This window comes from Artibeus jamaicensis, unplaced genomic scaffold (assembly GCF_021234435.1).
Source record: "Artibeus jamaicensis isolate MK-2021 breed Jamaican fruit bat unplaced genomic scaffold, CSHL_Jam_final scaffold_847, whole genome shotgun sequence".
Taxonomy (NCBI): domain Eukaryota; kingdom Metazoa; phylum Chordata; class Mammalia; order Chiroptera; family Phyllostomidae; genus Artibeus; species Artibeus jamaicensis.
The window spans coordinates 21,643,613-21,921,995 of record NW_026522057.1 but is presented as its reverse complement, the minus strand read 5'-3'; the positions used below and the strand labels follow the sequence as shown (position 1 = coordinate 21,921,995).

At 56.6% G+C, this 278,383-nt stretch overlaps 4 protein-coding genes and 1 pseudogene across 18 annotated transcripts in view; 4 read left to right on the top strand and 1 right to left on the bottom strand.

The window, feature by feature from the left end:
• The window catches only part of PADI4 (peptidyl arginine deiminase 4), a 21,856-nt gene extending 5,825 nt beyond the window's left edge, over positions 1–16,031 (top strand). Inside the window, exons 4-17 of one of the 4 annotated variants that reach the window (XM_037154783.2) lie at positions 1,090–1,157; positions 2,332–2,452; positions 4,100–4,225; positions 5,785–5,963; positions 6,065–6,168; positions 7,290–7,401; positions 8,880–8,987; positions 10,605–10,759; positions 11,788–11,929; positions 12,179–12,281; positions 13,092–13,162; positions 13,569–13,709; positions 15,099–15,170; positions 15,559–16,031. In XM_037154783.2, coding sequence (XP_037010678.2) covers positions 1,090–1,157; positions 2,332–2,452; positions 4,100–4,225; positions 5,785–5,963; positions 6,065–6,168; positions 7,290–7,401; positions 8,880–8,987; positions 10,605–10,759; positions 11,788–11,929; positions 12,179–12,281; positions 13,092–13,162; positions 13,569–13,709; positions 15,099–15,170; positions 15,559–15,792 — 1,736 coding nt within the window. In that variant the 3' untranslated portion in view covers positions 15,793–16,031. Of the gene's footprint in view, positions 1–1,089; positions 1,158–2,331; positions 2,453–4,099; positions 4,226–5,784; positions 5,964–6,064; positions 6,169–7,289; positions 7,402–8,879; positions 8,988–10,604; positions 10,760–11,787; positions 11,930–12,178; positions 12,282–13,091; positions 13,163–13,568; positions 13,710–15,098; positions 15,171–15,558 lie in introns of those variants that run through there. The other 3 variants (XM_037154784.2, XM_037154786.2, XM_037154787.2) reach the window with 3 other exon arrangements.
• Positions 16,032–19,986: 3,955 nt separating this feature from the next.
• PADI6 (peptidyl arginine deiminase 6) lies at positions 19,987–39,789 on the top strand. Its single transcript, XM_037154789.2, has 16 exons — positions 19,987–20,096; positions 20,810–20,981; positions 22,723–22,795; positions 25,091–25,158; positions 25,882–25,993; positions 26,732–26,857; positions 30,198–30,376; positions 30,628–30,731; positions 32,775–32,886; positions 34,111–34,218; positions 34,418–34,572; positions 35,346–35,502; positions 35,609–35,732; positions 36,771–36,841; positions 38,053–38,214; positions 39,354–39,789. The coding sequence occupies exons 1-16, from the start codon at positions 20,005–20,007 to the stop codon at positions 39,585–39,587; spliced, it is 2,049 nt and encodes a 682-aa protein (XP_037010684.2). The 5' UTR covers positions 19,987–20,004; the 3' UTR covers positions 39,588–39,789.
• A 2,111-nt stretch (positions 39,790–41,900) lies between these two features.
• Positions 41,901–64,792, bottom strand: RCC2 (regulator of chromosome condensation 2). Of its 3 annotated transcripts, none has more exons than XM_037154780.2 (13): positions 64,682–64,792; positions 63,238–63,523; positions 58,375–58,468; positions 55,242–55,385; positions 52,435–52,566; positions 51,980–52,068; positions 50,649–50,763; positions 48,558–48,724; positions 47,300–47,480; positions 46,952–47,057; positions 46,053–46,125; positions 44,121–44,198; positions 41,901–43,437 (listed from the first exon to the last, which is right to left on the bottom strand). In XM_037154780.2, the coding sequence occupies exons 2-13, from the start codon at positions 63,514–63,516 to the stop codon at positions 43,333–43,335; spliced, it is 1,563 nt and encodes a 520-aa protein (XP_037010675.1). In that variant the 5' UTR covers positions 63,517–63,523; positions 64,682–64,792; the 3' UTR covers positions 41,901–43,332. The 3 variants fall into 3 exon arrangements, with proteins under 3 accessions (XP_037010675.1, XP_037010676.1, XP_037010677.1); XM_037154781.2 differs by lacking the exon at positions 64,682–64,792 and adding an exon at positions 64,563–64,641; XM_037154782.2 differs by lacking the exon at positions 64,682–64,792 and adding an exon at positions 64,090–64,297.
• A 46,762-nt stretch (positions 64,793–111,554) lies between these two features.
• ARHGEF10L (Rho guanine nucleotide exchange factor 10 like) lies at positions 111,555–249,091 on the top strand. 10 transcript variants are annotated; one of them, XM_053660202.1, is made up of 31 exons: positions 111,555–112,070; positions 122,571–122,689; positions 140,668–140,873; positions 147,135–147,214; positions 152,503–152,691; positions 153,376–153,409; positions 167,144–167,235; positions 168,836–168,919; positions 172,347–172,516; positions 178,214–178,330; positions 181,242–181,350; positions 183,761–183,867; positions 186,048–186,125; positions 186,995–187,174; positions 188,134–188,250; positions 189,688–189,780; positions 190,404–190,577; positions 194,305–194,450; positions 196,078–196,092; positions 196,320–196,501; positions 199,232–199,347; positions 199,896–200,023; positions 201,560–201,660; positions 208,430–208,551; positions 214,321–214,407; positions 215,692–215,924; positions 216,669–216,823; positions 222,870–223,018; positions 239,604–239,778; positions 246,868–246,990; positions 248,095–249,091. In XM_053660202.1, exons 4-31 carry the CDS (start codon positions 147,178–147,180, stop codon positions 248,613–248,615), a joined length of 3,834 nt encoding a protein of 1,277 aa, XP_053516177.1. In that variant the 5' UTR covers positions 111,555–112,070; positions 122,571–122,689; positions 140,668–140,873; positions 147,135–147,177; the 3' UTR covers positions 248,616–249,091. The 10 variants fall into 10 exon arrangements, with proteins under 10 accessions (XP_053516177.1, XP_053516175.1, XP_053516178.1 ...); XM_053660200.1 differs by lacking the exon at positions 140,668–140,873; XM_053660201.1 differs by lacking the exons at positions 111,555–112,070; positions 140,668–140,873 and adding an exon at positions 120,179–120,922.
• Positions 142,593–147,178, top strand: LOC119051317 (high mobility group protein B2-like; annotated as a pseudogene).
• Positions 249,092–278,383: the final 29,292 nt, after the last annotated feature.

Here is a 278,383-nt window from a genome sequence, read left to right as displayed (position 1 = left end):
CCAGTGTCACAGGTTGTGCCCTCTCAGTGATCAGCCTAGACTCCTATCGATTTAACAGTCTTCTTTGAATAGGTGTATTTTTTAACTTGACCCCATCCTGAACAAGAATATAGTGACAGTATGATTATTATTTAAATGGGCATTACCTATATGAACTGCCTGTGAAAGCTTTGGCTTTCATTTCATTAATGAATTTCATTTATTAATACACATTTATGTCATCCATGCACATTTTAACAATAACGAGGATCATAATAAAGCAGTAACTCTATGCCAGCCTTACAACAATCCAACAAAATTGGTACTATCATTCCATTTTACAGATGGGAAAGCCAAGGCACCAGAGGTAAGCAGACTTGCCCAAGGTCCCTCAGCCGGTTAGTGAAGGAGCAGGGAAGTCCCGGCCACACTGCCCTGGCCCCTCACTAACCCGTGGCTGTGGATATGGTTAAAAGGGCAGCTGGGCTGGCCTCACACTGTGAGCCCCAAGGGCCCTAAATCATGGCTCTCTGTCACTGGGACGACCACCCAGTCACGGTTCTGAGGAGGGAGGCAGAATTTGGAAGCAAACATGCTTCCTCGACCATGCCACGCGGACAGAGGGGGCATGTTGGGGGGCATGACTTGTATCCAGGGCACGCATGACATACATCATAAAGTGACAGGTGGGGCTGAAACAACCCCGGCGTCCCCCACCCCAAGGTTGCTGGGGGCTGGAGTTGAGGCGTCCCTGCAGGGGCTTCCCACCAAACATCTCGGTGGGCTGTGACTGGTGACTCTTCCTGAGACCCCAGAAGGTAGCTGGACAAGCAGGGTCCGGCTGGCACCACAGCTGTGGTGTGGCCCCCTCCGAGGGCGGTACGTGTGGTCAGAAGCCCCAGTTCTGCTGTCTGAATTGCAGTCAGACTTCTTTTTGGGGAGGAGGGGAGGACATAAGGGTGTCTCTGAACCTGTGGATCCTCTGAAGGGGAGAAAAGGGAGCCCGGTTGCAGACAGTGTCCTGGGGAAAGGATTGTCCTTTTGGACCAGGCCAAGTGCCCCAACCCTGTACCCTTACCAATACTCTCCTCTTACTTGGTGGGATTTCAGAAATCTCCTTGAGCGCGGACATCACTCGCACTGGCAAAGTGAAGCCAACCAAAGCCAAGAAAAACCAGGTATGCTCAACCTTGACCGACACCCAGAATGTCCCCTGTAAAGCTGCTGCATTATCCTCTGACACCCCCTGGTGGTGATAAGGTGAATGGCGGTCTGTTTTACACACCCCGGGTTAACAGGAAGACACAATTTAGGAAGAACGAGAAAAAGAAGGAAGTTAAAATCACCATTACCATTTTCGTTCACATATTTCCCATCTCTTTAAAAAACTAGATTTTCACTGGTTGTGAGTTCAGAGAACGTGTTGCTCTGCAAACTGGAAATTACAATCCCCCAGCTGACGCACAACAGAGAGAAAATTTGCAAGCGGGTCTCCTCTCTGGCACAAAAGTCCCCTACCCCAGGCTTTAACGACTAGAGGGAAAGATTCCCACGGTGCTGCCCTGTGGTGTGAATCACCGACAGAGGAAGAAAGGGCAGCGGGTAGGGGAGAGAAGAGCCAGGTGAGGGCAAGGGATGCCCATTGCAGAAAGAGAGGAGGTCGTGTCTGTGAGTGAGCAGCAGGCTGAACCGCAGTCCAAGGATAAACCCCAGGGCAACCCTGAGGCCTCAGAGCCGCCTGCACAATCCTGTGCTGAGTGCCCCTTAGGGAGCTGTGCCTTGTCACGGGATGAAGATGCCTTTGTTAGGTCTGTCCAGAGTGGGGGAGGAATTCCAACTCTGGGAGTGGAATTTGTCTTCCCTGAGTCCCACCCCAAATGCAGTCACTCCCTAGGGGGGGCAACACTCCCCTGCCAAGGGGGGGCATCATCGCTGTTGGGAGGGGCTGCTTCATCGGCTGGAACTGTCAGACGGAGAGTATCTGGCTGCTAAGAATAGTGCTCGTACTTTGGTGAGTAATTAAAAGTTCCCGTAAGAGTAACTACTTAGATTAGAATCTTGGTGCAAGTATTTAGCGCAGTTTGGTTTGCCAATCCAACACTTTTTAAAAGCTGTTGAGAGTCTATTTTACTGTTGTGGGCTCCTTGTGTTACATGGATATATTGGAGTTTTGGAGGCTTGCTCATGACTTGAAGGGAAGGCAAAAATCCACTCCTGGGGACTAAAGAATTTCAAAATGTACAAACTGTTTGAGGCCACTGGGATGCTGGAGACAGATGGCTATGCTTCCCCGGGGGTCAGAGGGACATGCGCAGGTTCTCACGTGCACCCCATCTCTGCTGGCATCCACAGAGGACCTGGACCTGGGGCCCCCGCGGACAAGGCGCCATCCTGCTGGTGAACTGTGACAAAGACAATCCAAAGTCTCCCTCCTCCAGGGACTGCATGGATGACCAGGTGCATGACAGAGAAGGTAAAGACCCCGAGAGCTACGGGAAGAGAGCTTCATCTTTTTATAAGGCCCTTTGTCCTGAGCCTTGTAACTACCCTCAGAAATCGGGGCTGTTGGAGGCGTGATCTTGTTAGTGGGTCCATCGCATAGGAGAAGGAATGGACAAGGGTCCTGAGAAGGCAAGTGGCTCTGCCCAAGGACACAAGCAGCCAGATAAGGATTAGGACCAACCCCAAGTAGCCACAGCACCTGCCCCAGGCCTCAGTTCCCACGCCCCAGGCTGCTGCCCAACCTGCACTTCTGCTCTTGGGTCAATCCTGTGGCCCGAAACAATTCAAAACGAGAGTCTGACCGCTCCCCCAAGGCCCTGCTGTAGGCCGGGCACTGCTTTGACCACTTCAGAATTAGTACTGCATTTTTGGACCATAAGACACACCTAGGTTTTAGAGGAAAAAAATTTGAAGCCAAAAAATGTGGCAAAATATTTAATAACATAAATAACATAATATTTCACCAATGTAAATGTAAACAGAATTCAACAGCAGCATTAACAACCATTATTCCTCCCAAATTGGGGGTTGTGTGTCTTATAGTCCAAAAATACATTGATTCATTTGACCCTTTGACATGAGGCTAAGAAGTGTGTACTGCCTCCCTCCCCTTTACAGAAGGGGAAACTGAGGCACGGGCAAGTTAGGCAATTTACTCAAGGTCACGCCGCTAGTAAGTCGAAGGTTCCAGATTTGAACCTAGGCATCCTGGCACCGGGCCCAGTTTGGGGGCACGCAGATGGTGGCCTGGGCAGGACCTCTGTAGCATGCCTCTGAAGTGTGGCCAGGGTGGGAGGCACATTGCCACCTGCCTTGGAGAAGGGCGCTAACGGGTGAGGTCACCTAGCTCGGGGGGCGGCAGTGGCCCTCCTGGAAAGCACAGAGACAGATGCATGCAGCCAGCCTGGTCCGATGTCAGGGGGCAGCCTCAGCTCGGTGCCCGGCACACAGTGACAGTGGCCCAGCTGGCAGGCTCTGTGGACACTCACTCCCAAGACGCCGGCACTGTGATAAGCACTTGGTATGGATGACCTCACTCTCCCCTCTGCGTGGGCCCTGCCCTTAGCCCTGTTTGCTGATGATGAAAACAGAGGCACCAGGAGCTGAAATAACTCCCCTAAGCCTGCCCAGATCCAGGGTTCGAACCCCACCGACCCCAGCACTCTTAGCCACGTGACTATCGTCCAGCCCATGACCATTGTCCAACCTGAGGCTACTGTCCAGCTGCCCACACCTTGGTCAGCCTTTATTCTAGTTGGTTCACAAACTTCACTTCCCGCTCGGGCCCAGGGGAGAAGCCTTTCCACTTATTTATTGCACAAATAGCATCACGCACTGGCCACGGGCTAGTCATTCTAGGTGTTTCTAGGTTTTCTAGTCTCTGGGGGCCAGAGAACGGTGAATGAGATAAACAAGGCCCCGTGCTTACATCCTAAGTGCATTCTAGTGGGAGAAAACCACACACCTGATTGCCTTTAACTCCAAAATGGGAAACGTCATTTAAACACTGGAACAAGCACAAAGAAAATAAAACCGGGAGACACGGTGAAGGGTGGTCTGGTGCTGGGGAGCTCGGGGTCGCAGGGGCCTGCGTTCAGGCCACACCTTCTCGTCCCAGACCTTCAGGACATGTCCCTGGTGACCCTGAGCACGAACACCCCCAGGGACTTCTTCGTCAAGCATCAGCTGGTGCTCCACGTGGCCAAGTCTGAGATGGACAAAGTCCGAGTGTTTCAAGCCAGTCGTGAGTTGTCCTCGGCCGTGATTTCGATGTTCCCTCTCTGCCCCCACTGTAGGCACAGCCCTGCACACCCAATTTGGGGAATAATCCCTGAACACCTACTATGTGCCAGGTTCTAGGAATTGAGGATAGAGCAGTGAGCAAGACTGACAGGGTCTCTGTGCCCCGCTTCTAGAAAGGACAAAGGCAGAATGGGGACAGATTCTGAGGATGGTGCCTGGAACTGGTGAACTCTGAGAAGGAGTGACTTCCCTCCCAAGAGCCGTTGTCATCTGTACCCATTTGTGTGTGTGTGTCTGTCTGTTGTCTGTCTGTCTGTCTCTCTCTCTCTCTCTCTCTCTCACACACACACACACATGCAGAGCTCTTATTTAAGGAGATGTTTGAATCCGAGCCGACCGCATGTGTTGGGTCAGCCTTGTTCTCCCACATCCTGCTGATCAAAGCTGTCAGTGAGCCTTCACCAGCACCTGCTGCTAAGTGAGCACCAGGCTCAGTTCTAGGTGTGAGGCCGAGTGCGAAGACCACAACGAAGCCCCTGGCCTGGTGTCCCCTGTGTCTCAGAGGGTTGGGAGAGATGACATGTAAAATCATTAAGTAAAATGCTTAGTGTATCAGATGGCGTTGAATATTACATGGAAGAATGGGACAGGGAAGGGGACGTGGGTGACGGGTGGAGTCAGGGGGTGGGCAAGAGGATGGTCAGGGCCGGTGTCCCCCATAAGATGTCATTTGAGCAGAAGGAGGTGTGTGGGGACAGCCATGGAGGCAGCCTGGGGAAGGACATTCCAGGCAGAGGACACTGCAAGTACAAAGGTCCTGAGGCAGGATAGTGCCCATGGGCTGGAGGGATGCAGCGGCCCGGTGTGTCTGGGGCGCAGTGTGCATGGTTTGTGGGGTAGGTGGGGGTGCGGAGGAGAGGGCAGAGGGGCAGGGTCAGATCGGGAAGGCAAGGAATGACTCAGACCTCTTGGCTAAGGGGGGTGGGGAGGAGCTATCTGAGAGTTTTGTGCTGAGACACCACTTGATCTGACTTATGTTCTAAACATTGGTTTGGTGGCCAAGGATCGCCTTTCCCAGGAAGCCTTCCCTGGTCCTCTGGGCTTCCCTCTGTCACAATGCTTATTACCACCTGGGGTTGCGACTGTCTTTGCACCTTCCTGCTCACCCAGGAGACTGTGCGCTGCCGGGGGACCAGGACAGCGACTGTCTTCTCGGTCTTCCCAGGTGTCAGCTGAGAGCAGGTGCTCAGGAATGAATGAATGAATGAGTGAATGAATGAATGAATGAAAGAACAACGTACATTAGACTTCCTATCAAGTTGGAAGTGCCTCAGGCACTCCGCTCACTCCATCCCTGGACCCCCAGGCTGGGGTTGGGGGTGGTATGTCCCAGGTGAGGCTTCAGTCCCTTTCTCCTAGGGGGAGGCTGCAGCCAGGTTCAGCTGTGAGGGGCCCTCAGGGGTGACCCTCAGGGGCCCTGAGAAGGCATCACAGACCCAGGAAGAGACAGGGTCTTCAGAGGTCAGGATGCAGACAGGAGCCTCCCGCGCTTTCTCCTAGGGGGCAAACAGCCCTCCGGGTACAGGGCGATCCTGGGGCCCCAGCGGCCCTCTCACGCCCTGCAGCTCCCGGGCGGCCAGCACAGCACAGACTTCTACGTGGAGGGCCTCGCGTTCCCCGACGCCAACTTCCCAGGCCTCGTTTCTCTCACCGTCTCCCTGCTGGACACGTCCAACCTGGTAGGCCGAGATGGTGGCAGGCGCTGGCCCAGTGGGGGAGGGGTGGTAGGAGTTGGGCCCTGGCTTCTGTGACAGCCCCTGCCCTGCCCCTCTCCCTGTAGGATCTCCCCAATGCCCTGCTGTTCCAAGATAGTGTGGCCTTCCGTGTGGCCCCCTGGATCATGACGCCCAACACTCAGCCTCCAGAGGAGGTGTACGTGTGCAGGTGAGGGGCCCTGGGGTGTGGGGGCAGGGCCCAGACACACCAGGAGGAGGCCGGCCCCGGAGCCCGGAGCCCGGGGCTCTGGCTGCAGGCCCACCGTGCACTTGCTGTGCAAATGGGGAAAACGGCAACCCCTGTGCTGCTCTGGGAGGGCTCATGGCTTGTCGGGAACCACTCACAGGCAGGGCTCATCCCTGTGGCTGTTTCTGTCCTGTTCTGTCCTGAGGGCTGCTTTTGTCCCCTGGGGGCCTGGAGAGTTGGCTAGACCTGCATGATGGAACCCTCGGAGCGTGGCTCTTGGACCTTCTGCACCAGGAGCTCCCAGGACTCATTTAAAATGCACATTTGCCCTGGCTGGTGTGACCCAGTGGGTGGGGCATTGTTCTGCAAAGTGAAGGGTCACCGGTTGGATTCCCGGTCAGGGCACATGTCTGGGTCGCAGGCTGGTCCCCAGTGGGGTGCATGTGAGGGGCAACCAGTCAATGTTTCCCTCACACATCAGTGCTTCTCTCCCTCTCTTTCTCCCTCCTTTCCCCTCTCTCTAACAATAAATAAATAAACTCTATAAAATTAAATAAAAATACAATGCACATTTCTGGCCAGCCTCTGTACTGCTGGGTCACGTACCTGGAGATGGGCCATGTGTATGGAGCAGGCTGCTCTGGGAGCCTTGGCATCCAGCCTGCGGTCTGAGAGCCCGTATTAAGTATGCTGGGCTCTCGGGGGTCCCTCCCTTCTGCTCTCCCGGTTGAGTCAGCGGAAGAAGAGGCGAGAGTGTAACCTGGTAGTCAGGGCACAGCTGGAGGCCTGGATTCAAGTCCCAGTGAGGTCCCTAGGGGGCGTGACTTTGAACGCCAGCCTCCCCACTCTGTAAGTTGTCACGAGGGTTTAATGAGATAATGTTTGTGAAGAGCGAAGAGATAGGTCAAGCCAGGCACCTCCCCCCTTGGGCAGCAAGCCTCTCCTGAGCACCTACTGTGCGCCTCCCCACCTCTGGCCAGGCCTGAGCTCTTGCTCCTCCCCTAGGGACCCTGCAGGGGTCTAGTTGGCCTACTCAGATCTGGGCCAAGGCCACTGGCTGCTGCATTCAGAACACTAAGGAACTTCCTCTCTGTCCTTTCTAGGGTATTTGACAATGAGGACTTTGTGAAGTCATTGGCTGCTCTGGCCGAGAAAGCCAAGTGCAAGCTGACTGTGTGCCCCATGGAGGAGAGCATGGAGGACCAGTGGATGCAGGTTCGTGGCCACGTGGGGTGAACAGACCCCCTCGCAAAACCCAGGCTCCGGGGGGCCCAGCTAGTGCCTCGTGACCACCCTTCCTCAGATAGGCAGGGAGCTAGGAGCCTGTCACGGTCCTTGCGTAAGGGGACTCAGGCAAGAGATTCAACTGACGTTTACTGCGGGCTGCAGCATGCCCACCATGGTCACCAGGGTGAAAGCCACCTTCTCATTTAAAACCTCTCTGATGACCTCTGGACAGGAGTCAAAGCTCAGGGACTGGAGCTCAACTGCTCTGTCCAGTGGCCCTTCCTCCAAGCCGGCCTTCTGGGCTCAGCCACCAGACAGGCCTCAGCCCTGCTCCAGCACCTCTGTGGCTCCCATCTCCTCCTCCTCAGCCTGTGTCCAGGGCCTTCTCACTCTGGCTGCCCCGCCCTCTGCACCTCCCCCCCCCCCAGCCCCAGTCTCCCACCACCGCCAGCCGGCCACCACACAGGTGACTCAGCATCAATGATCCTGTTTCCACGACAGGTGCCCCATCAAGTCACGAGTTCCCTGAGGGCAGACCCAGAGTCTCACTCATGTCTGTACCCCAGCGCCTGGCACTGGGCCGAGCCACTGGGAGGTGGTGGGCTGACCCCAACTTCCTCGCTACGCCCTTGCCTTGCCTCAGCACTCCGCCCCTCCCAGCCTCTCGCCCAGCCCCCCCCCCACAACACTGCCCACGCTGTCCCTCCTCTCCGACCACCTTCCCACTCTCATCCCCATGTCCAAAGCATGCCTGTTCACTCGCAGCTGGAAAGTCTCCCCTTGGTAAATGTCCCCAGTACCTCCAGCAGGGATTCTTCCCTCTTTCTTCTAAGTGTCCTCTGTCCCCAAATAATGCACCCCCTTCCTTTCTCGCCATTCCTTCTACTCTCAATCAGGCTGAACCACATGAAATGAAAGATATGCCACTATTCTTGACCTACCAGGATGGCAATTTTATATGGTTCAGTCTAATAGTGATTTATGGCCATCATCACATCTGTCTGCTAGAATACAGCAGGGTCCTTCCCCTAACCTGTCCCCCCTCATGGGAGGGCCACTCCTCCCTGTGCTCCAGGCCCTGGCTCAGCAATGCTCCCTTCCCTGGCCTGCCCCAGCCTCCTGGCCACCGAGGCCCCCTTCCCTCCCATCTCCTCCTAACATGGGGTGGTAAGTCCCCAGCTCCCCGGATCTCTCACCTCAAGGTCAGTGCCAAGGCTTGCTCACCACAGGTCCCCAGGACCTGGCCTGGGGCACTCACCAGGCCTGGGGGTGAAGGACACTCCAGGGTTACACAACATGTTTGCTGATAAGCTCTGCTTCCTCAGACCCCCCCCTTCTGGGGTCCCACATAAATTTGCCCTTGGCCACAAGGGGGAGAAAGTGTGGGTGTTTTTGTGTCCCCCATCCTCGCACGGGGGGACCCAGGCAGCACGGCCACGGGCCTCACTTCCACTCGCTCTGCCCAGGACGAGATAGAGATTGGCTACATCCAAGCCCCGCACAAGACGCTGCCCGTGGTCTTCGACTCTCCGAGGAACAGGGGCCTGAAGGAGTTCCCCATCAAATGCCTGCTGGTAGGTGCGGGTGGGTGCTGGCGGCTGAGACCCCCTTGGCCCGGGGCCTCCTTCTTCGTGGCCTGTCTCCCTGCGCGCCCCCTGCAGCCGAGCGTCCCAGCTTGCACAGGTGCAGTTCCTGCCCAGGCAGCCATGGTGCAGGTGGACCTGGCATTTTGCTATAACTGTGGTGAGAGCTGGCTCTTCCTTCCCCAAAGCCCTTTCCAGCCGCAATCTCACCTCAGGGTAGTCCTGCTGAGGACGTAGCTGGGCCTTGGGCATATTCGTTCCTGGGCTCTGCCCCCCTGCACAGGGGGGTTGCAAGGGAGTAGTGATGAGTAGGGCCCAAGACCAAGAGTACACTGGATCCTGAAGGCCAAGTGCAGGGAGAACGCATGGGTATGACCGGCTGGCTCGATGCTGATGGTGGGCAAGGAAGACAAGGCCTGGGCCTTGCCCATGAGTTTGGCTGTGTGATCGTGAAGAGCAGTTTCAATGACACAGTGAAGGTGGAAGTCAGGTTGTTGGCACAGGTGTTTGAGAGAAAGGAAGGACAGGACTTGGAAATGGCGGGTTTTAAATCAGTAGAATCCCAGACCTCCTTGAGATGATTTATCTTCCCAGAAAAAGGCACCCAAGCTCACAGTTTGGAACCTGCTTTCATGGCGTCTGTGGCCCCCATGAAGCCCCAGGTACAGACCGCCAATGATCTTCGATACTAGAGCTAGTGCTGTAGACCGAACGATGGCCCCTCAAACTCTTCCCTGCAGCCTGATGCTGAAGGGGCTTTGGGGTACGATCAAGTTAGGGGACTAGAGATGGGGAGATTATCTTGGATTATCTGGGCGGACCCTATGTATTCATAACGCTCCTGGTAAGAGAGAGAAAGGAGGGTGTGTGAAGACCATCGGGGATGGGAACAGGTTGGAGATGGAGGAAGAGGCCACCAGCGGGCTACAAGGAGCTGAACAAGGCCAGGAAATGGATTCCCCCCTCAGAGTCTCCAGAAGGAACCAGCCTGGCCACACCTCAGTTTAGCTCTGGGAAATGGATTTCAGACTTCCGACCTCTGGAAGTGTGAGGGAATAAATGTGGTGCTGTAAGGCACTGCGTTTGATATGGCAGCAGTAGAAAACCAATACGGGGGGTGAGACATGTGTTGCCCCCCTGCCTTCTCAGGCAGATCCGTGAGGAGATGTCACAGCTGTTCGTGGAAGCTCATTCCGGCCCCGGGTGGGGGTGTGGGCCGAGAGAGTTCGCTGTGCAGGCAGCTCAAACCCTGGTCCTTCCTCACAGTGGCTGCGGGCCTGCGGAAGCCACAGCCAGCATTGGGCTTAGTATCTTCTCTGCAAAGTGAAGGTGGAAGTGGTATTTTGTTGGTTCGTTATCATGCTCGTGGCAGTAACTAGGTTTACAAAGCAGCTGGCAGGCAGGAGGGACCCCGCAAATGCCTCTTCCGGCCCACCTGACTCAGGGGCCCCTTCAACACCCCGCGGTCATGGTACCTGCTATGGACCAGCAGCTGATGGCGAATGAGTTCCTTCCTGTGACCAAGTCAGTCTCTAAACTCTGACCCCACCCACTCTTCGCCCAGGGACTAAGTTTTCTAACCCTCGGCATGTTCTTCTCCCATCTCAGGGTCCGGATTTTGGCTACGTGACTCGAGGCCCCCAAACAGGGGGCGTTAGTGACCTCGACTCCTTTGGGAACCTGGAAGTGAGCCCCCCAGTCACAGTGGGAAAGAAGAGATACCCACTGGGCCGGATTCTCATTGGGGACAGCAGTTACCCCAGGTGAGCCGGGGAGGGGCTGTGGGGGTGGCCAGGACCCGCAGGTGACATGGAAAAGCAGAGGCCAGAGCTAAAGCCTTTCCTACTTGCCCCCAACCCAAGAGGGCTCAACAAATGGTGGGACACAGGAGAGGGATCCAAGTACAGGGCAAGAAACAAGGGCTTCAAGTCCCAACAGACCCAAGTTCAATGTCTAGTGCTGCCACTTACACTCTTCCAGTCAGTGACTATTTGCTGAGCACCTGCTATGTGCCAGGCGCTCTGCTAGGTGGTGGGAAGTAATGCAGCCATGACCATGACAGACAAGTCCCTGCCATAATGGTAGTGAGGAGCAATGCGGCAGGGACAGGAGAATAAACAAATAAGATCATTTCAAACAGTGAAGAGGACAAAATGGGAGAGGCAGAGGAGGAGGTGGAATTGTGTTGGGGTGACCAGGGAGGGCCTTTTGGGGGACGAGGCTATTGAGCTGAGTGCTGATGACAAGAAGGACGTGGGTGTGAAAGGTCTGGGGTAGAGGGTTCCTGGCAGACGAAAGAGCGTGTGCAAAGGCCCCGAGGCAGGGATGCTCTTCGTGTATTCGGGAAGGTCAGAGTGGCTAAAACAGATTGAGTAAGAGGATGAGCAAAGGGCTAGATCACAAAGGACTTTGGAGGCCAGAGCCAGGAGAAACTGAAATTGAAAAGATGAAGGAATGTCCCCAAGGCCACGTGGCTAGCAGATCACCAGCTCAGGAGGGGTCAGCTCCAAACCCCATGTTTATTCCCACCCTCATCTAGGCTGCGTCAACAGGCAGTGCTTTCTGAGGCTAAACTCTGGTCCTGTTTACCTTGCTGACTCCGTGCCTCAGTTTCCCCAATAAAACTGGGGTGAAAATTCCTAAATGCCTCAAATGTTAGAGGACATAACAGAGGCAGCCCGGGCCCCCGAGTCCCTTTCCTGACCCCTTTGCCAAGCCTCCAGTCCCACAGACCACCATGCCGAGCCCTCCCCGACCCCTCCATAACACCCCTTTACTCCTGTGTGGGCAGTGCCAAGAGCCAGGAGATGCATCAGGCCTTGCAGGACTTCCTCGCTGCCCAGCAGGTGCAGGCCCCTGTGAAACTCTACTCTGACTGGCTGTATGTGGGCCACGTGGACGAGTTCCTGAGTTTCGTTCCGGTGCACAAGAAGGTGCAGTCTGGGGGGGCTGCCTGGAGGAAGCCACACACCTCCTTCCTGGGTTCCCAAGCACAGCTCTGCACTCGGCCTGGGAGGCCTGACCTCACATGCCCGGCTCTATTTCACCTCCTCCCAGGAGGGGGCATGGAGGAGGTGGCCTGCTCAGGTCTGAGTCCACACTCCCTGCACCCTCCACAGAGCCCTCCTCCTTGGGAGCCCCATGGCCGAGCTGACCTCTGATCCCAGTGTTTCTGCCTCCAGGGCTTCCGGCTGCTCCTGGCCAGCCCCAGGTCCTGCTACAAACTGTTCCAGGAGCTGCTGAAGGAGGGTCACAGTGAGGCTGTGTTGTTCGAGGGCATCGCGAGTAAGTTGGCCCTGCCTCGTTCTTCCATTTGGGCACCTCCCTCTGCCTTCATGTGGTTGCCTATTGCCAGATGGAATCACTCAGGCGTCAGGTGTCTTCTGATCACCTACTGTGTGCCAGGCACTGTGCTGAGTGCTGGGGCTGCTGTGTGAACAGGGGAAGTGAGTCAAGGAAACAAGTGTAACACAGGGGCTTTGGGGGATGTCTGGGAGGAGCTCAAGGTAGGCTTCCTGGAGGAGGCAATATCCAAGCAAGAGCATGAGAGATGAGCAGGAGTTGGCCAGACAATTAGGGTGGTGGGATGAGAGGAAGAGTGATATTCCAGGTAGAGAGAACAGTGAATGCAAAGGCTCAGAGGCAGGAGGAAGCAAGATGTGTTCACGGACCTGAAAAAAAGTTCAGTCTGGCTGGAGCACGGAATGAAATGTTATTTTGTTCAGTCGAGTCCATGGATACAGACCGGGGTCCGAGGCTGGCAAGTCTCCATGGCTAAGAGTCTTTGCCCAATATCTGTAGTATGCTGCATGGCACCAGGCAATGCCCTGGCCTCTGTTTGCCCCTCAGTGAACAGGATCCCTTTGGAAACAAGAGAGTTTAAAGGAATAGAGCAGCACTTATAATGAGAACCTACCCTGATAAAATATTTTGTTACTGGCATCTGCCTCCTAGATCCTCACAACAAAGCTGTGTGTTAGGAGGCAGTGCTGTCCCATTTTACAGATGGGAAAACCAAGTCCCCATTGCTGGCTAGGAAGAGGGAAGCGGACCTCTGAATTAATCTGCATTTTTTCCTCTTTTTCTCCAAAACAGAAAAAAAACGGCAGACACTAAAGGACGTTCTGTCAAACAAGAAGTTGAGAGAACATAACTCCTACGTGGAGGTACCAGCGCTGGGTGCCCCGGAGGGCTGGTACCCCCACGAGGCAGGGCCTTGCTCGGGCTGTGTCCTGGCTCTGTGGAACAGCCCTGGAGTGGGAGTAAATGTGTGCGAGTGAGGAAGAGTGTGGAGGGCCCAGGTTGCCACCTCGGGAACACACACGAGGTGACATGTGGAAAAGAGAGACTGTCAGGAGAGACAGGTGACCACTCAAAGAAGGACAGAGGCAGGAGAGAGGCCAAGTGCTGGAGTGACAGAGTGGCTGGAAACACAGGGACAGACCCAGGGAGGAAGGGAAGAATGGGTGTCATCACTCCTTCCTGACCCTGTCCCCGGTCCTCCCCCTGGCAGTCCCCACCCTGCCTAGGTTGGCCCAGACCATGCTCACGGCACCCCCGCCCCTCCCCCAGAGCTGCATCGACTGGAACCGGGAGGTGCTGAAGCGGGAGCTGGGCCTGACGGAGCGGGACATCGTGGACGTCCCCCAGCTCTTCAAGCTCCGTGCGGACGTCACAGGGACCTTCAAGGCTGAAGCCTTTTTCCCAAACATGGTAAGGAAGTGGCCTTGGGAGGTGGCCCACCTTTGCCAGTGGCCTTGAGCGCGTGAGGTCAGCTGGGCTCTGGGTGCGAGGCCTCCGTCGTCACCTCATCTGCTGGGGATTTTCACGGCCCAACAGGCTTACTTAGCCCCTGTGGGCATCTCAAGGGCAGAGACGATCGTCACCCCCACTTGACAGATGAGGCACAGAGAGGGGAGGTCTCTGGCGCCAGAGCACGTAGCTGGCAAGAGCGGGGTCCAGAGCCAGGGGTCCAGCCGCAGAGCCCACCCTCTGACCGCTAGCGGCACTGCCCTTGCGGGGCTCCCCTGACAGAAGGGGGTTGGGAGTGGGGTCAGGGAGACAGGCACCAAACAAAACCCTCTCGGGTGGAGCCAGGCACCACGGAGCTTCACTGGGTGGTCAGAGAAGGCCTCCCTGCGGAGGCGAGATCGGCACTGCCGCGGCTGGCACCCACCTGTCTGAAGGGTGGGCCCGAGGGCGATCCCACCTTGTCGAGAACTTTTAACTGTGACCCTCAGCACCATCCTAGGTCACTGACTGTGTTGCGACCCTTTCTCTGCCCTGTCACTCTGTCCCTTCAAAGAGTACCAGCAACTTCGCCTGGTTCTACTGGGGCCCCTCAGCTTCCCCCTCCTGCCGGAGCTGGGGTTACAGTTCGGGGGGAGCACAGTGGTCTTCACTCTGGGTTCGCCAGGGCTCGGGGGTTCCAAGGCAGGGCCTCTGATCCAGTGGTTCAGATTTTTCCTGTTTTATGCACTGAAGTTCTGCAAATGATTTTGTTTGGAGTGAAGGATTCCTTGGCCAAAGCAAGGCAGGAGGGGGCACCCTCCTCTCACCCCTCTGAACAAAATTCCTTGGCCCCGAGACTTTGTTTCTCCTCCCGTGCAACCCTGCCAGGTCTCCCAGCTCTGGGCAGAAAGCCGATGCTGATGGCGGGGGGCCGAGGCACCCCTAATGCAGCCGTCCGCTGTGCCAAGGGCTGACTCTGGCCCTTCACTGTGTGAGGCCCTGGGCGGAAGGCTGGGCACCAACCACGGCTCTCCCAGGAGCCCACAGTGGGTGGGGGGAGGGCAGGGGGGTTGGGGGAGACCCAGGCAGAGAATTGAAGAGTGCGGGCACTCCATGTGGGCTGTGTCTGAGCCGGGACAGAGGTGACAGAGTAAGAAGCCCCTTCAGTGACTCATGAGCCCTGAGACTGAATCTGCACCTGCCACGTGCCGACACGGGGTCCTTGTCTAATTGCCATAGCAATGGAAACGTGTAGGGCTCATTTTGCTGATGAGGCTCCAAGGGGTGAAGAGATGTGCCTGAGGCCACACAGCTGCTGAGTGGTCCCCATGGGGGTCTGGAGCCGAAACCCTGGTCTTTCCATCTCACTAGCCCACCTCCCAATGTAACAGAGGAGACGGTCATTTGCATAAGTTACCACAGATGGAATGTGCTACAAAAGAGGTCGTCACATTCACCCACTCAACAGATATGTATTAAGTGCCTACTACGTGCCAGGCACTGTGCTTGGAGCTATGGGGACTCGCAGGAGTTTGGGATTTACAGGCACCTTCGCACAGGGGGTGGTGGTTGACCTGAGCGCCGCTGAGTAACAGCGTTGGCCAGAAGGCAGTGGGTGGGGAAGGAGCCGGCCCCCAGAGTCTGACAGACTTGGGTGTAAAGTCCTAGACTAGCGGGTGGTCTGAGGCAGCCCACTTCCCCCTGGGCGGGCCTCAGTTTCCTCATCTGGAAAGTGGGGCTGCTGTTTCCGAAGGTCAGAAGAAGGACAGGGGCTGGGATAGTGACGTGGGTGGCACACTGCCGCCCCTGACCTGGGATCTCACCTTCGCAGGTGAACATGCTGGTGCTGGGCAAGCACCTGGGCATCCCCAAGCCCTTCGGGCCCATCATCCACGGCCGCTGCTGCCTGGAGGAGAAGGTGCGGGCCCTGCTGGAGCCGCTGGGCCTCCACTGCACCTTCATCGACGATTTCCACGCCTACCACCTCCGGCACGGGGAGGTCCACTGCGGAACCAACGTGCGCAGGCAGCCCTTCTCCTCCAAGTGGTGGCACATGGTGCCCTGAGCCTGTCCCCGACCCCCAGCTTCTTCTCCCGTGGGAAGCTCCTGGCCAGAGGCTCTGGCCCCCTGCAGTGTGGCATAGCAAGAGTTCTTGGGGACATTTTGGCTCCCCAGAGGTGACTACCTTCCAGGCAGAGGCTTGCTTGCTTCCCCTGTGTCCGCTCTGAAGATCCCAAGATGGTCCCGGCATTGCAAACTCAGTTCTGCTGTGAGAAGCTGCAATAAAGTTTTGTAATTCATGTACAGGAGGCCAAGCTATCTTTCTTTCCTCCATTCATTCACGCATTGTCGAATTGGATATTACAGACCCGAAGGTGCTATCAGGGTTTTTCAAAGGCCAAGGTGCCTGCCTGTGCCCAAGAATTGGATCCCCGATCATGTTGTCCTTCGAGAAAAAGGCAGCAGATAGGTGACGCAAGAGCCCAAAGGGGACGTCCGGGTTTGACTGTTGTGTCGGTACACCCGGAGGTTGGCAGATCTTCCTTGTCCCTCCAGTGATCATTTCCGGGCCACCAGCTGGAAAGCCCCATAAAGCAGGCTCCTGGCTCTCTGGCTCTGAGTCATGGACCACTCACCTGCTGAGGTGTGGTGCATAGTAGGAGCCATGGGTTTCTGTGGAACGAAATCATTGGTCCCCTCTGTCCTTTTCGCTCGTTTTCTTTCATGGCCCTGACACAGGGACTTAGATTCCTCAATAGACAATAAACCGTAATGACTTGAGGGCTTTGAAACTGAGGTCTTGGCTCTGTAGAGCCTGCGATACTGAGAAACACCCAGATGAGGTACGGTTTTCCCGTGGGTCGTGGAGAACGCTGAGGTGGAAAAGATGGACATGCAAAGCCCCTGCCCACACACTAAGGAGAAAGGGATCCGTGAACCTGGTGAAAATGTGCCTCTTCCCCCTCCCCCAGATTGTTGGGGCAAAATGTGTCCTGTATTCCTTGTGAACCAGGAAAGGCAGCTCGTACAGAGGAAGCCGGGTGAGGTCATCCCCAAACCTTAACCACAGGGCTGCCCGGGGCAGCGACAGCCTCTCGAGGCTACAAAGGATCCGGAGACGAGCTGGTGGCTGAAGTAGCCCTTGTATCAAGGCAGATGCAGGTGAGCATCCCCAGCCACCCAGGTGGCGTGGGGGGCATCTGTCACGGAGGCAGGGAAGCCCCTGCGGGCACAGCAGCAGGTGTGCATGCTACCAGCCCCACGGAGCATCCTGGGGCAGGAGCCCCAAGCAGAAACCGTGCTGCTCCCTCCCCTCCCTGACCCTCGGTTCCCCTCCCTCCCCCAGGGGTCACAAACTGGGTGGCTAAAGTCACCAGAAATTCATTCTCACACAGTTCTGGAGGCCGGAAGGCCCAAATCAGTTTCGCTTGGCCGAAATCGAGGTGTCAGCAGGGCCGTCGCCTCTGGAGGCTCCAGGGGAGAATCTGGTCCCTGGCTCTTCCCTTCTCTGGTGGCTGCCAGCTGGCCTTGGCCGGTGGCTGCGTCACTCTACTCTCTGCCCGTGTGGTTGCCGCACCTGCTCCTGTGAGCGGGTCAAAGCTCCCCCTGTGTCTCTCTCCTGAGGACACGTGTGATGCGTTTAGGGCCCACCCAGATAATTCAGAATAGTCCCCTCCTCAAAGATCCAGTCACACCTGTGAATCGAGTCCCATCTGCAAAGGTTCTTCCTACAGATGAGGTAGCACGGGTTCTAGGGATTAGGGGCCGGTAGATTTGGGGGTTATTCCCCAACCTCCTCCAGGCCCGGAACCACTGTCTGCCAGCTGGGGCAGGCAGAAGGGAAAGAAAGAAGCTGAGTGTCTCCTTTCCCCAGCTCTCGGCTGTGCCCCTCCATTAAACCCTAATGGGAAAGACCGAACTTTGTAAAACTGAGTTTGGAGATTGGTTTTTTTTTTTGCATTGGTCTGGACTTTTGAACTTCTGAGCGGAGACTGGCGACTGTTTTGTGCTTGACTCTGAGAGGGAGACTGGCCTGCTGGGGGATCCACACCGGGGAGGGGTGTGGGGCATGCTGGGAGGTGGTGAGCTGGGAAGAGGGCCACGGAAGTGCCGGGTACTCTCATGGGAAGCTCGGCGGCTGCGACAGGCCCTGGAGTTGTCCTGAATTAATATGCACAGTCTGGACTTTGTCCCCCACATCGTATGTAGCTATGCCACAGGAGGGGGTGTAGCCTTGGGAAGTGGCAGAGGACAATTCCTGAAGGACTTGCTGTGAGCTGCCAGAAGCCGACTCGGAGCATCTGGGGGCGGGGGATGGGGTTAGTGGCTCCTTGGGGGTGTAGGGGGACACCATGGCATCTATCACAGTGACCTAATGTGAAAGCAGAACTCGACTACTGAGGAGGGAGTGGAGAACCTCCAACACCGCACAAGCACCCAAAGGAGCTGTGGGCCTGCCTCTGTAATATTGCTTTGTGTTTACAAACCTCTTGTTTTGGTTGGAGAGCCTCGTGGATGCCGACCGGGTTACCTTTTGGGGGGATGGAGGTGGGGGTGGGGATCGTTTAGTCATTGGCTACACAAGAATTTATTGAGCATCTACTACATCCAAGACTTTTGTGGGAGCTAGGGATTCAGTAGTGAACAGAGCCCCCTCTAGACTTCTCCAAGTCGCTTTCATGTCCAGGGAAAAACCAAGGGTGCCCTACCCCCCTTTGCAGTGCTCTGAAAGAGCCCTGGCACCAAGCAGGGCTCTTTGAGGGCTACAGGGACAGAGCTTCCCTGCAGCCCCACTCTGGCCGCCTGTGTGAGCAAGTGAGCGGGCAGGTGTGGGTAAGCCCTTTGTGGGGCAAGCATCCACGTGTGGGACTCCTCCTGCTCAATTTTGCCACTTTCAACTCAACCAGAGGGGTTTCAGGGTCTCTTTGCCAGCCCCTTGCTCTAAGACCCCTCAAAACAAAGCCACCCCGATAGTTATGCTGTGTTCTTCAACCCTCCAAGGAGGCATATTTTTACTTTTGTCCCAAATTGAAGAAGCCTGGCTAACTGAGCAGTCTTCAGGACCCAACTTACACCCACCATGCTGTTACTCACAGGGTTGTGCGTCAGGGCAAAAAACTGAAAACAGGTGCTAATACATATGTATGATGGTGTGGCCCTGTGTGAAATACTATACAGCCATGAAAAGGGTAAGGCTTCTTTTCACATACTGATACAAAGGCCTCCTGTCTGAGTTATGCTATGAAGTGAACAAAGCAAGGTAGGGCATACTATGTAGCATACACTACCCTTTATGTAAAAACGAGGGGTGGGTATACACACTTTTCCTTGGTCACACACAACATTTATTTGGAAAGACAGGAAAAACAGAGGCCACCAGCTGCCTCCAAGTAAGGGAACTGAGTGGGTGAGTGACAGGAGGAGGGGGACTTTGTTTCAAGCCGCTTTTGAACTCGGAACCATGTGAATATGGCACCTATTCAAGCATAACCTTAACCCTCACTTAAACATGAAATGAACGCCGTTTTCAGGGCAGCTGGTGAGTCCCCGGGGCTGGAGCAGGAGCTCCCACGGCTTTGCTAAGTGAGCTCAGTGAGCTCAGTGGAGATGAGGAGCAGCTGGTGAACTCGGCTCAGCACGGGCTCCCCCGTCCATTCTACCAACACCTGCTGAGCCCCGCAGTGAGCTGGTGACTCAGTGTGGACCAGGAGCTCCCCCTAACCTGTAGCTGGCTTCCCAGGCCACACCTCACACTTGCCAGGCCTGAGATTTGCAACTTAAACAAGACTCCCTGGTCATTCTCAACCGCCATAGCCTTGAGAACCACTTTGTAGGGCTCCCCTCGTCAATTCCCAGGAAACGCACCCCTAGAGCCGAGGCCCCAGAGCCTGGCGTGGCTACCACACGCTGCCACCCTGGAGGCCGCCCCACACACCTCTGCAGACCTGCTGCTGACAGCCTCCGGCACTGTGAGCAGGTTGACCAGTCCCAGAGCCCCCCTTGTCCCCAGCTGAAGGCCAGAGGCCTAAGCAGCCAGCCCCTCACGGGCCTCGGGCCTGCAGGCAACAAGCTGCCTAATAAATTGTGATGAAGGGACTCTGGGCCCCACCTGCTCCTCTGCAGCTGCCATGGAGAAAACCAGTCACACCTGGGCAGCTGCTGCAGGCAGGCTTCTTAACAAGGGGGCGGGCTGGAGAGACCCTGAGTGCATAAGAGGGGAGGACAGTGGGGAGCCCTGGGGCGGGTTGAGGTGGTGGTCGGTTGGGAGGGCTGTGCCATGTCTCTCCAGAGTGTCATCCGCCTGTCCCTGGACAGCCCTGCCCATGCGGTTTGTGTGCTGGGCATGGAGTTCTGCTTGGATCTCTGCGGGTGAGGAGCTGGGGGCACTACCCGGGCTCCCCTCCCGGAGCCGCCCCTGGGGTTTGTGGGAGTTGCGGGTTTTCTCCTTCCTTGGCATCTTATCTCGTTGTCCTGTCTTAGTTCAACTAGGAGCCAAGTGTGGGTCCCTTAGGGCTCTTCTGTGTTGATGCTACAGGACTCTGACCGGATCCTATCTCTGCCCCTTGTGGTCTGGGGGCCTTGGGAGCCCATGCTCTGTGCTCTCTGTCCCCTGACCTCCGGCATGGGGGCGAGGCTGGCTCTCAAGAGAGACGCCTGTGAACTGGGAGAGGTGACACTCCCAAGGGGCCAGTGTCTTTCTTGGGGTCATAGCAGAGACCTCCCCTGGCTAAGGCCATGACTCTTGTGCTCCAAGGACCCCTTGTGGCTCCCTTCTCCCTGGGAGTTGGGGTTTACAAGTAAGATGCAGCTTTGGGGGTCTCTAGAGCATCGAGTGGGAGGAAGGTGGGGCCTGGGCTGGAGCTTGTCTGAGACATGACAATAAGGGGTCCTTGGAATAGGGGAGGGTAAGAGTAAGGCTGGAGTTGTGAAAGGACCCCCCAAAACTGCTCTGGCCATGAATGGGGGGCCTCTGCACCCTAAGGAGAGGAGGTGGGAGTTTACCCCACCATGTCAGCTGCACTCCAGGCTGAGAAGGTAAGACACTTGTGCCCTGAAGTCTGTCCCCGTTTTGGGCAAAGCAGGTGTGCCCCGAAGGAATGCGAGTCCTTCACTGTTAGCGGCTCTCCGGGGGTCTTGGTGGACGTCCGAGGCACAAATGACAAGGAGGTGACCACCCCCCAGCTGCCTCTGTCTGATCTCACGGGTGTGCTGGTGAAGATGACGACCCCCACCCTCGCCCTCGAGCAGGACAAGGTGGGCCGGGTTCGGGGGAGGGGTTGGAGTAAAGCTGGAGTAACACAACCCCGGGGTCTCCCTGCTCACAGCTGGCATTCCCTGAGCTTCTGAAAAATTCAGTGCCCAGGGTTTTGCATGGCTGATCTTTCTCGCCTGCAATGCACTTGTGAGGGGGGCACTCGGTGACCCCGTTTTGCAGATAAAGCAGTGGGGGCACTGAGATTGAGGGCCCTGCCCGTGTCCGTAACCAGCAGAACTGGGATTCCAGCTTGGTGTGTGCTTCTGACCATGACTCTGGGCTAGCTTCCAAACCGGGGCTTGGGCAGGCTGCCGGCACAGCTTCCAGCAGCAGAACTCAAACAAGCTTTCCGGTGAAGGCTAGTCTCCTGGAGGTGGAGATCCTAATGAAGCTTACGAGCTCATGTGTACTAAACGCATGCCATGTACCTAAGTATCTTGTATACAGAGGTCGGCTTTGCCCCGTTTTACATTTGTCAAGTTAATTGGTGTAACTGGAGTGGGGGAAGACCCAGGATTTGAGCCCACGGCTGTGCCCTTGCTCCTGGGCGAGCTGTCTCCCTACTGGAGCACCTGTGGCAGGTGGTGATCGACTTCCCCTGGCGGTAGAACAGGTCGACAGGCTCGTGGTGGGCTGGGCATCGGTGGTGGTTCCGTGGTGGCGGCAGATCAATTAGAAGCATCAGGGTTGCTAACACTCAACACTTGGGCCACAGCCCTGCCAGTTAAGTCACCCCCTGGTTGGGGGGGCGGTCTTGACATCAGCATTTCCCAGGCTCCAGGTGACTTCACTGGGAGGCTGAGCGTGAGACTCACAGGTGAGGCCCATTCAGGATCAGGGCGTTTATCAGAAGCTGCCGGTGTGGTCTGCTGGGAGGCGGCAGGGGGTTCACCTGGGGTAGCAGGTAGGTGGTACACATCCAGGCTACGCCACGTGCCCCGGGCAGATGCTGCCCCAGAGGCAGGCAACAGGCTAAGCCGGGAACGGCACGTCGCCCAGCTGAGCCCAGACGGTCTGAGAAGCAGTCTGCCCAGGGCTCAGCCTCCAGCCCTGCCAGGAGTGGCCTGCGGAGTGAGATGCTTGACCTTGGAGGAGAAGAGCTTCCCTTTAGGAACAGGTGGTGGTCCTACGCATGTAACTGTGGCCCTGGCTAGTGTTTGGTTCTCTGGTTCCTGGTGAGGGCCTTCAAGGCCAATGGCTGAAGGGCAAGTCTTTGTCTGGAAGCAGAGGCTGGCTTGGGGCAGAAGAAAGACCGAGTTCCAATTCCAGTCCCTGCCCCAGGTATCCCCACTTCCTACTGAGTGTGTGGCTTAATTTATGGGAGGCCCCACTTCCCCCCTGCCCTCCTCATGGGGTAACAGGTGAATCTCAGGAGGGCAGGTATAATTTAAATAAAGCTTGACCTCCAGGGCCAGGAAGCCTGATCTCCAATCCCGTACTACCCCTGCCTGTCTGAAGGACACAGGCAAGTCCCTGGATCCCTCTGCCCTTGGGGGTAGAGCCCAGCTGGATGGGTGGTTATGAGACTTGAGTGTGGAAGTCTTTGGAGTGGTGGTGGCATGTTAAACGGGTTGTTCTTTACCTAGTCTGAGTCACAGCACAGGGCCCTGTACTGGCTCCCAGTGAGACATCAGGGGCTGTACTGTGAGACCAAGGTCAAGGGGCTGGACTTGAGTACGTGGCACAGGCCCTGCTTTTGCCCTTCACTGCTCCCATGGGTTCTGGGTGCTCTCTCCACAGGTCGTGGTCTCATACTATCGACCCGATGACCAGGTGCCCGTGGCCATGGCTGAACTCTACCTTGTTGGCATTGGTGAGTGCTGTTCCCGCCCATGGAGAAAAGGCGGGGTTGGCAGAGGCTGGAGGAAGGGACTCTCCCTGTAATGAGCCACTTCCTTGGGTCCTAGGGGATTCACTCGACACACCACGCACACTCCTGCCTCAAAGCTTGGCCGCCTCTCTCCCACCACCACCCTCGTTCTCTGAGAACGGAGGCCATCGAGCGTGTGTTCCCATTATCTGCCCACCTGCCCATGTCTGGTGCCAGTGGGAGGGGTTTGGTTCAAAGTTAACTTCATCACTCTGGGTGGGTCCTTTTTCCTCACGCGCATGTCAGAACATCCCTTCAGCAATTCTTACGACGGGAGGACATCACTGCGCCTCCCCCTTCTCTTCCGAATCGGTCCAGAGCAAGCAATGATGCCTCTAATGCCTATCAAATAAGCCATACCATTTGTTCTCTTCAACCTAATTCTGTATTATCTTCGAACTCACTCCCACCTTTCTGTTCCTGTGCAGCCATCTGTGAGTCTCGATTTCTCCTCCCTTCCTCCTGAGCCTGCTTGGATCAGAACCCCCACCACCAGCACTGCCCTGTCGGGGACCCTAGCAACGCCTACTTCACTTTGTCCAGGGGCCAACTCTCTTCTTCTGCCTTCAACGGTGTTGCACGCACCTGGTGTTTTTCTTAATGTGTTTCACTTGAAATACTCCAGGAACCCCGCATGCAGCTTCGCCCCTGCGTAGCTGGCTGTCCCTTCTCAGATCCCTTTGCCGGATCTGGAGAAGTGGCTCAGGTGGCCCACCCTGTGGCTCTACAGACAGATGGCTCCCAAAACTCTCTAGCCAGCTGTCTCCCATTAACTTGGCTTGGCTAGCTGCCGACCCGATGCAACTGGAATGTCTACCCAACGTGTCAAGCTTTAACATACCCCAAATTGGGCTGAGACGCTCTACCCCAAACACCTGTTTTTAATTACCTTCCTCATTACCATAGATAGTAGTCCACCCTTCTAGCCAACCAGGTGTTACCCTTATTCTTCTTTGGCCCGTGTTGATCTGTGACCCTTGGTGGTGGTGCAACCTTAAGTTTAGCTGGAATACAGCTACTTTCCACTTGTGAGGCCCTTGGTCTGGTCTGAGCCATTGTTCTCTTGCCTGGGTCACTGCGCAGGTCCCCTGCTCCATCCTTACCCTTCTATGTGTTCAGTCTTAATTTGGCCCCCAGAGCGGCACACCTGGAAAAGCATATTGGGTAACGTCTCCTTGGATGGAAGCCTCTCACTGCTTCTGTTTTCTCGGATTAAAGCCAGGGTCACAGTTAGCCACAGGGCCTACCTGAGCCAGCTGACGTGGCCTCTAATCTGTGCCCCACTTCTCTTCCCCCTACTCATTCTGCTCTTGACACACTGGTGTCTTTGACCCTTGAACTTTCCACCTCAACCTTTCCACTGCAATTCCTATTTGATTTGCTCTTAACTCCAGATATTAACATGGATCAATTTCTGGCCTCCTCCCGGTCTCGGTTCACATTTCAACTTGGAAGACCTCTCTGCTTAAAACCGAGACAACCCGCTCCATCCCTTCCTTGTTTCCACAGCACTTTTACCATCAGACGTGTGTGTGTGAGGTATTCTCTTCATCTCCTGCCATGTGTGTGCAAGCACATGCACACACACCTTTACACTTGAAGGCAGGGCCCATCTTGCACTCGGCAGTACCTCTAGGGCCTAGAACCGTGCCTGGTTTGTAGCAGGCAAAAGGTCATGCGCATCTGTGCCAGGTGCTGAGTATTCAGCAGCAACCAAGGCCTGTTCCCTTGGCCTTGACATTCCAGTTGAGAAATAGCATGTTGGGTGACAAAAGCCATGAATGAGAAAGCCACCCAGCCGGTCATTTTGCGGTGGGGAGGAGCAGGAAGTGAAATGTGTGGACAATAGACCGCCTCTGTGGTGGTCCCCGGGCACAGCCTGGGTCCATAACCTCTAACGGGGCTTGCGATTGCTAGATGTTGAGCCCTCCTTGTGTCTTAGCATGCCGGGAGCTTTCCAGAAGGCTGGGGAGAGTAAGCCCTTCCGGGTAAGCATCAGCATCAGGCACAAAAGGCACCATGGCCACAGGGGACTTGTTCTGTGAGTCCCCAAGAGTCTGGGGAGACGTGTAAATACTTGGGCCCCTCCAGGCTTGCTCAGGAGCAGCAGTCTGCCTCTGGCGCCCTTTTCCAGCTGAGCCGACAGCAGCTTTGGGTGGCCCTGGGGGATTAGCTAGCGGCAGCTCCGAGGCTCCATCCAGCAGGCCCAGGGGCTGAGATCTCTTCATCCCGTTGCAGCGGTCTCCCTGGACGTGGACCTCTACCGCAATGGAAAAATGGGGATGGCAAGTGACAAGTGGGCTAAGGTGAGGCTGCCAGGGGAGGGGTGCCGACCTGGGGACCCTGGGCCAGACCAGGCCACCAACCTCTCTGCTTGACCTTCATCGTGTCAAATCGCTGCAACACAAATCGGAGCTGATGGGGTCAATTTCTAGTTGAAAAAAACCAAGCAAACGAAAACTAGCCTTGAATGGTGTGGCTCAGCGGTTTGGGCACCGTTGTCCTGCAAACTAGAAGTTCTCCGGTTCGATTCCTGGTCAGGCACATCCCTGGGTTGTGGGCCAAATCCTCAGTTGGGGGCCTGGGAGAGGCAGCTGATCGATGTTTCTCTTGAGTGTCCTTGTCTTCTCCATCTTTCTCCCTCTTTCCAAAAACCTTAAAGAGCTAGACTGTCTGGAGATGCTAGGTTCACACCCTAGTCTGCTGGTATAGTCAACCAGAGCAGGGAGCTGGGTTAGCGGCCTCTTTGGATAGAACATGTCTCCTCTATTTGGCTTCAGTCCCTGCTTCCTCTGACACCAGGTAGAAAGCTGGTGGCCCATCCCCAGGTGTTTTTCCCCTTCTTCTTGGCCCATTTTCCTGCTGTCACCTTCCGGTTCCTGTAAGGTACCTGAGCTGGCAGGTTCTGACCTGCAGGCTCCTATCACCTTGAAGAGGAGGTTCAGCTCTGCCCCGATGGGGGGCAGCATCTGGGAAGCAGAGCCTCTCCCCGACATCTTCTGGAACCACCATTCTTGTCATCTTTGCAGAAGAACTGGGTCTGGGGCCCCAGCGGTTGGGGCGCCATCCTGCTTGTGAACTGCAATCCTGTTGACATGGGCCAGGTCACAGACAAGACCAAGAAGGTGTTCTCTGCAGAGGGTGAGAAAGAAGTGGCCACTGCCTGGGACCATTGCCACCTGTCCTCCTTGGGCCCTGCCTTACCTGTGGCTTCAGCGCCCTACCCCTCAGCCAACAGCTTCCGGGCTGATGTCTCGGGGCTGGGCCAATCGAGTCTCATTGAGTTGAAGCTTGTAAGTAGGAAGAAAGAGGCCCCGTGGGGAAGAGCATGAGATCTGAAGTCAGGTAACAAACTTACTTCTTGGCTGTGAACTTGAGCATGTCCGCTTAGCCTCCTTGCTCCTGTTTTGCCCTCTGTAAAATGGGCCTGATACAGTTGGCCTCACAGGGCAGGTGAGAAGAATAAATGGAGACAAATATGTGGGAGCCCCGCTAAAAACCCTCTGTTGTCTGGGATGGGACCCTGACTGTCTTGGATCTGGTCCTGACATGTGGTCAGGACCTCAGTTCTAGGTCTCAGCAGCAGGACAGATGTCTCTGTTCACACCAAGACTGGAGGGAAACTCTCTGCACTGCCCACGCCAGGCCCTGTTCTAGGTGTTTGTGGGTTACCATGGGCAGGGGCGGTCAGTGCCACCCTCACTCAAAATGGGCCTGAGGATTGCGAGTTGCCTGTGGCCCACTGTGTAGAGAGCAAAGTGTGATGTGGACCAGGGCAGCCTGGGCAGAACAGGAGGCAGGAGGGTCCAGCACTAAGGCCCCCACCCTTGGAGCGCCAGCCTCCAGAGACCCTGAACCTTAGCCTTTTCTCTTGCCTAGAAATAAAGAACCTGTCCCCGATGGTACTGACCCTTCAAGGGCCCAGCGACATTTTGAGGAAGCACCAGCTGGTTCTCCACACCTCCAAGGAAGAGGCGAGGAGGGTGAGGGTCTATCGGCCCCAAGGTGAGTGTTCCAACGCCAGCTCTGTTTTGTCTTCTTGGCCAAGGTGCGGCCACACCCACACCTGGCAGGGTCCCCTCCAAGCCACTGGGGACCTGGAGATGCTGCTGGTCAGGCTCTGTTGGGTCTGGAGTCACATCCCTAAGTGTCTGTCTGCCACTGTCTCCCCAAACTGTCTGCACACATGGGTGAGTCCCTGTGCATCCAGGACACCTTCCCCGGGGAGGCAGTGAGGGTGCCTATCCTGAAGGACTTCTGTACCTGGAAGAGGAGACATGCGCAGTAGCTAAAACAATAGCTCCTGCCTTATACAGATTAGGTAATGCCTCCTCCCGATTACTCCTGCCGGAAGAGTAATCCACCTTCGTTCCGGAACCAGGACACCACTATGTTAAGTTTCTGGAGTTCAGAGGCCAAGAAGCCGGTAGCAGTGATGCCGGGGTGTCCACCTCAGGCCCCACGCCACCTTCAGTCCCTATCAACCTGGCAGGCAGGTGCCATGTCCCTGTTCCATGAAGGTGTGAGGGCTGTTGGGTTAGAAAGTGGGCTTGTCCAGCTCCAGCGAATAGCCTTGAGCAAACAAGTCTTCTGACTTTGCCGAACAGGTTTAGCACCCAGGGCCTCTGCAGTCCTGACGCCGAGACTCAACTCTTTCCTTCCGGAGGCACATGTCAATTTGTCACCTTGTTCTAAAAGCCATGTTCAGCTTTAGCTGGGCATTTGGTGAAGCCTGTGGTTTATGCTGGACCAGCTCTGTGTCCCGCATGGGAGCACACGCCTCTGGCTTTCTCGGCTGTCTCCCATTGCATCTCCTCTGCGGACCAGAGGTCACAGCTGGACTTGGCAGTGACCTGGGAACTAGACAGAAAACATAGCCCAGGTTGTAGGTGGCCCTTCTACTTATGGGCTAGGAGGGAGCCTTAGAAACCTGTGGGTCATGGCCTGGTTCAGGCCGTGAGGGCTGCTGTGGCCCCTGAGGTCCACCAAGAAGTACAAACAACCAGGCTAAGCTGGGCAGTCCCTGTGGCCTGCTCGGGAAGCCAGTGAGCCCCGTGGCTAAAGGTGCTCCGCATCATCACGTATGTATCAAGCCACCCACCCTTGTTTGGCTTTGTTTTGTTTTGTTCTCACCTGAGGACATGCTTATTGATTTTGAAGTGGGCGGGGCGGGGGGAGGAAAATATCAATGTGAGACAGAGACATCGATCAATTGCCTCTCGTACGCATCCCAACTAGGGACCGAACCTTCAACCCAGTCATGTGGCCTCATCAGGAATCAAACCCGCAACCGTTGTTTATGGGACGATGCTCCAACTAAATGAGCCACACTGGCCAGGGCTTTTATTTTTTCAACTTAAAAAATGTTTAAGGCTGAGATACACAGCCCAATGTTTTAACGAGCCCTCCAAGGGATTCAGAATCTCCAGTGTGAGAACCACTAGTCTAAGATACAGTAAAGGAAGCTGAGAAGAAGCTTCCGGAGCAATAGGCACCCAGAGCATAAGGTTCCAGACACGGTGGGAGAAGAAAGCCTTCGCAAAGGCGGCGGCGGTCACCCATGGCGGATGCTGTCGGCAGACGAATCAGACTGGTAGTCACGTCTTGTTTTCCAAGCAAGTCATTAGTGAGTTTGATGAGAACAGTGGGGACGAAAGCCAGGCTGAGGTGGGCAGGCGTGGGGAATACGGACCGCAGCAGGAACTGTCCAGAGGGAACTGTAAGGATAAAAACTGAGGGGGAAGGTAAGGCGGGGGGGACCGTATCTGAAGGTGGTGGAACAGCACATCTGTGTGCAGAGGGGACCCACCTGGGGAGGTGGGGAAAGACCTTGGAGAAAACTGCAGGAAGAGCGCACATGCTCAGGTGAGGACACTGGAAGTGGGAGTTCATAAGCATGAACGAAACGAGTGTCCGAGGGAAGGTCCCCCGGAGGGCTGAGGGGCTTGTAGCAGGCGATCTTGGGACCCTCTTGCCCCCGCCACTCCCTGGTGAGTCAGCTTTGAGTGGAGCACCTATGGGGAGCCCAGGGCCCTGGCACAGTTGAAGGTGCTGGGTCTGCAGAAGCTCTAGGGGGCCAAGTGGCGGTCAGCTGTGATTCAGTCTGTGGAGCTGGGAACCCAAAGGGCACCAAGCCGCAACCTCAGCAGTGAGTCAAAAGGGCTGTGTTTCTGGGCTGGGGGCCTACAGGGGTCCTGGAAGAAGCCTCATCTTGTCCAGTCTGACCCCCTTGAGGCCTGGCCCAGGGCCAGCGGAGAATCTCGCAGGGGCATCCCCAGCTGGCCCAGCCTCTACACAGCCAGCAGCAGCAGAAGCAAAGGGGACTGAGGCCAAGCCTGTGGCCAGCACCCCTGAACCTTTAAGAAGGTTTTTCTGCATAACTGCTAGTAGCTGAAGTCCCTCTGAAGGGACAATCCACCCCCCCCTTCCCCAGGCCATTGTGGAACTGCAGACCAGAGTCAAGAGGCCAGTGAACCAGAGCCTGTGCCCTGGGGACAGCTGTGACCTCAGCAGCCACCTACTGGCATGTTGAAACTGGAGACCAAGGCAGTGGGCACCTGCTATGCATGATGTATGGCGAGGCCTCGGTGGCCAAGGTCAACCTACAGTGAGGTTTCCCCAAACTGGAATCCATCCAGAGGCTTTAAGCTGGAGCAGCTGTCATCGGGGCTACGGCTACGGCTGCCACACTGAAGGTGGTGGGTGAGAAGGGTAGGGACTCGGGAAGGAAGGCCAGGTAGGGAGAAGTGGTCCAGGTTGGTGGCCCTGGGACACGGTGATCTCCAGAGATGGAGAACGGATGAATTTGGGGCCAGATTAACCAGAGGCAACTACATGTGGTCAACGTCCCTCTGTTTGCTTCTGTGGGTGGTTTTATATTTCACCATCTAAAGCTGCAACAACGTGGGCTTGACCCATGTGGTAGGAAGCTTCTCACCTTCTTCAGAAACCCTGAGCGGAGCCTGTCCCACCCAGGAGACAGCTGTCGTTGATGCTTCCCGGTGCTTAGTGTCAGACCTCGGGTGAGGCCACCGAGTCCCCTTTTGATCATTGTTTCTTACCTTCAAGGCTTTTCATGACCTTCTGCCCAAAGGTGGTCAGTGCGTAGCCCATCATGGGTCTTCACCCTAGACTGCGTGCTTTGAGGGCAGCCCTTTGGAGCTGAGTCCCGAGTCCTGATGTGCGACAGGCCTTTGTCCTAAACACTAGAGACATAGGGACAGGAAAGCCAGCTGGGCTCCTGCTGTCCCGGAACTCTCAGCCAGGCTTCCGATGAGAGGAAGGAGCCAGTAGCCTGGTCCTTCGGCTGTGGTGACCGCTGGCCTGTCCATCCTCTCCTTCCTAGAGGACAGCTCCAGCACCTTCGAGCTGGTACTGGGGCCAGACCAGCACTCGCACACCTTCCCCCCGCTGGAGAGCAACTTGCAGGAGACCTTCTACGTGGAGGCCACAGAGTTCCCATCTGCCAGCTTCTCTGGCCTGATCTCCTTCTCTCTCTCCCTGTTGGAAGAGTCTCAAGACCCAGTAAGTCCCTGAGAAGACACGCCCCTCTTGGAGCAGGAAATGCATGGTGGGGGGGGGCATCCCTTTTGGCCAGGTGGCAGGGAGAGGGGAGCACACAGCTTGGTGGGTGGAGCTGGGGTTTCAATGCCACCTTTGGAGGAGAGAGTGGCAGAGGACAGGTGGCCTGGACCAAGCAGCTGGAGTCCCGGGGGGACAGGGAAGAGGGCAGATGTGGAACCAGGTCACCAGCCGGACCGTGTTTTCTGTCGCAGTCCATTCCGGAGACCCTGGTATACAAGGACACGGTGGTGTTCCGGGTGGCTCCTTGCATCTTTATCCCAAGCACCCAGATGCCTCTAGAGGTCTACATGTGCAGGTGAGAACCCTGCAGGCTGCCTGCGCTAGGCTGCTCCCATACCCAGTGCCCCCCTCCACCTGTCTGCAGACGCTTCAGTAACGAGGACTAGACTTCTTATCAGGAAAGTGAAACCCTTCCGCCTGAGCTGCCTGGTCCCCAAGATGGTCATCAGTACGAGTCTGAATGCTTACCAAGTGAGGGATAGAGCAAGGAATGCAAGGTCCTGCCCCCAGTCCTACCAGGAGACTGACAAGTAAACAATGTGTCCTCAGTATCAAATGCCATAGAGCAAAAGGTAGACGAAATGGCGAGGACAAGAGTGTGTCCTGGGGACAGCAAGGAGGCCTGTAGAGCTAGAACAAAGCAGGTGATGGGAGGGGAAGAGGAGATGAGGATGGGGCCAAGGCCAGCAGGGCCTCGGGGACCCCCGTGTGTCAGGGCACAGCCTCGGGGCTGCAACAGACCCCACTGCAGTGGCTTCAAGTTACCCAGCGCTAAGCACCTGTTTGAGCCGACAGCTTGGAGAAAAGCCCATGGTGACTGGTCTGTCTCCAGCAACTTGAATTCTAGGGAAGCGTAAATGCAGCACCAGGTCTGACCAGGGTTGGAGGCTTGCCAGGCAAACAAACCCAGGTTAGTGCTGGGCAGGGGTGAGACGATGAGAGACTCAAAGCCAGGTAAGAAGAAAGGCGAAGAGGCAGGGCAGTGAGAATGAGGGCAGTCCAGGGCCGGTGGTCCCTGTGTGGTCAGGCTGCTAGCCCAGCCACTAGACGGGGCGAGCAGGGAGGATGGAATTGATGGAGCTGGACGTTAGGTCGAGACCTTGGAGGGGGTGTGATTGGTGGGAGGAGGCTGGGGCGAGGTAGATAATAAGGGCTGTCAAGTCAAAGACCGAAGAGGCTTCGATGACCCAGATGTAGCAACACATGGCAAGGAGGAACCCCTCCCCCAGGCGCATGGGGTACCAAACAGAAAGAGCCCTTCCACAGGAGGGCAGCTAGGGTTGGAGGGTCCTCGGGAATGGCAGGTTTTAGAACGAGACCATCAAGGGAAGGGCTCCAGGACTTTTGCTGATAACACGCATGCAAACACCACCTCTTGCTACTTTGTCTTTTGTATCTGAAGACAAGTTGTTCACTCACAGGAGGCACCTGGGGGAACCTGGGTCTTCTGGGAGCCTCCCACAGCAGGAGTCTGCAGGCACGGCTTGACCTGGCTTAGCCACAGAAGGCCAAGACACCCAGAACCCACCCCCAAGACTGTTCTAGACCTCGTCAGGGTGGTTAGCTCCCTGTGGGCCTGCAGACCCGAGAAAGTGTTTTTGGAACAGGAGTGATGACTGGCCACACATGTTTTATATCAGGAATAGGATTAGAATACCCATTTCGACATTTCTCAGCGTGGCCTTGCCCGTACGCAAGTCACGAGGGTCTGTTTGTAAGACGGTGGTCATCTTACATAGCCTCCCACACTGCTGTTTATCTCCAAGGAACAGATGCTCAGCGTGGACCTGCAGGACGGTGCCCAGAGTGCTGTGCACCATGGCCCTGAGATCCCGGGCTTCAAGCCCCAACTCCTGCTACCCATACAAATGACAGCCATGGTGGTCAGCTCACAGGGGGACTCCTGAGGTCCTGACATCTCTGGGGAAAATGCAACCCCCTCGGGGAGAGAAGAGCCCGCCCTCTGGGGAGACTGAGGCAGAAGAGCCTGGGGTGGCCCCCAAACTGCCTGGGGCAGGGCCAGAAGGAGCTTGTAGAGAATGACTGTGGGATAAGGACAGAGGAGGGACCTAGGCCCCCAGAGTGGGGACCGATATGGATAGTTCCTGACCAGACACTGCCGTGAGCTAAGCCAAATGGTGCTGGGCAAGACACGCTGAGCTGTCGGCTTATGCCCCATGAGGTGGGGGGACAGCCACTCTGCTTATCTTGTGGGTGAGGACATGATCTTGACCAGAAAGAGGTGCCCCCTTCCCCTGGGACAACAGCAAGGTCATGACCCAGGGGGAGGGGGGCAGCCTTGAAGGCCTTCCCAGAGGTGGTTCATCTCCCTCCACAGAGAGCTGCAGGTCCAGGGTTTCGTGGACACAGTGGCGGAGCTCAGTGAGAAGAGTAGCTGCCAGGTGGCGTTTGTGTACGAGGACCCCAACCGCCTGGGCAGGTGGCTCCAGGTAACAGCCCACCTGGGGAACCCTGCCAGTAGGGTTCCCGATGGCAGCCCATACGATGAGCATCTCAGGCTTCCGTTTGACCTTCCCAGTGAGGTGTAAGCCCCCGAGGCATCTTTATCTTTAGAACCTCACTGGAGGCTCCGATGAAATGACTTGTCCGAGTCACAGCCACGAAGGAATACAGAGCTTAGAGTTCAGCTTCTCCTAACTCAGGGTGCATGTGCGGTCAAGACCACAGAACACATGCCCTTGACCCCCAAGCACCTGAAGGGTCTGAGCCTGGCAGAGCAGGAACTCCTCCTGGTGCACTGTTCTCCAGGAGGAGCTGAGTGATCATTGCGTGCCGGCACTGTTTTGACTATCAGAAGAGCGGACCCCACTGCCCCTGATCTAGCAAAGATGGAGCTCTAAGTGCTGTGCAGACGAGATGTGGCAGAGCAACTGGTCCCACCAGGGCTCTGGGGAGACCAGGACAACCTTCAGACTCAGGAAACAGAACTGGCCTTGTGAAGGTTGGGCTTGCAGGGCAGACTGGGAGCAGGAGGCCCCCGGGCTGGAGGAGCGGCTGACTGAAGACCGTAATGGGGGCCGCCCTTGGGAGACTGCAGAAATGGGCTGGGCAGCTGGGTCAGAGCAAAGAGGTCAGGTGCAGGTCATGTACCAGGGCCCTCCAAGCCAAGGTGAGGAGCAGAAACACATCCAGAGCAAGACAGGATGATGTCGGACAGCGCGAATCAGGGCTGTGAGCGTTCTGACTCGGGGCTGAAAGGACCCCTTCAGCTGAGAGAGAGAGATCAGGTCTCAGGACAAGAATAGGTGAGAAGGCAGTCGGAGGGCATGGTAGTAACTTAGGGAAGAGACCACAGCGGTTCTCCCACGTGGCTTCTAGGTGAGACCGATCCTAATGTGTGTTAGAAAGGAAGCCTGGGAGGTGTGTTCATGGGGGTAAAAGATGAGAGGAGGAAGAATGGACGTGGCTCACAGTTAAACTTGAATGGGAGAATGAGTTGAGAAAAGCCCCCCAAAAGGTGGCGTTCCTGAGCTGAGTTCCGAGAGCTGAGCAGGTGTTGGAAGGAAGACATGTTCCCATTGCTACCCAACCCCCGCCCTGCTCTGGAGGTGGCCCGAGTACAGGGAACACTGTGCCTGGCCAGCCAGATGGACGCGGGCAGGAAAGCAGCTGTGGGAAGCACACATCACAGCTCGTCTTCCTGTCCCCTCCAGGACGAGATGGCCTTCTGCTACACCCAGGCTCCCCACAAGACTGTGTCCCTGGTTCTCGACACCCCTCGGCTCCTGAGGCTCGAAGATTTCCCCATGAAATACTCACTGGTGTGGGGCTCGGTTTGGCTGATCTGAACTCGGTCTGACCGCTCGGGCCTGGTGCCTGTCTGGAAGTGATGGGGGCGCCAAGGGGGAGGGCCCAGGTGGCCTTGGGGGGCGTGGGAGCCTGAGAGTCTGAATTAGGGGTGAGACTGGGGCTTAAATCCCATCCCTCCTAACACCCCCGCCCCGCTGGGTCTGCTTCCAGAGCCCAAGGGTTGGCTACATGATCCGGTACGCCAAGGACCACAGGGTGGCCAGCATGGACTCCATTGGGAACCTGATGGTGTCCCCGCCAGTCAAGTTCGAAGGGAAAGAGTATCCTCTAGGCAGGATCCTCATTGGCAGCAGCTTTTACCCCAGGTGAGGCAAGTGGTCAGGTGAGGCAAGCGGTCAGGTGGCGGGTGGCCAGGTGTCTTAGAACTAAAGGAACCCTGGTAGGTCACCCAGTTGCACCTGCCTCCCCTGCGACCCAGTAGGCCACCTGCCTGGGCCATTCCTTAGACTCTCGGGTAAAGGATATTTGAGTCTGCGATTCACATGGGAAACTAAAGGGAGAGACAGATATTCTGAGTGGTGATTCCCAGGTTTAAACGGAAGCGAGCCGAACTCAGTGGGTCTGTTGACCCCACAGGATGTCACTTCCACAAGATGTGGACTTCTAGGTGGCCTCCCTCAAAGCTACACCACTTCTTGGTGGCCATTAATTTACAGCCAGGAAATACTGAGGACCGAGGTCCAGTCTTTTTTCTAGAATCTCTTGGCTCAGTGCTAAATTGGACCCTAACAAAGGGTTTTTAAAAGATTTTTATTAATTTTCAGAGAGGGGGGAAGGGAGGGAAATATCAATAACTAGTTGCCCCTTGCATGCACCCTGACCGGGGACTTAACTTGAAACCCAGGCATGTGCCCCGATTGGGAATGGAACCAGTGATCTATCTTTGGGGTAACGCTCCGACCAGCAAAGCCGTACCGGCCAGGGGGTGCGTAAGGGATTCTTACCACCCCACCCCTGTGGGCTGTCACTGGAGCCTGATAGGTGGTTAGAGTAGCTGGTTACCTGAAGGTAGCCTGGCACTCAGCGGCAAACCAGGACTACGCTGGTTCAAGGGCTGTTCCTTCCCTCTTCCCTTTAGCAGGGAGGGCCGGGACATGAGTAAAGAACTGCGTGGCTTCCTAGACGCCCAGCAAGTCCAGGCCCCGGTGGAGATCTTCTCAGACTGGCTGATGACCGGCCACGTGGACGAGTTCATGTGCTTCCTCCCCTCACCGGTCCAGAGCAAGGACGAAAAGGTCTGTGTTGGGGGCTGCAGAGGGTGTCTCCCGCCTTTTAGAGACCCTTAGAGGTTTCCAGAAGGTGGGGGAAGCTAGCGTCTGACCCTAGCTCCCTGTCTCCCAGGGCTTCTGGCTGCTCCTGGCCAGCCCCAGCTCCTGCTACAGACTCTTCCAGGAGAAGCAGAAGCAGGGCTATGGACACATGCCTCTGTTTGAAGAAGTCCGGGAGGATAAGCTCCTTTCTAACGGTAAGGGAACCACTCAGCTACAGAGCGGAGGCCTGTCCCCTCCTCCCCATGTATCCGTTCCAGAATCATTTTACTGTCTTTCCTGGAAGAAAGGGTCCTAGGGAGACATCAAAGCATAGCATGTACCCTGTTAGAACATCTTCTTCCAGTTCTGGGCTATTCTGGGGGTGCTGGGACAGCACAGGCAGATCAGAAGTTCTGGGGTGGCTCAGGCTGCCAGAACGTGTGAAGGGGACTCAGCCAGCAGGCGATAGCTCAGCGGGGTGGGGAAGGGGGAGGGCCAGAAGCTAGCATTAGTTTCCAGAACTACATAGGGAATGCTGGATTAAGCACCCCAGGGATTGGGGCTTCAGGGGTCTCCGGTCACCCTTAGGGAGAACAGAGACTGGAGGAGGTCGTGTAGCTGGTGCCACGTGTGGTTCTTCTAGCATGTGGGAGCCCTGGCACGGGGTGGCAGGTGGCGGGAAGTCCTGCAGGCCCTTGCCGTTCAGCGTGTGGTCTGAGGGCCACCTGGGAGCCTGTTACAGAGGCAGTTTCTGCCGCACCCCAGACCTCCCCCAACCAACTTCTGGGATGGGGTCCGGGTCTCCTGATCCCGGGAGCACTATGGAGGGGGCATTTACTGAGCATGAACCATGTGTCATATGCGACACTTGGTGTTACCTCAGCTGAACTGTTCGAGAGACAAGGCAACTGAGAAGCAAAGTTCAGTAACTTGGTCAAAGTCACAGGTAGCAGGTAGCCCGGTTGTACAGGTCAGAGGTGGGTGGGGCTGACGCCACCTGCGGGACCTGCTCTAAGCTGCTTCCCAAGCAGGGACTCTCCGTCCTGCCAAGGACAGAGTGGCTAGGAAAAGTCCTGCCTGGCCTCTCAAGGCCCCTGTTCAGTCCCTAGAGACTAGCCAGGTCACCCACCCTAGTCACTGGCCCAAGAATACACACAGTCAACTGTGTCTGGGGCTTGAGTCTGGCCAGCCTTGGATACTGCTGCCTGCTCCTTGGCCTTACACGCCTGCCTGCTTTCTCCTTCTTCCTCCAGGGAGGCATTACAGCACCATCAATCAACTTCTGGCTGATGAAAACCTGAGAAAGCAGAATAACTATGTGGAGGTAGGGGCTGAGAATGTGGGGGACCTTCTCCAGAAAGTGGGGGGAGGCAATGACAATCTAGATGAGTTCCTAACTGAGCAACTACTGTAGCCCCAGCAGCATGCAAGATGCGTTCGTTACTGTGGTCCTCGGAATAACCCCGTGAGGCCACACCCACCCGTGTGTGATAGGCAGGCTCGGAGTCAAGTCACTGGTCTAAGCTGATGACTTGGAGTCCTGGGTTTGAACCTGTGGGACTACCATGTTCATGCTTCACTCACTGCGTCACTCACGGGGTTGGGCCAGAAAACAGGGCCAGAGCTCAGCAGCCTCTGGGCGGGGGACCCCACCCCTGACTTGTCCAAGAAGCCAAGTACCTGAGACAGGAACAGACCAGGGCCTTCTCCATGCTCGGGCCCATCGGCTCGGTGTCCAGAATCCAGCAATGTCTGCAAATGTGGGTCGCGGGCTGTGGGAAGCACAGGAGCTCCCTGAAGAGCTTACCTGACGAGCTTACCTGACTTCTGGAAGGGAGGCCAAGGCCTGGAGGAGGGTGGAGTTGCCTGGGGTCACACAGTTGGCACAAAACTGCTTTGTCCTCTGGCTCTCTCTGGCTCCCAGCCAAGGCACATCCAGTGCCACAGAGCACTGGTGCTCTGACCTTTGCTAAAGCAGGGAAGGCCTCCTGGCACAGCAGGGTAGGTACTGGCCAGGTCTGGTGTCAAAACAACCCTGGACAGTGCCCTGGGCGGAGGGGTCGTGCCCTATGTCAGACCAGAGAGATGCTCGGGCGCTGAGCATCACCCGACCTGAGCAGGAAAGTGCCCAAGTGGGAACCACTCCTCCTGTCCCTTCTTCAGGAGGGAAGCAGAATTTCCTGTCCCCCTATCCCCTGTCCCCCTATCCCCTGTCCTTGCCCAGGTCCCCTGTCCTTGCCCAGGTCCCTCACCCCAGCCAGGATTGAGGGCTAAAGGGGGACCCAAGCTCCATAGAATGAGGGCCAGTGGCTGCTGCAGTGCCAACTGGCTGTGAAAGCCCGGCCTCTGGAGGCCAGGCCTTGACACTGAGCCCCCACTTCCTCTCAGAAAAAGGAAACTCTGCTTTATCAGAGGGCTGGTGCGCCATGTGAGGCTCCGCCACACGGGGGGGGCGATGGGAGGGTGGGAGCTGCTGCAGGCCCCCGCCCTCCACGCCCGTGAACTCACGGCTGCCCTGGCCCACCTGCCCCACAGAAGTGCATTAACCTGAACCGACAAATCCTGAGGTGGGAGCTGGGTCTGCAGAACAGCGACATCATTGACATCCCCCAGCTCTTCTGTCTGGAGCCGCTGAGGAATGTCCCCTCGAGCCAGCAGACTGAGAAACTCTACGCCAGGCCCTTCTTCCCCAACCTGGTGAGAGGCTCGCTGGCGGGCTGTCCCCTTGGTGGAGCTGGGGGTGGGGAACCATTCGGCCGACGGGACATACAGCGCCAGACTAGGGGGTGGGCGGTGCAGAGCAGGCAATGGCCTCGGAGAGGAAGCGGAGGGAGGACCCCTCTCCCCGTGGAGCAGTGTGCAGGACCCAGGCTGAGGGGCTTGCCAAGCAGTGCCCATGGCTGGGCCCTGGGGAAGTCACCGTGCAGCCCAGCTCAGAGACTGGGACACAGTGCCACCACCAGTGTCCGGGTAGCTGAGCCACCTGCTGGCTGAGATGGTGGGCAAGGTCCCCACGACAGGACTTCCCACAGAGCCTGGGACCAGGGCAGCATCCGAAACAGGGAAGTGCTCACACTCATAAGGGTAGTTACTATGTAGACTGCGGGGCAGAAGTTGGGGCGTGCAGTACACAGGAGACCCTGCTGAGCCGAGCCTACCCGACTCTGGCCTATGTCTGACCTTTCTCCCGCACTGGGACCCACCACGCAGCCACTTAGCACGCATTCTGACACTTGAGCTCAGCAGTTCCCCCAAACACCAGCAGACCTCTTCCCTGAGGCCCAGGGACACAGGCCTTGCATTCACCAACCACACGTGGGTACCTGCTAACTTTACCAGACCTGTGTAGGCCCTGGGAGCAGGTGTGTGGGGGAGGGGCATGATGGGAGTTGCTTTAAGGAAGTGATGCTGGAGTCGACAGTCAGATGACAAAGCTAGGGGCGGGGGAACATTCCAGCAGAGGTAGGCAAGGTTGTGAAGAACAGGACTTAAGGCCAGAACGAGAAATGCAGGAGAGGAAGGAACCAGGGAAGCCGGCAGAGCCAGGCCTTGGCCAGGCAGGATTTGTTTTACTATTGAATCCTGCGGGGGTGAGGCCATTGGAGGCTTAAGCAGGAGTGAGTTGGATTTGCCAGGACTGACTAGTGATGTCTGCACGAACACAGACCTGGGGAAGTGCTGGTATGTGCGGGGCCTTTCTGGTCCAGTCCAGCCAGAGGCAGTTGGGTTTTCCTTTGCATTGCACGAACCCAATGGGACTTCTAACCTAGACGGACAGGGGCTTTCTTCCACGGCTCCAGCCTGGCCAGGCCTTGCCCACCCTGTCTCTCCAACAGCTGCAGTTGATAGTGATGGGCAAGAACCTGGGCATCCCCAAGCCTTTTGGGCCCCAGATCATGGGCACCTGCTGCCTGGAGGAGAAGATATGCCAGTTGCTGGAGCCCCTGGGCTTCCAATGCACCTTCATTAGCGACTTTGACTGCTACATGACTGAAATCGGAGACTTCTGCTCCTGCGCCAACGTCCGCCGGGTGCCCTTTGCCTACAAATGGTGGAGGATGGTGCCTTAGACCCAGGCCCAGCACAAATGGCTCATGGTCACTTGCCCTTGCCCTGCTCAGGCTGGAGAGTTGAGACACCATGCCCCTTCCATATCCTGTTCCTGTCCCTCGGAATCCAGTGGGGTGGCAAAGGCTGCCAGACTGAACCCCTTGGAGAGAAACGTAAACGGCCTTCAGCTGATAAGTGGTTATTAAAGCTGTAGCTGTTCTGAGTGCATTTTGGCAGCGGCCGCCTTGTTCGGGGGCGGATGGAAAGCTGAGCAGGGATACCTGTGGGATTCCACAGGTACCTGTGGGATAGCAGTGGCCAAGCTGTCCTACTTGTGGGGGCAGGCCACTGGGCTTACAAGTTGCTGTTGGCCTCACCCTTCATGCTGGCTCGAGTGAGAAGTGGTGGGAATCAGACTGCTTGCATTCCCCTAGAAAAACACCTGAGACTGGCCAGGTACGGCAGCGTGAGCCAAGTGGGACAGATCAGGCAGGGGGAAGAGACAAGGCAAGGGGCCTGCTGCAGCCGAGGAAGGCCTGGCCAAGAGGGGTGGTACCCTTCGGGCCTGGGGAGCAGCTGGCTGTGTCAGGCGCTGGTCTTCTTGGGGGCTGCTGGTGTGTAGCCTCTGGGAGATAGGGTACATCAGGGGCAGGCCTGGGTCAACTCCCATTACGCCTGCCTAAGTGTCTAGGAGAGGAAATGCTTACTCTACGGCCATCTATTCCCGCCCACCTGCCCTTGTGTTTAATGGCACAAAAATGCCGCTACAGCAAATGAATGATTCTGGCTGTTCCCACCCTGCCTCTCCCAGGGCTGTGACACTCCCGGGGGGTCCAGGTGTTTGGAGTGGGGCAACGCCCACTGGGAGAGCAGGTCTGCTGGTGTCAACAGCCAGTGTCCAGGCCCCACCAAGGAGTGAGCGGTGTTGAAATGTCAGGGGCTGCAGGGGCCTGGTGGCTGGTGCGGTGCGGCCAAATAAGCCTGGAGGAGCAGCTGGGGCAGAACAGAAAGGCCAGGGCCTCCAACACACGGCTTGCCTCTCGGTACCCCTGGTGGGCAGCTTACCTCGCTGCAAGTAAGGGGCCAGTGCGGGCTGAAGGGGCACATCTGTGACCATGCTCTAGTGACATAAGGCTCCCCTCTAAAAAGCGGGTAGGGGAGGGTAGCAACTGACACTAGATGTTTTTGGACAAACACCTCCCGTTCTGGTGCCTTCCATGCCCCATCTTGTGGTCTCAAAGCCCCAGTGTGGTGGACACAAAGTCCACTTGGGCAAGACAGGTGCTGGCCGTCTCCTCACAAGGGACCTCCCAACCCTAATATGGTTTCAGCTGAGAAGCTAAACCCGTCGCCCTGGGCTGCTGCTGCGACAGCCCCTTGGCAGAGCTCTGGCCCGGGCAGGACGGGGCTGCACGTGTGGGGAGCCGAGGAAAACCGGAGTCGATCGTGTCCTTACCTCCGTGCCACTGAAAAGGAAGCGCAAAAGCCAAAACAGAGTAAACAATGATGTTGTTTATTTAAAATGTTTACTCCAAGAAATATATATAAAAAAAATAAGACAATTACAGCACTAAACCAGGCACCTTCGACCAAATCACAACCTCCTCTTAGATTCCCCTTCACTCTAAGCCTCTTCTTCCCAGTTCCTCCCGAACTGGAAGACACGGCCAATGCCTCTCTCAGCTCTGGTCACTCTGTCCCTTTCTCTTGGAGTGCAGGATGCCCCCCCCCCCAACTCCTTGTTCTGTAGGAGTTCCCCCCAGTAGGAAGTTCATTTTAAAACTCTTAAGCCAAAAGGAGTGATTGTGGGAGAGAAAGGGCAGCTTCACTTGGAAGCTGCATCCCTTTCCTGCTCCAGTCCCTGGCAAGGGGTTCTAGCATCGGCTGGCGGGGGCTGCAGACTCTCAGTCCACTGGAAGACCGAAGCCCTGCTTGGCCAAGGGCGGCTCCTGCACCTGGCACTCGCTCAGCGACTGCACCGCCGGGGCGGCTGTGCGGGGGCAGGGACATAGGCACCTGCCCCCACGTCAGGAAAGAGACTTGTCCGGGGAAACGGGTCCACGTGCGGAAGCTTGAGTTGGAGACGGTGGCTTAGGGGTGATTTGGACAAACCAGGTCAGTTTAGCAGAAGCTCTGAAATGGCAGAAGCTTCTCCCCTGGACTATCGACTGAACACAGGACAGCGGAGATGAGCGTGAAGTCAGACTAAGTCTCAGATGTGGGCCGTCCCCTCACGACTGGCCAGAACAGAGACCGCTCCTACAAGCCCTGCCCAGGCAGAAGCCACTGCAAGGAGGAACGGGACGAGTAGGAAGAAAAAAAGCAACAACTAGTTCATTTTTGGCATTTTAACATCAAGACAATGACAAGTGGTAACAATAGCAAAGCAAAAATAATAAAGACCAATATTTAACTTTCCCATCCACCCAAGTCTCACACTGAAGTTCTACCCCCTTCTCCCCAGAAGCACCGCTGAACTAAAACATCTATTTAAAGCACCCAAACCAGTCCAGACCATCTCGGAACCAAGAGCCCCAGCCACAGCTGTCGCCTCTCGGGTCCAAGTGAGAGGAGGGTTCTGGGAAAGGCACCTCGTAACGCACACAGGGCAGCGGGACGCCGGGGACGGGCTCGGGCAGAGGGCACTTGGTGGGGAGCTGGGTGGCAGTCCCAGCATCTGCGCTGACACGCGGGGAAGAAGGACTTCATCATCCCAACTATTTGGTACCACGGCTAAGCACAGGTGACTACAGAGCTGGGATGGCAGAACTGGAACCCGAGCCTCGGAAACACACAGGGCCGTTCCAAGCTGGACCCAGCGGTGGGGGGTGGGGGGTAGTAAAAACAGAAGCACAAGGCGATAAAGGCTGGTACAGGAGGGCTGGTCCTTCTTCACAAGGACTGCAGAATGCACTTTTTACTGCTGGCTAGTCAATCTCTAATGGCGAATGCTGGCGAGGCGGCCCCGGCTCCTCAGAGGAACCTTAAAGCTGGTTCTTGAACCAGGTACGATGACCCACAACTGCACCCCCCACCCCCTACTGGTTCCATGATCACCTGATTTTCACTTGGACTTCATTTACAGATAAAATAGATATAAATGGCTAAACACATACCCACAGCCCCCACCAGGGGGGAAATGGCAAGTTCTATTAATGGTGCAGCCACAAGGTGGTGGGCGGGGCTTGCAAGCAGCCACGGGAAAAGAGAACCAAGGCTGGAGGCTGGTCTACAGGAAAAGGCAGGAAGGGAGTGACCCAGGTGCTCCCGAAGCACGTGGGCATGATTTTGGACAGAGCTGGACCACCAGGGACCCTCTTTGCCAATAATGCTGCCAGTTCCCATAAGGGACGTTGTTTTCTAAGTAAACGGGGACTGCTGTCCCAGGGTGCACCCACTCGGACCACAATGCTGATTACAATCGAAAAGGGGAGTTTTGAGAAGTATATTTGGGAAGCAGGGGCAGAGAAACTTAAAAAACAGAACAAAACCCTAGATTGCTCAAAGTTTCTGCCTCTTGTAGGAATGGTAAGTCAACTATGAGCAAATACTTTAATTAAACATCAAGAGAGGAAAAACACTTTGGAAAGCATACAGAAAAGGTAGTTGACGTTGAATCACTTAAAAAACGGAACCTCAGGGAGTCTAACAAAAATGCACCTTCAGTCCACTTCCGCTCGTTTCAATCCCTCGTCTGACTTCCCGTCCCAGTGCACGTGGAAATGACAGCTGCCTCGAGGTGTGGAGTGGGAGGCTCCGGGGCAATCAGAGGGTGCGGGGGTTGTACTCTGGCAGCTTCTTGATCTTCTCCTTCTCGGTCTCACTCTCATCTCTTGCTATCACCAAGGAGTGTGAGTAGCCCATGGCAACCTGGAGGGACAGATCAGTGTTGGGTGTGACACCGGCACACAGGCATGTCACACTGCGTCTGGAGCAGACGGGACACTAGCCAGCTGGGCGGGCAAACTGGGTCAGTATGGGAAACATGGAGGACGCCTGAAAATGCATGAAAAACCCTTTACGAAGGTGACGTCTCACGTGCCTGTCACCAACACCCGGCCACCAGCGCCTCCCAGCTGTCTTGAGGAGGAGATGGCGGGAGCCCACCCAGCAGGGCTTCCACACCACCTGCCAGCAGGGACCAGTGGGGACACACGGGTCCCACTCTGTTCCGTCTGCCTCCCTGGACCACAGCCCTGCCTCGTGGGAAGGCACACACATGGCCTGCGTCTCGGCAGGCAGAGCTGGTGGCCTGGTAGACCTAGCGGCAGAGAAGGGGCCTCAGCCCACCACCTGCCCCCAGCCTAAGGGTGGGCAGTCTCGGGGACAGCTACGAGGCCGATGTGAGAGAGGGAGTCAGCCTGGAGCAAAACCACCTGGGGCCAAACCGGGGCCAGCGTCGTCCAGGGTGAGAAAGAAGGACGACAGAGGCCTGGCCAGCACGCCTCTGTGCGTCCTGTGGACGGCGGCTACGCATCAGAAAAAGACCGGAACCAGGACGGCGAGGTGCAGAGGGCATGGCCTCCCCCAGCAGCACAGAGGGCCCGGCTCACCTGCTCTGTGAAAACGCCGTCCAGGGTCTTCACCTCCTGAGCTGCAGTGGAAGACTTGGGCTTGTGGTCCCCGTAGCCCTGGCAAAGCAAGCGGAGGGGGCGCTCACAGACCTGCGGGTCCCTGTGGCACGGGCCGGAAGGGCATGGCGGCCACCCGCTGACCGGAGCCAGAGCCCGGTGCCTCTGTTTTTGAGCCCTACTGTCCTCAGACACGAGGGGCCAGGCCACGTGACCAATGTTCACCCACAAAATGTGCTGCCAACATGTGACTATTTCTCAACTTGGGGAGGACAGAGGCTCACCTGTAACCCCTGGGGATCTCTGTGATAACAGGTACCTTTGGAGACGTCTCACTAACGAGAAAACACCATCATGAGCCCAGAAAGAAATGGCCACTACCGCCCTTTAGGGCTACAAGGTCACAAAGAAGGCTGGCCGTCTACCCGCCCACCACCTGTTATCAGTGATGACACCATCATCGCCTGACCAGGGACGAGATTGGTCAAGGACTGCTGGGGGGAGGGCCCGGGGCAGGTCGCAGGCGAGGAGGTGGGTGGTTTCAAAGCCGGCAGACCCCCCAGCTCAGCTCTAACAGAGGGACACACAGGGCAGGTGAGGAGACCTCCCTCCCCAGCACCTGGTGCCACCGGGCCCCGCCCCATGCCTCGCCCACAGTGAGTGGCTCCTCCAAGTGCTGTGCTGTCTTCTCACCCCGAGAGGCTGCCCTGAAAGGCCCTCTCTTTCCCCTTCAGCTTTCAAGTTGACAGTCTGTATTTCTGAGAGGCCCCTTCCCTAGGATCAATCCATCAAAACTGGGCCAGGTTCTCAGGCCCCGTGGGGCCCCTCCAAAGCCACCAGGCGGAAGGTGGGTACCCAGCACCCAGGAAAAGAGACGTTCACCCCAGCAGTCCTAGAGACGGCTCAAGCGATCCAGCCCTTCTTCCCTCGCCTCCACGATGCCACCAGCCCCCGTCCGTGACAGGAGGGAGGAGAGATGGACTGCATTCCCAGCAGGAAGCACACGAGCCCAGCAGAGGACCAAACCACAGGCAGGACAGGCGGACCCCAGGGCGAGCCCCAGCCCCGCCTTCCTTCCAGGTGAGGAGAAGTTTGGGCTGCCCAAGCAGCAGCACCTGAGAAGCAGAGGCACGTGGCTGGGGAAGGCCAAGTACGTGGGAGAAACTGAGCACCAGGTCTGACCACTCACCTAACTGTGAAAAAGCCAGGAACACACTTAAAACTTAGGAAAAACGAGGGAAGGTGTCTCCAGTGACCTAAGAGGCTGGCCAGGTGGCCACTGCTCCATGAACCGGCGAGGGCTGTTTACGGAGCTAAAAAGGCTCCGAGGACCCAGAGGAAAGCAGCAGACTCGATGTGCACCCACCACACGGTTTGAAAGGTCCCGCTGCTCCCCTCGCTCAGGCTCCCTCCCACCCTGGAGGGGCCAGGGGGCCCGGCCTTTCCCATCACCCTCGCACCACACCCACGGTTTACAAGATGCAGGGGGCCCGGGACTCAATCCTGCCCGATTCCCATGTCACAACGTGGCCACAAAGCCCCTTCAGTTGTCTGGCCCTTGAACAATGAGGGGAGAGGGGGTAGGGTTAGGGACCAGTCTACCCCAAAGCTGACAATCTGCGTGTCACTAGCCCACCCTCTGCACGTGCGGATTCCCACCCGTGGGGCTATAACCCGACACAGGTCTGTTGACCCGCAGCGGACCAAACAAATCCTGCGTGTAAGTGGACCCGCACCGTCCGAGGGTCAACTGTGTTTGACGACGGCGCAGCGCGGAAGTGCTCAGAGACTGGGGACTACGACCGGCCTTCGCACAATAAGGGAACGGCCGGTTTCCCCAGTCGGTGTATTTCTAGGACTCGGTCTCGGCGAGCCCAGACTGGGCCGCCTCTTGCAGCGTGGGGGCCAGCTCACCAGCTCCCCGAAGGTCGGTGACGGGCCCCAGCTGATCGTGCTCTCATCCGCGGCCACGATGATGCTGCTCTTCCTGCAAACAGCGGAGGTGGGTGGTCAGCAGACGGCCGGCAGCCCAGGCCCTGGACCTGATCCAGCTGCCAGCTCAAGAACGTGGTGTGACGTGTGAGTTTTAAAGTCAAGTGCGTCCACTAAAACTCCAAGGTGCTCTCACTTCCTGGTAATGCAGGGCAGGGGGGCTACCAGGTTTCTCTGAACCTCCTGGGCCCAAACTGCAGGGCCTCGCAGGGGACCCTGACCCGCCTGCCTCACCTCTGCGCGGGGTTCTAGGACTCTCAGGGGTGGGGGCGGGGGTGTCACAGTTGAGTGAACACACTGGAAAAAGGGGACCAAATAGGGACAACGTGGAGCTCCTTCCAAAGGGGGTGGCACCTCACAATTATTTGGGCAGGACCAGAGGCTGCAGCAGATGAAAGCCACCCCCACTGGTGTTCCCCCCGCAACCCAGCTGGGAACTCCTGAGCAAGAACTGCCGGGCACCTCACCAGGGTCTCAAGCTGACGTGACAGCCACAGACTCTGATTTCTTACCAGCCACAGTTTCAGTGTCAGAGCCACTGAAACCCCACCACGTGTCCCTAAATGTAACTTTGAACCTGTCGCATGAGCAGAGCACACCAAGCGCCTTTCCAAGTGACTTTCCCTGGAGGAAGGGAAGCAAGTCATCTGCTCCAGGACCGCTGCCCCCCTAACAAGCACAGCTCCGCCTCCTGGACTCGGGGTTCAGTCTACCTGATGCTCCGATGGACAGCAGAACCCTCCCAAGGGCAACCCCCCCCGTAAGTCCAACACCCCCAGGAGGGGTGGATGCCCTGCCTCGCAGGAGCCACGGCCACGTACCCACAAGCCAGGCTCCGGATTCTCCAGCCACAGAGGTCCTGCACGGCCTTCGGGTACATGGTGGACTCACGGGACGTGTTGGTGGCCCCCCAGAAGAACAGACCACCTGGAGAAAGATAATCCACGGACCCCTGTGAGCTGAGTTCTCCCCTTCGGCAACACCAATGACACAGGGAACAGGGCTGGGACTGTCAGGCGAGACACCTTGCACCAGTGACAAAGCAGTGTTGTGCACGAAAGGACACCGGGAAGCAGCCATCATTGGCCCCGGGAGCGGACAGCGGCTGTGGCTCCCACAGGGCACCAGGGCACGCCTCTGCCGCGGAGGCAGACCACGACCTCACTCACCCACTTCGCTGACGGCGAAGGAGCAGGTGTAGCCGGCGTAGATCTGGGACGCGCCACGCCCAGGGAAGTCGAACAGCTTCACCAGGCGAGGGACCATCTCGTCCTTCTGCTCGGCGTGGCCCAGCCGGCCATAGCCGCCGAAGCCCCAAGAGAAGACACGTTTCTGGGAATCAAGGACCAGCTGCGGGAGAGATGACACAGGGTGGGGGACAGGCCTGCCGGCAGGAGGGCTGGCAGGAGTCCTCATTTCTGTTCCGGAGAACCTGGTGCGGTGGCTAAGGGCAAAGGGCCCCAAACACGAAGAGACTGTCCCGTCACCTGCCTCCACGGGTGGGGAGGCAGCAGGAGCAGCAGCAGCGGCACGAGGACCGGGCCATTGCCTGTGCCAGGGACACTCTGTTTTGTTCCTTAACTCACATGTCTTTCCCTTCCCTCACCAGAAAGGGGCTACATCCCCGGAGCAGATGGACACACCATTTCCCAATGACACTGACTGAACTGCACAAAGGACCAGGCAGGCTTCCCGCCACGCTTGTCTTTAGACTCCCCAGCCCCGTATGTGCAGGTGACCCCCTGGTCCCTGGTGCAGTGAGCACATGGACGTTCCAACAATACAAAGTGTTCTTTACTTCCTAGTACCTCTGGTGTTTAACGTCTGAATCACGTGAAACACAAACTGCTAGGACAACCCGATGAGGCTGTTTCCAGACTTGGAACAACCGAAACCTCCTGGTCCAAGCCCCCGCGCATCAGACCGGGAGGGAGACACCCGGGACGGGGCAGTGCCCGAGGTCACCCAGCTGCACAGCAGCCCCCAGGACACCAGCTTGGCCCCTGGACTCCCAGCCTTGCGCTCTTTCAACAGAGAAAAGGGCTGTGCGCGACTCACGGGCATTCTCAGCGAAGCAGCTGCAAGGAGGCCGCTGAGATTGTATTTGTACACAAAGTGCATTGCCATTTACCTCAAGTGACTTCATGGAACCCATTTTCATCATTAAAATATGATTTATGAAAACCAGTCAGCATCTCCCTATGGGACACTGTCCATCCACCCAGAGGGACACCCATGATGTTCTGCTGGACAGAAGCAAAGCAGAGAACGACGTGTGACCCCCCAAACATCCATGTGCTCAGCCATGCCTGTGGGAGTCAGGAAGAAAGCTACAAAGGCAGCTGGGACACAGGAGTGTTCGCCACTGCCCCACGGAGGGGACTCGCAGGACGCAGGAAGACAACATCAGGAACACTCAGGACTTACCGTGTGGTTAGCGCCACAGGCCACGTCTCGCACAACCACGTTGGGCACTGGCAGAATCTGCCCGTCCTTTGTCTTCTCGATGAAGATGGCCACTCGCCGGGGCACCAGCTCGCAGTCATACTCTATCCGCTGCGCTCGGGCAATGAACTTCCCGTCCGAGTTGTGTCCTGTGGTGGCCAGAGCCAGCGGTCAGCAGCAGCCATGGCCCAGGGCCCTGTTAGCCACAGCAGCCAGCCAAGCACCTGCCCCAGGCTGGCCAGCTGGCACCTTTGTCAATCAAGCCGCGTCCTCCAATCTGAGGCACAGCCCTGTCTGTGGCCATGAAGCCCATTTTGTGGGTCAAAACCAGTTATTCGGTTATTTTCAAAATGAATCAAGAAACACCCAAGGTCTGCAATAAGGGCGTAACCTTGTGTTTGTTTCTGTGTTCAGATCGGGCTGTGTTGGTGAGCGCACTTCTCACCGTGGGCTACAGGATACCAAGTTGGAAGGTGCTGGTCCCAAGGAATGGTCTGTGTTCCACTTGGGGGCCTCAAGAAGCCCCCGAACAGGGCCAAGACGGTCCAAAGAGTCCACCACACAAAACCCCAGACCTGCCTTTTTTTGCATTACCAGTAACCCACATGTATCATTATGGTTGGTGGAACAGTTAACTGGTACATTCTCATCTTTGTCTTGCCTGACCCAGTAAGTGTACTGTGATAGGGGGTAGGGGAGGGGGGAGCTGGTGATACGCTTCTCCTAGGTCACGTTCTAGTCCCAGAAGGGATAGCTCTGGATTTGGACAATGAGGTTGAAAAGAGGTTTACAAGCTGGCCAGTAAAGAATAACTGACGCTGTAGCTATAAAGCAAGCCAGTCTCTCAATATCTCTAAACGAGTATCAGCTAAGCAGAGGAGAGCTGTATGAAGCACTTAAATGGTGACTGGTACACAGCAATTACGTGTTGGCTGTTCTCACCAACTTCGCTGGGTTCTCCCTGAAGGATAACCGATGGGTTGTGACAAGCCGCTTCTCTGCAGATCTGGGGCGGCCACGGGCGGCAGGGGAGCCACACTCGGTTCCGGAAGTAGACCAGAACGCCCTTCTGGCGTTTAGCTCAGGGCTGGGGACCGCATGCGGGCCTGTGGCTATGGAAACGCTTTCTCCAATGGTCTCTGGCAACTCCCTGGCAACCGGCACTGAATGTACGTACGTAAGGGGCTGTTCTTTCTTATTCATGTCTGACTTGAGGTATATTTAGTTTCCCAAAGTCACTGTTCCCTGAAGTCTAAGGCCAGCGAGACGCTCCTCCTTCTATTTATGCAGCCTTCCATCTGCCTGCTGTGATGACGCGCAGCCCCAGCAACCCAGATCCGGGGGCGAGGGCCCAGAGCGGCATGCAGCAGGGAGCCAGCAGAGGGCGCCCACGCCTCACCTCCCACTCAGAAGGGGCGGGTGGGGGTGGGGCGGCGGCACCAGGAAGGGGAAAAAGGCTTTGGTGTCAGGTGGGAAAAGAAAATGGAGACCCTACGAAATCAGGATGGAGAGATATCCTGAGAAGTGGTGAGAACTGCTCCCTGAGTTTCCCGTCTTCACTCAATGAGCTGTAAGTACACGTTTTTGGATGAGTACTCTTGTTTAGGGATGAAAACGAGAAGGGCTCCCAGTCGCTTTTGCACGTGGCTCCTCAGGTGTGTACCACAAATGCTGGCCCAGGCCAGGGGGTCCAGAACAGCCTGAACCTCGCGTCAGTCACTTCCTCATTTTCCACAAAAGCCCATCTTTAAATATAGAACGAAATGAGGGTGGTTTGGTGCCCCCTTTCCCCTTTGAAATCCTTGTATATATCCATGAACTCCCAAATCAGAATAAAGCACCTTTTGTCAGACTTGCCCTTTTTCTTTAAGGCAAGTCATTGTAACTAACACTCCCCAGCCCTGTGAGTTAGGACACGCTGTTCCACTAAGCGTGAGATCCACTTAAGGGACCAGGGCTATTATCTGAGATCAATTACCCACATTCCTGACACGTGTGCAGCCCCACACTGACTTCGGGTTCTAAATATACAGTTAGATCACAGAGCTTTTAAAAAAAAATACACTTCCATACCCAGCTGACCGTATTCAGGGCACCCAAAGGAATAGAGGTTTCCTTTGCAATCCATTATCATACTGAACTCAGCCCCACAGGCCATTTTGGTAATTGGCTGGCCGTTGTACATTATCTGAAAAGAAAAGACAAGAGACTTTCAGACACGGCTTTAAAAGGTTGATTAAAAAGTCTCTACCTTTCTGTTGGTGCTGAAACAATTACTGGACTACAGAGGAAATGTAATGGACTCAACCATTCTGAAGGCAAAAGCTTAGGGTATACGTAAAGAAACACCCTGGGGACCCCTACATTCCCACTAGAGTCAAGTTCAAAGACAGGTAAGTGGTGTCCCAGGTGTTTGTAACTCTGACGCTCAGAACAGCCAGCACTGGGCCTCGCACATCCTGGTGGCCCATGAAGGCTGACTTCCACTGACCGGTGTGGGCGTGAGTGTGGAAGACAAGGGAAACTCACCATCACAACCCTCAAATCTCACTCCAGTCACTAGGCTCAGCCCCAACGTTTCAAAGAAAAGCTTTTGTAAGTGTTACTGCCAACCGTTCTCCTTTACCCTTGCAAAGACATTTGACCAACGGTATGAACAAGAAACAGACTGGTTCACAATTAGAAGTTAGAAGCCAGCGAAGGCCCCGAGTAACTGAACATGGGATTGGAAAGCAAATCTCAGAGAGCACTCGGAAACCGTGCTATTTACTGCACTCTAGCTGCGTCCGGGACAGTCCGTGACAAGCGGGGGGAACGAAGTAACAGCGGGGAGGGAGATCTGCACCGGGGGCAGATCTGTGCTGGAACTGGGGACGGGGTGGAGACTCTGGAAACCCTGCCATCCTGATCAGGAGCACATGGCTGACACAACAGGAACGCTTCAAAAATCCTTCAAACCACAGACCGGCTTGGCCGCCGTCTCTTTTTAAGGCCAAGAAACCTGCATCCCTCCATCGTGAAACCACTGGTCAGACACTCGTTAGCATCCTGCTGCCTTGTATGAGTTCCTGTTTTAGGTGTAAGCCCCGCCCCTCCAACTCATTCCTATTTGTGTTCCAGGCAACCTGGCAGGCAACGACTGGCAGATAAAGACGAATGACACACACAACATTTCCTCCTTTCTTTGGGACAGAACAGGCTTCAGACGAGGCCTCTGTAACAAATTATTTCATTCAGAAGGAAACTCTGCTTTCTGGTTTTTTTTTTCCAATGCCAGACATACATCACAGCATAGAATTCCACTCAAAGCATCTAGACTCTGAACGAGGAATCAAGAGAAACCCACGCTCTCGTCCCAGAAAGTCAAGCGCAAAAGGCTGGCGGGGCACAGGAGGGCGAGGTACCTGTGCGGGGCTCGGGACGGCGTCCGTCTGGTTGCCCAGGCCCAGCTGCCCCATCTTGTTCTCTCCAAACGCAAACACGGAGCCGGTTTCTGGAAGGAAAGAATGACACCACGAAAGGGAGAATAATGCCGAGGGCTCTGAACTAGATCTGGAATCAAGGGCTCCCAAATAATAAAAGCAGCTCCTTTGCCAGAAGGATGCAAGCAAAGAAGGTATTTATTCCAAAACGCGGTGGGTGGAGGGGTTGGCTCAGAGCAAAGCCGTTTCACAGCACACAGCTCTGGCCTCTGCCGCCGGTGGGTGAGGCCCTGGACGCCTCCTGGGAGCACCCACCCAGGCTCGCTGGGGCATCTTTCTGATGGTGCCCAAGGGTCACAGGGGCAACTCTACCCTGCCCTGGACCCAAAGAGGACCATCTGACCTCTTGCCACTCACAGAAACCAGCCATCCCTTACCCGTCAAGGCCAGGGTGTGGTTCCGCCCACAGGCTGCTGACACAATCACCTCGTGGCTGAGACCCTCAATGAGTCTGGGAGCTTCCACTCTCTTGGTGTCACCATGTCCTAGCTGCCCCTTCTCATTTCGACCTGCGGAGCAAAAGCAAGATGAGTGGGGAGGACGGAGGGTGGCGGAGCGGCTTCACAAGGCACACAGAACAAGCAACACACAACAGAGACGGGTCTGGTCTCCCAGGTGCCCTCCTGACACAAAGACAAGGAGGGGGGAGGGGGCTCCAGCGTCTTCGTCAGTGGCCCGCCGGACTTCTGAGGCCCGCACAGGTGACCAGGGTGAGACGCTCCCCAGGGATGTCTCTGCCACAGCCACCTGCGGCCCAAGTCAACTCTCCGGACCCTCTTTGCTGGGGTGGCAGTGAGGACCACGCAAGCACTCCCCTTTGCTCTCTGCTCCCATGGAAAATGAGGGGGAGGCGCTCGTTTGGCCCGATGTCACACACCAGCGGAAGTGATCACAGACACTCAGGTTCACGCTTCAGGGCCCTGCCTGACAGCTGCTCCCTCATTCCCTTAGCTCCAAGATGTGGTTTAAGACAGAGCCATTTCGTACCTGCCTCCCGAGTTTGATGACCTCAGTGCTCTGGGCAGCCACTGGGGCCCGTTAGGCTTCTGCCTGTCACTTCTCTTCCTTCTACCTGCCCTGTAAACGGAGCTCACCTGACGGGGCCCACCCTTCACAGGACCCCAGCTGTGTGCGCCCCAGTGATGGACAAAGGCCAGGCCCGTGCTGAACACAAAGCCTCCCTCCAGAGCTGCCCTGGCTGTGGGGTCTGGTGGCAAGGAGACCCGAGGAGGCAACCCTGGCTGCCAAGTGCCACCCAACACACGGCCCCCGGGCAGAGCCCCTCGGCTCCATCGCAGACACGGCGAGTTATGTGGGCCAGGAGGAGCCTGGGCGCCCCTGACCGCCCCCCTTTTCCACACTGGCTACAACAGCTCCGGACAAAACCACCCAATGGGCCAACAGCAGGTCAAGGAGGAAAACCACACTTGCTACCCAATGTGGAGGTTTTACAGGGCCACAAAGTCAGAGCGATTCAGGGAACGGTGGCAGTGGCTCATGCCCCTCCTCAACAATGAACTTGACCTTTAGGTCATGGGAAACAAGAGCAGAGCTACAAAGATGAGCACCAGTCATCCTGGAGCCAGTTTGAGGAGGAAGTTACTAGCCTCAGGTTACCTTAGGAAAACCACATTTGGACATGAACTTTGACTTCAGGCCCCTGGCAGGACAGGCAGACACCAGCTTCTGACGGAGCTACCCACGCTCCCTGCGAAAGGCACTTCAAACGCAGGACGAGTGCTGGGTGGGGTTCGGGACCCGACTGGCTGGCGAGTGCAGACCCCTGGCGAGGGATGTGCAGTAGAGCACCAAGGCCCCTCGCCTTGGGGTAACCGGCAGCGGCCCGTGACACCCCACTGGCACATCGCCCCTACCTGCTGGCACCACGTCTGCTCACCGGGACACGTCTCTGTCCAGGGCCAGGGTAGGTGCACAGTCTACAGAGTCATTCCCTGCTCACAAGGTCAGCAGAGGAGACATTTTTAGAAGCACCAAGTAAGGGAAATTCAGGAGAGACACCGGGAAGGAGGTGTTTAAACTTGTGGACAGACACAGACTGCATGCTCGGTGCTGGGCCACGAGGTGGGAGGGGTGCCAAGGAGGCGGGACACACCTCTGTGCCAATGGGGGGGGACAACGGACAATGAGAACCGAGGCGATGCCGGCATGCATCAGGAGACTAGGAAGCACAGATTTGGGCCAGACAGACTTGTTAGCTTTTTTCCAACTGAATGACGAAATTAGCAGTGCAGAGAGAACAGATGTTAATATATTTGAACATCGTTACAGCAGCTCATGAAATGGCAAAAAAGAAAAAAAACAACCAAAACAGTTCAAATAGACCCAAATGCAAATGCGGGCATGCGAACTAAAAGCTGGCCACAGGACAGAAACAAGGGCGGCGACGAAGGCCGGCACACAGGGGGAAGCTGTCCGGGAGCTGCCAGAAGGGTGTGGGGAAGAATGGGGCCTCGTCAGTGGCTGGATCAGTGACCTGGAAGGGGCAATGGGCGGCAACGCGTGCGAGCCCTCCTGGGGCCCTGACGTGGGGCAGAGCGGCAAGGCCAAGGGCAGGGAAGTGCCGAGTACCCAGGTGAGGAAATCCAGCAGCGGAGAAAGCCAATCAACCTGGAAAAAGTAAGCCGTCTGGGGACACACAGTGAGAAAGGGACAAAGGAGGCCACCAGCTACGCAAACCGGTACAGTCCCCAGAGGCAGAGGAGACTGAGTGCAGAGACGCAGGAGCCGATGTCATGACGTGGCTGCTGTGAAAGTGGGTGGCATCTAACGTGGCAAGAACAGAGGTCTTATGTCACTGAGTTGCAAAACAAGGGAGGGGGAGGGAGGGGCACCGACTGTCTGCTGGGGCGACAGCAAGCTGGATGGAGACAGGAATCCAGCTGCAGGCAGGCGCCCCGGTATCGGAAAGATGCAGATGCAGTCAGAAGGGCCAGGAAAAGGCTGCTTAAAGGGGGAGCGTCCAGAGAACTAGGGGCCGTGTAAAGACTAAACAGAGGAAACAGCCAAGTGGAGGGAGCGAGGCAGCCGTAGGGTGCAGGCAAGAGCCGCCGGGACTCAGGAAGAGGAAATGGGGCCGCACACTACGAAGCTCTGCAGCGGAGAACGCAGGGGGCGTCAGCCGGCTGCCATGAGTCACCACAGCACCCAGCCAGCTCGTACTCACCCCAGCTCCACAGCTTCCCTTCCGTGGTGACCAGGAGGCTGTGGGCAGCGCATGACCCCGAGACCACCGTCCGCACCCGGACCCCCGACAGGCACCCATATCTGTGGGGTCCCCACAGATTCTGACCAAGATTGCGGTAGGCAGCTGCAAAGAGAAGAGTGAAAATCTAATACCCACAGTGACAAGCAAGTGGAGCGCACCCCCCAAAACGTCACCAGGCACCCGGGGCCCACTCTGCCATGGTACAACTGCAGGGGTCCTGGGGGTGCCACCTGAGAAGTCAGCAGCTCCAGCACCCCGCCCCTTGCTCCTGAGCTGGTGCAGATCTAGCCAGTGGCCACCGATGTTCCACCTCTGCCTGTGGCCTCAACCCATGGGGACCGCAGACGCACATGCAGCGGCCACTGAGCATGCCCCCCTGCAGCCCTGTGGGGTGCGGGCCAACCCAGGAGAGCCAGCAGTGCACCTGGTGTGTCCCTCACTTTTTTCGCCGCCCCAGCAGCCATGCTGCAGCCGGGAGGCTCTCAGTGCGACTGCGCATCCCATCCTCCACCAAGACCTGCCCTCCTTGCAGTCTATCAGGCCCTCTGCTCGCCACCAAACCGACCTCCCCCCACTGGTTTGCTCCTTTCTCAGGGATCCCTTTGTGTCGGCCAAGTCACAAACCTTGGCCTCTGCCCACGTATTCACTTCCCTGGAGAACCCTTCCCTGCCACCTTATTATACAAGCGCCCCCTCCTCTGGGAGGAACCCTCCCTGCCACATCCCCTTGAACTTGTCACTCCCCACACACCAGCGCCCTGTGAGTCCTGCCACAGACGGCACTTACCCCACTGAACTCATGTGCCTTCCCACTCTGCACGGCCACTGGGGCCTCACCAGCGCCTGGCACATGGGAAGCACTGTCAGTAACGCCAGTGGACGTGTGGGAGGGGCGAAGAAATAACTACCTCCTTCAAAATCCCCACTTCGCCCTGTTAGTGCATGGGGCGTGGCCAATGTTTTGCTCAGTATTTTCAACCTGGGGCTCCCGAGGACAGAAACTTGAACGCGTCTGGGGGCCTCCGGTGACCGTTACGAAATGCCAGCCCCTGCCAAATCAACCAGGTCAGGTGGTCTGGACACGGGACTGAGTGAAAGGCTAATTTCTCCATCAGGCTCCTGGCGCCACGGAAAAGCGTCTGTGCAATTGTTCAGTGTCAGGCCCCACCCTGCCTGCGCCCCACCAGCAGAGGGCGCCACTTGTGCCCTCATTTGGTAGCAAGAACTCCAAGTCACAATGCCACACGGTAACAGCCCTGAGCTTCACCTGAATGCATTCTTCTACTACACTAAAAGGTGCAAAGAAAAACCAGCAATGCCCTGGAGCTAGAGCAAACCAAGGGGACAGCCATCATGGGTTACCCTAAAACTTTCAGGGAACCCCAAGGCCTGTTTAGCACGAAGGCAAAACAAGGGGTGGCATGGTACTGAAACCCAAGTGTACATGCTGTGTGCCGTCTCCGTCAAGAACACGGCACCAGGGGACCGCTGCGGAGGTACAGGTGCCACAGCTGACCTAGCCTGGCTGAGGAACCCTGGCTGGCAGTGAGCCTAGTCCCAGGAAATGGCTGACAGGTGTCCCAGGCCCCTTGGCTGGGCTGGTGGTCATGAACTCCCTACAGTCACCAGGCCTGGGTGGGGGGAGGGCAGCTCAGGCATCCCTGTGGTGACCTTGAATATGAGCTCGGCTCCGTGCTGCTGATTTTACAAGATCCACGGCGCCGAGGGCTCTCCCTGTCCTCACGGACGGCAGGGAACTGGGGAAGGGTGGACTGAGGGGCCACGACATCCCTCCCCTCACGCCTGGCACCAGTGGGAAAACAAGTCCTACCTCCCCCTTCTGTCTACTAGCAAGGGTTTGAAGGACTAAAAAATATCGTAAAGTACTTTTTAAATTAAAAAAAAATTATATGAAACTTCACTCAGAGGGAAGAAAACCAGGAAAGCAGAACTGGGAAACAGAGACAACAGAACACGCTCTTCGACAAGTCCGATGAGGGCGGAATTCCCTCGTCGAGAGCATGGCGGCGGTTTTCAACCCACATGGCAACTTCCCGACCTTCTGCACCTTGTCCTGTACTTGCAGGCAGCAACCCGGGCTCTGCCACCCGCTTCCCACTGAAACGTACCCCCACCTCGCTGGGCCGAGTGTCTATAACTGGGAGTGGGTCACTTGTGTGAAGAGCATGAGAAAAAACGCCACATGTGCCCAGGACCGGCAGACTTCAGTCACCCTGCATCAGGACAGATTTCCTCGGGGGACACCAACAGTTAGGGGGACTTGGGCCCCAAGTCTAGGCACTTTCTACAGCAAGAGAAAATGGCTCGGACCCACTGCTGGTTCGGCTGGACCCCGAGTGAGCGCTGAGACTCCTGGAATGAGGATCACCATGGAATGAAGTGATCTCCATGTCTTGAGGCACCGGGGCTGTCGGGGTGCAAAGATCTGCTCACTGGGCAACACCATCAAGTACTTTGGGACACTTTCCAAATGAAATTAAGAAGCTGTAAAAGGTGGCACTGCACCACCCCTCCCCCTCCCTGCACCGGGCCAGTATGCTCCCAGAGAAAGACCCATTTTCTAAAAGCAGAGTTTGGGGACTAATGTTTCTTCTTGGGGCTTCTCTGCTCCCTCCACTCGACTGTCAAACCAGCTCCTGCACCAACTTGGCAGCTTGCAAAGAAATGTGGACTCTTCTGAAAGATCTAACAGTGTGACATGTGACAAATGTCCAGGACATTTTTACATCCCACAGGGGCAGCTTCATTTTCATAAGAACAAGTGAGGTGAGGAGGGGAGAAGGTGTCAATGTTTTACTTGAGGCTATTATTCGTGTTTTTCTGCTTAATCTTAAGGGAGTTCATTTTTTAAAAGCAGAATTGTGAGGTGAGACTCACAGAAGACCAGGGTTCAAATCTAGTGCCATCCTTAGAGTGGCTGTGTGGCCTCAGGAAAGTGACTTGGCCTCTCTGAACACTCTTGTAAATGAAGAGACTACTTACCTGGCAGATGGTCACCAAATTACAGCAAACACCTAGGAAGCACGCAAGAAATAGTAGCTTCTTACATTTTTAGAACTGCTTCTCATACCTTGTTGTTTAGGCACTTCTTTTCGACCAATCAAGTCCCAGTTGGTTGCCCCAAAAATCAAAAGCTGCCCTTTGCATTTAGACCCTTCAAGTTTCTGCAGAGACAGAGAGAGAGAGGGAAGAGGAATTAGCCTCCAGTGCTGCTTCCAGCTTCCTAAGTCTGTCCAACAACGGCAGGAAACAAAAATAATACACTGTTAACACTTCCAACACTTCCACCAGTGGACAGAAGCCCGGGGGGTGGGGCTCACCACCTGGCCAGTCCACCTCAGTGTGCCAACCCCAACGCTGCCCCAGTTACGCCCAGGCTCCTTGTCATCCTTTCATTTCTCTTTTTAAAATGTCGTTTGCAAAACTCAGACATGCACAAAGCCAAGTGACATCCCCCGCCCTGTACGTGGCGGCTGCCCTGGCGGGACATTTTGGCAACACGGTGCGTCCTTTGTAAAGTGAACACATCTTCACTTCACTATCAAGGGTTCCATCTCCTGGGGACCTCCGTGTGACCCAAACCTGGCATTGCTGGCGCCCTACAGTACAGGGCCCGCTGTGCTCGCCCACTTGGCCACGTTTCCGTGGCTGGAAGCTGGTCTGTCTACAGGACACCGCTGGCAGTCGGCGTGCGAAGGGGGGACACACAGCCAGGGATGGAGGGACTTGGCTGCACTTAAATAATTGAGAGGACAGCCTTCGCCGGAGGCCAGTCCATCCCTCCAGAACCCAGACTCAGATTACTTGAACGGGAGCCTAGTTTCCCCTGGTTATCTATCTCCCCTTCTTTGTTTAACTGGCGGGCCTGGCTGGCACTCTCTACTGCAGATGAATGGCAGCCAGTGGGTACTGTCGAGTCCCCGTGGGAGGAGTGGCCCCAAGGCTCTGCCATGTCACTGACTTGCTCTCTACTGTCCCTCAGGTCTGTCTGTGTGGAGAGGGCAGCAGACACGGGGAGGAACTAAGGCACTGTGGGATGAGCTGTCAGGCTGGAGAATGGCGGGAAGGGTCCCCAGAAGGCCGGCACCGCAGGCCCGGCAGCCCCCCCTGTGGCCCCTCAACTCCAGGCGGGCAGAAGGCTCCCAGGTGCCATGTATCGCACTCACTGTTAACCACCGAGATGCCGTCACTGCAGCAACAGTTCGCCAGGGCGGTCGGCTGCCGCAGGACCAGCAGCTCCGTCACTGCCAGAACTTGCTGCAAGCGCCCTGGGCGGGAGCAGGGTCTCCTCTGTGACCTGGAGACGCCACATCTGCATCAGTGGTCAAGGGCTTGTGGACACCTTCAAGCCAGCTAAGCACTTATACAAAAATCCAACCTTTCTGACACAGGGTGTTTCTGAGAAACCTCAGTAACCTGAGTCTATAGCTGTGACAGTGGCCTGATTCCTAGGGAGGGCGTGACGCGTTATCTTGTTCAGGTTCTGGTGTCGGGGCCTCACTCCTCACACTTTGGATGGAGGGCGATGGCCCTTTCAGTGCTATTGTCTATGTACTGTTTGCTGTAGACTGCTCCCTCTCACTTCTCCGAAATTCAACTCTTCCCTCTACTATGAAATAAAAGACTAAAGTAAGGAGAACCCCTTAAATCACAGCCCATGCCCCTCACTGTCAGAGCTGCTCCAGCCCCAGGTCGCAAAGACCCCGGGTGCCTGGCGGATCTATCCGGACACCCTGCAGCGATGGCCTTCAAGGCTGTGAGACCCTCCCAGGTGGGACCCAGCCTTTACTTGATGTGTCAAGAGATTCTTTCTGGATAAACTCGAGTGTCTGGGACATTGCCTGTGCCCAAAGGCGAAAGAAGCTGGATGATGTCTCCCCAGCAGGATGAACGAGGGTCGCCTCACCTCGCTGCCTCGGAACAAGCCCAGGTGTGTAAGCTGGGTAGAGACAAACCGCCCCCGCAGAAGACGGTGCTAAAATCTTCAATCAACACAATGGGGTTTCTGGTCCAAAGCAAGTTTTGAATCATTGCCCAAGTGTAAGGAGCACGTTTATGAACCTGAACCTTTAACCTGTATCCACTTAGAAGGCTGCTGCTCTCAGCAGAGGGGAGACCATTCACAGAAATGCCAGCAACGCCAAATTCCCTAGTGGGCTTTCAACTCAAACGGACTTTAAGCTCGGTGTATTTGTTTGGCCCTTTCAGATGGGAGATATGCCACAAAACCTCAGCCACCCAACACTGGGAAACTTACAAAGACCTGAACAGCTTGTGGCACTTGCCCGTTTCGTAGGACTGAGTCCAGGAGGCTTGCTTGCTTTACCTACAAGGTCACTAGGTTCAGAGGACACTGGGGCTCGTCAGCTCCAGGCCACCCGAGTGTGCTTGTCTGACAGAGCCACCGCAAACCCCAGGCCCTTGGAGAGGGCATTTTCTGAGACTGAGGTAAGTGTGTTTCATGGAAGTGCATAAGGTTTACTTCAGGCAGCTCTGCTCCTCAACCATCCAAGTGCCTGGGGCGCCCCTCTCACAAGTGCCACATCTGCAGCTCTGAGCCTAACCAAAGGCGACTTGGCGTCAGATAAGCTCCTGGCAACTGCACTCTCACAAACCTCCTCCACAGGAGCCCTGAACAGTGGGGGAGCTTGCGAATTTCTCAGTTAAAAGCCTCTTTCTGAGACAGGCCAGGGGCTGCTGTCAGTCTGGGGCAGCAGACAGGGTTGCCAGGTTCCCTTAAGAGGAAGAGAACTTGCTTCTCCTTTGAGGTCCAGGAAGCTGCAGCCAGGGATTCTGGGCAGAAGGGTCATATAGGACTAGGGCAGTGCTGACTCAGACTTGTGGAAGGGCAATGAAGCAGCACGGCCCTGGCCTTGACCCTGGACAAAACTCAATGGATGCTAATAAAAACTTATAACTTGGTGTATGCACTTCCATGAGGCATAAAAAAAAAAAACAACCACTTGTTGAAACTTCAGTCTCCTGAGCCTAGGATGGCGTTCTGACCAGTGCAAAGGAAATTGCTTAACAACCCCCCTTTGTTTTTTAAGGGGGTTTTGGAAGGGACGTATACATAGGGGCATATATGTGTGCATTCATCTCTCAGGAACTTAAAAGATATGAGAAGTAAATGTAAAACCACCTTAAGCTGCATTGGACGGCTGTGTCTCCCGGTCAGACTAATAACAGTGCCATTCCCATCAGGCTGGCAGCTGTGCCCCTGCCGGTGGGCAGCCTGCACACCCTTTGCACTCTGTGTGTGGCTATCTTCTGGGGTGAATCCCAGCACTGGGTAAGAGTCTCACTTCCTGACGACAAAACTCAATGCTCTCATAGGGTGACTGACTGTCCACTCCCACGAGAGAGAACACAGCAGAGGCGAAGCACACCTGCCCTTTGTGTTCAGGGCCCTCCCACCATACAGTGACTGCAGGGAGCCTCATACTGTGGATCATGCTGGTCCAGGGAAAACAGTTCCTGTGCTCAGTTTCTCAAGACACTGGCCATTTCCCTAGTGCTGGTCTAGTCCCCACCCTAGATAAGACATTTCAGTGACACGGGCTCCCCTTCCACCCTGCTCCACCCTTAGGGGTGGCGACCCTTTGACTGCGAGGGCAGTTAGCCAACATTTTCCCAGGAGCAAAGGGCAGGGGCCTGAGAATGGCATCAGAAAACACCTGGGCCCATTTGGAAATCCAGCCCCACGTGATCTCGGGCTGGGCTCTTAAAACTCTGTGCCCCAGTTTCCTCATCTATAAAGCGGATGGAGAAATGCATGATTTTTAAGCATTTAAACATTGCCAGCGTTCCTCGGGAGGAGAGCACTGATGCTGTTAACCCTTCCATACCCTTCAGAGAGAGAACTGGAGGTCTCCTGAGGTCCGATTCTAGAACCTAAGTGGAAGTTCTTACTCTCTTGGGATCACGTGAGAATCTGGTGAAAGCTCTGACCCTCTCTCTAACACTCATCCCACACTGAACTTGTAGCTTTGGAAGATCACAGAATGCAGGTTAAGAGTTTTGGCTCTGAGGCGGTTTGAGGCACATAAGTTGAGATGGTCACGATCTTAAGACCCAACTCTAATGAGCAAATTCAAGTCCACTTATAACATGGGAGATGCTTCTTGCCTGTGGTGGGGGCGGCGGTGTGTGGGGGGGTATAGGGTGCTACATAGAGCTCTCACCTAGCGCCCACACCTTCGAACCTTAAGCGGTGAACAAAGCCCAAACACCTCTCAGATGGGGGCTTCTCGACCTCCAGGGGGAGGACTCTACGGAGCATGCGCCCTCGCACCCCGCGCTGGCGCCGGCCACCCCCGGGTCCCCGGCGGCGCGAGACAGTGCAGTGCTGTAAAGGGCATGCGCAGCGGCTGCCAGGCCCCGCCCCCCCGGAGCTCCGGAGCCGAGGCGGCGGGAACCTCAAAGCCTGGGCGCAAACCGCCGCTCCCCGTAGCGCGAGGGAGACCCCTTCCCCTGCAGCACCTGGGCAGACTACTGGTGCAGAAGGCCAGGGGAGGCCGAGGGCACAGGGCGTCACACCCCGCGTACATCCCTTGCTCCGGCCCAAGACAACTTGCACAAGTCTCCCTTCCCGGAGGGGGAGGGGAAGAGGAGGCAGTAGGCTCCAGCTCGCGGCGCCGGGGGCGGGGCCATGACCCCCTAGCGCGGGCGGGCGCGGGCTCCGGACGCCCCTCCCCCGCCGGGGGCCCGGGGAGCGCGCCCCAAGCATCAACTGCCGCGCGGGCGGGCGACGTGGGGTCGGATAGGCTGCCGACGGCGACTGTCTCTGGCCCGCGCCCACCCCGCGCCCTTTTGTTGTGCGGCGGTGATGATGATTCAGCCCGCGGCCTGTGCCGGCCCGCCACCCCGGGCCAGGACGCGCGCTGTGGCGCGCCACGGGCCTCAACCCCTTGCCCTCAGGCCCCGCACTCACGACGCGCTCCTTGGTGTGCTCTGGCTCGGTGATGACCACCGCTGCGCCGCCCGCTTTGGTCGCCGCCGGCCGCGCTGCGCGTTTGCCCCCACCAGGTGCCCCGTCGAGATCTAGGCCGTCCTCGTCGCCACTGCTGCCACCACCGCTGCTGCTGCTGCACCGCTCGGGCCGCTCGCGCTTCCTACCGGCCGGGCCGCCGCGCTTCCTGGGTCCGGCACGGGCCGTGCCGTTGCCGGAGCTCGGCTCCTCCCAAGCTGCCGCCGCCTTCTTCCTGGGCATGGTCGCGCTGGAGGAGACACGGGGCAGCGGCGCACAATGGACGGGTTATAAACTGCGCGGGGGGAGGGGAGCGCAGCGGAGCCACCGGCCTCCACTTCCTCCCCTGCCCTCCCCAAAGTGGCGGCCGCGGGGTGGGCGGAGAGGGGGTGAGCCGGGAGGAAATCGCGCCCCTCCCGGGCCCGGCGCGCCTCCTCCGGGGAATCCCGCACGGTGGCCCAGGTCCCCAAATGCAATCCGGTGAGAGAAAGAAAAAAAAAAAATGGAGACCCCGGCCCATCCTCAAGTTAGATTTGCCTACATCGCATCACAATTGCAGCCTGGTCTCCAAAAAAGTAAAGGGAAAGAAAAAGAAGCCTCCGATTCCGTATGCTCTAATTAGAGAAGGCTTCAGGACACTTTAAAGATCCTTCTTTGGCAGCTCCGATGGTGAATGGGCTCCCTTTCCCCCAGTCACCCCACCTGCTGCTTTTGTCTAAGTGCCCCCTCCCCAAGCTCGCTCAGTTAAATGCTATTCTCGGCGCCATCAACCCCCACCCCGAGTCCCCAATTACGCCCCAGCCTGGGGGTTCGAACCTCAGACTCTAATTATCCGAATCCCTCTGGATGGGCTGCCCCAGACGAGCGGGGGTCGGGGGGCAAATGAAGCAGGCCCCCGACCCCCAAACACCTGCTCGCACAGACACGAAAAATAAAAACTTTAATGGTGCCCAACTCTCTTGGTTCTTCTCCGAAGGTGAGGCCGAGCCGATCACTCGGATCCCGGCCACAAAGTGCCCTGCTCCGCGGCTACTTTCCCCCAACGTCCCTGCGCTTTCGCCCTGTCTTTTTTTTTTTTATTGATTTTGAACAATGGGATCTCTGTCTGTCTCGGATTAAACCACGTGGATCCGCCTTCCCCTTTTTATTCATTCAGTCCCCCAGCCCCCCTTCCTCAGGTTGGCTTTTTTTTTTTTTTACCTTTTCTCCTTTAAAGAAAAAAAGGGAAAAAAAAAACTTTCCCAGATCCCGCAAAATGATCACTGCCGATTTTGATTTTCAGTCCCTACCTGGCTGGAGTGATGAGAATCCGGAAAGAAAAAAGGAAGAGAAACTAAAAGACGAACCCGAGGGCTTCCCCCCCTTCCCACCCCCGACACAGGCCAGATGAGGGCTCCAACCCACTCACCAGATACACTTAAAATGTAAATACAGGCTTCCAGAACAAATGCTACAACACAAAACAGAAACACTTGTGCGGCCGGGTGGCAAGCGATCGTGCGGCTGGCCCGGCGGCGCGGGTCCCGGGGCGCGTGCGCCCCCTGCCGGCCGGCGGACCCCCACGGTTGCCCGGCCCGCACCCGAGGGACGTCTCTGCCCACCCGAACCTGGCTCGAGCCGCGCCACCAGACTTCACTCCCACTTCCTGCGCGTTCCACAGGCCCCGCGCAGTGCTCCTTGGGCCTTCTACGCACAGCGTCCTGAGCGTCAGAAATTTCTTTGGGGGTTTAGGAGAATGTTAGATTGTTTTTCCCCCACCGGACATGTCTAGACAGGTCACCTGAGGACACTAGCTGGAAAATACTTTGCTCACGCCTCCGCCAACAAGGGACGTGTCCTAATTGAGTGATCGGAATGAAGCACGAATACAGTTTGAATAATTTTGTTCTGTACAGAGAGAAGACATTTTATATCTATATTTGTTTGTGGAAGGGTCCCCAGTATGTAGTAAGGAGCTGTTACACGCTAGAGTTACAAAAAGGTTTGCTAATTAATGTAATCAACTTGGAGGCCTAGGATGCCCTGAAATTTCCCTCTTTTGACAAATATTTAGTGAGCCTCTGGTACACGCAAGACATACAGTGCTAAGTGCTGGGGATACTGACCTAGAGGACAAGATTTCTGCCCTAGTGGAATGCAAGGTCTAATGGGAAAGGTAGACACTTAAGTAATTACATGTGTGATGAGTGATGGGTTCAGGGCACGCTACCCCAAAATATGGCACCTTAGCATATTGAATATTTTAAGCTGAAGGAGTTTTGAGAAAATGATCACCCACCCCTACCCCCAGCCCTTCTCTGAAATAAGCCATAAAACCCTCAGGTGACAGGTTTCCTGCTGGTGTCAGGAGGAAAGGAGCATCCTTATCTCCAGAGACCAAGGGACCAAGGGACACAGGGAAGAATCGTAATATGCAATCGTAATAACCACCACATAGACACTTCCCCCCTACTCCTTAACCTACCCTGGTCCTCCACTCTGTCCACTCTTCAGCAGAAAAACACACAGGTATGTTTCTTTGGGTCTTCATTTCTTTATGAAGCCTCTCCTGTCACATAACACTTACATTAAAATACATTTGTAGCCCTGGCTGGTGTGGCTCAGTGGATTGAGTGCCAGACTGTGAAACAAAGGGTCACTGGTTCAATTCCCAGTTCAATTCCCAGCCGGGGCACATGCCTGGGCTGTAGGGGGGAGCAAGTGAAAGGCAATGTGTGGTTACACACGGATGCTTCTCTCTCTTCCTCCCTCCCTTCCCCACTCTCTAAAAAGAAATAAATAAAATCTTTTAAAAAATAAAATACATTTGTACTCTTTTCTCCCGTGAATTTGCCTTTGTTAGTATAATTTTCAGACTCTAAGAGGGTCGAGGAAAGCTTTTTCCTCCCCTACATAAGCATTGCAAAGTGATACTTTTGTAGGACCATCAGGGCAAGGGAACTCTCTCTATTCTGGGGCCAGGGAAGGCATCCCTGTGGAAAGTTGAACTGACGTACAGGTTGGATAAAACCCCCCAGATGAACTGGGGTAGGAAGACTATTCCAGGGCAGTCGAAAGGAGGAACTGTGCCCTAAGAAAGGAAAAGTAGCCTTTGGGCCTGGGTATGAAGAGCCATATGGCTAGAACTGAAGAGGTAGGTAAGGGCTGAAGGTAAGGGCTGACTCAGAGAGCCTTGTAAGACACGTTAAGAATTGATTTTTTGCTAGGAGATCCTTGTTTTGAGCTACTGGTCTCCTCTCCTCTATTAAGATCTCAATATCACTTGGTCTTCTATCAAAGTTTTTTTTTTTTAAGATTTTATTTATTTTTGGACAGAGGTGAAGGGAGAGGGACATCGATATGTGGTTCCTCTTGCGCACCCCCTACTGGAGACCTGGCCCGCAACCCAGGCATGTGCCCAGACTGAGAATCGAACCAGTGACCCTTCGGTTCTCAGGCCAGTGCTCAATCCACTGTGCCACACCAGCCAGGGCTCCTGCTGAAGATTTTTATCTGCTTGCTTATTTCTTAAGCCATTCTGTACAAGGAAGTTTCTTCTTTTGGCAACTTTCTGAGGATGGAGAGAGTTCTAGGATTTTTGCAATTCATTCCTTAATCATTGCAGCATGAAACAAAATCGAGGAGGCAACAAATGTCTAAAGTGAAACCACAAGGTACACATCTAATATTTGAAAAAAGCCAGAAGTCTGTGCACCCGGGGAGCCAAGACCACTTATGTACAAATAAAAGAACTTTAGACATGAGATGTGAAGAAAGGTTGAGGGGTGGAGAAGCACTCTTTGAAAGCCTCTTCTTAATAGGCCTGCATTAAAAGAGATTTAGGATCCCTGGCCGGGTAGCTCAGTTGGTGAGAGCATTATCCCAATACATCAAGGCAGTGTGTTTGATCCCTGGTCAGGGCACATGCAAGAATCAACCAGCGGATGCTTGAAAGGGAACAATGGGTCGATGTCTCCCTTTTTCCCTCCCCCCTCTCTCTGAAATCAGTCATTAAAAAAACCCTTTTAATAATTAAAAAAAAAGAGACAGGAGATTAAAGCTTGATACTTTGATATAGAATACAAATGGAACCAGCCAGAAAAGAATTTTGCCCATACAAAGGTGCCATCCAGGCCCCTTCAGGAGACGGCATGCCGATACTTGCCGGGGCCGCAGTGCTTGGGTGGGTGTTTACCCTTCAAACACTCTGTGTGGCCAATTAGGAACAGTGCCGACCGTGCCTTTAGATTTCATCCAGCAAGTCTTTTTCTTTTTTTTTTTTCCCCCTCCTTCCCCATTATAAACCTTTCTGCCAGCGTAAAAACACATGCGTCAGAAACACTGATGCAAGGAGACGCTAATATCAGATTGCATCACATGGTCCTAGGTGTGGTGCTCCGAAAACTGGTTTTTCTCGAGGTGGTGCAGCGGTGGAACGGCGCTTTGGGGATAACACCGGAGAGCTGGCTCTACCCGTCAGATGACAGAAGTGAGTTTTGCAACTCCGTGCCTCAATTCCACACCACTGTTCTCCCAGGGAAAGCCGGAGTGGCTTTCGGAGCTGACATGGGTGAGCTGCAGCGGGTCATCGGTGCGGTGTGTCATGCTGTGGCTTATGTAACAAGTGTGTTACCTGGGGAGCTGCACCTACCAGGCCAACCGGAAGTAACACTTCCTCTGCATTGTATCTCTCTTTAATCCATGAGCTTCTCTGGGGACAGACCAATTTGGTGCAAAACCGGAAAAGGAGGAGGGAAAGAAGGTGGAGATTTCTCAGGCACTTTCTAGGTGGCTGGCCCTGTGTTATAAGCCCTTCACGTACAGAACTGTGAAATGTGGGTTCCAACTGCCAGCCTGCCATCACGGGGACCAGCGGCAGGCTATGTGGCTTCTTCTGGTATTCACTAAAAGTCCATGTATCAAGTTAGATTAGGCCACTTTTAAGGTCCCTCCCAGAAATGGAATGCTATTCAACTTGGCCACAGAAAGCTCCACCGCCAGTTGGAAGATTAATTTTCTGGCCCGGTGACTGTAAAAAAAAAAAAAAGACTACTGATTGTGGAAAGGATGCTACTGCCCAATGGAACATGGACCCTAATGGCCTGTGTGTGCAGTTGGGTGAGGAGAGTATGAGGCAACTTACATCTTTACCGTTGTCACCAGCCACATGTGGCTCCTGACTGCTGGAGACGGGGCCAGTGCCACTTAGATGTGCCAGGAGTGTACTTCTACTGAATTCCAAAGTCTTAGCACAATAAAACAATATGAGATATCTCATTAACCATTTATTATCTTGACCACATGTCAAAATAATATTTTGACTTATGAGTTTACTGTAGTATTAAAATAAATATCACCTGTTTCTTTGGACTCTTTTCGATGTGGCTACCACAACCTTTAAAATTCCATATTTAAAAATTTTGTGGTTCACATTTTATTTCTATCAGACAGCACTACTTTTTTTTTTTTGTATCCTCGGTGAGGACTGTTTTTTCTTTCCACTGCTCTTAGAGAGAGAGAGAGGGAAGGGGAGGAGAGAGAGAGGGAAACATCAGTCGGTTGCCTGTGTAAGTGCCCGGACCAACCCACAACCCAACCCACAACCTGGTTCTGACCAGGAATCCAACTCCGACCTTTCAGTCCACAGCGTGTGCGATGCTCCAGCCAGCTGAGCCACACTGGCCTGGGCCGGTAGAGCCAGACAGTGCTACTTTTGAAAACATAGTTGCAAAAGCAATATTTTGTTCTGGACCCAACGCTTTCTGCCTCTGTTCTCTTGTTTCCCCATCTGTTAAATGGCAAGATAGGGTTTGGGCTAAATTTCTCTTGGGGTTACTTCTGGGTTGAATGTTCCTTTGTTTTGAGAACAGTAGTAGGTGGGGAACCCTTGTCAGCATTTGGAAAGATGTTTGGGAGAAGATCTTATAACCCTAGTTCTGCCTGCAAGCCATGAATTTTTAGACTCAGAGCATCTTTAAATATTATCGTCGAACCTCAGCCGCCCCCGCCCAGTGCCTGCAGCCCCTCCTGGGCTTGTGGTTTTTCCAGGAAGCACTCAGGGTGACCTGACACACAGTAAGTGGTCAATAGACAAGGGTGGGCAAAAGTAGGTTTACAGTTGTGAGTAGGCAAAACAGAGTTTATTCTGTATTATAGTTAGTTCATTATTGTGTTATAACTGTAAACCTACTTTTGCCCACACCTGTATGTTTGTTGACCTCTGTGCTCTCCAGAGGAAGACTGGAAGCTCAGAGAGACTCTGAGACCACCTGAGGCCACACAGCTGGCTGGTAGGAAATCCAGGAAGGATACAGGACAGTTCAGGAAACTCGTGGTGTGGTCCACAGACCAGTGGACGGTAACATCATTTGGGTGATGGTTAGAAACAGAGTCTCAGGCTGGCCGGGGTCTACCAAACCTGAGGCTGCATTTTTGTGAAGACCAGCCCAGGTGATTTTCCTGTCTCTTAAAGTATAAGAAGTTCTACTTAAAGTCAAACCACTTTTCTCAAGGAAAACCTCACCATTTGTGCCCTGGGGAAGCTCTTCCCAGTCTAGTTCCCGGGTGAGGAGGTACAGGATGCAACCCTGAGACTCCCGTGCTGGCTGAGATTTAAGAGAGTTCAACAAGTATTTTCTAAGCCTCTACTCTGCCTAGTACTTGCAGCCAACACACCCCTTCTCTTCCCGAGGACTTCAGGGGCTTATACTTTTGTGGCCCCAGCCACTTGCACCTCGAGAAACAAACAACCCTGCCCTGGCCGGTTAGCTCAGTGGGTTAGAACATCATCTCCATACACCAAGGTTGCAGGTTTGATTCCTGGTCAGGGCACATACAAGAGTCAATGAAGGAATACATAAATAAGTGGGACAACAAATCGAGGTTTCTCATCTCTCTCTTTCCTCACCTCCTTCCTCTCTCTCTCTAAAATTAATAAATAAAAAATTTTAAAAAAGCAACTCCTTCACAACTTCCCCTTTCCCAGCTGCTGGTCCCTCTATCCCTACTTTCATGCTAAAGAGTCCAGGAGAAATTTGAAATGAAAACAGGCACACCTTGGGAGTTGAATCTAATTTTTCAGACCCAGGAAAACAGGACCCAAATCGATTTCATCAACGCCTGCATATCAGTTTGTAACCACCAGCCGCTCCCAATTCTGCACGGGTGTTGGCATTTGTGTCATGCTCCTGGCCTAGGGTGGAACCACAGTTTGCAGAATTGGTCTCTAATCAATAGCTCTCCAGTCGTTTGTTAAGAGTATCCCTCACCCAAGCTTGCACAGAAAAGCCACACACTGCAGAGATTCCGCTTTTCCCTGGCAGCCAGCAGTGTGGCCGTGAGACTAGAGAAAGAGACGGGCCCAGCGCTGATTGTGTGACCGGCCGAGGAGCCAGGCGACTGCTCTGGCCTGGGGAAGACACAGAGTTTGAGTGGACGAGGGAGAAACCACGGCTTCGGGCTCAGCTGCGGAAGTGGGTCACGTGTCCGGAAGGTCCAATGACAATGTGAGGAGGAGGGCGGCCTATCTGCTGCATTGGTCGGCCCGGGTGTCTGGGCACGAACCATTGCATTTCAGGCCACTGAATGACAACTCTTTGGAAAATAAACAAATCAAACTAATGTGAGCCCCCGTAGTGCCGAATACCTGGGCCGTCGGATTTCCACATTCAGTAAATGGACTGAGTCAGCCGGGTGAAGAGAAGCGCTGGTGTTTATTGAGCACTTACTGTATACCAGGTGTTGGGCCATGTGCTCTACCTAGAAAAGCCTATTGAATCTTTATCACACCCATACAATGCGGGCACTCTTGTCGGGGCCTGTATTAGCCTCCTTGGGCTGCCATGAGTAAGAACCACAGACCGGGGGCTTCCACATTTATTTTCTCACAGTTCAAAGGCCACAGGTCTGAGATGGAAATTCCAGCAAGGTTGTTTCTTCTAAGGGTCTCTCTCCTTGCCTTGTAGACGGTTGTCGTCCTGCTGTGTGGTCACATGCTTTTATCTCTGTGCCTGTCTGTGTCTTAATCTCCTCTTCACATATATAAGGACACCAGTCACATTGGATTGGGGCCCACCCTAGTGACTTCATTTTAACTTAATTATCTCCTTAAAGACCCCGTCTCCAAACACAGTCACATTCTGAGGTATGTGGGGTTTAAGAATTCAATGAGTAAATTTGGGCATGGGGTGGGGAACACGAATCATCCCATAATAGTCCCATTTCACATATAAGAAAACCGAGGTACAACGGAAGTAACAGGGCCAAGGTCTGGCAGGTGGAAGTGATGAAGACAAGATTTCAGCCCACGCGGTCCAATCCGCACCTTTCTTTCTTGTATGTCAGACCCAGCTGCAGCACCAGGCGGGGCGACCTCTGTGCACTCAGGTCCCAGGGATGGAGAGCGAGGAGGGAACGGCCACCTTGCAGAAGGGGACAGGGTCCCACTCAAGGCTGCAGCCCCAGCAGGCAGCCTGCCCACCCCCTTCCCGCCGACCTCTCCGGGGTGTGGGCTTCTTCACTCTCCCGCGTGGCCGGCAGTTCCTGCCCCGCCTGCTCCCAGGGTGGTACATTAATAAGAGGCTATAAAAAGCCTTCCCGAACTTCAAGGTGCTGTTCCTGTGTAACAGGGGACCGTGTGGCTTTAGGTCAGCACAGCACCCTTCTGTGCCTTTTCTCTAGCCCCCTACTTGGCCAGGAAGTTGTCCGCTGAGCCTGGCAGATGCCGCCTTTCACACTGGCAAAGGCCCCGGGGTGGGAACGCTTGCTGCTCCTTTGGGCAAAGTGGAGAAGGAGACAGAATGACAGCCCACCAAGCACTCTCAGGCGCCTGCGAGCCCGTGAAGCCCTGTGCTAGCAGAGCAGTTAATCTCCGGAACAAGCGCGAGGAAACTGGGAAGTTCCAAGGTGGGGACTGACTGGGACTTGGGGATTCTGCAACCCACACTCCTCGGCTGCACCACACTGCGGCCCAATTCTGAGGCCTGGGCCTCTTCTCAGGACTTGCATTGGTGCTGCTAAGGCTGAGGCTGGGGACAGCCCTCCTGGAGCTCGGGCGCCTTCACTGCAGAATGAAGGGGCTGGACATGCCCGCGGGTGTGCTTTGTAAGTGCACCGTGGATGTACTGGACATGCTCCACGGACACACCGTGGACGTGCTCTGTGCAGTCACACCCTGGACTGGCACCACAGCTGTGCACAGGGTGCTTCATAAACTGGCTTCACGAGTGTGCTCCGTGACAGGCTCCTGGACATGCCTCATGGGTTGCTCTGCCGTCACGCCCTAGACAGACACTGTGCTATGCTGGGTGGCCATGCACCTGGAGGGAGTTTCGGCTGGTGCACACGTGAGCATCCTAAAAATCCCAATTGCCACCTGTTTATGGCAGTGCATATTAGAAATACACGTACGTTTGTATAAATAGCAACCAATCCATGCTTTCTATAATGAAGGATAGTTTTCTTTCGTAAATAACCCACTTCAGTTTAAAAATTGGTGTTTATTTAAAGCAAGATGCTCAATCAGGTGTCACGTAGATCTCGAGAAAATGAGGAAGGTGATGCACAAACAAGCTTGGCCGAGGGACCAGATCAGCTGCTTTCCGAGACCTCTCCCCTCTCCGACGTTCTTTGGTCTACGGTGCACCATGTACCCGGATGATCTCTTCTCTTCTGAGCAGAGAGGTCAGGGAGTGGACAGGAGAGCAAGCCTCTCTGAGTGTTCGCAAGGAATCGTGCAGGTCTGCACCCGATCCAGGGAAACTTCTTGGCTTTGAATATGTGACCGGGTTCACGACGCGTCATCCAACACCAGCTGGAGGACTGGCGGCGGAGGAGGCCGGAAGCTGGCGGCAAACAAGGAGGAGCCTCGCGGCCGGGAGCCTGCTCTCTGCCCTTCGCGACCAGTCCAGTGTGTGAGTGTGAAATACGGTCATTTCTGTGTTCGTGAGGTTGCTCTGGAAAGTACCGTCTTCTAGCTGGAATCCAGTTGCCTCCTTCAAGGAATGGACAAGGGAGACTTGGAGAAGGTGGGCTGTCTCCGAGGAGGGGGAGGACCGAGTGCTGACTCCCCGCCCCTCTGCCAGGGAGCCACCCCAACAATGAAGCCCCTCATTACTTTTTATCTGCTGCCTAGTTTCAATCATAATTACTATGTGCACATTTTTCAAAAGAGAGCGTTGATGACCAAATCTCATTAAACTGCCCGAGTCTTGGGCTGCTTTCCCTTCCTTGCCCTGGAGGGAAGGAAGGCATCTGGCTGGCCGTAGAGGAACTCTCCCACACCCTCATTACCTACTGCTCTGTTTCCAAAACAGGGTGCAAGGGGCCTCTGGGCAACCAGTCTGACAGGGAGAGGGTTTCCAGATGACTCACAGGGCAGTGGGGAGCACAGGTAGCTCCAAGAACCCACTCAGGGCCCTTTTGAGGACACTGAACGAGTAGACTGGCCTGAGAGACAGCGTGGGAGGGAGATGGAGAGAACAAACTGCAAGGAATCTGCCTGGGTGCAAGTCCCAGCTCTGCCCCATGCTGTGTGATCCCAGACAAGATAAACAGCTTCTCTGAGCCTCACTCCCCACCTCTGTAAGTGCCAACGACAATAGAATCTACCAGAGAGCCTCACTTTGTGGCCTAAGTGAGCTAGTCTCAGAATAGTGCGTGACGTAAGCGCTGCTGGGTGGCAGCTGCTATCCTTGATCTTAGGAGGGCAGCCCATGAACCCACAGACCCGGCTGGAAGCACAGCTCCCACTGACTCACACCACGACCTTGGCCCACCTGCTGCACTCCTCTGGATCTCAGTTATCTCCCGTAGAATCAGGGCAGCATGGAGCTCACCTTGAAGGAGTCTCATGAGGAGCCATGAGCTTGAACCCAAAGTCTGGCACAGAAAGAGCCCTCGAGAAAAAACTTTCACCAGCCACAAATCTTGTCCATGTCTTGCTGGCAGTGCTCAGGACAGGCCTTAGCAGTGAATGTCTCTGACCCCATGGGTGGGGAGGGAGTGAAAGATATGTGAGTGGACAAGACCCGGGGGTAAGGAGCCAGGGTCCAAGTCTCCAGGTGACCCAGGCAAGGTCCCTCCCGCTTCTGGGGCCTCAGCAACACCAAAGGTACAAAGAGGAGCAAAATCTCATCGAGGGGTCTTCTCAGGAGGTTTCCTTGGAGGCGGCTGGGCCTGGGCTCCCTGACTCCAATTCAGTCAAAGCATATTAAAAAAATAAATAACCAATACCTGTCAGGTCCTTGCCACGGACCAGACAACTGACAACTGTGTGCGTGTACCAGTGTCTGGCTCCTTTTTACTGGACTGTGTCCCATGGGGTGGAGGCACCTCGGCTTCTTCAACAGTCACCCAGTTAAGGGATGTGCTGGTGGTTTCCAGTGCGTGGCTCGTACAGATAACGCTGCTGCGAACACTTGTACACAGGTTTCTGCGTGGACATGTTTTTGTTTCTCTTGGCTAAATGCCCAGGGGCATAATTACACTCCTCCTAAGGTAGGTGTCCATTTAGTTTCTTTTTTTTTTTTTTAAAGAAACGAGCAAACTAGGACATCCCCACCAGCAGTGCGGAGAGAGAGCAGTTTCTCCACACCCTCACCAACATTTCTGTTTCTTTTTCTGCTGTTTTAACAGGGACGCTGTGATGTCCCCCAAGGGTCTCGATGTGCCTTTCTCTGGTGCTGTTGGACATCTTTTCATCGGCTTATTGGCCGCCATCTGTACTTGCTCATCAGTAAAGTTTCTTCGAGTGTTTGGCCCATTTTCTAATTGGACTTTTTTTTTTAACTGTTGAGTTTTGAGAGTTCTTTATGTATCTTAGATAGGAGCCCTTTGTAACTATGTGGTTTGCAAGTATTTTCTCCCAATCCGTAGCTCGTCTTTTCATCCTCTTAGCAAGCTTTCTCATAGAGTAGAAATTTCTAGTATCGATCAAGTCCAATTTATCAACGTTTTTCTTGTATGGATGATGCTTTGGTTCCCTAGGACCTACCCCTAGGTTCCAAAGGCATTCTATTGCTTTCTCCCAAAAGTTTTAGAGTTTTACTTTTAAGTCTGAGATCCGTTCCGACCTGATTTTTATAGGAGGTGTGAGGTTTAGGTCAAGGTCATTGTTTTGTCCTGTGCGTATCCAATTGCTCCAGCGCCACTTGTTGAAGACTGTCAGGCTTGGACTTAATCACCACAACGCCTTGTCCCCTCTATGCTTTATGAATTTGTGATCCCTGCAGGATTTTGCTTGAAGAAAAAATTCCACTGTTAAAAATCCCACAAGAAGACACAGATAGTTTCATTCTCCCAGACGCGAATAGCTTAGTTCTAAGCCCTTGGGCCATGCGTGAGGTTCAGCAGCAGCTGTGAAGGTTTCCCAGAGAAGGGACTTTGGAACACCTGCCTCAGCACCAGCCAGGCCTCCCACCAGCCCTCCCAGGACCCGAGCCTCTTATCTCATCATCGTCATCAGGGGCCTCCTCCCCAGATGGGGCCTCTAACCACAGAAGGAACGGGTCCTCATTAGTGGGACAAATGGCATTCCTGGCCAAGGGCAAGGTCCCAGAGGGAGGGAGGCAGCCTCCTAGTGAGGAGCAGTGAGGAGCTAGCAACTAGGAAGAGGGGGTGGGAATCAAGAGGGAGAACCGGCCAGGACTTGGAAGGGCGCTTCACAACGCCACAGTTCGACTGCTGCCTTCACCCACCAGCTCTCTGATGCCGGGACAGAATGCCAGACACTGAGTGCCCCTCCCGCCCTCCCCCCTTGACAGGAGAGACGTTGCAGAGGATCAAAGACATGTGGGGGACACTCCCTGCCCCCCAAACATGTGTAGATTAATCTCAGGCCAGAAGTGGCCTAGATCCTTCTACTCTCTGCTATCCCTACCAACTGCAATGAGACCTGAAAGGCATTTGCAAAATTTTGCTTTGTTTTAGACAAAAAAGGCAGCTGAAAACAACACCTTTGTTTTAGACCTGGGTGGTTGCTGCTCACATCACTGTGATGATAATTGGGCCTCACGGTTCTCCAGTGAGCACATGGGTCATGGATCATTGTGCCCATTTTATAGGAGGGGAAACCGAGGCTCAGAAGGTCAAGTGGCTTGCCTTTCCACTCTTCTGGCTCCCTCCACTAGGCCTGAAGGTGATAAAGCAGAGTTTTTTAAAATTTTTATTTATTTATTTAATTTATTGACTTTTTAGAGATTGAGGAAGGGGGAGAGAGAGCGAGAGAAACGCCGTAAGTCACGTATCGTGTAAGGGGAAGAGCAGGTTCACCCCAGGCATAGAAGATCCCAGAGCCTGTGTCCTTTCTGGGTGCAGCCGGCCTCTCCTGCAGACTCTGAGCAAGCCCCCTGGGAGAGCCCCCTGGTGTGGTGAACTGCCTGGAGTCCTCCGCCACCCAGTGGTGGGGTCCCGGTTGCTGCCTCCTCTGTGGTCCATCAGCTTCCCTGGAGCCACTGCCTTCCTCTTCTCCCGCTCAGCCCGGGGTACCTGGGTCCTGGCACCCTGGAGGTGTGTGGGTGCTGGCGTTTGAGTAAGTGGGAGGGGCCTTTGGAGAGGCACCAGGCTGCAACCTGCTTTGCCTGGCATGGCCCTCAACCAGGCAGCCTCGGCTGTCCGGCTGCCAGCCCGGCTGTGCCAGAGGTCAAGGAGGACGCTTCAGGCGACACTCCTGCCACCCCTCTGCATTCAGGAACCCCGCTCTCCAGGCTCCTTCAGGTGGGTTGTGAAAGGCACACAACAGGTAGGGACAGAGGAGCTCATCTGCTGGCCTGAACCTCTGCCCAGAGGAGGCTGGGGAATCTTCCCGTCCTTGGGTCCTCCTTGCACCTCAGCCCAAAACACAGACCTCCCTCAACCTGGCCAAGGAGCCGCACTGCACCTCGCATTAGAGAATGGCTCCCTCCCAGACCGGAAGTGAGGGGGATGTTCAAAACGACTTCAGGAATGTGCCCAAAACCGTTTCTTTCTTTTTTAAATATTTTATTTCTTTATCTATTTATTTATTTATTCATTCGAGAGAGAGGAAGGAAGGGAGAAAGAGAGGGAGAGAACTATCAATGTGAGAGAGAAACATCCATCCTCTTATACCTCACATGCCTCTTATGTGGGCCCCGGCCAGCAACCCAGGCATCTGCCCTGACTGGGAATCAAACTCAAGACCCTTCGCTTTGCAGGACAACACCCAACCAGCTCAGCCACGCAGCCAGGACATACAAAATAATTTCTGCATCAATACATAACACACAGAGCTCAGTTTTTTTAGATTTTTAAAATTTATTTTTTAGAGAGGGGGAAGGGAGGGAGAAAGAGAGGGAGAGAAACAGCCATCAGATCAGTTGCCTCTCACACGCCCCCAACTGGGGACCTGGCCAGCAACCCAGGTGTGCGCCCCGACCAGGAATCAAAGCGGCGACCCCTCAGTCCACAGGCCAGCGCCCAATCCACCCCAGCCAGGGCAAAACTTTTCTTTTTACAGTTTATTTTATTCTCATGTGACAGAGACAGAGGAGTGGGAGAGAGAGAAACACCCGCGTGAGAGAGAAACACCAATCGGCGGCCTTCTGTGTGTGCCCGCAGGGCGTCCTTCCAGCCCGAAACCTGGGCATGTGCCCCGATCGGGACTCGAACCCGCAACCTGTTGGTTATGGGACAACTCTTCAACCAACTGGGCCATGCAGGCCAAAGCAGACGTTTTTGTATTTAGGACTATTTTATTCAGGTAGATTCCCAGAAGTGGGGTCCCCAGGACTGGGGCAGAGGGCATGAAGCACCATGTGCCCTGCTGTAAGCAGCCCATGCCAGGACCCGGCACGGCTGCTGGTGTCATTAGTGGGAGCACTTTAAACTCCGAGCCCCAAACGCCCCCCATATAACTGCACTCAGTCTTCACTGAGCGCATGAATGGTAGGGGACCTGTGGCCCTTCACGTGTGCGGCACCAACGTTCGGACACTTCTGCGAATTTCTCTTCATCGGAGCCTCGCAATGACCCTATGAAGTGAGCACTGCTGTTATCCCCACTTTACAGACGAGAAGGCGGGGGCACAGAGGGGCAGAGGCTTGGCAAGGGACAGTGCCTCTCGGGCACCCCGCCCACCGTGACCAGCCATTTCTGCTCCCCCACGGCCGCAGGTCTCTGCTCAGCAGGACTTCTGGGCTCCACCTGGATTCCAGCTGCTCTGGGCGTTTGGGGAACCGTCCCCAGGAAGCAGGTGGTGGGCGGGGCAAAGGGCTGGGCTCACTGGAGAGTTTCCTTCCTCTGGGTCGCAGGGACCACAGGCTGGGGCTGCCTGTGGTTTGATGCCTGAAAACGGTCCCTCCCTCTGGCTGCTTTGTCCAGTTTTGTGGTTCAGGGTGGGGCCGGTTACTCCCACCTAAATGGGAGCTTCACAGCTGCCAATGAAGCTGCCATTCCTTGCTAGGATGGTGTTTCTTTCTTTCTTTTTTTCCCATCAACAATTTTAAATTGCGGTCAGATATACACAACCTGGAAGTCACCACGTGATTCACCTCTAAGTGTCCTGCGCCGCTGTGGCAGTGAGCACACTCCCACCACTGTGCCACGGGCCCCACCATGGTCTCCAGAACTTTCTTCATCTTCCCGAACTGGAACTGCCCCGGCCCCTCCCCCGTCCCAGCCCCCACTCTCCTTCCCGTCTCTGTGAATTTGAGGGCCGTGAGGACCCTGACTCAGTGGATGTGACGATGTCTCTTGAAAGCCTGTTTTAGAATACGAAACAACACAGAGGCCCACTGAAGGGAAAGTAGAAAGCCACAGGGAAGGGGGGAGAAAGCTCGTGCCCTGAAGGGCCCACGGCTCGGTGGGTCCTTGCCCCCTTTGACAGCCCTGCTTTTCTGGGAGCCATCAAAGTCAACTGCGGTGTTTCAGACTCCAGCCAGCTGAAGCCGATCCAAACCATGAACTTGGGGTGGCTGGGACCCAGACTCCAAATGGACCTCACCGAAGACCCTTTTTGGATGGAAACACAATGAAAACTGCGTACAGACCTAGGGACCCACACAGTGCCCCTCCCCCCTTCCCGCCCCACACACTGGTTTGCTGGGCTTCCTCCTCACCGCCAGCCTTGTCCCTCCGTTGAGTAACTCGGCCCAAGTAACGTCTTCCTACATTTTTAAAATCCTAACCCAACCAGTGACCCCTCTGGCTGACTTTGTTTTGGTGGTGACCTTTACGTGCAGATCAAGGACAATTACTAAACCTCCCTTTCCCTGTGCACTGGGCCCGAGATCTTGGAGAAACCATCCAGTGCCTGCCCCGAGGTGTGTGGGTGCTGGACACAGCCGGTGGGGGGGCAGGGGGAGAGGAAGTTGGGGAACAAAGCCTGCCGTTTTGAGAAACCATCATAACCAGGGCTGTCGTTTCTTGGGCTTTTTCTAGAGACAGTTGGGTACTCAAGACCCATTATTTTATTCCTTCCTGCGATTTGACATTATTTCCAGCAGAGGGAAGCTCAGAGAGGCAAATTGATTCATTTTAGCTTACACAGTGGGTATGTGGTAAAAACTATTGTAATGATCATTTATTGTTATTATTATAGCAGAGAGCTTGTATAGAGCCCTTGCTAGGTGCTGGCAAAGCTTTACTTTTTGAAATATGATCCCCTCCTATCTCGGGTGGGCGGGGCTGGGGAGGGCAAGTTACAGTTTGTCGCCCATTCTCTCTGGTCTGAAGGGCACAGGCCCGGGCAATTCCAGCGATTGGACTGGGGACTGGCCTCCTCCCGCTCCCATGGCCGAACTGTAATCTTGTGGCAAAATCTGAGGGATTGGGTGCACTTGCTTGCTCACAGGGACACTGGTACCCCAGTACTCATCGTCGATTCGTTCCGGAGCTCAGGACGAGTGCCGAAACCTTGCACATTTTCTCTTGAGGGGTGGTGTCGTGACTCACACAAGTTCTAGCAAGTGCAACAAGTCCCGAGCAAGCGCCAAGTGCTGAAACATTTTTTTTTCTCATCAAAACTCGTTGAATACAAGGTCTGACGTGTTCCAAAGCCAACGAGCACCGAGGCATGACTATTATTTGCAAGTTTGGCAGCAATCTGAGCTCAGGCCTGGGGAAAAAAACAGGCCCCATCATATGTGAATTTGGTGCCTGCTGTCTCATTAAGAGAAGTTCTGCTTTTGCAAACCGCTTTTCCCACCTTCCAGGTCCTTAAGGCCAGCTGAGAGGGGAACCCTTTGTCCTCAGGTCCCAAACTTAAAGGCATTCTTTCGCTTTCCTCCCCTTCTTTGTTTGTTCAGACTCTTTTCATTGAGGTGTAATTTACATACTGGGAAACTCACTCATTTCTGGTCACAGCCTGGTCATGATGCTGAACTTACCTGTCACTCCAGAAATTGCCGTCAGCCCTTTCCCTCCCTCGTGCTCCCTGGCTGAGGGCCCCCACCAGATGCCGAGCCAAATCACTGGGCAGCTCCGTGCCCGGCCCTGGGCTGGGTGGTGGCGCCCCAGGGTCCAGGGCAGAGGGGCACCCAATCTTAGCCTCCACCAAGCTGACCGACTAGGGGCTGAGCAGGAGGGGAGAGAGGTACTTGCACCAGGTGGGGACCCAGGTAATGAGAGAGGCTGATGAGGTGCAGAAAGAGCCCAGCAGAGGAGAGGGCCTTTCCATCTATGGGGAGAAGAGGCACAAGAGCATCAGTCTAGGCTGTGGCTGCGTAAGTCTGCTCGTTAGAGCATCGTCCCAATACCCCAAGGTTGTGGGTTCAGTCCCTGGTCAGGGAGCACACAAGGACCAACCAACAAATGCATAAGTAATAGGAACCACAAACCTATGTTTCTCTCTCTCTCTCCCTTTCCTCCTTCCTCTCTCAAAACAATAAATTTTAAAAAAAGAGCACCAGTCTAGCTAATGCAGGGTGTGTGTACAAAACCCAACGGTGACAACAGGTGCAGTTAGAGGAAAAAACTGCACCGGTAACAACTGCAGGTTTAAAAATAAGAGGAGAGACCGTTGTCATTGGTGGAGAGATTGAAGTCCACTCCAAACACATCACAGCCAGCTGGGGATTTATAGACAAGGAGCAGTGTGAGGGGTAAATTTTTCTTTACAAGCGCCCTGCCAGGAGGGGGAGGCTCACGTGATTTATTGTGACATTTATTTTCCCAAGGCCCATACAGACGGAGACACACTGAAATGCATTTTTCACAGATGGGAGAGGGGTGTGGCCCCATTCGTAAATTACTTTTTGGGGAGGAAGCTGAGCTGTGGAGAGGAGAAAGGGGAAAAGTGGAAGGGCAAAATGGAATGGTAAGTGCTGAGCGCGGAGTTAAGGTGACAACCTTGGCCTTGCATTCCCTCGGATACCTGCCCTAGTGCTGCATTCATTCGAAGAGCTTCCTGTTGGGCGGATCCCTTTTGCAAATATTTGCTGACAGAATTCCACGCTGCTCCTGGCACTGGGGATAGAGCAGGGACCAATCAGGACAAAGATCCTGCTCTCCTGGGGCTTCCATTCATTCCTCGGTGTAAAACCCAGGGCTTGGAGGGGAGACAGATAAAGAAGTGAATTGTGGGGACTCTGTGGGGGAAAGGGAGAAAGAATGCCAGCCACACTGGCAGATTTACAGTAGCAAATAAGGTGAACTCAAGAAGAGTCCACTGGGAAGGAGACTTTCTGGCCAGGGAGCTAGCCAGGAGGATACCTAGAGAAAACCATGGGGCAGAGGAAGGAGCAGGTGCAAAGGCCCTGAGGCAGGCTCATGGTGGGTGGGGGAGGACCGGAACTTCCCCTTTTCCCTTTTAGTTCTTCCAGCTGGCTGAGTAATTCAAATGACATACAGCAGATGAACAGGAGAAAATCAAGTTTTAATACCCGCTCATGGGGAGTTCGCATAGGCATGAAAACTCTGAAGTCAGCCAGGTAAGAGGAAGGGCATGTGCCACTCAGAACTCAGGAAGGGGCACACACCTGTGTTGGGCCGTCCTGAAACAATGGAGATCAGCGGGAACTTCAGCCAAATATTGCCAGGTTCCTCCCTATCAAGGACACCTCACCTCGTTTGTATTAAAATGTAGTCTTCTATGATGGTAGCTCCTTTGCTGGAGCAAGTTCTTTGTCTAAATTCATTTTGGCTGTCAGGAAGAAGGTCAAAGATCCTTCCGGAAACTTCTGGACTTTATTGCTTCGGCTGGAAATAACCTGCCTTCGAGGCCAGGGCGGCAGGTGTTGGGGTCTTGCCCTGAACCCCCGCACTAGGATGCTGAGGATCCACAGGCCCGGAGGCTGGTGTGGCTGGGGCGGAGGCGGGGCAGTGGGCGGGGAGGGGGGCGGTCACAGGGCTTGGCCCGGAGCCCGCGGGCACTGAGCAGAGGAGCGATGGGATCCTCTTTTTAAAAATGGGTCGTTTCATTTGCGCTGCTGAGAAGGTGGCCAGGGAGGCAGCCGGGAGATGACTTAGGACACCAGCGTGCGTGTTTGAGGTGTATTTCGAAGGGCGGCCATCGGGACCCGTTGCTCGTGGGTCTGGGAGGAAAACAAGGTGATTCCACCATCTTAGCCTGAGGGACTGGAAGCCCTCAAATGAGAGGGGTAGACCCGCAGACCCGCAGAGAAGCAGGCTGGGGTGGAGGTGGGGTGCAGCGGAGACCCAAGGTGGGGCTGATTGGAGCTCAGTGTGGGGACGCTGACACCAGGTGCCACTGACACGAGGTGCCACTGGAGCTCCAGAACGGCGTTCAGCTAAGGACATTTGAAGACTGCACTGGCTTTGTTAATTAATTCATGCATTGGGCCGGCTGTACCCCATCTGGCAGCTAGCAGAGCTCCAAGGGGTTGAACAAAACGGAAGGTTTCTACAGGGTGGGGCAGTAGTTGGCTGTCTTCTTTTATCCGGTGGGGGTTTTATCATGCAGATCGCCTCCTTAGTATCGATTGGGAGTTTATAGACTGATTGGTTTATAATTCTCCCTCCTGGGAGAGGCTGAAACTGCAAGCATGTCAGTTACTTTGTTTTGCTTTGGTTAAGTGGCTTAGCAAAAGTGATTCCATTTTTGGCCTGTTGTTTTCCTTCCTTCCTTCCTTCCTTCCTTCCTTCCTTCCTTCCTTCCTTCCTTCCTTCCTTCCTTCCTTCCTTCCTTCCTCCCTCCTCCCTCCCTCCCTCCCTCCCTCCCTCCCTCCCTCATATCCAAGCGTTGAGCCAGGCAGTTGGCCCTGAGTCTGGAGTCTGGGGCAGGTCTGGCCTGGGGAGGTACAGGTGTGAGTCACCTGCCTGAAGGCGGGCACACTGTTCAAAGCCTTGAAACTACGTAGGCTCTTCAGAGGAGTAGAACCTCGGGTAGTAGCGTTGGAAAGCCCCTCCCCCAGCCCGATGCTCCCATTTCACGTGGAAGGAATGAGGCCCGGAGCAGGGAGATTGCTGATCAACCCAGCCAGCGGACAGCAAAGTTAGGCATAAGACCTGGCTATCAGATCGGCCGGACCGAATCGGGTTCCTGGTGCCCCACCCCCGTGCCCGATCGCCCTGGCCAGCCCGCAGCAGGAACCCTGGGAGGGAAGTTTAGCCGGGATCCTGCCTTACCTCCGGCACTCCTCTTGGCACTTTTACAACCACCGACCCTCAGCTGTCAGCTCCCACTTTCTCCCTGTCGTCTCCGGAGCTGAGCCCCATCTCTCTGGCTGCAGACCCCCAGCGTAGGGAGCCTCAGGTCTGTCGCGGTGGTCCCCTTGATGAAAGTCCGCCTTATCGTTCCTTAATGAGGGCCGTGACTCATTTTCTTTTGCAATAGAAGGCAGCTTGCGGTGACCATCTTCTTGTAGGAGTAACCTGGTGCTTTGCGGTGTCCGTAAAGTGTACCAGGGACACACAGGTGACTCAGAGATGAGATGGAAGAAGGAGGGGGGGGGGTGTCTCCACCCTCCTGTCTTAGAGATGACACAGCTGTAGCCAGTGGTAAGGAGATGACCACTGGCTTTTCTGAGGCTTGGGTGAGAGGGGAGCAACTTGTATCTTTCATCGTGGGTACGCTTTCTTCCCCTCACAACCATTCTCTTTGCTATAGAATTTTCTTCCCCACTTGGCTCCTGAAACTTGCCGTCTTTCCTGGGTCTGCCAGTTGCCCTTGCTCGTGGGCATGTGCTGAGGCAGGGTTCTCAGGCACGGAGGACACGGGGTGGGGGGCAGGTAAGTCAGCCTCGGGAGCCGTCCTGGGCCTGTGGGAGGTTCGGCAGCACCCTGGCCTCCACACACTAGACTCTAGGAGCACCCCTCTCCCAGTTAGGACAAACGAAATGCTCTGCAGACATTGCCAGATGTTCTTTGGGAGCAAAGCCGCCCACCCCCACCGCCAAGCTGAAAACCTCGGAGTTGCTGGGAAGACCGTTCTCAGCTGTGGCAGCAGGGCTGAGGGGCCCCTGCAGGGCACAGTGACCAGAACCAGATGGACGCCTTTGATCACAACACTGGAGCCCACTTTACGGCCACATGTTTCATATCTAACAGGGGCCTCAGAGACTGCGTTTTTCGCTGTAATAAACCCCTGGGGGTGGAGACGGTTTTTGAGAGGGTTACCAGGCTCTCTCCACACAGTGCAAGTGATGACAGGTAAGTGATGTCTTGGTTAATGAAGAAATATCCATCTGGGAAGGGACGGGGAAGGGGGGCGAGTTTGGGATTTGGTCCCAGCCTAGCTCTAGATGGCTGATGAGCTCTCAGGCTCCTCACCTAACCTCTCTGGGTGGTGAGGACCCAATGCACCGAGGGATGGGAAGTGCCCAGGAGGGTGTCTGGCCTGCCAGGGGCCTGTGCCGTAAATGCAAATTCTCCACTTTAACTCTGAAGGACGACATGCGGCATGATCACAGCAAAGAGTTCCTAACAGCCTCATGATGTTGAGCTCTGGAAAAACAAAACCAAATGTAAAGATCATCCACCCAGGGGTAGATGTGAGGGCAAGTTAATGTTAGTAATTCTGCAGCGTAAGCGGCACCGAGAGCCGAGCCAGGACGCGCCTATTTCTAGAAAGAAGACTCAAGGGGTTAGGAGGAAGCCTGGGGGGTTATTTAATGACTTGTTTCACGCTGATCTGGTCCAAATATTCTTGGAAAGTTTGATGTTCTCTTAAAGATGTCTGGGGAGAGAAAACACACACACACACACACACACACATACACATACACACATGCACACACACAGTAACTTTTAAAGGAGTCTTGAATCCTGGCTGGTGTAGCCCAGTGGATTGAACATGGGCTGCGAACCAAAGGGTCGCTAGTTCGATTCCCAGTCAGCACACATGCCTGGGTTGTGGGCCAGGTCCCCAGTAGGGGGTGTGTGAGGCAACCACACATTGATATTTCTTTCCTCTTTCTCCTTCCCTTCCCCTCTCTCTAAAAAATGAATAAATAATATCTTAAAAAAGGAGTCTTGACTGCTAAATTCCATGTACTTTTAGTGCCAGGATATATGCCCAGCCAGTCCCTGGCAGACCCCTAATGAATCTACATAATAATGTCAGAACAGGGTGAGGGGAGAATCGCCCAGATTTGCAGGTGGTACAAGGACCATAGAAAGAGTAGAAGTTCCTCTGAACAAGCACTAAAGAGAAAATCACACATTAGGTCTTTCTTAACTTGACTAATATTGACCGAGAGAAGTGAGCCTGACTTGCCAACCAATTAGCTGCCCAGGGCTGATCTATTTGAATCCCTTTTCTTCTTTGAGTTTTGATTGGTTGGTCCAATGTTTTGTTTATTCTGGGAAGCCCTGGGTTTGAAGATATGAATGAGCCAGAACCTTTCCTTCCCCCACTCTTACCTTCCTTCCTTCCTTCCTTCCTTCCTTCCTTCCTTCCTTCCTTCCTTCCTTCCTTCCTTCCTTCCTTCCTTCCTTCCTCCCTCCCTCCCTCCCTTCCTCCCTTTCTCCTTCCTTCCCTCTGTTCCATCCATCCAGTCCCTGACCCCAGTTGAATGTGGCCCCAGTTGCTCTCACCCATCAATCTCTGCGGGTGAACCTTCAGGTCGATTTCATCCCCAGGATGCAGTTTACATGTCAGTTTAAGATCTGCATCACCCTCAGTTTTCTACAATTTACAGAGTGTAAATGAACTTACAGACTGTGAAAGGTGAGGATGGGCAAGCCAGTTGGGACACCCACCGCATCTCAGAATCTTTCACTACTCTTTGGCCCTCTGCCTGTCCCTTCCCCCTGCTCACTCTGTTCCAGCCACCAGGCCTCCTTGCTGTGCCTCAAGCAAGCTAAACTTCTGTCCTCAGAGCTTTTGCCCCTGCTATCCTGTCTGCCTGGAATGTGCTGTCCCCAGATAACCCCGACTCTTTAGCGCCCTCCTCTTGCTCAGGTCTCTCTGCTCAGAGGTCACCTTCTCAGCGAGGCCCAGACAAAACAACGGCCGCCACCTGTCCCCTGCACGGCTGGGTCCCAGGCAAAGGAGTTACATTATTTTTAGAACTGGAAGTGGGCTTGAGATCTTTTTGACACACTGTTATTTAAGGACAAGAAAACCAGGAGCAGGAGAGGGAAGAGCTTGCAAAGGTCACGCAGTGGGTCTAGTTCGAGGCCAGGGTGCAGCGGGGAGGCCTGCGTTCCCGAAACCTGCTGCTGGGCTCAGTTCTCACTGTGTGACCCCAGGCCAAGTTCCTTCACCTGGCTGAACCTCAGGGCCCTCACCTTGAGAAAGGAGATGCTGCTGGCACCTGTTGGAAGGACGTAGATGAACTTCCGAGCGCCCCGATGCTGCGCAGCACACATTGGCGTATTACAGGGGCCCCCCAGACCGTGAAAGAAGCCATATGGAGTCGCGGAACTCAGACCAGCCGGTTCTCCGGGGCCCATGTGGTTTGCGAAGGGAGTTAGAGGTGCAGCAGGGAGTTGAAGTCTGAATTGGAGAGCAGGACCCTCAGGAATTGCTTAGACAGCGGTGCTCAGATTTTAGCCCTGCTTGGAGGGACTTGTTTGAGGCTCCGCTCATCTAACGTGTCCCCAGGTGGCCAGATGCCACCCGCTGTCCTGGCTCCAGCTCAGCACTACTTCCGTCTTGTCTCCTCCACCTTCGCTGAGTCTCCTGAGAAGCCTCTCCTGAGAAGCCTCAACTTCAGTTCCTTCCGGCTCAGCCCAGCTCCCTGCCCTTCCTCCACCCACCCACACCTGACCTGGGACTTCCTCTCCACTCCTTCCACACCTGTACACAGGTGGGTCTTTCTGGCCCCACTGATGCCTTCTCATTCTTTAAGGTGCAGACAACATTCTTTGCTTTTCTTATCATAGGCAGGGTGGCCCCTGCCAATTCAACCTAAATTATTTTAGCCCCAGGGAATTGAGTGCCTGAATCAGAATACCTATCGCTCACTACATTTCACCTCCTCCAGGAAGCCTCCCGGTGAGGGGAGTGTGAGCTTGTCAAGGCAGGGAGGATGCCTTACCCACCTCAGCATCTTTAGTTCTCTTGGTGTTATTTTTTACTGCAGCCAGCAGAGGGCACCTCAGCACCACGATTCTGCCTGGCTGGGTTCTTTCAACTTTGGATGGATTTCCTGTTCTCAGGAGGAGGCCTGGGACAAAGGTGAGGCTTCCCTTGTTCTTTGAGAACCAGGTCACCTGTGATTAAGGTGACTCAGTGTGGAGTGACTCAGGCCCACCCAGACATGTCTAACTGCATGATTCTGGGCTTTGGGACTTGATTTTTCTCTTCTACAAATCGGCTATAATAACGTCTCTTGGAGTTTGTATTTTCTTAAAAAATATTTTATTTATTTATTTTAGGGAGACAGAGAGAGAGAGAGAGAGAAACATCGATGCATGAGAGACACATCAATCGGTTGCCTCCCACACACCCCCAGCCAGGGACCTGGCCCACAACCCAGGCGTGTGCCCTGACTGGGAACTGAACAGGTGACTTTTCAGTCCACAGGCTGGTGCTCGGTCCACTCAGCCACACTAGCTGGGGCTTGGGGGTCTGTATATATTTAACAAAATGATCAAATGAAGTGCTTGGCCCAGCCAGGCTCAGGAGGGACATGTCCACTACTCACTGGCTGGGTGACCATGGACTGGAGGACTTCACTTCCCTGTGCCTCAGTTTCCTCATCTGTAAAGTGGTGATAACTTGAACTCCTCACAGGTGTGGATGCCAAAGGGGCCACATACTGAAGCTGGCAAGCCCAGGGGAGGCCTGCATGGTGGCCTGACAAACTCAGAGACCGAAGTAACCACACAGGATGGTCTGAAATGAACACTTTCTAACTAAAAGCAGGTCATGGCAGGCAGGCGTGTCCTAGGCCAGTATTTTTCCCTGACAAAGGTCAATATTTACCTTGACTGAGCCTGTTATGCTAATTGTTGACTGTCCTGTACCCACCTATGTAAAAGAAGTGTGCCTGTTTGTTTAACTTTTTATCCAGTCTCAGAGATTTCTCCCTCTTTGCTCTCTCCCGCCTTCCTCATCTGTCACCAATGAACTTCATGTAACTCCCTTTCTGATGTATAAAATAAGCTGTAAAACTGCCATTTTCTGAAGCATTTTCTCAGTCCCTTGAGATCTTGCTTTCCAGCAATTGTCGTCAGTTTCGCTCACATAAACTCATAAAAATTCTGCCAGGTTTGAATGTTTCTTGCGTTGACACAGCGCCGTTGTGAAAATTAAGTGAATTAATACATATAAAACACTGAGAACTGGCAGGCACATGGTCTGTGCTTTCTTATCACGTCCTTTTACTCACATTCCTTGATGAGATGACCGTGACCCAGCTCTGATCGTCACCTGTCCCATCCTGGCTGATAACAGGCGCAGAGGCAGGGCTGCTCCACCCTGCCTTCCTGGGCTCCCCCTGCTCCCCCAGAACTATTGCTCCTGCTGGGGGCAGGATCTGTGTCCCAACTTTGAGAAGAGTTGGTGGGGACTTTTGCCCTGAGCTGGGGTGCCAGGTGGCATTTGGAAGCTTAGCTTCCTTGAACCTGACTGCAGCTCAGGGAGGGAGTGAGAGTCTGGGATGCCCCCAGCATGGCCCGGTGCCCACGCCACAGAAACCAAGACTGCTCTCTGAGGGGCAGAAGAGGCAGCAGGCAGCACTGGGGCTGGGGGCTGGGTCAGGGGTCAGAGGCCAGAGAATGGAGCTGGGACTGCCAGTTTCTCAGTTTCTCCATCCTCATACTGGGCACAGAAAGACCTGTCTCCTCTCTCCCCTCTGGCAGGATGTTAAAGCCCCTCCGTTCAGTGGAGTGAGATGAGGGGAGAGGCCCACAGTTTGGGGCCCGATGATCCAGCTTTGAACCCTGAGTCTACTTCCTACGAGCAGTGTGACACTGGGCAAGTGACTGAACCTCTCTGAACCTCAGTTTCCTCGTAGCGATGCTGGGAGGACTGAGCGTGTTGTGTGTTGTTGCTCGTTTACTTTTGCGTGGTTATTAATGTTAGAAGCCAAGTGGGTTTCTGTGTGATTTTCGGTTCAACGATAGATTATATTCTCTGGGCCAGCGCCTTGACACTAGCGGTGGGCTTGACCTTGAGCTTCCTGCCACCTGATGTTCATGCTCCCTTCCCTGAGTGAAGAGGTGGAGCTGCTGTCCTCGCTCCTGGAACATCCATGAGGCACCAGCCCTTTGCAGATGTTACTTTGCTGATTCCTCACAGCAATGGTGAGAGGTCATCGCCCCACTTGACAGGTAAGAAAATGGGGCTCCAGGAGGTGGAGCAACTTGTTCAAGATACACACCTGCGAGACCAGGTGACCCAGAGGCTTCCACTGGGGTGGAGGAGAGGGCCTGAGCACCTGGGCCCAGTCCTGGGCCTTGAAACCTCTACTGACAGTAGTGGTCAGTGCACCCACCAGGGGGCGCCATGCACCACACAGACTCCTCTGGAAGACTTCCCCCAAGCCCTTGCCATCCCTCTGAGCTGCCACTGAGGCTGATTACTGATTTGAGTGAAGACATTCTGTAAGGGCAGCACTGTAGCTGGTAATGACTGATTATGCCCATCACCAGCCTCTTGGAAACTGGGCCCCCTTCATGCCCCCTCTGACTTTTTGTTTTAGATTTTATTTATAATTTTTTTAGAGAGGAGAAGGGAGGGAGAAAGAGAGGGAGAGAAACATCATTGTGTGTTGCCACTTGAGTGCCCCCCACTGGGGACCTGGCCTGCAACCCAGGCTTGTGCCCTGACCGGGAACCGAACTGGTGACCCTTTGGTTCGCACCCGGCGCTCAATGTACTGAGCCACGCCAGCCAGGGTTGTTTCTGCAGTGTTTAGAGTGTGCTCTGGCTGTTTGTGCTGCTGATTCCATTCCCACGATGTCTCTGAGCTGGGTGGCAGATAGACACAGTAGGAGTCTGGTAAAAATGCGGGCTGCTGGGCAAATGGCTGTAAATAAGTTGTGCCTCTGATCCCCTCTGCGGGGTAACGTCAGAATCCTGTTTAAGGGCCTGAGCTGGAGAGGGAAGAGGCCTGAGTTCAATACCAAACACAGAGAGAGTGGGCGACTCGAGCTGTAACTGGAGACGGGATGCCATAAGAGCCATGGGCCTGTGTTCAAATCCTGGCCCCAGCACTGTGCAAGGGACGGAAATGGCCGCCCTGCTGTCTTTCTCCCATTGTGGGGTGCTTTTCCGACTTTGCTGTGACCAGTGGAACGTGGTGGACGTGAGAACCTGTGACTTCCAAGTCAGGGTCTCCGAGGCCTTGCCTGCGTACACATCCCCGCTGTTGGACCTTCGCAGCCATCATGTGGTGTGAGTTTGTGCGAGAGTACTGGGGGTGAGCGGCCACGCGGAGGAAAGGGTCCTAAGCAAGGCCACCTACACCAGCCGACTGAGGAGCAAGCCAAACCCAGGCGAGATCAACTCAGTTAGGTCCCAGCCAGGAGAACAGACAACCTGTTCTCTGATGAACATCTCTTTAGATGAACATCTAAACTATATTAGATGCTTATTGCTAAAGCCACTAAGTTTGAGTTTTTTTTTTTGTTTGTTTAATTTTTATTTTATTGATCATCAATTACAGTTGTTCTATTCCCCCCTTCATTCCCCTACCATTCCCCCCCTTTAGTTTATGACTATGTGTCTCCAGTTCTTTGGATTCTATATTTCCCATACTATTCTTACCCTCCCCCCTATCTATTTTCTACCTACCGTCTATGCTACTTATTTTCTGTACCTTCTCCCCCCTTCTCCTCCCACTCCCCTGTGGGTATGTTTATTATGCAGAAATAGTTTATCAATACATCCACTTAAGTTAAATGATCATATTCAAACTGCTTACTCTCTCTGAGCCTCAGTTTCTTTATCTGTGGTATGGGCACAGTAATAGTTTATGCCCCATAGTCTCTACACATTTTTCCTGCAGGGACTTGGCCTGGTAGAGGTTTTAGTAGGCCTGTTTGAATGACAGGTAAGAATCATTTGCCATTAGCCTGGCCATTATGAGTGTAAATAGGGCGTCCACAAAACTCACTTTTGCTTTCTTGAATTTCTTTTTCTTTTTTTACTTTCTAGATAGTTTTTACTTTTATATTTTATTGATTATGCTATTAACTTGTATGTTTCTTTAGGTTCAGTTGTTGATACTTGTGAGTTTGTTGTCCTTTAACAGTTCATAGTTTTGAACTTTTTCTTAGCTAAATCCCTTTAACATTTCTTATCATAATGGCTTGGTGATGATGAACATTTTTAACTTGAACTTTTCTGGGAAGCACTTTATCTGCCCTTCCATTCTAAATGATAGCTTTGCTGGATAGAGTCATCTTGGATGTAGGTCCTTGCGTTTCATCATTTTGAATACTTCTTTCCAGCCCCTTCTTGCCTGCATCATTTCTTTTGAGAAATCAGCTGATAGTCTTATGGGAACTCCTTTGCAGGTAACTGTCTCCTTTTCTCTTGCTGCTTTTAAGATTCTCTCCTTATCTTTAACCTTAGGTAATGTAATCATGATGTGCCTTGGTGTGCTCCTCCTTGGGTACAATTTCTTTGGGGCTCTTGGAGCTTCCGGGATTTGTCTATTTCCTTCCTGCATGACTATTTCCTTCACCAGATTGGGGAAGTTTTCCTTCATTATTTGTTCAAATAAGTTTTCAATTTCTTGGTCTTCCTCTTCTCCTTCTGGCACCCCTATGATTCAGATGTTAGAACATTTAAAGTTGTCCCAAAGGTTCCTAAGCCTTTCCTCACTTTTTTGAATTCTTATTTCTTCCTTCTGTTCCAGATGAATGTTTATTTCTTCCTTCTGCTCCAAATCGTTGATTTGAGTTCCAGTTTCCTTCTGTTCACTGTTGGCTCTTGGTATATTTTCCTTTATTTCACTTGTGCCTTTTTTTTTTTTTTTTGGTGCCTGTACTCAATCCTGATTACCAGTGTTTTGAACTCTGCATCTGATAGGCTGGCTACCTCCTCGTTGCTTAGTTCTTTTTGTGGGGTTTTGATCTGTTCTTTCATCTGGGCCATATTTCTTTGTCTCGGCACACCTGTTATGTTGTTAGGGGTGGAGCCACAGGTGTTCCCCAGGGCAGGGCAGCCCATGGCACTGCACTGTGGTGCCGTATGTGGGGGGGGGACAGTGCTGCGTGCCCAGCTCTGCCCCCACTTTCAGTCTCTTCCTCCTGTTCCTCACAAGTGAACCATGTCCTCTCGGGTGCTGCCCTGATGCTGATTCCTGGGTGGGTGGGTTTGTGTACATTCTACGACTTCATGGGTCCCTCCAACAGCCTCTCCTGTGAGACTGCAACCCCCACAGTTTTACAGCCAGAGGTTTTTGAGGTTTTCTTTTCCTGTGCACAAACCCTGGGTCCACATGCAAATGTGGGACCGCCCAGTCCCCCGGCTGCCGCCTGCCAGTCTTCCTCTCCACCCCTCCTACCAGGCTGGATGAATGTTTCTCCTTTAACTCCTTGGTGGTCAGACTTCCATACAGTTCAGTTTTCTGGCAGTTCTGGTTGTTTTTTGGTTTTCGGTTGGCTGTTATTCTTCTTTTGGTTGTGTGTGGAAGTGAAGCGTATCTACCTACTCCTCCATCTTGACCAGAAGGCTATGTTTTCTAAAATTTCTTGAGTTTATTTATTTACTCACTAAATATTAATTAAACTCCTACTATGTGTGGGGCCCTGGGTTAAACACTGAGGATGCTGATGAAGCAGACATATTACCTAATTACAAATCCCCTAAATGTTTTAGCGGGAACAAACGAATTTGCTTATTAAAGCTTAAATGGTATAAAGGTAAGCCTCAGGCTAACCCATGGGCTCTGAAGGTTTCTCTAGGATACTATAATAAAGTCACATCAGTATGGCCTGCTAAGACCACATATGTAAAGGAATGCTTTATGTAAGCAAGGTCATTCACTCCTTACAATGACCCTCAGAGTTGAGTGTCATTATCTCCACTTCGCAGATGCCCATACTGAGGTCAAGGGGTCAAGTGACTTGACGGAGGTCACGTGCACGCTGAGGAAGCTGGATCCAAACTCCGGTCTGTTTGCTCTGTCCCTGCTGCCCTCCAGACCTTGCCCGTGCAGTGCTGGCTGGGCTCTCGCGGTGTCGTTTGTCTTGTCTGGGTCGTTAAGCTCTGGCAGGGAGCTCTCACCGCCACCAGGCAGAAGGGTTGGGAGAAAGCAGTAGAAGTGACCAGTGGGGCATGTGTCCGCGCCTGGGGTCCAGGCTTCCCATCAGAGCTGGCAGAGGGGACGGGAGTGCTGTGACACAGAGGCTGGCAGTCGCTGGTGTCAAGGTCTAGTCCAGAAGCTTGTCTATGACAAATGAGAATAAATGATCTCTGTCTCCAAGAGGCACTGGCAGGCACACCTGGAAAGGGCCTCTGGCCTCAACCTTGGGCGCAAAAGCTGCATGAGGATGATGGGTTGCGGCAAGAGCCCCAGCTCTGCGTCCCCGTTGGCCAGTATGTCCCTCGTGGGCTTGGCTGTTTCCACTCTCCAGGCTGTAGCATGTGGCTTAGGAGGTCGGAGCCAGTTTAGAGGCCCCCAAACTCAAGAACCAGCCTCCTTGCTTCTGGTTCCATTTGCCATTGGCAGTTGCTGTGTGGGAAGCACAAGCCCCCCTAACCTCTCAGTGTGACCAATAGTTTGAAGAAAAGACATGGAAGTGGATTTGTTTTTTTATTTTTTTCTGGCTCCTTCTCAATGAATATGCAGCCCCTCCACTGCCCTCTGACCTTGAGGGTGGGGGGTGGGGGAGAGAAGGGGCAAGAAAAGACCCCCAGAGAGCAGGAGAGGAAGTTCCGGAGGGTTTTGCACCATTTGGGAAGATGGCAGTCTGGCCCAGGTGTCCCAAGGAAAAGACCCAGGCTGACTGGCCCCTTCCACACTTCCCCATGACCTTTGCTGCTGCTGCTGCTGCTACTTCTGGAAGTGGAAGGCCTGGGCTGGTCCCTCTGAGCTGGTGACATGGGCAAGGAAATGGCCCTTTGGCATGGGACTCTGGGGACAAGGGTGCAGCCTCTCAACAGTGGCAGCCTCTCTCCCCAGGCCGGGGTTAAGGGACAGTGCTGGGGTGAGGGCGGGCCGCAGTCATGGAAACATCTCTCCTTTCAAGGCCCCTGAACTGGAACGAGGAAGCCTCCCTCCCCGCGTGGGCCGGGCCCTCTTAAAGCGAGAGCTCACCCCACTTTTACGGCTGCAGTTGAAGCAGCCGCTTCTCCACCTCCCTGCCTCTTAGCTCACCCTTCATGCTTGAATAACGATGACAAGGCAGCTTAAGCAATGACAGAGGCCTCCTGTCCTTGACGCTGACCTAGGTGCTTTACACGCACGATCTCATTCGTTCTCTGCACTCTTCCTGTCCCCACCTTACAGCTGGCTAGTGGTGGAGCCAGGACTCTGACTGGGGCACCCTCTCAGGAGGGAGTGGGGGGGGCCAGGTGCAGGCTGACTCTCTCCCTCCGTGGGAACTGCCATTCCTACTCGGGCTGGCTAAATCCTGCCTGCCCCAGGCCTGTGAGCTCACTTGGTAACTCATAGAACCAGAGGCGTTGGTCCCTATGAGCCCTCCATTCAAAATATCCATCTGCCGCAGGGTCTCAGTGTGACCTCGGCAAGCCACTTCTCTCTCAGTGGCCTCAGTTTCCCTTTCTGCAGAGAGGGGGACACCTCATTGTGAGCTCTTGCTTGTACAAAGTTACGCAGGAAGAGGTTTCTAGTGGTGAAAACATGTGAGATGACACAAATCCAAGGTCATCATCATCATTACATCCGCATCACCAAAGACCAGCACACGTTCTCCGTGGGTCCAGGCAGCAGATAATTTTGGCTTTGCGGACCCTACAGCCTCCGTCACTACTCTGTTCTGCTCTTGTCTCTCCAAAGCAGCCATGGGCAACAAGCCCATGGATGTGGCTGTGTTTCGGTAAAACTTTATTTACAAAAACAGGCAACCAGCTGGATTTGGCCTGAGGGCCATAGTGTGCCAACCCCTGGACCTTGGCTTGATTGGCGGTTTCCTGTAGCAGAAAGTGGAGCCAGAATGCAGGCCAGGCTTGGTGCGAAGTCCAGGCATCCACGTGTAAACCGCTGTCTGTGGGGTTCGGGGAGAAGGGGCTGATCTACCTTTGAGACCCCCATCGTGGATTCTCAGGGGCACGTGGTGTTTGTGGTTAAATGACTTGATCCTAATAGCCAGATACTTGTGCTCTTCCTCAGCAAAACAGATGTTTGGCTGACCTCGGGGGGCCACCAGCACTGATAAAAACCATGCACACAGGGCCCTGGCCCGCTGGTGAGAGCACTGGCCGGTGTATCAAGGCTGTGGTTCTACCCCCAGTCAGGGCACAGACGAGATCAACCAATGAATGCACCAATAAGTGGAACAATTGATGTTTCTCTCTCTCTCTCTTTCTCTCTGTCTGTCTCTCTCTTATTGATTAAAAAAAAATTCAAGCAGCCCTGTCCCAAGTGGGCCATTCTGCTTTCTGGAGCAGGTGTCCTTGCAATTGGAGCGAGGTGATCTCCCGCCCCGGGGAGCTGGGCCTCCAGCGCCCTTCCCTACCGCCTGTGATTCTCCCGAGGACCTCGCCCGAGTGGGACTGCTCCCATGGACCCAGAGGGCAGCAGGCCCTGAGGGCAGGGGCTCAAACCCAACACCTTCCGAGGCCAGTGTGCTTTCCCACCCCCCGAGGGCCCAGTCCACGGGAACTTCCGACCCTCCCTCATGCCCAGGCCCTGTGGCCATTCCCGGGCCAGCAGGCAGCCCCAGTGCTAAGCCTTTCTGTGTGCCCCCGCCTTTCGAGGCCCCTGCTTTTATTTTTCCTTCCTTCCTTTCTTTTCCACCCTACGAACTTCCTGGTCCTAGAGCCCAGCCCCATTCCTGTCAAGCCCTATTCAGTTGACGTGTTTCTTAAGTGCTTTTGGAAAAACTACTGCCCAGCAGGTCTAGCAGGTGTGTGACTCACCTGTTACGTGCTGATCAGTGTCCCGTCCGACCCCTGGACTCCTTCCTCATCTGCCTGCCACTGCGACAGCTGGGACCCTTCCCTGCCAGCGGGGCCTGCCACCGTCACCCGTACTCCTGTCCCCAAGGGCTGGAATTGGATCACGCAGAATCCAGGTCAGATTTTGGGTTTTTAATCATCTCACTGAGCTGGAGGACGATCCTTTGGAGCTCACTGGGGTTGTGGGTGGGTCTCTCCTTGGTCTACACCCTTGGGTTTGGGCCCAGGGACACCCTGTCCCCTCCCAGGTGTCGGCGGGGCTTGGCAAGGGGAACTCTGCTGGGGGGGGTCACAGGCTCAGCAGATAGGACGCTCAAGGACGCTGGTCCTTGTGGCCACCTTGTGGGGCAGGTCAAGGCAAAGGGGGGCTGCGGAGTGCAGAGGGAGCCTCACAAGGGCCGGTGTGTGGGGGAAACTTCCCCCCACTCCCTTCTCATGTCACAGAGTTTGATGACTGTGCTTGATACGGTCTCAGGGAACACCTAGTTCTATGGCATCGTTTCACATCTGGGAAAGGCGAGGCTCAGAGTGTGGGGAGTCAGTTGCGGTCACTCCGTCAATGGGTGACTGAGCAAGGTCTGGAAGCAGAGCCGGCTGCTGCTTCTGCCTTCTCTTTGCCCGCTCCTCCGTTCCTGCCCACAGACCACCCTGGTAGCCCTTTCCCCTCTCCTCCTGTTCTGGCCGCGTTGGGGAGGAGGAGTGCGGTGTGGGCAATTTCACCGGCGTGATTCCGTGGGCTCACAGATGGAAGCACTTCGAAGATCTCCCAGGCGGCCCCCTTCCCCGCGGCTCCCCGCAGGTGGCTGTTCAGCCACAGCCTGCCATCTCTGGCGAGGGCGAGCTCCCTGCTTTTCGAGGCCGTCAATTTCCTTTGTGTGGCTGATGTCTGGTGAATATCATGCTTGCTGGATGTTTACGTGTGCCAGGCACTTTGCTCACGGAGCACGTTACATCTATGAACTCTGTTAACCCTCTCTGCACCCCTGGCAGGCGTTACCATTATCGTTCTTGTTTATGGCGGAGGAAACAGGCCCAGAGAGCTTGAGTAACTTACTCAGGAGTTCACAGCTTGAAGACGCGAGCTGAGACCTGACGGGAACAGTTCTGGTTCTGGGGCCCGACGGCACCCTTACCCCCTCACTGGACGGCCGGCCTGCACCGAGGAGGCTCACCAGGGTGGGGGTTCGGCTGTGTGTGGCAAGGCTGGGTTCTAAGGGGGATGTTGAGGTGATTGTATGTCCCTCTGGCTGCCCTCCCAGGGTCCTGGGAGCACAAATGTCACCTTTGAAGCTTTCCTCCTTTTGGCCACGCCCACTCCAAGCCAGAGGCAGGCAGGAGGTGTGGGTGGGCGTGGCAGAGGGAGCAGGAGGGGCCTGGTCCTGGGGCCTTTTACTTCCTCCCATCATCCATCACCTTCTGCAGTTGCCTCTGCTCTGCTACCCCTTGCGTTGCGGGGCTAGGAAGGGTCCCTTGGTGATGAATGAGGGCAGTGCCCCTCGGAGTGTGCCTGCTCTTCTGATGGTCTCCCGCCAGCCTGGGGAGCTGGGAGGGGTGGCAGGTGTGATCCCACTGTGACGATCCTTGATCCTCGTCATTGGGGACAGGGGCTCAGAGGGGTGAGGTGTCCTCCTCGAGGTCACACAGCTAAGAGACGGCAGAGTCGGGCCCTCCCTCCTGGTCCCTAACAGAGTGTGCTCCTCAGTGGGCTGGTCCCTCTTTTTTGGTGGCTTTTCCTCCACAGATCCTGGTACATCTGGGACAGGAGTGTCTGAGGCGATGAAGCCTTCCCAGCTTTTGGTCCCCGAATCAGCAGGGTCTCCTGAGGCACAGCTGGGGGCCAGCACCTATCTTCTGCCCCCCGGTGCAGAGGTCCTCTGGGACTATGCCGGCAGTCCTCCTGGCTGGGTCTCCTCAGGCAGTGACTTTGGGGTCTTCGCCAGGGTGACGGGTCTAATCCCACTCCCATCCCTGACACCTGGACTGTGAGGAGGTTCCTGTGTCTCCTTCCGGGGCCTGGCTACGTTCTGTCTTCTCCCCCTCGTGATAATAATCGCACCACGGCGCTGTGGCTTTCTAGAACTGCCACCCGACATTCCCGTCCGTCGGGCCTCCAGGGCATCCCCATCCCCAGGTGAGGAAGCTTGGGCTGGGAGAGGTGAAGTCCCCTGTCCCCTGGGCTGGGCCACCATGGTGCTCGGGGACCATGGGCTCTGGCTGTGTTCTGACTTGGGCGAGGCTCTCAGCCTCTCAGGGCCCGAGTCCCCCTCTCTGGGTGCAGGGGCCGGCCTCACCGAGGGCTGGGAGTTACTGTCACGGCCGGGAATGCCTTCAGTCCCTGAGTGAGTGTGAAGGGAACTAATTCCCCGAGCAGCAGCTCCGTCTCCTCGGTGCCTGGGACGGCCTTGACTTTTAATCCCCACAATCGCCCTGGGAGGTAGGAACACAAGCCGGAAGCTGAGACTTAGAGAAGGGAGGTCACAGGACTAGTAGATGGGAAAGCAGGGATTTGAACTGGGTCTGTGTGTTCCCAGAAGTGAGCACCTCCCACCATGACGAAACAGGCCCCTGAGATGGGCGCCCCTGGCTCTGAGCGGTGAGTGGGTTTGGGGACACCCCTCTTTGGATTCAAGGTGGTCAGACTCAGGGGAGCAGGTTCCCGGCGGCTTAACAGGTAGGTCTGAGGCAGGTGGGGTTCAGCCACAGAGTGAGTTCCTGGCTCCCCCACTCAGGATTCTTCCCACCGTTCCCTCTGGGCAATGAGAGAGACCCCTGCCCCATCCTTCCTTGTCTCAGGGGCAGAGGCTGTCCTTGTGCCAAGGGGGCCAGGAGGTAGGGATCTCTCCTGGCCACACGGGGGCCTGCTCCACAGGTGACCCCTTTGTGGTCTCTTGGCTCAGCCAAGCCCACTCAGCAGAGGGAGGGAAGGCGGCAGCGGGGTTACGTGGTACCTCTGCCCGGCACCTCCCTCCCCATCTTACCCTACGGCCTGGTTGTCCCGCTGCCAGTGTCATAGTTAAATCTGATAACTGTTCATTTTATCTGATGGAAGGGGCTCCCATGTCATGGCTTGTTTGAGACAGGCTGGGGCGGGGCCGGAAGGCTGCCTCTGCTCCCATTTCATTCCATTCCATTCCTCACCTTGTATAATTTAAAAAAATTTTTAAGCTATTTTTTTTAGAGAAGGGGGCAGGGAGGGAGAAAGAGAGGGAGGGAAACATCAGTGCGAGAGAGAAACATTGATTGGTTGCCTCTCATATGTGCCCTGACTCACAACCCAGGTGTGTGCCCCGACCGGCGACCCTTTGCTTTGAGGGATGAAGCCCAGCCCACTGGGCCACACCAGTCAGGGCAGCACTGTGTGACCTTGAGCAAATCCTTTGCCCTCTCAGTTACCCTTCCGTGAAAGGACGGGGTTGGCTTGGATTCTTCCTAAGGACTCTTCCAGCTCTGAAAACCTCTGAATGGCTCAAATGGGGCTCCGAGGGGCCCTCTGGGCTCCCCGCCATCTCTCCCTTCTTCCCACAAAGCTGAGGAGCACAGGCACGGGGCGGGTGGTGGTGGTGGGGGAGTGTTTGCTTCCGGTATGTGGGAACCAGCAGAGACTGGATTGCTCGCCACAAAAACCACTCCAATTCTGTCTGGCCAATTTTGGAACAAACCCAGGATGCCAGTGTTTGCCCTGCTGTGGGGGAGACCCCTCCTGAGTTCCTGGTCACTTTGTCATTAGTGGAGAGAGCACGGACTTTGGGGTCAGGCTGAAGATCAAACCCTGTCTCTGTCCCTTCTAGTGGTGTGAACTTGGGCGAGTCACTCGGTCTTGGTTTCTGTAACTGAACAGGAAGCTATTAATACAAAGCTCACTGAAGTGTGATGAGGGTGATGCATTGTCCCAGGCACAGCCCCTGGCCTGGCACATAGTACGTGCTCAGAAAAAGCGAGGGCATGTCCCTTCTTTGGGCCCCAGTGCCATCCTGATACCCCATTTCTGGCAAATAGATGAGGCTGAAGGATGACAGGACTCCTTGCCCTGCTGTTTAGGAACTCAATGCCATGTCCATGCAGACGAGCAGATGGTCCCAGGTGGAAGGGATGATACTGAGCTTTATAGTTTTCCCCTCCTTCTTAAAACCACAGAACAGGCCCCACGCTGCAATGCATGCTTCCTGGGACCCTGGGTTTCTTCTCTGCATCTTGCTGGAAGCCAAGGGCTCTGCAGGGATGAGTGGGGAGGAGGAGAGCCTGCTTCACACTGATCTGACCCCAAATCTGGCTCGTTGGCTTAAGCCAATGATCAGAACTCAAGAGGTCCAAGAATTTGAGGGGCAGCATGACAGCTTTTAAATTGTCAACTAGAGAACAAGCCCCCTAAAGCTCAAGACTCCTGGTGGGGGCTCCAGAATTCTGAGTCGGCACCCAGGGCATGGGCTGAGGCTGACTCCCCGGTGTCTGGCCCTGCTCTGTTCTGGGCCCAGGCCTGGAGCCACCGGGCAGGACAATGTGGTTTGGGATGGAGCAGGTGAAATTCCCTGCTGAGTTTCTGGGGAAGGGGGAACATGCTCGATCCTGCTACTGCTTACTTTCAGCTCTCTCAACGCCGTCACCCACGCGTCTCTCCTGTTTTCCCTCCCCGATGATCAGCACACCCCTCTCTGCTTTCCCTGGAGTCCTGGCCAGGGGATTTTCCAATTAGCAGAGTGACTGCCTCCAGCTTTGTCTTGCTTCACTGAGCGGGTGGCTGGCTGGGAGTGCGAGAGGTATGTGTTTTTCTCTAGTTCTTTCCTCTTGTTTTTCGATTCTGTTTACCCACCCATCCATCCATCTACCCATGTGTCCATCCATCCATCCAATCACCCATCTGTTCATCTATCTATCATGCATCTATCTATCCATCATGTCTCCACCTACGTGTCCATCCACTCTTCCATCCGTATGTCCAGCCATCCATCTAAAGACTATTTATTGGTGTCTACACCTGGCACTGTGTTCAAGAGATACAAGCCTGTGTCATACAGACGTGGCCCTGTCCTCAGGGACATGACGGTGCCGCAGAATGACAGACAACTCCACTAGTTACAGTGCTTTGTGCTATGGCCCTGTTGTCCTTGCCTGTCGGTTTCCTTATCTATTGTGTGGGATGATAACAGTGCCTACCTCATGGCGTTGTTGCAAAGAGCTGGTGAGATAAAACAGGGGAAGGGTTGGCCCAGTGCCTGGCATGTAGTAAGTGCTCAATAAACGTTGGCTGTGATGGTAATGATCCTGATGAAGGTGGTGATGATGGTAGAGATCACCTGAATCAGTGTCTGACACTAACTAAGCGACCATATGTTTCCATGAATTGTCCCAGGCAGGCTGTCTTTCCTCGGCAGCAACGGAGGGTAGTAGGAGAATGGTGACAAAGGGCAGGCCCCAAGCCAGCTTCTCAGGGTGGGGCAGTCCAGAAGGACATTATTTCAACAAGGGGTGCTGGCCATGCCCTCTGGTGGGGGCGTATGTGTGTCTGAGGGCTTCCTGGGGAGCCTGGGACAGCATAGTCATGTCCTCGGTTTGCCCAGTTCAGAGCCGGTGGTGAAGCATCTTGGGGCAAAATAAGCCTGGAGACCTGGAGCTGTGGGCCACCCTGGCAGGGGCTGGCACGGGCTATCAGAAAGCTCCTGGAAGCTGAGGGGAGGCCGGGTGGCCAGGGGAGGCAGCGGTGGGAGGGAGCCCTGTGCTGGGGGTTCTGGGGGGAGTGGCTGCTGTTGGAGCTCCAGGAAAAGAAGCTAGAAGTGGTCAGGGGGTCCCTGGAGGTCCCCCATGGGGCTGGTGGGTGCCGGGGCACGTCAGTCTATTCACTTCCTGTGGGAATGGCACCAGGCACAAAGTAGGTGCTTATGTGAGCATTGTGGGGAGGCTGGTTGAGTGCACACCAAGACAATTGGCATCCCAGTTTGGTTTTGTTATTGTGCGGACTTACTTGGGAAAAGCAGTAGCTCTGGAACCAGAGAGAAGTGGGCTTAAATCCTGATACCCACCACGTAGCAGCTCTGTGCAACCCTGGTAGGACACTTCCCCTTTCTCAGCCTCAGTTTCCTCACCTGCCAACAAGAAACAGCAACATCGACATTGCGATTTGTTGGGTAGGTGGGAGATGATGAAGGGGTTTAGAAGCCACCCAGTAAAGTTGACCATTTTTGTCATTGTCCACGCATCTGGGTGACACCCAGGGTGGTGAGCCAGGACAGCGGGATTGGTCCTATGGGAAGACAGTGCCTGCTGAACTCCACACTGTGAAGTTTGGGAGAGACCTGGGATCTGTTGCTTACTTGCTGTGTGACCTTAGGTAGGCTACTTACCTCTCTGTGCCTTAGCTCCTCCTGTGAAAAAGAGGATCTCGAAAGCAGCCATTCTACAGGGTTCTTGCCAGAGCACACGGGCTCATGTATGAAGAGCATGGGACCCGGCGCACTGTATGTAAATGCTCACTAAAAGGGGCTGTCATCATGCACGGGGCTTCAGCGGAGGAGCGGGTGAACCTGCTGGGGAGTGTGAACGTGAGATGTGGGGAAAGACTCTGACTTTACCCGAGGGAAGGGGCCTGATGTCCTCTCCCTTCGGAAGTGGCCCGCCCTCCTCTGTCTCTGCTGACTCAGGGGCAGGTCAACAGGACTATGCTGGCGAAGGCATGCAGGCCTCAGAAGATGCTTACTCAGTTCCAGAAATAAACCGAAGAAAATCATTCTGCTTCACCTCTTGGATTTCAAGGGGCAGGACTTGAGTGGTCATAACCAGCGACCACGTGGTACGGGAGAGGGAACCCAGAGTTTGGGTTTGAACCCCGACCCCTCCACTCTCTGGCTGTGTGATCCTGTGCAAGCCACCCAACCTCTCTGGGTCTGCTTCCTTATTCGTATTCTGGGACAAAGGCCCCCTCCTTGCAGGGCTGCCTATAGGCCGAGCACACTGTGGGCCTCTGTAATCAGGAGTGATTTTGCAGGCTCCATGGAGGGCGAGGGAGTAGATGTTAATGAACAGTGGGACTGGTCCAGAAACCCAGTCTGTAAAACTCCTGCCTGCAGCTTCTGGGGCGTTGCTAATGGGAGCTTATGTGAAGGACACAGCAGGATAAGGGCCCATTGTTCGGAGCCGGGACAGTTTTATGACTCTTAGAAAGCGTCTTTCATCTGGGAAGCCGGGGAGCTTATGGAACCTTCCAGCCCTGGGCGGTGAAACTGGGGAACACTGAAGGTTTCTGGGGCTGGTGCCAGGCTGCGGCCTTAGCCAGGTCCCACCCCCCCACACAGCCTGGGCGGGCAAGTGGGAGTGGGGGCAGCTAAGACCCCCCTGTAGTGTCACTGCAGTTCCAGGGATGGCAGCTGCAGACCTCCCTTCCCCGGACCCTGGTCCTTTCCTCCTGGCCCCCTTCTGTTGGACCCCAGGCCCCAGCCCACTCCCCACCCTCAGCAATCAATGCCACGTTCTCCTCATCCTAGGGCAGCTTCCAGAACAGGCCTTGGGCCCTGTCCACTGTCAGCTGACCAGCAGCTCTCACGCCTGGGAGCCTCTCCTGGCACGCCGAGCCTGGCTATGGGCAGTAATATGATGCCAGGAAGCAAAGACCTTGCTTTTCTTGTCCTTCCTGGCTCCTTGGCCAGGCCCCAAGCAGAGAAATCCAACCTCCCTTGGCTCACAGACAGCTGCAAGCCCTCTGCCTGCTTATCCCCAGAGGCGGCTGCAGCTGCCCGGGGATGGGGCTGGCACATGGGGCCTGTGGGGTCTGTGTTCACAGCTGCTTTTGATGCTCCAGGCTCTTCTCCTTCACCCGCGCTCAGTTTTCCATTCGGGGAGATACAGGAAGGCTGGAGTAGGGTGTTTGAGGATGCCTTTACTGGGCCCAGAGTCCCCACTCCCCCTGCAGAGACAGTAGCCGCGGGCAGGGGGCACTACCTGAATATAAATTAACCCCTCCTCTCTGTCACAGGAACGAAAATCCACGCAGGTGAGTACAAGTCAAGGGTGGGGCCCTCTCTGCAGGACTCGCTGCTGTCTGTCCAAGGCTAGGACGGAATGCCTTTGTGCTTCAGTTTTTTCACCTGTAAAACGTGATAGAACTGCCTGCCTTCTAGGTCTACGATGAAGATTAAATGAGTTAATACACGTACAGTGCTTAAACAGAGCCTGGTATAGAGAGTGCTTTGGAAGAGTTTGCTATTATATTGCTGTGAATGCCTTCTATGGCTATATGGTCTCTGCTTCACTGTCATTTTCTTCCACTTTACTCTGCACTCTTGCTTTTTATTTTTTTTCCTCCTCTGGCAATTCTGATCTCCCAGAACCTCAGCTTGAACTTGGCTGTGGTTTGTTGCAACATGAAGGCTGGCCCCAGCTCTGCCTGGTCTTTCAGGCTCAGTGTCCATTGTCATTTGACCAACTCAGCCTCTCTGCTTTCCAGTTCCAAGTTCCTGGAAGAAGCGAGCTGATTGGCTCCATGTCAGTGAGATTCGTCCAATCAGCTGGGCCGGGGAGAAGTGGGCTGCCACGGCACATGAGGCCGGTCCAACACACCCTGGCAGGTTCACCCCGGTGGCACAAGGAACTTTATCAGAGCAGCAGCGGAACTGTGAACTGTGGTTTGGTGCCTTTTCTGATGTCCCACAGGGGTGTTCCCATGTTCCTAAGTGTTCAGGACAAGCTTTTAGAACTTCTTCCCTTGCTGGCACTTGGAGCTGGATTGGCTGACAAATTACTAGCCCACTTAAATTTTGAAATAGTGGCCCTGGCAGGGTAGCTTGGTTGGTTAGCGTGTTGTCCGGCCATGACAAGGTTGCGTGTGTGATCTCTGGTCAGGGCGCACACAAGAAGCAGGATGGTTGGGATGACACATCGATGTGTGTCTCTCTCTCTCTATCTGTCCCTTCCTCCCTCTCGCTCCCTCTAAAATAATAAAAAAAAGGTGAAATAGTTGCCAACATTAAAAACTGGGGATTTCATATAGAAGTCAGATTTTTGGTGTCTCTTGGGAAAAAGTAAAGAAAGCTCTGGAGGGATGCGTCTCTTAGCACAGGGTGGAGGCTACCCCCTTCTCCGGGGGCATGTGCTTTCCAAGCCTCTGGGGGTATCCCCTCTCTTGGTGGTGTCTCTGATCTTGAAACTGAGTGTCAGTTGTCACACAGACTCATCCTGCTTCTCCCACTGTCATCCCCTACCCGGTTCTTTTGGCACTGATGTGTGCCACCTGATTCTATAGCCTGGTGCTCTCCCTGGGGATGGGAACTGCATGAAGAAAAAGAAATCGATGTAGCTTTTCAAAGTTTTGGCATATGTCTATGTTTATACTTCTGTGCCAAATAGTATTGTATTTAATTCTTTAGACAACCCCTGTGAAGCCGGTATTATTACTTCCACCCATATTATACAGATGATAATACTAAGGATCAAAAAATTCAGCAATTTGTTCTAGAGTAGCACAGGCCCCTGGCTTTAGAAATAACTTCAAATTTACGGAAAAGTTGCAAGTACAGCTTTTCTCCTCTGAGGCATTTGAGAGGAAACCACTGGTGATGTTTTTTTAACTCTGGACACGTTGGTGTGTATTTCCCATAAACAAGGACACGCCCCCACACAACCACAAGACGACCATCAACACCAGGAAATTATGCAAGATATTCCTGTCCCCTGGTCTTCAGACCCTATTTAAGTTGTGCCCATTGTCCTCATAGTGCCCTTTGGAGGAGAATGATGGTGTTCGGAACCACACGTGACATTTTGTGGTTGAGTGTCTTCTGTCTCCTTCAAAAAGTTCCTCGGTCTTTCCTTGACTTCTTTGACCTTGGCACTTCCAAAGACATTCAGAGGAACGTCCCTCGGTTTGGGTGTGTTTGGCGTTCGCCCATGACTATGTGAGTTACGCATCTTCTGTAGAAGGACCACGAAGTGAAGTCGCGGGTTTCTCAGCGCATCCCGTCAGGGAGACCCGTGATGTTCACGTGTCCCACCGCTGGTCAAACCCAGTGTGGTCACTTGTGTGAGGACGTGCCTCTAAGTTTCTCTACTGTAGAGTTGCTCTCCCCACCTCATGGTTGGTGTTCTGTGGGGACATACTTCGAATATACATAATTCCTTAGCCATTCCTAACTTTCAATTTCTATATTTATTGATTCACATCAGTGTGGACTCTTGGTTTTCTATTGTATTCAATGGGATATAAATCCTTACAATTATTATTTATTTTGATGCTCAAATTGCCCTCAGTTTGGCTATTTGGAACCTCTTTGTGCTGGCTTCTGTGTCCCTTTGCTATGTCCTCATCACTTCTTGAGCAATTTATTAATTTCTGGCACAATATGTTTTAGACTTAACTTGTTTCTTCCACAGAATCAGCCATTTCTCCAAGGAGCTCTGGTTCTTTTTAGTAGAGAGTGGCATTTAGAAGCCATGATCTAGCTGCTAAATGTGCTCATCACTATTGGGATGTCCCTGCTCCCAGGTCCCCTTGGAGGACAGAACTATGAGCTCACACCAGTACTTCCAACACCGCAGGTCCATCCTACCCCTCCCTTCCCATACTTATAATTCCCTTCTTTAACACTGTGAATCCCAAGAGTTTGAACTCTTGACCACTACTATTCTTGTTTGCCTCTCATCAATAATAGTTACGACTATTTATGATCACGTAGTAGTTATTTATTTATTTGAGAGAGGGGAAGGGAGGGAGAAAGAGAGGGAGAGAAACATCGACTGGATGCCTCTCAGACCTGCCCCGACCAGGGGACTGAAACTAGGCATGCACCCTGACCAGGAATTGAACCAGTAAACCTTTTGCTTTGCAGAATGATGCCCAACCAACTAAGCTGCACCAGTCAGGATGATAATATAGTATTATGTAGCATATTTATTTAATTTTGTCAGTGAGAAGTTGAAAAAAATCTGTTAGGCTGTACTAGACGGATCCGCTAAAATCTTGTGAGGTAGAAGAGGGCAGAAAGCTTATCGTTCCCACTTTACAGGCAGCGGGACCAAGTGAAGGGGGTGAGGGCTGTTCTCAAGGCCCCACGGAGATATCAGGGTGGAATCAGGCCCAGAGCCCTGTGCTGGGTCCACGTCCAGCCCACTCAACATACGCTGTCCACCCAGCCCCTGGTTGTCTTGGGAGAACTTGGACACTACACCCCCAAGAGAATAAACTGCTCAGACTGGCCTCTTTCTGATACCAAGCCCCGTAAAATGGCAGCTCAGAGAAGTCAAGTTTCCCTCTCCACCTGAGCCCCTGGAAACATCTCCACCTGCGGCTGTGCTTTTGACCTCGTCTTGCTTCCCACAAACGCAGGCCCTGGGTTGTGAGGAATCTGAGAGGCTTGGAGGGTTGCTCAATGCATCCCAGTCCCCTTCAGACTGCCCATCCTGGGGAACAGGGCCAGGAGTGTGTGGAAAGAGGGTTTCTTCTTGGTTAGACAGACTCTATCATCCTCCTTGGTAATGAAAATGCGATCCAGCCTCTCGCAGATAAGAGCCCGTCCATGAGTGGTTTGATGTTATAGTAAATGCTGAGGACTGACAGTTTCCTGCATGCTCTCCATTGTTCTGCTGGTGTGAGGCTTGCATCTGGGCTTGGGAAGTCCACTGCCCCATCCACCCACTTCCTTTCTGACCCACCATGGGCCTGGGCTGGTGGAAGGGGAGCCAGGCTGGGAGGCAGAGGCAGGAGCCCTGGGTTTCCATCTTGACTTTGCCACCAGTTTGCTAGGCAACCTGGGCCAAGTCACTAGCCTCTCTGGCCAACGGAAGGTTCCACCCCTGCACTCATTCCCTCTTTCCCAGGTCAGTGGTGGACACAGGGAGAGCAGAGTCCCAGTCCCATTCAGATGCATCATCAATGATTATGCTTACACAGTAAATCCTGTCCTCGCCAGAACGCACAGTGAGTGGGAAATTCTGGTTAATTGAATGTTCTGGGACATGGAAATGTTCCCAGAAATTCTTTCTGTTCATTTTGTGGCTAATGAAACCCATTCATTCAACTATTAGCAAATATTTATCTCCTGCCTATGCTCTGCCAGCCTCTGTCCCAGGTGTTGGGATTCCAGCGTGAATGACACATCGGGGCCCAGCTCCCAGGGACTCACGGTCTGGGGGGAGACACGGGGCAAATGCACTACACAACACAGTGGGATGGGCACACTGGTGTGGGGAGCACAGGGCCCTGTGCGAGCCGCGGGGTCGAGCCTGGGGGCAGTGGAGAGAGATCCTTGAGACGGCATTATTTATATTGAGGGCAACAAAGAACAGTTAGCTGCTGAGTCTGGGGGATGGAGGCAGAGGGAGAAGCGTGGGCAAAGGCCCAGTGAACACCTTGCACGTTCACTTGTGCTGTGGAGGAGAGAGAGGAGGGGTGTGTGTGTCAGGAGAGGGAGATGGTGAAGAGATCAAGAATGTAGAACAGCCCTGGCTGGTGTGGCTCAGTGGATTGAGCACAGGCCTGTGAACCAAAGGGTCACCGGTTCGATTCCCAGTCAGGGCACATTCCTGGGTTGTAAATCAGGTCCCCAGTAGGGGTACTTGAGAGGCAACCATACATTGATGTTTCTCTTTCTCTCTTTCTCCTTTTCTTCCCTTTTCTCTAAAAAAAAAGAAAAGAAAAAAGAAAAAGAAAAGAATGGAGGAGAATGTGGCCTGGCCTGGGACCTGGGCTAGCCTGGAAGGTTAGCCTGGAGGGCTGCAGGCTCATTTATTCAAGTATGTGTTGCTTTCTCATAAAAGTACAATGGAGGGGGGAAATGAAGTGAAAACACCAATTCCCAGAGCAGAGGCCTCCAAGTCAGACGGGTCACGCAGGCCTGGGTGGGATGGAGGTAAGTGGAGGGCACAGCTCTGGTGAGTCACGACTCTTTGGGGACTGCGGAGTATGACCCCAGGGGACAGGGGCCCGGCCATATCGAATCTTCAGATTTGTTAAGAGAAGCCAGCAATCTGGCTTTTTATGGGCTATCTTCCCAGTGTTAGATGTTGGTAACTGATGAACAGCAAATTGTTGGCAACAACAAAGCCACTATGGGCAGGTGAATGAAGCAAAACGCTTCCTCGGGCTCCACTTGTTCTATGAGCTGGCGGGTTGCAGCCCTGGAACCAGAGAGCTCTGCTGATAAGGGTTCGAGGGTGTCCATGGAAATCTGCTATGATCCTCTAGTGGTCGGTCCCAACCCGTGCCAGGCTCTGGGGCACAGTGGGGGCCTGGGGTATGGCCCCTGCCCTCAAGGCCAGATCATAGCTGCCCTCAAACTGGACACAGTTCAAATCAGTTCCTACCCTGAGTCAACTCCACAAAACAACAAAAGCAACTAACCAAAGGTCAGAGTGCTGTGGAGCTCAGAGGTGAGAGGTGGTCGGGGAACAAAGGCCAAGTGGGGAGGTTTCCTGGGCATTCTGGGTCCCCTGGGGGTTCTGGGAGGGAGGGTGAGCCCAGCGCAATGAAAGAGGGGCAGACATTCAGCCCGGAAGGCTCAAAGGGCTGAGACCCAGCAGGAAAACAAGAGTCAGGGATGGGGGTTGGCACAGATCAGAAAGACTTCCAAAGCAGGTTTGGCACATCTAAATTCTGGTCCAAGGCTTATTGCTGTGAGCCCCGGGTCTTGCTGGACATCCGGAGATGTTCTTGCTGCTTTGCTAGAGCTCCAGAAACTTTCCTCTCTGCGGTCATGGCCACCGTTTATTCACCCCGGAATAGAAGCTCTGGCACTAGGGCAGCATGAGGACCATGCCTGTTTGTTCACCGATGTGTCCCGTGTGCCTAGGAACTTGTGTAGAACACAGTAAGTGCTCAATAAACATTTACTGGCTGATTACGATGAGCCGAGTGTTGCTGTAGGCCTGGGGCTTTGCACAACCCCATGCACGAGCCTTAGGACAGGCCTCACGTCACCCGTGTCCCCGTTTGGGCCTGTGCAATAAATAAACCAACCAGCCAATGAATAAGATGATTTTGGAGAGTGTGGCCAAGTGCACTTGATTCAGTTCACTGTAGCGAGCAACCTGTTCATCTGGGTCTCCTCCTGGCCTCTGAGAACGGAGCGGGCAGGGATCTGTCTGGTGCCTAGTTTCATTCCTAGCCCCGGAGGCTGGTGCCGACAAACAGGGAGTAGTTAAGAAAAAGGTTTCTGCTGGCTGTGCCGGCTGAACGAACTGTGTGATAGAGATTCCAGCCCACATACTACACCTGTGCCCTTTGGAGTCTACAGAACTCATTATTATCAACCCAGGAGTAATTGCTGATAAGCCTGAGTGTGAATTTCACTGCAAATTGAGGGGTAGCAAGGCAGTGTTTAATAACCACAGGGATAATCTTAATTAATGACCTGATAGCTCTAATTAATTGCATCATATCCGGAGGCCCTCTTTGGAATTCTGGGAGGGAGTAACTAACACTTGGCAGCTCCGGGGTCTGGAAGGAAGGAGGTGTGAGGATCTCCTTTCCACCACATTGCTGGGTGAGCTCGGGCAGGTTACTCACAGATCTAAGCCTCAGTTTCCTCATCAGGAAGATGGGGCTACATGGCAGGGCCGTTGCCAGTTCAGTGGGATGTTCTCACTCAGCCTAGCAAACGCTTCATGCCTGCAGCTGCTAGGGTCATATTTACTGAAGTCTTTGACAGAGGCCAAGGGCACTGCCACCAGGGCCTGGAGGGCTCTCTGCCATCTGAGACTGGGTGGGAGCTGTCACATTGCTGGGTTTTCCCCTGGAGCTGTCCCAGGAATCTCTCGCCTTCTGGGAAACACCTGGGCAAACTCCTGAACCCGAGGACAGAGAAGCAGGCAGCCAGTGAGCGTGGGACAGTTAGGTAACGGGATGGGATGGCGTGTGGGAGCTTCTGGTAGGAGAAACAGGGAAGTGGGAGGGGACACGAATTGAAGGGAGGGTCCCTGTGGGGCCTGGGGCAAGGTCCCACCCCCTGCAGGCCTCAGTTTCCCCAACTGTATTGTAAGAGGTTGGGTCAGGTTGATGGGAGCAGGGCCAACGGGAAGGCCGGAGAAGCTCTCCTGCCACCGGTGGTTGGGGGCTCCCTTCTTCCCTGTCCCGCGTCCTCCGGGGGCGCCCGCGCAGGCAGGGGCGCAGCAGCGGCGGCCGCCGGCCACCAGGGGTTAAGCGGTGACTTCAGCGGCAGCGGGCCGGGCGAGCGGGGGCGGTGCCGCGTCTCCGGGCTTCGCGGCTGGACCAGGCCGCTGCGAGGCGGGCGCACTCCCGGCGGGGCCGCGACCTCGCGGGTGGCGCGCGGCGCGCTGCGCGGCCATTGGTTCGGTGGCGGCGGGCCGGGCGGCGGCGGGGTGCGGAGTTGGGCCCGCCCGGCCCTAGGCCCCCGAGGCGGCCGGGCGGCTGAGGCGCGGAGCCGGCCGCCGGCGCCTTTGTGAGCTGCACGGACAACAAAGACGCGGCTGGGCGGCCGGAGCGGGTGAGTGCGGCCGCTGGAGGGGGCCGGGCGGGGGCCGGGCGGGGGCCGGGGGCGCCGGCGGCCCGCGGCTCTGGGAGGGGGTGTGCGGCTCCGTGTGACTCCAGGGCGCTGGTAGGGGGCCATCTCTGTGTCGGGGTCGCGGGGAGCCCAGCGGCGCAGTTGTCCAGATCGTCCGGGCCGCTCTGCGTCTGTCTGCTTCTGCGGGATCTTTGTGTGTCCCTGCTTCGCACGCACAGTGTGAGCCTGGCGTCTTCTCCCTGTGTCCCTGGGTGTGTCTGCGAGTGTGTATCTCTGTGCCTCTGCGTGTGAGAGTCCAAGCCTGGATGGTCCCTGTGCCCCTGGTGTGCGTGTGTTTCCAGGAGCTGGTGACTTCTCTTTCTGTCCGTGTGTCCCGGGAGCCTGAGTATTGTGGACAGACTGGGTCTGCGTCTGTGTGGGGGTGTCTCCTTGTGTCATTTGGTTGTGAGCGTGTATGTGTACCTCCGGAGTGCGAGTGTGTGAACCCCTGCCCCACGGGAGTCTGTGTCCCTTAGGTGTCCTGTCTCTCTGCATGACTTCTGTCCTTCCTGCATCAGTGTGTGTGTGACTCTGTGCCTCACTTCCCTGTCAACTGATGGGACCTTCATGTTTCGCTGTCACTGTGGCTCACTCCCCCCCCACCCCCCGCACTGACCTTGGGGGTCTCTGGGATTATATGAAGTCAGGGAATGCCCCTGGCGCCTCTGTGCTGGGCGAGCCTCTCCAGCCTGGACGCCCGCCCGGAGATGGAACGGGGACGGCTTCACGGAAGAGGGGCTGGTGGGAGGGAAGGGTGCCCTGCTCAGCGGGAAGCCATGGCTGCAGAACCGGGTCAGGCCTGGACACTCTTTGAGGCAGGAAGTGTGTTGGGGTGGGCCTCACTGAGAACGAAGACAGCACCTGGTGTCCAGGGGTGGCCCCTGAGACGGGAGCCCAGTCCTGAGGTAGGAGTATTCGGGGAGAGTTTCTCCACCCTCTCCCAGGGTGGGGGCCCGGGGCAGGGGTCAGGAAACTTCTTTCAGCCTGGAGAGCCCAGGAGCCTGAGGACTCCAGCTCAGGCCACAGCAAGGGGGTGCCGTCAGGTAGGTGGCACTTCTTCCTACTTTGGAGCTGAGGCCTTGGTTTGCCTCCAAGTCCTTGGTCTTCCTGAGGGACTCAATCAAGGGAAGCCCCTCCCTGCCTGCCCACACACCATCTGCTCCTCCAATGCAGGGGAAAGGAGACAGGTTGTGCTTGCTCATTAAGACACCCAGCGCTTCCCCGCAGCCCCGTGTGCATGGCCATCAGCTGCAGCATCCATCTGTCTATCCGGCCATCCATTCATCCACCCATCCGCCCAGCACTGTAGTCCAGTGTCCGGTCCTCTGACATATAGACTAGGAAAGGAGGGCCCAGTCTGGAAATCTCCAGCCTCCCTGTGACCGTGGGTGGGGGCGGTCCTGCCCCTTCCTCAGGCTCCAGAGTAACGCTCAGAACCCTCCTCATGGCTCACCCTGCTCCCTCGGGCTGGCCTTCCTGAGGTCCCTGCCCCTCCTCTCCCACCGAAGACTCGTCACCCTTGCTGTTCCCTCCAAAAGCTGATCCCACCCTTCACCTCTTCACTTCTCACCCGGGGCCTCTTCCTAGCAGGCTCACGATCAGATCCAAGTTCAGGATGCCATTCCAGCCTTCACTGCAGTGGAGGTGGCTTGTTTATATCCCCAGGGGACTGTAACCCTTTGAGAGTGGGGACCAGTTTTGAACCCTGCTCGTTACATAGTTGCTGATTAAGTGGATGTCCAGTCATCAGTGGTTTCTGAAGTCTGCTGTTTCAAGTTTTAACTTCTGGGGGTGGGGTGCTTATAGCTGGTGGGCTCCTCAGGGCCCCGGTACCAGGTTAGTGTATGAGGAAAGCCCACTGTTAATTAGATAAGTAGTGAATGAACAGATATTTATAGTATCTGCTTAAGTGCCAGGGCTGGGCTGGCTGTTCCACATACGGGGGAAGAGCAGAGTAGAAAGCGTATCATCTTCTTATGTAAGTTTAGGAAAGATGAAGTGGCTGGTGTGTATACATAATAGTAGTAACTTAGACTCGTATTGCACCATCTCTTTGTTTCTGCAGCAGCCCTGATACTTCAGCAGGGGAGATGGGTTCATACCCATTTTACAGATGAGGAAAATGAACCACAGCCTTAAGTGACCACCTGGGTCTCCCTGCCCACCTAGTCCTTGTTTTTGGCGAAGGCTTGTCTTCACTGATTTCTTATCTGTGGGTGGGCCACGGCCCTTGCCGTTGAGGGGTCTGAAGTTCAGGGAGAAGAATCGTGCATTAGCAGCAGAGATGCCCAGAGCCCTCTGTCCACCCCACTGTGCCTCCTGAGCCATAGCTCAGCCCCGTCTGGTCACGTGTTCCTGGAGAGTCCCTTGGTCTCTCTCCACCTCGCTGGAGGGCCACAGAGCCACCTTCCTCTGGGGTCCAGGTCTGATAGAGGTCCCGGGAGTGGCCATCCTCCTGCTGGGGCCAGCTTGTGCTACAGCATGAGGGCTGATCACTCAATTTTAGGAAATTTGTGAGCTGACTGTTAAACACAGCCTTTACAAAATAAAATTGTGCCCTGGCTGGTGTAGCTCAGTGGACTGAGCTCGGGCCTGTGAAGCAAAGGGTCGCTGGTTCGATTCCTAGTCAGGGCACATGCCTGGGCTGCAGGCTAGGTCTCCAGTAGGGGACACATGAGAGGCAACCACACATTGATGTTTCTCTCTCACTCTTTTTCCTTCCCTTCCCTTCTCTCTAAAAATAAATAAATAAAATATTAAAAAAATAAAATAAATAAAATTGTAAGTATGTAAGTTTATAATTAAATAAATTATGCTAGAAGCAAGGGTAATAAATACTCAAAATGTAGTCCTTCCTAGTTATTTCACTGTTACCTATGTGCTGGTGTGTCTACAGATGTATGTTATATATGAGGGGAGACCCCCCCCAGAAATGGAATTAACTTCTGAGGGGCGGGCCCTTGTCGTACAGGTTCCCCCACTAGGTGAGTGTTCTAGGAACCCGTCAGTGCACCAGCTGGTGTTGTTGTGAGAGGCTGTGTTTGGCTTCAGTGAGTTTTTTAAGACTCTTTCCACACATTTGCTCATTTCATGAGGGTGACTTATGGGCGGCCCTGCCCATAGCACACTGAGCGTTCAGCAGATTTTGATAAAAAAATGGCATCACCCCATGCTCCACCCTCCTTAGTCATCTCATCTTGCTCTGAGCAACTCTTTTAGTTTCCCAAGATGAAAAAAGTCCTCAAAGGGAAACGTTTTGCCGATGTAGAAGAGCTGAAACAAAAAATGGCAGAAGCGCTAAAAGGCATCAAAATTGACCGCTTCACAAACTGCTCTGAGCAGTGGGAAGTTCCATCAAGTGGATGCTGTTGAGGGTGGCTGAAGTTTAAACATGTAAGAATCAGTACACAATTTTTATAAGTAAACTCCAGGTTTTTGGGGTCCTTCTTCTGTGCCTCGTAACCAGCTTTCCGTCAACAACAGACAGACCGCATACACAGCGGCCGTCCGAAGAGATAACGGAACTGTGGGAGATGGGAGGGTTCGTGGTTCGGAAGGGTTCTTTCCTCTCTGGCGGGGGCTGTGGGCCTGGGCAGGAGACCCCCTCTGGCTCAGGGCACCTCTGTTCCCAGGGCGCAGCCACAGGGCCACAGTCCAGGCTGCTGGGCACCGACCCGCTCGGCACAGGGGAGCCTGTCCCTCGGCACGGCGTGTGCGGAGGGCGCTCCAGGCCCCCAGCCCTGGCCCGTGTCCTCAGAGACCGTGGCTGTAAGTCCCCTGCTGGGGACCTGAGACCCTGTGCAAGGACACAGGTCCCCAGGTGTCACTGCCACTTTAGTAAAAGCTTTCTGAAGCTTTCTGTGGCCTGTCCCTACACTCGGACATATTTCGGTTGTAATGGTGTAATGCATCGTTTTATTTCTTCCATCAGTTCAACACTGGAGAGAGCCTTTTATGCCAGACAGGGTCGATGGAGCCAAAACCAAATTCCAAAGTCGAAATAGCGAGTCCTCAGCTCTACACTCTTTCCACGTTAACCCCCCTTTTTTCTGAACACGCCACCAAGTTCCTTGACCTGTTCACTGCTCCGACAGGCAGCCGCCACACCACAGGGCCACGAGGTCCCCTGTGCTGCTCTCCTTCTGTCTTAGTGTCCTGTCCCCGCGGACCCTCAGGCCGCCCCCTCACTCTGTCCTGATGGCCACTGACGTGGTCTCCACGTCCTACCAGCCAGTGTCTCCTCGGTGTCCCTAGTCAGTCCAGCCTGCCTCCCTGTTCAGGGAGCAGCTTTGAGGTTCTGCCTCTGACCCTGTCAGGAGGAAGCGGGAGGCCGGCTTGTGGGGCAGCGTTACAGAGTCTCCAGGGTGTCCAGTGACGCCTGGGGCTTCACACTCATGCACCACTCACCCACGGACTCCCCGGGGCAGCTTCTGGGCCTGCAGGCTCCATTCACAGTACGTGCCCTGTACAGGTGCTCCATTGGAAAAATCACCTGTACCATATTCTACTGTACCTCTGCTACGTTTAGGTATGTTTGGACACACAAATACCACTGTTACGGTTGCCTGCAGTAGTAGTCAGCGCAGTAGCGGTAACGTGTTGTACAGGCTTGTAGCCTGGGAGCAGCGGCTGCACCTTACGGCCAGGTGTGCAGGGGGCCGGACCACCCAGGTCTGTGCGAGGGCCTCTGTGGTGTTTGCACAGGGATGCGGTAGCCTCATGATGTTTTTGCCAGAACGTACCCCCATCGTTAAACAACACATGACTATATGACTGTGGCTACTACACATTTCCTCCCAACTGTGTGTTTGGTGGTGTTGCCTTGGTAGCTTGAAATCGACTTTTAGTGAGAGTATTTACACCACAGAAATTGTTGGGCACTGCAAACCAGTCCCTTCCCTGCAACCCCGACCCCAGCCAGTTGTGAAACATTTATCAGTTCATCATGGGGATCCAGCAGTGAGCGACTCAGGCACAGCCCCCACCCCCAGAGCTGGTGTTCTGGCGGGGCACCACGCAGGGCTGGTCTAGGGTCCACGCAGGTACAGAGCGAGAGGGGAGGCTGCTGGGCTGGGCCTGCTGTGGGGTGAGGGGCTGTGAATCGCCCTCACATGACCTCTCCCTTTGGAATCTGGGTTATTGGTTTGCCATGCACCACAAAGAGGGGAAATGGGATGAGGATGAGATCCAGTTAATTGAGAGTCCTCTTTGCTGTTGATTGAATAACCATACTCAGGGGGCTGGGGCATCTGGGCAGCAAAGTGGCAGTGGTGTCCGAGGACTGACTGTGGGCAAGTCAGATCAATCACAGCTGGTGGAGGTGTGATGTCCGGGGCCCGGGTGGTGAGCGCTGTCTGGAGGAGGCTTAGGCCACAGTGGGCGTGACCTGTCCATAGAGGTTCAGGGACAGTGTAGGAGAGTGGAGCTGGACTGCGGAGTGGACAGCTAAGAGCCATAGTTCTTGTCCCATGTGTGAGCTCTGGGGGATGGACGTGTGTACCGGTATGTACAGGGGAGGTGTGAGCAGGAGAATGGGGTGGGGGAGAGAGGGGAAGGGTCTGGATCCAGGGAACAGCATGTGCAAAGGCTCAGAGGCATGAGCTGTTGGGGAGTTCAGCCTGGCTTGGGGGTCAGGGCAGGTGCTGAGCCTTCCTCAGGTCAAAGGGTACAGCATCCTCTGGGTACCGGCAGAGGAGTCTTGCCGCACCTCGCCTGCTGGAGGCAATGTGTTATGTGGGTCACGCTCTCTCTCCCCTGCAGGCCTTTAAGATTTTTTTGGTAATTTCTTGTTATTCTCCCAAGCTTTCTACTATTTCAGCCCTGGCATCTGTGGCAGGTGGATTCTCAAAAAAGATTTCCTTTTTAATATCAGACCGACCAGAACAGGATAGGAAAGGGGTCTGCTGCCGATATTATCAGAAAAGCCAAAGATAAAAGTAACTGGTATGGAGGTTCTCTAGTGTTCTCGGTTACTTCTGCCTTTCATTTGACAATTGGGAGCTTCTTCTTTGTTTTAATTTACTTTTAGAAAGAGGGGAAAGGAGGGAGAAAGAGAGGGAGAGAAACATTAATTGATTGCCTCTCACACTCCCAACAGGGGACCTGGCCCAAAACCCAGGCATGGGCCTCGACAGGGAGTTGAACCAGTGACCCTTTGGTTCCCAGGCCAGCACTCAGTCCACTGAGCCGCACCAGCCAGGGCTGGGAGCTTCTTTCTTCAAAGATGACTCATGTTTACTTTATGCCTGGACATGCCAGACAATTTTCATGCGTCAATCATTTCGTTCCCATACTGATCCTGGAGACAGGCACTGTGATCCCATCTTACAGATGAGGAAACTGAGTCTTAGGTTGAGCGACTTCTTCGAGGTCACTATGTTTGTATGTGGTAGGTTTCAAAGTAGGTAGTGAATCTTCTAAATTTCTATTTTCCTTCCTTTATTCCATTTTTCCCTTTGAGGAGGGGAGGGAGAGATGATTCACCACTGGTCTGTAATCTCAACCCACTTTGCCTTTCTTTGTTTGACATTGACCTGTGTGTTTTCATTGCCCTGGGGTTTAGGGTCAAGGCCTAGAATAGAACCCCGGTGCCCAAATGGGCCCCTGGGCCTGCTCTCAGGAAAGCGCTAATAATAATGCTCATATTTATGGAGAGGGCTGTGCTAATGGCTCTTACTTAGGGAGCAGGCACGCTGGCGGGCGTGGGGCCCGAGGGAGCTTGTTCAGTCCTCAGCCACCCCGACAGGTGCGTCATGTCATCATTTCCAGTTTGCTCCCGTGAGGCGGAGGCCCAGGTCAGTCACCTTGCTTGTCTAGGTCACGCACCTCTGAGGGGTGGAGGCAGCACCGGTTAACCTTGTTCTGTTTAGTCTAGAGCCCCAGCCCCCAGCCCTGCCTCCTAGGGCACTGCCACCCTTTCCAGGACCTGGCCTGGCTGCCACCCTTGCCTTTGATGTCCCCTGGCAGCAGTGGCCACGCGGGGTGGGAAGCAGGGAATGACAGTTGACCATTTGGCCAGAAGCACAGGTTGGGCCCCCTGTGGTTCAAGCCAGGCGCTGAGCCCCCTGCCCAGGCCCAGGCCCAGGGGTTCATCTGCCCACCAGCCTGTCTGTCACAAGGGTGGTCTTGGCCCAGGTCTCACCACTGCCTTCTTTGCGGGGGCACTGGCAGTTCAGGGCAGTGCGGAGTTTCGGGGGGCCCCTGCCCACATTGGTAGGCAAGGCAGCATTTGTGGCTCTGGACCCCTCCTTTTGGAGAGCCCGGCCTCCCGGCCTCTACAGAAATCCCCGTCCAGTCTAGCGGCTGCCGATGGGCATGCGCCCTGCCTCCCTGCCTCTGGCCCTGAGCACTCAGCGGGGAGCCACCCTCGTTACCGCCCCTTCCATTGTTTGAAGTGGACAGACTTGGAGAGAGCTTTAAAAATGCAGGCTTGTTATTCCATTTCTCCAGAAAAACAATGGTTTAAATGAAGTACAGGAATGACAATCTCTGAAATAGAAGAAAAATATCCCTGGACTAAGACATGACCCCAAACCTCTGCTTTCCTTTTAGAAATAAAGATTTATTGTTATAATTTAAAATTACGTATGCGCTACATGGCCTTTGAAGAAAACTTGGAAAATACGGAGAGCAGAAAATGAAGCTTGCCCTCTGTACCACCACACTTTCAATATTTTTTTTTTCACACTTTCAATATTGAGGTGCATGTCATTCATCGATTTGGTGATTGATTTGACCATGTGGCAAGTGTCTGTTTAGGGTCCACAAGGGGCCAGGCCTGTGTTGGGCTTCCCGGGGGTAGGTGGGTCCCTGCTCCTTCCTGGGCCTCTTCTGTGTGGGACCTTGGACAACTCACTTGGCCCCTCTGTGCCTCAGTTTCCTCCTCTGTCAAATGGGGATAGGACCAGCAGCTGGGGGCTGTTGTGTGGATTTGGTGAGGAAGTGCCAGGGGGCCGCTCTGGGCAGTGCCTGGCTCCTGGAAGGGCGCGGCGTCATCAGCTGCGTGATGTCGGCGAGTGGCCGACCGGCAGTGGCCCTGCCCTGTGGGTCTTATGCGATGGCAGGGGTGGGGGACAAAAACCGAACAGATCACTCAGGATTGTAAAGTAACTGCATGTCATTGATGACAGAATTGCAACCTACAGGAAAGTTTTTAAGAGTTTAATTTGAGCCAAGATTTTGAGGATGCAGGCTCCCAACGGACTGAGAACATGCTCGGGAGAATGGCTCGTAGCTCTTTCTGTGCGGTGGAGGTCAAAGGCAAGAAAGAGCCAAGGTCACAAGGAATCCACGGGTGGTAGATTGGGGGAGTGGAAGAAGGCGAGGAGGGGCAACCTCTAGGACTGGATTAAGAGGGAAGTGGAGAAACAGAGATTAAAGCACCCACTGCTTTTACGCTGGTGGGTGTGGGAGAGCGGACGTTTGACATCTGCAGCGCATGCAGGCGGTGTGCCGGCCACAAGATGACAAGGAGGAGTCTGGTGGTCTCGTGCTCTGGTGTTGTGGCTGTGCCCCCCGGGTTCTGGAAAGGCAAACCACTTTACCATCCCACGGGTATGTTATTCTAGATGCGTAAGAACCAAGGACAGTGTTCGCTTCAGGTAAAGGTTGATTTCTTGCTGAGGAAGCGCTAGGCCTGGAATCTGACTTTGTGCTTTGTACCTGCCCAGTTAGGGATCTCTGACCAGACCGTCTGGTGTGGTGACTTCCGTTCGCTGAGTGGGCCAGCCCTGCCATGCGGTCCCCAAGCTTGTCGGGTCTACTGTGTTGTCTCTTTGCATTCACAGTGTCGCACAGTAAGTCCTGCGAAGGAAACAGCCTGATGGGATGTGACGGGAATAACTGGGGGCCTCCGGGCTGAGATTCAATCTCAGGCGTGGTTAGCACGGAGATGGGGCGGGCGTACCGCCCAGAGGTCAGGTGGAGGAGGAGGAGCAGCCACGGGAGGGGTGTGAAACGGGGTGCTGGGCAGCCCACACGGGGTTCTGCTTCAGAAAAGAGCTAGTGGTCAGCAGGGCTGCAGGCCCGTGAGAGCCCGAGTCAGCTGAGACGGAGATGTGGGCCCCACGGAGGCTGTAAGGATGGTTTTGGAGGGGCACTGGGGCTCCGGTCCGAAGTGGGAGAGGGTCTCGGGGATGGGAGGTGAAGAAGCAGAAAGAAGACAGTGTGTGTGGACCACTGCTGAGACTCGGCCGTGAAGCAGGGTTGGGCACCTGGGAGAATGGTTTGTGCTGGTGGCCAAGACTGTTCCAAAGGGGCAGCTACAGGAGCTGGGTGTTGAGGCAGAGGGGAGAGGAGGAAGTGCCCAGCTCTATGGTGCGGGTGGTGGGCTTCTTAGGAGGTGGGAGAAGTTGGGGTAGATTTAGAGTACACGTGAGGGGAGGTTGGGGACTGTCCCATTGGATAGATTTCCAGGTCCCCCAAATGACGGAAACAGGTGCTTCATAGCCCTCCTTTCTAGAGAGGAGGGGCCCGGTAGGGTCAGCGGCGAGTCTGAGGTGGCGTGGCGGGGCCCCGGTCTCCAGGGTACTGGGCTGCTGCTGGTGGACGTGATGGGCGCCCGAGCCAGCAGGGAGCTTGGTGTCGGGAGAACTCGGTTCCCTGCAGCAGAAGCCACCCCCGCCGGGCTAGGTCAGACGGCCACTATTCTTCCTTGACGTGAAGTGCAAGGAAATGACCTTCACGTGCCAGGCACTGCGCCAAGCACTCCGGAGGGACCCGCTCACTGTGTCCTCACTACAGGGTGTAGGTGCTGCTGCTGTCCTCACCCTACAGAGGGGAGAGGCCACCCAGCCGGCATTCTGGCTACAGAAGGGGGGTGTGGGTCCCACCCAGCTGTTCAGCTACTTCTCCCACAACATTCCTGGTTGGCAGGGAGGAAACCGAAGCTCGCGGGGTAATTTGTTTTTGTTTATCTGTCCTTGCATTCCTCTCTTCTCAACACATATTTATCCAGCACAGATTTCTTTATGGAGCCGGTGCCAGGTGAGGAGCTGGAGATGGGTGAAAGGTGCTTCCCCTCTTTCTGCTGGGGGAGGCAGACAGTTAGCCACACAAAGCGCCTGACCCAGGCATAGAGGGGGGAAGAGACGCTCCTTGGGGGAGTGTCTGAGCAAAGCAGCCAAGAGGCAGTCTGTTCAGGGAGAGGGGAGCATTGCAAAGGCTTCGGGTGAGGAATCCTACCGGGATGGAGCCGTGGGGGATGCTGCTGAAGGGCTCTGAACTGCTCATTAGGACCTCTTTATCTCGAGGACCTCAGGAAGCCCATTAAGTGTTTGCGGATAAGGAGGAGCGAGATCAGAAGGTTTTGTTCGTGGGGGAGACAGGGTTGGAAGGGACAGGAAACCTCAGGGAGACCTTTAGAGGCTCTGATTCCTAGATCATTCTGCAAACCTTGCTGCTTCCTTAGTTCCTAAACTCTGCTCATTTCTCTTTTCTAAAAAGGTTCCTGAGACTCAGAGAGGTTAAGCAGCTTGCTTGAGGTCACACAGCATAACAGGGCATCCAGGCTGGGACAGGTCCCCCGAGTGAAGCGGCCAAAGTCTCAAGGGTGGAAGCAGGTGGTGAGTAACCCCGGGGGCGGGGCTCCCTGGAGGTTCCAGGTGACCGTCCCGCCATCCTCGGTCCTCTTGTGGTTTCGGCTGCTGCCCTCTGGCAGTCTCGAAGAACGGGCATTGCCGCTGGGAAGTGGGAGTGGGCCCTCCGTGGAGCCAGAGCCCTGTGGGTTGTGGGAGCATTTTCCTGGGCCTCGGCTGCCTCCCCAGTGAGTGATTAGAAAACTTCCTGGGGCTGGGCCAGTATTTGATCCTGGACCTGCTTCATGTGAGGCCAGTGAGGGAGGCCGTCTTCGCTGGGCACAGCGGCTGCGTTTTGCAGATGGCAGGCAGAGGCCTCATTTTCAGGGCCAGGAGAGAGGGACAGCCATTCCCAGAGACCTGTCCCTGAGGAGCCCCTTCACTTCGGGCAGCTCTCTTGCCTCTTTGCAGTCTTGGTTGTCCCCTCTGTGAAGTGTGGCGGATAGGAAATGTGATCCCAAAGGACTGAAAAACAACCGTGTTTACCGACGGCCTAGAGTGTACCGCATAGCATGCATTATCTTCTTTGAATTCTTTGTGGTGATCTTGTGAGGTATATATGGTTATTATCTTCATTTAACAGACATAGCAGCCGAGGAACAGAGAGGGTGAGTAATTTGCCTGAAGTCACACAGCTAGTAAATGGCAGAACCGGAAGCCCAATCTATCTGACTCGGGAGACTTTTCTGGAAACCCTTTGTTCCACTGAGCCTTTCCTTGGCAAATTACTTGATAGAATCTTTCAGGGCCCCAGCATTCAGCCTTCCCCACTTGGGGACATGTGATTTAGTCCCACCCCTTTAGTTTTATCACAAGCCTTGAAACTCCAACAGGCCTAAAGCCCTTTGATTGTCTTCCTGGAGCCACTTGGTGCAGACTGGGGGCGAGCACTCACTCCAGCATCCCAGACCCCTGGCCTCTGCTCTTTCCATCCCCCCAGGGCCTTGGGAAGAGTGACTGATTGCGGACCATGCACCTGGGTTCCAGTGAGGATGGTGAAGGGACAATGATGGCAGGGATGGCGAAGGGACAGTGGCTGGAGTGCAGGCCTCAGCTGCTTACAGGGAGGGGACTCGGGACCCGGAGAGGCTGTGACTGGTGGGGAGAGAAATAAAAGCTGAGGATGGGACGATGGAGTTGGAGACTCATTTAGCGCTGGAAGGGCCTTCTAGGATCATCTAATTTTGATCCCAAAGTCCTAATTTTATGTATGGAGACATCTCCATCTGGAGAGGGGTGGCGACTGGCCCCAGGTCACAAATCTTCTCTTCCTGGTTCTGCTGCCAGTCCGGGCACAGAAGGAGACTTGAGAAGCTGGATCCTCAGCCTCGCCCCTCGGCCCCTCTCCCTGCCGTCAGAACAGAAGAGCAACAGTAAAAATAAGCGGGAGGAACCATCTCACTGAGTCCTGAGCACATGGGCCCCCAGGACGCACTCCAGGCACGCTGTCTCGCTCAAGTCCCGCCATCCCCGCTTCCTGGTGCATGGCTTTGGGTACATGACCCCTCTTAGTCTCCAACTTTCTTCATCCGTGTCGTGATTTACCGTATTTTGCTGTGGATAATGTGCACCCACGTTTTTGTATGCATTATACCTGGGATTATGGTACCCATGGTACATAATCATTATACCTATGTATAATGTGCATCCTTATTTTTCCCTCAAAATTTGGGCAAAAAGTGCACATTATACACAGCAAAGTACAGACTAAGCAGATCCTGAAGTTGCAGGACTTTGCAGTACCTTGAACCTGCCCAGAGTCGTTCATCTCCAGGAGGGAGAGTGCTACCCTGATTCTCCCAGAGTCTTCGACCTCTGAACACCTTTTTCTCAGTGAGCACCTGCCAGCATGTTTCAGAACACAAGTGTCCCCCAAAGAGGTGACTTGAGAAGCACGGGTGTTGTGATTCTTCTGGTGTGCTTAAACTCATGTTAAATTTAGACACTGGACTGATTGTGAAGTTTCCTTTTTTGTTTTTTAATTGAATATTTTTATTTATTTATTTTGAGAGAGAGGGGAAGGGAGGGAGAGATGGAGAGAAACATCAATGTGTGGTTGTCTCTCGCTCACCCCTTCCTAGGGACCTGGCTTGCAACCCAGGCGTGTACTGTGACTGGGAATCAAACCAGAGACCCTTTGGTTTGCAGGCCAGCACTCGGTCCACTGAGCCACACAAGCCAGGGCTGAATGTGGAGTTCGGGGGAGGCATTCTCCACTGAGCTTTGACACTCAGACCCCCTCCCCGCCCTGTCCCTGAGGTCTACTGCTCAGACTCGGTGCCCACTCTTCCCTGGACTCTGAGTTGCCTCGTCGCTGTCTGTGGTGGAGCCAGCCTGGGTCTTCCATGATTAGAATCACTGTGACTTTCTGGGGCAGCAGGACTGGCTGAGACCTCCTGGGCTGACAGCTGCTGCCCTGCCGGAGGCTCTTCCCAGGGACCCCAACTCACCTGGGAGCGGGTTCAGAGAACATGAGGTTGGGGAGACCTTCCCCTGCAGGTAGCCTGGGCCCGCGGGGTGAGCCTGGCTGTCGTGTAGGTGACATAACATCCATCTGGCTTCGAGTGTGGCTCTGGCACTCACTCTTATATGACTTTGGGCCAGACACAGGCCCCTCTGGGCCCTGGTTTTCTCATCTGTAAGACGAGAGGCTGGGCCTCATGACTCGTTGGTTCCCTTCAAGGCCCAGGTTCCAAAGAGTGGGCACCTTTGCTGCATTTTGGCCTCTTGCCTCGGTTGCCGGGTTTCCTGGAGTCCGTCCCATCAGGAGCTTTTCTCTCTCATCAGAGGTGAGGTGTGCGGCAGGCGCCAGACACAGCAGGAGGTCTGAGTGCCCCGGGGAACCCACTCGTGTGTGCCACGGTGGCCCGGCCTGCCTGTTAAGGATGCAGATTCTGGGAGCCTCCTGCCCCCCAGAGACTCTTAAGTTTATAGGCTGGGGAGGGACCTTCGAATCTGCTTTTTAAAAAAGGCTTCCTCTCACTCAGGCAGTTCCGAGGTCAGTAGGTCAAGGGCCACGCTACAAAAAATGCTGTTAGGCTTCTCCTTTAAGCCAGAAAAAGTTCCCGGGGAAAGTGGTGACCGGGCAGAGTTGGTGACGGCTCTGTGAGACCCTGCTCTGAGACGCCTTCACCCGTGGTCATAGCCTCCAGTAGCTGCGGACTCCTCCTCCCCACAAGCTAGCGTTTCCCAGACCAGGCCAATTACTGGACTGGCCAGGAAGCTTTTGAACAAAACATGCACTTGAGTTTCACGCTCAGAGGCTCCGAACCAGCAGATCTCGGCCAGGACCTAGAAATCTCTGTGTTTAAAATTCCCTGGGTCTTTTGTTCATTTGTCTGTCACTCACTTAACAAGTGTTCACCGAGGCCTCCCATGGCCTAGGCCCAGGGAAAGGCGCCGAGGACATAATTGTTAGGCCAGACATGGACTTGGATACCACGTCACCTACGCTGCGGCCTGGTGAAGGACACAGATGCTGATTACACAGAGGTTCTCGGCCAAGTTGGGGAAACGTGTGTCTAGAAAATGGTTGGGGCTGACTAGATACCGGGGGCAAAGCTGGGACTCCCAGGTAGTTGAGCTCCAGGAAACTCCAGATTGAAGTAGAGCCCTAAGCCCAGTGGCCTCCAGTTATTACGTGTGAGATCCTATTGTTTGTTCTTTTATTTAGTCATTCTTTCATCCACCCACTCACCCACCCATTCCATGTATTCACCCACCCATCCACCCATCCACTCACCCGCCCATCCACTCACCCACCCACCCAGCATTCCATCATCTCTTGAGTCCGTACCGTGTGCTGAGGACCGCACTGGGTACCGGAGAGACAGAAATGAGAGTCATTGTCCCTGTCCTCAAGGAACCCACAGTCTAGTGCGGGGGGGGGAGGGGTCAGAGAACAAAGCAAGTGATTCCAGGCCAGGGCATTGGGGGCTCAGAGGGGCGGGCAGTGGCTCCCCTGGTGCGCAGCACAGTTTCCAAGCCACACTGAGGAGCTCCTGCCTCTTCGGGGCCCTGGACAGGGTGCAGGCAGGGAACGACACCGTCACCCAGGCTCCCTTGGCCTGGGGGGAGAACAGGGAGGGCAAACAGAGGGGCCTTCCCAGCCCTCACCTTCCTCAGCCTCCTGGGCCTTTAGCTCTTTGTTTGTGGGGACCAGAACCATTGCGCTCATAAAACATGGCCAGCCCGTGGCTCCTTCCCAGGGACGGGTCTGTCCTGCAACTCAGGAGCTCTGCTTGTACGTGTTGAGGGGAGGGGACAGCGTCATGTGGGGGTGGAGTTCATGCAGTGGTGGCCCCTGGAGTGAGATCGCCGGGTTCTGATTCTTGCTCTGCCTCTTGTCGGCTGCGTGTCCTGGGACAAGTGTCTCAGCTGCCCTGTGTTTCATTTCGGTTTCTCAGCTCGTCAGGTAGTAGCAGCCTGTCCCTCACCCGCATCTTGGACAGATGAAGGCAGTCGTCGTGTGTAAAGCTCACAGAGCCGTGCCTGGTCCTCGGTGAGCACCAGGTAAACAGCAACTCCTGGTGTTTCTCAGTCGTGGAGCCGGGAGGCCCGGTCTGAATCCCCCCTGTGCCTCCGGCTAATGAGAGGCCTTGGCCAGTTTCTCCTCTGCGAAAAGGGGATCGATGCCCCAGACAGTTGGGGGAGGCGTTCTGGTGGGTCCTTCTCCGTGTCGGGCTTCTGATTGAGGTCAGAAAACATGCGTCTGAACAGCGAGAGCGAAATCTCCATTTGATGGAGGCCACCTCCACCGCCCACAGACACGGGGGCTCTGTCTTATGTCTGTGGGACCTCGGCCCTCACCCTTCTGTGTTCTCCATGGTTTCTGGGGCCATGTGGAAATGGGACATCAGGTGGCGGGGGCTCCCGGAATCCAGAGCAAGTGCTGCGGGGTGGAGGGTGACTCTCTGCCTGCAGGGACACGGGCAAGGGACTGTCCTCTCCTGGCCAGCCTGGGTCTGGGTGGCCCGGAGAGACCAGGGTTTCTGACCCCTGTCCCAGTTTCAGTAGCCCTTCCACCTTGTGTCCCTGCCTGGTTTGAATTCTCAAGGCTGAGTGAGTCAGCCATACCTGATGCCCCGGAAGATGTGAGTCATAAGCAGGCAGAGATGAACTCCATGAGTCCAGCTCAGAATGCGAACCCGTTTGGGTTGGCTGTCTGGGGCCCTGCCAGGCCCCGAGCTCCTGCCCAGCTGATGGCCGGGATGAGCAGGGTCCCTCCAGGGGGAAACAGGGTGCCTGCCTCATGCCGGGTGAGGCATTTACTCACTGTCACTGCCCGGTGGTCTGGGGCTGCTGCATCTGTTTTTTAGCAGAGGAGGAGGCTGAGACGTAGAGAGGGTGGGAGGCCGGTTCAGGTTCACACAGCTAATGGGGCGGACCTGGGGTTGGAGTCGGGAGGGTCTCCCTGCAAAGCCCCTGCTTTCCCTCCCGGGACCCCTAGGGCTACCCTTGCTGCTGATTGAGCCGCCCCAGGATGCTCTGCGCGTAGCAGGTGCTGGGATTTGCTTTCTGGCTCCTTTGCTTTCTTGGTCTTCGATTCTTCTTTTGCAAAGTGGATATAGGCTGCTTTGGGGTCCCCAGCAGGCAGGGCCGGGCACAGGACACCCGAGTGTAGTGAGGAGGGAACATGGGGAGCTGGACCCACTCGTGATGTGCTAGGCTCTCCTGGGGCCTGAGCCGGGGTTGGGGAGTAACCACTGGCCAGCAAATAAGCCTCTGCTTGGAGACCATGCGCAAGGCACCACGGGGACACCTGGGGCCCAGTTTCTGTCCTCTGGGAGCTGACACAGGAGCAGGAATGAGAGCACAGGTTTGGGGACTTCAGGATCTGGGTTTGAGTCCGGGTCTTATTAGCTGCGTGAGCTTGGGCAGGTGCCTTTGGGTCCACCCGAGCGGCTCCCTCCATAGTGACTTTGGGAGGGGTCGTTACCCCTGCGTCACAGGGTCAGTGTGGGGTGAAGTGATGCCGTGCTCACACAGCCCCTGGTACGTAGCAGGTGCTCAGTAAGTGGACTTCCCTTCTCGGGCTCTCAGATGACAGTCTTCTAGGGCCGAACGGGACCAGCGGGTCCGAAAGATGAGTGAAGGCTGCTTCCTGGTGAGGCCGGCAGCCCAGCGGTAGCCTGGGGCAACCCCACAGGCACCTGGGGGTGGGGCACAAGGGGGTGGCAGCTCCACACCTGGTCGGGGGGTGCTAATGGGATGTGGACTCAGTTTGGCTGGGGCAGAGAGGGAGATGTTGGCTTTCACTTGGTCTTGCCCTGCCCATTCCCATCCCTCGCTACCCCCCCACCCCCACCCAAGTCCTGTAGGTAATGGCAAGCTCAATAAGGCCATGGCCGTTTTCATAGGCAGGGAACATCAGAACCTGGGAGAGGAAGCGACTTGCTCAATGTTGGTAGGAGTTGGTGGCAAAGCAAGGCTGACCCCTAGCCTGAGGCCAATCAGACCTTGACCCTGCATCTCCAGATGCCTGGGCTGAGCCCCTGGGGCTGTCAGGACGTCTGGCCACAGAGGCCTGCCTGGAGCCAGCTGTGAACAGAATATTCTAAGGCACATGACTCGCAGGCTGGTCTGTCCTCCACCAGAGAGCCCTTCCTGTTTTTCAACTTTTAGTCCCTATGAGGTCTCATGTGGCGCTCACCTCTCCTTCCTTGGGCCCTGGTTGGGGCTGGTGCCTTTTGCCCCAGAAGCCTGTCCCAGGAGAGCTGCTATCAGACAGCTCCTGGACTGCGGTGCTCACATGTGGGGAAGGTCAGAGAGAGGCTGGGCAGAGGCACTGGAGTTGTGTAGACCTGGTCCGTAGCTCGGCTGGCCCAGTCTAGCTGTGTGACCTTGGGCAAGTCACTTTACCTCTCTGTTTCTCAGTTTTCTTACGTCAATCCAACCAGCATTTATTGAAGGCCTGTTAGATGCCAGGTAGGGAGGTAGGCATTTTGGGAAGACTCAGCCACTGTTCTCTGGCGGCCTTGAGATTGAGTGGGGAGTCGGGGGGCGCTAATGGGATGTGGACTCAGTTTGGCTGGGGGAGAGAGGGAGATGTTGGGAACCTGGATCTCCACCTTGCAGTGCCGAGAACCTGTGAAACACCGTGAGAAACACCTCGCAGGGCTCCTGGCTTTAGCAGAAAGGCAGACATGATAGCATCAGTTTCGTTCCCAGCCCTTGAGAGCCGCCTCTGGGATTTCGCATGAGTTACTGTCACTTGGATGTCACTTGTGGAGGGACACAAGTCCCCTTGGGGATGGGGGGTGATGTTGACTTTCCGTAGGCATTGGTGATGCTAGTTAGTGTCCCTGGTTGTGGGCTGAGGCCGCCACATTCCCATGCATGCTCTGGCCTTTGTAGAGAGGAAATGCAGCCCCGGGCACAGAGGGGGCACCCAAGAGGCGTTTGGTGAACTAATAAGAGGGACCGTGGCAGCCTGGCCTGGGGTCCCAGTGGGAATGCAACTGACCTGGGGAAGGAGGGACAGCTGACAGGTGTCCTGTGCCGGAGGTGGGAGCCTTGTTCTGAGAAACTCCAGATGGAATGAGGGCAGGTTTAGATCATTCTTATGAGTCTCTTGCCAGAGGAGGAATTAAAACCATAGATTACAATGTGGGACAGAGACCCGGGGGAGGCGGAGCCTCTGTGCCAGGCTGGGGCGAGGCTCAGCCAGTCTGCTGGGGCAGGGAGCCATTCCCCATTGTTCACCGATGCATCCCAAACACGTGGAATGGTACTTGGCTCACGGAGGTGCTTAATCCATATGTGTTGAATGAATGAATGAGTGTATTACTTACTTGGGTTTTAGGAGAGTCATTGCACCCAGTCTGCAGATGAGTAAACTGAGGCTCAGGGAGGTCAAGCCACACATCTGTTCAGTTGTGGGGCTGGGATTTGGAGCCAGGGCTGCCTGCCTTCAAAGCTCAAGCTCTGATACACCCACCTGCTAGGACCGAGGAACTCTTGCTCTGGAGGACAGGTTGGATTTCAGCCTCGCAAGCATCCCTCCCTTCCTAGAGTGACTGGATGTGGGAACAGACAGGCTGCAGGACTCAGAAACAATGGCGGGGTCAGTGCCGAGGAATGCAGATGATACTCCAGCCATTAGCTCCTGCTCGGGGGATTGAGGGGGGTTCCCTGTTAAGGGGCCAGGTGAGGAGGGGATCGATGCTGCTTGCAGTCAAGGGGGCCCTTCTGGGTGTGGCTGGACACCTCGGTCATCCTCAGCCACAGAGGGGGAGGGTGCTGGCTTAGGGTTGGCACAGCGGGGACTGGACCTCAGGCTGTGCCTGCCCAGGTACCTTCTCCAAGGTGGTGGCTGGATGGGCCTGGGTGAGTCCCGGTTCACAGGACCACGTGCCTGTCCCAATCCCCCAGCTGGCTCCAGACCAGAATGCCCTGCGAGACTTACTGAGTTTACCTTTGGCTGCTCCTGGAGCTCAGGGCTGGGGCCTGGACAGAGGGTACTGCTTGTCGAGGCTCCATTTGGGGCAGTGCAGCTAGAACTGTCGCCGGATAGCACAGGGCCCGGTGAGTATGTTGCCAGTCCCCCATGCTCTCTTCCTGATGTGCCTCCCCATGGGGGTCCTGGCCTGCCAGCTCCCCCTGAGTGAGGTCCTTGTGGTCCCAGCTGCTCACCAGAGCGGTTCCCAGACGGCCCAGCTGACTGGTGACGGGCTGGAGCCTCACTGAAAACCCAGATCCTTGTGGGGTTTAGCCCCGCAGCCAGATGGCTCAGGTTTAAATCCCAGCTCTCCCTCTATTGCCTGTGTGACCTTGAGCAGTTTTCTTAACCTCTCTGTTTCCTCATCTGTAAAGTGGGGATGACAATAATTCTTCTCTCACAAGGCTGATGCAAAGGTAATTATAGGAGGAAAGGCTTGGGATAGCTCTGGGCACTTAGAGCCAATTAGCCAGTGTTGGCTGTGGTGATGCTGACTTTGGCACTCAGTCCTTGGTGGCACTGGGCACCCTAAGGAGCTGCCGCCTTTTTGTGTGCGCAGTGTCTGGGCTCCGGGCTCCGCCCACGGCATACTGTTTGTCAAGAGGGAGGAGTACCTGGGCCAGGTCGCTGGGGACAGCAGGGTGGTGGCAGCCTATGGGCCCCTGACCCCCACTGCAGGTCCCTTTCTACCTTCTCCCTTCTGTGCTGCTCACATGTTCTCACTGCTGCCGTGTCCCAGGCCTTGTAGAGACGAACTATTCGTGCTGTGTTTGTTGTATTAACTGATGGACAGCCCCCCCCAACCCAGGTTCAGGGCCCCTCCTAGGAGTGCCTACGGCTGCCACTTCTCCCCCACAGAAGCACTGCCTACCATTTGTTGTCGGTACCTGTTCAGTTCTCCTCCCCTTGCTGGACTGTGAGGTCCCAGGGGTAGGGACCGATGAACGAATGCGCATGGTTGAGAACTACGCTGGGCTAGGCTTGGGGGCTCGAGAGGACCTGGCCTCAGAGAGCTCTCAGTCCGGTTGTTTGTCCAGGAACTCAAAACCAGCTGCTGCTCAGAGCCAAAATGGCACTGGTGCCAGGATAGGAGGGGCATAACTCAGTCCCTGCCTCGAAAGGCTGCCCTTTGCCACCCCCCTGCCCCCACTCCTTCCCTCCCCACCTCTGTGTTCCAGATGCTGGGCCAGGTGGTGGGGAGGCACGGACAAGTGGGTCGTGGCCTCTGCCCCCAGTCTCGTGGGGAGGTCTGCAGAACCAGTAACCATGGTAGAATGACCTGTAGGCTGGTATTTATCTGCTGTGGAAACCAGTGGTCATGACTTTGGTCTTTGTGTCCCTGTGACTAATAGCAGTAACATTACCCCGTGCTGACAGGCCAGTGTCCGTCCTAGATCTCAAAGGGCTTGACCAGGTGCCCTCGGAGTAAGGGTCCTCCACCCCGGCACTGTTGATGCGCATGCTGGCCCATTCTCTGGTACGGGGCTGTCCTGTGCGCTGTAGTGGGTTTAGCAGTACCCTTGGCCTCCACCCCCTAGATGCTGCTAGCATTCTCTGCCCTTCCAGTTGTGACAACCAAAGTGTCTCCAGGCATTGCCAAATGTCCCCGGGGGGACAGAGTTTCCCTCAGTCGAGAACCGCCGCCTTAGACGGGCCAGTAAGACTATCTGCCTAAAACAAGATGGGATGGAAATTTTAAAATGTATACTGCCGCCCCCCCAAAAAAAGGCAAAAGAGGGACAAAGAGCTCACGCCCTATTCCACGGGTGCACACATGGCCTTGTTTGGCATAAAATGCGGGCGTCCATGGGGCGGTGGGAGGGTCCCCGGTGGCTGAGCTGTGTGTGCCTTGGCCCAGGCCACACAAAGGCAGAGCTCCTGGCAGAATTAACTGGGCTGTCACCAGGTTTTTGTGTCCCCCGGCTTTGTGTGGTTGTGACACAGGGCAGGTCACCGGATGACCGCATGGAGTCCACGGGACTGGCATCCATCCTGGAAGAGCTGAGTCAGGTTCAGCCGTCCACCTAAGTGTCAGCGAAACTGGGGTTTTCTTCCTCGCCTCACAGCGCCGATCCCACTTTTTGACAACGTGTGGATGTGTGTAATCGTTTCACACCTGCCTCCTGCGGGACCATGGAATCCAGGAGGGCAGACACCAAGGGTGTCTCGCTTACCAGCAAACCGCAGACCTTGTCTGGTGCCTGGCACACAGAGGTGCTCATTGTGTACTTGTGGGATGACTGAGGGGTGCTGTTGGGTGGCAGAAGGATCTAGAGAGTGACAGCTGGCTCTTCTGCTCTCCACTTGAATGCCGTCCAGCTCTAGGGCTCCCGGAGTGAGGGAGTGGGGCCTGGAGACCTCAGTTCTAACGCAGATGGAGCGTGGGTGGGAGATGTTACCTCCATTGCTCGCTTCCTGGTGTGTACCCCAATGGGGAAAGAGATGGTGCTTCATCTTCTGACCAAGACGCTAGCCACAGGACAGACCTCACATGGACCCGGCAAAGGCTCCGTCCTGGCGGGGAGTGCAGGTATCCATGCCTGCATGGCGCTCACCCCTTCGTCTCGCACTGAGCGCCTGTGCCGTGTGCCGGCTGCAAGCAGGGAGGAGAGCCCTGAATGCCGCCTGCCCAGGCCTGCGCTCTCTCCGCTGGTCCCCCAGGGTGCTCCTGATGTTGTTGAGTGACAGCCCTGGGCATGCGGGGGTCACTGTAACTTTGCTGCCGGGAGGAGGATTGTCCCTGAATTTAGCTGAATACATTGGAGCTCGAGCAAGGAAATGGAAGCATGCTGGGTTTTGCAGCTCTCCTGGGCTGATTCTCCTGCCAGCGTGCTGTACGTAAAGGGGCACATCTGCACCCAGCTCGAGCCCCCTCTGCCTGCCCACACGGATTCAGGGGATTGCAATGCCTCCCTGGCACCACACACTGAGCTTCGGTCATCGCTGTGTTTCACACCAATTAAAGGAACTCTCTGTCTCTCTTTGGGGTCCTCCCCTTTCCTGCCTCTAATCCCTTTCCCTGGAATCTTGACTTTAAAAGGGATGGGAGGCGGGTGGAGGCTTTGGGGTGCTCACACGGCTGAGTGTTAGCCTCCAGGCCAGGTGAAGATGGCGCTCATCCCAGGACACGTCGGTGGGCACCCCGGCCCTCGGAGGGGTGCTGCACGGTCAGGTGCTGCATGAGGGCTGCTGCCCTGTAACTTGCTCTTACTTGCCGAGCAGCGATGGGGAGGGCTTTAGGATACCTCAGCTCCACCTGGGACAGCACCCTTGTGGGCCAGGGCCACTGTTCAGTTAGGAGGAGGTGGTTGGCCATTCATTCAACAAACATTTATTGAGCACCTACTGTGTTGCAGGCTCTCAGTGGGGTACTTTTGTGAACTATCTCATTTCATCCTGATAACAACCCTATGTGTGTGTGGGGGGGGATTCTGACAGCTCATACAGGGAGGGAGCCAGAGGTCAGAACGGTGAAGTAACAGCTTAGCATCACAGTAAGTGGGGAGCCGGGACCCAACCTGGTCTGATTGCAGAGCTCACCTTCCTCAAAAACCATCCCCAGGGCATGGTGGTGTCAGAAAGGGGCACCCCAGGGCCCCCTGGGGGACCAGAGCCTGCTGCAGAGCAGGAGCTGCCCGGAGTGCGTGGGCCCCTCCACTTTCCACCAAAGCAGTGACCCATCCCTGGCAGCAGGGCATAGGCAGGGGTCGGCCCACAGCTCATGGTACCCAGCGTGGTTTCAGTGCCACGAGCAAAAGGAAAACGAGGGAGTTTGGGAATTCTTTCTAGCACCAGCGTGTGGGCGGCCCCTGGATTATCCAGGTCCGCACGGGTCCCATTCACAGGCTTGGTGAGCACTAGTATGTTCTTGCTAAGGCTGAGTGTAAAAGAGGACTGGTGTGTAGGGCTGGCTCCTGGGGGGGGCATGGTTCTGGGTTTGACTCCCACCCCAGCACAGCAGGATGCAGGACTCTATTTCAGGTGGAAACCATCCCTCCACTCTGTCTGCCCCGGCACCTCCAGCCCAGGCTCCTGGTCCTGTCTGCTGGGCCCACCCTCTCAGAGCTGGGAGGGAGAGGCGTGGATTTATTGGGGAGGGAGGGGCACCCCTACAGGCAAAGATGGGGACAGACCTTGATCTAATCAGAGACCTGCATCTGATGAACTTGACTTTGGATACTGTATTTTGCCATGTATATATAATGTGTTCCCTCCCAGGTTCGGGGCCCAAACGCTCAGGAAAAAAATCTTTTGTTTTAATTTTTTGATTCAATTATTTTATGTATTTATATTTAGATGCTCGTTTTTTATATTATAAAGGAATTTTAGCATTTATTTTTAAACATATTTATGGTACAAGAGATTTTACGTAACAAACAGTTACAAACACAAGAACAGATACAAGATATTTTGGGTGCTACCCATGTATAATGTGCACCCTTATTTTTCCCTCAAAAAGTTGGGCAGAAAGCGAGCATTATACACAGCAAAAGGCGGTAATCCGCCTCTCTGAGCCTCAATTTCCTCCTCTGTGACACCGGGGTGACCCCGCCCACTTGTGGGATGGGCCGCCTTCTCCGGGGCTGGCAGGTGGATGTGCGGTTCTGGCCTCCCCCACAGGTCTGGAGGGCGGAGAGCAGCTGGGATGACAGCCCCGTCCTCCTCGGGCACTGGTTTGCACGTAAGTGCTGGCTGCTGTGAGGGTTCAGCTGGGGCTGTCCTGGGCCCTGTGGCTGGGGCCTTGTGGCCCCTGGGGCTTGCCTTTCTGGAGACCCCAGGTGCCGCCTGGCCAGCTCGCTGCGCTCTGGTTGGGTGGGTTGAGTTATTTTCAGCCCTGAGTTTTGCACAGGTCGTTTCTTCCTGCTTAGAGCTCTCCTGTGGGACAGAGTAGACGGCCCCTTCCGTGAGAGAGGCAGAGGGTGCGTCTGAACGAAGAGATCAGAGCCAGATCGGACCCTTGTGGGCTTTGAAAGGAAGGCCTTTTCCATTTCCCATGGTCTGCCAGCCAGGGTCCCCAGCACCCAGCCTTGACCCTGAGCTCCTCTGCCCTGCCCCTGGGCCACTGGGTGGACGGTAGGTGCCTCACCGGTCTGTGCGGGGAAGACTGCCGCGTGCCCGTCCTGCTGGAGTGGCTGCGAGCGGCAGCCGCTGGACCTCTGGGGTCCTGCACCCTTGTCCAGCCACATGCTTCTGACTCACCAGGGCAAGAATGTGCACTTTTTGGGAGCAAGTCCTTAAAAATAGTCCAAGTCCTTCCCCCTACCCTGCCTCTCCCTCCCCTCTTCTGATCACACCCTGCCTTTGGCCTCAGATCTGGTTTTGGGGAACCGCCCCCTGCACAGATTGGCAGAGAATCTGTTTACGACGTTCTCCTAGGAGGAGCCGTCCTGGCTGCAGGCTGATTTCAGATGGAAGGAGGCACAGTTCCCAGACGTGGGTGCCCCTCGGCCTGGGCTGCCGCACCCCCTCCCCTGAGGGAGGTGGCGAGGCCGACCCAGACCAAGGGGCGCCTTCATTCATTTAGCAGGTGTGCGTGAGGTCTTGTGTTTGCCAGGCACTACTCCAGGGCTGTGGGGACACCAATGAACAGAAATGATAACACCGTGGCCTCTGTTGAGTGAGTCCACATTTCCGTAGGAGGAGGCTATTATAAGCAATTCACACGCACAGTTGCCCGGAGGTGTTAAACTCTGTGACCATGGGGAGGCCGAGTCAGGAGATGAGCGTGCTGGGGAGGTGCGTGTGCTGTGTTCAAAGAGGGTGGTGGGGCAGCTTCTCTGATACGGGGGCCGTGCAGCAGAGCCCCAGGAGGCGAGGAGGCGTCTGCGTGTATGTCCAGGCAGAGGGAGCCAGTGCAAAGGGCCGGGGCTGGAGCCTGTGCAGGGTGGTTCAGGAACTGCACGGTGGCTAATGTGACTGGGGCAGAATGAACTATGAGGGGAGAGGCAGGGTCTGAGTCAGGCGGGTAGTGGGGGCAGGTGCATCTCGGAGGGCCTCGTCCTCCAAGGCGAGGGCCCTGGCTTCCACTCTGGATGAGGTAAGAAAGCATTTGAGGGTTTGAGCAGAGGACGAACTTGGCTGCCGCCCTGCAAAATGGAAGCAGGAGAACAGTAAAGGGTCCCAGTAAGGGAGGATGGTGGTGTGGACCAGGCAGTGGCAGGGTGAGAGAAGGGAGTGGGGAGATTCGGTCAGTTCTGGACCTGTTTGGAAGGCAGAGCCGACAAGGTGTGCTGATGGGTAGCATGTGGGTGTGAGAGGAAGAGGGAGACAAGGCTGTCTGAGGTTTCTGGTCTGAGTCCCCGGCGGGCCGGGGCTGCCAGCAGGTGCTCCGGGAGGATCAGGAGGAGCAGGGGTGATGCTCAGGGGTTGGACGGATGCAAAGTTCCAGATGCTTTGTTTGACCACAGACATGCTGAGCAGGCTCTTTCCCGGGCAGGATTCTGGAGTGCAGGGGAAAGGCAGTCTGGAGGCATCATCGTGGGGATGATCTTGAACACCATGAAATGAGTGCGGTCACCTGGGGGGCACAGGTGGGATGAGGCCATGAGCCTGGAGCGGCCCAATTTGGACACCGGAAAGCGTGGTGGAGGAAAGTGGGCGGAGTGGAAGCTGAGCAGGAAGGAGAGTGGAGGGAGCGTTTGGAGAAGACAGCAGCCAAGTGGTAGGGGGTTGGGGTGGGCCTGAGGTATGTCCACTGCGTTTGGCATTGTGGGTGTCGCTAGTGGGTCCAGTGAGCTGGATGACAGATGGGTGGGGAGAGCACCCAAGCTTGGAGGCACCTTCCCTGGAAACCCCAGTTCGCTCCAGCCTCTCTGCAGTGGTCTGGGCCGTTTCTGCCGCAGAGACTGTCCATCCTGCCCCTGCAGCCACTCAGTCACGTAGCGTGGAGCCAGGCACCCCTCCGTCTCCTGGTCCCGTCTCATTCAAGCCGCAGCTTCCCCGTCTGTCTGTGCAGGGAGGGAGGGAAGCCCACCTCTTGGGTTTGGTTCCCACACAGAAATGCTCTGCCGCTGGACGGAGTGTCCTGGACAGGCGTGTCCCAGGCTGGCACTGGATTGCCTGGCAGGTGGCTTCAGATGGGGAAACTGAGGCTCAGAAAGGTGAAGGGGTAGCATGAAGTCCATGCTGCTCCCTTCTGGCCTCCAGGAGTGTGTCCTGTGGAGCCTGTCGCACGGGCCTCCCAGGACCTGGGACCCTCTGGTGATGCTCGCAGAAGATGAGGCCAGGATAGTTTGGTCCATAACAGGAGTCTTTTCACCTGGTCCTTCAGCCTGGTGCCTCCTGTCTGGGCCGGATAGCTGGGGACAAAGGGGTACATGTGCCTGGGGGTTGTGAGGAGGAGGAAGGGCCAAAGACCAGTCCAGCAGCAGCCCTTCCCACCCCCAACCCCCTTCTCTCTCTCTCTCTCTCTCTCTCTCTCTCACACACACACTTGGTTTTGCAGCCTCTGGCTGGCTCTGGTTTCCTAGGCAACCACCCTTAGGGATGCCCTCTGGAGGAATGTGGGGTGGGGTGGGGTGGGCTCTTCTGTCCAGAGGCCTCTTTCCAGGGCTGCTCCCACTTGTCCTGCCTGGGGATCATTGACGGGGGTGGGGGGGCCCCCTAGCTGAGGAAGTCAATGGAGGAAGGAGGGTGGGGCTGGGGATGCCTGCTCTGGTGGGGACAGAGCGCCTATTGTCTGAGGCTTCAGCCATTGACCAAGCCTCACCCCTGCCCATGGCCAGCAGGGTGCCCCTTTCAGAGTCTCCCCCCACCCCAGGACACCCATTGAGTGGCCTGGCGTCTGGTGGCAGCAGGCAGGAGCTGGGCCTGTTGCCCCTCTGGCATTTGGAGGCTCCTGTCACGGGCTGGGAGGACCCGGAGGAAGCTCCCCCTAGTCTCTTGGCTTCCTTTTTCTTATCTGCTACGGGAGTTAAGTTGGACAAAGATGGAACAGTGTTCGGCATGGGGCCTGGTGCACAGCAGTGCTCGGATATCAGCTGTTCTCATGTCAAAGTCGATTGTTTTATGGTCTCAAAGGTGGTGAGGGTCACGGAGGGCAGGGGTCAGCCTGGACTCAGTTGGCAGTCTGCAGAATGGGACAGCTCGAGTGTCCTCAGGGAGCGGCAGGAACTCTGGGAGGGGAACCAGTGTTCGTTTAGACCCTCCCAGCCTTGTCAGACGGGCTTTCACTGGTGTTTGCCCCTGACCAGAGAGGACAGGAGACACAGGGAGGGTGACCGACTTCCCAGGGTCTTCAGACCAGTGTCTGAAGCGGGCTCTCTCGGACCCTGTCTTGCACCCTCTTGCGCCTCTCTTTCCAGGTCTCTGCCTTCCGGTCCCGTTCCTCTTGCTGTATGTGGCTCCTCTGACGTTTTCTGGGACCAGGCACCTCATCGTCTCTCTAGAGCCCCTGGGAGCCATCTGCCTCCAGGCTTGGCAGCAGATGGCTGTTTGCTCTAGGCCTCCGATGGCAGAGCTTTGGGTGTCCTGCCACCCTGCCTACATGGCTGCGGGTCCCTCTTCCCACTGTCCTGCTGGATCCCTACCTTATCCTCCTGTCTCTGGTCTTTCTGGACGGAGCAGAGGACACCTGGGGGGCTGAAGTTCTCACCTGGACCTGTGCTTCTCTTTCCACTGGGCAGGAAGTCCCATACCTGCTGCTGCCCCCGGCCCAGGGACTGCACAGTGAGGAGGCCCCAATCAGGGCAAGGTCTCCAGGCTCTTTGGTTCTCAGCCTCTGGGCTCCATTCAGCTCAGCTCAGCTAGAGTGTGGCCTGGTGCTCCGGACACCGAGATGAACAGAAGAGGCCACGGTCTAGTGAGGGAGACGGTTATAATCTGGGTTCCGAGTGCCCCAGAGTCACCGGTGCTTTTGATAAGACTTCTGCTAGACTTTCCCTGGCCACACCTCTGAGCTACAGAGTTCAGGGCCTGGGGCACGTGTACTGTTTTTTTTTTAAAGCTCCACAACCAGGCATGGGAACCACTGCATGAGATGGGCTTGGGGAGGCCTCACAGAGGAGAAACTGGGTCTGGGTTTTGAAGGTTGAGTAGGAGTTTGCTCGCTGTTTGCGAAAGAGGATTCTATGGTGGAGGGAGCAAGTGGCCGAGCAAAAAGCCCAGAGAGGTAAAACAGGTCGGCATGGTCATGGGCCCGAGAGCTCTTCCTGGGGGCGGAACAGGGTTCCCCTTCAGCCCTTCAGGCCAGGGGAGGGAGCTGCTGAGCCCCGAAAGGTCAGGGCGAGAGGCAGCGTGTGTCACCCGGGGCCTTGCTGAGGGCCTGGACTTCATCGTGCAGGCGGTGAGGAAGGGTCAGACGGTGTGTGTTGTGGGACAGTCACATGGGGGATATGTTGGCCAGGGGCACGTCTGACAAGGGCTGAGAGCCAGAGATGCCTCTTAAGGGTACCGCGGAGCAGCCCTGGTCTCGCCATCCCAAGCCACTGGGTCCTGCCCCTGTCTCACCCTTTCGTCCTGGTGTCTGGGAGTGAGACATGGCTGCTGGCCCACAACTTATTCCTTGTTTCCGTCTGTGCATGGCCAGGTGACAGCCACCTTCCTCTGGCGAGGCTGCCGGACGTGAAGGTGCCTCCTCTGCTGCTTTCCCAGCATCCAGGACTGACTTCTGACCGCTTGGACCCCTGCCTGCCCCCTCCTCCCCAACTGGGTCCTGTCTCCACAGGCCAGCTGTCCCTGTCCCTAAACTTCCGGCGGCTTCTGCAGCCTCCCTGACTTTGGGGAGCCCTCCAGGTGAATTTCTCCAGGTCTCCTGCAGGAGGAAGGGGGATGGGGCCACTCAGCTGAGTGCGGCTGGGAGCTGGCCCAGGATGGGGTGGGCCTCCTGGCTAGCAAGGCTGGGCGGGCGGCAGGTGTGGGCTGGAGGGGCTGTTTCCTAATGGGCCTTTGGGCCGGGTGGACTTTGACCCGTGAGAGGCACTTTGGTTGGATTAGAGCTGGGAAGAAACCTGCCCTGGTGGGCGGGGCCACTGAGGGTAGAGGGAAGTGCTCACATTGGCTGCTCGGGTGGTCTGGGTCACGGAGGCCGACCAGCTGAGGCACGCCCTGCAGCCAGCACCTGGGGGCTTCTTCCCTGGCTCCTCTGCCTCTTGCCCTGGCTGAATGTGGCCATTCTGCATTAGTGGGGAAGGGCACCGTTCAGGGGGTCTGCCTGCCCGACAGTCATTTTTAATGAGACGACCCCCTGCAAGAGAATAAACTCTCCCTGACCACCCATGCATACCACTCTTACCATCATAATAATAGCAATGTGTATGGAGAGTTACCTGGTGCAGAATACCTTGTACACCCAACTCAGTCTGCATTCCATCGCCGTGGGACTCTTCATGGCAGGGACTCATGAGAAAGGTGTTCACGGTACTGATGGCGAGGGCAGACCGGGACCTGCACTCAGAACTAGCAACAAAGCGCATCATTGTAACCACTGCACCAGCACCGAGGTCATGCCCTGCCTCTCCAGTGCCTCCAGCATGAGCCTCGCCTCCTTTAGACTCAGTTTCCACGTCTGTAAAGGGAGAGCCACGCCCTCTCTTGGCTGCTTCCTGCTTCTGACCTGCTCTGATGTTTCTGTGCCAATCTTCTTTTTAAGAATGAGCAGCGTGGTTATTTATATTTTCTCTTACAATGATCATTGTAGAGTATCTGGGAATTTTAGAAAAGTAGAAAGTAAACAGGAAACGCATAACCCTGAGCATAATAACACTCTGTGTATCTCTGTCAATTTCCTTCCAGTTCCTTTCCTCTGTGCACTTTTTTTCCCCAAACTATAAGAAAAAGTTGATTTAGAAAGTTACAGAGACCAAAGAAGGGTTCTGGGAGCTTAGGGAAGAGAGAGGTAAAGGTAAAGGCCCTGGGGAGAAAAATGGGCGGGGGAGGCTCAGGTGTGGGAGAGGAAGGGAGAGCGGGCCGGGAGCCTGCCCTGGGTCTTTGGTCCTGAGGGTTTTAAAGGCTGAGAGCTTAGGGGAGGTCTTAGGGGAGGATTTAGATAGAATATTCATCAGCTATATGAAGATGAGCCAAAATGAGATTTATTCCCCTGACTTCACCACTGGTCCTTGGGTGTGGTCCTTTGTGCACTTAATCCCCACCTGAGGACATGCTTATTGCTTTTAGAGAGAGGGGAGGGGGGCAGGGAGAGAGAGAGAGAAACATCAATATGAGAGAGAAATACTGAGTGTGTATCTTGCACACAACTCCAGTGGGGACTGAATTTGCAATCTAGGCATATGCCCTGACTGGGAATCAAACCTGCAACCTTATGGTCCACGGGGCAGTGGTCCAGCCAACTGAGCCACACTGGCCAGGGCTGTGCACTTTTATTTTATTTAAAAAAAACATTTTATGTATTTATTTTAGAGAGATGGGGAAGAGAGGGAGAAAGAGGGAGTGAAACATCAATGTGTGGTTGCCTCTAGCATACCCCATACTGGGGACCTGGCCCGCAACTCAGGCATGTGCTCTGACTGGGAATCAAACCGGTGATGCTTTGGTTCGCAGGCCCGCGCTCAATCTGCTGAGCTACACCAGCCAGGGCGGCTGAGCACTTTTAAAATAGAGTCGGAGAAAACCAGCATATGCCAAAGCCAGTGAGGGAAGCAAGCATCTGGGTCAGACCCGGCTGCGTGGCGGGACTCTGAGCAAAACCTACCGCCAGGTAGATGCCGTCAGTCACTGGGGGTAAAGGAGACCCCAACGAGCTGGGGGGCAGGATGTCCTCGTGTGCCTTCTTCGTGCCAACCTGCTGGGACGAACACACGAAGAAACACCCTGACTCTTCTGTCAGTTTCCCTGAATTCTCCAAGAAATGTTCGGCAGGATGGAAGACCATGTCTGCAAAGGATATGTCGACGTTCGAAGACTTGGCAAAAAAGTGGAAAGCTCGCTGTGCCATGGAGAGGAGACATTGCGTCCCTCCCATGGGTGGTCAGATGGGAAAGGGAAGAGGTCCCAGCACTGCTAAAAATCCCTGTCTGCCTTGCTGTTCTGCTTTGAACATGGTCCAAAGATCAAAAGTGAGCATCCTGGTTTCTCCCTGAGACGCACTGCAAAAAAAAAAAATTTGGGTGAAGTATGGTCTGAACAGTCAGCCAGAGATAAGCGACCACAGGAACAGAGAGCAGCCTGGCTGAGGGAGAACTGCGGGAAGGACCTTGGCGCGCACCCTGCCCCGGGCGAGGGTGAAGCGGGGAGAAGGGCCCTGGCCGGCCGGCAGGCTCCCAGGGGACCGGGAGGGGGGCGGGGGTGGTGGTAAAGATGGAGCCTGAACCGCTGCCCTGCAACTGTGTGTGTGTGTGTGTGTGTGTGTGTGTGTGTGTGTGGGGGGGGTGCGTGCTCCGTGGTAGTTTGGCTAAGAACTTGACGTTCAGTGCAGCTCAGGATCTGCTTTGGGATAAAAAACTGCAGATTTCTGTATAGCTGGTAAGATCCTTGGTAGAGAAAATACTTCTTTAAAAGTACAGGTTGCAGCTTTTTGAGTGGCTGCTACATACAGTTAGATTTTAAGGCTTCTGACGTCGAATGTTTCTAAATATGCAATGGTTTCTTTAATTCCCTGACCCGTGTGTGGTAGCACGGTGAACTCATGGGAATTTGTATCAGTAGTCAATTTTGGGTTTCTTAGAATGTTGCATTTTTTTATTTGGCATGAACTGATTGATGTATGTTAAAAATCAGTCAGATGGGGTCAGAAACCCCCTGCGTGCTGGGTCACTTTTGGTTTTCAGCCGGCTGCTGCTTTTGCCAGAGATGGTCATGGCTGGAAGGTTCTGGATCGATTTTTCACAACACATTCCTTTGGGCTCAGGTTCTCACCTCAAAAACGTCTGGACCGTGCACAGCTCAAGGAAGACGTAAAATAAGAAAAGGAAACAGCCTCCTGTTCCCTTAGCATTTCCTCACCCTTGACCTGGCTCTTTGCAGGTAGCAGCCCCTGGGATTGTCTGGGCAGGTGCTGCCTCTGCTTTACAGAGACAAGGCCCAGGGCACCCGAGAGGCCGAGGAGAGGTCAAGTTCACTGAGAGGACGAGGCAGAGCCCAGCCTGCAGGTAGACCTGGCTGCTCCAGGCCACTGGCCCAGGTTCCCCCAGCTTGAAGCCCTGGGATCTCAGGGTCTGTCTGTGGAATCCAGACAGAGTCCCATTTGCTGTCCCGGATTTTGAGGGACATTAAGGACAGGCATCTTGGTGCTGACCGAGCCTGCCCAGGACTCGGTGGTTGACCTCAGGTATGCTGCTGGGATCCTGTGGGGCAGGTAGCAGGACCCCCATTTTACAGATGAGGACGCTGAGTCTCAGCCCCCCATTCCGGGGGACCTGAGGCTCTAGCCCGGGTCGCTGACCCCAAGGCGGAGCTGTGGTGATCACGTGCCTGAGTGTCGATGACAGCCATAGACTAGTGTGTCCCAGGGACCCTGCCAACACTTTTACACATTTTTACTCTTAACTTCCTTCACAACCCTCTGCGGTGGGTACTTTGTAATGTCCAGACACCAGTGAGTAAACTGAAGCCCGGAGATGGGGGTTAAGCAACTCATCCAAGGCGTCGGGCTACTGAGTGGCAGGACGCAGGTGGGATCAGGTAGCCTGAACTCTCTCCAAAGAGTTGCCACGAGGGTCTCTAGTGGTGACAATGCACTGCCCTGAGCCATGCCCACTCCCTTGCACACGTCTGGTGAGACTAAAAGTAGGTATGTGCACGATGGTGGCTGCAGGCCTGTGGACACGCATGGGGTCTGCAGGTCTGTGTCCTTGCCCCGAGACCTCGCTGGCCCGCATTAGTTTATAACCTTCTCCACCCCCCCCCCCCACCGAAGCTTCCAGCCCCAAAGTCCAGGGAGGTGGTGCAATCAGAGGATTGAGACTAAGGTCCGGGGTCAGTGCCTGCCCCCCTGTTGCCTTGCCTCTGTGACTTGGGGCAAAGCCTTGCTCTCCCTCGCCTTGGTTCCCTCATCTGTGAGTGGAACAATGCAGGCAAAGCTCCGGCTTTATAAGGGTTGGTGTGTCTCTTCCTTCCTGGGGAAAGCCATGGGCTTGGAGCAGAGGGTGGGAACCCCCCCGAAGTGGGTGGACAAAGGGGAGGAGAGCAGACTCTGGCCTGGAGGGAAGATCCTGAGTTTCTGCAAACTGCACTTAAGGAACAGTTTGCACAGGAGCCTGGGCGAGGCGCCTCCCTTCTTCCTCCTGGAAAATGGGTCCGCCTCTCCCCGAGCCTCCCTGAGTGGTTCTGACGGAGCCCACAGGGAGGGGAACGGCCACCTGGAGGGCTGCTGGCTGGAGAGAACCCTTGGCTGGAGAGAAAATTTGAGTCCCGAGGGTTTTCAGTGTGGGGCTCAAAGGCAGAGGTGCACGCTCGGTGGAGAGCAGCTTGCGCTCAGCCAGAACTGACCCTGGCAGGTCCGTTTCTAGGCACGTGCCCTAGGTTCACCCATCCCTTCGCCGTGTTATGGAGGGTGTTAGCTGCTGCGTTGTTTATAAAACATCAAAACAACCTTCCGTTGGTAGAGACAGTAAAAGAAACTGTGGTACATTAAAAAAAACGTGCAGCCATTAAAAAAACTCATTTCTCTGAGCTGTTCTGAAAGGATCAGTGAGACCCTTCAGCAGAAATAGTGGTTGCAGCACGGCGGGCCGGTGTGCTTGTTCTGTGCACAACAGGCCGTCGACTGGGCACACAAGCTGGGTACCGGGGGAGTTCTGCAGGCTTTGCAGGGAAATGGTCACAGCGGTCACTCCTGGGGACTAGGGTGACCGGGGTCGGGGGCGAGAGGTTTACTTTTCATTGTACACCCTTTGCCTCGTTTGGATTTTGAGAGGCACTGGAGCGTGGTGGTTACTTAAGGAGTGCAGACTCTGATGCCCATGGCCAGGTTCAAGCCTTGGCCCTGCCACTTACCAGCTGTGTGACCTTGGGCAACTTACTTAACTGCTCTGGGCCTCCTGTTCTCATTTATCATGTGCAGTCCTGTATGTTACCACTGTTTGTAAAGTGCTTAGTGTTTGAGATAAAGCAGGCGCTCTGTGAATCTTCGCTGTTATTAATTAATTGCCATGTACGTGCACTCTGTCTTTATTGAGGAAGCCAGTTCACAAGCGCAGGCTTGAGGAGCGGAAAGGAAAGCAGGTGAGCAGCCAGATTGTGGCAGGGGCTGATTAGATAGGAGGGCTGGGTGCTCTCCCTCCAGGATGTTCCCCTGCACCACGGGGCCCTCTGGAAGGACAGCCCCTAGTTCCGAATCAGGGGCCGAGTGGGGAGTGGGGAGAACTCTTTCCCTCACTGCTCTGCAGGGGATGTCTGGCAAGGTTGGTCCCAGGGCCCGAGAAGCCCACTGGACACACTGGCTTCTTGGTTGCATGAGTTCCCGCGGCGAGGCCAGCTCCCCGCCCGCTCTGAGTGGTTGAGATTCTGCCCCTGTCTTACACCGTCTGCTGCTCTGCTGCCTTTACTTTCCTTATACCTATGTGCCAGCTGGTCAACCCCACAGGGCAGGACAGGGAGCACCAGAGAGTACATGGCCTTCAGCGGGGCTCAAGGGAGCCGCTGGCTATTGGGCACCTGGGAGGAGGAAGTGCCCGGCCAGCTCTATGACAGGTCAGGAGTGATACGACTTCTGGAACCAGGGCCTGAGCCTGACCCTGGTCTCTGGGACTGCAGCTTCAGCTGCAAGTCGGAAGGGACAGGGCAGAGGGGCAGTCTAGCCGGACCCCTCAGACTCCTGAGGGTCCTTGGCACCGGGCAGAAGGAAGGTCAGCGGCGGCAGGGGCTTTCTGGAAAGACGGGGTTACTGCTCGGCAGCTGCTGGGTTTGCTGGGTTAATGATTGGTGACGGTTGGGGGCTGGGTCCTCTCTGCTGCCTTGTGCTCCTGGAGCTGCTGGGGAAGCCCTGTGGGAGCTGGAGGCTGGAATGCACAGGTCGTGAGCCGATGGCCCACCCTTCAGCGCTGCTGAAGCTTTGGCCCCGGATGTCATCTAATTAGATTTCTGGCCTTCTTTTCACAGGCGAGCAGCTGGGCTGGTGCCGGTCTGAGCTGGACTTTGTCTGATGGCTTCCTCCGACCCTCCTCCACAGGCCGCCGCAGGTACCGCACTGGGGGCTTCCTGCTTGTCCCTCCTCTGTGCAGGGCTGCAGGGGGCCAACGGAGGACCCCTGGCTTGGGAGCAAGCCGACCTGGGATTGGGGGTAGGGGTGGGGAATCCAGCTCTGCTGGCGGTTAGCTGCGTGCCCTGGGGCAAGAGATTTCACCCCTCTGCCTCGGTTTCCTAGTCTGCCACAGGGAAATGATCACTTCCTTCTCACAGAGTGGGCTCCTGGCACAGGTCGGTTCTTCACCTGTGTCCCTAAGATCCCCTGGAGAGACAGGTGGAACCCACCTGGGGACCGAAGTGTCCTGGGGGGTGAAGTTTAGGAACTGAGGGTGGGGACCCGAGGATTAAGCGGAAGGGACATCTGTGAAGGTGCTACGGTCAGGCCACCTGCTTCCAGAGTTGGCAACAAACAAACAAAAATACTTATGTTAAAAAAAGATTTGTTGTTCATCTGAAATTCAGTTCGACATCCTGTATTTGACCTGGCAACCCCAGGTGGCAGGGCCTCAGACACTGTGGGCAGAATCCAGGCCGCACCCTGGAGGGGCTGGACGCAGGCTGTTTCACCCCCTGGGCCCACTTCCCGTCCTCTTTCCCGAACTGGGGGGAGGCAGATAGCAGAGTGGTGATGAGAAGGGGCTTTTTCATCAGCCTGACCTTGCCACTGGCACCTGAATGACTGGGTGTCTCTGTCTTGTCACCCACAAACATGGGGATAATAGCGACGACGCCCTCCCTTGTGTTGTGGCAAGGCTTAAGTACAGGTAGGCGCAGGCATGTGGTAATCAATCACTCAGTGAATGGAGGCTGTCAGCGCTGTGGGGTGTGGGCAGGAGGCTACCTGAGCCGTGCGTGCTCTGCCCTGAGCTGTGCTCCCCTCCAAAGGGTGGGTGTCAGCACAGTGGACCTGCCTTCTCTACGACAGGGGTGGCTTCCCGGGGCCCGGCCTCCCGCACGCACTGGGGTTGCTCGTCTGGACAGCGGGGTGTGTCCAGGAACTTCAAGGGTATGTGTGGCCAGCTCTGCCTGTGCCAGCTGTCCAGGTGGGTGGGAGGGGCTCAGTTTAGCTCTCAATTACCCAGGGACGGGCCTCCTGATTTTTCCTTCTGATAAGGAGTGAGGTCTGATTGCCTGGGTCTTAGGAGCCTGGGAGCAGCACTAGAGACAAGGGCATCTCCTGGGTCATGACCATGACTTTGGGTCCCAGGATACCCCCTCCCTGGCCCCTGCTGTCATGGTCACCTTGCATCCTTTCTGTCACCTACCAAGGGGCCAGGCATGGAAACTGAGAACAAATCATTTTATGATTAATTCCATTCAGTTCTATTCGAGAAACGTTTGATGGCCACCTCTTGTTCCAGCTCTGTCTGGTGTTGCTGGCTGGCATCATCTGGTCGAGCCAGGCTTGGGGCCATTTTCTTACTTTTTGAGAGCTGCAGTTTCTCTGAAACACCTCTCCAGTCGTCTTTTAGCCCCTTCATTCTTGCTCACCTGCCCTGCTGGGCACCTCGGTGTTTGCTCTCTGCACCTGTTGCGGCCCCAGCCTGGAGCACCTCTCCCCGCCTGGTCCTGTCAGACCTTGGCTCATCCTTCAGGGATCTGTGCAGGGCAGCCTGGTGCCCGAGGCCCTGACTGGCCTGAGCCCCCTTCTCCGTTTCAGCCCCAGCTCAGTCTCTCTGCGGTTTGATGTTTTCCTCTTGTCGTGTCTGCCACCCGCTCCCCCCCGCACTGAGCTCCTTGACATCCAGGGTCACGTCTTGCTTCTCTGTGAACCTCCTGACCCGGGCGCTGCCAGGAACAGCCCATCGGATGCAGGCATCTGTGCGGGCCATCGATCAGGAGAGGGTGCAGAAATGACCCGAGTCCCTAGACACGGTCTGGGCCTGGCCCGTGAGGCGGGAGCGCCTGCCCACCTCACCCAGGGTCAAGGACTGGGCTACGCACGACTCCAGGCAGCAGTGAGAATCATGGTGGTGGTGAGGATGATGGGGGTGATGATGCAGTGACAGCGATGACATCACCATCAGGTCAGCTAACATTCAGCGTGCACATATGTGGCACCAGGCGCTTTGCGAGTGTTAGTTCATTCCGTCCTCCCAACTGCACCGCAGGACAGTTGCGATCGCTGTACTCACTGTTCAGAGGAGGAAACTGCAGCTCGGAGGGGGAACTAACTGGGCGCTCGCACAGCCGGTGTGTGCGCGAGCCGAGTCTGCACCAGGTGTGGTCTGGCTGGGAACCTGGTCTGGTCAGCGCCGTGACACCGGCCGCGAGTGCAGGGACGCCCTCCCCGCCACTGCCTGCCCAGGGGGTTCCAGTGGACAGGGACCCAGGGCACCGAAGCACTGCCCCCCACCCCGGTCAGGAAGGGCCTGTATCCGGTAGCCCAGTAGTGGTGGGCAGGGACTTTGTGGCCATTTGTTTCAGTGTTTTCGAAACTTTTAAAACGATAACTCACAGACGTGACCACAGGAGTGTGTGTGTGTGTTCAACATATACTTTTTGTTGCCTACCAGACGCCGGGCATGCAGCAGTGAGTAAAACAGAAACATACCTGCTCTCAAGAGACTCTTTTCTCACAGGGGAGCAGGGAGTGAAAGAAACTTGGAGCGTGTCACGTACTCGTAAGGGCCACAGAGAAAAACAAAGTGCGCAGGCGCGTAGGGAGCCCCCATGCCCCTGCGGGCGGTTTGGTCGGGGCTGCCTCGCTGGGAGCCGGTGTGGAGTAAGACCTGAAGGAGGTGAGAGCAGGAGACACCTGGGGGGGCCGTGCCAGACCCTGGGGCTGACAGGGCAGAGGTCCTGGGGCAGCAGCCCCAGAACGTGCGGCACATTCACGGCACAGCACGGAGACCAGTGTGGCTGGAGCAGAGTGAGTGAGAGCAGTACAAGGTTCTGCACACATGCACACACGCCAACACACACGTATCCACATGCACACACCACACACATTTGCACACACGAATAGGAATGCAAACATGCATTACACGGAACCGTCACTGGAAACCCACTATGCCCCTCATTTCTTTTGCTGACGTATCGTCACGGGGCCAGGTGGCCGCAGGCTCACGCGATGAGGCAGCAGGGTTTCGTGGAAGGAGTGTGGGGCGTGAGCAAAGCCAGGTCTGGGCTGAAATGCAGCTCCCCGCTTTCTAGCCGTGTGACAGAGGGTGTATCACTTGGGCTCTAGATGGCTCTGTGGCCTCTCTGTATGAAATGGGGGTGGTCGTGAGGCTCACACAGGTAGCTCCATGGGGTACATTCCAGGCTCTGCCCCGTGTTCTTTCCTCCCCTCCTGGGGAGGGCGCTCAGTGTCAGGTGCAGCGCTGCCTGGAGGAGTCTGCCTGCTGATGCTGACCCACGGGGCCCCCAGAGCTCCCAGGAGGGGTGGGTGCCCACCTCAGTGGCCTCTATCTGGTCATCACCCTGCAGGGGAAGTCGGAGGGGGGGAGGGTGAGCTCCGGGTCTCTGCTGCAGCCAAGCAGCAGAGGAAGGGGCTTCTTGAATTTGATACATTCGTACTAAAATGTTCTGCTCTGGAGGCCCCAGGTCACTGTGGGGGAGGGACTGGATTTTTTTGTTCAGAGAGACTGCTGGAATCGGATCTGTCCATCTGTCCATTTGTGGGTCTGTCCACCTATCTCTGTGCTCCATCCACCTCCCTGCCTGTTCACTCATCATCCACCTGTGAGCACACCTGGACCAGACAGGCCTGTCCTCGAGGATCGTGGGCTGGGAGGGGCAGTTGTTACAACACCAGGTGACATTATGTAACACAAATACCAGGCACTATGCCAAGCCTTCTAGCTATCTGGCAGTTCTCAGGTAGGGGCAGTTTTGTTCCCCAGGGGACACTTGCCAGTATCTGGAGACAATTTTGGTTGTCAGAGCTGGAGGGTACTACTGGCTTCTCATGGGCAGAGGCCAGGAGTGCTACTACGAAACCCGCCGTGTCCCCCCCAGCAAAGACCACGCAGCCTCCATGCCGACAGTGGCGAGGCTGAGAAACTGACCTACCTCTCGGTGTACCTGCACAGTGGCTGCATGGGGCAGGGCCTGCTTTTGTTCTCCAGCTTACAGGGGAGGAAATGGAGGGTCAGAGAGGCAGAGCGACTTGTTCAGAACACACAGCTGGAAGGGGGCCCAGACAGGACAGGCTGAGCCCCAAGCTCATGCCTCAGCCGTGTGGCCCGAGCTGCAATAGGACTGCCCAGGGCAGCACCAGGCTGAGGGGTCAGCCTCGGGGGCTTTTACAGCCAGACCACACTGCCCTTTGGCGTGGGAGCAGGTTTGCAGGAGGTAGGGGGATGATGGGCTTAGTGGACGCTTGCGGTTCTGTTCTGCTCCAGGTTCTGGGGAAGAAGACTGGGGACCTCAGCTGGGAGAAATGGCTGGAAAGGCAAGGGCTTGTTAGGCTTCAGGTTAGAGAATCTCTTCCTCCACTTGTTTATGAAAGTTGCAGGGCTCCGACCTGGGGCCAGGCCAGGACCTGTCCCCAAACAGGCATGAAACACATCCTTCCTCATTCACAGATGAAGAAAACAAGGGATCACAGAGGAGGAAGACAGGACCTCATTTAGTTAGGGCAGTGGCTGGGGGAGGAGCCTGGGAGTGTCTTTGCTTGACTTGAGCTTTGAGGGCCAGCAGGAGACAGGGCCATGACGGGGGTCTCCGAGGAGGGAGGAGCAGGTCTTGAGACCGCACCGGGCAGAACTCTATGCCAGGAGCATGCCCACCCCGCCCTGCCCCAGCCAGTCTGTACCCTGGCACCTGAGAGCTGGTACCTTCAGGCTCCAGACACTTCCAGGCAGCTGTGTTTTATGCCGCTGTGCATGCCGAATAAAGTGCGGTGTGCAGAATGAGCCTGCGCGTGCTCCTTTGCACATATGCAAAATGCACAGCTGTGTATGCACATGTGGAAACACACATGCAGGTACTTATACACACACACGAAGATGCATTTAAAAAGCCCCCTCGCTTATAAAATAGGGAACTAGGAGACAAGAGTATGAAAGACATGCATTCGAGTACAGATGGGCACATGTGCAGCACGGAGGCTTGCTCCCTCCCCTTCTCCGTCTCTGGCCCTGCTTAGAGCTTGAACCCAGCCCCAGGACCCCTCAGGGGCACAGGAGGGCCATGAGGCCTGGGTGTGGGTTGACCCGGTCTCTGGGAACTGCCCTCGTTCCCTCGCTCAGACCTGCAGAGCTGCTCAGCCATCTCTTGCTTGGCCAGACCCTGAGACCCCACAGCCCCGCTAATAACTCCTCCTACCTTCCAGGAGATCAGCTGGTTCCTGAAGGAGGCCTAGGCCCCTCCTCAGAGGCGGAGGACGACCCCGGAGAGGCCTTTCAGTTTGAAGACAGTGATGATGACGAGGACACCAGTGCTGGCCTGGGCGTCCCAAGCGTTGCTCCAGAGAAGGACACAGATGCCCCACTGATCCATTTGGACCCTGTCCCTGTCACTGGTAAGGTGCTCTGGGAGCCTCCAGTCCTCCCGTTCCCAGGCCTCTGGGCGGGGGTGGAAGCTCCCAGACTCCCGGAGATGCTTCTGGTCCCCTCTGCTGTCCCCAGAAAGCAGGAAGGGAGAAGCCATTGGGAAGAAGCTGCATTCTTTTGCCTCCCCTGGGAACTAGGATTCCTAGCATTCCTGCAGCATCTGGTGCACTTTGGCACATAGTAAATGGAAGCCCCCTCCACTCCCACCCCCCACAGCTTCTCCCAGGGAATCACGCCAGCCAGAGAAGCAGCCTCCCCGAGGATTGGAGAGTCCCGGGCCCTGGGGGCGGGAAGGCCATGATAAGGCTGGTGTTAAATGGCAGCTTCTGGGCTCTGGAGCCTGTCCTCTGGGAGAGGCTGGGGACTAGACTAGCAGGAACTTCCTGCGTGCTTGGGGACAAGGGACTCCTTGAGGAGCTGGGGGTGGGGGGCAGGCCCAGAGCAGGCAGGGCCGCTGGTTCTGGTTGGAGTTGGGATGTGGGCCACGGGGGTGGGGGCGGTGCAGGCAGGACAGGTAGGGGAGCTTGATGACAGCGAAGAGGCTGGGGGAAGGGAGGCGGGCCCAGGCCGGCTGGGCCCTGTCTCCTGCACCCCGGGGAGTCCACTGGGCCAGCCTCCGGCCTGACGGGCTCTCCTCCTGCTCTTCCCCGCAGACCCAGACCCAGCGGCCGCGCCGCCCCAGACGCAGTAAGTGAGCCTTCTTCTTTGCGTATTTTTTGGGGGCTGGAAAAAGAGGAGACGCTGGGCAGGAGGTGTGGGAAAGGGCGGAGCTGCAGCCAGAATCGTTCACGGCAGGTCTTAGGCTAAGAAGGAACACATTTTAAGATCTTCGGGCCTGAGGGAAGAGGTCAGTCCTTCAAACTCATGTTACTTCTTTCTTTCTTTCTTTGGCCCATAAGCCTGTGAGACGGCAGAAGGCACAACTAGCTCCCAAACCTGGCTCTGCCCCTTGCTACTAGCTGCCTGGCTTGAGAAGCCACATGAATTCTCCAGAGAGAAGTCTGTTCATATGCAAAACGGAGACAGCGAAGTCTTCAGCCCCCTGGGCGGGGGCTGAGAATGAACCCGCTCTCTGGTGTTCAGTGCAGGGCTTGGCCCCCATGTCTTTGCTGTGGCCGTTTGTTCTGCCAATACCGTCCCCATTCCTGTGACTGCTGACTGAAGGACCCTGTCCTTCTCCACCTGGGAGCCTGTCTGGGGCAGGGCAGCCATCTGGTTAAAAGCCTGGATTTGGGGGTGATTGCCTGCGTCTGACTCTGGCCCTAGCACTGGCTGTGGGTTCTTGTGTAAGTCACGGTCCTCTGGGCTTTGGACTTTCTCATCTGTAAAAGGGGGCCACTGCTCCCTTCCTGGCACAGTGCGCTGTTGAGTAAGAGGCTCAGCATGCAGCAGGCCCCAGGTCAAGGCCCTGACCCTTCCCTCTGAGGTCTTAGGCAAGTCAGCCTGGGCTGTGTGGTGCATTTGGGGGTTGGGGGCCTGCTGCTCACTGGCTGTCTGTGGGGACATGGGTGCTTAGGGAATCCTCCTCCAAGGGAAGTGCTAGTGGGGGATCCGGGCCCTGGGGTGTGTGGCCGGGGCAGCCATCCTGGTGTGGGGGGAAGGGTTGAGACTCCCTCTGTCCTCCAGGTGAGAGGGTGGGTGACTAATTCTCAGGCAGGTGTTGCCCAGCAGGAGGCCTTCCAGAGGCAGATGTGGCCCTGGGCCCCTGGGGCAGGAGGCGATCCTGGATTCAAATGTGTGTCCCCGAAAGTCCTTGTACATTTTCCTTTGTCGCCTGGAGTGGGCGGGCCCTGTGCAATTAAGGCCCCAAGTGGGAGCCAGCTTCTCCGCCCTGACTAGGGACCAGAAATGAGTCAGCAGTCCTTTTCTGGGACTGGGGAGTTGCAGAGATGGCTGTGATCTCCCAGGATTATAGCCCTCCAGGTGGGCTGGGAGCACAGCTCCCAGTCTGATGGGGGAGGCAGACACTTCAAAGTGAGACACAGGAGTGCCCAGGGAACTGGGACACTGGTCCGAGGGAAGTGGGTGAATGAGCGTAGATTCACTGGTGGGGACAGGGCAGGGATGGGAGGGCGTCCCCATGGAGGAGGTGACTGAGGCCGGAGGTGTGCGCCCCACCCAGGGCCTGGCCCTCTTGGTTCTTTCAGGCCACCCTTCCAGACACCCCCATTCCCAACCTCGAGGTCAAGAGCACAGCACCCCAGCACCTGCCCTACCTGCCTCCCCTCCGTGTGTCCTGGGGGCCCGATGAGTCTGCAGCCAGATTGTGTGTCTGGTGCTTGGGGCCCACTGGGGCTGTGACCCAGCGGTCCCAGAGTGGCTGCCTAGCACATTGTTTTCATCAGCCCACTGGTCAGGGCCGCTCAGGTGGACCAGCTGTTTCTGAAAGAGGCCCAGCCCCTCTGCCTGCCGCCCCCTCGTTCCACAACCAGAGCAACCCAAGTACCCTTGAACACCATCTCCAGGAGACACCAGGGCTGGAGGCCTGCAGGTTCAAGTCCCCATTCAGCCCCTCCCTAGCTGGGGGGCTTTGGGCTGCCCGTGAAGCTCTCTGAGTCCCAGTTGCCCCATGAATAAGATGGACATAATACCATCCACCTTGAAGCATCCTGAGGAATGAGTGGACAGCTTGTGGGAAGCTTGACACACACACTGTGCTTGCTTCTGCCCCCCGCCTCCTGTCCAGTTTGGATGATTCCAATGTGACGGGGCGGGGGGGAGGGGGCCGAGATGGTGTGTCCACTGCCTGGGGCTGGGCCTGGATTGCCAGGGCTGGAGTCTCACCAACAACAGAAGTGAATAAAGATCACGCTTGGGCGGGACGGGAGACCCTGCGGAGCACTGACCACAGTGGGAGTCCATAGAGGCTCCATTCCAGCCCTCTAATTTTGTTCATGGGGAGGCTGAGGGGCGGGACTTGCCCAAGGCCACGCCCTGGGATGCGGTGGCCTCCGACTCCTTGTCCAGTGCTCTCTGCCCTTCCTGCAGCTTCATTCCCTCCCTCCCTTCCAGGTCTTCGTTTCCCTATGTTCTAGCTCCTTCCCTGGACGGTGATTTTCCACTCGTGAGTCCTCTGGGAGGTGACTCTATCCAGATCAAGTTCCTCCTCCTTCTTACCCAAGAGACAGGAAAAAATCTTGATTTTCTTCTGAAACTTCCCTAAAGGTAGTCACCAAGCAAACTCTGCTTTAAAAAACAAATCTTCCAGTGGAGGCCATCTCCCCTCTCCTGAGTGCGCTTCCTCCACGGCCCCTGCCCCAGGTTTGGAAATGGCCTTGAGGCTTTGCCTGGCTGCCCACCTGGCCTCTCAAGAGGCCCTGGACAGTACAGGCAGAGAGTAATCGCCCAGGTCCAGGCAGAGCTGCCGCCTCGCAGGGACCTCCCGGCCGTCAGGGCTCTCGGAGGGAAGGAGGCAGCGCCAGTCGGAACCCCCACTTCCCAGCTGGTGGCCGGAGCTTGGTGGGTACAGTGGGAGTGGGGGGCCATGCCTGCGAGGGCCTGGGAGCTCGGGCTCCGAGCCACGGACCTGGCTTCAAGTCTTGCTCTGCTACTCACTAGCTGGGTGTCCCTGGGCAAGTGGCTTCCTGTCCCCAGCCTCACTTTCTTAACCAGTAAAATGGGCTGTGGGAGGCATGCACAAGTTAACATTTATCCAGTGCTTAGTCTGGCTGGCACATCCTGGCTGCTCCGAACGTATTTGCTGTTGTTATTCTGAGTCCTGGTTTAGGTTTGGTTTTAGAAGGAGCTGGTTGGGCCCTGCCCCCTGGGAATCAGACAGACCTGGGTTTGATCCAGCTCTCACCAACCCTGGGAGTCTGTGCAGGGAAGAGGATTATACCTGCCAGGTGGGCGGTTACAGGGACAGTTGAGGCTGGTTAGCAGTGAGGTCCGGGGGGGCTGGGGTCTGTCTCTGGCTTTCAGACCCATGGACTTCCCGGTCCCTTTGCCTGCTGGTCTGGGCCACCCAGAGGAGGAGGCTAGGCTGCTATGGGGTAAACGGAGGTGCCGGCGTTGCTGGGTGTGTTATGCTCAGGCCTGTGCGGTGAGTTTTAGGGTTGGGTCACCCTGCTGAACACTCCCAAGGAGTGAGCCTCTGCTGCTTAGTAAAGGCAGCCCTAAAGGCGCTCGGCTAACTGCTGGTCCTTTTTCTTTCCTCGATAGGACACAGCTGTGATCACATGATGATGATGATAATGATGATAAAGTAGCCTGAAATAATAGTGACAGTAATGATGCTTTTTATTGTGTACCAGGCACTGGGCTAAACACCCAGGCCCATGTACTCACTCTTCCCGTCTCTAGGAAGTGGACACTGTCATTACCCATGACGCAGGTGGGAAACTGAGGCTGAGTGGTCAGGTGGCCAAGGTTTCATGTAGATAGTGTGTGTTCATTCAGGGCGGAGACTAGACCTGGGGCCTCTCCGATGGGAGGCCAGGTGTGGGCCGCTGCACCCCCCTTCAGGGATGGCGAGCTGCAGGTCTAAGCCCAGGACCTCGGACTTCAGCTCATGGTCAAGGTGCAGATGGCTCCCTGTGAACGATCTGATTGTTTGTGTGTTTACTTAAGAACTTCTCCTGCCCAGAGGCGCTCTCTAGCTTTTGGGACGGCAGTTTCTGAGTAGTTGGGGTGTTCCGTGGACAACACCTGGGGAGCCAAGCTGAGTGGCCTCGGTACTGCCGTGTGTGTGATTCTGGGGGAGGCCCCTTCTCTAGCGGTGGGAGCAGAGTAAAAGCAGCCCATGCTGAGGTCTTGTGATGGTAGAGGGGTGAGGAGGTGTTGCCCCACCTGTGGGCCAGCCCCCTGGGACAGCTGGCAGCTACATGCTTGTCCTCAAGGCTCAGCATGGAGCCAGGCACAGGGCGAATGCCAAGGACATCCCTGTAGAATGAATGGCGGGTACTGATGGACAGAAGGATGGGTGAGTGGGTCCGACAGGAGACTTTCAGTGTCTCTAAGAAGGTAATCAAAACACGAGTGGTGTGGAAATGGAATCTCTGGGCCTGGGCTCTGACTCTGGCAGCCGACAGGGGCCACGAGAAGGGAGTGAATCAGTGGCCTGAGGCCACACAGTCGGAGTCTCTGATCCTGCTGGCACTGATGGTGTCGGCTGCCACTTAACTGAGTGCTTCCCACACATTATCTCGTCTCCTGGGCACTGTAGCCCTTGAGACAGGGACTGCTGATGGCTTCCATTTGGCAGATTAGGAACCGAGGCTTAGAGGGTTGGGGTAGTTTACCCAAGATCTCACAGGGCTGGTGAGTGGCAGGGCTGGGGCTGACCCCCGCTGACCCCCCAGCCGTCCCTGGGAGCCGGCAGGGTTGGCCTGGCCTTTGCAGCCAGTGTACTCGTGACCGGCCCTTGCCCTTGCCGGGGGAACTGTGGCTGGAGGAGCAGCCTCGAGCGCCCAGTGGCCCCTGGCTTCCTGTGTTTCCCTGGACGCAGCCCACACCTCTCACGCCCACTCAGCACACGGCTGTGCACTCCGGCCTCCCGTGGAGTTGTTTGCTTTTCCTGCCGAGTTCGTGCCACCACAGGAGGGCCCCTGCCCTTTCAGCATTTCCTGTTGGGTCAGGCCTTTGGCTCCTGGCCTGGCTCCCAGGGGCCCCCCGGAGGTACCAGTTTTGCCCCTTCCTGGGCTTATCCCGACAAGATGGTCCATGCTGCCTGCTGGACCTGGACCCTGAGGGAAGCAGGTGGGCAGCTGGATTCCCAGAAGGACAGCCCATCATCCCTGGATGCATCAGGTGCTGACGGGGTCAGGCCAGGAGGAAGCTGGGCTCGGGAAGCAGCGTTTGCACAGAGTAGAGATGGGCTGGAGGGCCTGCCTGCAGCCTGGCCGCGGCCCTGTGGCTCCTGAGGCCTGTGGGAGGGGAGCAGAGGGAGCAGTGGACAAGGCTGGAGTGGCCTTTCCCGGAGGAAATTCTCCCTGGGGCACTCGAGGTTTTCTGGATTGTTGCAGACCCAGCCTGGAGTCGTTTGGAACTGGGGGCTTGGCCTTAAACTTGCCATTTTCCCAAATCCCAAGTGCCCTTAGCCTTTTGCGTCCTGTCCTGCAGGGCCCATGTGGGACCTGAGGCCTGACAGGGATCAGCTCCCCACAGTGGGGTCCCTTGTGGAAGACCTCCTGTGGCCCCTTTGCCAGTCCCTAAATCGGAAAAGCTGTACTTTTGCTTTTTCTGCTTTTTCATCCTGGGTAAGTGGATTTCCACACCAGAGATGCAGCCTTTGGATCGCAGGCCCTTTGGGAACCCAGTATAAAGGCCCCACGGTCTCTCCCCTGGAAAAGGTACGCCCTGCTCATTTGTGACAATGAGGACCCTCTCAGGAAGCTTGTGAGGTGCACCCCGGATCCCTGGAGCAGCAGGAGGACTCTGCCTCCTACAGCTTCCGTCGCTGGCTCCCGGCACAAAGAAGCTGCCATACCAACAGCTCGCATGTGCGCAGACTTCACGGTTTATGAGGCCTGTCCACGCTCGTCTCATTTTCGTTCTCGTAACTGTGGTAGGCAGAATGACGTCACCGCCCTCCCCCGGAGATGTCCGCGTTCCAATACCCGGAACCCGTGAAACGTTACCCTGTGTGACAAGGGGACTTTGCAGATGTGCTTACCTTAGGGATCCTGAAAGGGGGAGGCTTTCCTGGATTGTCCCGGTCAACCCACTGGACTCGCAGGGTTTCCTGTGAGAGGGAGGCCGGAAGGTCAGCGTCAGGAAAACACCAAAGAGGCCTTGCTCTTGGCTTCGAAGATGGAGGAGGGGCCCACGAGCCAAGGGGTACAGGCTGCTGGCAGGAGCTGGAGAAAGACAAGGGGGCTGACTGTCCCCCGGAGGGGGCCCAGCACTGCCAGGGCCCTGCCTTCAGTCTAGTGAAACCCATTTTGGATGTCGGACCTCCACGGCCGTCAGGTGATACATTTGCGTTGTGTAAGTCACCAAGCTTGTGGTAGTTTGTCCCAGCAGCGACAGGAGTAAGAGCAATAATTTGACACAACGGCCCTGGACAGAGGGAAGTATTACGGGGTCCATAGTGCAGACCCCCAGAGGTGCAGTCACGGGTCCGGGGGCTGGGCTGGCACCCGGCTGACAGCCCAGGTCAGGGTCTCCGTTCGCTCTTCCTGCACAGACCCCCCTGTCCACCCAGGGCAGGGCTGGGGCTGCCCTTGATCATTGTTCTTCCGGCTGGTGTCCTCCCCGCCCTTGACCTCCATCCTTGATCCTCTTATCATGCACATCCTTACTGAATGTCTGTGAGGTGGCAGGCACTGTGGCGGTGACCCAGGCAAACAGTCCCTGCCCTCGGATGGGGGTTGGGGGGCTGCTGTTCAGGGCAGGGTTGAGTTCTCCACACGTGCCCTGCCGGCTGTGTGTACAGGCTCTCGAGCCAGATGATGAAGGTCCGTCTGCAATCTCTACTTCTTATGCACCATCTTATTCAGTTCTGAGAGCTTCAGCTGCCTTATCTCATTGGTCCTCTCACAGGCGGGTCCTATTTACATATGCGGAAACAGGTGCCAAGAGGGCCTGTCATCAGCCCGAGGTCACAGGGCTGAGATGAGGCAGAGCCCAATCTGCTTCCAGAACCGGTCCTCCAACTTCTCCCTCGGAGATGTGGCTGGGACCCCACCCGCCCCGTCTGTCAGCTCCCCTGTGTATCAGCTCCTCCACCCAGGACCTCATCTGCTACATTTCCTCTCTGTTGAGTGGAACAATAGACCCACCTGATGAAGCCCTCGGGAGGAGGAAATGGGCTGTCAGGACAGATGCTTACTCAGTGAGCTGCCCTTCATCACTGTCCCCAAAGGGTGTGGGCCTGTCTGGAGCAGGACTCCAGAGCATGGGGACCCCCGCTGGCCAATGCATCACTTACCGTCACCTTAGATGTGTTTCCTTCCTTCCTTTCTCTTTCTTTCTCTCTTTCTTTCTTTCTTCCTTCCCTCTTTCTTTCTTTTTTTCTTCTCTCTCTTTCTTCTTTTTTCTTAGTAGTGCTTATGCATATTTATTGTAGAAAAGTTGGAAAGTACAGAAAATGATAGACTAAGAGTAAGCTTCACTTCTACCACTGCGTGTTTCTGCCCAACTGCTTTGCTGTGCACATGTACAAGTATACAGGTATTTATAGAACTGCGGTTTTATTACACATACTGTTTCATGGCTCACTTTGTGAGCTAATTACATAGTGTGAGCATTTTCCCATGGGAACCTGTGTTCTTTGGAACCCTGCAGGGTCCTTGATAAGTTATTACTGAGGGCACAGAGCCTGTGCACGGTCTGACTGTCTCACCCGGTGCTCTGGAGCCGTCGGGGAGGGAGGCGTGTGCACTGCAGAGCAGAGGGCCAGAGGCGTGGTCTGGACCAGCCTCTGGGGCTGCAGGGCCAGGCTCCTGGGTTGAGATGGTTCCCCAGGGGCTCTGGGTGCTCACTCCCCATAGGGGGCGGGCTGTGTTATGGATGCTGCTCAAGGGGCCCCTTTCCAGACTTCACCTGGGGGCTCCTCACTGCCCCTACTTACTGTAATAAGTGATGTGTGACCATGGTGGGGTGGCATAGGCAGGCACACTGGGCCCTGGAACCCTCCTGGATGTGAGCGGTGGCCTGGCCGCAGCGTGAGGAGATGGACGCACACAGGGACCCCGTAACTGGAGGAAGGGTGGGGGACAGGATGGGGACGGGAAGTAGCACACCAGGAGGACTGATTGTGTGCCGGACCCTGTGCTTAGGATTTTATGTGCCTTCTTCATTCACTGCATAGCGGAACCCTAAGAGGAAGGAGGTATTGTTACCCCATTTCACTGCTGTAGATGTTGAGGCACAGAGAGAGCTGAGTGCTTTACCTGCATTATCTCATTTCGTCCTCCCAGTAGGGAGTGAGTTGATTATTCACTCCATTCTACATCAGCGCCCAGACGTTCACTGACTGTCCCTGTGTGCAGCACCGAGTGGCGGAGCTGGGGTTCGATCCAGGTCTCTTTGCTCCGGGGTGTTCCCGTCACACCTCCAGCCCATGAGCCCCGGTTCTCAGCCCCGGCTGCACGTTGGACCCAGTGGAAGCTTTAAAGCCGCTGGTGCCGGGGCCCCTCTGGACCCACGGGTCAGAACTGCCCGGGCAGGGGCCTGGGCAACTGAAATGGGCAGCTGCCCGGAATCATCTGAGTGGACCCTCTGGCTTCAACATGTTACAGGAACTAGAGAGAAGGTGGCTTCATCTGGGTTTAATGTTTTTGCCTTTCTTTCATGTCTCTCGGACTTGGGGTTAGCGGACCCGGTGGCAGTGGGGCATTTTGGCCCAGGCGGGGCGCCGATCGAGCCGGCCGCCCTGGGCGGGCCCTCTGTCGAGGCCCTCCGAGTGGTGCTGCAGACCGGGCTGCACTCGGGGCCTTATAAGGCAGAGGTTATTCTGGTCCTCTGCATGGGCCGAAGGTGGAACTCCCCCCCTTCCCATTAGTCATACCTTGTCCTGGAAAAGGCCCCGGAATGCCCTGGGTGTGGGGCCGAGCTAGGAATCCTCAGACCGTTCTGGGTTTGGGGGGCTTCTCCTTGACTACCCTCGCTCTCTAGGCTCTGGGATGGGACCCTGTGGGATCTGCTGCCATGGAGATTTGCTGAGAACCTGGGGCCTGTTCCTGCAGCAGTGCGGCCTCTTGTCTTTAAAATAGGCCGGGGGCGGGGAAACATCAGCCACTGAGCGTCCACCGTAGGCCAGGGCTGACGGAATGGGGCCACCAGGACAGGGCAGGTCCTCGCTGTCACAGGATGCTCACTCCCTTCTTGTCCCCGGTTTGTTCCTGCAGACACAGGAGGCGGGCACAGAAAGTGCCCAGGGTGCCACGGTGGCCTTCTGGGGCACTTAACCGAGGTCTGGTCGGTGAACCTGTCACTGGGTGCCCAGGAGATGTCCTTTTGTCTGTCTCCCACCGCCTCTTTTTCATCCACCTTCTCATTCTCAGTCCCTCTCCGTAGACTTGGCACCTTTCCTTTATATCCGGTGGGCGGTGGCCCCACCTTGTCAGTCTGCTGCCATCTTAGATGCGGCCTCTCTCCTGTACAAGCCTTAGCAAGCAGGAAGCTCTGATAAGGGTGAGCTAATCGGCCTCTTATTGCTTTTTATGGCTCTTTTATTACCTGGGGAGGCCCCAGATGGAGTGTTTGCTTATAGGGAGAATCAGACTTCCCAGCCCCTCAGCTGCTGGGAGAGGCTGCCCATAGCTCCCTGCCCCTGCCCTGTGAGTGCAGGGTGGGCTGGTGGCCTTGGCTGGATGGGGGAGAAAGGAGGAGGCATCCGGGGCTCACTTCTTACCAGGCCCTTTCCCTCCCTTGCCTGGGAGGCCTTTTCCTCCGTCCGCATCTGCCCTGGCAGCTCCAGACTGGGGGCAGCAGAGCCTGTGTCGGAGCAAGCCTTTGCGGGCAAATTTCAGCTCTGTCGCTTGCTGGCCAGGTGGCCTGGGTCTAGGGGCCTGCCTGTTTGTGAAATAGTCGTAATAAGACATGCACTTGGTTCAGAGATTTAACACAGCCTGGGTGCAAAGTTGATGCCAGCAAAATGCAGGGCGGGGGTGGGTGGTGGTCTCTGGCCACCCTAGGAAGACCTGCCCACCCACAGGCACTGGTCTCTTCTCTCCCATGGAGCTCCCAGGGTCTCTGTTTGCCTCAACCATGGAGGCAGTGTGAGTGGGTGACTTTTCTGTGCTGTGGGACCCCCACTTCTCAGCCCAGGAAGCCGGGACCGGTACCTGGGCTGGCCGCTGCATGGAGTGAGCCCAGACTAGCTTCTCCGATGGTGCAGGCGGCTAAGCTCTGTGCTGTCTTGTACGATGGCCATGAGCCACAGGTGGCTATTTCAAGTGAAGCTGGTTAAAATTAAGTGCACCATGTTCTGGTTATGCGCAACCCAGAGGCTCATGTTTGCAGCCCCACCCTGAATTTTCCTATGTCATGAAGTATTTCCAGGTCTCTGCAAAAGCTGCCTGACCTCAGCCAAAAATACCCACCCACTCCCGCTGCCCCTTGACGCCGTCTTTAGAGCTTGTCCAGGACCTTCTCCAGTTGAACTGCACTGCAGCCCGGCAGCTGAGTGTTACAAGGCATGTCCAGTATTTTTGTTGCAGGATCTCTGCCGTGGACATTTTTGCCACGAGCATTTTTGCCACATAACAAATTGGCCATAAGGTAATTTTCCCATAGAAGAGATAAAATCATGACAAACAAAGGAGGGATATGAAAATGAGTAACAGGCCCTGGCCGGGTAGCTCGGTGGTTGAGAGCATCATTCTGTTGCACCAAATTGCAGGTTCGATCAGTGGGTGGGGCACGTACAAGGATCAACCAATGAATGTGTCAGTGAATAGAACAACAAATTGATGTTTCTCTCTCTAAAATCAATAAATAATAAAGCAAGGAATAGCAGAATTAAAAAGGCTACTGAGAAACACAAAAGATCTGAGTCTACCTAAAAGGTGTGTAGCTTCATGGTGGTCCTGTGCAAGTACCTGATTGTACTTTGTCGGTCACATCTGAGCACCTGGGTTCGTCCTGTGGGAAATGCGGGTTCCACTCTGCGCCCTCCGAGGCGGCTCTTGGTGCATCCTTTCCTCTCCTCCGGACATGGCGAGTTTCAAAATAAGCGGCCAACCTGTGGGTGGGTCGTCACCTGGGAGAAGTGCAAACTGTTTGAAGGGCACTGCTGTTTTGCTGTTTTTCCCGTCAGTTTGTCAATGGAGAGATGAAGCCAACTGACAACTGGCTCAAATACATTTTTAGTTTGTTGAAGGTGGTTGATTTGTCAGTGGAGAAAGGAAACCAACAACAACAAACCAACTGTATTTTATCCCTTTTTACGGCAGTATGGCCTTACGGCTAGTTAGTTTGATGGTGAAAATGTTTGTGGCAAAATGGCCAGCACCAAAGTACCTAGAACCATCACGATTTCTTTTGGACGAAGACTTGAACTTGTGTTTCTGACTCTATGCTGAGTGCTATTTGTCCCTTAAAAAAAGTGCTAAATAGTTTAGCGAGGGGCAGTGACCTTATGTCACGACAAATTCGTGACCTCGGTCAACACTTAGATGTAAGTTCCCTACTCCTGGTTGAAAGGGCATAAACTTTGTCGGCAGAGAGCCTGGGCTTCGGGTCCCAGCTTCCTCTGATGGCACCGAGTGACGCTGGGTAAGTCGTTCAGGCTTAGCCGTGAGCCCTGGCTTCCCCATCTGTGGCACAAGACTGATAAAACCTAATACGCGCTGTTGTGCAATGAAATATGGAAATACCAGGGTGGGCAAAAGCAGGTTTACATCTGTGAGTATGCAAAACAGAGTTTATTCTCGTTATTATTAATTAATGATTGTATTACCTGTACAGCATTCCGGCTGTAAACCCGCTTTTGCCCAACCTGTACAGGCAAAGTAGAGCAAGCAGCACCTCACAGGCGTGTCGTCATGGTCACTGGTTGTCACAGTTAATGTCTCAAAGCAACTTTCAACCAAACTCTGCCCGACTCTCTGCCCCGGCTGGTACGGTCGGGTTCTGTTTGGGTGTTTCGGAGCCGCTGTCTCCAGCCCCTTCACGGTGTCCCATTTGAGCAGTTGCTGGCTCATGGAGGCAGCTGGTAGGGGTTGGGGCTCAGGTGGCTTCCTTCGAATCCCAGCAGCCCCTCCTGGTGCAGACCAGCCCCGCCCCCTCTTGGCATTTACTTCCTGTCGGTGGAAAGCTTTACCCAGGGACTGAGTCCCACGCCCCAGGGTGGCACTGCTGACTTCTAGCTGTGAAACTGGAGCTGAGCTTGGCTTCTCCAATAGGTGACTTAGATCTGCATTGTCCTGTACAGTGGCCACTAGCCACATGGAGCTGTTTAAAATAAAATTAAGTTCCTTAGTCACAGTAGTCCCACCAGCCACATCCCAAGTGTCCAGCAGCCAGCCAAAGCTCAGGGGGCAGCAGACATGGACGTTTCCACGGTCACAGTTACCTGGCTCTGTTACCTGGGACGCAGTCGTCAGAGCCCCGCTTCGGGGTCAGGTGAGCGGGCTCCACAGTCTGGCTCTGCCCCTCACAGGCATGATCTTGGGTGGGTCCCTCTGCCTGCCGCCTGCCGGCAGGGAGGGTGAAGGCCGAGGGCCCACTCACAGGAGTGTTGCTCATTCTCCTCCCTCCCTCCTTGCACTGTTCTGGGCTTCATCTCCCTGTACCCCATCCTCTACTAAGGGCTCAGGGCGTTCAAGTCAATTTTTGACCTCCGTGGCTGCTGCCTTGGACAGTTGGAGGTCTCTACCCTCTGGATGGGCAGATGTGGCCCTTGTGTTTTGAGTGTGGGCTTTAAAACTCACACACACACACACACACACACACACACTCACACACTCTTTCAACTGGACTAGTCCCAGATTTACAGGAAAGTTGTATTGACAGCGCACAGAGTTCTGCCGACCCCCCTCACCCTGCTTTCTCATTGTTAACATCTTACGTGACCAGGGAACATTTGTCAAAACTAAGAGACCGTTCACCAAACTGCAGACTTTATCTGATTTCCGCCCATGTTTCTGCTCGTGTCCTTTTTCTGCTCCAGGACCCCATCCAGGGTCCCAGGTTGCATGTAGGTGTCATGTAGCCTGCTCTGGTCTGCGACAGTTTCTCAGGTTCCTCTTGGTTTTTATGGTCTTGGTGGCATTGAACAGTGACGGGCAGGTATTTTGTAGAGTGTCCCCCCGTCTGGGCTTGTCTGGCACTTTTCTCCTGGTGGGACTGGGGTTATGGGCTCGGGGAGGACGCCTGCACAGGAGGTGTCCTTCTCATGTTGCGTCACGTCAGGGGTCCGTGGTGCCTGGGTGACATCGCTGGAGATGGTTGCATGATTGGTTGGTCTGGGTGGGGTCTGCTGTATCCCACTGTGTCCTTTGGCACGTCCGCTCCCGGGGAGCGAGTGCCTGAGTCCAGCCCGTTCTCAGGTGTGTGGGGGATTAAGCTGTGTCTTCCACTCGTGGTTTTGCAAACCTTTTCAAGTCCTCATTTCTCCCAGGAGGCGGGCCCCCCCCCCCCCAGCCCTGGTCTCCGACTCTTTGTGGGAGAACAAGGGGGAGATGGAGGCTCCCAGGGAGCCTGTGTCAGAGGGAAGACCGGTGCCCGTACCTGGGGAGCACTTGGCCTTGACTGCCGTGCTGTATGTGATCTTTCTGCAGTTAAAGCAGCAGGTTGGCCTGTGGTGCCTTCTAATGATGAGGAAGGGGCTTGTCCAAAGCCTCCACAGCTTCCTGACTGATGGCCTTGGGGGCCACGGCTCCTGTCCTCAGCCTGCCCCTGCCCATCACGAGTGCCACCGTTCTGCTGAGGGGTTGCTGGAGACTTCGATAGCAGGCTTTATCTGTCTCTCCTGCCATCAGAAGCTCTGTCCCCCTCCCTTTTGGCTCACTGGCACTGCGTCTCGGCCCACAGGGTGCTGGCCGTGGTGAGCAATGGAGAGGCTGTGGACACAGCTGTGCCTGGGGTCCGGCGCTCCAGTTGGAAGCAGAAGAGCTCCCGTCGCAGTAAGTCCCCTGCCCCGCCCCAGGCCTCGGCCCCAGGAGAGTGGTGCCAGGATAACTTCAGGGTCCCTTACTCTAGGCTGAGAGCGCTGACATGGGCCCGCACGAGCTCATGTCCTCATTGGGTGGGCTGGGTGGCAGTTCAGAGGTGGACAGGACGCTGCCCATGCTTGATGGTTGCCCCCATTTGTCCTGAGAGCCTCGGTCCAGGAGCGGACCACACATTCAGCTGTTTACCGGTTCCCCAGAGACTTCCGCAACAGTTGCTGGGTGTCCCCCTGTGACCAAGACGAGTTTCCTCTGGGAGCAGGGCCAGGCACACAGTCAGGCAGTCACGGCGGAGAGGGCAGGTGGCGGAGCGGGGAGAACCCACGAATCCTGAAGGCAGAGAGCCAGGGAGTGGGGCTCAGGGAAAGGGTGTCCAGGCAGACGGGACACATGGCACTGGGGATCAGTGAGCACCAAGGCACCACGGGGACGATGGGCCGGGCTGCCATCTCTCTGCTCCTCCTGGGCCTCAGGGGTCATCCTTTTTTGAAGGCAACTGGGAGCCAGGAGAGGCCTGCTGCAGCGGCAGCCACGTTTGCATTTCAATTCAGTCACCGTGGGGTGGGGGCGTAGCTAGGAGACGGGAGAGACAGGGTGGGGTGGGCTGCATCCCAGTGAGGAGGCTGGTCAGAGAGGGAGGCCATGGCCAGACAGAGGTGGGTGGGTCTGCAGCCATGGGGGAGGTAGAGTCCGTGGAGTGGGGAAGTGGTTGGAGGACCAGGCTCCGACAGGGCCCTGGGGCCCTGCGACAGCTGGAAGCATCCCAGTTAGAATGGCGGGGACTTCAGAGGCTATCATGTCCCATGCCTTTCTGGAGGGCCGTGGGGTGAGGACAGGCTCCCATCAGGGGTGGGGACTGGCGTTCAAAACCCTTGCTCTGCAGGGGCCCTATGCCCCTAAAGAGAGCAGAGAGTGGGCACACAGTTTTGGGGGGTGACCTTGAATTCTGTATCTAGGGGGCTGCTAACCTGGCCAGGTGCATGCCCTGCCCTGCTGACTGACCTCCCAGTGAAATGTGTGGGGAGGACTGTGCTCATTTGCTGACTTCACCTATCAGGGCTCTGCTGGCTGAGTTTGGGGGGCTCTTCTTAGTCCCACTCTCCAAATCCAGCCTCCTCCCCTTATTTCCACTACCCACCAGAGCTGGTTTGCCCTTCACTGCCTCAGGCTGGGAGGTGGCCCCTTCTAGGGTAGTGCTGGAGGCCTGGGCAACGAAAGATGCTCCCGGCCCCAGGTGCTGGGTCTGCCTCCTGCTCCCGCAGGTGCTCACAGCAGCTGCCTGTCAGCCAGATGGGCAGGCCTGTGGGTGGCAGGAAGGCAAGTGGGGTCTGTCCCTGTCGCTGGGAGGGTGCCTTGGAGAGGCTGGGGGCGGGGAGAAGGAGCTGAACCAGTGTCCTCGGAGAGCCGCGGGGCAGGCGCTCCCCAGGGCCCAGGCCGCCTGATGCTGGCCCGGGAGCTGCCAGCTGGTGCAGCCTGATGTCAGTCTGGCCGCCGCCTCCGCCTGGGCCGCCGCAGCCTTATTCGTGCTCTTTCCCTCCCCCTTCTCTGCTCCCAGTCGACCGGTTCACTTTCCCTGCCTTGGAAGAAGATGTGATTTACGACGACGTCCCGTGTGAGAACCTGGATGCGCTTCAACCCGGTAGGGTTCCTTTCACGCTTCCTCGCTTCTCTGGGGATGCGGTGGGAGGGGTGGGAACTGGGTAGGGTCGTCTTCCATTTCCTCCCTCCCCACGCAGCCCATTGCCCCTCCTTCCTGCTTTTAAAAACTGCTTGTAGTCCTCCAGGGAGACTCTGGAGATGGCTGGGGGCGGGGCTGGGTGGGGGCGGGGCCTGGTGGGGGCGGGGTTAGGGCCTCGGGCCTGGGGGCTCTCTGGCTGAGGGCCCCTACCCTCCAAGTCCTTTCTCCTCTCCAAACCTGGATTCCTCCCTCAGGACACCAGGGTAGTAGTCTGGGCTTCCCAGGCCTGCAGGGTAAGGGACAGCTGGTTAAAGCTGAGTGGTGAAGCCTGCTCCTTGCTCTGGGGTGAGGCCCTCAGTGGGCCAGGAGGGCGGGGAGACGGTGGCCTCAGCAGGAACCCTGGTGGAGGGGTGTGAGCCCTGCTGGAGCTGGGCCCTGCTTACTCATCCTGGGGGAGGAGTATTTGTCATCAGTCCATCTTTGCTTGAACACATTAGGCCAGCAATGCTTATGTTTGTCTCCTGTACTCTGTTTCGAATCTTTGATTTGGGATATATTACGTCCTCGTTCTGCAAAGAAATTGCAGAGGCAGGCTAGGGATTCGAACCCAGGCCATTCTGACTTCAAGTCCAGTGCTGTCCCCTACCCCAGGACTATGTGGGCCATATCTTATGGCAGACGAAGTGTATTTGCTCCCACTGTTCAATCAACCTCACGAGGTTGGCAGGGCTGGGCTCATGGCTCCCCAGCTGACAGTCACATCAGTGACGTCAAGCCACCAGCCCCAGATCGCACAGTCAGGGCTTTACGGCACCTGCCTGACTCTGCTTTTCCCACCACCGCTATTTTGCCTGCTTTTGGGGGCTCCCCGTGTCGGGGAAACACAGCCCCTGCTTTTGAGGAGCTTCACCATCCTGGGGCCACGTGTGGTCCAGTGGGAAAGACGGACAGACATGACAAGACCTGAGGGCCCCCAGAGCCACACTCCTGACTCCTGTCCCAGCAACAGGGACAGATGGGCCAAGGACAGGCGCCTCCCTTTGCAAGCCCAGGAGGTTGCTTGACATCCCTGCTTGTAGTTCACTTGAACCCAGGAGAGGCCGGGAAAGGGCGCACGGAACAGGGAGGGCGGGGGTCTTGCAGGAACGTCCCAACCCAGGGGACCTGGGGCCTGAGACCAGGCGTTTAACCTCTTTGGGCTGTTTTCCCACCTGAATTAAGTCAAGCAGCTAACTACTTGGTCCCTATTCTGCCCTGAGCACTGTCGTGTCCCCAGGGTGTGGGGACAGGGCATGCTCTTGCCCTCGGCAGTTCACCCTGAGGTGGCAGCAGCCTTGGCGCCCCAGCACTGAGCCTGCAGACTGAGGCCCCACGGGCAAGGCCGTGGGAGGGCTGAGCAAGACGAGGCTGTGGCCGGCCCCTGTAGGTCCGCTACACGGGGTCACTGGCGCTGTTAGCATTGCACCCGTCAGCACAGGCCTGCGTGGACTGATGTGGGCTCAGCGGCACTGGGAGAGGAGGTTGTCAGCCACCATGCAGGCCAGTGGACACTCGCAGCCCTGGGTTCAGGTCTTGGCTCTGCCACTGATTAGGGCGGAGGAGTCTGGTTTCTTCACGTAAAATCAGAATGCCATCCTGACCTCGCCGGACTTCGGGGAGGGTCACACCAGGACAAGGGGCCTTTGATCTTGAGTCTTCCAGTGAAACCAGAGGCCCCAGGAAGTGGAGGGCGGGGGCCAGGACCACCATGATGCCCCCAGTGACTGGGGCATCTGGTGACACTGTGTCCACCAGAGAGAGTCTTTGTAGATGAGCCCAGGGTAGTCCTCAGGATGGAAGGGCTTCGGCAGAAAGCTGTGCGATGAATGGATGGAACCCGGCCTACAAGTCTGCAGCCCCCTCCCCATTTGCTGCCTGACCCTGGGCAAGTCCCAGGACCTTTTGGGGTCCTGTTTTCTCCTCTGTCTCATAGGAGGGGTGGTCATTTGCACCCTGCTGACCCAAGAATTGGTGGGCCTTCCACTGCAGTAATAGGACCATCCACCCAGCCCTGTGAAGGTCACAGGCTAGTCACCAGCTGCTCCACGCCCTGGAGACATTAGTCACTATTATTCTTTTGCTTAAAAATAACCTCATGCTCTCTCCTGATCCTGGGACCTGAGTCTCTGGCTAAGCCTCAGTGCGTCTCTTTTGTTCTTTGGCTGACAGTCTTCCAGACCCTCCCCCCCCCCAGCTTTCCTGTGGGGTGCAGGTGGGGTCTTGAGGCCAGCGTGATGACACCAAGCCCACCCAGGGCCCCCATGAGTAAAGATCAGCTGCTGTCTGCTGGAGCTTTACGCGTGTGTTTTATTTATGCCACCTTTTAGCTTGTTATCATTGCCCCCATTTTTGGAGAGGTTTTGGAGCTTGGCCTCACTTCTGTGAGGTGTGCAGTTCAGTTCTGCAAGCACCAGGCTCAAGTGAATCCCCAGGGGCTGAAGGTGAGGCCTGAGGTCTCCCAGTGGTGGAGCTGGGGTAGGGCCGGGCCCCCCGTGTTGCCGTCCGGGGACAGTGTCTTCGCACCTCTGCCTGGAAGCAGCACCTCGCACCCGACTTGACAGAGATCCCAGGAGTGCCCAGGTCCTGGTGGCACCTGTCTGTCTAGGTGGCACCAGGAGAGCCCAGGAGCAGGTCTTTGTCCCCAAGCTTTTGGTTTAAGGCATTTCCTGTGGGGCTTTGGACTCTGGACCAGGTGCGCCCCCTACTGGATACTCTTGGACCCTTGCGGGAAACTCAGGTTTGGGGTCAGGGTGTCGGCTCATTTGATGCCTGACCATCTCTGTTTTGCCCCCAGCACGCTGAGGCCAGAGCTGAGGGCCCGACTTAGTCCTAGGCCTTCTCTTTATAGGAGCCCTGGCCGGGTGGCTCAGTTGGTTAGAGCATCGTCCTAATGTGCCAGGGTTGTGGGTTTGATCCTGGTCAGGGCACGTACCAGAATCAACCAATGAATGTGTAAATAAGCGGCACAACAAATTGATGTTTCTCTCTCTCTCTCCTTTACCCTTCTCTAAAAATCAATCAATAAATTTAAAATATGCCTGGGAGGCCCAGGAGGGGCGCTCAGAGCCCAGGAAATAATGCTGACAGTGGGAGGAAGTTACTGAGCCTGGTTGTGCGTCTGGCACAAGGCTTGTGCTTTTCTCCATTTTCTCGCATCCTCCTCACTTTACTGGGTGGATGTTGTGTTGCTGTCACCTCTGTTTTGTGGACGAGGGAGCAGAGGTGGAGCTCCAGGGCCAAACCACACGCCCCCCTACCCACCCTCTCAGCGGCACACCAGGGCTCAGACTGGGTCTGGTGGGCTTGGCCTCGGAGCCCCCGCTCACCAGCCCTGTCCCTTGGCCAACAGGGGCAGAGAGAAACCTGCTCTACGAGGATGTGCACCGGGACGGGGTGCCCCGGGAGACGGAGGACCTAGGCTGGAGCTCCAGCGAGTTTGAGAGCTACAGTGAGGACTCAGGGGAGGAGGCCAAGCCGGAGGCAGAGCCTGCCAAGCACAGAGTGTCCTTCCAGCCCAAGGTGAGGAGTTGGGGTGCCCTTCCAGCCAGGGCACTGCCTCGGGGAGTGGTGAGGGTGGTGAGAGCCAGTGGTGCTCAGGCATGTGTGAGAGAGGAGGTGACCCAGGCGTCCTGAAACAAGAGATAACCTGCCGACATTGCTGTTTGGCTGTGGGCAGCCCTAACCCTGGGATAGGCGTGGTCCATGCCAGGTGCCCGTCTATGGCAGATCCCGGCATTGACCGCAATGCTCACGTGCTCAGATCGGGCTTCAGAATCCGCCTCAACACAGGGCTCCAGGCAGCCTAGCCAGCTGATTATAGTTGGCACTTAGACCAAATCAGTTTGATCCTCCTGCCTTGCACTGGCCTGTGTTCTTGGACCAGTCCGAGACCTCCAGTCTCTGCCGGGGGAGGTGGGCAGGCGGGGGCTGCCGTGGCTGAGGCAGAGCTGCCCGAAACGCTTCTTCCCACGGCCTGCCAAAATGCTGTCGAGGCTTTGGTTTCTTCTGCTGATCTCAGGGAGGGAGCCACAGAGAACTCGAGGAGATGCGTTGGCTGGGTCCCCTTTCCTGTGCCAGCCTCACTCATCCCATTTATTATATAGAAGCCCCTGGAAGGCAGATCCTGTCCCTGCTGAGATCAGGGGTTTAATGGGAGCAGCCTCTTACAGGCAGGCCCTGACCAACCAGAGGTGACTGGGTCCCCCTTGGGCTTTTTTTTGAAAAGACACAGACAGGCAGGTGAGTTCCGCCTGTTGGCCAGTCCTGCCTGAAGGCGGGGCAGGGGCAAGGCAGGGGATCCCCTCTGGGAGAGGAGTGCCAGCCAAAGAGTCTTCAGACAGACTTTCCTCAGATCAAGAAGGGCTCCCCAAGTCCTCGGGAAACCGGGAAGCTGAGCAGGCCTCTCCTGAACCCTGGTCCTCTCGTGGCTGGGCCTCCATGGGCTGGGCCTCCGAAGATGGCCTTGACATTTTGCTAGCAAAAATGTTAATATCTGTGACATCTACTGTGTCGCCAGTCCACATCTTAGGGTATGGGCTGGGGTACATGGGCCCGGAAAGGCCCAACCAGGCTTGGGGAGCCTTTGTGGTCTAGGAAGGGGTACCGAAAATGAAGCAGTTTGTCAAAAATGAAGACACAAGCCTTCCTGTAAACACGAGCCCCTGTACCTGTGGCCGCCTGCCCAACTCAGGCCGGACCTGGTGGGGCTGGTCAGAGGAGGGTCTAAGAGAGTGGAGCTGGGAGTGTGGGTGCAGACGCCAGAGGGGATGGGCGGGGGTCTTGGGCTGAAGGAATGGCCCAGGTGGAAGCCCAGGAACAGGCTGTCCCTGCTCTTTCCTCAGAAAGGGGCAGCTTGCACTGCTTTAGGAGAGAAAGGGGGCTTCAGTTATAAAGCCCCCGTGTCCCCCGGGCAGCCTTTCTGTGGGAGGGCAGGATGGGTAGGTCTGAGCCCTGCCCTGAGTCAGTGGGAGCAAGCAGACATGATGCCTGGGCCAGCCCTTATTCTCCACCTCTGGTTGTCCCTCCTAAACCCCCACAGTCCCTGTTCCAGCCCCTGCCTTTTTGCTGGGCACGGGGAGGGCACCAAAGGTACCTCTCATTGCTCAGGAGGCAGAAGGATGCTGAGTTGGGGCCCTCTAGTGGTGGCCCTCAGACATGCATGGGCACTGGGGTCACAGTAGCTAGTTGAAACGGCAGATGCCAGGGTTTCCTTCTCCCAGGGACTCTGGTTCAGGTGTGGCAGGGCCATCTGCCTATTAACCAGAGCTCTGCCCGCAGGGGATGCCAGGGGCCCAGGGAGCATTCTGAGAATGCTATGCTGGCCCCCACCTGGGGCCTCTGGCTGCTGCCTTGAGCTCAGCACACCCTGAGGCTGGGGCTCTGGGCTCTTCCTCAGCAGATAAACAATTGGGCAGAGTTCTTGGCATTTCTAACTACTTTTTCTCGGGCTGTGGGAAAGGCCCTCCCGCTCCCTGAACTGCAGGCTCCCCGGGGCCCTTCCTCGGGTACCCACCTCTGTCTGGGACCGCCCCCCCCCGCCCCGCCCGCTGTCCCACACCGAACTCTGCCTGCCGTGCTCTGTCCCCCAAACTTCTTGGGACACACCTGCTGCTGCAGCTGGCACTGCAGTGGCTGCGTGTTTCGGGGCCACTGCTGCTGGGCTCTGGGTTGTGTGGCTGTGAGGCACTGGGCAGCAGAGACCTGGGGAAGTGTTTTGTTCTGTCCTTGGACACCGAGTGGGGGACTGGGATCCTGCCCAGCTGCGAGAGAACTGGTGGGTTCCTCCTTCAGGCGTCTTGAGGGGCCAGCTCTCAGGGGGTGAATTTTTGCTGATGAAAGTGACAGAGGGGTCTGTAGCGGGACCTCCTTGGAAGCTGCTGACCCAGGGTAAGCAGGAGCCCGATCCTCTTATGTTAGTAAGTACCTGCTGGCTGCCACCCCTGGCCAGTGGCAGTTATTTCTTTCTCCTGGTTATGGAGTGGGCTGCATTCCAGAAGTTCACTGTGGGGTGAACTTTTCCACTTCCCGATGGTGACTTCCTCATAAGCAAAGTCACTGCGATCCAGCTGGTCAGCGCACAGGGCAGAAAAGCCAGTTCTGACCTCAGGCTTATTTGCCACCCTGCTCTGATCTGGCCAGTTCTGCAGATGCCTTCTGCTCCTGGTTCTTCTGACCTAAGAGAGGTGGAGGGCATTGGACGGCCCACGCGGGCTTCATGATTTTACTGCCTCAATGTCATTTACAGATAAAACAGGATGCAGGACACATTTCGTACTCCCCAGCTTTGGGGAGCACTGAGCAACTCAGTGTAGTATCTCTGCCCTGTTACTTCTTTGTGTAACAATCACAAACCTGTGTGGTCCGACTTACAAAGCAGTTTCATTTATTTTTTGTCGTACCCTAGAGTGGTCGGTATTATTGGCATTAAGAGTCTCATTTTATTCATCAGAGAAATGAGCGACAGAGTCTCAGAGAGGTTAGATGATGTGGTCAGGGCCACATAGCCAGTTAGTGACAGAGCCATATCTCATATCTCATCACATATAATTTGAAAGAAAATGCCTTATTTACCCATCCATCCATCCATCCATCCATCCACCCGCCCATCCACCCATCCACCCACCCATCCATCCATCTATCCATCCATCCATCCATCCATCCATGCATCCATCCATCCATCTACCCGCCCATCCATCCATCCATCCGCCCACCCATCCATCCATCCATCCATCCATCCATCCATCCATCCATCCATCCGCCCATCCATCCATCCATCCATCCATCCATCCACCCACCCATCCATCCACCCACCCATCCATCCACCCACCCATCCACCCACCCATCCACCCGCCCATCCATCCATCCATCCATCCATCCATCCATCCATCCATCCATCCACCCACCCATCCACCCGCCCATCCATCCATCCATCCATCCATCCATCCATCCATCCATCCACCCACCCACCCATCCACCCACCCACCCATCCACCCACCCACCCATCCACCCACCCATCCATCCACCCATCTACCCGCCCACCCACCCACCCACCCACCCATCCATCCACCCACCCATCCATCCATCCACCCATCCATCCACCTATCCATCCATCCATCCATCCACCCGCCCATCCATCCATCCATCAATCCATCCATCCATCCATCCACCCATCCATCCATCCATCCATCCATCCATCCATCCATCCATCCATCCGCCCATCCATCCATCCATCCATCCATCCATCCATCCATCCATCCGCCCATCCATCCATCCATCCATCCATCCATCCATCCATCCATCCACCCATCCACCCGCCCATCCATCCATCCATCCATCCATCCATCCATCCATCCATCCACCCACCCATCCATCCACCCACCCATCCACCCACCCACCCACCCACCCACCCACCCATCCATCCACCCACCCATCCATCCACCCACCCATCCATCCATCCATCCATCCACCCGCCCATCCATCCATCCATCAATCCATCCATCCATCCATCCGCCCATCCATCCACCCACCCACCCATCCATCCACCCACCCATCCACCCACCCATCCACCCGCCCACCCATCCATCCACCCGCCCATCCATCCACCCACCCACCCATCCACCCACCCACCCATCCACCCACCCATCCATCCACCCATCTACCCGCCCACCCATCCACCCACCCACCTATCCATCCACCCACCCATCCGCCCATCCATCCATCCATCCATCCATCCATCCATCCATCCATCCATCCATCCATTCACCCATCCACCCACCCATCCACCCACCCATCCACCCATTCATCCACCCATCCATCCATCCATCCATCCATCCATCCATCCATCCACCCACCCATCCATCTACCCATCCATTCATCCCTTCAACAGATATTGAGCACCCATTTGCATAAGATAGTATGATGGTAGCTCTGGGCTTCACGTGTATTGCCCATTTCATCTTCTCAAGAGCCCTGTGAAGTAGGTGGCCTCATGGCCAGTCCACCAGTGGGGAAGCTATAACTCAGAGGGGTGAAGAGACTTTTCCAGCTACAAGCAGGGAGTGGTGATGTGAACGCAGGCTCGCCTGCCTTCCGAAGGTCGTACTCTTGATTTCTCTGCTCGTCTGCTTCTCTAGGAGACCCACCTGTCTTGGCCTTCTGTGTACTTTACCAAATACCACTGTTGCTTGTATGCTTCATGCATTTGAACACCTATCTGTTCATCTGTCCATCACCCACCTTTCTAGGTAGTGTGTAAGCTGGTCACCCATCCATCCTTACATCCAGTTGTCTACCCCTCCCTCCCACCCTCCCCTCTGTTTACCTGCCCCTTCCTCCAGTGGTGTACCACAGCCAGCTTGCCCTAGCTCGCCAGAACCCAAGAACTCACTGCCTGCATCTCTGTCCAGCTCCACATTCAGTTCTCCAGGTTGGTAGCATGAGATTGGCTGGGTGGGAGCATTCGAACCATGGAAATGCTACAAAGCAGAGCCGTTTCCTGGAGAACTGGTTGTTAAAGATTTATCAGCACAGTGCTGTCTCTTTCCACCCCCCACTCCATGCATCCTTTTGTATTTTTCATTCGTTTTATTGTCGTTCATCCGTCCAGCCCTTTGCTCTGTTACACAGCCACCTAACTAAATGTGTCCATTTGCTCGCCTGTCCATTCGTCTACCCATCCACCCATCCATGACCCTGTCCGTCTGCCCATCTGTCTCTGTTTCCACCCGCCCAGCCACCCCTCCACCCATTTGCCCATCTTTCTGTGCATCCGCCCGCTCCTCCATCCATCCCCATGTCCTCCATTCCGCTCAGCCCTCCGCCTGCCATCCATCCATGTCGCAAAGTTGCCAAGACCTCTTGTGTCACAAGCTCGGGGATGGGGAGATGACAAAGACACAGTCCTTGTCCTCCCAGCATTGCTTCCTTTCCCTGAGAGGGGGCCCAGGCTGTCCCCCTCCCACCGCTCCTCCCCAGCAGGGGGGCTCCCTGCTGCAGAGGCCCCGCCCCAGCTTCCGGACACGTTGGGGTTGGGCAGTGCTGGAGCCGTGCCAGGCAGGAGCCTGGCTGGACCGCTTCTGGGGCCCCTCCGCAATTATCCATCGGCCACCTCACCTGAGTCTCCTTTTTCCTCTGTTGTCCCTGTTTTGTCTCCTCCCTGTCCTGCCTGCCTGCTCCTCTCACCTGCTCTCCTTCTGCTTGGCCGCTTGGGGGCTCCAGCTCTCTCCAGACCTGACTAGGCTAAAGGAGAGATACGCCAGGACTAAGAGAGACATCTTGGCTTTAAGAGTTGGGGGGAGAGACATGCAGGAGCTGAAGCACAAGTACGATTGTAAGGTATTGTTTGTCTGTCCCTCCCAAGTCCCGGGGCCACAGAGGGTGGGCCTGAGACCTGGGCTGCCCCGGAGACCCAGAACTGGCCGCCTCTCCCATCTGTGCCGGAACTGGTCCATGCATTAGCGGGCTGGTTTCTTTCCATGTTCTCAACTCTCTCTCTCTCCCCATCCTTGAGTGACAACAACCACCTACGGGGGTCCCTTGGGTGGGTTTTCAAACTTAGGGCCCTCAGAATCCCCTGGGGTGCTTTGAAGCATGCAGACTCCTGAGCTCCACCCCCAGAGAGGCGGGTTCTGCAGGTCTGGACCAAGGCCCCCCAACCTGTGGACTTAATTACTGTGGAGGATGGGTTTGGTTACTGTTTGAGAAACGTGAGTGGTGGGGACATTGCACGCCCCTCCCCCTCCTAGCTGTTCGGAGAGATTCAAGGCACCCTCTTCTCAGACAGGCCTCAGATTCCTGGATGGTGATGATGCTGGCGGCAGTAGCTTGCATTAATTGAGCACCTACCATGTGCCACGGGCTTTGAAGGCCCAGAGAGGCCTGGGTTTGAATCCCCGTCCCACCACTTTCTTGCTGTGTGATCCTCGCAGGTCCCTTGGCCTCTCTGACCTCGGTTTCCTTGCCTGTGAACTGGGGGCCTTAACAGGACCAGCCCCGAGGGCAGATGTAGGGGTTTGAGGCGCACAGGTCTGTCAGGCGCTCAGTGCTGCGGGGTGCACGACCCGAGAGCTCAGTGGATGGCGGCATTGCTGTCCGTGTGCCTGACTGTTCTGTTCCCAGGGTGGCCTGGGAGGCGCCGCCTTACTGCTGTCACTTGGCATAAGTGATGGAGGACAGCAAGGGTCGTGTCACCTGTCAGCGGCCCCGCCGGGCTTCAGACCTGGGCTCAGGCGGGTCAAAGTGAATTCCCCAGCCTACAGCACTGACCCTTTCATCAGAACCCGGGGCCTCCCCAGGAGGAGAAGAGGCACGTTCTGGTTCGCAGGGCCCTTTTACAGCCGGCCATCCCCTTAGAGGTCTGGGGCCTGGGGGCCTGCGGGCCTGGGGGCCTGGGGGGCAGGGCAGGTTGAACTTTTCAGAAAGCTGAGGCCCAGAGAGGAGCAGGGAACACGTGAAGGACAAGAGGCCAAGACCAGGGTGCTTTTCCTGACCTTGGCCTCCATACTGTGAAGATGAATGGGGGTGGCAGGTTCACTCAGGGACGCCTTCGGGGTGTTTACCTGTTCTGTTTTGGCCCATGAACATGCCACAGAAGGGCTTTGGGTGTTTCCCCCAAAGACCTCTTCGGCGGTGTCTAGACAGCGCCCCCCAACGGCTCTCTGCGGGACAGGAACTGGGCCCCTGGACAGAGGTTTGCCATCTGGGGGCGGGTGACCCCCCCCAGAAGAGGATGAGCATCTTTGTGCAGTGTTGGGGTCAGCATCTGTGTCCAGATGGGGACAAGAGCTGGTGGTCAGCTCTTGTTAGTTCTCAAAGGTGTTGCTGATCCTCCCTGCCCCAAAGGCCAGGAATCTCCCCTCTGGAATTGTCGCTGTTGATGTGGGGAGGGTCTGGGGCCTTCCCTTCCCCGCTGTTGGTTGTTTCTAGGAAGTTGGCCCGGTTCCTGAAAAGCCACCGCCCTGCACCCTGCCCCGGCCTCAGCACCCACTGGGTTTTCAGCACGACTTCCTTTCCCAGACTTGCACGAAGTTCCCCGACCATTATGCTGGGGACCCAGGGGGTGTCTGCGGGAAGGTGGTAGAGCAGAGACCAGGGACCCCCCCCCCCAGACGAGTGCTCCCTGTCTTCAGCAGAGAGCTTTAGGAAGGAGAGGGTTTTCTGAAAACCACACTGTCCATTGTGATAGTCACGTGGTTATTTAAACTTGAATGAATTACGATGAACTGTATTCAGGAGTTTAGGTCCTCAGCTGCATCAGCCACTTTCCACGTGTTCGGTAGTCGAATTTAGCTAGTGGCAGCCATGCAGCCTGGAGAGCTAGCCTCTCCGTCCTTGGGGAGACTTCTCTCTGGCGGCGCTGGCTGTTCGCTGGGGAAGATGCCAGGGCTGGGCGGGGTGCCGAGGGGACCAAAGAATGAGTCAGGGGACAGCAGCTCTGTCTGCAGGCCCGGGGCTCCTCCAGCACCCAGGGTGCCCGCTCCCCCTCCTGGGCACGCCTCCTCCTGTGCCCCGAGTTCTGCTTAGCTTGCTTTCCCTGTGTCCGTGGGGCCCTCCCCGCCCAGGGGAAGCCCTGCCCTGCTCTGTGGCAACTTCAGCCTTCTCTCCTTTCCCGGACAGGGGCTCAGTAAGAAACCTGGCTGTGTGGGGGGCAAGGGACGGGCTTTCTCGCCCAGCCGATGGGGTGGCGGTGTGACCTTACGTAACCACCGACGCTTGTGCAGCTCGTTTTTGCATTCAGTGCGCCTTCCCAGGCCCTGGCTCTTTTGTCCTCACAGACGCTGATGAGTCTCAGTGAGAAACTGAGGCTCCCTGAGGTTAAGGCTCGTCCCGAGTCCTGTTCCTGGGGAGTGGAGGAGCTGGGATTTAAACCCAGGCTAGGACTCCAGGCCTCGAGCCTTACCCCATGCGGGGCACCTTCTCCTTAATTTGTTGGGAGTAAGTGCTTGTAATTTGTCCCAAAGGGAAAGCATCAAGTTGGGACCCCCCCTTGCCCATGAAGAGGGTCCCCCCAGGGAGACCCCCCGGGCACAGATGCCCCTTCTCACCTGCCTGTCCCAGGAGGCCTCAGTGTTGTACCACCCACTGTCCCTCTGGGTCTCTGCTGCCACCTCCACGGGAGGGAATGGAGCCTGGGGGCTTGATGTTCGTGACCCTGGCCTGGAGGCCTGGGCGGGGCTGGTGGCTCTTGGTGGCAGGTGTCCCAGGGCCTCCTTCAGCTTCTCTGACGAGTCCCTCTGCCTTTGCCCAGATGACCCAGTTCATGAAGGCGGCCAAGAGCGGGACAAAGGATGGGCTGGAGAAGACGAGGATCGCCGTCCTGCGAAAAGTGTCCTTTCTGCACAGGAAAGACGTCCTCGGTGAGGCACTGTGGGCCGGGCTGGCAGGAGGGTTGGCCTTTAGTCCTTGGACAGCGGGACTGGTGGGCGAGGTCACAGGTGTCGGCTCCTTCGACTGTGGCACTTGGGGACTGAGCCCCAAGTGTCCGGCCACTGTCTCAGCCTGTTTCCTACTTCTCGTGGAGGCGTGGCCTCTCCCTTCAGCATCCCTACCCTTGCCCTCTGTCGTGGCCTTGCCGCTGGCCTTCCGGCCTCCCACACTGGGTGTCTCAGCTAGCCTCACCTTTGAGTGCTGCTGTGCATTCCCGCCTCTACCCATCCGCCGTCTTTCTACCAGCCAGTGTTAACTGAGCACCTACTAAGTGCCGTGCCCTGTGCTGGGTGCAGGGGCGCTGAGATGCATGGAACAGCATTCCCTCCAGGAACACCTGGCCCAGGGGAGGAGTCAGGCGTGTAGACAGGAAATGTCAGTGCAGACGACAGGTGGCATGGTGGCACGATGGCGTGATGTGGGAAAAATGGGCGTGCAGCGTGGAAATGGAAGGCCAGGGGAGGGCTGAGAGCAGGAGAAGGGGGAGCAGGAGTGGGTATGCGCAAAGGCTGGCAGGCGGCAGGCGATGTCCAGAAATGACTTCCTTGGTGGTCCATAGTCGTCGAATATCTGTGGTGTGTCAGGCACTCCTAAGAGCTTTGCAGCCCCTCCCTTAATGCCTATGAACACCAGACAGCTGCTGAGGACTGGCCCACTCCCACTCAGAGATGAGGGAACAGGCACAGAGTGGTTCGGTGACCGGCCTGGGGACCCATGGGTGTGGAAGGGATGAAGGAGGCTCTTCCTCCGGCTGCCAGGACGGAAGGAGTGAGAGATCGGGGCTGGGCTGGGCGTTCAAACCAGGGAGAACTAGGAAGCTCTGCGCCCTCTTGAAAAGTTATGTATTTTACCCTCTTTGTGCCCCGGTTTGCCCATCCGGACAGCGGGCTGATGTGGCTCTGTCTCGGGGCTGTGGCGAGGGTGGCCGAGGCAGCGCGTGGAAAGAGCCTGGCCCGGCCCCCAGCTCCCGTGTGGCCAGCGTTATTCTCGGTGGGCCGACACTAAGTGGGGGTGTCTGGTGCCAGGACTGAATCTTGCTGTCCTGGATTCAGATCCCAGCTTTACAGCCCCCTGGCTGTGTGACCCTGAGCAGTTCATCCCACCGATGCACGCACTGGATGGGGGAGCCTTTGGGGTCCCGTGGCCCCTGATGAGGAAGGGAACAGACTCAGGGGTCATTCCCAGTGGAGTGGAGTGGCATAGAAAGGGCAGGGTGGACGGGCGGGCTGGCCGGGAGCTGTTCCCGGCCGTTCTCCCCACCCCCAGGCCGGCCAGGCCACCAGCGGGCTCTCCCCTGGCCCTCCCCACTCGACCCGTTAGCCCAGAGCCTTTCCTGAAGTGACCCTCCCACCAGAGGGGTTATTAATAGCCGTGGCAGGGCTCGAATCACCAGCCAAGAATGTTACCCAGTGGCTCATGGGGGAAGAGGAAGCCGCAGGGCCGGTGGCTGGGGTGGGTGCGGAGTGATGCCCCCGGTACCATGTGGGCCAGGCCGGAGGGCGTTCACCACCCCCACCCCCACGCTGTCGTTCGCTGTCCCTCTTCCTCCTCCTCTTCTGTCTCCTGCTCAGGTAAGGGCCTGCCTGGGTGTCCCTGTTCCCACGGCCCCTGGGATCACTACCACTTCCTCTTTCCTCCCAGCTCCCCCACAGCACCCACTTCCTGCTGCCCATGGCCGCCGCCATGGAGTTTCAGAGCCATGAGTGGCGGGGTCCCGTCGCCCTGTGCCTGCGTCCCTTGTGGGGGCTGGGCCGCCAAGGCCAGCCAGCCCGACCCCTGCACCCTGCCTGGCCTCCCCCTTTCTGTCTGCCTGAGCCTCTGGCCCTCCGCGCCCTCCATCTGAGGCCCGTCCCCACCCATGCCCGTGTCACCCTAAGGACTCCAGCTGAACTTTCCCCTTTCGCGTGTTTGCACAGTGTTTTAAAAGGTGAAAACACAAAGCCAAATAGCTCATTTTGGGGGGGCTTTTCTTTCCCCCATTGTAGGCAGCCAGAAGAAAACTATTTTTAGTGCCCAGCGACTGGCACTGAGGCGGCCTGGCCCTCGCCAGGCCAGCGTGGGCGGGTCCGGGCAGGGCAGGGACAGGGACTCTGGCGGAGCGGATCCTGAGGGCTGGGCTGCACCGCACGGTGTTTTGTGTCCCCCCCTCCCTCCCTCACGTTTATTTAGGTAAGGACTGCTGTAGAAGGATGTGGCAGTGGGTGCAGTGATGGGCTCTGACCCTGTGTGGCCCCAGGCGTTGCTCAGGACCCTGGGCTAGGGCAGTTCCCAGCTTCTGGGGTCCGAGCAGGGTGTGTTGTCCTTGCCTGGCACATGTCACCAGCCCATCTGATTTTCCAGGTGACTCGGAGGAGGAAGACATGGGGCTCCTGGAGGTTGGCGTAACGGACATCAAGCCCCCGGCCCCGGAGCTGGGCCCCATGCCAGATGGCCTGAGCCCTCAGCAGGTCTGTGGGAGGACCAGGGGGGTGGGGGTCTGCAGGGGAAGGCCCAGTTGGGGCCCCAACCTGTTACCTGGGGCCATAAGCTGTGCATCTTGAAGGGGAAGCGATGATCGAGGGCTCTTGGCAGAACCCCAGCTGGGGCCTCCTGGGGCTGCCTCTCACCCGGCTGCACGGACTTCTTGAACCCGGCCGTGGGCTCCACGCCACTGTCCTGGGTGGTGGGGCCCCCGCCTCTGGAGCTTTGCCTCCCACACCCCCCCTGCAGCCAGAGCAGCTCCGACTTAACCGCTTCCAATGAAGGTGGTGTTTGATGAAAGGGACTGCAAATAAAAAAGGGCTGAGAAGTAGCGAACTAGTCCAGCTCAGGGAGGGCAGGGTGCTGGAGGCGAGCGAGGTGCCCAGTCCCACTCTCTGTCCACCTAGCGTCAAGCTGGGGCATCAGAGTTCCCACGGACTTCTGCTCTGAGCTGGGGCTTCTCGGGCAGTGTCTCCCTTTTCCCAGTGTCACATGAGACAGGTGGCCTTGCTCTGGGATCTTGGCTGGTCACGTTTGATTCCCTCCCAATCTGGGTTTTCCCAGCCACGAAGCGGGGTCACAGACCCCCACTTTCTTCTGGTTGTGAGAACACTGAGCAAGCCATGGTCGGGTCGGGCTCAGTGAAGGGGTTTGTCATTCTTTTGGGGGGCAGGAAATCCTGATGTGTGGCCTCCTGTAGAAGTGAGGGAGCTGTGGCCACACTTCTCATCTTGGACTCCGCCTGCCCACTTCCTTCACTCCTGTTTCCTGCCCAGCCCCGAACGGCAGTGAGATGGCGATGCCCCACCCTGCCCCTGCAGCTGGCCGGTCTCTCCGCTCAGAAGCCTTGGCCTTTCCTGGGTCAGGCCAGATCGGTTACTCTGGGCCAGCGGCTTTCAACCAAGGCGATTTTGTGTCCCAGGGGACATTTGGCAATGTCTGGTGATGCCTTTGGTTGTCACAACTGAGCGATGCTACTGGAATCCAGGGGATAAGGGCGGAGGATGCTGGGAAACACCTCACAGCAGGCAGGACGGCCCACAGCCCAGTGCCCTGGCCTCAAATGCCAGTGCGCTGATGTGGAGGACTCTGCTTGGGGAACAGTGTGGGCACCAGGGGATCAATGACAGTGTGTCCAACTGTGGGACAGCTTGAAGGGCAGCGGCCTGGCCCGTCCCACAGTCATGGGGCTGTGCGGGCCACGGGCAGGCCTGGGCCGCTGCAGGCTGGGCAGTGGGAAGAGATGAGAAGGGGAGCCGGAGGCGGGAGCGAGGTGGCAGAGGGCAGCGGGGAGGGTGGCACTGGGTGCCTGAAATGACACTCTCAGGCTGGCGGTGGGGACAGAGTGAGGGTCCGTCACCATCCCAGCCCTGGACCCAGGTGCACAGGCTCCCCGTGGGCCACCTCTCACATAGGTGCTCTGCCTTGGCTTTGCTGCGTAGTAGAATCATCTGGAAAGCTTTGAAACCCAGATACCTAGGTGGTACCTCAGTCAGAATGTCCAGAGGGGTGGGGGCAGGAGATAGCATTGTTAAAGACGCCTCTGTCATTCCCGTGTGCAGCAACTCCCCCCCCACCCTGGGATCCGGATGAAAGGGGTGCAGGTCACACGTCCTTGACCTGGTGCTGCTCAGGCTACGCCTGACAGGCCACCGATTCGAGGGGAGAAGAGACAGGGAGGGTGCTGGGAAAGGGGCGGGGGTGGGGTGCGGGGGCAGCCCATAACCTGGGGGTGGGTCCGTTAAGGATTGGATCCGCAGGTGGTGGGAGCTGGGATTTCAGTTTCGTCTAAGAAAGACTTTTCTCCTAAAGTTGTTCAGAGATGGAGGAGGCCACCGTCCCCCTGGGGGAGAGGTGGCGATTCCCCCACCCCTGGAAGTGTGTGAGCCGAGGCCAGGACTCGAGCCCCAGTGCCCCCTGCCCCGTTCTGCCCTGGGGAGCAGGGGTGTCTCTGGGGTGCTCAGGGGCCCTGGGAAGAAATGCCGTCCCTCCAAGCCCCAACTGTCCTAGGGCTCTGTGGGGGACAGGTCCCTTCGGTCCCTCCGTCATTGGCTCCTCGGGGCGTTGTGACCCCTCTTCCCATCACCTGGGGCTCAGCATACCCAGCAGGTTCTGGCTCTGTGCCGTGGTTGGTGCAGGCGCTGACCTCGCTCTCTGGCCCGAGCAGGTGGTCCGGAGGCACATCCTGGGCTCCATCGTGCAGAGTGAGGGCAGCTACGTGGAGTCTTTGAAGCGGGTACTCCAGGTACGCCCCTGGGCCCCTGGGTAAAGGGCAGGGAGGGCCCCACAGGGACACTTTGCAAGGAGTGTTTGGGGAATGTGGGCAGTTTTAAGGGGACGGCCCCCTTGGTGTTTACACGGGGACTGTGTTTTCGGAAACAAAGGTGGAGTTCTGTGGAATAGGGCTGTTCCGGAGAGGCCAGGGCAGGAAAGGGGCTGTATCTTCCTTGCCACTCTCAGAGACCCCTGGGACGGGGCCATGTCTTCCTGTCATCCTGGAGTACCCTGAGGTGGGGAGTAGGGTGCACCCCCTCTCTCTGTCAGATGCCCGGGGTTGCTGGATGGTCATGTGACTTGATTAAGGCCTATCCAGCTGGTCTGTCCTTTGCATTCCTGAAAGATGAACCCGCTGGGATGCTGTGGCCAGCAGGGAAGGGAATGGCCAGGGCGGGAGCTGCAGAGGGGAGCTCCAACCTCAGACAGGTGGCGATGAAGACACCCTGTGTTTCGGACAAAGCTGGTTGGAACTTGTGGCTCCAGGTCTGGGGGCTGGAGGGGGGCCTGCTGGGACGTCACCGCCACTGCTCTGTCAGAGCCCAGCTCGGCCAGCTTGGCCCCAGGGCTGACTCCGTGGAGCTCCTCAGGGGGGCAGGCTACTCCCAACCCAGCCTTACACATAAATTACAGAGTGGGTTGCGGGTGGGCACAGAAGGGCCAGGGGGTTACGGGCAGGGAGGTCCTCCTAGGAGACAGGTGAGTGAGGATGAGGGACACATGCTCCCCCTATACGAAGGTCCACCCACGGCCCACCGAGTTCTCTTGGGCCTCGTCCAGGGAGGGTGAGGGGCCGCAGCCCGGCCGTGGGGTGCTCACCCCTGTGCTCAATCCCAACAGGATTACCGCAACCCCCTGATGGAGATGGAGCCCAAGGTGCTGAGCGTCCGCAAGTGCCAGGTGGTGTTCTTCCGCGTGAAGGAGATCCTGCACTGCCACTCCATGTTCCAGATTGCCCTGTCCTCCCGCGTGGCCGAGTGGGACTCCACCGAGAAGATCGGGGACCTCTTCGTGGCTTCGGTGGGTGTCCCCAGACTCTCTTTCCCTGGCCCACCAAGGGGAAAACCACTGCCCACCGGATCTTGAGGCCATTCGGGCCCACCTCCAGCCTCTGCCTGGTTACCCTGTCCAAGTCAGTGGGGTCAGAGGGTGGCAGGGCCTGAATCAACCCTGTGGTCCAAGCTGGGGGTGGCACCTCCAAGTGCCCAGTGTGCCCTTGGGGATGTGTGTAGACGTGGTGCTGGGGGCCTCCAGGAGACTGGCCACTATGGGTAGCCACCAGCGGCCTGAAGCTCTCCCAGGTGACCACTGTGTGTGATGCTCAAACAGACCATGCCTTGGCCCCCAGAGGCTGCCTCGGGGTGCTGGCACCTATGCAGTGCGCCGGGTCATGCTCCAGGAGGCCTGGCCTGGCCCCAGCTGTTTTGCTGTGGCCGGTAGCTCCAGGGTCCTCTCAGGCCCAGGTCCCCTTCATGGAGTGAGGGGCACATTGAACCAGCAGTTTTTCAAACTGAAATCTATGGGCCCCAGAGAGATTCATGGAGCAAAGGAGGGTGATGTTGGTGGACCCCCACTTTGGTCTGTTTTAGATGATTGGGTTCTGCGAACAGAAAACCTGAGTGCTCATCAGAGCTGACGCCCTGGTCAGTGTGTCCAGTGGGCTTGGGGTCAGGGGCCCTGTCCTTGATGCAGGAGGCCCAGGGGCATTTCCTTTCCTGGGCGTGGTGAGGAAATGCATGTAGAATAGGGGTGTCCTGCCTGCACCCCCTTCACCTGTGGGCCAGGGCCACCTTGTCACCACCTCTTCCTCCCTGTGGCCCCTCTGAGTCTGAGCGGGTGACCCATGTCCCAACCCCAGGTGCGTTGAGACCCCGAAGGGGGCGCCGCCAGCGCGGCCGTGGTACAGCGAGTGCGGGTGGCGGGTGCGGAGCCCGCCTCAAATCCACGTGACCCTCTCGCCACACCCACACCTGTTTCAGTTCTCGAAGTCCATGGTGCTAGACGTGTACAGCGACTACGTGAACAACTTCACCACTGCCATGTCCATCATCAAGAAGGCCTGTCTCACCAAGCCCGCTTTCCTCGAGTTCCTCAAGGTGGGCCTGGCGGTGGGCTGGGGCCCCTCTCGGTGGGGCGCAGGCCGTGGGCAGGCAGGAGGGCTGCTCAGGAGAGAGGGGGAGTTTTAGCCCAGTTTCGGGTACCACAGCGCTTTGGCCTGGACACCTCCTTTTACCTTTGGGGCACCCCCAGTCCTGTGGGGAGATGGTGGGTTCCTCCTGCCCCCCAACAGGAGGGTGAGGAGTTACAGTGTCAGGCAGCCTGGCGGGATCCGGGCTTTGCCCGGGGGAAGGGGAGCCTGCCTGGTCTTGAGGACAGGTGACAGGGTGGCGGGCCTGCCGTAGGAGACCTGGCAGTGCTAGGGCCCGTCCCTCTGATGGGCTTGGGTGGGGCTCCAGGTATAGCTCAGGTGTCGCCAGGCTGTCCCTTTTCCGTATTTGTAAAAGGACGAGGAGAGTTTCTCAAAGGGGTGTCTTGGGGCTCATGTGGGTGATTAGAGGTGAAAGGACCAAAGGCCTTGTGAGCTGTGGCCAGGCTCCCCCCGATTTCCTTGGGCGTATAATCAGGCAAATCATGTGGCTAGCCTACCTCGCAGGGAGCATGTGCCTAGTAGCGGGTGCAGGTGGGCCAGGAGCTGGGGCCCTGCGGAAGCCACTGCCCCGCTCCAAGAGGGCATCTGACATGGGTCCTGGGGGCGGGGATGGTGATGTTGTAACAGATGGGGATGGGGGAGGGGTATAACAGGTGCAGGGGTGGTGGGGCAAAGGTCAGGGGCAGGAGGATGGGGTCAGGTGAATCTGGTTGGACCCTGGGAGCACTGGGTGCCTGCTGGGGCATCCTAGGAGGGAACATCTTGAGGCAGCTGCATCCAGTGTGGGTGGTCCTGGACCTGCAGGATGTTGGATTTCAGGCAGTGGGAGCTGCTGCAGAGGTTTGGGCCGGGGGAGGTGGGAGCAGGGCCAGGGCCAGGGCAGACGGGAGCGGAGGCCAGTGGAGAGGCTGAGGGAGCAGCCTGGCTTGCCAGGGACGAGGGCCAGGATCTAGGTGACAGCTGTGTGGATGAAGTGGTGGAAACAGATGCAAGAAGCAGCACAGTAAGACCCCTGTGCCCACCCCTCATCCTGGCCTGGGCCCGGCTGCTTCAGTTTAAGTGGAGAGAATGGTCATCTCGGCTCCTTACAGAGTAGAGCAGACCTCTGTGATGAATTGCTGAACTTCCCAGTTATGGTTTTAGTCCAGAGACCTTAACTGGACTGCTCTGGTTTCTCCAGGGTGAGAGGGGCTGTGTGGGAACCCCCCGTGGTGGCAGGGAGCCCCAGCAGCAGGAGCAGAGACTGTCCCCTCCCCGGCTCTTCTCTCAGGCCCGAGGCTGAGCAGGTGCAGGGGCGATCTCCTGGGCCTGGGGAGATCTGCACCCCCGGCGCTGGGGCCTCGCTGCAGAGGGTCAGCGAGTGATTGCACCTCGTCTCCAACAGCGGCGGCAGGTGTGTAGCCCCGACCGCGTCACGCTCTATGGGCTGATGGTGAAGCCCATCCAGAGGTTCCCGCAGTTCATCCTCCTGCTTCAGGTACCACCGGGGTTCACTGGCCTGCAGGGTGCGAGCCTTGTGGGGAGGGGCTTCTCATCCCTTATCTGCAACCCCTGCGTCTTCTGTGGACTGTGGGCAGGGCCTCACCTGCGCCCCTGCCCCTGTCTTTCTTCACTCCTGGAGTGGAGCTGGTCAGATTGGGCAGTGTATTTTCTACCTCCCTGGGATGGGATTCCAAGTGGCTGGTGGTGGGTGAGCCCAGGATTTGGGAAGGGAATGAAGGCAGGTGGGATCCCAGGGCCTGTGGGTGCCGGGCAGGGAGGGGATGCTCAGTGAGTGAGCAGACCTGGGCCACTGCAGGCTTCTCGGGGAGCCCTGCCGCCCGCCTCACCACAGGGTCCCCAGAGCTTACAGCACCTCTGTCAGGGGTGAGCCCTGCCCCCTCAGCTGGGGAGGAGGACTGCCAGCACTCCATGGATCGGTGACGCGGGGATCGGTCCACACGGTTATTTATTTTTTTTTCCATTCATTAGCTGTTGCTTGAGGCCGTGCTCTGTGTCGTGTTCCGCAGCGGGTGTGGGGGCTGAGGCTTCGCCCCAGTCAGACAGCGCAGGGCCTGCTAGGAGGGGGTTCTCAGCCCTGGCTCTCTCTGGGCCCTGCAGGACATGCTGAAGAATACCCCCAGGGGCCACCCGGACAGGCTCTCGCTGCAGCTGGCCCTCACGGAGCTGGAGACGCTGGCTGAGAAGCTCAATGAGCAAAAGCGGCTGGCTGACCAGGTGGCGGAGATCCAGCAGCTGACCAAGAGCGTCAGCGACCGCAGCAGCCTCAACAAGGTGTGTGCCCTTACCTGTGGTGCGGCTCCTGCCTGGTGGCCACCACTAGGGGGCAGTATTTGCCGAGGGAGGGGCTTCCTTGCTTCCGTCTGAGCCCACAGACCTTACCTGGAGGATTAGTCTCAACTGGACCCCCATAGTTACTACTGTCCATGTTACTTTAGATGAAAGCTCATTTTGTTCATTCATGTACTTGCCAGTAAAGGTATCAGAAGTGATAGCCCAGAAGTGTGCTTATCTAAGTGGGCTTGGGAATCAGAGTTTGGGTTCGAATCCAGATTTTGCCCCTGGTGTTCACTGTGTGGCCTCAGGGGGATCATGCAACCTCTCTGAACCTCCCTTGCTCCCACTGAAAGGAGAAGTCAAGGGTGCCTGACCCCCAGGGGCATATGAGGGTGTCGGCGAAGCCACAGGCCCAGAGTGCTTAGTATAAGGTGGTTCTTGTCATTATCCATGTTATTTGTAAAGAAGAAAGATGATAAATCCATGCTGTGTTTTGAGGTTGCAACTAAGGAATATTCTACTCCCCAGAATCTTGAAAAATGTTCAAATGAACCCATAGAAACTTCTGTTTATGAAATACAAAGCCAGGGCCCTGGCCGTTGGCTCAGTTGGTTGGAGGGTCGTCCCATGCACCACAAGGCTGAGGTTTGATCCCGGGTCAGGGCCCATGTACCTGTACCCAGATCTGCACCCTGGGCTCTGCCTCCTTTCACTGACTAGAGGGGGGTGGTGTGTGAGGTGGCTCAGGGGGAGGAGACCCAGGCCCGGGCATGTCGGTGAGCACATGGGTCACTCAGGGAAGGGATGCTGTGTGGGGTCATTCAGAACCTTCCAGAGGGAAACCTGGGAGCCTTCTGGCTCTGTGGGCCTGAAAGCAGAACTCAGGCCAGTGACTAAGGCCAGTGAGAGGTCAGCCACACGGGTGGAATTTTCTAATAGCACAGGAAGGACTGCCAGGGAGACAGCAGCCCTTCCAGCGTGGACCGCACTTTACAGTACGTGATGCTGTCTGACGCGCGTTGCCAGTTTGGGTCGTTATCACAGCCTGCAAAGCCAGGCTGGGACAAGGCAACCCGCAGGGTCCCTTGCAATTCTAAGCTTCAGGGGTCCTACATCTTGCGACTCTCCCACCTCAGGCCACATCCAGGCCGCACGGGTGTTCTGGGGCCCACACGGTAGTTTGTAAGGAAATAGAACAGTTGCCAACTTTGCAAAAGCAGGGATGTCATGTGAAATTCAGACCCGTGGATCCTCCTGAAGGATGGGAAGAGCTGGCTTGCTGGCCTATTGGCCTGCGTGGGCACCTGAGCAGGCATGTGGGTTTGCTCTGTCTGTTCCTGGAGAAAAGCGATGGGAAAAGATGGGGTAGAAGACAGAGCCTCCTCCTGGGGGGATGTCTGAATCCAGTGTTGCTCGAGGTGGGTGTGAAGGCTTGGGGTCATTCCTCGCCCCCTCCCTGCCTCCAGACAGAATACCCTCAGCTAGTAACACACAAGACTTCTATTTTGAAACATCTCTCAAGAAAAAGACTTCAGCTTGGCCATGGCCACCCGTGCGGGTATTTAATGGTCTTTGCACTTGGGAGTGTCTTCTTCTGTCCTCTCGTATAGCTCCTTTTCTGTAAGCTGGAGGCTTTCTCCTGCCTCCGCTCACACACCTGTGCGGCTGCAGTGGAGAGAGGTGATCAGGAGAAGGAAGGTCCTTTCCACAGAGAGCACTTGCTCTGGGAAGAGCCATCCGTCCCCCATGGGGACCAGGGTGGTAAGGAGTGGGCGGCAGTCAATGGCTAGAGGTGGGGAAGAGAACTGAAGGCTGAGCCTGTTTCTCCACCTGTCCAGCAGGGGGCGCGTTCGTGTGTGTGTGTGTGTGTGTGTGTGTGTGTGTGTGTGTGTGTGTGTGTGGTGAGAAGTGGGGTGGAGGCCACGGATGGGCCTTCCCCCTGTCAGGGCCCCTCGGGCAGCTTCAGCCAGCTCCGAGACCAGGCCAGTGATTGTCCTCCTGTCGTCCCCCCACCCAGGGGACAGTGGAAGTGAAACTGGGTGTGCCCCAAGCGGAACCTTGCAGCTCTTTCAAAATGTGCCTGCTCAGGACCCTCCCCGGGGATGTTTGTGCAATATCTGGGTTTTTTTCTTCTTTTTTAAAAATCTGCCGAAGGAGCAGGGAGATGGTTTCCAGAAGCCCAGGGACTTTCCTCTCCCAAGTTTTGGGTCACGGCACACTTGGCAGTCTTCCACGACGGGACCCGGTCGTCTGAGTCCCAGTTGTGTGTTCGTGAGCAGGTGGTTAGCTCATTGGCAGAAGTAGTGGGACGGAGGAGCTCGGTGCTAGCGGGGGGAGCCCGGGGAACCCCGAGTCTTCTTGTATTAGGAGCAGTGGGGCCCTCCCCGGACTCCTGTGGGGACAGCACATGTGGCCTGGCCTCGTCCAAGCTGGGTCTCGACAAGTCGCTTCACCTCTGGAATCTCGGTTCCCTCCTCTGGGGACGGGGTGGCCTTGGGACTGCTGAGTCAGTGAGATGACGACGAGGGGAATATTTGGTGCTGAGCACAGTGCCCAACCCTCTGTGGGGATTCGTGCCGCTTGGACGTCTGTGTTGTTGTGAGACACACGGGTCTTTAGAGGCTGACATGCGTTCTTTCCAGGAGAGGCTCTGGGGGGCTCTGCCTTTATCCTAGGGAGGGTGGGGAGGAAGGGGGGAGTAATGCTGGTCCTCAAAGTGACGGGTTTTGGGAATGAATTTTGCTGACACCATGCCCCCACCCCCACCACTGAACACCCCTGCCAGTAAAAAGATGTTTTCCCAGAGGGGCCCTGGGTTGGATGGCAGTCCCCATGCTGGAAGGGGGTCCTTGGTGTCCAGCCTGAGATGGGCAAACACCTGCAGAGTTGCCTGAGGCTTGGAGGGCCTTGGCTACCTCAGAGTGTGGCCCCACTGACCAGCAGTTCTGCCCAACCCCATTGGGAGCCCTTCCAAGGGGCGAGACTGGCCGCCGAGGCAGTTCAGCAGGTCAGGGCATTTGGACAGGTCCACCTTCCAGGCCAGGCATCGGCCGGCGTGAGGCCGCACTTCCTCATGGTGAGCTCAGTTGCCCGCAGCAGCACTGGGGACAGCTGCAGTCTGCGCAGTGGCCCCCTGTGCCACATGCTGGGTCAGCTCCGGGCTGTGCTGTCACACAGGGCCTGAGCTCAGAAGGGCCCCACACTGGGTTTAAAGATCTGCTGCCGCCATCTTGAAATTCGTAATAACTTTTGACCGAGGGCCGCATTTCACCCTTCCCTGGATGTGGTGAGTTATGAGGCCAGGTCTGCTCCTGCATTAATTAGCCCGGTGACCTGAGCCGTGGAAGTGTTTGTCCCACTTGTCTGATGAAGTGGTGTCACAGCTGGTGCTCGGGGAGCCAGGGTGTGGGGAACATGTCTGTGACTTGGGAGCCCGTGCCCCTGGTAGTGCTGGTCACGCAGAATTGCCGTAGGGATGGGCTCACCTGAGGATAGGGTGCTGGCTGCTGGGCAGGGTGGGTGGGTGGTCCAGGAACCCAGCATGTGCGTGGACCTCCCAGCGCCTCCCATCTCCCCGGAGGTGGAGGGCACGGCCCTGCCTTATTCCACCTCTACCAGCCTCGGTCTCCCTGTAGCTGGAAAATTCTGGGCCTTTGGCACATGGATGTTCGGGTGACAGCCCGTGGGCTCGTTGGTGTTGACCTTGCTCTGTCCCCTCCCCCAGCTGTTGACCTCGGGCCAGAGGCAGCTGCTGCTGTGTGAGACGCTGACAGAGACCGTCTACGGTGACCGTGGGCAGCTGATCAAGTCTAAGGAGCGCAGGGTCTTCCTGCTCAATGACATGCTGGTCTGTGCCAACATCAACTTCAAGTGAGTGGGCCTGGGCTGTCACCCCTCCTCGGGGACCCGTTTCTGTCCTGTCCCCGTCCCTGGCCTGGCCTCTCTGGGCCAGGGTCTCAATGAACTCTGTCTGCGATGTACCGGCTTCCTCTCCCATCCCTCTTGGCCTGCTCTGTTCCAAGTCCCCAGAGCTAGGAGGCACCTGGAGAGGTCCCTGGCGGCCATCGCCAGCCCCGGGCAAACAGCTGTCCCCTGTACGGTGTGGTCTGTCTGGGGACTCTGGAGTCTCCTGAGTTTTGACTGCTTTGAAATTCAGGAGGTTGTTCCTCGTGTCCCGCCCGAATCGCAGCTGCTTTGGTTCAGTAGCTTCCCTCAGGCTGCGTCCCCATGCTGCCCAGCAGGGCTCTGGGCCTCTCTCCCCGAGGCCCAGAGCGTCTCCCTCCGCAGGAGCCTGCTTCTGAGCCAGGGGGTCGTAGGAATGCCCAGAGCTGTGCTGCCAGGCTGTGCCCGAAAGAGTGGGAGCCCTGGATGGGGTGGAGGTGATTCTGTAGACCGGAGCTGCATTAGGCCTCCAGGAATCCTCCGACTCACACAGAGTTCACATGGAGATAGAGACATTGACTTTTCTTGAAAATGTCAAGAGACCCTGTTCATCGCCCACATGGCCCGGGGCTGCAGAGGCCTGGAGCTGGGTCACGTGTCCCCTCTAACGGGGCTCGTGCTGTGTGTGCTGTTCTTCACCGTCCCCACCGGCGGGTACACTCGCCTGCATCCCTTGCTTGGCTGTGGGCCCCTCCCAGCTGGGCTTTTTGCCCACCTGTGCAGGAAGACCTCAGCCTTGGTCACTAACAGCACTTTTAAAAACCCAACAAAATAGCAGTATGGCCACCGTGACCCAGATCTGAGAGGCAAAGCAGTCACCTGTGGTCGAACGTCCATCCCAGCCTGACTCCTGCCCCAGCCTAGAACACGTGATGGGTCCGGGCACCCGTGAGCCTGATGTGGGCTCCACCCCTGGAGTGGGCTGTGCGTTCCCGCCCGCTGCCAGGACCGTGGCTCGGTGCAGAGCTGGGGATCGTCAGTGGTTGTGGGTCCCGGGCCCTGGAAGGGGAGCCGTGGGCAGGGCTGTTTGGGAACTCGGACACTGTTCGTCTGTCCGATATTTATTGTGCCCTTACTCTGCCCGTTCACGGGCTCGGACAAGGCCCAGCCCTGCTTGGCAGCTCCAGTGGGGCAGCCTCTGCCCCAGATCACACCCTCCCTCAGGCCCTCACGCACTGTGGTTTTGAGGTCCTGTTGGTGTCCCAGGCACCACATGTGACCCGCACCCTCTCTGGCTGCCCAGCATGACGTGGAAGCGAGATGGGGATGCTGCTGGCCCACTTTGGGGTCCGTTTGGGTGGCTGGGGGTGAGTTGCGTGACCTGTCTGAGCAACGGTGTCCTCATCCAGAATAACACATTACACAAGCTTCCTAGCAGAGCCGTTGTGGGGACAGGTGACAGAAAGCCTGTGCCCAGCCCAGGAAGAAGGTGCTCAGTGTGGTCCCTTCTGCCCACCCGACCCCTCCCAGTGCCCAGCCCCCAGCAGTCTCATTCCCGGTAGAAATGACTCAGTAACAGTGACGGCCTTTCCCTCCTTCTTGTCTTTTTCCTCAGGCCTGCCAACCACAGGTAGGGGCTGTGGGGCATGTGATTCTGGGGCTGGGGCTGGGCCCTGGGTGCCTGGTGCTTCTGCCTCACCCACAGCTCCCCACCCCGCCTGGCTTGGCTTTGGCCTGAGCTTCCGTGCTTGGGCTGTGAGGTGCCTGGCCGAGCTGGTGTGCTGGGAAGCGTGCTCTGGGCTGGCCCCGAGGCTGGGTACTGCCAGCTCACAGGCCTCGCTCTCTTTGTCCCGGCAGGGGCCAGCTGGAGATCAGCAGCCTGGTGCCCCTGGGGCCCAAGTACGTGGTGAAGTGGAACACGGCGCTGCCCCAGGTGCAGGTGGTGGAGGCAGGCCAGGAGGGCGGCTCCTGCGACAAGGACAACGTGCTCATCCAGCACGCTGGAGCCAAGAAGGCCTCTGCCTCGGGCCAGGCCCAGAGTGAGTACCTGCCGGGCTGCTGCCAGGGAGTGTCTGCCCAGGCTCAAGTGCCCGTCTGGGGCCCCCAGGCCAGTGGGCGGCTTGGTCCAGAGGCTCTTGCTGGTTGGCAGCCCCATGCTGCCCACAGGTGCACAGGCACTTCCTGCAGTCACGCGGCCAACCCACCCCAGCCCCATGTACCCTCGTGCCCCCACTTGTGCACGCACAGGCAATAGGCAATGACCTTGGGGCCAGAAAGTGTGATTTCCAGTCCCTGCCTGGCCATTGCCTGCCTCCTTGGGTGATGTGTGCAGGTGTTGCCTCCTCTCTGTGCTGCAGTTTGTCCCTCTGGACAGTGAGGGTCCCCGTGACACTCAGCCCACCCCCACATCCTCAGGGACCAGGCTCAGGGCTGCCCGGCCCGGCCTGGCTCCTCCTTCCCCTGTCCCGGCCATCCCCTCAGACTCTTTGGGACGCGAGGAGAATGACACCTCGGACGTGATGCTCGGTGGCCTATATCTTTGTCATGTGTCCCCGTGGCTTCCCCGGGTCTCAGGATGAGTTCCTGGTTTTAACTCGGGCCATGTGCCCTTCCTGGAGGTGCCACTGCCCTTCCTCGACCCACTCCGCTGCCCCTTTGATCCCGGGGCATGGCCACGCTGGCCTCTTGGTTCCTGGGTCGAGGAGCGCCCTCCTGCTCCAGGGCCTTCTCCTGCCTCCGGCCAGGCTCCTGCTGCCTTGTTTGGTCCCGTGCCCTTGCTCATCCTAGCACAGGGGGCCCTTCCCCTGGAAGCCTTTTCTAATTCCTTTGGACTGGGCCAGGTCCCATCCCCCTCCCCAACCCCACCAGTGCTCTCAAGGCCATGTTTGGCCCCTTGGCGTGACCGTTGCCCTGCCTGAGGCCGGTTCGAGGTGGTGTGAACAATGTTTGTTGAATGAACGAAGGGCGCTGAAGTGCAGGGCCAGCAGAGAGGAGTGCTGGGCCAGGAGGTGCTCGGCTGGGAGGTGCTCGGCTACACTTCCTCTCCCCACCGTCCAGCTTGGTCTCCTCTCCCCGGCTCTCTGTCTGTCATGTGACCCTGGAAGTTGTCTCATGGGGCTGTTGGCAATTGTGGAAATCGAGGGTGATTGCATCACCCTTGCCTTTGGGCGGCTGGGCCAGACAGCTGTGTCCGTGTCTGGATGCGGCGTCTTTTCCCCGGGTCTGTGAGGCAGCAAGGGCTGCCTGTCCCCAGGAGCCTCCCCGGGGAGGGCCGTGGCTGCACCTCCCGCCCAGGCTCTCCTCCACTCCCCCCTGCACTCTGCCCTTACTCTGGGACCCTCCCTCTAGGACCCTCCCTCAGTGACAGTTTGTCTGTGGCCGCATTCCTGAAATAAGAGTAATTTCAGGACCCCCTTTAAGGGGGAAGATAGAAATTCTTGTTGAACTCCAGTTGGCTGTGAATGACTTTTTTTATTATACTGTTATTCAAATATGTGCAAATATAAGACTAGGTATAATAGACGCCTTATGCTCATACCCCTTGAACAACCATAAAAACCAAAACAAAAATCACAAATGGGATAAAAACGAAGCTACAAAACAATAAAATTCAAATGAACAGCATTAATTTCTCGTGATGCTGGTGATGTTGTTTCGCTGGAACCAAACTGCTCACAGTGTGGAAGTGGCCTCCTAGGGGGCAGGTTCTCCCGAGTTCTCCGCGCCCACAGCCCAGGGCGCCGTGTGGTGGCCTGCGTTTCCCGCCAGTGTACGCGTCGGGGTCCCTGCAGAGCCGGTCCTGTTCTGTTTTCGTCATGAGCATCGCTCACTGCCCCTGTCCACTTTGCTCCTTGCTCCTTCCTGGGGACCAGCAAGTCGCCCTGCTCAGGAGGGACCGAAGTCCATGGAAGCCCTGACTCTGTGCCACGGAATGTGGCTTTAAAGTCACTATATCCAGGCAACTCAGGGTGTGCATCTGTTTTTTTTAATGAGCTCAATGCCAACCCCAAATAACTGCCCTCCTGGGGTTCCGTAAGGTCTCAGCTTGAGAAACCGTGACCTAGCGAAGACAGCCCGAACCCCCGGCGTGGTGCTCAAGCACTTCCCCATCCAGGCCTGCCGGTCCCCCTGCCCTGCCTCTTGCTGCCCACTTCCCACGGCCCCGAGACTCCATCCGTGTCCAGCTGAGCAGACGTCTGGGCTTCCTTACCCCCATCGCTGTCCCCTGGCTCTGATATCATTCTCCTCAGCACCTGCCACCGTTTGTGGTTGCAGTTGACTGCTCCTTCTCCCAGGCCATAAGCGCAGTAAGAGTGGGGACCCTGCCTGTCTTGTCCACAGCTGTCTCTCTAACACCTGGAATAGAATCTGGCACATAGTAGGTCCCCAGGATGTTTTTGAACAACTCACTGTTCACGGGCTTCCTCAAGCCACAGTGCCTTTGCACCTGCTGTTCTTCTCCTCGGCGGTGCCCACCGCTCTCCTGGCTCCGTGAAGGCTCCCATGTCTTGCAGGCGCAGTTGGTTCTCAGTCTTCTGGTCTCCTGTGGCCCTTTGTACAGACCGAGTGTGTCCTGGGTTGCAGGTGCTAGGCTTTTCCCGTGATTGGATCTGTGTCCCCCAGTAGACACGAGCCTGGTCACGTTTATCCCTGTGTCTCTGGCGCCACATCCCCAGGGCGACAGCTCTCCTGTCTGGTAGCAAGTGGTGCTCGGGTTCTCATGAGCATCTTCCTACTCCCGAGGCTGACTTGGGTCTCCCTCTGCTCAGATAAGGTGTACTTCGGCCCCCCGCGACTCTTCCAGGAGCTGCAGGACCTGCAGAAGGACCTGGCCGTGGTGGAGCAGATCACCCTCCTGGTCAGCACGCTGCACGGCACCTACCAGGTATGCAGCGCTGGCCTGCCCGTGGGGGCTCCGGGCCCCTCCCTGCAGGCAGTGCCCAGACTCAGCAGGCAAAGCTGAGAGCTATTCTCCTGGCCTGCCCCCTGGCGTGGCCTGGGCTCTGTTTTCCGCAAGCAGCAGGAGGGGTTACACCCCCTGTCGCTGCCTAGACGTCTGGGGTGTGGCCCCTGGTTCAGGCTGAAACTCTGGTTCTGGTTGAGGGGGGCGCGGCTGCCGGGCATTTTTGTTGTTTTTTTTTTTTGCACAGTCAGTCTTACAGCCCCTTCCTGGCTTTGCCTCAGGCTGCAGAGGAAGCTGGCTGGGGGGGTGTCCCTCTCAAAGCAGGGGTGCCGAGTGGGGTCTGAAGCAAGGGCAGCCCACTGCAGCCCAGAGCTCAGGGGAGTCGGCCCCTGCTGTGACTGAGTGAGCTTCCTGTCTATGGCTTCTCCCCAGTTTCTCTCCCTGGGGCACCCTGACTGCCGTAGAATCTGGGGTGGCTTTTGGAGAGCTGGTGGGCTGTGTGGTGACTTCATTGGCCTTCTTAACCCTAGAACCTGAACATGACTGTGGCTCAAGACTGGTGCCTGGCCCTGCAGAGGCTGATGCGGGTGAAGGAGGAGGAGATCCACTCGGCCAATAAATGCCGCCTCAGGCTCCTGCTTCCTGGGAAACCCGACAAGTGAGAGGCGGAGGGGCCTGCGGTGAAGTGGGGGTGCTCGGAGGGAGCCCCTGGAGCTGCCCTCTTACTCAGTGTCGCTGTGATGGGAGTGGATGTGTGCACACTGCAGGCTGTGCCCTGCACAGCATGGGGTACAGAGCAGGTGCATCCAGTTGAGTGAGTGAATGAGCGAGTGAATAAGTGAGCGAATGAGTGAGTGAACTAATGAGTGAGTGAATGAATGAATGAAGGAGCCCCCTTTCCTGCCTGGGGCAAGGCCATCCCCTGCTAGGGCACTGGGACACTGCTGTTGGCTGGTTCCATTTGTGCTGTGTCCTTTGCATTTACGTCCGACGGTGCTGTCCCCTGGGACCAGGCCCTGGGTCTCCTCCCACGGACCCTCCTGCCTCCCCCAGTGCCGCCCCATTCCCTAACCTGTTCCCTAGCGCCCCCATAGCAGCTTGTGGTGCCTCAGCTGCTGTTTGTGGAATTGATGACGGGCTGGCAGAGGTGGGGGAAGGTATCTGTCTTTCCGTAGCTCAGCGAGGCGGGTGTTATTACCCCATTTTACAGATGAGGAAGGTGAGGCTCAGAGAGTTACGTGCCAGGTCCACGGCCACACAGTAAGAGGCAGAGCTGGGTTCCCAGGGGTCTGACTGTGAAGCTCAGGATGGCACAGTGAGGGGCTGGGAGGCCAGGTTTTGACCTTCTGGGTGGGGGGCAGAGATTTAAGCAAAATGGCTACAGGGAAGGGGAGGCCGGAGTGTGACTGTCTGAGGTGGGGCCGTGAGCCCAGGAGGCAAGGCTCGGGAGTGGGGGCAGGGAGGCAGCACCTGGAACCCTAACCAGGTCTGTCACCGCCCTACTGAGTGGCCTCCCTTCCCTCCTCTGTGCCCCTTCCACCCCCTGCTCTACAGAGGGTTAGTGACACTGGTCCAGCTCGCCTCCTGGGGGCTGGGATGGCCCATGGTGGGGAGTAGGGCCCACAAAACACTGAGGGGCCCCCCGATGCTCCAAGGTGAACGGGCAGTGTGGGGACAGCAGTGACTTCTGGCTGCCCCAAGCCTGTGCACAACCCTGTTCATTCATTTCTTTATTCACTCTCGTGTCCCTTTGGCAAACATTTACCAGGCCACTGCGCTGTGCCAGGTGCTGGACACAGGCCCGAGGGAGACGTGTTCCTCCTTTTGGAGGCTCCCGGTCAGACACGCACGGGCATCTGACAAGGCCCATGGGAGGCTGGGCACGTGGAGCCCTGGCAGGGCCTCTCGAGTCACAGCCCACAGAGGGCCAGACACCTCTGGCTTTGCTGGGCACCCAGGCCGAGGCACCTGGGGCTGGGCCGGAGTGTGGCCTGGTGGGACCCTGGGGGTGCAGGGGCTCCTCCCCCAGGGGCCTGAGGCTTTGCAGGGTGGGCCGTGGGCCTCTCTGGCCACACTTGATGCTCTGTGCAGACCTCACTCCTTCTCCGGGGCACGTGGGGTGAGGGAAGAGCTGGTGCTTGTGCAGGGAGAGCCAGACCCTTGTTCCAAGCGCTCACACTCTTTCTCTCCAAAGGTCCGGCCGCCCCATCAGCTTCATGGTGGTCTTTATTACCCCCAACCCCCTGAGCAAGATCTCCTGGGTCAACAGGTTGCACTTGGCCAAGATTGGACTCCGTGAGTAAAGCCCCAAAGAGAGCACCTCGGGCGGCAGGCTCAGAGGAGGGGAGTTGTGGGGTGTGTGTCTGGGTGTGCGTGGGGGGCACCCAGGCTCATGGTGGAGGAGGCTCCTGAGTTGGGGGGGAGGTAGTGGAGAAACAGCTGGAGCAAGGGTCCTGAGTCCTGAGACACTGCTAGTGACCTTGGACAGGTCGCTTCCCCTCTCCAAGCCTCAGCCTCCCCGCCTGTCAAACAGTGGGAGTTGACATGAGGTGTATCGGTGGTCGCCAGGGACCTGGGGGGACAGGGAAATGGAGAGAGACTGCTAAGGGTGTTTTTTTTTTTTTTTGTGGGAGTGATAAAAAGGCTCTCAATTTTGGAATGATGGTTGCCTAACTCTTACTATACCAGAAACCAGTGAAGTGTCACTTTAAAAACATAGCTTCTGTGGTAGCTGAATTATAGCTCAGCAAAGCTGCTACCAAAAGATGATGCTGGTTAGAGCATTGAATCTGATTTTCAACCAAGCATCTCTTTAGGGCTTTTTTTCTTTCTCCCAGGCAACTCCTAGTGAAATAGAGGTAATGATGGAAATCTGTATTCACAGAGCGCTTCCTTGTACACGCGTTTTTCTAAGCACTTTACACATTTCCTTCATTTCCCATTCATAGTAACCCTCCGAGGTAGGGCTGTCGTGAGCCCCTTTTTACAGTTGAGGGTCCTGAGACCCCGAGAGGCACGGTGACTCGCCTGATGTCACACAGCAGGCAGGGGTGGACATGGGGCAGTTGCTCCCTGTGTGTGGCCCACTCCCAATCCCTGTCTATTCTGCTTCCTTGGGTTGGCGAGTGTCTGTCAGTCAAACCACATTCACTAATTTATAATTTTGTTTGTGCTTTTTGTGAATTGACAGAAGGTCCAGGTCCTTGCCGATCAGAGCTATCATTCCCTGTGAGGGACTGGAATTCTCATTTGCGGATTCCAGCCAATAGCGGCGATTTCTTTTTTGTTCTTGTTTCCGCTGTGATCTTTTTATAGATAAGTATGTATTTCCAATAGGTTCTGAGACATTTCTGGAAAGAAGTCGGGACCTTCTTCAATGGCTTTCATCAATTAGTAAACTGTTTATTGAGTCTCTCCAGTAGTTACAGGCTGCAGGAAAGGAGCTGTGCCAAACGCAGAAAGGTCCCTGGTCTCACGGAACACACAGTTTAGTGGGGGGCAGGGAGACTTTACATGAGGAGCAAATCTACAGGGAGGGGTGCACTGCCAGGGGTACGGTGCTGAGTGACATGACTGGCACCAAGCCCGGGGGCCGGGCATGCTGTCACGGAGGGCATCTGAGGCACTGACATCTGAAGCCATGCACAATTTGGGGAAAAATAACCCAGGCTTGAAAACAGCAAGTGCAAAGGTCCTGAGGTGGCCAGAGCCGGTGAATTGGGCAGGTGGAAGCTGGGGCAGGTTTTCCAGAAAGCCAGGGCAATGTGCATAGAGCTCACTTGGGGTGTGACGGGAGCTGTTCGTTGCAGCACCGAGAGCTGGACAGTGGCGTGGCCTGGCTTCTGTTTGAATCATTCTGGTGCTGTGCACAGAGGGCACATGGAGGTCGGGGTGGGGGAACGGGGAGGAGGCTGTGGCTTCGGAGGAGCCAGGATCAGAGGCTTCTGCTCATCCAGTCCCTTCTTGGATCTGGTGCTGATGTTGCCAGGCCTCCGCTGGATGTTTCATGGTGACCAGGAGGGTGGAGGAAGGATTTGAAGCAGAGGCCGTTCCGTGCCCTGGCAGAGGACTCTGGGAATTAATTCTAGCCTGAGGAAAGGCTAGGTCAGCTCCCCACCTGCCGGGCCGCAGGCGCCACGCTCCCCTCCCGCCTGTGCAATGGTCAAGTCTTGGGAAGACACCTAAGCCCCGGAACCCCAGGTGCTTTGCTGAGTGGAGCCTGGTGTTGGAGGGAGAGGTGCGGACTGATGTGAGCATCTGAGTTCTCAGCTGCCTGTGAAGCCCAGCCAACCTCTGTCTACGCAGCAGAAAGTTTTCACTGCAGCAAAAAGTTTTAATGGCATGCCAGTCATTTGAAATCTTATTTGAATGCCTGGGTCCCCCTGGGGCAAGAATAATTTGTTCCTTCTATTTTGCCAGTTTGTTTTTTTTTTTTATCTTCAGTGCCTGGTGGGGAGGGGAAAATAACAGGAGCTGGTTAGAATATATTTTAAAAATTTATTCACAGAGGACATTATTCCTTTAATTTGTTTTTCTATATCTTACTCTCTCCCTGACTGCAATGCTGATCATAACCCACTGAAGACTAAGAAAGGAGAGGGCTGGGATCTGGGCGGGGGCGTCGGTTCTGCCCCTTGGAAGGACAGGGGACCCGGCGAGTCCGGGGACCTGGTTTACCTCCCGTCATGGCCACCACTATGCCGGGTGGTTCTGGGGAAGGCAGGCTTCCCAGAGACCTTTCCTTGCTGTGTTTTGGGATCTTAGCACCGCGTGAAGTGGAGTCAGGCTGCCTTGGTTCAGTTCCCTGCTCTGCTGCTTACCTGTCTGTGATCTTGGGGAAATGATGCGGCTTCTAGATGCCTGGGGTTTGCCGTCAGAAAGTGGGGGTGATGCCAGTGCCCCCACCACAGCTCTCCAGTGAGCGAGCGGGGAGACGGTGCACGGGGGGTGTCTGGGACGGCCAGCAGCTGGCCCATGGGAGGAGCTCCTAGCACAGGAGTGTCTGCATCTGCACCGCCTAAGGTCATGCGTGATTTAGTGCAGAGCGGGGCCAGGAAACCCTCCCACCTCTCTGCCGATCAGTTTCCCATTTGTATGGGCTCCAGAGAAGGACTGTGGGTAGAAGGTGCTTCCTGGGCTGCTGGCTTCTCTCCTACCACGGCCTCCTGTTCCTCACCCCTTGGGCAGGCCGGGCTGTGTGGGGGCCGATCCCACGCTCCCAGGGGCGTGTTCTCACAAATGCAGCCTGGGGTCCCTCTCCTGCTGCCTCTGACCTGGCTGCTTTTCTAGCCCCCAGCCCTTGCAGCAACGCCATTGCTCCTCCTGGCTGTGGTCCGGTTACGAAGGTCTGAGCCCGGCCCAGGTGCACACTCTCCCCTTTGTGTCCTCGGACCCCCCTCAACCACCCTGAGCTTGGGACCTGGCCAAGCCCTTGGCTGGAAGCAGTGGGTCTGCCCTCTGGGCAGGAGCCAAGGAGGCCTTGGGGCAAAACTTGGGTTTTATCCCTGCTGGCTGACCAGGGCCACTTCCCTGGCCTCCTGTGTCTGACTGCGGAGGGCGGGGCGGGGGGGGTGTTTGTGGAAGACTGTGCTGAGGCTCTGCCAGCCCTGGCGTCTGTGCTGGGATGGGGGGAGGGGAGGCAGAGAAGGGCAGTGGGCTGTCCACGGGGCAGAGTGACAGAAGGCAGGACGGTGTGGCTGAACACAGGAGGCGCATGGCAGGCCACTCGGGGCTGGGGGAGCAGGACAGGACAGCGGTGCTGGGGAGGCAGCCCCGTGGGCAGCACCTAATAGTCCTGGGTGGGAGTGGGCAGTGCTCTTACCCTTCAGGACCATGGTCATAGTGGGTACTTTTCTTGGGCGCCCAGGGTAGGCCAGGTGTTCTATCTGTTCTTTCCAGTGCTCACAACAGCTCCGAGTGGTTGGAATTACTCCTGCATTTTCCAGGTGAGGCAGCAGTCTCGGAGGGGTGAAGTGCCCAGCTCGGCGCCACACTGAGCCAGGGGCTGAGCTGGGATCTGCCAGGGCCCCTGGGTCAGGGCCAGCTTCTTGCAGCCTGCAGGGCTGTTCTGCGGGCTGGGAGGTTTGGGAGCAGAAGGGGATGGGTCCCCAGCCCTGAGCTGCCCCCGCTGCCCCACGGACAGGCACCCTTGTGTTCAGTGGGTGCTGCGGAGCCGGGTGCTAAATAAGCCCCCACTTAACGTCATTTGGAAATCACAGCTTTGCCGTCGGTGCCAGTCCTTAATGTCACTTATCCCAAGTGGGCCCTCTGTGTTCAGCAACAGCAGCCTTCTAATTTGGTCCCAGCCGCTCTGGTTTTGTGACGGAGACAATGGCAGTGGCAGACGGGCAGCCCAGCTCCATTTTCTTTTAACGTTCCCTGGCACAGGCAGGGAAGGCGCCATCTGGAAGGAGAAGGTCAGATCGTTACAGCAACGTATACTAATAAATTTCTAGGACTCAATGGGCTGTGGGGGAGGGGGGAGTGGAGCTCAGCACGTGACGTTGAGACGGGGGAGCCGTGTTCATGGACAGAGCTCCAGGAGGCCCCCTGGCAAGGGGTGGGGTCTGGGAGCTCTGCGGGGCCCCCGCCTGGCAGCGGCGAGGGGCTGCGTGACCATAAGCTTTTTGAGAGCAGGGACACACTCAAGTCTTGCCCATCTTTAGTCCTGCAGAGGAGGCGGGTGCTGCCCACAGACGGTGGGCTGTCTCCGCGATCGCTTCGCGTGACGCGCACTGTGTGAAGTGCTCCTGTGTCTCAGTTCCGTGTCCCCTGCCCCCTGCCTTTGACTTCCCTCGGCCCCTGTTTGCTCAGGGCAGAATGGGGTGGAGACACGGAACCCTGGCAGCCATGAGGGTGAAAGGAGACAGCATGCGGGGCAGCTTTGTGAGCTGCGTGCGGAGTGCAGAATGTGTGGCGATGCCGTCCTGTGCCGTAGCTGTCCTTGTCCTTTCCCTGGTGGCCTCTCCTCCTCAGTGGAAGGCACCAGGTTTGATGTGACTTTGTCTGCAGGGCCCAGTGGGGCAGAGGGTCCGTTTAGGGGGTGAGCTCACCGCTCAGAGACTCCACTGCTGGCGGGACTGGGCGCACCAGGCTCTGGAGCCTTTGCGGATGCACGTGTGTTGCCCAAGTGGTAATGGCCGACATTCGCCCATGTCTTTAACTTCTCAAAGAGCATCCATACCTGCCACCTTGTTCTGGCTCCTCTCGCTGCGACTGACACTCAGGTGCCACTTTTCTCTGGTAGCAATGGCATTTTTAAAAATCCACCTTATTGAGGCGTGATCGGCATTCCGTGATTGTGCATATTGAATGCGTACAGCTCCGTGAGTGTGGAGATTCGTGTGAACCCATCACCACAGTCCAGGCCGTAACACACCCCTCCCCTTCACAGAGGCCCTCCTGTCTGTGTGTCTGCTAATTTTTCTGGTAAGAACCATGAACAGAACATCCACCCTGCCGTCCAGTTTTGAGCACATGATACGGAACTGATGGCTGTGGGCGCCGTGCTGTGAGGACGTAGTTGTGTGTAACTCACACTAGATGTTAAGTGGCCGCTCCCGCTTGAGGTGTCCCAGCATCTCTGGCTTTTGCCTGCTTGTTGTCCAGCGTCACCATGTCCAGGGTCAGTCATGCCCATGGCTGTCAGTAGCGGGCTGGGGGCCAGGGGCTCGGGACTGGGAGACTGCCTGGTTTAGTACAAAGAACTTGGGCTTTGAGTTTCAGACAGACCTCGGTGCCTGGGTGGGCTTGGCCATCTAGAATGACGTCCGCCTCATCATCCATAATGTGAAAATCATTTTTGGAATGTGCTTGGTTACTGTGAAAACAAAGCCAGGGCACATGTGTCGAACTCAGTGTGGGCCTGATATGTGGACACATAGTAGGTGCACTTTAGCTGCACCTCGCCGCTGCCATCTGGCTCCTGGGAAGGCGGTCGTCATGGGGAGCTTTGGGATGGGCTCCTTAGCGGGGAGAACTCTTTGGAAGAGATAGCGGTCTGCTCGCCCGCTCACTGGACCACTCCTTTCATTCATTCTTCTAACTCACGTTCGCCGAGCTCTGACTCCGTGCAGGCAGTGCTTAGGGTGCTAGGGAGACCGTGGGGAATGAGATCCCCCTGATCCCTCTGCCTCAAACTGACGTTCTAGAGGTGGCTGGAGACGGGTTGTAAACAAGAAAGCAGACAATGATTTTAGGTAGTGGTGAAGGCTGTGGGAGAAACCAAACAGGGTCAAGGCCTTTCCCCCTGAGAGAAGAGGGCCACTGCAGCCAGGGTGGTCAGGGAGGACTTCCTGGAGGTGGGAGCCCACCAGGGAGCCCTGACCCAAGTGGAGGAGCTGCTGCAGAGAAGGTGGTTCAGCAGATGGTCAGAGTTCTCCGAGTGTGAGACCAGGGCCTGGGCTCAGGCCTGGGCATCTGTGCCGGTGACAGGTCCCTGGGGGCTTCTCTACCCAATTGGACAGGGGCCTGGAGGTTTCAGGGTAGCTGCAAAGGAGGCAGGAGAATGGGCCTTGCCCTTCCCCGGCACTGTCCCCAGTACCGTCCCAGCACCGTCCCAGCACCGTCACCACCAGGCAGAAAGGCAGCCTGAACTTGCATCGTCACATGCTGGCTGGTTTATGACCTTCTCCCCTCTCTAGAAGGTCAGGGCAAGGCAGCCGGGCCTGGGCTGAGTTCAGCCTCTCAACGCCCCTTGACACCCCTTCCCACCTCTTATTTCATTGGATGCTCACAACAACCGGGGGCCGAAGGCATTTTTATTGTTCCTATTTCACAGGTGAAGAAATTGAGGCTCAGGGAGTTGGGGTGATTTGCACAAGGTTGCTAAGCAAAAGGCCGGTCAGGCTGGGACTCAGACCCAGGGTGTCCTCTCTTTTTGCCAGGGACCACAGGGCAGGGCCGGGTTTCGTCTCAGATGGGCAAGAGTAGGGCTGGGGGGGGTGTGGCTCTGCCGACGTGCAGTCCGGGTCCCTGGGGCCTGCTGGGTGTCCCCCAGGCTGCTCACTGCCCTCCGGGCCGCCAACTCTGACCAGCCTCACCCAGCTCCTTCCTTTTGCTGCAGGAGAGGAGAACCAGCCGGGCTGGCGCTGTCCGGACGAGGACAAGAAGAGTAAAGCCCCGTTCTGGTGCCCGACCCTGGCCTGCTGCACCCCCGCCTTCTCCTCCCGGGGCCTCAGCCTGCAGGTGAGTGGAGCAGGCGCCACTGGGCTCGCCTCCTCCTGGGGGAACCGGCATTCACAGTGGGAGAGGCCCTGGCTCCATCCAGATCCGGCTCCTTGGCTGCTTCCTGAGGGAGCTGGTCCAGCCTTTTTATCGCCTTAGGAGTCAGCTTTCTCACCAAAAACATGGGGGTAGAGGCACTCATTGGGTCAAGTGAATGGAAAATTCCATTATTTTGAGCTAACAAATAGCAATGATCTCATTGTTGATGGCGTGGCTCCAGCCCAGAAGATGGGCCAGAATATGCCCAAGTAGCTGAGCAGCACTTTGTGGGTTGGATCCTTTGCAGGCTGGAGCCAGGCAGAAGCCGGCTTGGATGTGGGCGGGGCGTGGGGGGCGCGCATTCCACAGTCCTGGCGCCTCCTGATGTCAAGCACCTCCTGTGCTCCCCTACTGCTCTGTCGTCTCTGTCTTGTTTTATATTTATGGGAACCCTATACACAGTTGTTTCTAGACAGTTCACAGGTAAGGACCACCTAAGGCTCAGAAAGATGACATGACTTTCTGAAAATGACACAGCCAATCAGGACGGGCCCAGGAATGGTAACCTTGCTCTGTCTGATTCCAACACCTGTGGTCTGGACCTCCACCGGTCACCTGTCCCTGGTGTCCTGGCTAACCTCACTCCTTTATCTGGAGCAGTGGCTGCCCCTTGTCCCCCCAGGGAGCTGAGGCCATCTAAGCTCCGGGGAAGGGAGCGCAAGCTGGGCACCTGGGCCCAGGTAGATAAACCCCAGGAGATAAGCTGATGGGGCTGTAGTTTGGGGTTCTGAGTAGCTGAAAGAACATAGACTTGAGATGTCAGTTTATTCATTAGTTCACCCATTCCGCCATTCGTCTGTCCATCTGCAAGTGGTTGTTGAGCACCTACTGTGTGCTAGGCCCTGTGTTGGGCACTGAGAATATAGTGGTGCCCCAAACATGCCACATACCCTCATGTAGCTTCAATCTAGAGACAGGAAAGACCCCGGCAAACAGCAGGAAAGAGAAGAGAGCTGTGTGTGTTGTAAAAAAGATCAGATCTAATAGATACAGAGGTGAGGCCGACATAGTGAGGGGGTCAGAGAGGGCCTCTTGGAGCAGGTGGCATTTAAACTGAGACCTGAATGACACGAACAGTGCAGCCCTGTGAGGGCCCAGGGGAAGAATGTTCCATATGGACAAAGCAACAGAGAGCAATGCCCGTACCCCCCACGGCCCACAGGTGCAGTCGGGGAGCCGGCGGGCCGTGGCTCCGTGAGCCAGGGGAGGCTGGGCGGGGAGGTCTGAGGGTGAGTGAGCTGGGCCAGGTTTGGATTTTGTTCTCAGAGCGACCAGAGCCAAGGATGGCTCCAAGCAGAGGACCGGCGTGGTCTGGTTTGTATTTTTGGAAGGGTCACCTGATCCCTCTGGCCGTTGTGTGAGTGTGAACTGAGAGGGGAGACCACACAGGGCTGGGCGTGGGGGCTGCTGAGCCCGGGCAGGTGCCGCGGGGGGCGGGGGTGAGGCGAGGGAGGCCCTTACCTCCGGTGCCAACACTCCCAATCGTCCAGATAAGTGACGCTTTGATGCAATATTTAAAAAATTCAAATCAGCAAACGGTGGCATTGGTCTGGCTGCTTTTCTTTGTAAATACAGGGCCGGGGTTAGGGTGAGGCAGGGTCAGGTCCGGTCTTTGCTTCAACTCTTGGTAATTTGTTCATCATGGGTATTTTTTGCATTAATTTTGATTTTTAAAGATGGCATTGAAATATTTTTCTGATGTCTGAGTGTTTTGACACCCCCTGAGGCTTGGCGCCTGAAGTGAGCGCCCCTGTCCTCACCCTGGCCCTGGCCCTGGCGGAGGCAGGGGGTGCGGGACATGGGGACCCAGGTGGGGAGCAAGGTGGGGCAGGGCAGCCCCGAGGTGAGAGATTGGACGGGGGGCTGAGGGCAAGGAGAGAAAGCCTGTGCCCAGGGCTTTGGCTCGTGTACCTGGAAGGTGGCATCGTTGGCGGTGCGGTGTTCTGGGTGCCATGGACTGATTTAGGGGCTCAGGGAGAGAGCCCCAGCACCGGGTCCCCAGCACCGCGCCTGACACCTACAACCAGTGTTCAGTAAACAGTGGCCATAGCAACCAGAGGGTAGTTCTTAAAGTTCTTTAGTCCTGACCATGTGATGGCAAGCCCCCCCACGAGGTGCCCGCGTGCCAGGCCCTGCTACGGGTGCTGCTTCGTGGGATTTGCTCTCTCGCCCCCCCCCCCCGCCTGCAGAGGTGGGCCTGTCAGTCCTTGAGGCTGGGAGAGGGGTTTCGGGGCAGAACTTGCCCCTTGGCCCTGGAAGGAGATTCTTTTAGACTCCTGCTGGATCCTGCTCCTTTCTGCCTCTCACTGGGGCTTAGCTGGTGTGTGCCCTGGCGTGGGTTCCCCACTAAAATTTCCAGGGGTGGCTGGGATGCCATTAATTTCTGTCAAGCTGGGGAAGCCTGCCCTTCATAGGACTTCAGTCCTTACTTATTGAAGAACGAAAGGCCTGCTGCATTTTTTGAGCTCCTTCCCAGCAGACCTTGGGGTCCGAGGAGTGGGGACCGTTCAGGGTCCACCCTGCCTGTGTCTCACCTGGCCTTAGGGCCTCTGCGGGGAAAGCTGACCAGGTGGGATGGGGAGTGGTCTCCACCTCCCTTCCATCCTGGGCCTCTTCTGCCAAGGACTATAGGACTTACTTAGGTGGTACCCTGACAGGTCACCCCTCGAGGGGCAGAGTCACACACAGGCCACACCTCTAGGGCAGAAGAAAGCCCCACCCAGGTGTGGGGCCACCTGCTGCTTTGAAGCTGGGGGAGAAGGGCCCCAGAGGCTCTCCATTCAGAGCTCTTGGGGCCGGGCTGTGCAGGCTGGAAGCACCCCCACCCCTGCCCTGTGGAACTGCCCACGAGATGCCCAGGGGAATGCGCCTGTGGAGCTCCTGAGGGACCTGCCAGGGCGTGCATGTCCCCGTTAGCTGGGCCCCAGGACACCATCACAGCGCCTGTGCCTGCCTCCCGGCCTGGATGTACGGACGGATGGACGGACGGACACGCCCTGTGATCAGCCCTGTGCTGGTGCCTTGTTCGTTACTTCAGAAAGTTGAGCGTGCTGGCCGCCACCTGCCCCTCCCTCCCTCCCACTGCCTCTCCCCAGGTCCAGGGGCCCAGGACTCCCACTTGGCTCCTTGGCCGGCCTCACGGGAGCTGGAGGCTGAGTCTGTCCCCACGGAAGACTCAGTGCCCCAACCCGCCCCCAGTGCCACCGTAATCAGCGCTTGTGACCAGCCAGCTGGCCAAGGGTGCTCGATGGATCTCCCCTCAAGGGAACAGGGACATGGGGGCCAGGGGAAGAGCATTTCTCTTTTCAGTGCGGATGGGTGACTGGTGCCCGTGCTGGGCCCCGCCCAGGCCCTCTGACTTGAGGGACCTGGTTGGGGGCAGGGGGAGGCCATTGCCAGGAGCCACCTGCCCGGGTTCAAATCCCAGCTGTCCGATGACAGGCGGAGGGCTGCTCCGGCCCTCGGAGTCACGGCTGCGCGTTCAGTGCACAAACTGAGGTGGCTGCAGAGCCTCCCCCACCGGGTTCTATGAGGTTGAACGACACTATCCGTGTCACACGCGCCTGCTGCCTGGCCCGCCCTGAGTTCAAGAAGCGGATGTCCAAGGACACTCTGGTCCCCGGGAGGGAAGAGCCACTGGTGTTTGTTTTGGGGCATTTCCAGTGGCCTTGACTCCTGAGGTGTCGGGGGTTCTCATTGGACCCCCCGCTCCATCCCAGTGGGGGCCTGCTGCTGGAAGACAAGGGGAGGGCCCATCACAGACCCATCTCCCTGGGGGCTGAGGTCCAGCCAAGAGGCCTGCTTGGGGTCAGGGGCCTGGGGAAGCTGGGGGGGGGTAGGGCCTGCTCTGGGGCGCTTTACTGTGCAAGCACCTGGGGAAGTGGGAGGGCGAGCATGGGGGTGGGGTGGGGTTGAGGGGCCTTGCGGCCGAAGCCGGGATGGCTGAGGAGTCGGCGGGCTAGCTGAGTGGCTTCTGTCCTGCCTGTCACCCTCTGTGAGTGCATGGGGTCCCTGTCTCCTGACTGTCACAGCCGCTCATCTGTAACAGTCGCTCCCCTTGGTGTCACTGTGCCAGGTGAGCGAGTCATTGCAGGTAACGTGCTAGGATGCCCCACAGAGTCCGGGGAAAGCGGTGGCTGCCGGGCTCCCGCCTGCGCCACGTGCTGCACACCCGCGTCTCTAGTCTCCGTGACCACGAGAGCCGTTTGCTGGGTCCCCCCGCCCGTGGCAGCTGAGTTGCCTCCAGAGCCTGCTCCTTTCCCCAGCCTCGGGCTGCTGCCCTCTCTGCTGTGTGGGCACATGCATTTGGGGGAGTCCACCCCCTGGCACGGACGGGACTCTGGGTCCAGTAGCCATTCCAGTTTTAACCGTCGTGTTGGACCTGGGAACTGTTGACATCAGGGCTGCTGGAGTTGCCATGGGAATGCCAGAGCCAGGGCTGCATTCACCCCCTCCCTACCTGGGAGGACAGGCGCAGCCTGGCAGAAAGGGCTGGGCGTCCAGCTGAATGTGGCCAAGAAGCAGAGTATGGGGAGCAGGGGTCTGGGGTGCCCAGAAGGCTGGCAGCCAGCTGGGGTGAGGAGGGACCCCGAGGCCTCCAGTGTGGCCTCTGGGCGGAATTCAACCAGAAGAGACACTGGGCCCTGACTTTGCCACTGACTTACTCTGTGACCTGGAGCCAGTCCTGTCCCTTGCCCTGAACTTCAAGGTCTCTGACTCCTGAGTGGGGGGCTGGAGGCTGGAAGCTGTGACCTCTTTGGGCCCCCTCACCCTTGGCCATTAGAAATTTTTTCGAATATTCCAGCAAGGCTGGGGCTGGCCTGGGCCTTTGGCACCAGCAGAGGGCAGCACCTGCTTGGCAAAGGGTCTGGTGGTGGCCTCATTCCTCAACTGGCCCCTCCGAGCAGTCAACCCTCTGCCTCCTGCCCTGGCCATCCGCCCAGGGCTTCCAGCAAAGCCCGTGAAAGGGCCAGGCCACCTCTTTCTGTTGCCGGCCTGGTCAGAGACAGATGGGCAGGGTTGAGCTCAGCAAATGCCCCAGAGCCACTTGGCATGGATGTTGGGGAAAGCAGTTCCAGAAGAGCCAGCAGCCGGTGACTCTTGGTGACACTCACTACAAACAGAGCCCCCAACCCCCGTCGGCAGGCTGCACTAGCCACCCAGCCCTCTGTCCCGGTGGCTCGTCTGCTGAGTGGCTCTGGGATCCCTCCACCCACTGTGCCTCTTGGGAGTCCTGCCCGAAGGCTGGGGAGGGAGGTGGGCACAGGCCAGGCCCTGTCATTCACCTTCCTGGTGGCCTCAGGGCCACAGATGTGTTATCTGTGGACTCCATTGTCCCCACCAGTGAAATAAAGGAGGGTGGGGTGAGTGTTAGTGCTTCTCAACCTATTTTAACTGGAAGCTGGTCAGTTTGAAAGATCCCTGGGGGTCCCAGAGTATCGTCCAGGCCCCTCCTAGCCAGAAGGTTCTGGGCAAGCAGTGGTTCAATGCGAGTGCACAGAAGCTTCCCAGAGGTCCTGCAAAACCTGTCACTTTCCCGGCCCCTGCTCAGGGGTTCTCATTTGGGGCCTGAATGGGGCCCAGGAACCTGTGGGTATAGCGACCCCCGACCCCTGTAGGTGGTGGAGCCAGACCTTGGCCTCTCGGGCACCCCGACACGGAAAGCTGCATGTGTCCTTTCTGTCTTCACAGCTTGGGGCGCTGGTCCACAGTCCTGTCAGCTGCCCCCTGCTGGGCTTCTCGGCAGTCAGCACCTCCCTTCCACAGGGCTACCTCTGGGTGAGTAACCCCTGTCCCCAGCCAGGAGTTTAGCCTCAGGACAGGAATGGGGAAAGTGGCACCTGGCAGGGAGCTGCTGGAAAGAGCCACCTGCCTGCTGGCCCCTGTTCTGCACACTCTACCCAGCAAGGTCTTTCTGGGGACACCTGCCCAGGCTCTGTGCTTGGAGTTGGCAGCCTTACTGGGGATGAATAAGTCCCTGGATAACCAGGGGACAAATAAGTGAGCATGACTCTTGCAAATGGCCGTAGGACGGGGCCTCCCCCCCGGGGTCGGAAGTCAGGGCTGGTCATCGCCGTCTCTCGCAGATCCCAGCCCACCTTGCTGCCCTCAGGCTTCCTGGCGAAGCTCCACCACCCCTCTGGCTGTCCTCTAACTCCCCTGCTTGTTCCTGTCTCCGGGCACTCTGCCTTACCCTTCAGAGTCCAGCCTGAATGTCCCCCCTGAGGGTCATTTGTTCTTCACTGTTTCTCCAATGTCTAGCATGTGGCGTAGCCCTCCAGCCATCCACCCACCCATGTATCCATCCACCACACACCCATCCATCCACCACCCATCCATGCATCCGTCCACCATCCATCCACCATCCATCCATCCACCCATCCATGCATCCGTCCACCATCCATCCATCCATCCATCCATGTATCCATGCATCCGTCCACCATCCATGCATCCATTCACTCATCCATTTGTCCATCTAGTCATCCATCCATCCATATAGCCTTCTTTCCTTTCTTACTTCATTTGTCTATCCATCCATCCATTTATCCATCTACTCATTCATCCATTTATCCACCTATCCATCTAGCCTTCCTTCTGTCCTTTTTTCCTTCCATTATCCGTCCATCCATCTACTCATCCACTCACCCACTCCTGTAACCGTTCAGCCAGTATATATTAAGTACCTGCCGTGTGCCAGACACTGAAGTAAAACAGTAAGCAGGCAGAGAAGGATGTTTTAGAAGGGCAGAGTGTATGTTCACTATTTGTTGATTGAAATTTACCCTAAAGACAAGGAAATAGAAAGTTGGTTGGTATTTAGTCCACCTTAGCTCCTTACCTGGTTCCCTATGGGCCCTGAATCTAACTTGCTGCCATGGACGCTGGGACAAGTGACCTTCAGTGACAGAAGGATGCATGTGGGCAGGAGGGGGGCTGCTCCTGTTAGTTATTGGTGGCAGGCAGGAGTCTCGGGCAGGTCGCTGGTGGAGGCGGGGGATGAGAGTAGAGCTCCGCCTCTGCTCTACGGGCTCCCCTGACAGCCTCTGTGGGTCTCCGCCTCAGGTCGGGGGCGGGCAAGAGGGCGCAGGAGGCCAGGTGGAGATCTTCTCCCTGAACCGGCCCTCGCCCCGCACGGTCAAGTCCTTCCCACTGGCGGCCCCCGTGCTCTGCATGGAGTACATTCCGGAGCCGGAGGAGGGGGAGAGTGGCGACAGAGACGGAGATGAGGGCCACACGGCCGCTGACCCCTCGGCTGTGGCGCACCCGACCATCTGCCTGGGGCTCCAGGATGGCAGGTGAGGGGCCGGCTGGGGCGGGCCTGGGCGGGCGGGGCGGGGCGGGGGCTGTTTTGGTCAGCTGGTTGCCCACCCACGTTTTCCACTCCTGGTTCTGAGAAGGCAGATGGGGACCAGGGTCACCCAGCGTGGGAGCCAGAGTGTCAGGAATCCGTGGCACTTAACCGAGACCCCTTGGGAGCTGCTTCCCGCGTGCTGGCTCCTCCCCGGGCAGTGGGGGAGGGCTGGCGTGAGCGAGCCTCTGTCTGCACTGAGCAGTCACCCCGATCTCCTGTGGCCCTCACGCCCTGGGAACCACTCCTCTGCTTCCCGCCCCGGTGGACTCGTGTGTGCACACATTTCACAGACATGGAATCACGCAGTGCGTGGCCTTTTCTGCCGGCCTCATTCCTCTCTGTGGCTGTGAGGTGGGCGCCTTCGCCCTAGGTTTTGGAGAGGACTCAGGCTCAGCAGACTGGGGCTGATCTGGTGGAAGGCAGCTTGGCTGGACTCGCACTCAGGTCGGCACCTTCATTGTGCTGCTTCTGGGGCCTCCCCCGCACCCCCCACCGAGTCCTCCACAAGACAGAGCCCAGGGAGGCACATTCCCTCACAAGGCCCCTTGAGGGAAAGTCTGAGCCTCCCAAACGTGGAGCAGAGGCCTGCTCACGCTGCAGGGGACCTGGTGAGCAGGAGGGAGCCCCCAACCCTTCTTTCTGGAGGGCGTGTGGGGGCTAAGTGAGCCGCGTGGGCCTCTCCCCACAGCATCCTGGTCTACAGCAGCGTGGACACGGGCACCCAGTGCCTGGCGACCTGCAGGAGCCCCGGCCTGCAGCCCGTGCTCTGCCTGCGGCACAGCCCCTTCCACCTGTTGGCCGGCCTGCAGGACGGGACCCTCGCCGCCTACCCTCGGACCAGCGGTGAGGATGTGGGGCTGGGGCGGCCCCGGGGGTGGGGGCGGCCCCGGGCCCTGACCGGGAACCAGATTCCGCACCAGAGTGGTTGAGGGAGGCAGGCCGAGGAGGCAGCTCAGAGCTGGGGGGTTGGAGGTCCCTGGTCCCCATCGGGGTCCCTGCAGGAATGGGGTGCTCACGACTGCACAGGCAGCTCAGCCCGTTGGCAGGATGAGAGCAGCGGATTCTGGGCTCAGACAGGCCTGGCTTCCTGTCCGGGCTCTGCCTTGGTGGCAGCTGTCACCATCAGTGAGTGGCTTCTCCTCACACCCTGTCTCTTTGTCTCTAAAACGGGAATAATAGTGGAACCTGCCGCTTGTGGGCACCGGAAGGCTGAACAGCCCGGTGAGGGCAATGCACAGGGCCCGGCAGTGAGTGCCCAGGGGAGCCCAGCGTTTTGGTCTCCGTTATGTTGTCCAGCCATCAAGGGCCCCGATGGTGATGTCTGCAAGGCAGGGTGAACCGCGTTTGAGCTGCTGTGTTCTAGAAACCCGGCAAAGGGCTTAATGTTCGCGCATTATCTTAATTGTCACCATAGCCCTTGAGAATTGCCTCCTCTTTACAGACCGACACCGAGACAAGGGAAGAGATGTGGCTTGTCCACAGCCTCCCAGGTGCTGTGGTCCCTTGTCCCTTGAGGATGATGAGGGCTGGGCGGAGGGGGCAGCTCTCCTGGTGCCCTGGTACCCCTGGGAGAGGGCTGGTGGGGCTGAAGCGCTGTGGCCGCCAGGTGCTCCCTCCCTCCCTGTCCCTCCCACGAGCCTCTAATTGCTGCGTCATCACAGCCTGTTGCAGGGTTATAAACGGGTATTCGTACTGAGCTATTTTTTCGCCACTTGGCACTGTGTTGGTATTTTTAATTAGCTTTTGATAAGGCATTTATAGTTTTTAATTAAAGGGGGAAGAGGGAGGGGAAAAAAGCTCTCACTGTCAGAGCGTGCATGTGAATGCAACCATCAGCTGAGATCTTTGGAGATTAGATGAGGGCTTCTGGGGGGGGGGCTCTGCCCCGGGGCCCCCACTGCGGAGAACACTGTGAGCCACGCCGAGGCCCACCCTGGCCCCACTGGTCCTCGGGAGGGGCTGCCTATGGTCCTTTGCCTCCTGGTTCCTGACTCATCATTTTGGGTGCACAGGTTGGGAAGAGGGGAGGTGAGTGTATGCTTGTGGGGCTGCTGTTTTATAACAACACCCGTGACGTCGGACTAGGGGTTCACCCTGCTCTAGTTCGACTTCCTCTTAACTAGTTATATCTGCAACGACCCTGTCTCCCAATAAGGTCACATGCTGAGGTCCTGGGGGTTAGAACTTTGGCATATGAATTTTTTAGGGGACACATTTCAGTCCATGGGGTTTGGGATCTAATTACTGGCTTTCAGTCTGGGGTTGGGCCTGGCAGTTTGTTAGAAGGGCCATTGAGCACCACTGAATTCCGCACCCTCGTTTTCCAGGTGGGAAGGGACTCCCCAGAGTCTCAGGGGTGAGCAGAGACCTGACCCCGGCCTAATTTGGGACTGGACCCCTCTCAGGTGCAAGGGGGCCTTAGCTTCTCTGAGCAGAGCTGGCAGCCGTCTGGCCTGGAGGGGAAGGTTGAGGTGCCTTTCCCGCCTTGCCAACATTTGTCCACCAGCTGTTTACTGAGCACCTACTATGCACCGTGGATGCGGTGGCCAGTGAAACAGACGTGACCCCGCCCTCACAGAGTTTACAGAGGGAGACAGAATTGGTCAAGTGAGCGAGCAGGGTGCTCACAGTTATGTCTCGTGCTGGGTCCCTAAGGGAGGAGCAGGGTGTCAGATGAGGGTCCGACCCTTCTGGGCATGAGGTGGGCTGGTCAGCAAAGGCCTCTGTAGGGAGCAGGACCCGGACCTGAGTCCTGAAGGAGAAGGGGATGGGCACGTGAGGGCCAGAGGGAATGGTGCTCTCAGCAGAGGGATCAGCGTGTGCAAAGTCCTGGAGGCAGGGGAAGCTGGTCTGGTGGCGGAAGCCAGCGGGGAGGCCGTCTTGCCAGACAGCAACCAGAGGGCGAAGTGGCAAGAGGCAAGGTCTGGGGGCAGACGCTGTGTCCTGTGGACCTTGGGATTGTCTCAGTCGATGGGGAGTAGAGGGTGGTGTTGGAAGTGGCTGAGCATTGTGTGTCCTCTGGCCGGTGGGCAGGAGCGGAGGTGGGGAGACCGGGTGGGAAGCTGCTGCAGCCACGGACAGCTGGGCAGGTGAGCCCGGGTCCCTCTCCTCCTGAGTTCACCCCTGTGCCTCTGGTTGGCTCTGGCCAGAGAGGCCTCTGGGAGAGGCCTTGCCGGGTGCTGCCCCGTCCTGTGGTGTTCTGCAGATGTGGCCGGGGCGGGAAGGGAGGCTCTCAGGACATGATGCATTGGGGTGGGGGTCCTCTCCATGGCCTTTTCCCTGGGCTGCACCTGGCTGGGACTGGGGTCATCGGCTGTGCCCAGGATTGAGCTGTGGGACTTCCTCCAGACTCTCCGAGGCCATGGATACCCTTCAGACACCCCTGCTCCATTCCAACCCCCTAGCTGAGCAAGGAGCTCGGTGCCTGCAGAACCCACCTCTGGTGCCCCCTGGTGGCTGGAGGGCCTGGGGATTGTGAATGATTCAGACCTGAATTCTGGGCTTGGAGCTGGTGTAAGATGAGAGGTTACCATCCTGCCTTGAATTGGCTGAGACCAAGACCGGATAAAACTGGCGTTCCTGGACCATGGTTTGGCTCACTGCAAGAGGGCAGGACCAGAAATATTAACCTGGGATTTGCCTGAGTCCCAGAGGACCTGTGGAGTCAGCAGCTGAGAAGCAACTGAGGAATCCAAGGCACCAGGTCCCTTGGAGTCCTGGACTGTCAGAGCTGGAGGGGGTCAGAGTGCAACCTCCAGCTGGCAGGTGGGGAAACTGAGGTCGAGAGTGGTGTGGCCCTGGTGGTCACTTACTCACTCAGAAAATGTGTGTTCATTGTCCCGAGGTGCCAGGCACTGAGCAGGACACCAGACCCGGAGAGGAGCCAGGTGGCCCCTGACCCCGCCCAGTCCTGTGTTCGAGCAGAGCTCCCTGGGTCCCTCCTGTCTCCCCCATCTCCGAGGAGGCACCGGAGCATGACCAGGCCTGGGGGAAGGTGTGGGAATGTCCTTGCTTAGCTGCTGGGGATGTGGGTCAGGGGCGCCCCCTGCAGGTGGAGCTGGATGATGGAGTGGCTGAGGGGACAGGCTGGGGAGTCAGGCTGCCTGGGGTTGAGATTGGGTCTGTTGCTTCATCTCTTGGAGCCTCAGTTTCCTCACCTGTAAAATGGGATGAAGACAGCGCACCGCACAGGCTGAGTGCGACGGCCAGGTGCGATCAGCCACACCAGTGTGCAGGATGGAGTCTGGTGTGTAGACTGTGCCTGTGACCCCCTGTTCACATGGCTGCTACTGTCCTTGTTTCTGACCTGGCACGGCTGCCCTTCGGGTCCCTCTGTGTCCTGCCTCGGGCTTCTGCTGGGTCTGGATCCCTGAGGGAAACTCTGGGCTTTCTCCTGTGGGGAGAGGTGCTCCAGTCTCTTGAAGGTGCCTTTGCTGAGACAGGCCTCCTTCTCCCTTCACCTGGCAGCGAGAGAGTGGTGACGGGCCCAGACGAATGGGCTGTCATGCAGGGTGTGTGTGTGTGTGTGAGAGAGAGTTGTGTCCTGGAACAGGTGCGTACGCAGCTAAAACCTGGAGGGCAAGAAGCAGAGTGGAGGGTGGACCCCCCAGCGGGCTGCAGGGGCCTGGCCCTACATAGAGCTTATGGCGGTTGTGTTTAAAATGTTAGGATTGTGGCCCGTGAGGGCTGGGAAGAACCTTAGAGGTCAGAGTCCTGTCCCCTTGGGGTGCAGATGGGAAAACTGAGTCCCAGCAAAGGGCAGCCTTTTGTTCTGGGAGCACTGTGCGCCCTTGAATCAGGGACAACTGCCTAGTGCGTGCTGTGGCAATGTAGGTGTTACCACAGTTTAACCTTCTGTCCTGGAGTCAGGACATCTTAGAGGTTCCTGGAGAAGCCCTGCAGGTGGAGCTGTGCTCAGGGCACATGTGACCCTTGGGGGTGCGGCCCCTTGCCCCTACCTGAGGCAGCCATGGCCATGAGGAAAGTGCAGGTAGAGGTTGCAGGGGTCCCGGTAGCCATCACTACTGTGCCCACAGGGCAGAGCCCCATTTACTAGTTTTTGGGGTGTGGTCCCAGTATCCCCAACAGCTTCTTGGGGAGGAGATTGCTGTCTCCACCTTAGCCATAACAAGCACTACTCATGTGTGACCACTTGGGGGCGCTCAAAGCTTTGTATTTTGTGGATCTGGCGTTCTGGGCGGGGGCCAGTGTGCCTGCTTCACAGAGGCTTGGCTATCTTGTGGTCATTCACCCCTCCTTGCCCTCAGGTGCGGCCCCAGAGCCCTTTGGAAGCTTTTGGAACCTGAGAAGGTGGCAGGGGTTGGGGAGGATGGCTCGGGCCAGAGTCCACTGAGTTTCAGTCTTCTGGGCCCGTCACTTCTGGGGCGGCTTTGGGCGAGTTCTCAGCTCTCTGGTCTCTGTCGTCACATTAGTCAAATGGAGGCAACACCTGTTTCCGCGGCCTGTTGTAACAAATGACACCAAACAGCACAAGCTGGTGAGCAGCAGGCGCCTCCCAGCTGTGGGGTGTGGCCTGGCCGTTGAAACCCTCTCTGTTTTTGCTTCCTCGGTTGTAAAACAGGGGTAAGAACAGGAGGCACAGGCTGGGAGTTAGGAAGTAATTTGTGAAAGTAGTGCCTGTTGTGTAGACGCAGAACGGCACGTGGCGGCCGTTGTCAGCCTCCTACTGCGCGCCCACCCTGTGCTTGACGTTCTGCCTGTTTCCGTTGGCCCCGCCGTATCCGGTGAGGTGGAGGCGTGGTCCTGCCCATTTTACAGATGAGGAAACTGAGGCCCAGAGAGAAGCCCCCGTCTAGTTCGTGCAGGAGTCTGGAGGCCACAGCCAGGATGCCGGCCCAGTCCGCTTCCCACCTGCTGGTGTGCGTGGGCTAGAAAGACCTAGTTGTGTGTTTGGGGGGTCCCTGTTCCCTGGCTCTCAGGTGAGCTGGGAGTCTGTGATTTTAAATAGGATGGAAGGGCGAGAGGCAAACCTGTTTTACAGGGGCAGGAGGGTAGAGAGAGAGAGGGAGGGCCTGGCGGAGTGGTCATGGCACAGAGGCTGCTCTGTCCACCACGGGCTCTTGCTGCCACGCCCCACGCAGTGGCTCTGCCTTATACCCTAGGGACCCCTCCCCACCTGCAGACAGCTGTGCCCCATTGAATGACCAGCTGTGGCTCAGAGGAGGCTCTGTGATGGGGCAGGTGATTAGCTGCACCTCAGGTGATCACCTGCGTCATCATGGGATTCCAGACCCAGCTGCTGCTGCTGTCTTCCCGGGGTGTGCCCCCACTCCCCCCTCACCACCCCCTTTCCCACCTGGCATCCCTGCAAGACAGGGCAGCCACTGGGGTTCCGTGTGACTTAGGAGAAAAGCCCATCTCCTCCATCACTGCCCGAGGGGGAGATTTCCAGCCTGTCCTCAGGGGAGCTGAGTGTCCTCAGGGCGGGTCAGGGAGAGCCTTGCTCAGTGACAGGCCAGGGCCCCTTGGTTTGTTCCAGCTTCAGGGGTGGTGGACTGGGGACTGATTTCCTCTTGGGACTTCCTCCCTCCACACCTGGGGCAGTGGCGTCTCTGTAGAGGAAGGGCGGAGATTTTGACGAAGATGACAGAGTGCTTTGTAATGGCGAGCAGACCAGTGAGAAGGCAGGCGTGTGTGGAGTGAACAGGAGGGGGAGCCAGAGGAAGAGAAGGGGGGGGACAGCCCCCAGGGGGTGGCACATCAATGAAGGCTGATGGGAACAGCCGGCACCCCTCTGGGAGGAGGGAGAGGGGCCACCGAAACCAGCCAGGGGGTCTTGGGGAGCCAGGCTGAGCCCACTGCTGCCGGCCATGGCCCCTGGGGGTTGAGGAGCACTGGGCTCTGACCTGCGTCCTCCTTCTCTCTCCAGGAGATGTTCCCTGGAACCTGGAGAGCCCTCCCGTGTGCCTGACCGTGGGGCCAGGGCCCATCCGCACTCTGCTGAGCCTGGAGGACACCGTGTGGGCCAGCTGTGGGCCTCGGGTCACTGTGCTGGATGCCACCAGCTTGCAGACTCAGGTACTGGCCTTTCCCCCGCCTACAAGGCCATCAGCTGGGCACACCCCTCCTGACCCTTCTTACCTTCCACCTGGCACTGCGGTCGGATCTCTGTGTCTCAGGGATCAGAGTTCATCAGGAGGCAGGGACGTCCCTGCTCCCTGCCCCCACATGCATCCCAGGGGCTGCTGTGACGGGGAGGGTCCCGACCACACCGGGCTGTGATGCGAATCCTCAGTTGTGTCTGTCGCTGCCAGTGCGGGTGCCTGTCCTCGCACTGGTGCCCAGGACCCAGCTGCGCTGAGGGACAGCCAGTGTGGACGCAGCCGTGCTGGGGCGTGCAGGTGGAGGCTGCTGCGTCCTGCCTTGGCCTTGGGTGGAGAGCCTGGCCCCGGGGCCCATCCTGGCTCAGCCTGGGCCCCCCGCCTGTCACTGACCAGCAGCAGGACCCAAGCTGCCTCACTGCGCCCCAGGGCCCATCCTGGGGCGCCTGGCGTGAGACTTGGGCGCAGCTTCCTGAGCGGTGACGTTGGCTGTTGCTTCTTTTGTTTGTATTATTATCAGTTTGGAATGAGCTGCCACCGGGGCCAGAGGGGGGCTTTGGGTATAGGCCGACCACCAGCACAGCAGGTGCCCCAGGGGAGCTTCCTTGTGAGGGCCATCTTTAGTCACCCACGGGCTCATCCCTCTGATCGCTATAGATCGGCCACTCAGCAGCCAGGCAGGAACGCTAGTGGAGTCGGGCCATTGTCCAGTGGACCATGGGCGATCAGGGCAGGTCCTGGACCTCAGTCCTGGCTTGGCAGATGGGGAACCGAGGCTCAGGGGGAGGCGAGTGAGCCCCGAGACCCATCAAAGCACTCCCTGCTGTGCATACCTGGCTCCGCCCCTGGTCCCGGGCCCCGCCCTCCTGCCCCCGGTGCTGGTGTGGGCCTGTCAGTGAACACGAGTCTTTTCCTCCTGGGCAGGGTCCTTTGGCTCTGGCAGAGTCAGATGATGCTGGGGGTGTGTCTGCTCAGCAGGGTCCTGGTGCTGGGGAGGGGGGAAGGCCCACGGCCCAGCACCTTGCCCTGGTCAGAGGGTCTAGGTTTGGAGCATTTATTGTTCTTTGAGGAGAAGTGGGCTCGGGGCTAAAGTGACTCCTGGGACCCCTCAGGGCTGTTTGGGCAATACCTTCCCTCCCACACTCCAACTAGGCACCGCTGGGCCAGGTGGGGGGGGCTCTGGAAGGGGTCCTGGAAGGAGCCAACAGACAGGGAGACCGCTGCCCCCGTGGTCCTGATTTCTTGGTCCTCTTTCTCCTGGGTGGAGCCAAATTGGGTCTGAGGAGCCCAGAGCAGCTGCGGCCCTCAAATCTCTTCCCAGCCCCTGGCTTGCTTTATGGGGGGCTTCCGTGCTACCCCCATTCCAACCTCATCTTTTGTCTCCAAGGTTTTCTTACCTTCTTGGCCTCCCGAGAGGAAAGTGAGCAAGAAGGCTGGCTCTCCCCAGGTCTTTGGGGTCCTGGACTCACCTGGTCTCAAGCCCCTTGGCAGGAGTAGGGACTGGGCTCGTCAGCGTCTCCTTGGCCTGCCCCGCTGCGGCCCCTCCCTGAGCGTCCCCACACTGTCCTCACCTGAGGCCCAGGTGTCCTCGCTGCTTTCTCCTGTGCAGCCTGCGTGGGCTCGACCTGGCCCCGGAGGAGAGCGGCCTGCCTTAGGCCAGTGCCGGGCAGGGCAAGGGGTCCCCGTGCCGCCATTGGGGGCCACCAGTGGGAGGCGGAGACACTCCTGCCCTTGAGGGGCCTCCGGTCTAACGAGGGAGACAGAGCTGCCCTTGCTGTATCCAGGACCAATGGGGGTGGACATGGGGGAGCTGGGAGCCAAGGGGGGGGTGGGGTGGGGCAGTGCAGGCTCTCAGGGTTCTAGGTGGGGTAGAGGGCATTCTCAGCACTGCCGCCTGGGGAATTAGACCCACCCCTCAAGAGGGAGAGGTCCCGTCCCAGCTGCGCCCACCTCGGGTCCCCTGGGCACCCCTTCCTTGGATGTGTGTGGTTTGCCAGCAGCTGCTTCAGATGGGACCGAGCTCTGCCCCTGCCAAGCTCTTAACCCCCAGACACGGCACCGAGCCTCCGGGGCCTCAGTTACCTTGTCTGTGAAATGGGATAGTCGTGTAGAGCTACCCGGAGGAACAAAGGCGAATGTTGATGCCAAAGGACTGTCTCACACGGTGCCTGATACAAAGTGGGCGCTCGTCAAACACCAGTTAGCAGTGTAATTATTTCTCATTTCAATCCTCGTCGCTGAGGCCTGTGGATTATTTGGAAAATCGAGCTGCTTCCTTGGAGTCTGAGTTGGTGGGCATGTGTCCGTATCGCCTTGTGGGCCTGCCCTCCTCTCCCGTCACCGGCAGGGCTGCTTGCTCCTGCCCACAGCTGCCCTAGGACCCGAGACTGATGGTGGGAAGCACCGGGGCCTGCACGGGGCCCAGCCCACCTCTCACCGCCTTCTGCCCCTGGCCAGCCACAGGGCAGTCAGGTCCGGGTCCCCCATCTCAGCTCTGGCCCTGCCGTCCCGGGGCCGAGTGGCCACCGGGCACCAGCTTGTGGCTGCGATGCTTTAAGATTATCTCTGGACCGGCCACTCTTACTTACAAAGGGGCTCCACACGGCCTTTCACCTGCTTCGCACACCACGGAGGGTGTCAGAAGGTGCTGGGTGTGGGGAGATGGATGCAGGAAAGGGCGGTGAGGGAGGCTTCGAAGCGGGGCCAGAGGGAGCGAGCGCCCGGTCTGCCGCCAGGGAAATTGGAAAGTTTGTGTGGGCAGCTCGCCTTCCGCACTCACGATCCCTGGGCACAGTAACGAGGTGATCGCCATGCATGTTTAATGAAGCCGCGCTCCGCCGCTGCTGGGGATAGAGAGGAAGCCTCCCGCCCCAGCGCCCCGGCTGGGAAGCAGCTCGGTCTGGCTGCTGCTAATGACCTCCCGGTCTGCACAGCCGCCCACCCCACATCTGTCTCTTCTCGGTGCCTCACGGCCAGCCAGGCACCGAGGAGGGGGCTGGAGCTGGGGCTGCTGTCTGGGCTGTGGGGGGCCACCCACGCAGGTGTGCTTGGGGCTCAGCACCTGCAGGATGGAGTCATTGTAAGAACTTTGCCTCAGAATGGCTCTCCTCCCAGGGAGGGCGTCTACCAACCCTCCCCCGGGCTCCAGAAACTGCCCTCTGGGGCTGTGAGATGCAGCTGCCCAGGGCTCCAAGCCTGGAGGGATGTATTGCTGGCTCCTGTGTCTCTGGCCCAAATCTGAAGACATAGGGGTTGATCTGAGGATTGTGTTAACTCCAAGGAGCTCTCTCTCCCAGGAAGTAATAGTAGCCTATACATACTGAGCACTCATGTGGACCTGGTGTGGGTTTTAGTACTTTGCACGAGTTGACTTACTTATCCTCAAACCACTCTCTGAGGTGAGCGTTGGTATCATTCCCACTTTACAGCTGAGGGAACAGGGGCACAGAGAGGCTAAGTGACTTGTGGAAGGTCACACAGCGGGGAGGGAGGCAGAGGTTGGGATCTAGGCACGGGCATTCCACACCTGAGTTCCCTCTTAACCTTCGGTGCCGGTCGCCCTGGTAGGCTGGAGGCTCAGTCCCCTTTGGGCTGCGTTGTCCCCTTCAGTTTCTGTGCCACCAAATGTTTAGTCTTGGGAACTGTCATTGCTTTACACACCTGCTTTTTCCACTAACACGTCCTCTGGTTCTAGGATTGCACCCCATTCGCATTTCTTTGCCACTGCCTGTCCAGCTCACGCAGCTCACGCGGCCGGGGTGCTGGCTGAGGAAGACGGGCAGGTGGCGTTCTGCCTTCCAGGCCCTCATGTCGGGTGTTGGGGGACGGACCCGGGGAAGACAGAGCTCGGTGGGATGGTCAGTGCCAGCCAGAATGAGGAGGCCCCGTGGGAGCCCAGGGGAGATGCAAGGGGTGCCAGACCCAGCTGGAGGAGGGGCAAGAGCAGTGGAGGCTTTTGGGGGACGGGACCCCCGAGGAGGCTGGGCACTGAGGGGTGAGGGAGGAGAGGAGGACCCATGGGCCAAGCCCAGGCCAGAGACAACCCAACGTGCGTGGGCCCTGGGGTGTGTGGGGGCTCCCCAGGGAGGGCCCTCTGAGGTGGGCCCGCGCTGGGCTGTCTCCATGAGGCCCACGTGGCTGCTGCTGGCTGCCCCTGACCTTGGGGAGCCCGCCTTCCGAGGTGCAGCGCCCGCGGTTCGTCTCTGGGTTTGACGCTTGCCCACCAGCTGCGTGTTCGGCTCCCTGACCCCAGAGGAAGCGGCGGCAGGCTGTTGAATAATCATCGGGCTCGCAGGGGCCTGTGTCAATACCGCATCCTCCGGGTTCATTATCGAGATCCGCGGCCACCTTCAAAGTCTAATCTAGTCATTGGAGTTCATTTTAACTGGTGCTGGAGGGGAAGACCGGCTGTGGGGTGATTGTTGCAGCTTCATTTAAAAAAAAACACAACTTACTGGAGGCCGGTCCGAGAGGAGGCCCTGGGTGTGTGGGGTGTGCTCTTCCGAGCAGGGGCGGTCTGGGTGCCGGGGGGGCTTGCTGCCTGCTCCTGGGAGGGTGGCCGTGGCGACAGGGATGGGGGTGTGCAGACAGGGCTGGGCTGTGAGAGTACTGTACGTGATTGGAGCCTTCTGATGCTGCGGGGACATCGGCTGGGCCCGTTTCACAGATGGGGACGTGGACTGCAAGGCAGACCTTTCGCTCGTAGCCTGTGGCCTTGGCTTCCCTGCCACGCCTTTGTCTCTGCTGGTCCCCAGCCTGGAACCCCGTTCCCTCCCACAGCTTTCCTTGGGTGGCTCCCTCTCCTCACGCAGGTTTCGGCTGCTTCCTCTTCTGCCCCCAGTTACAGCCTTGCCACGTTTCCTGCCATTATTGTTGAAGTATTGACCAGGGTCTGAAATTGCCTCCTTGACCGTGATCCGTCGGCACCTGCTGGGCTGTAAATAAGCGAGGCAAACAGGACCTGGCCTGTCTTGTTCATTGGTGTGTCCTGGGCGCAGGCACCGGCCCTCAGTCAGTGTTGGTGGGAGGATGGGGGGTGGGGGGTCCCCTTCCTCTCTCCCTAGGCAGGGCCCCAGTGGGCCATGCCCATTCTTTCTGGGTGGAAGGCTGGAAATCTGGACAGGCAGAGGCTCGGGGCGCCTGTGCCAGTCGGAGAAGTGTCCCGGGCGGAGTTGCGCCTTCGAGGAAGCAGGACGGGGAGGCCACCCCTGGAGAAGGCGAGGAGGAATTTGGGGAAGGGCTGGCCAGAGGGCCCCGTGCCCAGCTGGGGTGGGTCCTGTGCCAGGGCAGGCACTACCGCAGCGCAGGGGGGTTTGGGCCGGTGGGACCTACGCGGGTGGGGCGTCAGTGCGCCTGGCCCTGCCTGGTGCCTGTGTTCGGGTTCCAGGCCTGGCTCCTGCCAGCGGGGCTGTTGTGAGGGTTCTCTGGGGCAACACTCTCGCAGAAGACCCCGCTCCCCCACCCTGGGAGAAGCCCGTCCAGAGCGCCACTGCCCCTCCACACGCCTTGGTCACACCCCTGTGACCTGCTGCTGCAGCACCAGCCGGGCCCTTTCGCAGAACTGGTCACAGCTGCAGTTTGACGTTTTGGGGACAATTATCGAGTTAACTGGACTGACACTCTGTAGGGCAGGGCACGCCTGGTCAGCTCCCATTGCTTCACCGCATCCTGGTGCAGAGACCAGGCTGGCGCCTAGTAGGTGCTCAGTGAGGGGCTTCTTCTTTAGGGAAGTGGACTCTCTGCCTGCGGTGGGTCCGATGAGCATGGGAGGGAGATGTGGGCACAGCAGTGGCCCGAAGCCTTGCTTTTAACCAGTTTCCGAGCTCACGGAACACGCCTCCCGTGGGCTCCCAACATGCCACCAGCGCCACCAGCACTGATGCCTTTTGTCACTAAGCACATCGGATGAGAAACTTCTCTGGGATCCGGGGCACCGATGGCCCTGCCCACCCTTAATTTTCACGTTTAGTGCCCAAACGTAGTTTGCATGTATTAGCTGTTGTAAATCTATCACAACAGTGTGATGCAGCATGAATAATGCATCACGGGGCTCTATTAGTTTTCTGTCTCCTATCTTATTTATGACACAAAACGGGTGGGAATTTGCAAAAGTGAAATCCAGGCGCAGGGCTTCTTGGGTAATGGTATGCAAATTGACGCGAGGGCGGAAAGATCCACCAAGTCCTCGGTGGTGTGTGTGGGGTGGGGAGGGCTGGGGGCTGGGGGAGCTGCCAGGCCAGGCCCTGCTTTCAGGTCCCCTGAGCCTGCAAGTCGGGGTCACATCACTCCACAGAGTCATATCAGTTCAGCAGTTTTGCCTTAATTTTGTGTGTGTGTCTCATCGTTATTGCTGTCATCCTGTTCTTTTTCTTTTTTCAAATTATAAGTAGGCAGGGGAAACTTGAGAAATTGATTTTTCTGAAGGTCTTGGAGACTTCCCTGGAGGCTCTGACAGTAACAAGCTCTGGGAGGGTGAGTGTTTAACAGCAGCATGAAGAATTGAGGTTAGATGTTCAGAAGAACTTCTTTTCAGGAGGCTTGTGAAGGACAGAGTGTGAGGTGGATTTGGGGAGCCTGGGGGAGCCTTGGGGGACTCAGGACCATGGCTGCCGACTTTGCTCCAGAGCCCAGGATTGCGAGGAGGTTTCTCAGGGCACCTCTCATCTTGTGCGGCTGGGGGTGGCTAAGCGCAGGGCCCCAGGTCCCTTCTCTCTTCCTCTGGGAGAGCGCAGATCTTTCTCATATCCAAAATTAGGTCCCCACTCCCCAGTCCCGGAAGATTTACGAGGATGAAAGGATGTCGTGGTTGGGAAAAAGTGGTTTGAAGCTGTTGGCTCAGGAGCAAGTTCTGTGAAGCTGTCGGAGCAGTGGGGGGAAGGCAGATGAGAGGGGCACTGCAGAGGGAACGGAGGGGCGCTGGAAGTGCGTGGGGGTGGGCCACGGCAGCAGGCCGCAGCGTCCCTGGCTCTCAGGGTCTGTCCGTCCATCCTCCCACATAGCTCCTCCACCTCTGCTCACCTCCGTGTCTGCACCGTGTAAGGCAGGGTCACTGCAGAGCCCACCCCAGGACGAAGCAGGATGCCTGTGGCGCAGAGAGTGAGTGGCCGCAGCCAGTTTGTGGCGACTGCAGGCCTTGGTCAGGGCCCGGGGACACCCAGTGGGTGGTGGAGCCAGGATCGCAGGGTGTTTCTTACCCCCGAGCCCCGGCCCAAGGCCTGAGGTCCCCTGTGTCTGGTAGGTGTGTGAGCGCCTGCACCTCCCACGGGATTGTGTCGCCTGTGAGCCGGGACAGAGTCTCGTGTCCCCTGGTGTTTTGCTCTGGTGCCAGTGCAGGCGCTGAGCTGGCTTCTCTCTTGCTTTCCTTGTCCTTCTTGCGGCCCTCCCCACTGCCTCCCTCCTGCACCAGCCCTTCCCTTCTGCCCGAGCTCTGAGCTGCCCAGGGCTCCCGCTACCCCAGCTATGCACAGACACTACATCCCCTTTGCATGGACACTGTGCTCTGGTGACCAGAGGCCAAGGGCTGGGCAGGGTCTGCAGGTGCCACTCGGTCTGCTCTTGGAGCTGGGGAGCAAACAGAGCGCAGAGCAGCCATAGGTGGGCACCTGGCATCACTTTCTGAGGCCTGGCTGCTGGGGATCTTTCCAGAGCAAAGCTCCCGTCACACCTGACCTTGCTTCAGAACCGTCCAGGCTGCCTCTGCCCCAGCTCTTTCAGCCTCTGCCTCGGGGGTGGTCACTTACCAGCACTTCCGTCCCTGTCCTGGGCACTGGGCTTCAGCCGGGGTCCCTGTCCACACGGCAGGGCCTGCCACATCCCTGGTGAGTTAACCCTTCCTGAGACTCACTCATCTCAGGCTGTGCCAAGCTTTTGGCAAATAGCAGCTCACGTGGTCTTTACAACAGCCCTCTGCCGTAGTGATCTCATTACCCCCATTTTAAAGTTGAGGAAACTGAGGCAGGAAGTGGTACACCTGTGACTTGAACCCTGACAGTCTGGCTCTGGGCCTGTGGCCTCACTGTTTCTCCCAAGCAGGACACAAATGACAAGATAATCCCGGGCTGCCGTGAGTGATGTGCGAACGGTGAGCCGGGCACACCGAGCTCGGCCTGCTGTGCCCAGGACAGTCCACTCCGGCTCTGAGCCTCCGTCCCTCTCCTGGTAGAGGCCCAGGGGTCTAACTGCCTGGTGGGGGTTGCAGGACGCTGTGAGGTGAGCTGGGCTGTGTGACTGTCACCTGGGCTTGCACAGGTGGTGGAGATGCCTGTCCCTGATCTCTGCTGCTCGGGCTTCACAGGGTCCCCGTGGTGGCTGGGCCAGGTGGGCATCAGGCAGACCCCTGGCTCAGCCCAGCCACCTGCTGTACAGGGAAAGGCTGGAGCAACTGCTAGGGCCAAACCGTGCAGGTTCTTGGTGGCCCTGGTGGCAGCCGGCCCAGCCTCCCTCCTCAGGTGTCCATGGAGAGGGACCGCTATGCTGACTCGCATAATTGGAGAAAAAGGAAGAGATTAAACAGTCCTGACGAGCCCATGTCCTGAGATGCTTTCCTTTCCCACTTCCTCTGGAGTAGCCAGACGTGCCGGAAGATTTTAGTTTGTTTTGTTCGTAAAGGCAGAGCATCAGTGTGGCCGCAGGGGGACAGTCCCCCTGCCGAGGTGCTTTCTGTGACTGGGTCTGGGCTGCGGGCAGGGTGGCGAGGGGCCAACCCCAACCTCTCTGCCTGCCTCCTGGTGTGTTTGTGACAAGTAGGGCTTTGACACGGGAAAGTTGAACTTTGGGGTGGCTGACTGGCCATCTTTCTAGAAAAATGCACCAAAGTTGCCAAAGTGTGCACAATCAGTTCCAAAAGGAGTTGTTAAAAGTTTGGAATAGGCTCTCGGCCTTTAAAAAAAATTCCTTACCCGAGGACATTTCTTTGCTGCTTTCAGAGAGGAAGGGAGAGAGACAAACGTCAAGAGAAGCAGCAGTTGGTTGCCTCCTGTGCACCCCAACTGGGGATCGAACCCCCAACCTTTTGGTGTGTGGGATGACACTTCAGCCAACCGAGCCACCACAGCCGGGGCTGGCTTTTAGCCTCAAAGCTGATGAAGATGTCCATTCCCTTTATCCCTTCTAGGTTTCTGTGGTGGCCCTGAGCTAGGAGAGCCCAGGGTCCGATGAAGTCTCTTGTTAGTCAGGAATGACCTTACCCCCACTTTACAGATGGGTAAACTGAGACCAGAGATGTTCACCAGCTACTGGTGAGAGGTGGGGGAGGATGCCTCCGTCAGAAATGTGCCAGGAAGGACAGAGCTGCCCTGGGGACACCGTCCCTGGGCCGTGACCAGGTCAGATTCGGAAGGCAGAGTGTTAAGGCATCGGCTGGAATACACGGGAGGGTGTTTGCGTGTGGCTCAGAGATTGGGTGTGGTCACCCAGTAGCTCGACTGACCGTCCGTCCCCGTTTGCCCAGGACAGGGAGATGGATGTCCAGTGCTACGCCTGGGGCCTCCCTGGGCACCCTGGGGCGAGCCGGTCACCCCAAGCCAGAGCCGTGGCTTCCCCCATTTGCTAAGTATGGTGGCTCTGTGAACACTTGCTGTTCTGTCTCCCCCTTTGCTCCCTCAGCTGGGAAGCGTCCATAGGAAATACGACAAGTAAAGGAAGGACAGGGAGTTGTCGTGCTAATTGTCTTTAAAGATGAAGTGTGTCCGCCCAGCGTGGCAGCTGGAGCGCGACCCCTGGGCCTCAATCTCCAGCCCATCCCCAGGCTGACCAAGGGACCCCACCCCCTTGATTTCTGGAATCTTCGGAGTCCTACCCCTTAGAAGAGGATGGAGTGGAGGTGCTGGGGCGCGGAGTGGGGGCGGAGTTGTCGGGGTGCTGGTGAGTGCTCTGTGGCTGACCTCTGGCCCACGGCAGTGCCCCCCAGGGCTGGCTGGGTGTGGTGGCTGAGCAGGGAGTCGGGGGCGAGACCCCTTCACACCACATACCTGCCAGGGCGCTTGGTTCAGCTGGTCAGGCCCCCACCCAGCTCCGCCCCACCCAGTGGATCTCGAGTCCCCTTCCTGGGCACGCTCCTGCCCTTTTAACAAGGGTCTCAGTGAGGACGGATACTGTGGCCTGGGAACCCTTGGCACACGGTGGGTGCCCAGCAGGCAGTAGCTGCCAGCCCTCTGCCTTCGCCTTGGCAGCTCCTGGCCCCTGAAGGCCCAGTGCTCCTTCCCGGCTCCTTGATGTCATCTTTGCCTTAATGACTTTGAATGCTGAGCTGCTCACCTGGGAATTTATAGAAGCCAAGCACAGAAGCGTCACCTGGAGGCACATAAATATTGTAGGACTGGAGGTTGGGCTGGGTCAGCACCATTTGGGGCAGCCCCGCTCACCCGAAGCCCTCTGTGTGGACGGACGCTGTGAGGCTGCAGGGAGGGGCGGAGGCACAGGGCGTCCTCTCTGGCCACCGGCTGTTCTTCCCCCAACTTTTCATTTTAAAGTATTTAAAACTGTAGGAGCGCTGATAGAATAGTACAGTGAACACACATATATTCTTCACCTGGTAAACCATCTTTGTTAACATTTTGCCATCAATTCTCTGCCCCCCAAATATTATACAAATACACCCTTTTTGGGGGTGGGTAAATCACTTAAAAGTCCATTGTGGACATTGTTACCTTTCATACCCAGATACTTCAGCACGGCTGTCCTGTGTGATAACTTCAGTAGCCTTTCTCGTGCCCAGAAACATGACATCAGTGTACTATACGTGTGCACATGTCCCCAGGTGTCCCCGAAATACCTTTCAAAGCTCCCCCCAGCCCCACCCAGGACCCAGCGAGACCACACGGTGCACTTGGTTGTCATGTCTGTTCAGTCTCCCTTTGATCTGGAATAATCCCTCTGCTCGTGTGTGTGTGTGTGTGTGTGTGTGTGTGTGTGTCCGTGATACGGACGTCTTCTAAAAAGTCCTGCAGTCTGGGATTGCCCAGTTGTTTCCTTCTGATGTGATTTGAGTGTCTGGCCAGATCCTGGGCCCGAGGGCCTGATCCCTGGGTTGAAGTAGGTCCGCCCGGTCTCCCCGTCAGTCATAAAGGTACCAGATTCCTGTCATATTACTAAGTGATCTGCAGGTGATACTTGGGGAATTTGTGAATATCCTGTTCCTCAGCAAACTTTCACCAAACTGTCATCATTTAAAGAGTTCTCCCTCCCCTCACTTGACCACTTTACCCCGCCTCCCCCTTAACTGTTGCTACAAACTCATAAGCTCTTTCAAAGTCCAGTGTGCTATAATCTCAGACTCTCATTATTACCCTTAATGCCCCAATTGTCTCAAATTCGGCCGATAGGAGCCCCTTGGTATCGACTCCAGGTCCTTTGGACACTGCCCATTGTTCTTTGAATGCTTCCTTGCTTTTCCACATCGGGACAAGTTCTAGGCTCAGCAGCTACTGCCCCGGCCTGGGTCAGCCGTTTCTCCCAGGTGCTCTGGCTGGTTCAGGTCCATGGGATGGCACGTATAAATCAAGATTGGGGCTGCCCACTGTGGCTGGGGTGCCCCTCCTTCCAGACCCTCTCAGTGGACAGAGCCAAGAGGAAAATAGGAAGTCCATGCTGAAGTCGCAGAACTTGACCTCTGTCACTTCACACTTGATTCCTTTCTCCCTGTGTAAACCCTGGTCCCCAGTAACAACCTCAGGGTACCTCTGCCACCCCACATGGTTTTAGGGGAGCTGTGCCCATCTCCCCACCCTCTCCAAGCCTGCTAGGTCGCGTTTAGGATTTCTCCGCAGACCTGCTGTCCTTAGGGACCAAGGGTGTGAGGTCAGGGTGCTGACCTCCCAGGCCACTTGAGTGGCCTCTTTTCTACGTGAATGTGGCCATGTTCCGATAAAGCTTGATTCACCGGAACAGGCAGCGGGTTGGTGTCTCCCGAGGGTCACTGGTTGCAGCCCCCTGGCCCAGAATGTCAGTGGTTCCTGCTGCAGGGCAAGCAGCTAGTGGAGAGTCCTGCTGGGACCACAGGGGCCGGGGGGGGGGGGGGCGGGCAGGAAGCACCGGGCCTTTCAGCACCCAGAGGAGGGGCGCGATTGGGCTGGTGGCCGGTGGCCCTTTCTTCGGCACAAGCAGGTTAGAGGCCTCTTAGAGGGTAAGCTGCCCCCCCCCTTCTGGGCCCCCAAGACTGACCAGTGATGAGAGGAGACACCTGGAGGTGAGAAAGGGGGAGCCCTGGCCTGGGGTGGGGTGCCAGGTGGGCAGCGTTTCCACCGGCCCTGGTTGGGTGGAAAGGAGACCTGGGCGGGCGGCCGGCCTCCCCCGGCCATCTCTGAGATCCCCTCTGGGCCAGCAGACACCCCATTTGGAAAACCAAGTGAGCTGTGTGTGGCTTGTCAGCACCGCCCCCAAAGGCAGCTGGGGCTGGGCCTCTGCCGCCTGCCTCCGCCCCCAGTGCTGCGCTCAGCTTCCCCAGTCTGCCTCGGGCACTGTGGTGCCTCGTGTCACTGCTTCTGCCCGGGGTGCCCGGGTGCCCAGCGGGACTCCCAAGATCTGGCTCCTGTGAGCAGGCTCCTGGCATGGGGAGGGGCCCTGGGGAGCCCGGAGGGAACTGAGGAATGAGGGGTGGGGGCTGCTGTGCCGTCGTTCCTGTGTACCCCCCTCCTCCCACCCGCCTCACCACTGGGCTTGGCGGGTTCACACAGGCCTTGTGCAAAGCCCTTTGGGCCTGGAGACAGACTTGTTATGCCTCTGGAGAAATGAGTCTGGATTTCTACCGCTGACTTCTCTTTTAATTAGATTCTGACAGCAGCACGCAGGCCTGGCAGGCTGCAAATTCAGGTGCAGCTTTGTGTGGTCCCAGGCCTCGCGGTTGCAGTGCGGTTTGGCGTCTGGAGGCAGAAATACTCCTTTTCTGCCGGAGCCCGGCAGGAATCTCAGTGCACACTTGGGAGCACACCCGCCTTCCCCACGGTGCGTGCGCTCGACCACTCATGTACAAATGTGCGAGCCGCCTTTGGAAAAACGTGGAGGAAGCACATTGGGCGCCCCTCCACCCTCCTCCCCATCCTCTCGTCCATCTATCCACCGAGGGCGGGCACTCTGGGGAGCTGGGCTGGGCCGCAGCGTCCCCTCTGTGACCGGGCTAGTGGCCCCTCGGGAGGTGTCCTGTTTGAACCAGGTGCCCTGCCTGTGTGGGAGCCCCCGGGAGGGCTGACTGTAGTGCAGGCTGGTTGAGGCAAATAACACCCCCCCACTCCCACCGGGGTCTCCCTGAGGGACCAGCCTCTCAAGAAAAGAGAACTTGGCGGGGCAGGGGGTGGGCGGTGTGAGAAAAGGGACAGGGATTAAGAAAAACAAACTCAGAGGACACTGCGGTAAATGTCCTCTGAGCGAGATGGGACGGAGGACGTAGAAGGTGAAGGGGGACACATGGTGACGGAAGGAGGCTTGACTTGGGTGGTGAACACACAGAACAGTGTACAGATGATGTTTTACAGAACTGTACACCTGAAACCTGTGTGATTTTATTAACCAGTGTCACCCCCAATAAATTCCATGAAAAGGAAAAGAGAGAGAGAGAGAACTGGGAGCCAGTACTGCCAGGGCTGTGGGCAGCAGATTTGGGGTGAAAGGCCAGGAAAATGGAAATTCTGTCCTTCCTGAGGCACTGCATGGGCTGGGCCTGGCTTTGTGGAGGCTGTGAGGTGTTTGGCCTCCTTTTCCAAATTCCAGAGGCTCCCTGGCTGAGCCTCCAGCACCTGGGCCTTCACCGCCGTGGGGGTGGGGTGCTAAGGAAAGAGGGACAGAGACCCCCCCTCCCTGGGAGCTCCTAGCGTGAGCCCGCAGTCTGAGGGAGGAAATAGCTCCCTGCCCTCTGAGTGTGCTGAGCCTTGTTGCGATGCCCCCTCCTTGCCCCCAGGGAGCCCCCACTTTGATGGGGACATGTGCCCCTGCCCTTGGTGAACTTCCTGTCTGACAGGGAGCTACAGCTACTGCTCTCGGGGTCCCCCCAGCACAGGGTAAGTGGCAGGGCCCTGTCTCCTCAGGGCAGGACACCTTTCCTCCTCTCCCCCCCTCCTCTGGGGGTCTTTGGCTTTGCGGCTGCCTCTGCCCCCAGGCCACGGAGCGCAGCCCTCAGGGACTGGCTTGGGGAAAGCAGTTTTGTTCGCCATCTCAACGTCTTGCCGTCCCGGGCTCTGCATTCGGATCAGGAATGGGATTCAAGTTCATTGGCTTGGCTCCCCTTGGAGGACGCCCTACCGCCACCAGCTTCTTTATCTCTGTGGGAAACCTCTTGGTGACTTGAGTCAGGATGGCCTTGGGGCTGAGGCTCTGGCTGGAGTGACTCTGCAGCGTGTCACTGCCACTTCTGTTCACTACACCCACTCGAGGGCCAGAACTCCAGCCTCCTGCCACACACAGCTGATGAACTGAGCTTCTTTCAAAGGTAAACCCAATCGTGTTGCTTACCAGCTCAGCCCCCTCCAGCACTCACACACAACCGAACTCTTGGCTGTGCATTGCAGGGGGACCTGGCATGGGCTGGCCTCTGCCCACCTCTCCCACCTCTGTCTTACTGCTGTGCCCCCAACACTGACCAGCGTTCTGTTTTTTCTCAAACCCGGCAAGCTCATTCCTGCCCCAGGGCCTTTGCACCTGCTATGTTCTCAGCCTGGAATGCTCTCCCTTCCCCACCTTATTATCCCAGGGTTGATTCCTTCACATTTTCCATGTCTGATTAAATGCTGCCTCCTAGAGAAACCTTCCCTGGCCACCCAATCCTAGTGGCCCCCAACATATTTTCTGGGCAGGGGTTACCGTTGTTCGGAGTGATCTTTATCTGCATTTCAGCTGTCTCTGCCCCGGGAACACACACTTCATGAGAGCGAGCCCCCGGACACTCGTTCATTACTGTCTTCCCAGCACCCAGACCCGTGCAGGCACAGAGTAGGAGCCCAGGGACACCTGACGAATGAATGAGACCGTGCCAGGAACCAGGCCTGGGCCGAGCTCCCCCTGACCCAGGTCTGCATGACCCTCACAGCAACTTCCACTTACACACAGGGAATTGAGGCCCAGGCCCGGGAAGTTACTGAGGACATGAGATTTGATAGCAGGTCCGATATCAAATACACGTTCTGTCCAGCATCGTCCTGCAGCTTTGGGCTTCTGTGCTCTTTACAGACAAAGTGGAGATGACAGGAAAGAGGAAGGGACACTCCCCAGACACTGCCCCTGGACCGGCCCTCAGGGATCAGGGCCTTCTCTCAAAACGTCTTCCTCCGGTTTTCTGCATTTACCACTATAACATTCACATTTCCCCACGTTCTCCCACAGTCCCTGTAAACGCCTTTGAATGGATGTGGAGCAGCCATTGTGTAGATGTGTCACTGACCCGACTGTCCCCTGTGACCGTGTATTTAGGTCGTTTCCAGTTCGCGTGCAGGACTTGTTTACATCCGAGTAACAACTCAGTGTCGCAGATGAGACCCCAGGGTCCGTGCGTTCTCTGTGTGGCCACGTGTTGCTGTGCTGAGCAGGGGGACAGATGGGCCTGAGGATCAGCGTCTGTGGTTGGAGCTCACGGTCCAGGGCAGAGGTTGCTGGGCAGGGCCACTGTGCTGCAGGCGGTGCCTGGCGGGGCCTCGGAGGATGGCATGCAAGGGGAAGTTCGGTGCGAGGGTGGGTGGGGTGCCTCATGGAAGGGGGACGTCACCCCAAAGGGGTGACAGAAGGCTGTTCCCAGGAGGGCACGTAACACATAAGTCCTGCTGAGGGCAGAGGTGTGGTCACGTGCTTCGTCCTGAGCATCCTTGTGGCCCAGGCTCTGGTTGGCCTGGGTGTGGGGAGGAAAGAGTGGAGGGCAAGCTGGGCCTGGAATGCCGAGTTAAAGAACTTGGACTTTGTTCTGCTGTGGATGCAAGTGCTGACTGTTTGTCTTCTCTTTTTTAAAAAAAAAAGCTTCTTTTTTTTAAGATGAAAATTATGTATACACCTACTTAAAAAATCAAATAGCATAGACTAGTTCCTCCCCAGTCCCGCTTCCTGGGAGAAAATACTTTCCGCTTGCTTCTGTTTTTAACTCACTGGCACTTTTCCTCAGGACTCAAACATGTCTGCTCGCCAGCTCCTGATTTATCCATTTCGGACGTTCGGGGTTGTCTCCCCACTGGGAGGGAGGAGGGTCTGGCTCACAGCGCCCACCTTCCTTCCCAATGGCTACGCTGGTTGCCTTCTACTCCATGTACTGCGTAGGCAGCTCCTCCCCCACTGACTTTCGGCTCTTTCCCTCGTGCACGGAGGTGTTCCAGAGCCAGTCCTGTCGACTCCCGAGAGCCAAGGGTGCGTGAATCTCTCTGTGCTCCTCATTCAGTGCTGTCGTGCGGGTGGCTTCAGATCGGCCCCCGTTAGCAGTATTTACACCACGGGAATTGGCAGACGTGACGCACCGGGACGCCCCTGTCGGTTAAACAGATACCGACACGCACTGCTGGGCCTCTGCCATTTCCTTCTAGCCTCAGCTGGTTCCGGCGCGGCCTCCAGGTGCGTGGTGGGCCCGGCCCAGCACCAACACCCCCCACTCTGTGTTGCAGCAAAGCTTCGAGGCGCACCAGGATGAGGCCGTGAGCGTGACGCACATGGTGAAGGCGGGCAGCGGCGTCTGGATGGCCTTCTCCTCCGGCTCCTCCATCCGCCTCTTCCACACGGAGACGCTGGAGCACCTGCAGGAGATCAACATCGCCACCAGGACCACCTTCCTCCTGCCGGGTGAGGCAGCTGCGGGGGCGTTGTCCAGGCCTGTGGAGGGAGGGAGGGAGCTGGTGTTTGTGGAGCACTTGCCACAGCCAGGTGGAGGTGCGTCCTGTCCAGCCCATGTCCTTAACCCGGTGACAGCCTTGGGTCGGCCTTGAAAATGGCCTCTGGGGGGAAAGTAGTGGTTTTAGAATTCAGACCCAGGCTCGTCATTTCAAAGCCCTTCTTGTTGTCACCGCTTGTCCCGCTCACCCGGTAGCACAGTGGGCTCGGGTTCCCGGGAAGTGAGGCTCTGAGCTCAGTGAGCTTTCCCGGTCACGCAGCCACTACAAAGCCACCTGGGTGGGAACCCAGGCCTGTCTCCACCTGCCACTCCTCAGGCTGGCGAAACAACCATTTCTGCCTCATCTCCTTCAGAACAAGGTGAAGGGAAAGAGAGAAGGCCAAGAAGGGGCTCTTACTTAGAGGTTTTTCTAAGAAAGGCAACTGCCCCTTTCAGTTCATTAGCTGGGATTTGGAGGTCGGGGGAGGTCCAAGGGCTTGGATAGCTTCCCCTTGGGGCCTGTGCTCCCACCTGCACAGCTGTTTGTGAGACGTGGTAGAGAGGGTTAGGTCAGAGCTCACGTAACACCCCGCCCCTGCCTTGTATCTGTTGAGGCCTCGGTGGAATTGGCCCCAGGTATCTCCCTTCCCATCTGCTGCCTGTGCCGCTGCCCAGACCCCTGCAGGCTGTGCAGGGGGAGCCAGGGCGGACACCTGGTCAGGGCCCACTCCTGTCTCCAGCCGGCCTTAGAGCAGTCCACGGAGCCAGCAGGCATCAGCTTGCCTTGCCTTCCTGCTTGGCCCGTCTTCCACCAGACAGACAGATTGACCCCTGGCTGGTCTGGGAGGACAGAGAAGCTCTGTCTTGTGTAAGCACTGCTGGCTGGACTGGTGTCAGCAGCTGGGAGAGACGAAGGGCCCTGGGGCTGGGGACACAGTGGGCGTGGCAGGCTGTGGGCCCAGCCAGGGGACTGGCCTCCCTGGGTTGTGCGGCTGGGTCAAGGGCAGGCACGCTAGCCAGCACTTCAGGGTCCGTGGGGCCTCAGTCTTACCCCAAAGGCCTGGTCCCAAACTCCAGATAGGGTGCCTGGAAATCACCCTGGCTCCTGCTTCCTCCTGGCTGGTCATGACTGTCCTAGAATCTGGGCTTGTGGCCACAGGGTCTAGTGGTTACTAACAACAAGGTCAATAACAAGTGGTGATGCTATAGGGTTATCTACTGTTCTGCCGTGAGCCCCACGGTGAGCTGGGTCCCAGGCGCTTTGCCTATGGGACCTCACTTCACCTTAACCCCACGAGGTGGGGGTTGGTCCCGCTGTGCAGGTACAGACGCTGAGGTTTGTTCGCCAGGGTCAGGAGGCTGGTCCGTGGTCTCATAGCCAGCCTGAGGCTGGACTGGGAGTCACAAAAGGTCAGACTCACTTCAGAGTCCCACTGTGAGTCAAGGGGCAAGAGAGGACTTCAGAGGTGGCCACAGTCCTGGCTGGACCACTGCTGGGTCTGGGGCAGGTCTGTTTGCCTCCGGGAGCCACTGGGCCCTCTGTGGGACCGGAAGTGGGCCTGGCTCTGGGTAAAGCCACCAGGCGTGGGAAGACACCTTGCTCAGGTGCCGGGTGTGGTAGGTACGCCAGGAGAAGAAATACCTTCCTGACATGTTCCCTAGGGACTGGCCGGGGCCTATGGAACCTGTGTTATGGGTCTTTTCTTTCTTTCTTTTCCTTTTCGCAGCTTTAGTTTTATTGTATTTCATAGGATTTAGCCATTATACAAAGCAAATCCATTTTAACTACGATAAATGTGTCTCTACATCACAAAAATAGTCCCACATTCATGCTGATAGCTAAATTATTGCAAGTTCGTGGAACAAGGAGAAACATGGGGAATCTCATGGGCCTTTCTCGTTCGGTCTCCTCTGTGCGGGGAGGGAGAGGAAGGATCACGGCTGTCCGGTGGCCAGCGGCTGGATTTGCAGACAGATCCAGCCGCAGGTGGAGAAACGGCAGCTCCCCCCGGCCCAGCTCCGACTCGCTGTGGGTGTTTAACGTGTCTTCACGCCCACCGACTGACTGGTTCTGTGCAGCTCCCCTTTCAAAGGGAAGCGGGTTCATCAGCGTGATGACTATTTCCAAGCCAGGTAAACTGAGGCCCAGGAGGTTCAATGGCCTGCGGTCTCACCGCCGACGAGGCTGGAGCCAGCATGTGAATCGTACCTCTCTCACACTTGTACCTGGCAGTGTCCCCTTCTCTGGGCCTCAGTTTCCCCCTCTCTACAATGAGGGGCTGAGGTTTGAGTCAGGGCTTGGCCGGGCCATGTAGGGCAGACCAGGGTCTGGAAGGGGCAGCCCCACTGGGGACCTGGCTGTGCCGCCATTCAGCCCTGTGACTGGGAGCAAGTGAGGAACCTCTCTCGTCCTTGGTCCCTGCCTCTCAGGGAGGTGTGGGGCTGAGGGGAAGCGGTCCCTGGCTCAAGTAAGTCTCAGGTCCCGATGGTACGTCATCACATGGGCCCTTTTTGGCCACGCATCTCTGGAGGGGCTCCTTGAGCAGCCCCCACCCTCTGAGTCTCTGCCCGTCCCACCTCACCAGCTACGTCAGCGCAGACAGGAGCCGCCCTTCTGCTTGCTGGAGCTCTTTGGGGCTGGCCCTGGCCGTGTTCGGGGCAGAGTCTGAGGTTCAGAGTGTAGGGCTTCCCGGAGGCCCCCAGGAGTTCCTGCCCTGGGCCCCTCCAGCTTCACTCCCAGGCCTGACTGTTCCTAACCCCCAAACCCGAGGGGAGCTGGGCCTCAAATCCACCCCAGCCTGTGCCTCAGCCGCAGAGCAGCAGGGCAGGGCCCTTAAATTCTGTATTAGCAATATTTAAAAAAGGCTTTTAAGTATTTTTCTTCCCCCACACCAGCAAATGAAATAATTGCATAATTAGTAAAAATTTGTTCCTCCTTTAAGCGTGGGTTTTTTTTTTTTTTTTAAGGGAACGTTAAAAATTTATCACACTTGCTTCCCCGACCCCTGTCTCCCACTCATGTACCCGGCTGGTATTAATGCATTTTTGAATCTAAACTCCCTCCTCCTCTTAACCAGACAGGTCATTAATAAAATGTTCTCCGAGAGCCTGAGCTTTTTAAAGTTGTATATCTCCAGATAGATGGCTTGGGTGAGTTGCACACTGCCGCATTAAGTCTCTGTGATAAAATATTTATCCACCATTAGAATTTTTTTCCTCGGACTGTTTGTGAAGTGCCTCGCTCCATTCCTCTAGGCGGACGGGGGAGGGGCAAGGGCCCGGGAATGAGGCCTGAGATGAAGTCATTTCTCAATTCCAGCATCTCGTCTGGTCCTTTGCTGCCTTCCTTTCCCTTGCAGGGGTTCGCCCGTCTGGCGGTGGAGGGGTGGGGGGCCGCGAGGACGCAGGGGCAACAGGAAGTGGTCTCCTCCTGGTCTCCAGGGCCCCTCGGGGCTCTGGAAAAGTGAGTGAGGCACCGAGATGAAAAATTTGCCATCGTTCTCTCCCTTGGCCTTATTGTTTTCGCAGGTTTATGGCTCTGGTGGAGCTGGTCTGAAGACATTAGAGTGTAGGTCCTTTTAATAATTATAGCTGTTACTCTAATAGCCTCCATTTATTGATTGTATATGAAGGCTAAGAGCTGTACGCAACTGTGTGTATATATATATTATACCTCATATATGCTGTATATATTCTAATAATCATAAAACCGAGCAAGGTAGATTTGTAATATTCATCGATCAGTGAAAGTGACTTATTAATTCAAACAGTAAGTGACATCAACACCCATGTCCTTTTTCACTTTCTGCATTCATTCACTCGCTTGTTAGCTCGCAGAGACTTTTTGAGTGTCCGCCAGGGAGCCGGGGCGTTGACTTTGAGCACATGGATAAGTCCCTGCCCTCATGAAGCTTCCATTTGACGGCAAACAGTCGTTAAACAAAGGGACGGACGGTGAGGGCAGTTGTAGACCTTGGCCAGGGCCGGGAGGGAAGACCTTGGGAGTGAGAGGGAGCTCTCGGCCCGAGCTGCTTGCTGTGGTTTCCTGAGGGCCGGGGGGCCATTGTGCACTGGGAGGTGTCCTAGTAGTTGGAGCCTGCACCGTCTGCAGTGACACAGGTGTGGGGCAGAGTCCCGCCGCTGCCACTGCTTGTGAATTAGTCTATTGTCAAGTGATGAACTGGCTGTTTTTCCCAATGTGGTTTGTGTTTCTCTGGAATCAACACTATGAACATGACTTTCTCAGTTTGCGTCATGTCCCCAGACTCATGTATCCCACTGCCTGCTGGCAGCTCCCCTTGGCTGTCGGCTGTGCCTCTCACACAACACGTCTGGTAGAGAACTTGGCCTTCCACCCCAAGCCTGCGCCTCCCCCATCTCAGTCAATGGCACTGCCATGTCCCCAGCTGCTGGAGACAAAACCCTCGGAGTCTTCCTTGATTCCTCTCCTTTTCTCTCCTCCTGCTCTAGTCTGGAAGAGGTCTGTCGTTCTGCTTCAAAACAGACCTCGAACCTGCTGGCTTCTCGTTTTCTCCTTGTCACCACTGTGTCCTGGCCCCCACCACCTCGCCTCCTCTCCCCTCCTCATCACACTGCTAAAATGCTCCTCTGGAATGAGTCTCTCACTCACCTGCTTAGACCTTCTGGTAGCTTCTCATCACACCCAGAATGAACAGTCACAGTCCTGACCTGTCCACCCTCCTGGCCTCCCTCCGGTCACCTCGAGCTTGCCCACATTCCCCAGGCTGCACTGGCTTCAGTCTGCTCTGCTGACCCGCTGAGCTCATTCCTGTCGCAGGGCCTTTGCACATGCTGGCTCCTGGGCTTCTGCTCAGGTCTCAGTGTGGTTGCCTCCTCTTTGTCCTCCTGGTCTCAAATCTTCCTGGAAGTGGACTGAGGCGTGAAACCCCGGGAGTCTACCCCCTGCCCCACTCTTCCCATAACCCATGCGGATCTTCTGCCTGATGTTTATGTCCCTCGTCCATGTTTTCACCTCCCCTTTCCCCTCTCCAGTGCTGCACTGGTATGGTAGACACTACTAAAATAAAATGAAGCGAGAAAATGAGTGCCCCTGTCCCACTAGCCACATTTGAAGTGCTCAGTAGTCACGTGTGGTTAATGGCTACATAATTGGGTGGCTTGGTAGAGACTGTTAGCATCAGGCCAGAAAGTTCTAGAATGTTTGCTCCTCAAGAGTAGAACTATGTGCGTGCAGCTCCCACTGTGCCTCCAGCTCTGAGTGCAGAGTCCGGCACACAGTAGGTCCTCAGGGATGCCCCAGGGTGGTGAGCGAATGGATCAGTGCCGGTACAGCACACAGCATTAGACAAGGCTGTGTGAGCCCCAAGATAGGAAACCCTGCTTCCTGGGTGACTGCAGAGCCCCACTGTCCCCCGGAGACTGTTCACTCTGCAAGGGCGGCCCTCGCACCTGCCTACGCGCGTGGCCCTGAAGCCATCTGCGTAAGAGCGGAGAGGCAACTGTAATAAGCAGAGGCCTGAGCGAGGCCCTTCACCCTGCACTCACCAGCTGGGAGAACTCTTTGGACCTTAACATCGTCCTCTGGAAAATGGGTGTGACATCTGTCCTGCAGGCCTCTCCGACGTTGCAGGGCTGGCGTCAGAGCAGAGCTAGCACAGGGGTGCTGCCGACACTCCAAAGCAGGACTTTCCTCAAAGTGCGGTCCTGGACCGGCTGCTTTGGTGCCACCTGGGAACTTGCTGGAAGCGCAGGTTGGAGGCCTCACCCCTCGGGGTTGGCCCTGGGTGGTGAGCCCTCCTGTGGCCCCGATGCCGCCTGGGGTGGGGCCCGCTGCTCCCAGCGTCATTTCACGTGTCACGTGGTGGTGTTACTGCCGAGATATGGGGCAGGAGTTGGAATTTCCTTTGAGGGGAGAGTCAGCTCCTCTTGGTGGGGCAGAAATATTCAGGCAAGAAGTGATCAAGACAGCCCTCTGCAGAGGCAGGGGTCCGCTCCTGGCGTTTGCCTCCTGCCCACTCTCACTGACCGGAATTGTAAGCAGTGGAGCAGCAGCGACAAAGGCAGCCAGCAGCGACAAAGGCAGCCAGCACCCGCCTGTGCACACCCTGTGCCCAGCACTGGCTTAAGTGAGCGACACTCATCGACCCATTTCATCCTCAGGGCAAGGCCATGAACGTCCTCGCTGTCCGCTCTGGCACGTGAGGAACCCGTGGCACAGGGAGGTTTAGGGACTGGCCCTGGGTCACGTAGCCAGGAGGTGGTAGAGCTGGGTCTGAATGTGGCGTCTGGGCCTGGAGCGCTGCTCCAGCCGCTGCGGTGTAGCCCACACCGTTCTTCCTCCCTGTAAAGAGCAGCTCGACCCTGCCTGCCGTCGCATTTTTCTGCAGTGGAGAGACAGCACCCAGGGGACAGCCAACAAGAATAATGTGGGCCGACATCAAAAACACGCTCGTTCCTGGCACTGAGTCGTCCATTTCCCTCTCGGCCCGGGGACTGCAGGGCACACTGAGCCCTCCCTGGAGGAAGGGCCCGCCTGGGCAAAATGTCAAGCCCCCCGGCTGGAAATTCAGGGGCTGTGATAGTTTGCCAATTCCCCCCCTGCTTCTTGGATCTACCCCGGCCCCTCTCCACGCATCCTGTCTGTGCCAACACCCTCCCCGCCCTCAGACCCCCACCTTCCCAGGCCTCCCTGGTCTTACTGCCCAGGTGGCTGGTTGTGACCCTGGTGTGGGCTGCCCAGGGTCTGCCCTTTGTGCCAGAGGACACAGCCCCTATGTGTGGGAACAGACAGGGGCCAGCACTGTGCCCTATGGCATTGCCCCACGGAATCCTTGCAGCAGCCCCGAGTTCCATGGGAGGAAACCGAGGCTGGGTGAGGGGAGCGCTAACTCGGGGACCCAGGGGCCGGACCCCAGCCCTGTCAGCCTCCCAAGCCCTGGATCTGAACCACACCCTATCCAGCCTCCCGCTCGTCTCCTGGGCGGAGCCTGGACTCTACCATGTCTTCAGTTCGAGGTGGCCTGGAGCCTACTGCTGTCCCTGGGATGGTGTGCTGCTCACACTGGCCCCTCTCTCTGCAGGCCAGAAGCACCTGTGTGTCACCAGCCTCCTGATCTGCCAGGGTCTGCTCTGGGTGGGCACCGACCAGGGCGTCATTGTCCTGCTGCCTGTGCCTCGGCTGGAAGGCATCCCGAAGATCACAGGTGAGGTTCTGGGAGTCGGCTGCAGACGGCGGGGCCGGGGGGCGGGGGAGGTGGGACGGTGAATCAGGCCCAGATGTGTCAGCGGCATTTCCCACAGTCCCCCAACTTTTTTCTGAGTCTCCAGTTCCCAGCCTGGCCAATGGGCACAGCAGTGAATATTGGCTGAGACTCCTGATTGGCTGATGGCAGAGGCTCTGCCGGGCCCCTTCTGCTCCCCTCCCTGCACAGCAGCTTCAGAATGTGCAGGCTCCAGAGACAGAAACAGCCGAGGGCCCTTGGGGTGGGGGCCGGGTGCAAACGTGTGTGTGCACGGAGTGGGGGTGGCTCTGTTCTGACCGGTGGCACTGGGGCCCAGGCGGGTGAGGGCGGGGTCAGGAGGACCCCAGGGCCCTGGGCCTCTCTCTGCTTCTCAGAGAGTGAGACAAAGTGGCCGGAGAGTGGGGGTGAGTGGGGGGAGGAGCCCTGACGGCAGGCCAGCGCTGGCCAGATCTCGAGCTCTCCGCTAAAGAAGTCTCTCGATTCTGCGATTTCCTGCTTTCGTCAGATAGGTCGTGTTGTCCTTCCCAGGCCGGGTCCTGGGCTTGCGGGGATGTACCAGGCACAGCCCCTGCCTCCAAAGTGTGGCAGTCTGCTGAGGGCAGCTGCAGTCCAGGGTGGCAGGTGCTGAGGTGGGTGGCCTGGGGACTGCGGCTCAGAGGCAGGAGCGGTCAGCTCTCCAGGGGTGAATTGCAGAAGGATGTGCGGTGGAGGGGCCGGAGCTGGGCTTCCAAGGATGAGTCACAGAGTTACGTGTCTGGCAAAGGGACTTCAGGTGGAGGCAATGACTTGGGAAAGGCAGGGAGCTGCAGGCCCTTTCACCCTGAGCTTCCCCGGGGTGGTTTTGAGGCCACTCCTGCCCTCCTGCTGCGAAGGAAGAGGCCCTGGAACACGGGAGAGCCTGACCCAGACCCTTGGCTCTCCAGCAAGGTTCCAATGTAGATTGCAGTTACCCAAAACAAACAAACAAATAAACCCGCAACCAGAAGGTTCTCCCAGAGATGTGTGTGTGCGCTTCACGTAAAGCTCTGGACCTTTGGGCCCCTTCTCTCTTCCCCATTTCCGCAGGGAAGGGCATGGTCTCCCTCAACGGTCACTGTGGGCCTGTGACCTTCCTGGCTGTGGCTACCAGCATCTTGGCCCTCGACATCCTGCGGAGTGACCAGGAAGAGGCGGAGGAGGACAGGCCAGACGGGCAGGCTCCTGAGCCGGCACCCGCACCCCCCAGTCACGTGGGCCGAGAGCTGACCCGCAAGAAGGGCATTCTCCTGCAGTACCGCCTGCGCTCCACCGCCCACCTCCCGGGCCCGCTGCTCTCTGTGCGGGAGCCCGTGCCCGCCGACAGCTCGGCCCTGGAGCACAGTGAGGAGGACGGCTCCATCTACGAGATGGCCGATGACCCCGACGTCTGGGTGCGCAGCCGGCCCTGCGCCCGCGATGCCCACCGCAAGGAGATCTGCTCCGTGGCCATTATCTCGGGTGGTCAGGGCTACCGGAACTTCGGCAGCGCCTCGGGTGTTGGTGGGAGGCCGGCCCCTGGGGAGACGGACAGCACCCTCCTCATCTGGCAGGTGCCCCTGACGCTATAGCCGCCGCCCAGGGCCACAGCTGCAGCCACGCCGGGCCCTCGGGCCCTCCAAGGTCCCCCAGGGAGTGCAGATGGAATCGCCTTTCAGGGACCTGCACGGGGCCGTGAGGCCGGCCCTGGGTCTCTAGTAGCTGTCTTGGCAGAGCAGAGAAAAACCTCTTCTTTTTTAGGGGAAAAAAAAACTTAGAGTGTTCGGGGAAGGGGGCTAGGTTTGTGGAAAGGAAAGACTCCTCTGGAGGAAATGGCCTTTTAAAACACAAAACACAAAACCTCACAACTGCCTGGCAAGCCCCGCGCCTCCCGCCTGGGCCGAGCGGGGCTCAGAGGCGGCCACGCGCCCCTCCTGGAGGAGAGTGAGTGGGCTGGTGTGTGAATATATATAAATACGTATATATGGTGTATATTATCTGTGTGTAAATAAAGTCTGTACATATTGGAGCCGTGGGAGATGCTGGAATAAAGGGCAAGGATAACGCAGTTCTTGGATGGAGGGGCTTTTTCTTGGTGGGATGTGACGGGTGGGACACGGAGGGACACGGAGGGCTGCTGTCACCATTGGGGGGTCGCTCTGAGGCAGGAGTGACACCGCCCTCAGTAGGCAGGACCGAGGCCAGGCACCGGAAGGGCCTGTGACAGGAACAGGCCCCAGCACTGTGCTGTGTGAGGTGGTCGTCATTGGTCACAAATGAGTTTACTTTTTTAAATTAATGAATTAAAACTCAATTAAAGGACAGATTCAGTTTCCCAGTCTTCTGAGCTGCATTCCCAGGGCGGCTTGAAGAGCCCCACAAGGTGAGGGCCACAGTATTGAACACGGAGGTGACTTTCTATCATCCCAGAAAGTTCCCTTCTGCTCAGCAAGGGGCTCCTGGGAGTTTCTTTTCTCAATATGTTTTTTGGGGGAAAAAAAGGCTGGCTCCCAGCTCTGCAGTGATAAGAAGGCAGGCGGACTTGGCTTTGCCAACCTGGGAGAGCAGGAGGCTGAGGGCTTCCCCGTGTGGAAGGCGGGCCTGGGGCTGTTGCTGTGGGCCACAGAGCGAGGGGGGCAGGGCTGAGGTCTAGGTGGTGGGAGCAGAGCCCAGGCTGTGGTGGGGATCGGCAGGGGGGGCTGCCCAGGGCCCCGGCTTCCCTCATCCGGCTCAGTCTCCATCCTTCTATCTCTAGAGCTGCCTGCACGGAAATCAAAACAAAACAAAACAAAACACCAAAACCCAAACCCACCACCCAAAAGGGAAGTGTTTTCTCCCCCTTCCCACTCATCCACCTCTCTCTCGTCTGTCTGCGTATCTGTCCATCCACTTGTCTGTCTGTTCTCCTTCCCACACACCCCAACGGCAGCAGCACTGGGGCACAGGAAGGGAAGCAGAGATCCACAGAGATGGGGGGCAAACCTCTTAACTGGGCCCAGCTCCAAGTTCAAAGGCACTCTGGTGGGAACCCTGTGAGAAGAGCCACCATGGAGAGGACATTTCGGCTGGGTCCTAACCTGGTGGGGTCGCACCCACTGGTGCTCACTCAGTCACATGTTTTGAAAACCCCTCGAACTTCTGCTGGACTCAGGTACTGTGTTCATTGCTGGGGCTTCAGAGGTAAGTGAGGGAGTGGGGTCGCCCCTGCCCCCAGGAAGTACATGGTTAGAGGGTAGGGCAGGCACAGGTGTGGCCTTGGCGGAGGGGGAGGGACTCGGAGGGGGAGGCCTACGCAGAGGTGGGGTGAGTAGTGGTTGGCTTTATTGCCAGAAGGCAAGTTGTCCAGGGTGGGTCCCTGGCAGGGGCAGGGAGCCGTGTATGGAGGAGCCATGGCCATGGGCACTGATCAGCGATGTTCCATTCCAGTGGGGCCCATCTGCTCTGGGCCTCAGTTTCCCATTTTATATCAAAGGGACCCTCACTTCTGTCCTGCCACCTCTCATGGAAGAGGAGTGTCCTACCCAAGTAAAAGTGGGACGAAGAGCTCTGTGCTCAGGTTCACTACCAATGTGTCTGGCTGTAGCTCCTAGGGGGTGCCTTCATCCCATTCATCGACTGTCAGTCAAGACTTCCTAGAACAAGGACTAGTGAGCAGAGGCTGCTTGGGACAACGAGCAAGTCCGGGACCCGGCAGGCCCGTGTGCAGGTCCCACTCCGCCGAACACCCACTGCGTGCCTCCGTTTCCTCATCTCTAAAACGGACGGCACCTTGCACAGTTGCTATGGACGAGCTTTGGCCCCTGAACACGGGTGTGGATGTTAGCAGTTTGATGGGGAGGCAGAGCCACTGACCTGGGACATTCCCAGTCTGGGGTCATGGGGGGAGGTCCATGTGCGTCTCAGGAAGCTCCCAGTCTGATGGAGAACTCACAGCCCCTCTCGCCTAGTTGGCTGCAGAAGCCGCTAGTCTGAGGGGGAGACAAGGGTCCGTCCCTAAGGACCCGTATCTGATGGGGGAGACGTAGCCTAACTCGGTGGTGAGGAAGGTACCTTCCTGCCCGGAGAAGACCTGGTCTGGTGGGGGAGTCTCCAACCAGCTGGTGGAGACCTCCGGGCTGAAGCGGAAGATACGTCCTTGGCCTCCAGGTGCTCCCAGTCTTACAGGGAGACGGGACCCTCACCCATGACGAGACTTAATAATAAGACAACGGCAGAAACTTTTTAACAACGCGGACCTAATTACAGCACTGCTGAACTGCCTAAGTTCCTCATTTGCACTTTCCTGGGAACCGTCAAATAGCAAGAATGTGTAAATTGAGGAAAATTAATATAATTACCTGAGCTATTTCTTGTCATCTTTTCCTATTAACAGAAACCACAAATGTTTCCTGGTGAGAAGGCCGGTCGGATGGACTCCCTCCTCGAGGCAGGCAGCTGGCTCCCTCTCTGCAGGGAGCAGGTTCCTGCAGGTGTCCCAGGTGTGAGCTCTGGAAACCAGCCTGCGGGACAGATGGGCCAGTGGGCCAGGCTGTGGGGTGGAGAGGGTGTCTGGGCCTGGAGTCAGGAGATGTGGGTGCGAGGTTTGGTGCCGGTGTGAAGGTGATGCACAGGTGCATGCACCTCTGCGAACCCAAGTCTTGCCCAATACTAGTCCCAACATGCTGAGGTCTTGTTGGGTCCAGGGACTGGTTTAGTGTCTTATGCCCCTCACTACACTGAATCGTCACAACCACCCCAGAGGAGGTTCTGTTATTCTCCCTACCTTACAGATGATGAAACTGAGGCTCAGGGAGGTGAAGTCACTTGCCCGGTGTCACACAGCACAGAAGAAGACCTCAGGGCTGTGGGTCATAATCCTGCTGCCCCGTCCTTGGCCCATTTCCTGGCCCCACCCTCCCCACTCTGCCACCCAAGGACCCTGTGTGAGGACAGGTGCCCGAACGCCAATACAAACCATAGGATGTTTGCAAACCCTTATCCTTGGTCTCCTCTTCTAGAACTTGGGGATATTAACAGCATTGACCACCTAGGAGGTTTCGAGGATGAAATAAGTTAATTTATGTTAAACACTCAGAGCAGCTCCTGGCCCATAGTGAGCCCTCATTAACTTGATTATCATCTCACACAGGGTCCCTGCCTGGTGTCTGTACTCGAGACGCTCCCAGTAGAGTGTTAAGCACACAGGCACGCCGTGAAGCCCCCAGCCCCTTCTTCAGAGAGGCATAGCTCTGCTTTGGCCAGCTCGGAGAACCCAGCAGTTTGTGCAGGAACCTCTAACAGTTTTGCTGGCTTAGGACCCACGAATGGCGGCATCACTCACCGAGCATTTTGGGAAATGAAGGCAAAGTGCGATAAACACCATAGTGACAGAGGCTGCTGGTTGGGCCCAGAAAATAGATGGTGTGTTTGCAGAAAACAGACTTGCGATTGAGCAAGTGATATTCCCGAGTAGGTTTCATTCATTCACTCACTCACTCACTCACTCATTCATTCATTATTCATTCACTCATTCATTCATTATTCATTCACTCATTCAGCAAGTGTCTGCTGCTGGCTGCTGTGTGCCAGGTTCAGGGTAGGGCTCTGGGGCCAGGGCACCGAATAAGCAGACATTGTCTCTGGCTCCCTGGAGCAGAGCCTCCAGCCTCATGGGCAACCCAGAATTGGAAAGAGAAGGTTCACAAAGGCCCCACATGTAGGGAAGAGAACATCGGCTTGGGGCTCCCACAGATGGGGGTCTTCCCCTTGTCTGTCACGGTTTCCAGGGCTGGAAGGGGGTGTAAGACGCTGCAGCCCAGGGTAAAGCAGCCCACGCGTGTAAAGTGCTCAGCACTGGACCTGCTCACTCGGTGTTAGTGCTTTTTAGTGGTGATGGTGTTAATAAGAGGCCTGCCTGGCAGTCAGCACGTGGATCTAGGGGGGGGCTGGGGAGTGCCTTCTTCCGGGGCCCCACCTGGAGGGATGGGAGACCCTCTGTGAAGCCGGACTCTCTCGGCCAGCCCAGTGCTGTGGGCTCCTGGTTCCAGGGACTGGAGGGCTGTGGCCCAGGGAGGCTGGGGGGTCCCATCTCCATTCCAGAAGGTCTGAGTTCTTGTCAGCCTGAACCTAATTTTGACGGACAGACATGATCTTTTCCCCCTGTTATTTCTGCTGAATTAGGTGACCAGGCCTTTTTCTTCAGCAAATGCGGGGATGTGCATTTTCATGCTGTTTTGCATAAATCAGGAACCCATTTGCATCCATTTGCATGTTTCACTGGATGTGAGACTTAAGAGGCTCAAACTTAATGTGTGTGAAGTGAAGTCAGTGTGTTGAGTTCACTCCCACCGCAGCTGGCCTGACCTCACAGCTGGGATGCAGGGACTCAGAGGGGCCAGCCGTCTCCGTGGGATGGTAAGACCAGGGGAGGACTCTGGGGCCAGCTCTCCCCAGTGCTGCTCAGGACTGAGGGGGAAGGAGAGCTCTGGGAAACTGGCTACAAAGAAGCTAAAGAAACAGATGAAACTGCAGGGCAGGGCGTCCTCGATGGCCTATCACAGACTGTGGGACAGGTCTGGACAGGAGGAGTGGTGGCGACCCTTCCAATGGTCCTCACGTTCCAGCATCTTCTGCGTGCCAGGCCCTGGACTGGGCTCATGACACGTGATAGTCCATTTTCTCCTGAGAGCCTCACAAGGTGGGGGGTTAGCTCCTCTTCAGAGACAAGAGAACCGAGGTGCAGAGAGCTGCAGTAACCCATCCAACACCACATGACTGGTTTTGGGGGGCCCTGGACTCAAACACATGCCAGTTTGGGTCCAGACCTTTCTGCCACGATCAGGGAGAGAGAACCCCAACCTTTGCCAACCCTCGAAGTCCCTGAGCACCTCTCGCCCAGGGGAAGGCCCTCTCTTCTTTTCCTGTGTTTTGTGTGATGACCTCACGAAGAAGGAACCCATGCCTCCAGAATGGCCTGGTCTCCATGACAACAAACACACAGCCAAGTGGCAGGCCAGCCCCAGGGAGGGGTAGGGGGTGGCTTCCTTGAGGAAGGGGCCCTGGCACAAGCCTGGCAGTGAGCAGGCCTCTGAGCTTCTTCAGCTAACTCAGAGGAACGGATGTCAGGTGGCCTAGCCCTCCCCGGGTGAAGATCCCTGGTCACCTTCCCTCATTGGGAAGTTCATTTCCATTCTTTTGGCTCAGAGGTGGTCTGGAAACTACTTTGACATTGAGATACGACTCACGTGACACTGTGCCAGTTCTGGGCTTTCACCCTTTTGGGAGCTCTGAGTTGCCACGTGAGAAGTCCAGCCACCCCGATGGAGGGATGACAGGGACGGAGGCCTGGAGACAGAGAGGACCTGAGAGAGGGCCCCAGCCCTGGGCACACATGCACCCATTGCCTTGGACACAGCTTGGTCAAGTCCCCAGAGGACTACGGATCCAGACGATGTCACCTCGGGCAGAACCACCTAACTGAACCCGGTTACCCCACAGAATCATGAGAGAGGCTAAGTTTGGGGTGGTTTGCAGCCCGTAACCCCATGCTTCCTCCTCTTCCAGCAGTAAAAGTACTCTCTGCAATTCCCTTTCACCGGGCCAATCAGAACAGTGATTAGCTCAGAGATGGCCATGTGACCCAAGGTGAACCAATCAGGGCTCTTCCTTGGGCTCAGTAGATTGACGCTGGGTGAAAGAAGCTGTTTTTTTTCTGGGGTGCCTAAACTGGAAGGATGCAAACCCGGGAGCGGTCTGTGGTCACGTTCCCCATCTTGTGCCCATGCCAGCTCGGTATGGAGCTGTCTCAGTCACAGTGGCAGAGATGGAGGCTCAGGCAGAGACAGAAGAGGTGGCTGGGTGACCCCTGTGGGTCCTTGGAGTCTCTGGGCCAGCTCTGCTTCTGGACTTCCCAGTTTCATGAGTCGATATTTCCAAAGGAGTATTTCCTCCCACCTGTAAGCTGATTGAGTTGATTTCTGCCGCTTGAACGGATGGGGCCCACATCTTCCCCACTCCGCTTCTGTATCATATCAAACTTAGAAATAGCAGGGGCTGAGCTGTTCTGTCTCTGAGGCTTCGGTTCTCCACTGGCCCTATCCGTGGCCCCACAGGGCGCTTTCCCATGTTCTCCTACTGAACCTCCCCACTGCCTTCTCAAAGGCCGTGGCTCCCGGTGCTTTTGCAGGGAGGGAGCAGGCCAGAGGCTGCCTGGCAGAATGAGGGAGCACTCAAGAAAGTCAGGAGTCGATGGTTCTTTCAGAAGAGCCACTTTCTGAAAGGACACACAAGGTCAGTGAGGGGAGGGGACTGCCACTATTTCATTTTAGTAATAAGAACGGCTGCTTTACTGAGGACCCACTGTAGACTCGAGGCACGAGTCAGAGCCTTTCTGTGTATTATCTCATTTAGTCAGTGCTGGGAGGCAGGTCTGCCGCGCCTATTTTACAGCTGTGGAAAACAGAGGCGCTCAGAGATCCAATGGCCTGCCTCCCATGGCTAAGCCAGGATGGAGACCCAGCTTGTTTCCAGAGACCCTTAGAACAAGATGCATCCCCTAGTTCTTCTGGCCTCCAGAGGATGAAATGCATGGAGGGGCAGGGGCAGTGGGCCCGGGAGGCGCTGTCCGCAAGCCTCAGCACCCCTCACCTGCTCTTAATTGGTAGCGCTCAGGCCTCAGGGCAGCTGCTCTCGGACACGTGGTCAGCTTTGCTCTGCTGAAGTTCATTAGTTTATCAAATTAATTTACACGAGCCCGTGTGGCCACCTAATTAAGACGTTTCCCAGGGCTCCGTGCTAACTGCTTGATGAGGCAGGAGCGGCTGGACTCCGGCTCTGAGTGTTCTGGGCTGAGGAGGGAGGGAGGCGTCGGAGTGGGACCTGACTGTGCCAGGTGCCCGCTCTGCCACGGTCCAGAGCTGCGGGTGACTCGCGCCCACCGCTTCATCCATCTGCTTGCCACGGTGCCCACTCGGCCCTCCAGGACTCCTTGAGGTGTGCTGTAGCCTGCCACGTCTGAGTTCCTGTCAATTAATTCCACGACGCGGAGAAGACTTTCCGTGGTGTCCGTTAGTGACTCAGCCCTGCGGTGGAATGCCCCCAGTTTTGGTTAATGAATTTTATTTCTTTCTGAAAATGAGGTTTTGGAGATGGGAGGGGAGGATGGGCAAGACGGCCAGCTAGGAGGCGGTGGTGGCATCCCAGGTGAGCGAGGGGCTGTCTGCAGGGACGGCGGGTGGGGCTGACAGGAGGGCGGCTCCTTAGGTTCGACGGCTGGGGGGTGAGGGAGGGTTGGGGCGGCATCCTGGTTTCTGGTTCGGGCAACTGCACAGACAGTGAGTGGCCAGTCCTGACGATTCATTCATTCATTCATTCATTCATTCATTCACTCATTCACTCATTCACTCATTCATCCAACACACACAAGATCACACATGGACACACATCGCTCCCCTATAAACCAAGCCCTTGGGTACCAGCGACTGCAGGTAAAACAAGGACAAAACGGACCAATTCCCTGTCTTCACTGAGCCAACACTCTAGTACGATTTAGTCTTAAACTCATAAATATTTAGAATCTTAAAATCTCGAGCCTTGGAGTCACCGAAGATCAGAGACCCTTCACTGTACTTCTGTGAACTTCCCTTGAATGAGTGGGCTTCATGCACCATCTCATTCAACCCTTGCAGTGACCCTGAGCGGCAGATTCTAGAGTTACCCCCATTTGAGGAATGGCGCCATTGAGGCTTAGGGGGCAACGGGTTCACCTGGCCCCTCGGCGGCTGAAGCCAGGATGTGACCCAGGCCTGTCTGACAACTGCACTCTCCTCTGGTGCCTCCTTCTTATAAACCGCAGTGACTTCGAACAGACAGGCTCAAGCCTCCTCGGTGCCACCCCGAGTCCCTCCAAGGCATGTCTTGGATGAGGTCATGCAGCCCCTGGCTGGCTGCAGGTTCATTCTGGTTCAGATCTCTGAGCCCTCGAGGCCCCTCCCCGCCTGCCCAGCCCCTCCCTCGGCACCGCAGCTTCGCCTGCCTCCAGCAGACCGGCGGCCTCTCTTCCTGTCTCAGTCGATTCCTGCAGCTGGACATCCTGCAGCCCCCCTGCCTTTGCTTCACCCCTACTCCCATCCCGCTGGGTCTGCTTAGTTGACAGTAGAGCCGTCTCAGTCACGGTAAGGAGGGCGTGAGAATGGCAAACACAGCAACATTCATTGGCCCTGACTGCGGGCTGACTGTGTGCCATGCCCGGCCTCATCCCATCCTCCCAAGTAGTAAGTGGGAGAGCTGGGATTTGAACCCAGGACTATGGCTCCAGAGCCCACACCCTTAGCCCATGTTGCGCAGGGCTGGGAAAGCTGGGTGAGAAACGCCCCTGGGTGAGGTTGCATAAGGAGGATCTGATCTGCAAACAGCTGCCTGGTTTGCAGCGAGGGTTGCTGGGGAAGAGGGCAGGGGCGGCCTGTGATGGAGCAGCCAGCCCGTGGTCAGCAGCAAAGCCCGTGGCCAGTGCCATCTTCCTTGTGCGGGTATTAACGGGTGTCCTCCCATTGTGAGGCCCTGTCTGAAGTAGGCTCTGCCGCAATCTTATTTTTATAGAGCTGATCAGTACCTAAGAATCTCTGGACTGACTGGTTTCTTCCCCTCCGAATGCAAGCTCCAGGACGGCAAAGCGCCCCCCCCCCATTCACATAGGGCTGAAGCCCCAACACTCACGACCCTTTGTTCATCTGCAGAGATGAGGGTGGGTTTTCCCCAGAAGAGACGAAATACCAACCCCCGTGATGGAGTATGGCCCAGACGTGGGGCTGCTAACTTCCTGTCACTTAGGGTCAAATGGTTGCAGAGCAAATAAACAGAGGCAGCCAACAGTCAGCCTGGGATGGCCTGTTCTTTCTCCACCAGACTTACTGCCGTCCAGAGCCTCCCCCTGCCCCTCCATGCAAGCCCTCTCCAGCTGTGACATCCGTGCAGCTGCCCCAGGGTCCCAGCCTGCTTTGCCTTGAAATTTTACAACCTTGTCTGCGGCAGCTCAAGGCCCAGGCACTAGAGATCACATGGTCCACGGAACATTCGCAGCTGCAGGTGCTGCTTGGCGTGGGCAGCGGAGGGTGTCTGTGCTGATGGGTGGCAAAGGAAAGCGAGGGTGTCCCTAGACCCTGGCCACAAGGAGGGGGAGGGACTCACGGGCAGGCCTGGTGTGCAGTGGGGACCCTGAGCTTTTCCTCAGGAATGAAACCCATGTGATCAAGCACCTCCGAAGTGCTCTGCACAATCCCAACACCAGCAACCTGCTCTTACCACCTGCGGTTTGAGATGCGGAGACCAGAGACATGAAGGCCCTGCCTGGGCAGCACTGCAGGCTGGGAGCCGAGCAGGCTGAGCGAGCGGTGACGGAGGAGCAGAGGGGGCCGCAGTGGGTTAATAGCTGTGTCGATAGCTCTGTCTGGAGAGAGGAAGGCTGAGGGGAAGGAGGAAGTAAAGTTAAACTGCTTTTAGAGGCACGAGGTGTCTGCAGAAATTGTTCCCAGTTGTCTCAAGGTGCTTGTAAATTGTTGCCTCTGCCTCCATCAGCCAGCCTCCTAGAAGGAGAGAGTGTCTGGTCTCCCCCCTCGGGGTTCCACATCCTGAGAAACTCAGCTGCCTGCGGAAGCTCTGGCCTTTCTGGGTCTCTCAGACACTTGGCCCTGCAGGGAGGTGGTGGTGGGGGGGACTACCCCTCCTGTCTGCAGTGGAAGGTCAGGCTCTGGCAGCCACCCAGGAGGAACCGGGGAGGTGGGACAGATGGTCAGCGGGGGAAACATTGGGGTCCTCCTCTCTGAGCCTCAGTGTCCTCGTGTATGTGATGGGTGTCCCAAGTCCCTCAGGCCTGCCGAAGCCTTCAGAGGGGGCAGCGTGTCCTGTCTCAGGCCTGGAGAGAGATGTGGGACCTGGCGCTGGCTGTGTGAGTGCAGGCATCCCTGGGCCAGACCCGTGAGGGAGCCGGCAGTGGGGGGGTACCTGCCTGCCTGCCGAGTCTCCTGGTGCTGATGGGGACACTGCAGGGGTTGCTTCTGGTGCTGGGAATCAGCCCAGCTGCGGAGACTCGGGTGAGCTGCACGACCTCTCTGAGCCTCAGTTTCTCCAGTGTCCCTGCAGTATCACTGCAGCTGTTGTGATGCCTAGTTTGCGGCATAGGAGGGGAGGGAACTTCCCCAGTCTCCTATTCAGGTTCTTTCCTGGTCCTTTCAGGCCTTTTCAGGCTGGTAGCTGTGGCCCTGTCTGTGTGCCCCCAGCCTGCATGCAAGTAGGGGGCCTGTACTGCCTTTGAACAAGCAGGGGAGGCAGTGACCACAGCTCCTCACCTGCTTCTCACCTTCCCAGGAGTCAGACCAGGAGGCCTCTGCCCTCAGTCCCTCTCACATCCCTGGCTCCCTCCCCGCGAATCCTGTTGGCTGTTCGCTCTTTTCGAGCGCAGTGTGGTCCACTCTGGGGTCTGTCTTGTCCCATGTAGGCCAACTCCAGGCCTGTGCAAAGAGTGTGGGCCCTGGAGTCAGAGCTGAGGGCAGCTGTGGTCTGTACCCTGCCCATGTGGCCCAGGGGCCTTTGCCCTTCCCACCAGTATGGCGGCCCTCAGTTTCCTCCTCTGTCCAGAGCGGAGCATGGTGAAGGTCTCCTGGCGGGCAGTGTGATTCTGAGACACGGCTTATGACTGATTCGCTTATGCATCAACGAGGGATTCGGGACGTGTGGCTCACCCAGTCACCCTTTGCAGGACGCGGGGGAGTCCTAGCTCCTGCCTGCAGGGACCTTGCTACCAGGTCCAGGGAGGCGAAATGCAACACGAAATCAATAATTAAGTGGTGATTCAGATTGTGATAGACAAGGCAACAGGAATCCCTGCTCCCCGGGAGCTGGCTGTGAGGCCCGGGAGAGAGGTAACAATAGAAATGTTTGTAACAAAAGTACAGTTAACAAATAGTAATGATAATTTTTGAGTATTTATTATGGGCTGGGAACTGTAAAGTACTTTACATGGATTTTATCTTAATTTTCCCCCAAATTTGAGAAAGCAGGTGTTATCCTCCTCAGAGAGGTAAAGCTGCTTGCTCTGAGGCTTGGGCTTCGGAACTCGGAGAGGGAGCAGAGGGTTCTGCTCTGTGCGGCCCCACAGGAGGCTGTGGTCTCCTGAGCGCCCCCTATGTGCCACACCAGGCACTGTCGCCTCAGTAATAATCTTCAGTACTGAGATTAGGGTTGCAGGTGACAGAAAACCCAACTCAAACAAGTTTAATAAAGGAACTTCTGGTGTACATAACTAAAAAAGAAATGAGTCCTGCTTCAGGCAAGGATTGATCCAGCCTCTGTGCCCTGATTGGCATGGTTATATGCATTTTTCCTTTCCCCATCTCTTGACTCCACGTCCTCAGTGTGGCAACATTCATAGCTGTCCCACCCCACCTGCCTCCAGGTTGCCGCCAGCAACTTTCTCCGTAATAGCTGTGAGTCAACAAGAGTCCACCTCACCCAACAGCTCAATCCAAGTCCCAGAATTTGGCCTGTGGTCGGCCAGACTTGGGTCACGTGCCCATTCCTGAACCAATTCCTGTGGCCTGGGAAATGGGAGACACTGATGGGTCTAAGCCTGGCAAGCCCTCCATGGCCAAATCGCATGGCCATGAAATTTAGGGCAATGGGAGGAAGAGGGAAGGAAGAAGAGGACGCCAAGGAAGCAAACTACAAACAAGTATTTAGTACTCCCTTCCTGCAAGACACATGTCCTTCTCCCCATTTAATGGCTGAGGCAGATGAGGGTCAGGGCAGCCACCCAACAGGGGGTGTTCCAGAGAGCACAGCCAGCCTACCACTGTGGGTCTCTCACATCAGAAATACTGTGCACAGCCCCGACCGCTGTGGCTCAGCTGTTTGGGTTTCATCCAACAAAGCGAAAGGTTGCCAGGTTAGTTCCTGGTCCGGGCACAAGCCTGAGTTGTGGGTATAGTGTCCCGGTTGGGGAGTGTGTGAGAAGCAACTGATCGATATTTCTCACATCGATGTTTCTCTCCCTCTCTTTCTTCCTCTCTTTCCCTCTCTCTAAAAATAAGTAAATAAATCTTTAAAAAATATCCCGTGCGCACACACATGCTTAACGAGGTTCTTGTAATCTGACTTCTGACTTCCCCAAAGCACAACGCAGCATCTTGCTCTGCTAACCAAAGAATGCAGGTGGAAACTGTGAGAGTCTAATTTTTTCTCACCGAATTGGCATGATGTTTCTCGATGCTGGGGAGCGTGGAGTGAGGTTTTCATCCTTGGCTGGCAGAGAAGAAATTGGTACAAGCTTCCCGGAAGAGAGACTGTGCTTCTACACTGTGTGAAGAGCTTTGAGCCGTCAGGGGCCTCGGACTCCCTGCCATTTTACTTTCCAGAATCCCTCTTACGTGACGGGAGTTGGGGACCGTTCAATAAAGCTGTCCACGGGACCCCTGGGAACACTGTGACCTCAGTTTTTACCTGTGGGTGTCTGGCACACATCTCAGCCCCCCACGGTGTAGGGCTGAGGTGTTCTTAGCCTTGTGTGGTCATTTGTTCTTTTTTGAAAGACTCTATTTATTTTTAGAGAGGTGGGAAATGAAGGGAGAAAGAGAGGGAGAGGAACATTGATATGTGAGAGATTCACAGACCAGTTGCCTCTTGCACGCCCCCAACTGGGTATCTGGCCCGCAACCTTGGCATGTGCTCCGACGGAGAATCAAACTGGTGACATGTTGCTTTGTGGGTCGACGCTCAACCAACGAGCCACACGGTCAGGGCTGGTTGTTCATTCTTGTTCCATTTAGCTCCTGCCTGTGACCCTACAGGCTCCCGGTCCCATGTGTCTTTGCGTGTGGAGAACGTTCTGCCTCAGGGATGCAAGAACCTGGCGAACAGCAAGCGCAGGCCCTCTGCCTGGACTCTGCAGGTGGCCATTTCTCCTGTTCTCATTCTGTGTCCATGCAGGAAGCTCGGGTCTCCTTGCCTCTCTTAGATCTCCCCACCTTGATGGAGGTTAGCATATTTGCAGTGCCTTCTTGCCCTCTTCGATGTTCTTGTGCTTATCCCGGGCATTCCTTAGCTGGTCTGGGGTGGAGACCCTTGCTTTTATAGCCTCCTGCTTTCTTCAACATCTTCTACCTTACGTCAGGAGCCAAGACAGCACAGTCCCCCCAATTGGTTGTGGGGTGGGGGCTGGTGTGTGAAGGAGGACTCTGAGGGGAGCCTTGCTTTGAACCCCCCAAAAGAGCTGCTGTTATTTACTGAGACCCTATTCTAACTGATCGCCGTGTATTAGCTCGCTTATTTGACTTAACACCTGCTTTGTAGTTAAAACAGGCTCAGATGGGGAAGTCATTCACCCAAGGTCACACAGTGGGGAATGTTTAGGATGGGCTTTGAACCCAGGCAGTCCAATCCCCAAATTCCTGCTCCCAACCATTCCTCCTGTAGCAGGTGGGAACGGGGATGGGTGTTGGCAGTGAGAGGGGGCTGAGATGGAGAGAGCCCCTGGGCTGATCAAGGAGAGAAAGAAGTTCAGGACCAGGCCTCCTCCCCCATTTCCTGCTGCTACAAACTACCCTTCACCTGGGAAGGGCTGAGCCCCACTGGGGTGTGCATGGGACACTGCCCTTCTGTGGTAACTGAATCGTGGGCCCCTGACCTTGACCTCAGCCTTGCCAGTTGAATCACCGTATGAGCCACCTCTTAAGTCTCCCAATAGTGGATGGATTTTTCATGGGAACCTTGGAAGCCAGATATTTCCACGGTGGTCCTGGGATGCAGCCTTCTCCCACCCTCAGACCCAGCCCTTCTGTCTGAGTGGGGGGTGGAGGTGGGGTTCTAAGAACCTGCTGGGTACTCCCTATGTCCACTGTCCCATTGCACCTTGCATCTGCCCTGTGTTATGAGTCCCCTTTTACAGTTGAGGAAACTGAGGCCCAGATGGGTAAAATCACTTACCCCAGGGACACAGCCTGTAAAGAGGCAGCTTGGCTTATTCTTATCCTGCTCCATCAGGGGTGCAAATAGGAGATGGGGCCCCCACCTTTAATTCTAGACCCGACTGGGTCTTCTGGGGAGTGGGGCCAGGTTCGGGTTACAGTGTTGGAGATGGGAAGGGGGCTTGGTGAGCTCCGAGCTGTGGAAACTGTGTGCTGTGTTCTTTTCTTCTTTTTTAAAGATTTTATTTATTTACTTTTGGAGAGATGGGAAAGGAGGAAGACAGAGAGGGAGAGAAACATCAATTGGTTGCCTCTTGCATGCCCCCAACTGGGGACCTGGCCAGCATATGAATAGAACTGGCAACCCTTCTGTTCACAGGCCGCACTCAGTTCACTGAGCAACACCAGCCAGGGCTGCATGCTCTTTTCTGATGCATCTGGGAGAACTTCCTGTGTGAATTCTCTTAAAGGAACTGTGTGAGTGAGAAGGGAAGGGGACGTGGATAAGTCTGACTTGACATTCAGGTGATGGGCTCTAGGATCGTACAAGCACTGCCTGTTACCAGGTGTGTGGTTTGGGACAGCCCTGCATTCTCTCTGATTCTTGGGCTTTACATGTAGCAAATAGATACAATACTTTCCTGATCCTACAGGGATAACAACATACACAGTCTGCGCATAACCTTAGCCAAGTTCATCGGGCGCTTGGGTACCCTGTGCACCTGTTCTGTTTCAGACCCTGTGCTAAGCACTTGAACATCTCATTCGATCCTCACAGTTCTCTGGGGGAGGCACTGCTGCCCTCCCCACTTTATAGGGGTGGGAATGGAGGCTGAGAGAGGCGGAGGCACAGGCCCCAGGCTGCACAGCTGGGAAGAGTGGTGTTGGGGTTGACCACCAGACCTTTCTCCTGCTGCACTTATCCATCCCTGGCCTGTGCCCCCAGCCTCTGCAGCTCAGGCTTCCGGGCCAGCTTGCCTCCCGCTGTCCACATCCTCCCTGGACTGGGGCCAGAGCACCCTGTGGGAGGCGGGCGGTAGATTTTACAGGGGAGGGAGCTATGGGGGAGGCCCCCAGCTGCAGGGAGGTGGAGAAATGGGTGGATTTGGGAAGCTCTGCCAGATGAGGGTTGTGTACTTCCTACTCCTCACACCCCCGCCCCTCATGTAGCCTTCAGTCTCGTCTCCCACCCTCCCAATCCTGGCTCCCTTAGACTCTCAGAGTGGCCTTTGTGGCTCATCTATCACAGGCTTTCAACAGATCCCTCAGAAATTGTGAGACCCTTTGGTGGAACGACATCTAATGCGGACTCGAAGCACATCAAGCAGATGAAAGTGGGTCTGGTCTGGTGGCCGCTGGGGGTCAGGGCCAGGGCTCCACTTTCTTGTCCCCCCTTTCAAAATGCCCCAGAGGCCTTCCCGTGGGACCCCACAGTGACATGGAATACACTTGGAACCCCCCGATCTTGTCCATACCCTTCCTGGAGCAGACGAGGAGAAGGAGGCCCGGAGAGGCTGCTTGACTTGCTCAAGGTCACTCGGGGAGTCAGGAGCAGAGTCCAGGCCTGGACGGCCTGGCATCCCTGGCGCGTGTCCCCTGTGTCCTCTACACTGCTGGGTGCTCCGCAGAGTGTCTCAGAGCCACACTTTGTAAAATTCCCTATGCAAATGCCCGGTGCTGTTTGCTCACAGTGCGGAGACCTGTGCTTCCAATTGCTTATCGCTGAAGCAGGGATCTTCACTCCTGGCCTCCCCGACCTGCTCTCTGGGCTCAGATAACGAACATTATCTGTCTCAGAGTCCAGAGCTCCAGGAGCCGGAGACGTGATAAATGGTGTTTGCTGATCAACACTGTATTGTGCTGAATCTCCTTGAAGGGAAGACACAGAAGTAGCTTAGCAGTCCCCAAATGCCCCAAGGTCTGAATTCCCCTGGAGATGTGAGAACCAGGCAATTCGAGGCCTTGGCAGGCACCGAACTTGACTGGGAGCCTTCTCAGAGGGGGCCCATAGGAAGGTCCCCTACTCCACACAGGATAAGCTGGGTCCCAGGGTAGTAGCAGGCTAGGCCAATGCCCAGGGTCCAGTTGTCTCCATCTGGTTGTGTGAGCTTAAGTGTCCGTGCCTCTCTGGGCCTCAGTTTCCCCATCTATACCATACCCCTCGGCCTGGATAATCTCTGGTGCCCTAGGAGCTCCGGCAGCCTCTGTCAGCTCAACCCCAGGACTGCCCCGGGCCCCGCCGATGCAGGCAGAGCTTGTGGGCTGCCCTCACCGGTGTGCCCAGGGACCAGCTCCACGCTGCAGCCTTCCCTCGGCTCCCGTGGCTCCTACCTGCCCCCACCCCCGGGGGACCGACTCCAAAGGGAGCCTGTTCTTTGTCAGCAGAGCTGCCTCGCACAGCAAAGGGCCTTTCATCTTTGTGAGCAGCACTTCCCACCACATCAGCAGAAACTTCTGGCTGGGGAAGAACCGGACTCCTTGCACCAGTGGGAGCCCCCGGTGCCTCCAGCCTCTTGTCCTCAGGGATGTCATGGCCGGCGTGGCTGCTGGGGAGGTGTTGCTGCTTAGTGGCTAAGGGCACGGACTTCGGAGTAAAGGGGACCTGGCCTTGAATTCTTGCTCTGCCACTGACCTTCTGTGTGACCTCGGGCTAGTTGATTAATTGTCATGTGACTCAGTTTTTCTAACTGGATTATGAGAGTTAATAATGGTACCTAAGTAAATGTTAGAGGTGATTCAAGAAATAGGAGTAAATGCTAACAAGTATAAACCCTCCGGCACACTGCCTGGCCCCTGGTAAAGACTCTATTATGAGAAATCAATAGTCTTAACTACCCTAATTTCCAGTCATTCTTGTACCTCTGCCCTGTACCAGGAGACCTTGTGTTTGCCCTCCCCTGGGCCGGGTCTGGCCCTGTGACTGGCTCCGGCCAGGCAGGAATGTGCTGGGAGTGGTGGGTACCAGCTTCTCGTCTCAGCCTTGTGCACCTCCGTGCGTGTGTTCTTGAACTTTTGCCTTTGCCACGAGAGCATGCGTGGACTGCCTGCTGGGGCACAGGAGACATGCTGCGAGGAGTTGAATCGCCCCAGTCTGTCAGCTGACAGCCCGCCCAACACAGGAGCCCCGCTCAAACCAGGGCCACTTAACTGATCCGCAGGCCCACGACCTGAGTAGATGCTTATTGTTCTAAGCAGCTGATTTGGGGATGGCTGGTCCCGTTGCGCTGTCCTGGCACCAGATAACCAATGGAGGTACCTCAGAGATATTGGAGGTAGCCCCAGCTACTAACTTGCCGGGCGTGGCGTGGGGAATTCACATCTTTCTGAACTGTGCATTCCTATTTGCTGAATGGCAGTGATAACACCCAGGGATTTTTGCGGTGACAGCTGAGGCTCCGAGGCTGGAGCTAGACTGGGGTCTGAACTCTAGCCCCACCGCTCTCGTAGTGCCTGACCTTGAAATATCGCTGGACCTGCCTGAGCCTCACGCTCTTCACTGGTTGTGTGAACAGCACCATCTCGGAAGGACTGATGGGAAGATGAGGAGTTCTTAGTTCAAAGGCCAAGTCCAGCTTGGCACATATTAGGGACACATTTCAGTGATCTGTTGCTACGTGACAGGAAACCCCCAATTGAGAGGTTTGAAACAACAGTCATTCACGATTTCTCATGAGTCTGTGTGTTGGTGGGGTGGTTTTCCTGCTTCATCTGTTCTCATCAGGGTGGTGGGGGTGGGGGACTGTTCCTGGGAGTGGGACTTGTCAGTGCCCCCTCTGGGAGAGTCCCAGGCACACTGCAGTGGGGTGGTCACTCTTGTTGATGTCCGGGTCACCCCAGCAGCTTTGCTGGCTGGGATGCCTACGACGGCTCTATTCACCCGGCTGGCGGTGGGCTGGGAGCTCAGCTAGGGCTCTCCGCTGTGGCCTCGAGGGTTTGCTCTGTAGCCTGGCCGTCCTTACTGCTTGGGATTCTTAAGGGAGCATTCATTCCAAGAGGGGTGTTTTGGGAGGAAAAGCCCCCAAAGCAGGCATCTACAGAACTTCAGCTTGCTCGTGTCCCATTGGCCAAAGTGAACTGCATGGTCTAGCCCAGTGTCAGTGAGGGAGGGGCCTCTACACGGGCAGAAATACCAGGAGGTGCCCGCCGTCACTGGGGGCCGCCATGCCCTGGTCTGCCACGGGCTTCTCAGGTGGTGTGGCTCATTGCTGTGATTCTTATTGATGTAATGAAATGTCTGGATTGATGATCTGCGAGGTCCCTCCCTCCCAGCTCCTCTATTCTGTGATCCTGGAGGATGAATGACTTGCCCAGGGCCACACACAGAGGTGGGGGGCGGAAGCCAATAAATCATGAAACTCACATAGGCAGCACTATTGATAAAACAATCAGTAACCGAGAAATGACAGAAACATAAGACATTACACACCTGAGCAATTGTGAAGAGTTTAAAACGCGGAAGGACCATGGCAGGGGCCAGCCATTTGGGGCCGGCATTGCTGCAGACAGTGAAGGGTTGGGAAGAGAGTCAGAGAGGCCTGCGTCCGTGGGGGTGACTGTCACACAGCCCTTAGCCCCCTTCCCAGGACTGTGCAGAGGCTCTGCTGGAGGAGCTGTTTTCCAGCCAAAAGTGAAAGCGTGTCTTCAAACTGAGGCTCAGAGTGGTCAAGTCACTTGCCTGAGGCCACACAGCTGGGACACAGCAGAGCAAAGATTGGACCCAGTCCATCTGGTTCCAAAGTCTAGGGTGTATTGGGGAGCCAAGCTGCCCCCACTTGTCATGTAGCAGCAGCCCTTCTCCAGGAGGCTGGGTCAGAGAGGATAGTGCATGCTCCGAGGGGCACCAGCTTCCTGTCGCCCTCTCTGGAGGAATGGGGGCACCAGACTGGAATGAACAGGGGCCACTAGGGACTGCACCCAGGGAATCTGCAGGTCAGGAAGTCACAGCACCTTGCGTTCTTGACCCTGAAGCCCTCCTGTCAGGTAGCCTGGTAGGTGGTCAGACTCTGGGTCTAGATGAGTTGGAGTGTGGGGTGCAGCCTCATACCTTACCATCTCTGGGCCTTCGGATAAGGACCCTACCATCTCTGGTCCTAAGTTTCCCCAGAGAGCTGCAAGGATGAAATGACAGGATGCTCCCTGAGCCCTGAGCCCGGTTCCTGCTCCCAATAAACCCTCTGTAATGCTCGCTGGTACCCTGCACGCCAACTCCTTGATCCTGCCTCACAGTGGTGATGGGGACAGGATGACAGGTGACCTCTCTAGGCCTCCTTCAGATGGAATTCTCCCCCAAGGCCCAGTAAAGTGGGTGCAGACATGTCTTCTCTACCGCACTAACCCCCGCAATAGGGGATGATCAGAAGGAAACATAAGCAAAGTGTAAGCAAAATGTATCAGTTGGCCAGTGGCTCCCACTGCTGGCTTATTCTTGGGAAGGGCCCCTCATCCCCTGGAAGGGTGACCTCTATTAATATTGATGTGTTCGAAAACCGTGTATTGGGATGCAGTGTGCCTCTCCTGTCTCTTTAAAGAAACTGCTGTTAAGTTTCAAAGACCCCGGCTGAGCGTGAGGAGTGTCTGGGAGCGCAGTTCCTGGAGGAGGAATATTCCATCAAACGCCCGTGATGAATGGGGCCCCGCACGTCGGCGAGCGGCCCGGCGCGGAGACTTCACTCGCGGGGATAAAAGGAGATTCATTCCAAACAGAATGCCTGAGCAAATACCGGCCCCTGTGTGCATTTCTGCCACCCTGTCCTTTTTGGCAGCCCTGGTCCCTCCTCCTCCCCCACCAGAGCCAGTCTGGGCTCCAGGAGAGCCAGCCTCTTGCCAAGAACCAGCTCCTTGCAGGTACTAAGGAGCCTCTGTGTGACCAGGACATGTGGGGTGCTTTGCATATGCTGTCTCATTACATGCTGGCCATGTGTGGCCAGGTGGGAGTTATCATCAAATTCTGCAGAAAAATGTGAAGACCAGAGGGGTTGGTATACTTGCCTAAAGTCACACAGCTCGGTAAGCCAGGGGCCAGGAATTTGACTCTGAAACAGTTTTCTTTGCACTGCCCAGAATGCTGGCACTGAACGAACTCTTAAAGGCAAGCAGTGCCAACCACAGCATTTTATAGTAGGGCAACCGAGGTCCAGAGGTGAGATGTGATTTGCCCAAGGTCACGCAGCCACTTTGGCAGAGAGGGATTTTCTAGAAATCAATGGAGATAGTAAGTTCAGCTCCCGGCCTATCGTTGGCATTTACTAGATTTAAATTCATTTCCTTCTTCCTTCTTTTTTTTTCAGCCACAGCCCAGGAAAGGAGAGCGGGTGACAGTGATGAGAACTGCAGATGCAGTGAGGTGGAGTGAGTCCTGGCTCACGCCACCACCCTGGGTAGGAACCAGGTTGTGCTGCCTCCGTTTCACACACGATTTCCTTCAGCTCCGACCTCAGGCACAGGCTTGACTGGGGTGGTGAGGGGGATGGTCCTGAAGGTCAAGAAAGGCATTCTGCACTTGGGGCTCCCAGCAGAGCTTATGCAACTTCCAGAGATCAGGCCCTGGAGGGTCTGGGCGCCCAGGATGACAGCCTCCTTGCCTGCCTCACCTGCTCCCCCAGCCATGCCCCACTCCAGCCCCACTGCCTTTAATGCTTCCTCATTGCTCACAGGCTAATGAGGGATGCTTCCTTTCCTCTTGCCCTTGCTCTTGCCCTCAGCAGGGTGGCTGCTTGTCTCTGCAAGCACACCTGCTCTTTCCTGCCTCTGGCCCTGTCTCATGCTGTTCCCTTGGACTGGACCACTTTTCCCTTGCTCCCTGCCTAATGCCTGCGTCTCAGGCTCAGTGTAGGGTCCCTCCTCCCTGGCCTTTGGCCTGGGCACCTGCCCCTCCTCCTAGGCTCCTGCAGCCCCCAGACTGGCTTCTCTCGGAGCACTCCTCACCTGAGTGGTGACTTCGTATTCCAAGTCTGCTTCCCGGGATGGACTGCATCCACTCACCTCTGTGGCTCCAGGGCCCGGTACAACGTCGGTTCTCTGTAAACACCAGTGAAACTGAGTGGAGTGCATGACCGAACACCCTCCAACCTGCAGCTGTTCATGGAATGTTGGCGTGGCCGTATGGGTGCGTGCCTGTGCGCAGACATGTGTGTGCGGTATGTGTGTGTGCAAGCTCACACACTTCGGATCCCAGCTGCTCCTTTGGAAAAAGGCCCAGGAGTCTTGGTTCAGATCTCAGGGTCCCACAGGTCCCTCCCCTGAGCCCTACTGCGGGAGTCGTCCATGGGGCCTGGCCAGGGCCAGGGCCTCGTCCCCACAGCCTCTGTTCATAGCACCTCTGAGCTCCCGTCCATCCCGCTCCTCATCTGCCCGAGGACTGATGTTCTTCCTTGGCCTTGTCAGGGGCCAGACTGATGCCTGTCTTAAGGGCACCAGCCTCCCTTCAGAGCCACCAAATGGCATTTTGTGGAGGTGGCTGTTTAAGAGCACAGCACCTTTCCTCCTGTTCTCGACTCGGAAGTCACTCACTGACCGCGGGCGCAGGGCCGGTGCTGTGCTCTGCAAGCGCTTATTCTCTTGCCCACCATCTCTTGAGACGGGCCGTTATGGTCCCCCTTCAGATGAAGACACAGAGGTTTGGGCTGGTGTGGTAACTCGCCTGCAGTGTAGGGCTGGGACCAGAACCGCGTTTACTGGATGCTGCGTCCATGTGCGTAAGAGGGACCTAGCCCAGCTCGGCTGAACCCCTGCCTGGCAGCCCTTTCCCATGCCCACTCAAAGTCCAGGGTTATCTTGCTGCTGGCTGTATTCAGCAGGCCCCAGTCCTGGGGGTGGGTCTCTCCCTCCCATCCCTCATGCAGCCTCCTGCCTGCCTGATTGCAATTAAGGGTGAAGAACCACTGAACAGGGCTCAACTCGTGAATTAATAACCTTATCTCGCCCCAGCCAACTCTGTGGCTGTTGCACAGCTGGGCTGAGGGGAGGGAGGGGAGGCTTCTTTATCAGGCTGCAGGCAGCACGGAGATTTTCCTTCTTGGACAAGAGGACACAGTAATCTCAAGTCTGTAGCTGCTTCCTGCCCCCTTTCCCAGCTGTGGTTCTTGTACCCAACCACTGCCAGGGATGTCCCCAAAGCCTGGGACTTCGTGTCCCAAACACCCCCCGAACTGCAGGTCTAAAATCTCAGGATTGACTCCAGGGCCCACGGGGTGTCTTTTTCTGTCACGGTGCTGGGAGTGACCAAGATCCCCCAGAAGGGATGGCACTCCGTCCAGCTTGTTGGGGGCGGTGGTGCTGAGGCCTTGCATGGGCCACTACCAGGCTGTGAGGTCCCACCTGCAATCGTAGGGACCAGCTTCGGGCCTGGCACAGCACACACTGAGTGAAGGGTGGAATAGAACCACCCGGCATCCTCTCTGGTGCTGGTTCATTTTCCTAATCGTGGAGGCCATGAAGTTCTTCTGCCTTGGGGTGTGGGAACCTGAGTCATCGTGAAGGACACCAGATTTTGGCCATGATGCTGGAGGGAGAGAAACGTGTAAATCCTGGAACTTGGGCTCAAGCCCCGAACGCTCTTTTCGGTGGCACGATGCAGCAGAGAGAGCGTGGAGGCCAGAATGAGACGGACCTCGTGGAGCCCGGCTCTGCCACCGGAAGACAGAGTCTTTGGATGTGCGGTTGGGCTTTGTCAAGCTCGCCTCCCCTGTGAGCTGCGACCCGCAGCAACAGCAGCAAGTGCGCCGGGGGCTGATGGAGAAGAAATGAATGCGTCCATCTGTGTAAGTGCCTGCCGTGGTGTCCGGCCTCAGTCAGGGTTGTGTCATGCCTGTGGTCACTGTTTTATTTATCTTCATGGTGAAACCTGCCTCCCCCACCCCCGCCCTGAGAGGTGATCGGGAAACCGAGGACCAGGGAGGGGGAGCAACTTGTCCAGGGTCACAGAGCTGTGAAGGGACAGCTGGGATTTGAACCTGTAAATTCTACCATTCCCCTTTGTCCCTGGCTTATCTCATGGCCTTGAGCAAGTCACTTCCCCACTTTGGACCCCGTTGTTTCATCTCTAAAACAGTCACATTACTTTTGCCGAAGGCAGGCAGACCGCTGGGTCGGACAGAAGGGATGGACTGGAAGGGGCCTCAGGAGCAATCCCGCCTCATTCGGTCCCGTCACAGGTGTGGTCACCGGAGCCCAGACAGGAGCGCAGCATGTGGGATGGAGCCGGGGCCAGAGGTGACCTCGGGTGGCCCCCCACCCCTGCTCCCCGTGGAGACCTCTGGGTCCTCTGCACCTGGCAGGTGTGACGCCCGTATCCTGGTCACAGGCTCCCTGCTTCTTGCTTCTCCTTTTTGGATGGGACTAGCCAGTTAGGAACTGGGCCCTTCTGTTGAGGGCTGTGGTTCCCGTGTCTGAGTCCCCACCGTCCCCATCCCCACCCAGAGCTGGGCTGACTGTGGGACTCACAATTTCACCAGCCAGTCACCCACTCCTTCTCTTCCCCGTTGGGAGCCTGTCAGCACCTTGGGGGGCAAAGGAGGAAGCATTTTTGAGCTTACAGAACCCCATTGCCCTCTTCCTCAAGTCTCGGGGGCTTGAGGAGAGACCTGTGGAACCGGCCCCATTTGGCAAGTGGGGTAGAAAGACAGGAAGGGATTCCCCCCAGGAAGTAGAGAGAAATATCCTGGAAATGAATGACATCCTGCCAGACCTAATAATGGAAGGGGATTGGAGTCCTGTCCCAGGAAACTGATGTGCCACTCCCGGCTGGTCTGTTAATGGTGATGCTGGATTATTGACATCTCGGAAAGTTAATGCCCCAGCCTCACGAAATCTCAAATCCTGAGGTTTGAAGATCCTTGGGACCCCATTCTCTGAGAGATGGGACTGTAGGAGTGTTAATCACCCGAGCGCTATTACATAAGACAAACTGAGACTCTCCACCCAGGAAATCCATTCTCCCTGAATATTGATTCCACTGTGCAGTGGGCACCCTGGAAATATCCGTCTCTATCCTCAGGCCCTCAGTAGCCCTGCTTCCCCGGGAGCTCAGTCCAGGCCTGATGGGGTCCCTGGGAGCGGTTCCTCCCTGGAGGACTTGGCAGGAGTGCTTCTAGAATCTAGAGTGTGGCTCTCGCCCTAGAGCTACAGCTCACCTGGAGACCTTCTTAAAACACACGCTGGGCCCACGTCCCCCAAGTGCTAGGTTCAGCAGGTCTGGGTGGGTGGGGCTGGTCCAGGAATTCACATTTGTAACAAGTTCCCAGTGACGCTGAGGTTGCTGGTCCAGGGTCCACACTGAATGAAACCCACCGTTCTAGAATTTACATGCTAGGTGCTTTGCTCTGCACCCTGGACTCACCTGTGGAGATGGTAAACCACTCCCAAGGCCCTGGGCCCCCTCTGGGAAGTCAGTTTAACTGGTCTGGGGCGGGGCAGGTAGTTATCTAGGTGATTCTAGTGTGTGGTTGGGATGAGCACCGCTGGTTTCAGCTGAGCTTGGGTTGAGGTGGGTAGGCAGCAAATATAACTTTCTAGAGGCTCTGAGATGGGGAGGAAAAGACACCCTCTGGGGCTTTGGGGGAGACCCTTGGGCTTAGCCTCCAGTAGGGGCCTCCCCCAGACTTGGAGGGCTGTCTGGGGCAGGCCAGGACTCTCCTGTCCGGGCTCCTGAGGCAACTTCTCCTGAAACAGGCGCCACCAGGAGCTCTGCTCACTCACCCACCTGCCTTCGACAGACAGGTGTTTGGTACCTGCCGTGAGGACAGTTCTAGACCCTATGGTGCACGGATGTGGAAAAATTAGACAGAGGTCCCTGCTTTCATGAAGCTTTCGTCTGAGTTCACAGAACTAAGGCTGCAAAGTGAGGCCTGATGTCGCCCTGGCACCTGGCACGTCTGTTTTTCCTTGCATGTCACTGCCAAAGTGACAGAGCCCAGAGGCTGGGCCAGGCAGTGGGGTCAGGGCTGGGCATGGGTGGTGTGGGGGCTCCCAGCCCACCGTCTGGGTAGAATCTCTAAAACGTGGCCAAGGGGGAAGTCACACCGTCTCCTGGATCCCATCTCCTGTTGGCAGACCTTGGTTCAGCTTCTAGGTGACAGGCACCTCAGGGTCACCCAGTCCATTCCCCACGCGCAGCAAAGATGACGGCAGGTCTCCCCGAGGGCCGACCTGTAGTGCTGGGTCTGAGGCCCACTTCCGTCTCCTGTTCCGGCCTTGTTCTGCTCCTTCTTTGGCTGTGCCCTTCCCTGTTCGTTTATTCACTGTCTCAGTTCCCTGCTTTTCTCTCCATTTCTCCACGTTGGCCTGTCCCATCCTCAGGCACGGGCAGACCCCTGACCACCTTAGCACGCCGGGAAGCATCTCATTTAGTGGGACTTCTCTTCTCTGGCCACAGCCCCTTCCTCCCGAAGAACATATTCCCAGCCCGAAGGTCCACGACCCCTTGGGCACCTTGGCTTGTCTGTCTCCCTCTGCCGACCGCCCTCCCTGGCCAGGGCTGTGCCGAGCAGATGGTAGCGTCCTTGGGACTGGTGGGGGCAGCGACACCAGTTCATCTCTGATACATTCATTCGGTGGACACTTATTGGCTGTCTATGTTGTTCAGGCACGGAGGCAGAGAGATAAATTAATTGTGTTCCATACCCTAAGGAGTCAAGTGAATACCATTTAAAGCGCCATCCATCTACCCTTCTATTCTCTTGTCCTGCGTGCATTCCTTTATCTGTCCATTCCTTCATTCAATGAATAGTGAGCACCTACTGGGTCACAGACACAGGGGCATATAGGACTAAAACTGAGACCGTCCCTGCCCTCAAAGTCACCCCCTGGTGTGGGACACAGACAAGCAAATGGGCAATTGAGGGGCCCTGAACTCTGAGCTCTCTCCAGATTCTGGGTGGGCTCTGTGGGCTGTGCTGGGACAGCCGCTGCAGCCATTGGCCCGGGCCAGGTTCAGGGCTGGGGCGGGGCTGCCAGGACCCAGCTGGGAGGGGTCCTGACATGCTACAAAGTCTCCCAGGGCTGGGAAAAGGTTCAGGGCTGCGGGCCAGAGCCTGCCGTAAAGTGTGGCCCTTAACACCTTGATGATGCCGTGCATAAGAATGCAAGCTGTCTGCCAGGGGAAAGGGGAAGAAATCCATTTCCCAGCTAGGAAATTATTGACTATTTAGGACCCAGAGCAGATCGTTTAGAAGGGAAATGAATTTCTCTGGCTTCCTCTGGGCAAGATAAATCAGCCCAGATGCTCGTGTATTTTCATTTTCCCCGCAGAAGGGTCTGGATGGGTGTTTATGCAGTGCTCACGTAATCGTTTTTCCAGAAGTGGTAACAGTTGCTCCCAGAGCCACAGCTCCATCTTAATGCTGGCGTGGAGGCCCCACTGGTCAGGCCCTGCCCTGCTTACCCCTGTGCCCTGGGGCCCAGGAGGGGGAGGAGTGGGGCAGCCGTCCACGGCCATGGGGCCATTCCCTTCCTGCTGGTGGTTTTGCTGGCTCGATGGGGGGCTGAATAAGATCTAAGTCTCAGCCAGTAACAATGGAAGACCCAATCAAGAGCTCAGGTTGGGTCAAGGGTCTCAGCCATGAGGCAAGAGGATTGGGGTGCTGGATTTAAGGTACACCTATGGAAGGCCTGCCAGAAGGTGGTTATGGTATTGCTCTCTGTAGGAGATTGGTCAGGGTGGAGGAGACCCTTGTGGATGGGGAATAGAGCCTGGGGGTGGACCAAATGGCTTCTGAACCCTGAACGACCAGATCACTGACCTGGTAATGCCTGGGAGACTCTGGTCTTGACCTTGGGCCTGACTGATGTTTCCTTTGTGAAGTTACGTTCTTCCAGACCAGGCCACACATTTTCTGCAAGGGGCCAAATAATAAACGTTTTTATTTTTGCAGGCCATATACCATTTCCATCATAATCATCCAACTCTAATGTCAGGGCTGAAGGGGCCTTTGACAATATGTAAATGATGGATGTGTCCGTGTTCCAATAAAGCTTTATGTGTAAAGACAGGTGGCGGGCCGGGTTGGGCCCCCGCCACCGTTTACTGACCCTTATTCCAGATCTTCTGTTTTGAGACTGAGGCTGAGCCACTGGTTTCTGGATTTGGTCTGCTTTATAAAGAGCTCTATATTATTTATCTGATTAGAAAAGTAATGTTTGCTTATAGTGAAAAATTAAAACAGAAGATGAAAGCTGTTGGTGTGCCTCTCCCTTCTCGAAGAACCAGTGTGCTCAGTGTTCTGTTTGCATACGCTGCCGTCCCACACCGCGTCTTTCAAAGGCTGTCGTGTGCAGATCGTACTTACCGAGGCTGTCGGATTCTAAACCCCGAGTGGACTTTGGTTGAAAAGAAAACTAGAGATGGCCCCTAGGAAGTTAAATCCGGGGTGGTGGGAGATGGGTAAGTGGACTTCTCTTTCCCGGGAATGTCCCTCCCAGGGAGCTGCTGGGTGTCTTTGGCAATGATGTCTGCTGGGCGTGCAGCTAAGGGGGGAAGAGTGGTGGTGGGAGGGGACTGGGAAGGTGGGCGGAGCAGCTCCTCCTGGCCATTTTGGGGTCAGAGCTCACTGCCAGGGAACTTGCTGAGCCCAGCCCCTGACACACCTGATGCAGGTGTTCTTTGCAGAGGAGAGAAGAATCGGAGCCCCTGGGTTTCAGGTTGTTTGGCCTCCCCAAGGGGCTCTTCCAGCTCAGGGCACTGGAACGTGAACTAATTGAGCTTTAGGAGGAGCAGGAAGGTCCTTTCCCGAAAAACCATAGAGTGCAGGGGAGGGTGCTCCTTACCCCTCTCGCTTCTCACCGTGAGGAAAAGTACATTGAAATGGTGGGGGAAAAAGAGGGTACAAAGAAGAAGAGAGGATTCCAGTCTTCGTAAAGGTCTCTCATGTTCCCCCTTGTGGTCCCACGTTCTCTGTGGGCCGGGGGAAGGGGATCGTGACTCCCCCATAGACCCTGAAAGAGGAGTGCAGACCCCAAACACTGGTGTTTCTGCCATCTCTGTTCCATGGGGGGGAGAAAACAGCCTTTTCCATCAATGACAGGATCGAGAGGAAAGGTGGGGGACAAAGTGCCACTAGGCAAACTGTGGGTCCCCATGGCAGAGGTGACGGTGCCTGGGCACCGCCCCTGCCAAGGCCAGCCTCACAGCCACAAATACCCGCCCGGGGCTGCCCACACACACCTTGGCCCTCACTCACTCATTTCCGGCCGTTGACATTCTAGGGTCACGCTCAGGTCTGACCCGGGTGCAGGCAAGTGCCCAGTGCGTGAAAGGCGGAACAGCCTGGTAGTTCTAAGAACAGGCTTGCCGATCATTCAGGCCTGGGTTCAAGTCCCAGATTTGTCACTTCCTCATCATAGACAAGGTTGGCCTCTTAAAGCTCAGTTTTCTCTTCTGGAAAACGGGCATACTATCAGCATCCTAAGGATCACACGCATGCACGGTGGTGCATGCAAAGGGCACGCTCCCATGAAAGCCGTGGGCGTCACCTTTTGTTCCTCGGGTAAAACAGAGGCAGGGACAGCGACTTAATTTGCGCTAAATCTCAGCCTGGTAGGATGTCTGGAGAAAACCACTTTATTTTATTTTTTACCCTAGAATCCTAGGATTCTCAATGACTAAGCTGGACTGAGTTCTGGGGCAGGAAACTTGACCGTCTTGTCCACGGCTGGATTTCTAAGGCCTGGCCGGGGCCTGGCGTCCGGCGGTGACAAAGGAGGGCTTTCTCCCAGGCAGAAGGGAGGAGGCAGGAGAGCCGAGCGGTGGCCCCCAAACCCCCGTCTTCCCTGTGGCCTCTCCTTCCCCAGCAGCCCGAGAGCCGATGGCCCAGTTTCCCGCACCACCGTATTACTCCGCAAATTAATTTCAGGTTGGCTGGATTTAATTTGGTTCCCAAGTTAAAAAAAGGAGGAGGCGTAATTAAAAAACAATAACAACAATGGAACAGAAGTTCGGCTATCACGGCTGATTTTTCACAGAAGCCGGTGATGGGGAAACCGGAGCAGCCCGTGTGGCTCTGGAAGCCGTGAGGCGGGGAGCAGGCTGTAAGGGGAGCAGGCTGAACGGGCCCCGCCTCCCAGGCCTCGGGCACCTGCAGGAGGGAGCCGGAGGCTGGGTGTCTCCCCCCAGTCCCCTGCGTGCCCACCCCGGACAGACCTTGCATCCCTCACAACCAGGCTGACCTTTGTCCCTCTTTGTGTCCTTCTGTGGCTCCAAATCTCCAGTCAGCATTCTGCAGCCCTGTCCTCTGTTGCTCTCTCCAGGACCCCACGCCCCCCGCCCCAATGCTCCCACATCCCTAGGAGACCACCGAGCCAGCAGAGTGGAACTGAAGTGTCTTAAAGAGCATGGGCTTCAGCCCCTCATGACAGTCCATGATCACAGCTGGCCATCATTGTGTACCTACTATGTGCCTACATCTCCTTCTTCTCATGACACTGTGCAGTAGGTA

Coding starts and splice junctions, on each gene's coding strand:
- RCC2 (XM_037154780.2), bottom strand. CDS start 63,516: ATGCCCAGGAAGAAGGCGGCGGCAGCTTGGGAGGAGCCGAGCTCCGGC. Junction 58,469..63,237: donor AGCACACCAAGGAGCGCGTC/GTGAGTGCGGGG, acceptor CTGTCTCTGCAG/AAACTTGAAGGGTCTAAATG. Junction 47,058..47,299: donor CTTCGCCGTCAGCGAAGTGG/GTGAGTGAGGTC, acceptor ATCTTTCTCCAG/GTGGTCTGTTCTTCTGGGGG.
- PADI6 (XM_037154789.2), top strand. CDS start 20,005: ATGTCTCTCCAGAGTGTCATCCGCCTGTCCCTGGACAGCCCTGCCCAT. Junction 25,159..25,881: donor CAAGTGACAAGTGGGCTAAG/GTGAGGCTGCCA, acceptor TCATCTTTGCAG/AAGAACTGGGTCTGGGGCCC. Junction 38,215..39,353: donor GGCCCTTCTTCCCCAACCTG/GTGAGAGGCTCG, acceptor TCTCTCCAACAG/CTGCAGTTGATAGTGATGGG.
- ARHGEF10L (XM_053660203.1), top strand. CDS start 147,178: ATGGCTTCCTCCGACCCTCCTCCACAGGCCGCCGCAG. Junction 147,215..152,502: donor TCCTCCACAGGCCGCCGCAG/GTACCGCACTGG, acceptor CCTACCTTCCAG/GAGATCAGCTGGTTCCTGAA. Junction 214,408..215,691: donor TTCCACAGGGCTACCTCTGG/GTGAGTAACCCC, acceptor TCTCCGCCTCAG/GTCGGGGGCGGGCAAGAGGG.